Consider the following 288,358-nt stretch of genomic DNA (forward strand, 5'->3'; position numbering starts at 1 on the left):
GGACACAAGGAAGGTAGCACAATATCTTCCTTCAGATGAAAATCTGAAACCACCTTAGGAAGAAAGGATGGCTTCGGATGAAGAACTACATTATCCCTATGAACCACTAGATATGGGGAATGGCATGATAATGCAGCCAGTTCTGACACCCTGCGTGCAGAAGTGATAGCCACCAAGAAGGCCACCTTCTGGGATAATGTAAGCAAGGGAATCTCCCTGATATTTTCAAAGGGAGGTTTCTGCAGAACCGACAAAACCAAATTAAGATCCCAGGGCGGTAAGGGCGCGCGCACTGGCGGAGCCAAGTGCCGCACCCCCTGGATGAAATTCCGCACCAAGGAATGAGTAGCCAGCGGCTTCTGAAAGAAGATTGCTAACGCTGAAACCTGACCCTTGATGGTGCTCAAGGATAGTTTCTGCTCAACCCCCTTTTGCAGAAAAGCCAAAATTCGGGTCACCAAATAGGTACGTGGGGGAAATCCGAACCCTTTAGTCCGGGATTCAGGAAAGCCCTGGATCTGAACACCGGTGAAGACGTCCCCCCCACCCCTGAGCTGCGTGGGGGCGCACCTTCAGGCTGTATTAGCCTTATCTTCAGGTTTGGCTGAGTCGGCCTTTTGTTTACCCGACCAGCGCCTTTTGAAACCTCCTGAAGGGGCTTTGCCCTTCACGCTCACCCCAGCGGATCGAACAAACCTTTTATGAGCAGAAAAGAAAGGTCCTCGCCTGTTACGAGGTCCTTTAGCTTTAGCAGTCTGCGGCAAAAAAGTGCTCTTAACCCCAGTGACATCCTTTATGATCTCATCTAGGGTGGCCCCAAACAGGCGAACCCCCTGAAAAGGGAGATTCGCCAAAGCTTTCTTGGAACCTTGATCCGCCGACCAACACTTTAACCACAGCACACGTCTGAGGACTACTGCTGACATCGATGCATGCGCTAACAAGGGAGTGGCATCCAGGTCTGCGTCACAGACGAACTGTAGTCCTTGTATAATTTGCTCCATCAAATCAGATGCTGCCTGGGGGATACTTCTCCCCTTTAAGTCATGGCGTAACAATTTTGCCCATTCTGTCAATGTTTGTGAAACTAAACCAATGGCAACCACTGGTCTAAAGGTTGACCCTATCAGGGAAAAAACAGTGCGGGATTCTGCTTCCACTCCGTCCTTTAAGGATCCACCGGATCCTTAAAGGACGGAGCGTCCTCCAACGGGATAACAGTGGCTTTATTTAGTCTGGAAATCGGTGGATCCACCACTGGTGGTACCGTCCATTTTTTAATGAGGGATTCCTCAAACGGATAGCGTCTAGCAATGCGTTTGGAAATAGTAAGGATTCGTTTCGGATGATACCATTCCTCTTTAATCTTATTACCAAAACATTTGGGTAAGGGAAAAACCTTCGCCGTCTTGGTAGGCTTACTAGTACCAAAGGGAATTTCCATCTCGGTTACCTCTGCCGGTGTAACCTCAAGTCTTAAGGTTTCCCAGACAGACACAACTAGTGCGTCCACCAATGCTTCTTCTTGTGCTATTGCGGAGGTAGAACCGTCCTCCTCACTATCTGAGGGAACATTACCTGAGACAACAGCCCCTGCAGAGGGACCTGCAGCTGCAATGACCATCTCAGAATCTGAATCTGAAGTATCAGATGAAATAGGGGTAGGCGGGGGTCGCTTTCTTGACCCCCGTCCCTGACAGGCCATCTCCACCCGGGATACCAAAGACTCCAAAACTGCTGATAATGCATCAATATATGTGAGGCACTGGAGGGTCCTGCGGCCACCTCGAGGGGATCAGGTGGGGATACATGTGTGGCAGGGTCCATGATTATACAAGACACTTGCCAGAAAAAATTAATTGCAATCAAAAAATAAACAAACTTTTTTTTTTTTTAGTCCCCCAGCGCAGCAGCGCCCCTCAGTGTTACCTGCTTTTGGACCCCTACAGAGAGAGAGAGAGAGACCCCAAGGCTCACCACCTGATGCTCAGAAGTTTCTATACAACCTGCTTCCAGCACTGTCTGTTACAGACAGGAAGTCTTTGGCTTGCTTTCCCGGGTAAAGGATGCGGCTCCGCCCCTTTACACGCCTTCCGGCGCCTCCCAATCGCTCCTCGAGGTGTTTGGTCACCTCAAACATGGCCGCCCCATGCTAGAGACACGAGGCTACGCCAAAATGGCGGCCCAGTGCGAACTGCGGGAAAATGGCGACGGCGTGTGGAGGATAGCGGCGGCTTGCAAGGTAGCAGCGGTCTGCGGGAGGTGTGCGCTCGGCCTGTGCGGCCTGCGGGAGGTAGTTCTCGGCCTGTGCGGCCTGCGGGAGGCTGTGCGGCCTGCGGAGGTGACCGGCTTTATGGAAGGATGGCGATCTGCGGATACGGTAATCCAGGCATAGGCATCGGCCTGTATACACATTATGTCAGGTAAGATACCTCTATACCTTAATAGTAATGCCTTTTAGCAGTCTGCCACTGACTTCAGTCATCTCCCTTATAGTGTCATATAGTGACTATAGATAGTCAGCTCCCAAACCAAGCTCTTAAGAGGGGAATCAATGACACCTGCTAGGATCATGTCCATCCATCCCAGAGAGGGGCCCGCGTCCACCAACAAACCCGACAGGGGGAGAGGGGGAACATTTTACTTACCATACCGGAACCAGGCGGGCGCCAACTCCTGACAGAACCCCTCTCCACCGGGGTGGGGGGGGGCTGTCGACCAATACGGACGCCGTGACTCAGTTTGCAACTGGTCATTGGCGTCCAGGCGAGACGTTTAACTCGCAGTGTCAGTCCCCGTCCAGTGGGACTATGTCGCGGCCGACCCAGCGCGGAGCTAGGGCCTGCACGCGCTCGCAGGCTGAACTGGGGTGACCACTGGATCTCAACATCCAGCCCGTCGCCCAGTTTCAGCGTACTTGCTTGAAGATCTCACAGGAACACTGGAGAAGAAAAGCTGCCTAAAAAAAGTATTTCTAAAAAATCTTGCCAGGACCAAAGATCCCAGCAAGGAACTTAGGTCCTTACTCCTAACTAGACAGAAAAAAACTGACTTGCTGTAGCAGAGAGAGAGAGGATATACGCTCTGGGACTGCCCCTAAGGTGTGTCCAGAACGTTTTCTTTCCTGTCTAGTCCTACTCCTGTAGAGGGCAGTATAACCCAAGTTGATATGAATCAAGGAGGACTGCGTCTGTCAATGAGCGACAGAGAAACCTTTTTTTTCTGGATAGAGCAAGGGAGGGTTATAACCCCTGTGAGATTTTTTTTCACTGTGTCCCATTGCAGAGATTTATCTTCACTTTCTGTCCCATAGCCAAACAGGAGGTGAGAGGAGATCCCTGCAAATTAAGGAATTCCTTGGGGACCCCCAGGTCACCAGAACTAGTGTTCCCATTGGAAGATTTCCCCTCTATTACTTTTATGTGGACAACCCAAAATTTGGGATTTTCTTTTATTTTCAATCAAAGATTAACAGGACAAAATAGAGAAGGTGAATGTCACAAATGGGGGCACAGACAGCAATAAAATCCTACAAGCATTCTAATCCCCCTGCACTCTATCCAAAAAAAATAAAAATAAATAAGTTTTGCCTTTACTTATATTATACGTTAAGCTTATAGATGACAGTGATCACATGACAAGGAAACAGTCTGTGGGGACCCAAGCTGTGACAGCCTGGTCTGACAGCTAACAGCAATGCACGGGGACATTTACTAATCTGGTGCAGCTGTGTATAGTAAACAATCAGCGTCTAGGTTTTATTGTCAAACCTTAATTGAACAAGCTGAAGTTAGAAGCAAACTGGTTACTAAGCGCAGTTGCACCAGATTCTGTGTGGTGTGCACAAATTTTAGTAAATCTACTCCACAGTGTCAGCTATTTGTTAAAGGATGGATCCTTGAGTCAGACCCACAATCTTATAATGACCACATTTTCTTCAAGTGCTAAAATGTATCTCTACTTGTATAATAATTTTAAATAGTGCAACAGTTTATTTCAAGTTTTTATTTTAACATTTTCCATATTATTATTTTACTAGTTTTTATTAACACAAAAAAATATTCAATTAAGTAAAATAAACACTTTAAACTACGAATATACAAGCACGACATTCCCTGATAGTCGATTGGTCCCACATACATAGCAGCTACTGTTTAAATTGCAGATGTGCTTTTATATATGTAACCGACTAAAATATATTTTATCAACTCCATCAAAAAATGGAAAACAAAAACTATCACTGCCAGACCAACGCTGGTCTCCAGATCGCCAACAGGGAAATCCCTACCCCTGGGACTGCTGTGGCAAGTTTCCTGTATCACCTGCGTAAGCTCTCTGTTATTCCTTTGGAGAATCCACTAAAGTAAATTATACTGTAGTTCTTCTAAACTTTAGTAAGCCTTCTTGTCTGAGTCTGACAAGTAATCCCTGGCATAGGGTGGCTTATATATCAAGCACCTCTTGATATTTTTTGTCTATATATATATTAATCTCAGAAGATTTGTTTTGTATAGCTAGAAATAGAATGCTTACCAGCCATTACCTTTTAAAAGAATTTCAGTGCAATGGCCTAAATGGAGAATATATGGGAATATTATGGAAATATATGGAGAGTTCACTTGAGCTGGCTGAAATAAATCAAAGCGGGAGCTGCCATAGTCACAGAATAGGTCATCTGAGGATGCCTGGTGCAATCTAAAGATGGTCACAGACTCCAGGATTGAAGACTAGAATTAGTCCAATTAGACATGATTGTTATGGCATCTGCCACCTTCAAGCTGCGCATACAAAAGGTAGCTTTCTAGTAAGTGCAACCCGCTTTTGATTACCAAAATGGTAGAATGGACCAATTACAGATTTTAAGTTTACATATATAAAAGACAGGACAGTAATAATTTGCCTTTGTCCGTTCTATATTTCTGCACAAAAGCTGGTAATGCCGCTAGGGAGTTGTCTAAATTTATGGTCAGAATTACATTACTGTGTGTCTAACAGCAAAACCAAATTGCAAGACAACTCAGGGACATGTTTGCAGAATTCCCATGGTGATGCAGTTCTTTCCCCTATGGAGCTACTCTCTCTTGCTGGCCCAGAATGCTGCAGAATCTCACAAGCTAGCAAGGCTACAGAAAGGTAGTGATATCGTGCTGGTCCTGCAAGAGAGTGAGCGGCTTTACAGGACAAGTTGTCTGGTAGCAAGCCAGTTATCGAGTTGTTCCAGCAACAGGACTTCTTCTCTGATATGACCCTAAAGCCCCGTACACACGTACCGATTGTCGGCCGTAAATATTCGGCCGACGACCGATCAGCCGATTGTAGGCTTGTTAGTATGATGCTTCTGACAGCCGACATCGCACTTTCGGCCGAAAAGAATCTGTCGTGTAGACATTAAAATTTTTGTTGGCCAACACCAGAACGGCCGATTGTTCGCCAGTCAGTACAGAATTCGGCCGACAATCAGCAGATTTGCAAGACTGGGCATGCTCAGAGAAGAAAAAACACAGGGAAAGTTAACCATCACATGACATCACTTCTGCAGTCGGCGGACAAAATTCTTGTGCAGTCTTTTGCACTTTTCAGCGGACAGGACAGCCCTGGACAAAAGACGGCCGATCGGTCGGCCGACGATCGGTACGTGTGTACGAGGCTTTAATTTTAAATTTGTTGGTTTGGGGAGGTGGAAGCGTGTGATTTTTTGCATAACACACTCAAATAACCTTTTTCTAATTCGGTTAAGTGGGTTTATAATGATCTAAACTGCTATACTCCAGGCTTCTCTTTGGCCTATACACAACAATAATTTTGTGATGTTGGCGAGTACTAGTAAATTGACAGGTTGTTTTTATTGGTGCAGATCTCAACATAGCTGTCACCACTGTGTTCAGGGGACAAGTAGGATCTAGGATTTATTCAACGAAATTGTAGTGAAGTAAAAAAATAGGAAGAAGTGAAATAAAACATTCATATTTTAACACAAAATAAGTTAATTCAATATAATAATTACTGAACTACAAAATCAAAATCCAAGATTTTCTAGTAAGGGAAGGCACATTCTTTTTAGTAATACTCACAAGAGTATTCACATTATAGCTGTAGTCTCAGGAAATCAAGAATTTGCAGGTCAGCACAAGTTTATACAGGATATTTGAGAATATTACCAGCAGGATTATTTTAAAATGGAACCAACTAAAAGGAGCAGACGGTTGCACTGCAAATTGTTGCATGGCTTTATTCAGAGTCCATTAAAAAGGTTTCAAAGTCAGGATCCAGGTCTGAAACTAGGGCATCAACAAAGTCATCCACCGAGGGGCACTTCTGTAGCATGCCTGTGGACAAACATAAGCAACGTTAGCACAGTACAAATATCTGATCTAGGCAGCACATCCCATATTTTATTCTGTATCATTTCTATACATTATAAAAATAGAACAGCAGGTTTTGAAACTTTATGTTTTCACCATGGATGCTTCCATGTTTCCGCTTAGTGTTCAGTACATAAAACCTGCACAGATCTGAGCAATCTGCCCTAAAGAGCACATTATAATTCTCTCTCCTGACCAGCCACTCACAAGATGATCAGAATCTCAGCACATTCCAGTGTGCGATAAACAGATTGTTACTTTTACTTTAAATGCTTAAAGTGTAACTCTACTTTTGCTGAGAAAAAAACAGTCCCCTCTGGGTGACCTCTGCACATTAAAAGGATTGTAACAAACTTTGTTGCAGATTCCTACGTTTTGTTATTCTGAAGAAAACATTGTTTGTTCCTCTGTGCTGAGTGGGTCAAATGGGAGTGATTTCATAATTATCTATCAGCTGTGGCAGTTGCAGGACTCTAACGAGGAAATCTGCTGGGCCTGCATCCCTTTAGATGTGTTCCCATTGGGAGTATCTCACCAAAAATGACATTTTTGTTGCAGGGGATGCCTGAAATCTAACTTGTATCTTAGTGCAAATTTCAGGAAAAAATTGGTGAGCCATTTATACAAGCAGGAAATGATGTTTCTGGGGTGTGGTCCATACACATGCTGTGTACAGAACAGCTCCAGGTAGCCATATTGCATTTTCAGCTGCAGATTGAAAAGGAAAGGTAATTTTTAATAACATTCAATTACAATATTTGTGTCGCAATTGTATACGCTTTATTGCTTTTTTCTTTATTTGCTATTTTTTCCCCCCACGAAAAAAGGAGTTACCCTCTAAGGATTTTGCCCCAAGAACGAATACAACACAAGAATATAAAGTTTTGTACTTTAACACTAACAAATCTGAATTGCGCACATTGCTTACTCAGTGGTGTCTATCAGTGTTAATTTCGTCAACGAAAATGTTTTCGCCAAAGTTTTCGGCAGCTGTTTTTTTACAGTGACAAAAACGGAAAAGCACATTTCCGTCCACTGACAAAAACAATGACGAAAATCAAATCCGTTTTTATTAAAAAATGAAAATGTGAGACTGGGACGTTTACCCATGTGAACTAACTTCCTGTTTTCACGGAGCTCCGCCTGCTTCTGCTCCCAGCAAGCGAGTGTGTACACCGTCCGTGACGACTGCCAGAGACCAGAGCAGCACTATGCATTACAGGCAGGCCTCCCGAGTCCTGATGAGACTCTCCCACTGCCGAGTCCGGACTCACGTGACGACCACCCATCTCCAGAGTAGAGAGAAGACTGAGTATTACAATTACAGCAGGCCTGAGGCCTCCCCCCAGACCACTGTCCGACCAGAGAACTGTGTGTTCATTATTACAGGCCTCCTCTGACCATTGGTAGTGGCATCCAGGGCACTGTGCATTACAGGCCATCCCTCAGACCTGAGACCACCATCCAGCACTGTGCAGTATTACATGCCTCCTGTGACCAGTGACCACTGGCATGTCTGTATCCAGAGCACTGTGTATTACAGGCCATCCCTCAGACCTGAGACCACCATCCAGCACTGTGCAGTATTACATGCCTCCTGTGACCAGTGACCACTGGCATGGCTGCATCCAGAGCACTGTGTATTACAGGCCATCCCTCAGACCTGGGACCACCATCCAGCACTGTGCAGTATTACATGCCTCCTGTGACCAGTGACCACTGGCATGGCTGCATCCAGAGCACTGTGTATTACAGGCCATCCCTCAGACCTGAGACCACCATCCAGCACTTTGCAGCATTACACTCAGACCACCGTCCAGAGCACTGTGAAGCATAACAGTCCTCCTTAGACCTCCTCCGAGAGCACTGTGCACTTGTGAATCATTACAGGCCTTGTCAGACCATCCAGAGTGGCTAAATCTGTATTCTCTGAGTTTGTTCAAACCTTAATACCACAAATAACAACATATTAGGTTTTTTTTTACTCCAGGAGTATATAATGAGTTTGGAAATTCTATAGAAATGCTTAAATAATGTATTACAATTTACCTAAACACATTCGATTTTAGTTGACTAAAATTATTATTTTTTGACTAAAATGTACTGGAGATTTTAGTCGACTAAAATGGGACTAAAACTAAAAATGGCTTTTTTTTTTAACTTTTATTATATTTCAAGTTTTTATTTTTTTTTAAACTTTTTTATTTATCTCAAAAGAAAAAAAGGAACATACATTTGAAAAAACCATGTCATAGTAGTTACACAACTATTACAAAGTAAAACAAAACTTAAGGCACAGGGGGTACGCAATAAGCATAATCATTAAAAAATTAGAGAAGGAAAAGAGGAAAAGAAGATAGGAGGGAAGAATCAGATGGGCATGGTGTTTTACACAGACAACAATCATGAGAGAGGTAATGAGGGGGACTAAGAAAGATAGGGAGGGTGGAGGAGACAAAGGGAGGGGGGAGGGAAAGGAGGGGGATTAAGAGAAAAGAAGGGGAGGGGGGCAGAAAGAAGTATTGGGGGGACAAGGAAGGGGAGGGGCACAGGGACAGGAGGGGGGGGGGAGGAGGAACAGATATAATGAGGGAACTGTGTCTGGACTGCATGACGCAGCTGCAGGTATCAAAAGAACATCCAGGAGGGAAGAGCGAAGGTTAGTTTAAGGGTGTCAAATGATAAGAGTCGTCCCTCCGGCATGATGTGTTGCAACTTCCTAATGCCAAAATTGGCCCATACACTAGGGTCGGGCATGGAGCAGAGGTGGAGTAGGCGAGGGTTACCCCATAGTAGAGTATGAGGAGAAATCATGTCGCTGTCAGAGATGGCAGCGGATACCTGTCCCGACACAGTGACCGTTGTACACATCGAGACTGTCATATTTGGACATGCCTTAGGGTCTCTAAATACCAAGTTGCTCAGTGCCAAAAATAAGCCTAGAATGGCCACTTCAAGATTAACCGACGGGTTGGTGCGGGTTTGTTCGAACCACCAGTGCAGTGTCACTAGGACCGCTGCCCAGTAGTATTGGCGAAAGCAGGGTAGAGCCAGTCCCCTTTGGGATAGGGGCAGCTGTAAGGTGGATCTGGCAACTATAGGGGTAGTGCCCGCCCAAATGAAGTTATTGACAACTTGGTCCAATTTCTTAAAGAAGGACCCGGGGATAAGAACCGGCGTATTGCGAAATACATACAAAAATTTGGGGAGGAAGGTCCTTTTTATAAGATTAATTCTACCCACTAAAGAAAGTGGCAGGGACCTCCAGGTCTGGCACCGAAGTGTCAATTGTTGTAAGACTGGATATAAAATGGCATTTTAGTAAAAAGACTATACAGTGCATCGGGAAAGTATTTACAGCCAGTGCTGTATCGTGGCCTAGGCCAACAAGGCCCAGGCCTGGGGCGGCACTTTGCAGGGGGGCAGCAAAAAAGCTGCACCACGCACAAAAAAAAAAAAGCTTCCTCCCTGCTCCCGCATGAAAAGGGTCCCCGCTGGCTTGTGCTACACTTTTAGTTTAGTGCCAGTCTTATGGGGTGAATTGTGCCAGAGGGCAGGGTCCAGGAGGCAAATAAGTCTGGCACCCACATAAAGCACTCACACTGCTACCTGCCGGTATGATAATACTGGTGGGTGAGGACATTTGGACAGACCGCAGGCTGCCAACCATACTTAATACAACTGGCAAGATGTCCCCCAATGCTAATAAGTGTGGCACTGCAGCCTAATGCTCCATCTACCCTCCTCTGCCCCCAGGTATGGCAGCCATTTTGTCAATAATATAATTTCATTTCTTTAAACATCCTTGTCCTTGAGCGAGCATATTGAATTGCATCATATACCATTAGAACTTTTAATTGTATATGATGGGAAAAACATTTTGGACCTGCTTACCTCATATGTGCTATCGCAATATGTCACTGGGTTAGAAAGATTGCTCCTACCTTATAAGATATTTGGACTTGTGTTGGCTGCCACTGATTATTTCACTATCTACTTCCTATTTATTATACAAATAAGTGAAATATTCCTAAAATTACAATCAGTGGCAGCAAATACAAGTCCAAATATATCAGGCTGCATTAAGGGGCACTGATAGGCTGCACTGGTGGCCACTGATGGGGCTGTACTGATGGCCACTGATGAGGCTACACTGATATGCTGCACTGGTGGCCACTGATGGGGCTGTACTGATGGCCACTGATGAGGCTACACTGATATGCTGCACTGATGAGGCTGCACTGATGGGCAGTAATGAGGCAGCACTGATGAGGCTGCACTGATGGGAACTGATGAGGCTACGCTGATGGGCACTGATACACTGTGGTTGTGGTCTGTGGTTTACAGATGAGAGAACGGGTCAGAAACAGGAAGGGGTGTGGCCTTACAGGAAGGGGTGGGTCGTATTTAAATTAGGGGGTGCACATGTTTAGTCAGGCCTAGGACAGCACAAAACCTAAATACACCATTGTTTACAGCGCTTTACTTTTTCCACACTTTGTTATGTTACAGCCTAATTTTAAAAATGGATTACATTCATTATAAAGGAAGTTTGTTTAAAATCTTTGCAAATTTATTAAAAATAAAAAACAAAAAACATAAGTATTCACAGCCTTTGCCATGACACTCAAAATTGAGCTCAGGGGCATCCTGTTTCCACTGACCATCCTTGAGATATTTCTACAACTTGATTGGAATCTGTGGTAAATTCAGTTGTTTGGACATGATCTGGAAAGGCACACACCTGTCTAGTTAAGGCCACACAGTTAACAGTGCATGTCAGAGCACAAACCAAGCCATGAAGTCCAGGGAATTGTCTGTAGACCTCTGAGACAGGATTGTATTGAGGCACATATCTGGGGAAGGGTACTGAAAAATGTCTACAGCATTAAAGGTCCCAATGAATACAGTGGCCTCCATCATCCATAAATGGAAAGTTTGGAACCAACTGGACTCTTCCTAGAGCAGGCCGCCCTGCCAAACTGAATGATCGGAGGAGAAAAGCCTTCATCACGGAGCTGACCAAGAACCCAATGGTCACTCTGACAGAGCTCCAGCGTTTCTCTGTGGAGAGAGGAGAACCTTCCAGAAGAACAACCATCTCTACAGCACTCCACCAATCAGACCTGTATGGTAGGGTGGCCAGACAGAAGCCACTCCTCAGTAAAAGGCACATGACAGCTCACCTGGAGTTTGCCAAAAAGCACCTGAAGGACTCTCAGAACATGAGAAACAAAATGCTTTGGTCTGATGAAACAATGATTAAACTCTTTGGCCTGATCGGCAAGCTTCATGTCTGGAGGAAGCCAGGCACTGCTCATCATCTGGTCAGTGCCATCCCTACAGAGAAGCATGGTGGTGGCAGCATCATGCTGTGGGGATGTTTTTTAGCGGCAGGAACTTGGAGACTAGTCAGGATTGAGGGAAAGATGAATGCAGCAATGTACAGAGACATCTTTGATGAAAACCTGCTCCAGAGCGCTCTGGACCTCAGACTGGTGCGATGATTCATCTTCCAACAGGAGTGGCCCAGCCAGAGCCCAGACATGAACCTGATTAAACATCTCTGGAGAGATGTGAAAATGGCTGTGCACCGACGCTCCCCATCTAACCGAATGAAGCTTGAGAGGTCCTGCAAAGAAGAATGGGAGAAACTGCCCGAAAATAGGTGTGCCAAGCATGTAGCATCATACTCAAAGACTTGAGGCTGTAATTGGTGCCAAAGGTGCTTCAACAAAGTGTTGAGGAAACGACACAAAAAGAAGGGTGCACCGACCTCGTGCATTACCCCTAAAAAGGTTTATTATATTCCAAAGATGACATACATTATACTCACAAATGATGATATAGCACATAAAAGACAATGGAACTGGTCGTCTCCAAGGTGACCAGGGGACCCCTGTACTGGATGATGTGCCTGTTGTCTTTGGATTATAATAAACCTTTTTTAGCGGTAATGCACAAGGTCGGTGCGCCCTTCTTTTTTTGTTGTTGTCTTTCAGTACATTTTGCATACCCTTGGTCCTGAGGGGGCAGCAAGACCTTGAGTGGTGCATACCAAGACCATATAAGATCCCTTTTCCTTCATTACATATCATGCGAGTGCAGAAGAATTTTTGTTAAGTATTGAGCAAAGGCTGCGAATACTTATGTACATGGGATTTTTTTTTTTTTTTAAATAAATTTGCAAAGATTTCAAACAAAGTTCTTTCACATTGTCATTATGGGGTATTGTTTGTAGAATGTTGAGGAAAATAATGAATTTAATCCACTTAGGAATAGGACTGTAACATAAAAACAGCCCCCCCCCCTTCCTCAGCTCTAAACACATGTTCTCTGGCATTTCACCCTTCCCCAATTTATTCTTTACCAGTTCTGCCCTTACAATTTGCATTAGATTTTCTGCAACTCTTTGCTCACTGTCCCCAATAGCTCCTCTTGATTTTCTCTTCTAATTTCCCACAAGAGCCCTTACACACCACTGTCCACCTTGATCTCTCCCCATGAAAACGTTCTGAAGTCTCTGCTATTATTCTCTAACCCATAATACAATTAATCCTGTGATATATTGTCTTCAAACACTGTCCTGCTATAATGGAGACAAACTCCCAAGCAAAAATGAAATGCCACCTGATATTTCATAGACAGGCATATGCTAAACTCTGCCATGTCATCATCTGTTCATGATCAATTCCCATTGCCCATTTTGTTCTCCCCTTTTTTTTGCCATCTTCCTCCAGTACAAGGTCATCTCATACTCTGCCTCCTCTCTTAGTTTCAATACATTTTTATTTAAGAATAACAAGTACAAACAAATGCAAAAATGGTACAGAAATGAAAACTGATTCAATACAAATGTTAATTGAGACAGGTAGTACAGTATAGTGTGGTGGGTATGTAGCAAACAATGCTTATATATAGTATCCAGTAGTGAGTCAGAGCAAATGGAACCATACCTCGACCCAGAAAAGCCTAAAAAAGGGGGGCTACCAGCTAATAGGCGACGGGAGCGACCCCCACAACGGTAGGGCGCCACCCTCAAGACACCCCAAAAGGGAGCAAACTGTGCCTCGGAGGAAGCGCACCCAACCTCCATTAGTGAACCATGTGGTATCCCAAACACGAGAACTCCAAAGGAGAACTGGATAGAGGTACGTAATTCCCAGTCCTAAGATAACCTAGCAAGGGACCCTTATTCCAGATTGTAAATAAGAATAGTAGAAGAGAAAATTCTAACAATTCAAAAACCCATGCCAAGTAATTGGCAGGGGCTCCGGGCCCGAACCTAGAGACCCCACCAGGTATAGTCATTGACAAAACACTATAAGTACAGCAATACCAATATGAGAGCAAGAAAAGGAAAAAGAAGGGGGTAAAGGGGACAGGAAAGGAGGCTGACATGCAGCAAGGACAGAGAAAAGATAACAGGAGGAAGAGCAAGAGGGGGTAGAGGGTTCCAGTGGTCCAACCTCGGCTAAATGGTAACATTAACGTATCTGCCTCCTCTCTTATTCCACCCAATTAGCTCTTTCTCCCCAATGTTCCAGGATCAAATGTTGCACCATTCTGCCATGATCAACTTTTAATACCCCTCACACTGCCTACTCTATGGTCCTTGGGTCCACAACTATTGTCCATTCTGTCTTCACACCCCCCCCCCCCCAACCAATACATACCAGCTGCTATTCTATCTTGTCTTTCTTACCTAATTGTCCAGAATTGGCTATTGACAGCTCCCTCTCTACCCTCATGATTCGTTTATACTCCTCTCCCACATGATGGCAAAGCGAGATACTCCCAGGACCTGTCTTTTTATTTGCAGTAATGCATACCAGTTTGTTATAACCATTCAGCCTAAATGAACCACTCATGGATAAACACATTTGCTAGTTCTTATAAAAGCAAGATACACAAGCTGATTTTAAAAATGGAAACAGCCACATCATCGGCTCAAGATATGTGAAATTAAAGACTAGCACTGATATAAATATGTAGGTTGTGATTGCTGATCCACTTATACAAATGCTGGTTGCCTGGCTGTTTTTTTGTTCTAATACTTAAGATAATAATTTGAAACAAGTATGCAGGGTGGGTCCAGGATTGGTTGAAGTGAGGTAAAAACCCCTGGCCTGCATATTTATTCTGTGTATCTTTCTACTAAAGACAAATCGGTAAGACAACCAATCAACTAACATTTGCAGAAGGAATAGTCGAGGATCACAGCCTACCTATTAGGAGTACAGGAACATATATGACAAGAACCTGATGGTCTGATGCTGTGAATTCCATAAAGCCATGGCACCATAAAAGAGCACCATGTACAGAGCATCTCAAAAATTCTCACTTCCTGCTTGTGTGATTGGTTCGCGTTTTTAACAGAAATCTGTATAGAGCTTAAAGTCAAATTTCAGGCGCCTCCAGTGCAGTACTTGAATTTTCTGCAGTAAGTTTGGCCAAGGGTTTCACATATTTTTGTGGATGTCAAAATTTAGGTTTTACATTTTGCAACACTGGGACTATTTATTACGTAGTAGACAGTGCAGTATGCTTCAGTTACTGCAACCACCTATCATAGTAACTAAAGAATAGAAGCAGGTAAGAATTTACAATAAAAAAATATCTGGCTGGCTGTGCGGGGTTTGTGGTAAGTAATTATAAGTTTATGAACACACTCAGACCTCATGACATCCCCCTGGGAATATGTACATAGGTTTGTTTACTGGAAGCGCACTCTTTCCTCGACCTTCCCTTATATCTACTGAAATAAACCTAAATGCTTGGCTGAACAAAATAAGCATTTTTTTTCTTTGCAGTTGGATTGCTAACTAAAATCTAATGTTAATAGGCACCTTTAGAAAAACTGTTGTGTAGACTCTGACATGTCTATGGGAAGGCATATTGCAGTGCATACACAAAACACACATATAATGAAGCTCTGCATTAGCCAGCTCTGTACCCAATGCCAGAACCTGCTGTACTCCCCAGACTCCTCTGCTGCTTTGAAGTGGTTTTTTACTCAAGTACTCCCCTTGCCAAAGCAAATATGACCTGGCTATGGACCGACACACCTTGTGTACATCATGCAAAATAAAAATGCCTTCAACAATTCAGCTTGCCTCTGAATAATTATAGGCAGCGCTTATTAGGAACACAAACCTTGCCCTACATCCTTGAATAAACACTGCTGGAGCCATTTGGCTTTTGTGAGCGCTCTATGGCAGGAGCCTACGGCTCTGACAGTTGAATCAGCAGCAAGCAGAGGAGCCGCAGGCAATCAGGAGCTGTTCTACGAATTGCTCCATTGCTGCTCAAATCGAAAATGAATGCATTATGCAAGTGTCAGCATGAAGACTCTATAGTTTAAAAAATTTAACTACCAGGATGGAATAGAGTGGGATCACCATTGGAAGGAATGCCATTAGAATGTGTACTTAGACATTCCATGCAGAATAAAACTTGCTATAAGGCTATGTTATATTGTTTTCTATTTCACTCATTTATATAAAAAGAACCCAAAATAAAACAAAACATCCAGGTCAGGTGGCGATCAGTGTCAAAAAGGAAGTCCTATTAGTTTATTAAAGCAGACCTAGGCTGTTCTGGGGTCTGTTGCTACACTTGTCCCCCTGATTACATATTCAGTGTAATCCAGTTATCAGAAGCAGGGATGGGTGGGGTATGCCTCTGATAACATCTTGACAAGCACTCAAAAGGCTAGATGAACAAAGTGTTCCTATGGGTTCAGTGGAAGTGATTCGTTTTCCCAAAGACAGGCCAAACAATGATTTTTTTTATTCAACCAGCAAGTTAAATGAAAAAAGAGGAGCTGATTCCCCATCCAAACAATATGTGGATGGGGGAATCCTTCCCACTGCGTTATTGTATTCTGACAGCAGGGAGACTTACCTAGTGTAAGAATACACTGATCCGTTTTTTGACTCGTATGTGCCTGTTTACAACTAATCAAAGGTACTTCTTACATATTTTAAATATAAGGACTTTAAATGTTCGCAGGCTTCACTATGCTTGCTAATTTTTTTTTTATTCCTGATCCATTTGAAGCTGCTGTTGCCGGATTATTTTGTGCTTTTATGGCCATTATAATTTATGGTCTACACTATCTGGTAAGAAGCATATGCTAAGTGTTGGTTCTTGGTGGTGGATTTCATCGATCAATGTTACCTTTACACCTTATTGCACTTCATGGACACACTTGTTAATTATTGAAAAGGACTTTTTCATTGAAAGGACTTTTTTATGTTCACCTAACATTGGATTGCACCTATTATATCACTTTATTTGATTGAACATTTTTTTCTACATATTTTTAATTTAACATATTTAATTAATTCCATAAAGGTCTCTTTTTTTAACAAACTGTTTACCCAGAATAAACTGTGCTAATTAGGCCAGATAAAACAGTCACACTTAGGAATCATCAATTCCATTCAAAAATATCCTCATACAGTATCTAATAAAAGCGAGTACACCCCTCACATTTTTGTAAATATTTTATTATATCTTTTCATGTGACAACACTTAAGAAATGAAACTTTGCTGCAATATAAAGTAGAGTGTACAGCTTGTATAACAATGTAAATTTTCTGTCCCCCCAAAATAACTCCACACCCAGCCATTAATGTCTAAACCGCTGGCAACAAAGTGAGTACACCCCTAAGTGGAAATTTCCAAATTGGCCCCAAAGTTTCAATATTTTGTGTGGCCACCATTATTTTCCAGTACTGCCTTAACCCTCTTGGGCATGGAGTTCACCAGAGCTTCATAGGGTGCCACTGGAGTCCTCTTCAACTCCTTCATGAGGACATCACGGAGCTTGTTAGAGACCTTGCCCTCCTCCACCTTCCGTTTGAAGATGCCCCACAGATGCTCAATAGGGTTTAGGTCTGGAGACATGCCTGGCCAGTCCATCACCTTTACCCTCATCTTCTTTAGCAAGGCAGTTCAGAGAGTTCTTTGCCATGAGGTGCCATGTTGAACTTCCAGTGACCAGTATGAGAGAGTGATAACACCAAATTTAACATACCTGCTCCCCATTCACACAGGAGACCTTCTAACACTAACGAGTCACATGACGCCGGGAGGGAAAAATCGCTAGTTGGGCCCAATTTGGACATGTTCACTCAGGGGTGTACTCACTGTTATACACTCACTACTTTACATTGTAGCAAAGTGTTATTTCTTCAGTGTTGTCACATGAAAAGATATAATAAAATATTTACAAAAATGTGAGGGGAGTACTTACTTTTGTGAGATACTGTATGTATGACTAGATCTTTTATTGATAGCTCAAAGTGATCCTCCTCTGATTATCACAATCATACCTCCAAACCCACCTAAATTTTAGTCCAAAATGTCAGATACTTAAAATATAACTACAATGAAAGCTGTTGGAACTTCTTTTACAAGGGTTAGAACTTCTGTGAGCTTTTAATGCTATCTGTGTCCTAAGTGGGAGATTTTCTCCCATGTCCTGTTTAAGTTATGGGGAGGGCACAGACACACAACATCTCCAATAGGATACCAACAAAACACTATGGGGGAGATTTACTAAAACTGGAGCACTCAGAATCTGATGCAGCTGTGCATAGTAACCAATTAGCTTCTAACTTCAGCTTGTTCAATTAAGGTTTGACAATAAGGCCTCATGCACACAGGGTGTTTTTACAGCTCCTTTTAGGAGCGTCAGGTTTTTTTTTTTTTTTTTGCAGCCTCATGCACACACAGGCTTTTAGGAGCTGTAAGTGGCATAGGCGCTTTTAAGCTGTAAAAAAAAACCCAGGGCCAGCTGGAGCAGCAGTGTTAAGCTGTAAAAACGCCTGACGCTGCTAAAGGCTGCTTAACGCCGCATACAGCCTTAAGCCATGTCAGACATTTTTAAGCTGTAGCAGTTGAATTTGAGGTTGGAAAATAGAAGAGGGCAGAGAAAGGCTGCCAAACACTAACGCTGCTAAACGTGGCTAAAACGTGCATTAACGCCAATACAAAACACTTCTAAAAGTACGTTTTTACAGCTGCTCTTTTCTGGCATCAGAACTGGCTTTGCAGCTTGTTTTTGCAAACTCCCTGTGCGCATGAGGCCTAAAACAAAGAAGCGGACCACATTGCTCAGAAAATTAAAGGAACACTTTTTAATCAAGAGTACAGCTCAAAGTCAATTAAACTCCTGGGATATTGATCTGGTCAGTGAAGTAATGAAGGGGGTTATTCAGTTTCAGCTGCTTTGGTGTTAATGAAATTAACAGGTGCACTAGATGGACAACAATGAGACAACCCCCAAAACAAGAATGGTTTTACAGGTGGAGGCCACTGACATTTTTTTCCTTACTCATTTGTTCTGACTGTTATTCACTAGTTTTGCATTTGGCTAGGGTCAGTGTTACTACTGACAGCTTACCTGGACCCTATAGAGGTTGCACAGGCAGTCCAACTCCTCCAGGATGGCACATCAATACATGCCATTGCCAGAAGATTTGCAGTGTCTCCCAGCACAGTCCCAAGAGCATGGAGGGGATTCAAGGAGACAGGCAGTTACTCTAGGAGAGCTGGACGGGGCCGTAGAAGGTCCTTAACCCATCAGCAAGACTGGTATATGTTCCTTTGTGCACCGAAAAACAGGATGAGCACTGCCAGAGTCCTACGAAATTACCTCCAGCAGGCCATTGGTGTGAATGTCTGACCAAACAATCAGAAACAGACTTCCTGAGGGCCCAACGTCCTCTAATGAGCCCTGTGCTCACTGCCTGGCACCATGCAGCTCAATTGGCATTTGCCATTGAACACCAGAATTGGTAGGTCTGCCACTGGTGTCCTGTGCTTTTCACAGATGAGAGCAAGTTCACCCTGAGCACATGTGACAGACGTGAAAGGGTCTGGAGAAGCCGTGGAGAACATTATGCTGCCTGTACCATTGTTAGGCATGACTGGTTTGGTCGTGGATCAGTGATGGTCTGGGGAGACATATCCATGGAGGGATGCACAGACCTCTATAGGCTAGACAATGGCACCCTGACTGCCAATAGGAATCGGGATGACATTCTTGGACCCATTGTCAAACCCTATGCGGATACATTGGGTCCTGGGTTCCTCCTGGTGCACGACAATGCCCGGCCTCATGTGGCGAGAGTATGCATCCAGTTGCTGGAGGATGAAGGAATTGATACCATTAAATGGCCCCCACCCTCGCCTGACCTAAATCCAATAGAACACCTCTGGGACATTATGTTTCGGTCCATCCGACGCCGTCAGGTTGCACCTCAGTCTGTTTAGGAGCTCAGTGATGCCCTGGGCCAGATCTGGGAGAAAATACCCCAGGACACCATCCGTAGTCTTATCAGGAGCATGCCCCGAAGTTGTCAGGCATGCATATAAGCACGCTGGGGCCATACAAAGTATTAAGTACTATTTTGAGTTTCTGAAATGAAATTTCAGCAAAATGGACTAGCCTGCTGCATAATTTTTCACTTTGATTTTTGGGGGTGTCTTTGAGTTCAGCCCCCTGTAGGTTGATCATTTTAATTTACATCAAACAATGTGACATCCTTTCATTCCCAACACATTACCAAGTTCATATCAGAATAGATATGCAGCAGGATATATTTCCCCATTAAGATCTGATGTGTTTTTAAAGTGGTCCTTTAATTTTTTTTTTGAGCAGTGTATGAAGAGCTGCACCAGATTTTTGCACTCTCCAGATTAGTAAATCTGCCCCTGTATTTGGTGTCCAAAGGGCAAACAACAAAAAAAATAATACAGATCATAGACCGCAATAAAAACTTGAAAGTTCTAACTCTTACCTAGTCTATTTAAAACTATGGGTACTGTCTGAAGTTGGGCTTTGGTAGACAAGCATTAAAAGGCTAATATGCATAAACACCATTTTTATATGCATGGATTGACAAAAACTGGACACTGTATGGTCAGTCATATATGGCACAATATCCAAGTGCTGTAACTGATTTGAGCAACTGTTCTCTTTGGTCTTTAATATCTGTGTGAATAATTGAAAAAAATATGATTATATATTTTAGATCTGTTGTGTAAATTTAATTTTTCTAATCACCTCTAAGCCATTGATATAAATGACATAATCTCTGCTGGATTCATGAGAAGCGTACATGAAGCAGATGTTCAGGCAGACCAGTACATCAATGCTCAGCACCTGCTCAGACGCTGCCACAGGCGACATCAAAGGGAGCTGAAAGCCACATGTGACTCACAGGTCACTTTTTGGAATTATTACAGGAAAGTTCACTTCATACACAAGAACCTTCCAGGGGTAGTTTGTTTGCATATTCATATAGAAATTCATTTTGCAAAATGCTTCCATAAAATGTGCCTGTAACACTCAGTAAATAATTATGTACAAGTGTGATTACTGCCTATCACCCTAGAAATGTTAATTAGCCGGTGACTACAGAATCACTTTATTATTGACAGCATAGTTTGGAAGCCAGGAGTCGCCTCTCCCCAGCCCTGGGCCATTGTCAGACTCACCTTACCTACTTTGATGTTTTTGCCTTGTTAAAAGGAAAGCAATTTCATTCAAATGATGTCAGTGACAATAAGTGCTCCTTTCCTGACTGTTTGCAAAGAAATGGTGATTTATGTGTTGTAGAATGTAGACATGTGAAAGAGCCTGAACCACAGTGTGCTAAAAACGTGTCGACCGCTCACCTTTGTCATTTTCTACAGTGACCACGAGCTCCGGGACAAAATTCATAGAGAGCAATGCAGACTACTCGAGTTACAGCAAACCAGTACTTAAAGCGGAGTTCCACCCTAAAATTAAACTTACCTCCATCTTCATGCCCGGGGTCATCTGAAAAACAAATGGATAATCGCAATTTTTTTTTTTACTTACCTGGTTTAGAAGAAAATATACTTACCTTACTTCCTCTTCCTCCCCTCGGCGGCCACGGCGATTCGTCACTTCCTGGCTTGTAATGATTCCTGAGAGCTGAACGTCATCGCTCCCAGGAATCAATGCGCCTGCACCGGTCCCGACGTCGGTTCCGGTGCATGCGCCATCATACCTTGCTAAACAGCTTCTGGGCATGCCCAGAAGCTGTGCAGGGATGACGCTGCGGCAACGGAAGTGACGGCGGGGCCGGTGCAGTGCATCGTGGGACCGAAGAAGACGGAAGAGGACACAGAAGAGGATCGCGCTGGCTTCAAGCTGCCCACACCTGAGATGGCAGCGCTGGACAATACTTTTTCAAGGTAAGTATTTCTTCTAAAAGGTAAGTGCAACCCGGGACAGATCAGAGGCTATCCATTGTGGAATGTACTAGCCCTGACTGTCGCGGGGATATTTTTATTAAAAAAAGCTTTCCCAGGGTGGAACTCCGCTTTAACATTGATCTTGCAGGAAAATGCAAAGTCTGCTAAAGCCAGCCATACATGGATTGAAATTTGTCCAGTTCAGAAGGGACTGGCAGAATTTTAATTCATGTTTGGGCTCTGTGGTTATACAGAAGTTGATCTACTGATTGACTTCACTACAATCGTCCTGTTGGATTTTCCCCGCTAGGTCAGTGCTGCGGTGCCATCTTAAGAGCATTATAGGCCCCCGGGCAATGCAGTGCACTGGGGCCCTGCCTACACAATTACCCACGAGAATAAAAATGCAAATTATGGATAAGGCGATATTTATTGGTACAGCAGTGCCAGGCTAACGACAGCTTCCAAGTTCGGCGGCTGGGTCCGGTGAACACACACACGAACAGGAGTCAGACTCGACTGTCCTGTGTATGCCTGTTCCTGTGGAGGCGGACCAGCATTCGTGCAGTAGTGGGCTCCCCCTCCACGGCCCAAGTGGCCTGACAGCAGTGCAAGGCCAACATGTGCTTACCACCTGGTAAGTTCGGCGGCGGGATGCACACGGGAATCAGGAGTAATGCTTGGCTGGGGCCGAAGCGCTGGGCAGGTGGGGCCCCCCAGGCAAGTGGGGCCCCCCGGGCAACTGCCCGGCATGCCCATTCGGTAAGATGGCCCTGCAGTGCTGCAGGTTATAGCTTGCATCGCTGATCAGTGTATTCTGATTGTGGGGAAGTCTCCCTAGTGTCAGAAAACATTAGTTCAGTGGGGAGGATTCCCCCATCTGCCTCAAATATGTGGATGGGGAGGGAGGGGAAACGGGTCAGTGTTTTTTCCGTTCAACTGGAAAAAAAAAAGTATCATCTATGGGCTGTCTTATACTATCAATAAAGACATAAGAAATTAGAATAGTTTGTGTGTTATCAGCCTAAGCACATTGTTTTCGTCTATTGCTGGGACTTAGATAATCAGATCACATTTTATGGCAATGCAGAAAAATAGTTAATTCAAAGGGCTTCACATACTTTTACTTGGTACTGCAGTAACGATATACATGAGCCAAAAGGATAGATTGAAGCCAAAAATGTTCAGTTGCAGTCTGATTTGAAAGGTACAATGGATTGTTTTTCAACTACTGTAAAAATATAACCTGACTTGTGAAACAGATTTGATTTACAAGGAATCGCTAAGAGTTTTGGCTTTTTGAAAATGTATTGAATATATTTCTAATTGCTTTATATGTGTACAATCCTTGTATTACAGATAATGTAGGAAAAAGGATTCTCAAAGCACTATTGGTTTTCTAAACAGACATTACAGCAGTAGATGTCTCCTTTCTAGCAATGCCATCTCTCTCTCTCTCAATGCCGTCTCTGAGACCTCATATAGACTGTCCAGTGGGTGAGGGGAAGAGGTCACTACTCTGACCGAATCATTCATGGTTGTATTTTTCAGCTTGAACTACTGAGCTCGGTAGTAGGGAGAAAACTACAAAAGATGAAGAGACTAGAAAAAATATATATTTTGAACATTTCAGTCCTGATCATAAGAAGGAATAAAATGAATCCATTAATCACTTGCCAACCACCCATAGTACTTTTACTGTGGGCGGGCAGTGTAAGCAGGCTGGATGACGTACTTATACATCATTCAGCCTGCCTGCTCAAGGTTAGGGGTGCGCAGTGCGCTGCTCTCGTGACCGCTGTGTCCACCGGGGGCACAGCAGTATGCTGATCCTTGAACTTGTGGCTCGGTGTTAATGTGATCGTTATGCATTGAAATGATCACAATGTCAACAAAGCTGTTATGAATGAATTAATTCATAATAGCTGTGTTTCCTATGCTGTGATTGGCCCACAGCTATCACATGGTACTTGGGCAGATATAATCTGACAGAGAGTAAATGTTCCACTGTAGTTTTCTTTTCACATGACAGTGTGAATGAATGACATTGCCGGGCGAGTGAAGCCCCACACGGCCACTTTTTTTTATATTGTGGCAGCTAGCGAGGAGGTGGGAGAGAAGATCCCCAATAGCGGTCAGATCGGGGAATCAGGGAGGTGCATTACGAAAGGTGAACTTATCCTTTAAAACACATTAAAAATCTGTGGAATGCCTTGAAGACTGCAGTGCACAAACCGGTCACCATAAAATTTAACTGAACTTGAGTAGTTCTGCAAATAAGAGTGGGCAAATATTGGAAAGTCTAGATGTGCAAAGTTAGTAGAGACATATCCCAACAGACTAAAAGCTGTATTTAAAGCAAAAGGTGATTCAGCAAAATACTGACACAAGGGGGTGATCCTTTTTTCCAACTAAGCAATTCAGTTTTTGAATTTAAAAAGAAAAATAATTCTGACATGTTGGTGATATATTTTTCACTTGGATGTTATAAATTGCACTGAGTAAGTACAGCTGAATAAAACAAAAACTGTGTCTGCCCTCATTTAATTCTTTTAAAGTGGGGTGATTTGTTTTCTATACCCACTGTTTATCTTTTTACATCAAGTTTCTTGTTTTGCACATGGTACCCTTACAAACTATGCCTTATTCTTGAGTGTCTTAATGGTATTTGGATATTTATACCAAGAATGGGCAATGATTCCACTATTTTCTCCACCTCTTTATGGGAGGTCAAGTCATGTTAGTTATTGCAAATCCATCGAGTATACTCCATACCACTGCAGCTCTACTCAAAAAGATTGTAAGGTGAAGGTCTGATGCAATAACGACCACCTAATGCACTTAGGCTTGTAAACCTCATTCATGTCACTTGTCAAAATGTGTATCTCTGAAAGACTAAACAACCGTTAAGCATGTGTAACTACTATATATTGCTTGTCCAATAAGTTATTAGAACAGAAAAAGCTATAGATTCCATATAGCCGAATCTATTTTATTTTTATTTTTAGACGCTGCACATTTTTGGCCTGAACAATTTTTACAATTTTTTATGTAATATTTCACAATCTCTGTACACTATAACTGTTTATCAAACCTATATTTTTAGTACAAAATACACTAAATTGTCAAAAGTATTGGGACGCCTGCCTTTACACGCACATGAACTTTAATGGCATCCCAGTCTTAGTCTGTAGGGTTCAATATTGAGTTGGCCCACCCTTTGCAGCTACAACAGCTAAACTCTTCTGGGAAGTGTATATTAACCCTTAAGGCACACAAACACATTATAATCCCCAATTCTTTTGTAAAACATTAAAGATAGTATTGTTTTGAGTAAACAGATACCAGATATGTCAAACGATTTTGAAAGTAGTTTCCTGCACTATTTTTTGCAAGTTCAGGTGCGACTTGCATAAACATCTGTGCATGAAGTAGTACAGATGTCTTCCAAGTCGAACCTGGAGTAGCACTACTTTGAAACCATTCTACTTCAAGTGAAGTAGCATGATTTCAAACTTGCTATTGCTGTGGCCGGGAACTTACCGTGGTTCTAAAGGCTCTAGGATTTTTACCTTCATGCATTCTATGCATAAAGGTAAAAAAACCTTTCCTGTGCAGAAGCCCCCCCCCCCCCTCACCTGAGCCCAATCTTCCTCCAGCGCTGTGCACGAAAGCCTTTGGCTCTCCAGGCACTGTCCCTCCTCATTGGCTGAGACAGCATCAGAAACCATTGGCAATTATTACAAGTCAATGAGCCAATGAGGTGGCGGGGCTGAGCTACGGCCCTGTGTGTGAATGGACACGCAGAGTAGAAGCTTGGGAAAGAGTCTGCTTGGGTGCCCCCATAGCAAGCTGCTTGCTCTGGGGGAACTTGGCAGGAGGGAGGGGCCAGGAGCGCTAGTAGGAGGGCCGAGAAGAGGAGAATCAGGGCTGATCTGTGCACAACTACTGCACAGAGCAGGTAAGTATTAAGTTTATTATTTTAGAGTAAAAATAAATACAAAGCTTTAATACCACTTTAAATAGGAAACCTGGGGCAGCAGTATCAGTGTAAAGGGGTTGTAAAGTCATAAGGTTTTTTCGCTTAATACATTTTATGCATTAAGATCAAAAGCCTTCTGTATGTAGCAGCTGCCCTCAGCCCCCAATGCTTACCTGAGCCACTTCTCTATCCAGGGATGTTCACGAGCGCCTCGGCCATCCACGACTCTCTCTCCTGATTGGCTTAGAGGCAGCAGTGTTAATCAAACTCAGTTGGACAATCAGGAGAGCAAGGGGGCAGGGCCAAATGGCAGCTTCGTGTCTGAATGGACACACGGAGCTGCAGCTCGGCTTGGGTCCCCCCCTTAGAAAGCTGCTTGCTGTGGAGGCAAGGAAGGGGCCAGGAGAGCTGAAGAGGGACCCGAGAAGAGGAGGACCAGGGCTGCTCTGGGCAAATCCACTGCACAGAGCAGGTAAATATAACATGTTTGTTATTTGGGGGGGGGGGGGACAACTTTACAATCACTTTAAACAAGAACATAAGCAAGGATAGAAAAAATAAAAGCAGCAGCATACTCAGTAAGTGGTCAACTCAGCTCCTGAAAGTGCCTAAAAACGAAGAATGTAATATTACTTTAAATACAAATGATAGCCCTAGAATTATTCCTTCCAATCTGGCATGTGTTTCAATACCAAAAATGTGCTGTGCAATTGTCATTTACATGTACACAGTACACCCCTCACATTTTTGTAAATATTTTATTATATCTTTTCATGTGACATCATTGAAGAAATTACACTTATGTAAAGTAGTGAGTGTACACAGCTTGTATAACAGTGTAAACTTGCTGTCCCCTCAAAATAACACGCAGCCATAAATGCGTAAACTCCTGGCAAGTGAGTACACCCAAGTGAAAATGACCAAATTGGGCCCAATTAGCCATTTTCTCTACCCGGTGTCATGTGACTCATTCGTGTTACAAGGTCTCAGGTGTGAATGGGGAGCAGTTGTGTTAAATTTGGTGTTTTCGCTCCCACTCTCTCATACTGGTCAATGGAAGTTCAACATGGCAGCTCATGGCAAAGAACTCTAAGGATCTGAAAAAAAGAATTGTTGCTCTATATAAAAATGGTTTAGGCTATATGAAGATTGCCAAGACCCTGAAACTGAGCTGCAGCACGGTGGCTAAGACCATATAGTGGTCTAACAGGACCGGTTCCCCCTCAGAACAGGCCTCGCCATGGTCGACCAAAGAAGTTGAGTGCACGTGCTCAGCGTCATATCCAGAGGTTGTCTTTGGAAAATAGACGTATGAGTGTTTCCAGCATTGCTGCAGAGGTTGAAGGGGTGGGGGGTCAGCCTGTCAGTGCTCAGACCATACACTGCATCAAATTGGTCTGCATGGCTGTCGTCTCAGAAGGAAGCCTCTTCTAAAGATGACGCAGAAGAAAGCCTGCAAACAGTTTGCTAAAGACAAGCAGACTAAGGACGTGGATTACTGGAACTGTGTCCTGTGGTCTGATGAGACCAAGATAAACTTATTTGGTTCAGATAGTGTCAAGCGTGTGTGGCGGCAACCATATGAGGAGTACGACATTTGTCTTGCCTACAGTCAAGCATGGTGGTGGGAGTGTCATGATCTGGGGCTGCTTAAATGCTGCCGGCACTGGGGAGCTACAGTTCATTGAGGGAACCATGAATGCAAACATGTACTGTTAAAAACTGAAGCAGAACATGATCCCCTCCCTTAGGAGACTGGGCCACAGGGCAGTATTCCAACATGATAACAACCCCAAACACACCTCCAAGATGACCACTGCCTTGCTAAAGAAGCTGAGGGTAAAGGTGATGGACCAGCCAAGGATTTCTCCAGACCTAAACCCTTTTGAGCATCTGTGGGGCATCCTCAATTGGAAGGTGTAGGAGAGCAAGGTCTCCAACATCCACCAGCTCCGTTATGGCACCATGGAGGAGTGGAAGAGGACTCCTATGGCAACCTGTGAAGCTCTTGAGTTATTTTGAGGGGACAGGAAATTTACACTGGTATAAAAACTGTACACTCACTACTTTACATTGTGCAAAGTGTCATTTCTTCAGTGTTGTCACATGAAAAGATATAACATATTTACAAAAATGTGAGGGGTGTAATCACTTTTGTGAGATACTGTGTGTGTGTATATATATTATATATATATATATATATATATATATATATATATTTTTTTTTTTTTTTAAACCATTTCTTTTTACTAAATTGTGTTGCAATGTGATAGAATTGTGCAGGTTAAAATGCTAACGTCTCCCATGTGCTTTGTCTAAACATACTGAGTACTGAAAGTACTCAGTCTGTTGCATTACCAGGCACAGCCTGCTGTTATTTTACAGCTGTGAACCCCAAAGTGCTCAGAGCACTTCCAGGTTCAGATCAGGAATATGATCCCTCCTACATGCTCCCCACTTGCCATCCTCACAGTGGTTGTTGTGATCTCAGGCTCCTAGGAGGAAGGGGACAGCCTTTTTTCCACAATGGGGGGACCCACTTCTACCACCTTTAGAAATGATCAGATGCTTTTTCCAGCCACCCTGATCACCCCTACAATAAAGCCAAGTGTCCAAAGATACATTTGAAAACAACTACGTGGCTGTTCTTGTTTTAACCCTTGCAATGCCATGCCACGTTAAACACACCATTGACATTGAAAAGGGTAACATGTAATTGGGTGCTCCTGAACAAAGAATAAATGCGCAGGATGTATGAAGTCCAGATTTAGTTTTGGTCAGACCCTTAAATAATTTATTGATTTTTTTTTTTCTATTACAGGTAGTTCTATAGCGCTGTCAATTTACGCAGTGCTTTATAAATATATTATACATTCACATCAGTCCCTGCCATAGAGGAACTTACAATCTATGGTCACTAACTCACATACATGAACATACAAGGGACAATTTAGACAGGAGCCAATAAACCCTACCAGAATGTCTTTAGAGTGTGGGAGGAAACTGGAGTACTGGGAGGAAACCCACACAAGCACATCATTAAAAAGTCAATGTGTTTCTGTGGGTTTAAAGGATCCTCCTTTCTTTAGGGCTACAAATCACACATAAAAGATTGTCTTCAGTATACAATATTGACAGGTGTGTATGTTAGTCCCGATTCACACTTGTGCAATGCGGGAAGGCTGCGAATTCGCAGCCTGTTCCCGCATCGCAAACGCACTTCTGGCAGTTCACACTGCCATATGCGATACGCAGGGGGTGTCAATTAAATGTTAACGACACCCCCAGTTTGATCGCATATCGCAGTGCGATCTGACAGTTCGCACAGGATCGGATCGCACAAGTGTGAACCACTGTGCGATCCGATCCTGATGCGGCTGGAAAAAAGGGTCCTGTGCGTCTTTTGTGCGGGTGCAGTGCGAATTTCAGCCATACAAAGAGTATGGCTGAATTCGCATCCGCACATCCGATCGCATGTAATGAAGGAGCAGTGCGCTCCGAATTACATGCGCTCGCCGAACTTGCAAGAGTGTGAATCGGCCTTAAAACAGAATACCGAGTGTAAATATGCTGGCATCTGTAAACAATTTATTACTGGAAAAAAAAACAAAAAAAAAAAAACACCTTTAAACTCCTTGAAATGTGTTGGCTTTTTTAGGATGAATTGTGAATAAAGTAAGATAAATGTGTACTTTAGGCCCCTTTCACATTTGTGCGACTTGGGACTGCAAAGTCGCATGACAAGTCATGCTCCATGATTTCCAATGAGTACCGTTCATATCTGTGCGACTTCAAAGTAGTCCCTGCACTACTTTGGTCCGATTTTGATGCGTTTATGATACTGGAAAAAGAATGGCTAACATGGTGTCATCATATCATTTAGCTGAAGGAAACCAACAGTGATTAGTCCTTTGACACTAAACGAGAAGCCAAGTGAAGCTTCTGAGGCCCTGGAAACCAAAAGAGTGAGATATGGGATTCACAATTACTTTTCTAAATCTAAGTATCTGGCAGGAGTTCTGCTTTAATTACACAACTCTGTGTGTGGGTTACATTTAACACAGCTGTAGAACACATCAAATATCTTACGCAGGTCAACATATAGGAAGAAATGGAATAATCAATCACTGTATAGTGTATTACATTTACTGTTACTTGTTTACAGTGAGCAGTTGAGCCACAACCAGATGATGGGCTGAGGTCAGTTTCAGTAATCTCCACCAGCACATAACTGGAATGGAGCCACATTCCCATTTGAAAATACGGCTAAATATTTAAAACAAAAAGGGTAAATATTTAGACGTGTCCCACCCACGCTCTAAACAGAAACCACGCCATGTCACTACAATGCTAAGCTCTTCATTTGTGTCATTATTCCCTTTGTCTCTCCCAAAGGCAACTGATTCAATAAAATATCCATTATTGAAATAAGGAAGCTATTAAGAAAATATGTGGTTGAACATTATTAAAACGTAACCATTTCAATTTTGTCTTGTTACCCCAAGGTAGCGTCACAATGCTTTAAATCACAATCATTACTAATGTAGGCTATGCTCTTGTTAATACATTGGTAGTCAAAATATTTCATGGTTAAAATACAAAGCAAGTATGAGATCGTAAGAAATGTAGGTCTCCAAAATATCCCATCTGGAAAACTAGAAAAAAAAACAACCCAAGCCTCAACAAGGGCCAAAAACGTATTCGAATGTCTCTTGTATTTTTAGCTGTGTTGTAAATCACCTTGAGGAAGGGTGGAAGATCTATACCAGTCTCCTTACTCTTCATAAAAAGGGCCATGCAGAGAAACAAGACTTATCCTTAAACTGGCTAAACATTGTTAATATTTCGGCAGATTCTTTTGAGTTGGCCAAAATTCTAACTATTGAGTAGGACTGTCGAAACTACCTGGTTCGACAAACTTCGACTGAAAGAGCTGGATGGAAAATTATCGGTCTAACAGGGACTGCAGCCAAAAAGTTAGTCACTAAAGCCCAGTACACACGTACCGATTGTCGGCCGAACGATCGGCCTTCTCTTGTCCAGTGCTGTCGTGTTGGTTGAAAAGTGCTCAAGACTACACACGAATTTTGTCGGCCAACAACAACCAACTTCAGAAGTGATGTCATGTGATGGTTAACTTTCCGTGTGTTTTTTCTTCTCTGAGCATGCCCAGTCTTGCTCATCTGGCTTTTGTCGGCCGAAATCTGTACTGACTGACGAACAATCGGCCGTTCTGGTATTGGCCAACAAAAATTTTATAGCATGCAGACCAGATTTTGTTCGGCCGAAAAGTTGCAGTCGGTTGTCGGAAGCATCATACTAACAAGCCGACAATCGGCCGATCGGACGTTGGCCAAATATTTACGGCCGACAATCGGTACTGCCTTTAGTATTTAGGCAGTTGTGGGTGCTGGCTGTCCAAATACAATTGCCAGCAGTTGAGATTAAATTTATATGTGCTTTTAACATGGATGGGAAATAGAGTGATTTTCCTCATTCAGTGGGCCAAAAAAGTGAAATTCAAGTGTGTATGGCCAATAAAGGTAAAATTATATAATAGTTTTATACAATATAGGTTTTATAGACAAATGTCTTGACAGTTAACACAGTATCTCCCCCCCCCCCCCCCCTCAACTAGTCATTCAATTTTTCAGGAGCTTCCAAATACTGCTTTACCAGCAGATCTCTGCTACTAATGAAGTGACAGAGAATAAGTGATTAAAAAAGTGATTTTATCCTCCATTTAGCCTTATGGTAGCCTTGTTTTTGGATTAAAAAAAAATAAATAAATTAGGCGGATATCCAGCCTCTCCACCCTATTTTTTACCCCAATGTTGCGGGTTGTAACCATTTGCAGATACTCGTCTACCTAGCTGATCCAGCAATGTGCTGCAGAATCCGCTCAGAATTCTGGGCCCGCTCAGTCTCATGGCACCATCTTTTTATGTGACGTTACTGAGAGGCCCACAGGCTCTTCTGGGTTCAGCCATCAGGCCTCAGCATGACGCGGTGCTAGGGCGGCCCCCCTCCTCCTTTCTCAATGAAGGACTATGCCTCCTGAGATATGTGACGTGCCTATCCCAGGAGGCACAGCAGGCATAATGCACATCATGTGCCATAAATGGGGGGCAGACCCTACGTTTTTTTCATGATAAAAAGGTAAAATAATAATACAAAAAAAAAAAAAAAGTGTGCTCTGTGTGAAGAGCAGGGGTGGAGAGGAGGCAACTTATATTTGAGGGTAGATATCCACTTTATGCAAAAAAAAAAAAAATGTTCCCTACAGCTTTTGGCCTGTAGTAATATATGAAGCCTCATATAGCATCCTGCTTTAGCAGGTTCCAGACAAAATAGCAGTCCTTAGCCACTTTAGAGTCCTTCAACACTGAAACCTCCCATTCTACTTCCTTTGATTAAAGAAAATTGTTCTCACCTATTGTTTAGGAATTTACAAAGCTGACCGTATACTTATTGCTTCAGGTCACAATGTGAAAGGGAGACCAAGTAGATACAACCTGATATTTTGTAAGTTCACTGGTAATGTTTATCCTGGCTGACACTTTAACTTCCTCCCAGTGTCATCTTCTCCATGGCTGCTAAGCACAGGTCTGTCTTCTTTAAGTTGACATCTTTGGTTTGTACCTCGAACGTGCCTCAGGGAATATAGCCCTTAATACTTGTTGATCTTTGTCTTGCACTTGACACATTCAATCACATGTGTTTCAACAGCGCTCTTTAAACATTTACAGGAATTAGATTTACTAGTTCGCATGGCTCACAGATTTTCCATGACACTTTGCATCCTTAGATTATGCTCTTGTGCACTGTACTGTCTGATGTACATATTGCTGAGTGACAGTGCACTATAAGGTTCACCTTTGACCTGCAAGCTATTGTAAGCACAGACCATATACCAAGCAGTGGATAAGCAATGGCAGCGATCAGCGATTATTCGCGGGACTGCGGCACTGCAGTGGACAGATCGGACACCTAACTGACATTTTTGACACTTTTGAGGGGACCAGTGACATTACTACAGTAATCAGTGCTAAAATTATGCTGTTACTGTACTAATGACACTGGCAGGGAAGGGGTTAACACCAGGGGCGATCAAAGGGTTAAATGTGTCCCTAGGGGGTGCTTTTTAACTGTGTGGGGGATGGACTTATGGAATGAACACAGGGACCCGTGTTCATAAAGAGGAGGAACAAAGGAGCCCTGTGTTCATTGCTGACAGAACAGCGGTCTGCCGTGTTTACAATGGGCATGGTACATGAGAATGCAGGGCTGCGGGCATACTACAGGAGATGCAGGGCTGTGGGCATGGTACAGGTGTAAAATGCCCACAGCACTGCATGTCTTGTAGTATGCCCGCAGCCCCGCATAATGACAGGTAGTGCGGCTGTGGAGGAGTCTCACTTACCTGTTCTTGAGGCGCGTTAGATTTAAAAATGGCTCCGCCCAGCGCCAATGCGTCACCGCGCATGCGCTGCTCAGGAAAGCTTTTATAGGTTCGGCTATTCCCGGGAATGTTGGCACAGAGCGGCGTCATTTTTAAATCTAAGGCACCTCAGGAGCACGTTGGGCCGGCCGGGACTTTTGTTTTATGACTCGAGTATAAGCCGAGAGGGACGTTTTCAGCACAAAAAAAAAATGTGCTGAAAAACTCGGCTTATACTCGAGTATATACGGTATATTCCCAGTGTGCTTGTTGTGCATTTTATCCAACATCCTATACACATTTCTAGTTAATTCGTGTGTGTTAACATCTAACATTCTGTACTTATGTGGGATCCAGATATTTTTACTTGTGTTTTGCTTAATGTATTTTCAATCTTTACCCATCTTTTTTTCATTTTTTCCCTTAGCATTCTGCCATTTGTGTTACAATTACAGCATCATAATATCTTTTAATAACTGGCGCCGCTAGCCCACCATGTGCTTTATCTTTACTTAATACAGAGAGCTGTATTCTTGGTTTCTTACCGTGCCATATACATTTTGAAATCATTGTTTTTAATGTTTTGAAATATGCCTGGGGTAGTTCTATTGGCACCATCTGGAATTTGTATAAGATCTTCGGTACCATTACCATCTTTATTATATTTATTCGCCCTACCCATGAAAGTGGCCTTATGGCTATCTTTTTAAATTCTGTTTTGATCTCATTTGATAGTGGAATATAGTTTACTTGATACAATTCTCAACAGACGGTGTCAACTTTACCTCCAGGTATTTTAACTCTGTTTTCACCAAAGCAAAAGGAAACTCTACCTGCAAGACTTGTTCTTTTTTACTCAGACTTATATTTAAGAATTCAGATTTTACTGGATTGATTTTCAGGTTGGATAACTTTCCATATTGTTTTAATTCTATTATTAAATTGGGTAACATTATTCTAGGGTTATATAGAACAGGACATCATCGGCGTATGTTGCTATTTTATACTCCTTTCCCTTTATCTTCACCCCTTCTATGCCTGAGTTGTTTCTTATAGTTGCCAATAGTGGCTCTAATGATAGAACAAACAGAAGGGGGGAGAGCGGACACCCTTGTCTTGTCCCATTATACATTTCAAATGTTGGCGACAGACTCCCATTCACTTTCACTGACGTGGTTGGATGGTTATATAGTGCTTTAATCCACCTTATCTTGGGTCCTACTCCCATGTACTCTATTGTGCTCATCATAAACCTCCACTCTACTCTGTCAAATGCCTTTTCTGCATTTATTGACAGAAGTAGCACTGGGGGCTTACTATCTTTCATTTTGTTTAACAGCAAAATTGTTCTTGTCCAGTTATCTTTACCTTCCCTCCCTTCCTTCCCTGGAATAAACCCTGTCTGATCTGCATGGATCTATTCAGGTATCAGTTCTTTCAATCTAGTAGCCAATACTTTTGCATATAATTTTGTATCTACATTTAATAATGCTATTGGTCTATAGTTGGAACACAATGTTGCATCATTCCCTATGGCAGTGATAGCGAACCTTGGCACCCCAGATGTTTTGGAACTACATTTCCCATGATGCTCATGCACTCTGCAGTGTAGTTGAGCATCATGGGAAATGTAGTTCCAAGACATCTGGGGTGCCAAGGTTCGCCATCACTGCCCTATGGTAACATGTACCTGCAGTGATTCTTTCCTCATTTCATTTTCTTTACCAAATGTATTCATATATGTACTTAATTTTGGTGCTAATTGCTCTTTGAATTTTTTATAATAGTATATTGTGGGTGCACCGGGTACTGGGCTCTTACCTGTAGCTGTATTTTTAAGAGCAAAAGTAATCTCATTTGTTATTGGTTCTTCTAAAATTTGCAATTTATTCACTGAGGTTTTAGGCAGATTTGCTTCCCTTATGTAATCTTGTATTTTTTGAGTTCTTCTTAACTCCTTCTCTTGTACCTTTTTGTCTCACTGCATATAAGGCACTATAGTAGCTGTGGAAAACCTCTGCTATTTCAGTTGTCGAATATACTATCTCCCCTTTTTGTTTTTAATTTTCCCAATGAAATTTATAGTTTTTTTTCTTTTTTACTATTCTTGTGTTTTTCAAACTTATTTCCCCATTTGTATCTATCTTTGGCCATTCTATTAAATACCCATCTTTGTCTCGTTTCTTGTTCCATTAGGTATTTTAGTTCTTCCCTTTTTTACTAAAGCGTGGTGCACTTCTTTATCCATTTTCTTTTTATGCCGTTGTTCCAATTCATATATTTCTGATATTACTCTATTCAAATCCCTTATCCTTTCCTTTTTTTTCTCTTGGCCCCTATCAAAATCAAAAGACCTCTAACATACGCTTTATGGGCCTCCCATACGGTGGCTTCTTTACCTCCGGAGTTTCATTAAGCTAGAAAAACTGTTCTAGTTCTTTCTTTATTTTTTCCTCTGTTTCTTTATTTTTTTTTTTCAGTTCTTCATTCAATCTCCACATACTTGTTTTATCTTCCTTATACGTTAATTTTAATTCCATTGCTACTGGAGCACGGTCTGATATTGATAACATTTCTATAGATGTTTTATTATGGATTCTAACAATCTGCGTTCAACCAATATATAATCCAGCCTTGAGTACATCCAATGCACTGCGGAGTAGAAGGTATAGTCTTTTGTATCAGGGTGCTGGGCTCTCCATACGTCCATCAGTTGACATTGATGTAATTTCTTCCCAACCGCCCTAATTGATGTTTCCCAATCCCCAGTGTATGAGAAGTACTGTCTACCTTCTGATCCATGCAGAAGTTCAAATCTCCACCTACAATTATTTACCCTTCTTCAAGTCCATCAGCCTATTAAATATATCTTTCAGATAGCCTGATGGATCTCTATTAGGGCAGTATATATTAGCCAGTGTAAATTCCATTTCATGGAGTTTCCCCTTCAAAAATATATACCCGCCCTCAGGGTCTACCTTCCTATCTTCTAGTAGGAACCGCCTTTCTTTTGCTCTTCTTGTTGGGGAGTCCCCATAATACCATGTCGGGTGATGTTTAGAGTATAATCTAACATTTGTATCCTGACTTGCAGGGACTTCACATAATGGAAGTCTATGCAAGTCGCTCCGAGGTCGCCCCAAAGTAGTACAGGACCCTTTTTCTAAGTCGGAGCGACTTGTGTCGCTCCTATTAGAACGGGTCCTGTACTACTCAATGGACCGCGACTTGTCAGGCTGACAAGTCGCGGCAGTGTGAATGGGATCTTACCCGGTTTTCCCATCCATTTTGTTTGTTTTTTCTATTTACTTCCTTAACTAATCCTCCCATGCCCCCCCTCTCCCCAACCATACAGTCTCCCCATTCGTTTCTGTTATTCCCCTTCTGCATCTTTATAATTTCTTCATCTCTTTTTTGGGATCAGTTGCCATTGGACATCTTCCAGTCTTGATCTTCCTATGTTTGTTTCTGACCACCCAGGGATATTCGGCACAGGTAACTCAAGTTTTTTTGCAGAAATCTTGTAGCTCCTCCGGGAATCTTAACTTAACTGAGTGTCCATCATTCTGGCCTACTAGGCATGGAGGAAAACTCCAGTTATACGGAATATTTTGTTTACGCATCTCTTCCAGTAGAGGTTTAAGGTGCCGCCTCCTTGCTATCCTTTTAAATGATAAATCTGCATATATCTGGAGATCTAATTTTTCATCTTTCATAGTTTAATGCTGATCTTCTCTTTAAATATGTCCATACTTGTGCTTTTTCCTCATAATAGTGGAACCTCACTATTATGTCCCCTGAGCTTTCCATTGATACGCCTTGTGGTCTCCTAATCCTATGCACCCTATGATTGTGTGGATGGGGGAATCAAGCGACTTTCTTTCCTACAAGCTGTTGTTGTAGGAAAGAAAATCACTCCATCAATGGCCGACTTAATGTTGGGAGCTTGCTGACAGGAGGAAAAAGTGTAAAGTGTAAAAGGAGAAAGTGTAAAGTGTAAAATGAGGACCTGTGTTCAGTGGGCAATTCAGTGGCCAAGATGTACTGCAGAGGGGAAGAAGTAATTGTTTTGGTAATGAAGTCTGGCAAGGGTGCCAAGATCACAACACTGGCTGAGAACTATAAACATGTTTATAGGTAAAGCCATTCACATACCGTATGTATTTCAACTGTGTTTAGTTGTCTGACTGCAGTTCAGCTTTAGGCCCCTTTCACACTTGTACAACCTGAAGGTCGTGCGATTTTGCCACGACTTGAAGTAATGCATGTAATCCTGAGGTCTATGGACCTCAAGTCGTATCAAAGTCGGACCAAAGTAATGCAGGGACTACTTGAAAATTGCACAGATATGAATGGTACTCATCGGAAATCATGGGACATCGCAGGACAAGTCGCACAAATGTGAGAGGGGCCTTAAAGTGTACCTTCAATCTTTTTTTATGGTAATGTCCCCACTGTGGCGATTCATTCTCTCTAATTGTCCTTGTGACCAATGTCATTAAAAGTAAATGTGAGGAAAATTCAAAAATGATGAGTTTTCACTAGGACAGGAATAGTGAGGGAATATTTCAATGGGGGCACTTTTTTTAGGGGAATTCCTTTACTTTGAAGAAATGTTCTCTTGCTTCACAGTTTTACAGGACAGGAAGTAAAGAAAAACCATCCCAATAGTACCACCTGATTGAGGTTTTAAGTGTCACCCACTCTATCTAAAATGAATAAGAAAAAGCCAGGCTTTAGATATGATTTCATCTGCCTTAAAGTGGTTGTTAACCGACTATTGTCTAAGCATGCCATCCCCTCTGTTATATAAAGCTATGTGTTCCTGAGCTCTATAAAAAAAAAAAATGCTGATTATACCTTATATCAGAGCATCTCCAGGCACTCACATGACTCCTCCTCGGCTCTCTACCCTGCCCGGCTGACAGCTATAGGGGATGGGGCCAAGCACTGCCGCTGACGTTAGCCAGGGAGGAGAGAAATCCGAGGAGTCACGTGAGCACTGGGAGATGCTCTGATATAAGATATTATGGGCATCTTTTTTATACAGCACAGGCACACAGTGTTCTATAACAGAGGGGATGGCATGCTTGTACCATATATATGAGAGCAGCAGGAGGGGAGGATCGTGAAATGGACTGAGCTGACAGGCAGGGAGGGGAGAGGAAGACACAGGAGAGCAGAGAGGGGAGCTGCAGATGACAGAGGCACGTAGACTGACTACAGTGTCAGGCCTCAGCAGCCATGATACACCGTGGTCAGTTTACATAGGGGAGGGTATAGCCTGGCAGGATCAGCCAGGTATTTCAGGTGATATGGGGGGCCAAATTACACAGCACAAGCACTGTGCTGAATACCATGCTTTAGGGGAACAGGATCCATTTTTTTTTTATATTCAGGGTAACAAACACTTGGCTTGGCCACTTAGGCTTGGTAATTACTTACACGTTTGTTAATTACAAGGAAGGGTAACTTATGGTTTTAGACTAGCAGTTTAAGACAGCGCAGCATTTGTTGTGTTTACTTTTTGGAAACTAGGGGATTTTAAACTGTCAGTTAAGATTATGTCAGCACAGATGGATTATCGCTAGAGGATTGTGGTTACGCCAATAAAAAGATCTCCCAATATCGAGGGTGTCACATCACATAAAAGATATTTGTATTTACTTTGGAACACATACTGTATCTTCAGACTATATGTTATAAACCACACATTTCTTCTACACTTGATATAAATGAAGCTGAAAGATGGTTAGTGACATGTACAAAAATACAAACAGCAGGGACAAAGGTTGTAGATTCATAAGGGTGTATCTGTTGAAATAGGATAGTGAGGTCATGTGGCCTGATTTTATAAAAAATTTGCGGTTTCGCCATTTATTTTCATAAAATGCAGGTGCTAGGGTTTTCTCTATAATTATGTCATTTTATACTTCCACTTTGAAGTCTAATTCCAGACAGTATTTAAATCAGTAAAATTGCCCCCTAAATTAATAAAGGATCTAATTTGGTCCCCAATTGGGAGAATGTCCTAAAGAGATGAGGCCCTACTTTAACCCTCCACCAGAAATCTTTCCCTAATATTGCTACTGTCCCGCACAGACAGGATAGCTGTCCCTATCTTGCCCACTTGCCAAATCCTAGGACAGCCAAAGCTCACCAAAGCCGGGGAGCCAGGGCCTTAAAAAGGCTCTACCTGACCCAAGATGGCTGCGTGAGTCACTTGACATGGCAGCATCCAATAGGATCCCTTTCCCAGTGACCCAGGAAACCAAAAGAGGAATCTTGTTTCTCTGACTTTCTCTGCAGCAACAGTGCTGCTGTGTAGAGCGCCACTAGCCATTGAGAAAGTAAACTGCACCTGCCTACAGTCAGCCATTAGGGCCAGTGTTATGAGTCCATGATACTGCATGTGCATTTTTGGCAGATTAAAAGAATATAGTTTTTCTGTATTTTTAGTTTTTAAAGGGATACAAATGCATATGTTATTTTATTTGCCTTGGCATATGCTTTAATGCTAAACCAGTACATATACTGTCCCCGTTCAAAGGCTCAGCCACTGCTGCCCACATCTGAATTCTTAGCGAATACATACAGTGAGGGAAAAAAAAGTATTTGATCCCCTGCTGATTTTGTACGTTTGCCCACTGACAAATAAATGATCAGTCTATAATTTTTAACGTAGGTTTATTTTAACAGTGAGAGACAGACTAACGAAAATCCAGAAAAAAATCATTTAAAAAAGTTATAAATTGATTTGCATTTTAATGAGTGAAATAAGTATTTGATCCCCTATTAATCAGCAAGATTTCTGGCTCCCAGGTGTCTTCTATACAGGTAACGAGTGAAGATTAGGAGCACTCTCTTAAAGAGAGTGCTCCCAATCTCAGCGTGTTACCTGTATAAAAGACTCCTGTCCACAGAAGCAATCATATAATCAGATTCCAATTTCTCCACCATGGCCAAGACCAAAGAGCTGTCCTAGGATGTCAGGGACAAGATTGTAGACCTAAACAAGGCTGGAAAGGGCTACAAGACCATCTCTAAGCAGCTTGCCGGGAGAGGGTGACAACAGTTGGTGCGATTATTCGCAAATGAAAGAAACACAAAATAACTGTCAATCTCCCTCGGTCTGGGGCTCCATGCAAGATCTCACCTCGAGGAGTTTCAAATGATAATGAGAATGGTGAGGAATCAGTCCAGAACTACACAGGAAAATCTTGTCAATGATCTCAATGCAGCTGGGACCACAGTCACTATGAAATCAAATGGTAACACACTACGCCGTGAAGGACTAAAACCCTGCAGCATCTGAAAGGTTCCCCTGCTCAAGAAAGCACATGTACAGGCCCGACTGAAGTTTGTTAATAAACATCTGAATGATTAAGAGAACTGGGTGAAAGTGTTATGGGCAGAGGAGACCAAAATCAAGCTCTTTGGCATCAACTCAACTCGCCGTGTTTGGATGAGGAGGAATGCTGCCTATGACCCCAAGAACACCATCCCTACCATCAAACATGGATGTAGAAACATAATGCACTTTGGGGGAGTTTTAATGCTAAGGGGAAAGGTCAACTTGACCGCATCAAAGGGACGTTGGATGGGGCCATGTACTGTCAAATCTCCTTCCTCAGCCAGGGCATTGAAAATGGGGTGGCGCAAGAAGAAGCACATTAAGGTCCTAGAGTGTCTCCAGACCTTAATCCCATAGAAAATATGTAGAGGGAGCTGAAGTTTAGATTTACCAAACGTCAACCTCGAAACCTTAATAACTTGGAGAGGATCTGCAAATCACTCCTAAGATGTGTGCAAACCTGGTAGCCAACTACAGGTCCTTCTAAAAAAATTAGCATATTGTGATATAGTTTATTATTTTCTGTAATGTACTGATAAACATTAGACTTTCATATATTTTAGATTCATTACACACAACTGAAGTAGTGCAAGCCTTTTATTGTTTTAATATTGATGACTTTGGCATACAGCTCATGAAAAACCAAAATTCATATCTCAAAAAAATAGCATATCATGAAAAGGTTCTCTAAACGAGCTTTTAACCTAATCATCTGAATCAACGAATTAACTCTAAACACCTGCAAAAGATTCCTGAGGCTTTTAAAAACTCCCAGCCTGGTTCATTACTCAAAACCGCAATCATGGATAAGACTGCCGACCTGACTGCTGTCCAGAAGGCCATCATTGACACCCTCAAGCAAGAGGGTAAGACAGAAAGAAATTTCTGAACGAATAGGCTGTTCCCAGAGTGCTGTATCAAGGCACCTCAGTGGGATGTCTGTGGGAAGGAAAAAGTGTGGCAGAAAACGCTGCACAACGAGAAGAGGTGACCGGACCCTGAGGAAGATTGTGGAGAAGGACCGATTCCAGACCTTGGGGGACCTGCGGAAGCAGTGGACTGAGTCTGGAGTAGAAACATCTAGAGCCACTGTGTACAGGCGTGTGCAGGAAATGGGCTACAGGTGCCACATTCCCCAGGTCAAGCCACTTTTGAACCAGAAACAGCGGCAGAAGCGCCTGACCTGGGCTACAGAGAAGAAGCACTGGACTGTTGCTCAGTGGTCCAAAGTACTTTTTTCGGATGAAAGCAAATTTTGCATGTCATTCAGAAATCAAGGTGCCAGAGTCTGGAGGAAGACTGGGGAGAGGGAAATGCCAAAATGCCTGAAGTCCAGTGTCAAGTACCCACAGTCAGTGATGGTCTGGGGTGCCATGTCAGCTGCTGGTGTTGGTCCACTGTGTTTTATCAAGGGCAGGGTCAATGCAGCTAGCTATCAGGAGATTTTTGAGCACTTCATGCTTCCATCTGCTGAAAAGCTTTATGGAGATGAAGATTTCATTTTTTCAGCACGACCTGGCACCTGCTCACAGTGCCAAAACCACTGGTAAATGGTTTACTGACCATGGTATTACTGTGCTCAATTGTCCTGCCAACTCTCCTGACCTGAACCCCATAGAGCATCTGTGGGATGTTGTGAAGAGAAAGTTGAGAGACGCAAGACCCAACACTCTGGATGAGCTCAAGGCCGCTATCGAAGAATCCTGGGCCTCCATAACACCTCAGCAGTGCCACAGGTTGATTGCCTCCATGCCACGCCGCATTGAAGCAGTCATTTCTGCAAAAGGATTCCCGACCAAGTATTGAGTGCATAACTGAACATAATTATTTGAAGGTTGACTTTTTTTGTATTAAAAACACTTTTTTTTTTATTGGTCGGATGAAATATGCTAATTTTTTGAGATAGGAATTTTGGTTTTTCATGAGCTGTATGCCAAAATCATCAATATTAAAACAATAAAAGGCTTGCACTACTTCAGTTGTGTGTAATGAATCTAAAATATATGAAAGTCTAATGTTTATCAGTACATTACAGAAAATAATGAACTTTATCACAATATGCTAATTTTTTGAGAAGGACCTGTACAAGGAACTCCTAACCTCTGTGATTGCCAACAATGGTTTTGCCACCAAGTACTAACTCGTGTTTTACGAAGGGGTCAAATACTTATTTCACTCAGTAAAATGCAAATCAATTGATAACTTTTTTTTTAAATGCGTTTTTCTGGATTTTTTGTTGTTATTCTGTGTCTCACTGTTAAAATAAACCTACCATTAAAATTATGGACTGATATTTTGTCAGTGGGCAAACGTGCAAAATCAGCAGGGGATCAAATACTTTTTTCCTTAACTGTACACGGTCGCCACATACCTGAAGGCTAAGCCACATCATACGGTATCCCCCAATTCAAACTAAATGGTGCAAAAAGTTCAGTTCAAAGCTGGGCCACCTTTTAACCCTTGTCAGATTTCCTTAGTCTATTTTTTATAGTCACAGCAAGCACAAATCTGTCACATTGGGTTATATAGTCTGATCACTAACTGAGTTCCTGATTGCATTTCCAACGCATGCTATGGCTCTGTATGACTTAGGTAAGCAAATACCTTTGATTAGTTTTTCTTAGCTTCTAAAAAGGCCAGAGTATTATTAGATTTAAGAGACCATTTTTAGAAACTTTCTTTCAATAAGCAATCACACTTTTAAAGCTGAACCTCATGCAGGCAGCTAACTAAATACACTAAAAGCTGCAATACAAAATATAATCAATTTGCAGTTCTGTTCAGCCAGCCTTGCCATCCCAACATGCCTGCCACACAGCTAGATACTATACTAACAACTAAAGATATTCTCGCTCTCTCTCTATATTACACACACACATATATATATATATATATATATATATATATATATATATATATATATATACACACACATACACACACACTTTAGGTTCTGTATACCACCGGAATAAAAAGAAAACAAAACAATTCAAATTAATTTGAAGTGAAAACTTTCAGCTTTAATTCAAGGGGTTAAACAAAAATATCAAGTAGAAATTTTAGGAACTGCAACCATTTTTGTACAGAGTACCACCATTTTTGGGAGCTCAAATGTAACAGGACATATGAATTTAAATCATGAATAAAATGTTCATTTTTAATATTTTGTTGAGAATCCTTTACTGCCAATGAGTGCCTGAAGTCTGGAACCCATGGACCAAAGACTGAGTCTCCTCCTTTCTGATGCTTTGCCTGGGCTCGAACTGCAGCGGTCTTCAGTTTTTCTTTGTTTGTGGGTCTTTCTGCCTTTAGTTTTGCCTTCAGCTAGTGAAATGCACGCTCAATTGGGTTAAGATCAGGTAAATAACTCGGCCATTGTAGAATATTCCACTTCTTTTCCTTCAAAAGCTCCTGGGTTGCTTTTGCAGTGTGTTTTGGATCATTGTCCATCTGTACTGTGAAGCACTGTCCAATCAACTTTGCTGCTTTTGGCTGAATTTGGGCTGACAGTATATCTCTAAACACTGCAGAATTCATCTGGCTGCTTCTGTCTTCTGTTACATCATCAATAAACACCAATGACCCAGTGCCACTGGAAGCCATGCATGCCCATGCCATCACACTGCCTCCACCATGTTTTACAGAGAACGTTGTGCGTTTTGGATTATGAGCTGTTCCAAGCCTTCTCCACACGTTTTTCTTCCCGTCATTCTGGTAGAAATTAATCTTAGTTTAATCTGTCCAAAGAACACCTTTTCCAGAACTGGTCTGGCTTTTGTAGATGTTTTTTGGCAAAGTCTTATCTGGCTTTTCTATTCTTCAGGCTTATGAAGGGTTTGCACCTTGTGGTGAACCCTCTGTATTTGCTCTCGTCAAGTCTTCTCTTGATTGTAGACTGACAATGATACGCCCACCTAACCATAATGTCCTAGAGGTGTTCTATTGGATTTAGGTCAGGCGAGCGTGGGGGCCATTTAATAGTCGCAATTCCTTCATCCTCCAGGAACTGGCTGCATACTCTCGCCACATAAGGCTGGGCATTGTCGTGCACCAGGAGGAACCCAGGGCCCACTGCACCAGAGTAGGGTCTGACAATGGGTCAGAGGATTTCATACCGATACCTAAAGGCAGTCAGGGTGCCATTGTTCAGCTTGTAGAGGTCTGTGCGTCCCTCCATGGATATGCCTCCCCAGACTTCTTTGGTCGACCATGGTGAGGCCTGTTCTGAGGGGAACCTGTTCTGTTAAAACCCTGTATGGTCTTGGCCACCATGCTGCAGCTCAGTTTCAGGGTCTTGGTAATCTTCTTATAGCCTAGGCCATTTTTATGTAGAGCAACAATTATTTTTTTCAGATCCTCAAAGAGTTCTTTGCCATGAGATGCCATGTTGAACTTCCAGTGACCAGTATGAAAGAATGAGAGCGATAACACCAAATTTAACACACCTGCTCCCCATTTACACCTGAGACCTTGTAACACCAATGAGTCACATGACACTGGAGAGGGAAAATGGCTAACTGGGCCCAATTTGGTCATTTTCACTTAGGGGTGTACTCACTTTTGTTGCCAGCGGTTTAGATATTAATGGCTGTGTGTTGAGTTATTTTGAGGGAACAGCAAATGTACACTGTTATACAAGCTGTACACTCACTACTTTACATTGTAGCAAAGTGTAATTTCTTCAGTGTTGTCACATGAAAAGATATAATAAAATATTTACAAAAATGTGATGGGCGTACTCACTTTTGTGAGATACTAATTATATATATATATATATATATATATAAAGAGCTATATATATATATATATATATATATATATATATATACAGTGGGTACGGAAAGTATTCAGACCCCCTTAAATTTTTCACTCTTTGTTATATTGCAGCCATTTGCTAAAATCATTTAGGTTCATTCTTCTTCCTCATGAATGTACACATAGCAGCCCATACTGACAGAAAAACACAGAATTGTTAACATTGTTGCAGATTTATTAAAAAAAGAAAAACTGAAATATCACATGGTCCTAAGTATTCAGACCCTTTGCTCCGTATTTAGTAGAAGCCCCCTTTTGATCTAATACAGCCAGGAGTCTTTTTGGGAAAGATGCAACAAGTCTTTCACACCTGGATTTGGGGATCCTCTGCCATTCCTCCTTGCAGATCCTCTCCAGTTCTGTCAGGTTGGATGGTAAACGTTGGTGGACAGCCATTTTTAGGTCTCTCCAGAGATGCTCAATTGGGTTTAAGTCAGGGCTCTGGCTGGGCCATTCAAGAACAGTCACGGAGTTGTTGTGAAGCCACTCCTTCGTTATTTTAGCTGTGTGCTTAGGGTCATTGTCTTGTTGGAAGGTAAACCTTCGGCCCAGTCTGAGGTCCAGAGCACTCTGGAGAAGGTTTTTGTCCAGGATATCCCTGTACTTGGCCGCATTCATCTTTCCCTCGATTGCAACCAGTCGTCCTGTCCCTGCAGCTGAAAAACACCCCCACAGCATGATGCTGCCACCACCATGCTTCACTGTTGGGACTGTATTGGACAGGTGATGAGCAGTGCCTGGTTTTCTCCACACATACCGCTTAGAATTAAGGCCAAAAAGAGACCAGAGAATCTTATTTCTCACCATCTTGGAGTCCTTCAGGTGTTTTTTAGCAAACTCCATGCGGGCTTTCATGTGTCTTACACTGAGGAGAGGCTTCCGTCGGGCCACTCTGCCATAAAGCCCCGACTGGTGGAGGGCTGCAGTGATGGTTGACTTTCTACAACTTTCTCCCATCTTCTGACTGCATCTCTGGAGCTCAGCCACAGTGATCTTTGGGTTCTTCTTTACCTCTCTCACCAAGGCTCTTCTCCCCCGATAGCTCAGTTTGGCCGGACGGCCAGCTCTAGGAAGGGTTCTGGTCGTCCCAAACGTCTTCCATTTGAGGATTATGGAGGCCACTCTGCTCTTAGGAACCTTAAGTGCAGCAGAAATCTTTTTGTAACCTTGGCCAGATCTGTGCCTTGCCACAATTCTGTCTCTGGGCTCTTCAGGCAGTTCCTTTGACCTCATGATTCTCATCTGACATGCATTGTGATCTGGAAGGTCTTATATAGACAGGTGTGTGGCTTTCCTAATCAAGTCCAATCAGTATAATCAAACACAGCTGGACTCAAATGAAGGTGTAGAACCATCTCAAGGATGATCAGAAGAAATGGAAAGCACCTGAGTTAAATATATGAGTGTCACAGCAAAGGGTCTGAATACTTAGGACCATGTGATATTTCAGTTTTTCTTTTTTAATAAATCTGCAACAATGTCAACAATTCTGTGTTTTCCCATCAATATGGGGAGCTGTGTGTACATTCATGAGGAAGAAGAATGAACTTAAATGATTTTAGCAAATGGCTGCAATATAACAAAGAGTGAAAAATTTAAGGGGGTCTGAATACTTTCCGTACCCACTGTATTATATATATATATAGCACTATATATATCTGGAGCAAATTGGATCATGCTTTATTTTTATTTTTGCCTTCCTCTGGATCAACGGCGTGTATTTGATAGTGTATATGGAGGTTCTCTATTTGAGTGTGTTGGTCTTTTTTTTTCTTTATGCTTTAACTGGATGGACTTGTGGCTTTTTCAACCAGATTAAAGTGATGATGAAGTCTTTTTTTTTTTTTAAGAACAAACATGTTATACTTACCTGCCCTGCGAATTGGTTTTGCACAGGGCAGGCTGGATCCTCCTCTTTTCGGGTCCCCCTTTACTGCTGCTAGCCCCTTCCTTCAGTCCAGTGTCCCCACAGCAAGCAGCTTGCTATGTGGGCACCCAAGCCGAGCTGCAGCTCCGTTTGTCCATTCAGCCAGGGAGCTGCCGTTCAGTCCCACACCCTCTCTTTCCTGAATGGCTGACTGACTTTGATTGACAGCCAGGGGAGAAAATGGCGCAGCTGCTGTGTCTCAGCCAATCAGGAGGGAGATTCCCGGACGGCCAAGGGATTTGTGGACATTGCTGGACAGAGATGGGTTTCAGGTAAGGGAGTGCTGGGAAAGCTGCTTCACACAGAAGGCTTTTTATCTTAATGCCTAGAACTAGAGATCGACCGATATAGTTTTTTTTAATACCGATACCAATATTCGCCTTCCTATCCACTAAATCATGGACTGAGAGTGCCCCGACCTGTGTCCAGGGGACCGTGGAGAGAGGAGCCAGAAATGGAGCACTGAAAAGCAGGATGGAGAAGGATTATGCAGAGGAGATCCCGGAGCCGCTAGAAAGAACGTCTGTTCACATGTCGCATCAGGCCACGCCGCCCCCTCTGCCATGGTGTTTTTATCCCGGTAGTCCAGGGATTTATACAGATCTATATACATTTGTTTGTATCATGTTGACTTTTATATACACCAGTCACTATTGCTGTGTCTTTTTAATAAAATTGTTAAAACAACTTGTAAAATTTTACATACTTTGTTGACATTATACTTTTTCACTTTGATGGTAAAAATATAGTTAGGCCAGTAAAGTCCCACTTAGGGGGTTTCCTTCCCATCTTTTTCTATATTATCGGGATGTAGGCCTTACCCTCTGATCAATCATACCCTCATTTTCCCAGCTAAAGGTAAAGGCTGACTTAGCCGCATTGAGGGGCCAATAGACAGGGTCATGTATTGTAAAATCTTGGATGAGAGCCTTCTTCCCTCAGCCAGAACACTGAAGATGGGATGGGTCTTCCAACATGACAATGACCCAAAACATACTGTCAAGGCAACAAAGGAGTGGCTCAAGATGAAGAACATTAAAGGTCATGAAGTGGCTTAGCCAGTCTCCAGACCTTATTCCTTTAAAAAAATGTATGAAGGGAGCTAAAACTTTGAGTTGCCAAGCGACAGCCAGGAAACCTCAAGGATTTAGAGACAATCTGTAACCTCAAGGATTTAGAGACAATCTGTAAAGAAGAATAGACCAAAATCCCTCCTGAGATGTGCGCAAACCTGGTAACCAACTACAAGAAACATCTTACCTCTGTGCTTGCAACAAGAGTTTCTCCACCTAAGTCATGTTTTGCTTGGGGATCAAATACTTATTTTAGCCACTGAACTGCAATTTAATTTTTAACATTCGTATCGTGTTTTTTCTGGATTTATGGTTGATATTATGTCTCTATCATTTATACACCTATAATAAAAATTATATACCCTTAATTTCTTTGTAAGTGGGCAAACTTACAAAATCTGCAGGGGATCAAATAATTAAATTTCCCCCACTGTAAGTGGGAACATGTACTATTAAGCCAAAGAAAAAAAAAAATTCAAAGCGGATATCCCGGTTTCAATACAAGCTCAGCTTTAATCACTCATCAGCTTCTTGGATATCCTTGGGATTACCACAAAGGCGATTCTAATCTCTAGATCCCAGTTCTACTCAGCCCCTGACATATCTGGCCTGGCTTTATGCTGAGAACTGGAACCTCCCACCAAGTTCTATATTTTTTAGATGCCTTACAAGAAAGCAGCAATAGATAGGGGTGCCAATGATCTGCACAAACAATAGTGATTTGTCATTACTGGTATACGTCAATTTGTGTGCAGGGGGTTTTCATTTTATGACTATCATGAACGTTTTATTTAACTAGTTGTTGTTTGCCTGTCATAATACGCAACTCACTCCCTGCCATTTGCTTCACTCCTACTGCTGAATTCTCCTTAATATTTTATCAATGAACAGAATGCTATTTAAAACATCTGTTGGGTAAGTCTTAGCAGCAACAACCAATTTACTGTGTGGTTGTAAGCAAATAAGTTAATGAAAAATGTAGACAACACCCAAAATGTTCAAAAGAACCATTTGATGTTGAGAGTGTCTAAGGAAGACCTTTCAGCACAGCCTATATCAACCAATAAGATTCTTCCTTTCACATCCTGGCTGGCAGTGCATGCTGGGATGTGCTAAGCTTTAACAGCTGAAGAGCCTTTAGGTTGCCCATACAAACAAAAGTCCGAATCCAATGTTCCTAGAGAAATGCAAAACAGGATGGAGCAGATGTCTGCAGAGATGTGCAGAAGAAGCCAAAATAAAAGTATCCTGGAATGTTGGTGTAAATTGATCAAAGGTTTCCTGCTAATCAGACTTGGCCTTACAATAATATATAAATATAGCTACACTAGTTCCTCATCCAGACACTACGGAATAAATTCCCCACTAAAGAATCAATGTGCTTTAGCTTCGTAGGGGTAGAATGACAGCAACTTAGAATAGACTGTGTTTAAAAACCAGAAAACAGCAGCCTTATTACACCAATCATTAAGAGAACTTCAAATGTTTACCGAACACATCTTTTAATGTACAAGGTGCAAAACATCATGTTAAAATAAACCTATAGACCTGAGATCACCAAGTATTTTGTCAGCTCCCTAATACTAATAAAGCCCTTAGTGATCAGGTATCGTTTACATGGTCTATGGCGGCATCCAGGAACACTCAATCGGCAAACAGACGAATTTGCGGGGCATTTGGCAGGATGTTCGTCAGCCGAGCACCTTACAATGCACTGCACAGTGCATTCTAAGCTTTGCCCAATCAGGGCATAATGAAAAGCTGGTTAAGGAGCGGGCTGGGAACTAGGCCGCTGCATCCTTAAAGGAGATGTACAGCCAAAGCTCTTTTGGCTGTACATCTCCTATGGATCATAGGAGTGCAGTATGTTTTGCACTTCTTGTGACCCGCAGGCTGAGGTCCGCTCTCTGCTGACATCACAATTGTCGATCCAGGCACAGTGTCATCATGACTACGGAGAGGGGATCTGCCAGGTGCCTGGCCCGACAACTGGCTCAGCCTCTCAGCGAGCCACTGAGAGCCTGAGCCAGCCACTACCCGCCCCTCCACAGCTCAGCGCTCCAATGAGCGAGGAGGGGTCTAAGCAGAGAGCTGCTGACTGACCATCAGCAGCTCTCTGCTCAGGGAGCAGGCAGAACTGAGCAATCCGCGGTGTTCGATCACTCGATTCTGAGGGCAGAGGCGCCAGGGGACCGATGCTGCATCCAACTAGGTAAGCATAAATGAGGAAAAAAAAAAAAAAGGAAACTCCCATACTTCTCTTTTCAACAGATGAGTCATCAGCTGTCAACGGGCTTTCCGATAAGTCACCTGCCCGCAGATGCCCCCAACCACAGTCCAGGGTTGTTGGGAAGAGCTCCTTGTCCTCATCAACTTGGGGACAAGGTGCTTTGGGGTGAGGCAGAGCACCCCCCCCCCATGTTTAGGGCTTGTGGTGATCTCCTCCCCTCCCCCCTTTCCTGACCTGCCAGGCTGCATGCTTGGATAAGGGTCTGGTATGGATCTTGGGGGGGGCACTCCGTTTTTTATTTTGCCGGCAATAGAAAAATGTGGAGAAACAAAAAGGCGTGGGTCTCTGGCTCCCCCACCCAGACCAGGCACTTTGAGCCTGGCAGGGATATTAAGGGGAACCCCATGCCGTTTTTTTCACATTTTGTCTATTGCCAGCAATGGTATTGTATTGTCTGCAATTTAAATGTAATTTTCTTTTTTTTTGTCAGTTTTGCCGCAGTAGGCTCTATACATGGTACAGATGCGCCACTTTACAGGCAGACTAAGGGGACCCCCCCAGGCACAATATTTAAAGGAATTATTATATCCTTTTTATCGCCAATAATTTACATATAAGCCTTCAAAATTGGGAGTTTTGATTTTCAAGTTCGGGTCCCATAGACAATAATAGAGTGCGTGGCTAGGGCCTGAACTTTTTACATGTTTGGGAGTTTTGGTGCGAATCGAACTGGGGGGGGGGGGGTTGTTTCGGCCCAGCTCTACAACTGAGGTACAATACCCTTAGACCTTCAGATAGGAGTCTGGGGACACAGATGTCAATTTGTCTTTTAGATATTTTAATGGAAAAATGGTCGGCTAGACTACATGCACACTGGTCGTTTGACAAGTGAGGGAATTTCTGATGTTTTTGGGCACCTGGAGGCACAGGTGCAACCTGCAATCCTGTTGCTAGCAGCCTGTCAACATCTATGGCAGCCTGAATTATTCAGCGGCTAGACCTGTGCTACTATGCACTTGTGCCTCCGGAGTGCCCAAAAGTGCCAGGAATTGATGCATGTGGGGCAAAACAGCCAGTGTGCATGAGGCCTTATGCTGGCCATACATTATACAATCTTCCTTTAGATTTAGCAAAACCACATATGAGGTCAAACAAAAACACTTTCAACATGTATGCAATCAAGGCAGGCCCCTGCACTACCACCTACCTAAATATTGTTGCTGACCAAGTATAATACGTCATGGAAATGGTATTCCCTGATTGCAGTGGTCTCTTTGAGCAGGATAATGTGCCCTGCCACACTGCAAAAATGGCTCAAGAATGGTTTGGGGAACACAACGAGTTCAAGGTGTTGACTTAGGCTCCACATTCTCCAGATCTCAATCCATTTGAGCATCTGTGGGATGTACTGGAAAAACAAGTCCAATCCATGGAGGCCCCACCTCGCAACTTACAGAACTTATAGGATGTACCATTGATGGCTTGGTGCCAGATAACACAACATACTATCAGAGGTCTAGTGGCATCCATGCCTCGAAGAGTCAGGGCTGTTTTGGTGACAAAAGGAGGTCCTACACAATATTAGATGATCGTAAAGGTATGGCTAATTGGTGTACATGCCCAGTTTGTAGAGAAACAGTGCTGATCTGTTTTTGGTTATCAGGCAGTGTTCGATGGACTGTGGCTATGCACAGTTTTCCACAAAAAACTGTTCTATAAACATTTAGGACTTACACAAAGCAGGTCATTCACTATACAATATGACTGTAGTAAAGAAATTAAAAACGAATTAGGTTGACCCTCACATTAAACAATCCATTCAATACTAATGCACGCATTCAAGACTATTGCATATGGTCAGAGAATTACACATACACCAAATACCACAGTGACACTATGAGTGAAAAACATGCATCCTTGCTTAAAGTGGTTGTAAACCTCAGACATGAAATATGAACAAAGCATATCCCTCTATAGTGTACTTGTCTCAATCTAGAGCACTAGGTGTCACTTTTGTCTGCAGCTTTGTGCCTCTGTTATCAGCATGAATCACTTCAGACACATTTTCACAACACCAAGAGACAGGTGGTGACAGGGAAGAGAGACCTCCAGCTGATTGACAGTCTCAGCTCTGTTCCTGTGAGCTGTGTGGAGGGGAGCGTCTTTCCTCCCTCCAATCAGCTCTTAGAGCTCTCCTCACTGAGCTCTGCAGAGAGTAACTTCAGCTCTCGCCCCCTTTTTTCTGAACTCTCAGACAAGCTTTATATTTCAGCACTTTGAACGAATGTAGAGAAGAAAATACTGCAAATAAATAAGGCACAACTTAAGTAGGAGGGTTTGTTTTCTCTGTGTATCACCGGAGGCCAGTCACTTCACTGGCTATATGTAAGGGCTTACAACCACTTTAAAAGATACATTTTGCATTGTGCGTGTTTAAATTTCAAAAAAATAGCACACAGCAAATAAAAAAGTACATATCTGGAGTCGACAGCTTGTAAAGTGTCACTAAAAGCAATGTTTTTTTTAATTTTGGGTAGAGTGGAGAGGGACTAGAATATCAGTCAGCTTATATTGCGGTCTGTGGCCCCCGTTCGGGAGATACCCCCTATTTTTCCTGTTTACTATTCTCATTGAAAATGAAAAAAAAAAGGAAAATCACAAATTTTGTGTTGACATCAGAAAAGTAAGAGGCAAAATCTTCCAATAGGGACACTAGTTCTGGTGACATCCCAGGACTCCATCACTTTGGAGGGATTTCCTCTCACTTCCTGTTTTGGCTACAGGGCAGGAAGTGAAGGGAAATCTCCACAATAGGGCACAAATTTCCAAAAAATAAAAATCTGGCAGGGGTTATAACACTCTCTTTTTATTCTTTTTTGTAAGGCTAGCTTTCCAACATACTAACTATGACAGAAAATGCAAATTTAAATGTAGATGAAAAAGGGTGAAGGCGCCCAGTTGCTATAATTTACACTGAGGAAGGTGACCTGCTGCCCCATTTAGGTGTGTGTACACCAATAAACAAAATGGAAAATAAACAAAGTGGGCGCTGGTGCTTGTGTATATAAATGATAATCTAGTGTCAATCAATATTTGAAATTCCCAAAAGATTAAAATAAATCAATATTCAAATAATTGTGAATAGTGCTCAAATAGGGCCAGTGTACTGAATATACTATAAAGTGTGCCCAACCTGTATAAATACTGTGCTGGAGTGATTTTTAAACAAAAAGTGATATTACACACACACACGTGTGAAATGCAATACATATGAGTGCCACAATTAGTGAATATACAAAATATTTTGTGCAAGTTTCTGTGAACACAGTATCATTTATCTACACACAAGCACCAGCGCCCACTTTATTTATTTTCCATTTTAGAATTTATCAAATAATTAAAATGTGTACTTAAAACCAAAATAACTGTGGGTATATTTAAGGATTAGAAAGGTCTGTTTTTTGTTTTTTTTAATTGCAGTCTAGGTCTCTGCAGGAAGGATTCGCCCCGGTGGTCACCAAGTGAGAAATCCAAAATTTTACAGTTGTCACTTGAATAGGATGTGGATACCTTCCAAAACTGGACACCTGTTCTAGTGACAATTGTCCAAGCATGGATTTTTCCTCACTTTAAAGCGGAGTTTCCGCCTCAAAAATCGAAAAAATCGATTTTGGGCCATCCGCTTGCTGAAGGCCACCTGAAAAAGAAATGGATGCTCCCAATTTTTTTTTTTGGTCACTTACTTTGATATTGAAGAAAATATACTCACCTTCCTTCCACTTCCTGCCACTGCGGCTGCGGCCTGCGCCGTCACTTCCGGTTTGCGATGACTCCTGGGAGCTGAACGTCATCGCTCCCAGGAGTCAATGCGGCTGCACAGGCCCCGCTTGTCACTTCCGGTGCAAGCACGGCATTCCCTGCTAAACAGCTTCTGGGCATGCCCAGAAGCTGTGCAGGGATGCCGCGCCTGCCCCGGAAGTGACGAGCAGGGCCGGTGCAGTGCATTGTGGGACTCCGACGTCACCGAAGAGGCCGCAGAAGAGTACGCACTGGCTTCAGCTGCCTACACCTGAGATGGCAGCGCTGGAGAAGAACTTTTCAAGGTAAGTAGTTCTCCTTACAGGTAAGTGCGACCCGGGACAGTTCAGAGGCTATCCATTGTGGAATGTACTAGCCCTGACTGTCTCGGGGTATTTTTATCTAAATTTGAACCCTGAGGCCGGAACTCCGCTTTAAGAAGACTTCCACTCACTTTCTGTTGTGTCTCTAGGACAGGAAGTGAAAGGAATACGCTACAATGGGACAACTCCTTCCCTCACACAAAAAAATTACAGTTTTTTTTTTTTTTACAACAAAGGTCTATTTTAAGATCTAATTTAAGACACCCAAAGATATGCTCATAACATCCTCCCAGTATAAAGAATACCAAAATTAAGGTCCAGTTTCCCAAGTTCTCTGAGTAGCTTATATGAGAATCTACTGACATTACTGAGAATTTGTTCACATAAAGGCCAGCACTGGGAATATCTGAACTATTGATAACCATCGCATCAGCAGCTGTTTGCTAAATATACACCCTGGTCGAGTGAACAGACAAAAAGAGCATAAGATCAAACGTCTCTTGTTTTCACTTTACCTTCTACCATGTGGATGGGCTCCTTTCCACCACCATGTGCCAGCATCTCCCTGCGATAGCGTTCTCCCATCACCCTGCGGACAAGACAGATCCTGTTACTGCCACCTGCATGCTCAGTTCTCATAAGGACATGCTGTGATAAGTTTCTTATTTCCTGACTGATACAGATTTAATGAAGCCTGCCCCCATGACACAATCACAGCCTTCATTCTTCAGAGACCTCAGGAAGAGTTCCTGCCATCTCAAAAAACTTGCTGCTGAATGATGGCCACTGTACTGGGTCCCAAAATGTGAAGATTCATTTGCATACACCCAACAAAGGAACAAGCTCACATTTCATCTGCTTTGTAAGAGTCAATAAAATCTAAACTTTATGAAGAATAATTCACAGAATTAAAGCTGAAGTTTAGGGATTTATTTATTTTATCAGCAACAGGGATAGTACTTCCCTGAAGGACGAGTGTCCACTGTGCTGGTGGCTGCTCTGTTGCCTAAAACCTTCTGTCCCCTGGATACCCCTGCAGCTGTGATTTTCCCAAGGCTGTGAGGGTTAATATGAGTGGTTTCACCTTTCGCAAGCATTTGTTAAAAAGTGTCTACTATGCCTGTCCTTTCCAACCCTATGCCACATTTATAGAAACTGTGCTTTTGACATTTATGGCTGTGTGGCTTATGGCTGTGTGTTGAGTTATTTTGGAGGGGACAGCAGGTTTACATTGTTATACAAAGTTGTACACTCACTTTAGATGGTAAAAAAATGTGAGAGGTGTACTCACTTTTGTGAGATACTGTATGAATTTTTAACTTAATATTTAGCCATTTGCCTGGAATTAAGCTTTAAAGCTCTAATTCAAAATATTGGTTGGGTCTATACTTCAAGAGGTTTCTGCTGTGCCACCTGTGACAGGCACTCGTCATAAGTGCTGAGTATGACTACTTTTTCAATCCGACCCCCCCCCCCCCCCTCCTTCTGCCATTCACAGAAGCTGTACTATCTGTTCCCCCAGCAAAAATTGCTTTATGAATAGAGAATAGGAGGATTAATGGGAGGTCTGCCTCCTCCATTCAGCTGTTTCAATGTAGCTGCATTTCTGATCTGGGATTCTGAGAAGTACAGGAAAAAAACTGGACAGGTACCCAGAATGTTACTAAAATGACAGGTTAGCTATAATAACTGCAATGTGGTTACAAAAGTAATGGATCCTCCCATTACAGAATGAAGCAGTGTATATCCCTTACCGGTTAAATGGGTTTTTCATGAAGCACTGTCTCCACACCATGGATGCAACGGCCCGAGACATTAGATATGAATAGTACTTGGCTCCATATCCAGCAAGATGGCTAAATCTCAGTTGCCAGGCCTGCCATAAGAAATAGAGTAAGGTAATATATTAATGAACTACAGATATTCTAACAGGATCACATATATAAAGACTGAAGAACCCAGTAAAAAGGTTCCAACAATTACACTCATTTTGAAACAAAACATATAACAACTGCATATTTTTCTTTTACTCTCACTACCTGTCCCCCACTTGTAGGCATCTAAAAAAGACTTACAGTGTAAGATGTTCTTTTTTGTGGTGCATTCCTGTATGCCAAAGTGAATGTGTACCATCTATAGGTAATTACAACATCTCAAAGAGATCACACTGCTTTGTTAAAGCATTTTTGTTCTGTCCCAAAAGTTTGGCACTATGTTGTTTATGGCACCAAACACTGTTACCAAAACAAGAATCCGCTGGTGCATCAACTTTGTAAAATTTTGTGAAAGTGTGAACCGATGACCAGGTGTCTGATGGCAAAAGTCTAGAACCCTCTAATGGCTTTAGTGGAATGGGTCGCAACGGGAAAGGGAGGTAACTGACGTCTCATGGTGTAACGCCCCGTACACACGCACAGATTGTTGGCCGCAAATTGTCGGCCAACGTCCGATTGGCCGATTGTAGGCTTGTTAGTATGATGCTTCCGACAACCAACTGCGAATTTTCGGCCGAAAAAAATCTGGTGTGCATGCTATAAAATTTTTGTTGGCCAACAACAGAATGGCCGATTGTTCCTCAGTCAGTACAGATTTCGGCAGACAAAAATCAGATGAGCAAGACTGGGCATGCTCAGAGAAGAAAAAACACAAGGAAAGTCAACCATCACATGACATCACTTCTGAAGTTGGTTTTTGTTGGCCAACAAAAGTCCAGTGCAGGTCTAGAGCACATTTCAACCAACAAACAACACTGGACAAAAGACAGCCGATCGGTCGGCCAACAATTTGTGCGTGTGTACGAGGCTTAAGTTTGACCAAACGTCTGTCTAATCCATTGTGAGATAGCTGCTGAGGTGACTGCCTGACAAATGCATCCTAAAGAAATTGCACTTCGTAGTTTAGATGTCATTTGGACTGTGTGATCCACAATACTCAGGACATCAAAGGGATTTCTATCAACAATCGCTACTTTAACTCCCTTTGGGGTTGACAAACCAACTGTCACCCAACCCCTGACTACTATCTCTCCCTAACATGCTCATGAGAAATGAGACAACTCCTATGTAGTTGGATGAGGCACCACATTTCCTGGCTAGGCAGAATCACATCCATTCAATCTTACTTTAGTTTTTAATGTTCCCAATGAAAATCCCATTAACCAATCTGAATAAACTCCAACAAGACTTTTTCCCCTTTTACCTGGGGGTACCACAGACACTATGGTTTTAGAGAAAACATTTAGGCTCCATTCACACTTGTGTAACTTCAAAATCGTGTGATTTCCATTGCAAATCTACTGTGCGACTCGATGGGACTTTGGACGAATGAGACTTTGGCTTTGACCATGTGAGTGCGTGTGTTCTACAAAGTCACACACAAGTCGCTTGTATATCATTCAGGTGTGACTTTTGAGGGTTTATATTGAAGTCTATGACCCTCATGTCACATGAAAGTCGGACCAAAGTAGTGCAGGAATTACTTTAAAGCTGCTGCGACGTTAAGTTGCACAGATATGAACAGTACCCATTTGAAAACATGGGGCGCAACTTGTCCTGTGAGTTAGGGGTCCAAAGTCGCATGACAATTTGCACAAGTGTGAATGGGGCCTTATACAGTCCTTCAAACGCAAGAGGGGGCTAGCATTCCCAGATTTACCAATATTTTTACTAATAGCTTCACGGATATTAGTACGCACCTGTCCTGAGACCAGTAATGCTATACTTACACTATAAAGTCAGAGATTGAAAAACTATAGATAGTCCTGGTCCATTGAAACTCCTTGCTTTCACACACCACAAGGTGATGCCATGAGAGTGTAAATCTATTTTACATAGGCAACATTTTTGATGTGTGGACCTAAAAGCTCTATCCTTTGCTACCCTAAGGTACTATAACAACTAGCATCTTGAACGTGAAGTATCTTCAAAATTAAAGAATTTGCATAGTATACTTCTTAGTTTAACTTTTTTTCACCCCACACCCTTAGAAATCACTTAATATTATGAGGGCAACATGCCAGGGACTGATCTCCAACATTTACAAGCTTCGGATGAACTCACATTCTGATATTGCCTCAAAACACAATTGCTCAATTGGCTATGCATTTTTAACAGATAATTTACCAAGAAGGAATGGGGCAAAACTCCTATCTGCACATGTTATACATAGAAACAACACTTTGTGCACCACTTTACAAAATATAGACAGATAGTACAATTACAATACAATTCAGTACAAGAGGGATCAAAGGGCCCTGCTCATGAGAACTTATCTAAAAGGGAGGTACGTCCAAAAGCAGTGCCAAAAGGAAAATGAGGGGTGGGGAAAATAACCCAAGGCTAAACTTAAGAGCCGTTAACCAGTACACACAGGAGCCTTAGCCAGGGCACAGGAACTTTAGCCAGGACACAGGAGCCCCGTCTGAAAAATAAAATAAAAACACCCCTCAAGAGGGAACAGCCCCTCCTAAACAGCAGCGTGGAAAACTTTGCGGTCAAAAGAAGAAACTGCAGATGCCAAAGTATCTACCTTATAGAATTTTGTGAAAGCATGCACAGACGACCAAGTGGCCGCCTTGCAAACTTGCAATATTGAAGCCTGATGACGGAAGGCCTAAGAAGCACTCAGCGCCCAAGTAGAATGTGCCGTGACATGGAAAGGTGGAACCTGACCTTTAATGGAATAGGCCTGAGTCACCGTCTGTCTGATGCATCTGGAGATGGTAGCCCAAGAAGCGACTAGCCCTTTTCTTGGTCAGTCCATAGCCAAAAAAAGGGAGTCCATAGCTGCCAGATACACACAAATCGCATGAGCCACATCCAAGGTATGCAAAGCAAATTCATTGGGATGAGCCAGCTAGGGACACAAGGAATGCAACACAATGTCTTCAATCAAATAGAAGTCAGAGACAACTTTGGGCAGGTCCAAGATGGACAGGGACGAAGAACCACTTTATCCCTATGGACCACTAAATAGGGACTGCAACAGGATAATGCCACCAATTCCGATACCCCGCGAGCTGAGGTAATAGCCACCGAGAATGTCACCTTCTGGGATAACGTAGGCAAAGGAATCGCCCGAATATTCTCAAATGGAGGTTTCTGGAGAACCGAAAACCCTAAATTTAAAACCCATGGCGGCAAAAGAGATCGTACAGGTGGAACCTCATGTCGAGCCCCCTGAATGAAGGTGCGAATTAAAGAGTGCGTGGCTAGGGGTCGCTGAAAGAAGATTGCCAAGGTAGATACCTGGCCCTTGATGGTACTGAAGGCCAACTTCTGATCAACGGCCTGTTGAAGAAAGGATAAGATCCGAGCCACAGAAAAGGATCGAGGATGAGCGCCAATCGACTCACACCAAGAAATGTACGCTCTCCACGTACAATGGTATATCTTGCTGGAAGACTACTTCCTTGCCTTCACCATAGTAGGGATCCCTGATCCAGACAGACCTCTATCCCTCAGTTTTTCAAAAACAACAATATCTCTCCTGCGCTCGAGTGGTATGCGGGAAGGTGAATCTTCTAGGCGGTTTTATGACACAAATGAAGTGGTCTTGCTGCCCCCCTCAGGACCAAGGGTATCCAAAAGGCACTACAAGAAAACAACAAGAGAAGGGCGCACCGACCTTGTGCATTACCACTTAAAAGTTTATTAAAATCAAAGAAGGGTAGTGTACAATATACTCACAAACGTAGCATATGAACAAGCATATAGGAAATGGGCACCGCTCGCTTCCAGGACACTTCTCTACTGCTGGATAGCATGATGGCGTCCTCAAAACCTGATGTGGCATACGTGTTTCGAGGGAGGACCCTCTTCCTCAGAGCCAAAAAGAGAGAACTATCTGTGTGACAGCAGCCGTTGAATCACGGCCTGTGGTCCCTGAAGTTTGTGCAGAGGAAGGATCACACTGGTCAGAAATAGAATCAGACCTAGGTAAATCAATTCCCTGGACAGGGATAGGGGGGACCTTACGTAGTTCAGACATAACCTGAAGAACCTTTGCAGGAATGAAAAACACACAAGGAGACTCAGGACCTAAAAAAAATCTGAAAAAGGACAATCATTGTCCCCCTTTCTGGGTACTACCAAAAGAAACATTTTGCGGATCTTCTGGACGCTCACCAAAGAGGTCTGCAGGGCGGAAACCAGCGAAGATGTCTCCCCACCCAAATAATGGGTGAGGGCATACCTTCATGCTGAAGGAGTCTTGTCTGCTGGTCTGGGGAAGCTAGCTCTAGGCTTACCAGACCAAGGTTGCTTGGAATCTCCAGGGGAAGATTTAAAAGATCTATTTCCCTTATTCTCCATCCCAGAAGTACAAAATAATTCTCTATGGGCTGAGAAGGAAGGCCGTCTATGGGCATTCTGCGGCGAGACTCCTTCCCTTTGTTTGACTGTGGCAGGAAGGTACTCCCCCCACCCCCGTGTTACCCTTAATGATGTCATCCAGGGTAGTCCCAAACAAGCGATCACCCTGAAGGCCAGATCAATGAGAGTTCTCTTAGAGACTTGGTTTGCAGACCAATTCTTAAGCCACAGCACGCGCCTAATCACCACCGCTGAAACAGAACGTTTGGACAGCACAGCAGTTGTATCCAAAGCTGCATCACAAATAAACTGCAGCCCATGGACCAACTGGTCCGCTAAATCAACATAAGCAGTGGGGACTTGCGCATCCCCTCCCCAGGCTCTGGCGCAAAAGCTTGGCTCATTCAGTTAGGGTCTGAGACACTAGGGCTAAGGCAAAGACTGGCCGCAATCACGAATCAGCCATAGTAAACATGCTGCGTGCCACAGCCTCTGCTTTCTTGTCACTGTAAACATAAAAAAAAGAGGGCGCACCAGCCTAGCGCATTATCCTCAGTAGGCTTTTATTAATAAATTATTAAAAATGTCTACTCACAAACAAGTGATGTAAACCAGCATATGAGGCTCAGAGGAAGAGGTACAGCTTCGAAACGCGCCAGCGATTTCCTTGACTAAGACCGTGGACTCCAACACTATGGACGTTGTCAGTCAGATATGATATGCTGGTTTACATCACTTGTTTGTGAATAGACATTTTTAATAATTTATTAATAAAAGCCCACTGAGGATAATGCGCTAGGCTGGTACGCCCTCTTTTTTTATATTTTTTTATGTTTATGTTTACAGTGTCATGTCGACCACCCCGGTCGTAGAGGGCAGCAAGGTCTAGCCATTTGGGGATGCCAAGTGTGAATCCCGTGACAGAGGTTGTTTGAGAACCAGGTTCTGAACGCAGGAGCAAGGTGCCAAGCATCGCAATTTTCTTTCTTGTCAGCCTGGTCTTTAAGAATCATGGTTGCTTTATTCAACCTGGAAACAGGAGGGTCCACCATTGGTGGACTAGTCAACTTTTTTAAAAGGGACTCCTCAAAAGGGTAACGTACAGCACAATGTTTGGGGACCACAAAGGGTAATTTTGGTTGTTCCTTTTCCTTACAGAAAAACCTGTCAAAATAAGGCACATAAGGAAACACCTTTGGAGTAAGATGCGACTTGTGTGTACCAAACGACACAGCCACATTCGTGGCTACATCAATCGCATCCTCCATCTTTAAAGTCTCATGCACTACAGTGATAAGTGCGTCTACCAGCGGTTTTTCATTCCCTGCTGCAACCATGGAGGAATCATCCTATCGGATGGATCAGGGGGTGTGATATTAAAGTGGAAGTAAACTCTCCCCCACAAATGTTCCTTATTTAAATCATTAGTAAACACTGTACAAGTGGCTGTGTGCAGATGTCTCCTAACCTGCTCGGTTTGCTTGTAATCTGTCCAGTTAATTTTTGTGACGTCTGCGGTGAATGTGTGTAATTCACACGATTCACGGCCCGCTAATTGAGTATTCGGGTCTGCCGCTGTATACCAAATGGTATTCCTATTTAAGCTTTCTACAGTAAACTGCCACACTGCAAACACTCTAAATGTGAGGCAATATATATCACTCAAACAGTATAGTATACATTATGCAATATAGGTAAATTATAAAACATACAACAAAGAAAACAAAAGTTTGGAATGTAGCGCTGTGCATGCTTAGCAGCAGCTTGACGTTGTACGGTTACACGTGGCTTGCAGCTTGGCTAATGAGGCTAAGTAAACTCCACGTCTTTATGTTCTCGGCTAGGGTGCTACACATTGGCTATATGTCAGTTTTTCTGATTCCCTTATGAGCACCACTGCTAAGGAATGTCATAGGACACAGTGGATGCTTTGAATAGGATCTATCCACCCACCAGAGGATTTTTCAGTCCTTTAAAGGGGAAGGCACCGGATGACCTGCGGAAGGTCAAAAATGGAGGTAAGCACATCATTTGGAAGGTGGAGGGCACTTGAGGTGTTTGGTAAACTCTCCACGGAATTCATGGCATAGTTTCTTCACATTTGGACTTTAATAAGTTTAAATAGTGCTTAACACTAGTGGATGTGCACACTTGTGTCTATCACGGACATTAGAATCACAGTGGTTTCATGTCTAAATGCATTGGTTTTCTTAGTTGAGCATTTTCATAATTTACCTGTATAGCATAATGTATACTATACTGTGAGTGATATATAGTGCCTCACATTTAGTGTTTGCAGTGTGGCAGTTTACTGTAGAAATGTAGGGGAGCGCTATACCATTTTCCTACTCTTCAGGTCTTTGGAAGAGCAGAGAGGACAATTTAGATACAATTGAGAATATATTGGTGATTTAGTTTGAGCCAAAGTTCTTAATGGCTTTGTATGATGTGGTTTAGTAATTTGAATTTTACTCGTTGGGGAAGCAACAGACATTGGAGAGATTTGCAGAGAAGGGTAGCAGACACTGAATGGCTGGTATGGTGGATGAGTTTGGCAGCGGCATTCCTAATGGACTGAAGGGGGATAACTTATGTAAACATAGGCCAACCTGGAGAGAGTTTACAAAGAAAACCAGTTCAAAGTCCTGTACTATTGGTATCATAAGTCCTCCTTTTGACATAACCTCAACCATAACATTTCCGATTACTGCTGGAGGTGCCTTAAACATTAAGGAACAACATTTAACATTTTCTGGAGCTGCCTTAAGATACAGCCTTTCTGGCAGGCATTGAAGCTCTTATTTACATGCCCTTGCAAATCCATCTCTGCTAGATCCTCCCACCCTACATTTGTCCAAGCACTCCAGAAAATTACTTCTACATGTACTAACAGTCACTGGATATTTAATTACCTCCCAATGGAATCAGACACATGGCCTGAACACACTTGACTTATTTACTCGCCTTTGAGAAAAGTTAAACTCATGCAAACCCTTTACAGCTAGAATAACCAATACGCATACTAAATTTGAATGAGTATGGAATCCCTGGGTCCCTTTGATACTCATGATTAAGACCTCCCCTTGGAAAGCCTCCTGGGTGCAACGATAACACTTGACCTGTCATCTTTTCCACTTACATACCCTCCACCTACCCCCTCTTTGTTCCAATTCTTTTTTTCATTCTTACCTAAAATGTACTCTCCTTGGGCTATCCAGCTCTTGATATGTTACTATGGCCTAGAATCAAGCCGTTGGCTTACTAGAGCTTTACCTAACAGATAAAAGCTTTGCCTGCCACACAAAATGCCATCTCTTTCAATGCTGTTCAATATTTGCTCATGGACTATACAGACAACTACTACCAGCTACAACATAGTTATTTGCTATGTTCAACGCCTGCTGTTTTAGGTTCAATCATTTGTTCTGTATGGCTTTCCAATGCATCACCTCATACTTGAATGCATTTGCAAGAGGCAAAATGAACCAGTCACAACAAGCATAGCTAAAGAGGACTCCAATGACAGAATAAACTCTAAGCACCACTAGTAGGCAAGCTCCCCAGTCACCAATGGCTACAGCTCCGAAGCCATTAGTAAAGTTTGAGCTGGGGACACCTGTTACAGCAGGACCTTTCTCATACCCTTCTATCCCGTGTCTGGAATCAGACAAACTGCAACTGTGTGGCTGTAAGGCAACATAATAGGCAGGCCTTAGGTACTGATGAAACCTGGACAACTGGTAGCAGGTTATGGTTGGATGGCAGGAGGTGACTGAAGCTACTGTAGTCAAGCAGCAGAGATAGATCAAAGTTTTTAAATTACTCTTTACAAGCAGGGGCAGCATTGGGGAAACGCTTCCTCGACACCATATGCCAGTGCACAACAATCTAGCCAGAGGATGATGTCCCACAGTATTAACCCTTTCCGCAGTGAAAGTTGGCCTGAAGCAGGGTATTTTACTGGAGTCCGATGATGCATTTCACAACATAACTCTTTAGAGACAGGCAAGCGCCTAATCAGTATCAGTAGCTCTGGGCCATGAAATCATTCCATTTCTAACTATTGCCAGTATGGAGTCTGGAAAATACCCATTTAGGAACCCATTGCCTGAAGGTCACTTCCAGCCTATTTCCACAACCTCCAATCTAGCGAGGTCTTGATATGGCACTCCAAAATCAAGGCTGGCTGAAGTTGGCTGCAATCGAGGAGACAAACTCTAGTAGATGCCGAGAAGAGATTTGATTGGGGGAAAAAAAAAAAAAAGAGCCTTTTATAGAGTTAGAAAAAAAGGTGCTAGCTAAAGTAGGTTAGTCTTTTCACACAGTGGAGCTGAAGACAAGACGTTCACCCTCCTAGAACACTAGCACAAAAACTGAGGCATGCTGGTAATGGCATGGGTTATCCTGGACTGGCCTACAGGATTTTGTTTTCCAGTGTTCAGTCCTTTATAATCTACAGGTTAAAGTATTCTTGTGTCCCTCAATGGAGGAGATAGAAAGACATTTAATGACAGCACAATCACAGTTAAATATCCTTAAAGAATGTAAAAAAAAAAAAAAAAAAAAGTTGATCTTGTAAAATCCTACGACAATTCTTTGCCAGTTTACTAAATTATAGCATTTAGGACAGTGGTGTAAAAAATAAACACAAACATTTTCTTTAATATTCTGGATCATAAGGGCTCATTACATATCCCACACGAACTAGAACACTGGTATTCCAAGGCAGAGAATAAAGATACACAACAAAAGGCTAAAAACATGTACACTTAAGAAATTGGTCTTGGCTGGAGGTTACATTACAGGTAAGACTGGATTGATGGAGTAAAGTCTACACTTATCTGTAACAGCAGAGTTGGAACCACCTCAGGAAATCTTCCTCAGACATTCCATCCATTTATTAAGAACAGTTGTGCAGAATGGCCCAGAGGCTTCTGATAATGTGCCATCTGCAGGTCCTGTCACTGCCTGCCTTCAGTGCACACAAGCTCAAAGGTAACCAGAATATGCAATCAAAGATGGCTCCTTTGACTCATCCTGACATCAATCTAGGATGATTACCTTGTCAAAAGAAATGCCACAGTTTAGCTTGTGAGAGCTTCACGTTAATTAAAAGTACATAAGGAATAAGCTTTTTAGCGATTATCAAAAACCTAAAAGAAGTCTTTGTTTGGTTCTGTTTACACCTACAATATCTTGGAAGGCACAACAAAAAAACTATTGGTGCTGGCAGATTTCTGAACTAATAAGTATGTTCGGGTCAACTAAAAAAAAAAAAAAAAAAGAAAAAAAAAGACCATTATATGCAATGTGTGTACAATGAGTTTGTTATGTGCTGCTGCTGTGATGTTAGTTGTAATGTAAAGGAAGGTAATAGGTATCATGACCACAAGTCAGGCAAAAGCACAAGTCAATTTTTGTTTATATAGTATGGTTTGTGTTTAAATATAAATGTGCTGAATGTTTTTTTGTACCATAAATTGCTGTCTAATGGTTCACCATGTGGCTCTTTGGTATTTGATGTAATGGAAAGAAGACAGCGCTTGCAAAAATACATAATAAATACCATATATTTACTAAGTAAAGTGCACAGTGCTTCGAATTAAACGTGAAGTCCTTTTCCAGTGAACAAAAGTGCACGAGATCTTAATAATTTATCAAATTGACATATACAAAGTCCAAAATTAGTGCAACTGGATAATCCAAAATATTAAAGTGCTGGTGCTGCTGAAGTGCTGAAATACTGGAGTGCAAAAAACATGCAGAGTGCCTAGGATCCCCCTAAGAGCCGCACTCACCAGATATGGTGGACCCCTGATGAGGGTCAAACCAGTTTGAAATTGCAACAATCACACCGGACCACAGACCACTCCAAGAACTGTCTTTTCCTCTTCACATAATTCGGGTCAGACCCGGACACTAAAGGACTCAAGCGGAAGGAGTGGACCACATAGTGAAGCCAGTATGTGCAAAGGTTTTTAATACAATATAAATCTACTTACAGCAAAGATGTGATTAAGTCGCATATGCGGGAAAGAAACAGACTGGACGCCGTGTTCACAATGACTTCGGGGAACGCTCATGCGTGCGTTCCACTGAACCAGGAAGTGACGTCAGCTGGCTCTGCCGCACCGCACTGGCTTCACTATTTGGTCCACTCCTTCCGCTTGAGTCCTTTAGTGTCTGGGTCTGACCCGAATTATATGAAGAGGAAAAGACAGTTCTTGGAGTGGTCTGTGGTCCAGTGTGATCGTTGTAACTTCAAACTGGTTTGACCCTTATCAGGAGTCCACCATATCTGGTGAGTGCGGCTCTTAGAGGGATCCTAGGCACTCTGCACGTTTTTTGCACTCCAGTATTTCAGCATTTCAGCAGCACCAGCACTTTAATATTTTGGATTATTCAGTTGCATTAATTTTGGACTTTGTATATGTCAATTTGATTAATTATTAAGCACTCGTGCACTTTTGTTCACTGGAAAAGGACTTCATGTTTAAATTTGAAGCACTGTGCACTTTACTTAGTTCATATATGGTATTTATTATGCATTTTTGCAAGCGCTGTCTTCTTTCCATTACATGCTTCTATCCGGTCATTTTGGCCTGGTGAACAGCTGCTGCAATATTTAATACATTTTTTTATTTCATTTTGTATATTACATTTTTTTCATATTTTTTACTTTTTAGCACCACTAGCACGGGTATAATTAATTGTATCTCTATGGTATTTCAGTTTGATTACTTTTTTTTTTTAAGTTTCTGTATGTTACACCTTTACTTCAATGAAGACAGAGTTTGTTTTAATGTAAAAAAGAAATGTTATGCAAGAAGAGTTGGGTAAACAAAAATAATACCAGAAATCCTGTACCTTTAGGCTACATTCACACCTGAGCGTAGCGGTTTCACGCGTTTTTACCGCGATTTAGAGGCGTTTTTTCTGCAGGCGTTTTTAGATTGAATAGAGACCAATGGAAAACGCCTGTAATCTGCCCAAAAAGAAGCTCATGTACTTTTTTGAGCATTGGGCGTTTTGCTCAAAGCGTCAAAACGCTCAGATGTGAACAGGGGCCATTGAAATGAATAGGATTCGTCTTGTTGGGCGTTTTGAGAGCTGATCCTAGAGCAGAAAAACTCCCCAAAAACGCCCCAAAACGCCTACATGTGAACGGAACCTTACCCATATGTGTTGATGGATCTTGATTAAATACATACCATCAAGCCAAAGCAGCTTTTAACATAAAAGTATAAATGAGGGTCACTCAAATCAAACAATGTTTCTTGGGAATTAGGACTGCAAGATCTATGAAGTTCCAGCTAGTGTGACCTGCTGTGGTGTTTAGCAAGTCTCACTGTCCCCGATATATTTATCATATTTTTTGTAAGATGAAGTATCAATGCTTTGGGAAGTATGATTGAGCCTGCTTTAGGTGGGCAGAATAGTTGACACAGCAAAGCCAGTAACTTAGGTGAGAGGAGTTCACCACCAGTCTTAGCAAGTGTACATGAAGTCATTGGTAGGTCCAGCCCACTATGTAATCACCATACACCTAGGGATGGCCAAAAGCTTTGCCAGTGTCCAATCACCTGAAGGTATGAGCCTATAACCCCAGGGTCTTTGAATACTCAGCTTGTGTCCTGTACTGTATGATTAAGATAATCGACATACAAAATCAAGCTCTACCCAAAACCAATATTTTTTTTTTGGTCATTAACGATGGGCATAATCAACCTTTGGCTTCCTATATTGTATCTTTTGTTGACACTAGTGGTAACATTTTCTACAAAAGCCAGCATCTCCCCAATAAGCTATAGCAATGGTGTCACACTTACAGCTGAATTCCATAATTACTATTTTACAGTATTGAAAATACTTTGGAGATATGGTGCACCACCATGTGGCTCTGCAATGACTGCTGATGTTGGGCATACTTGGCACGTCACAAGAAACTCCGACAAGCCAACTTGCAAGCAGCCATCGAGAAAATTGACCATTAATGTAAACCAGTAAGCCTCACAGAAAACAATCTGAGTATTAACAAAAAGGTACACCACAAGACGCTTATATGCTTTGTGGAAAATTACCCGTATGTTTTCATGACCAAAAGGGTATCCTTTAAATATTAAAGGAACTTGTAAATATCATGTAAAGTTCATATGAAATAGCACAACTGTTGCCTATATTTGCATATTAACATGTATGTTATGTTATTTGTGTATTGATATTACAGTAATACAAAATGTTCTGAAACCGGGAATTAATACAGCTCTTGGCTGCAGAAGCCTCTGTCATCTACCCTCTAAGCCTTCATGTGAAGAATTTAATTTTCAATCTACAGCATAATTATTTTTATTACATGTCCCTAGGCTGTTTCTATAAGTAAGCAGGTAAATTGAATCCGGCACACTCCATTTCTAGCCCTGATAATTATTTTATTCTACCTTAAAGGCAAAGTTCAACTTTTTTTTTTCCCCTAAATTCCAGCTTCCTTATATACCAATATCATTAATGTACCTCTGCTGCACAAATGAAAAAGCTTTCGCTGTCTTTTAGGACAGGCCTTAGATCAGCCTCCAGTGTGTGCCACAGAAAACTCCTCCATTACTTCCTGCTTCATTAATGTGGTATTTGGGATGGAAAAACTGTTACAAGGAAGAAGTTCAGCGGCTGACCTCATTAACACACATCCTGCACCTGCCCTCTCCCTCCAGGAGATTGCTCCCACACCCCTCTGCTATAACATACAGAAATTGTCAGTGAGCTTCTCCCTCTATACATAGTCACTGAAAGTTTAGTACTTCATCTTGCATTGATTGTTCAGTAGGCAGAGCGTGTAGGAGCTGGGTGATAACATAACAGCCTATGTGGAGCAGAGCTGTACTATTGAAAACAAGAGAAGTGTCCCTGGCATCCCAAGCATGGGTGGCAGGCACACGTCTGCTGTGCAACAAACGCACCAAAATGTGCAGTAAAAAAAACGTCACGCTCCGTTCTAAAAAAAACTCTGGAGTTTTGTTGGGGAGTTTGTTGCGGGTAGGGCAGCCCATTCAAGCGAACAAGCAGAAATGTTCCAAACCCCCCCACCACTACCAAAAAAAAAAAAAAAAAACATGCTGAGGAGTGAGCAGGACCTGACAGCTGAGTGTCTACTGTCACTTTCTCCTATGTTCTTTCATAAAGAGTTCCATACACTATGCAACCTGATTGTACAATCTCCGTTCAATTTCTTTTAGATTTACTAAAACTATGGTATAAGAGGACCCACCTAAACCAATCCATTCACATTATATTAAAGCAGAAGTGCACCCTAAAACCAAAATCCCTGCATCTATAGACATCCACGATCTAACACTAACCTATTTAGCCCTCTAAAGATGAAATCCAAGACGATCCAACCCGATTTCCAGCGGCGGAAGCTCTGCAGAGGACACGGCCGACAACAGTTGTGAAATGATAGATAAATGACATCACCCGTAGACTAACAATGGGGCTTCCATTGTCAGATGTGTCCTCTGCATCGGCTTCCACAGCGAAGCCCCGGCGTGGGATCAGGTCCGATTGGCTTCAAAAAAAGGTATGTATATGGATATCTTCTTTATAGGGCTAGATAGGTTAGTGCTAGATTGTGGATATCTGTAGATGCAGGGATTTTAGCACTAGGGTGTACTTCTACTTAACTACTTGCCATCCGGGCCAATTCTGACACACCACTCCTACAGTTAAAAATCAACTTTTTTTGACTAGAAAATTACTTAGAAGCCACAAACATTATATATTTCTTGTTTTTGTTTTAATAATTTTTTTAGCAGGGGCCCTATAGAATAAAATGGTGACAGCAAGCTCCCTTTAAGGGGTGCCTGTGGGCTGGCAGTGCCAGTCACCACTCTCTCATGAACACCCTTCTTATCGCCTCTGGTCTACTAACCCTCACGATTTATCTGTAGTTACAGTTGTTTATTATACTCTGTTACCAATCTTTTGACTGCACTTTTTCTCATTATTCTGTATGTCAAATGTTGTTACTCATTCTTCAATAAAAATACTTAAAACAGAGACTAAAATGGTGAGTGTTGCAATTTTTTTTTAGGTCACACGGTATTTGGGCAGCTGTTTTTCAAACGCAATATTTTTTGAAAAAAAACAAAACACTTTCATGAATTAAAAAAACAAAACACTAAAAAGTTAGTCCAATTTTTTTGTATACTGTGAAAGATGATGTTACGCCGAGTAAATAGATACTGTCAGAATATTTATACTGCTCTGAATATAACAGTGTCTATTTATGTCAATAAGCAAAGATCTGTGAGGTAGGAGAATCTCAACTTATTTCCACAAATCAATATGTAGCGAATTCTTTTTAATTGATTCATTTCTTTTTAAAAGCATATAGCAATCTTAGTGAAAACAGTCTACAGTAAGGAATATATATAAAAATATTTATTCACAAGACATGTATTCACAATATATGATCAAACTGGAAATGACACAAAAAGATAACTTTACATAAAATACAAACTTAAAACAATCAATGCAATGTGATATGTAGCTCAATAATGAAAGTAAAAATAAAGCAAGATTACCTTTTCTCCAGGTATAGCATAAACCATAGGTAAGAATTCTATATAAACAGACCACAATTGTCTGCGAAATGCACTGCCGACAGTCACTCCACTGCAGATGGAGCGAAAATAAGCTATGCAAAACGAGAGACTAAAATCGCAATAATGCGCTAAATCTGAATGAATGAAAATGTATAAAAACAAAAATCAGCTTTTTAGAGAAAAAAATCTACTATGGTTTATACGGCTGGGATTGTAATCTTATTACCCTTAAATATGCAATATAAAACATATAAGGAAGGAAATAAACAATTGTTAAATAATCAAATAAACAACAAGGTATTTATTTACCACACTTAAGATGGCTACTAGCTTCAAATGGCTGTTACCAGATCCTTAAGATGGATGCCTTCCCAAGATGGTGGCCAGTAAGGGAGGAGTTTCGTTTGGCGTCCCTCAAAGTTTCAGATAAATGATGGAGCAAAATGGAGTATGTTTAGATGAGTATATGTATGGAATGTGAGTAGTGTGTGTGTTGCAAGTGTAAGGGGTGTTGTCAGTATGTGATGTTGTCTCTCTCACATCTGGGTTCTCCTTTTTATATGGTATTGAACAAAGGACTATTAAAATTACCATAAGTTAAACCCAGAGGGATGAAACATTATTCCCATTGGTTGGGACATTCTATTCATTAACTGGTGAGGTCATAGTCACACCTCTTTAATCATGCCCAATATTTTGGATATTAAAACTATATGATGATATCTTTATATTCAAGATTAATACTATACTATAAAATACTAAGTTACCCCGAGACTGCATTTAGTAGCATCTCCAAAGAGGGCAGCATTGTACTGCTTATTAGATTCCGTATTTAGAACATACAATAGCCTACTATTAAAGATAACCTTTGACCTGTCTGGCCAGTGAAAATCTATTAATTATTTGGATTCTGCAAACACTTCAGACATTTAGGCTAGGATTGGAAGATCTATAGCGGTCATAAAAACTTAACCACAAACTTCTCTAAAATTAGGTAATTAGTTTTAAGACACATAAGTCCTTACACATAATACAAAAGTATTCTAACATATATATATATATATATATATATATACATATATACATACATACATATATATATATATCCAACACTATATATATTCCACTATATCAATAATAGAATAAGATTTAATTGTTGATATACAGCTTACACACAATATAAGGGATCTTTAAAAATATATAGTTAAATGTCTGATGAATACACTATTGTCCATTGTTAAATACAGATAGACTAACGTCTGGACATCAGTGACGGTTGGTGTCTGGCTAAAATGACCCTTATCTGATGAGATGTCCATGTACCACTTATTTATACCAAAAGAAAACAGAAATAGATCTGCTGAAATTATAAGACCCTATTGTAAGAGACATTTTGCAAAGAACATATATGAACTTTCATTCACCTCCAAACAAGATGGAAGCTGCACTGTTCAAAATCTATATGCACAAGATGGAATATACATGGCTTTTTAAATCCATTTTTTTTTCTATTATTTAATCACCCCAATAACCCTGACAATTCCTAACACGTCAAGCTTTCAAATTGTGTTGCAGTGGCTGAAAGCAGGGTTGTGCGAATTGGTGCAGTGGCAACTAGAATTAAATTAATAACTCCGCTGCTCTGCTCTCCTTCTCTATACAGCCACTAGTATGTTTTAAAAGGCTATGTACATAAACGTTGTTTTTTTTCCCATTATAATCTCCAGAATTTGTTATTCACATTGTATTACTCATACAGTAGAATGTGAACCAATGCTGGCGTATGCACATACTGTACTGGACATTATACGGCAGGACAATGTCTAGATTAAGTACGGATACAAGCTGGCACAGGAATGAGAATATGCTGTGTATGCTGCATTCATATAAGGAAGCACATTATTTTAAACCAGAGGACCATGAGAAGAGCCTATCTGATCCATTACAACTACAGGTGCACCGAATAGAAATTTTGGTGCCGAAACTGAAAATTTAGGATGCATTTGGCCGAAACCGAAAATGACACTTTAAAAAAAACAGGTTTATATATTTTTATATAGAATTGTATTATTTTAGACTTTTTAATTAATATCATGAATTTAAATGAATATGAATTTATTGCTGGCCATTATGGGCAACTTAAAAGGAGTTGTAAAGTCAGAAGGTTTTTTATCTCATTGCCTTCTATGCATTAAGATAAAAAGCCTTGTGTGTAGCAGCCTCCCTCAGCCTTCCTAATACTTACCCGAGCCCCATTTCTGTCCAGCGATGTCCAGGAGTCCCTTAGGCATCCGGGATTCTCCCTCCTGATTGGCTGAGATACAGCCACGGCAGCATTGGCTCCCGCGGCTGTCAAAGTCAATTAGGCAATCAGAAGAGAGAGGGGCAGGGCCAAACCGCAGCTCTGTGTCTGAATGGACACACAAAGCTGCATCTCGGCTCAGGTGCCCCCATAGCAAGCTGCTTGCTGTGGTGACACTCAACAGGAGGGAAGGGCCAGGAGCAGCAAAAGAGGGACCCGAGAAGAGGAGGATTCAGACTGCTCTGTGCAAAACCAACTGCACAGATGAGGAAAGTATAACATGTTTGTTATTTGAAAAAAAGAAAAACAAAAAACAAAACAAAAAAAAAAACGAGACCTTACAATCAATTTAACCCAAGAAAAATGTATCCCTTTAAATTCTATGTATGTCTGAACACTGGTCCATTACGCTTCTGTTGTGGTGTTAAAAAAAATCTTGCTTGCTGCACTTTTAGTCAGTTAAAAAAAACACACCTCCCCATTGAAATACATTGAAAACGCAGCAAGAATGCATCAATAACGCACATGTGTTACCTTTTTGAGACAGTTTTTGAGTCACATGATCTTGTTGAAAAACACATCAAAAGAACAGTAACATTGTGGCAAAATCGCTGAAAGTTTTCGGCGCCATTATTGGCAAAATGCTGAAAACAGCATTTTCAACCACCGAAATTTCAGTGCGTCTCTAATAACAACACTGCTGCCTTATGAGATATGTACATGATTGTGGGGTGTAGGCTCAGTATTCCAGCACAATCCCACTTTCCAACTGTTAGCAGTCAGCTTCTGATGCCAGGATGAAAAGATGCCACCCTGTTGCCAAACTATCAAAAATCTCATAACTTTTAAGGTGTTCATTTCAAAAGTTATTTTCAACAATTTTAAACCTACAAACTTCATTAGAATAATGCATGTGATTGTGTAAATCAGAAATGACAAAAAATCAGAAATGACAAAAAATCCAAAGTGTAAAGGAGATGAACAAATATAGACACTGTGACAAACTCACTCAGGACAGGGGCTTTTGGGGTGGACTGCAGGCTAGCCTCTTCCCTACTGACTATGGGCCCTGGCTTGTGAGGGAACACTGCTCTTTGTGGGGTGTATGCTGGGGGGGACCCTTGGAGTAATGTTACTTTGGATTCAAGTCCACATCTCCCCAAGACACACCGACTCTGGGACTTTAGGCCTAGAATCCATGTCAAAGGCCTAGCTGCCTATTGCCAGGGGACTGCTAGGGGAATGCTAAGCACAGTCAGACTCATGGCAGATGCTAATGTCATCAGCTCAACCACCTGTCTTCCACACATTGTTGATTGTGCTAATTAATTCACCTACTGTCTCTACTGTGGGGATGTTTGCACTTATAATAATTTGTATTGTACTTCATGAGCTCGATGACAGCAAGTTTGCTAGGTAATTAGTTCAAGTTATTTAAATCACTGGCATTTATTAGTTGCTAGTGGGAAAGTAGAATACAGTTTGAGTTGGTTGCTCCTTAGATATCTTAATATCTAATATTGCTGTACACAATTTCATCTGCATATGATAATGTAATCAGGCACTTGACCTGGTGGAGTATATATATATATATATATATATATATATATATTTGGTGTTTGTTCAATAAATGTTCTAGATCTTATACAAGCTATTCTCCGCTAGACTTGTATGGGGCGGCTAGAATATCTGATATCTATGTTCAAGGCTGAAGGAAGCGGTATTCTGACGGAAGCACACAAAGCACATTGTGAGGTCGCGGTTCCGTTACAGACATATTTGAAGTCAAGCCTGTGTAACCAAAATGGCTTCCTCCATAGATACAGCAAAGGAGTGAGTGTAGCCTGGCGACAAGTGTGATACTTGCAGGATTACCATATGAAAAAAGCTTGAAAAAGAAAACTATTGCAGCCACTACATCAAGTGCTAGTAAGTGGCAATATAGTGAATTTTTGTTAATTCGTTCGATGTGCTTTTGGTTTAGTGTTAAACTGGGTGGCCTTTAAGTTAAAAAAAAGTTCATTTTTATAAAGAAGGAGAAAATATCAACTATTACACATTAAACACTGTAATTGCCACACCATATGGTTCATTGTTACCATAACATAATTCATTGAATGATTTTCATCCAGAGATTCAATTTTTATATGCCTCATAAATGAATAAAAATTAGACTCGAAATACGGGTTACATCACGTAACAAAGCTTCAACATATGCATAAAAAAATAAATCCCCAGAAGCAGCCAGAAAGGTGACACCCTATTCCATTATGAAGGCGAGGACGGTACAGTTGGGTTTATGTGACAGCACTGAAACATCCCCGGTTTTCCTGACAGTGTAATTACATGAGAAAACAGTGGCATGTCAATCATTATAATACTAGGCTGGGACCCAACACACTTTTTCATAAATGGGAATTAAGTGTGAAAGTAATGATAATTCCTGTAATAGTGAAGGCTAAAATTTATAGAGTCAACCACAAAAGTAGAATACCGCCTACTTAAATCAGAGTTATCCACTTAACTTTAAACAAAACCCTTTATCCCTGCGGCAGTAAGTTGTCTGGGTGTCCTCCTCAGATAGGACAGGAGCAGCTGTGATGACACCTAACCTCTTACACCTAGTTAGCTTCTGTAAAGTTGCACTATGAGCAAACGGCTAAACACATTAACTAATAAAAAATGCTTTGGCAAGCAAAACTACTTCTATATATGTGATACTAAGGAGGAAAGGCTGCTCCAGGTGATTGTAATTTCCTTCTAGACTCAGCGTCTGGGTGCTAAACCCAGCTCGCTTCTGTGACACTGGATACCAAATTAAATCGACTGCACACCACTTCCGGTCCAAGAATATATATTGTGTAAACTGTACAAAAATAGTACTACCACCAGGACACAGTCACGTATGTCTGGTTGACGCGTTTCAACAAACATTGTGCTTGAAGCATAATGTTTGTGTAAAACGTGTCAACCTGATTTACTTCACTGTGTCCTGGTAATAGTACTACTTATGCACAGTTGTTATATATATATATATATATATATATATATATATATATATATTCCCTTCGGCCCTCTACTCAAGAAATTACCTGCCGCTATTACAATCTATCAAAATAGACCTTTCTAAATGGGAATCTGGCTCCTTTTCCTGGTTCGGCAGGATAGCGGTGGTCAAAATGAATATACTTTCCAGACTTCTTTACACACTGCAGGCCGTCCCTCTAAAACTCCCTCCAGCGTTTTTTTCACTCGTATCGATCTGCATGCACATCCTTCATCTGGCGTTCGAAGCGCCCCAGGCTCTCTTGGGACATCCTGACTGCTCCGAAGGAGATGGGTGGCCTGGGCTTGCAGCACCTACAGAAGTATTACTGGTCCTGCCATCTGGCGAGGGTAGTAGACTGGCACAAACATCGTCATGTCAAAGCTTGGGTTGCGTTGGAGGAATCTTTCTCCCCCATCCCTGTACAACACCTGCCCTGGATCTCGCCCCCATCCTTTCTGACATCGTGCTACAAGCACCCGACCATCAATCCCACGATCACGTTTTTTCACAAGTTGTGCAAGACCTTGTACCTGGCCTCCTCGCCTGGCCCTATGGTGCCCCTTATTCAAAATCCGGACTTCCCTCCTGGCCTTTCCTGCCTTCCCACGCAGGGCTCAGTCTCCAACGCTCCGTGTAGGGCTGAACATTGCTTTCGAGAGGGCAAGTTGCTCTCTCACCCCGAATGGGCGCAGAAATACCCGGACTTCAAGCTTCGTTTCTTCAACTACTTACAGCTCAGGGACTTCCTACTCCGCACCCCTGATATTTCCTGCTGGTCTAGGGTCCTCACACCCTTTGAGACCCTGTGCAGCTCGTCAGACCCACAACGACATCTCATCTCCTTATTGTACTCCCTCCTCTCCCTGCAATTACCACCTCGCCTTGTCCGGTTACGGGCTCAATGGGAGGAGATCTCGGCCAAAACCTTGTCGGATGATGACTGGGAGTGTATTTTCTTTCACATCCACAAGGGATCCAGGAACGTCCTCACCCAGGAGACTGGTTATAAAATTTTCGCTCATTGGTACAGGACACCGGAAATTTTACATAAAATGTCGGCCAACCTCTCCTCCCTATGTTGGCGCTGTCAACTTCATACCGGTTCCCTTCTGCACATCTGGTGGGAGTGCCCCCGGATTCAGCCCTTTTGGAGGACGGTACACGCCCTTATAACCCGTATCACTACCTTTGCGCCGGATCTCAGCCCGGCACAATTCCTCCTTCATCATTCTTCCCTCCCCCAACGGACGTACAGGAGATCCTTGGTCTTCCATATGATCTCTGCCGCCAACATGTGTGTTCCATGTCATTGGCTCTCTCCCTCCCCACCTACTGTAGCTGACTGGCTGCGGAGGGTGGGAAGGATTTCCCGTATGGAAGATCTCACTTTTCAAGCCCTTGACACTCCTTCCAAATTTTATGACATCTGGGCCCCATGGATTGACTTTGCTGCCTTGGATGAACACCGTCGCCTGATGACCGCGTAGTCTGCCCTCTAACTGCCATACTCTACCTGCCTCTCGGCCGAGTTCCGGAGGAGTGCGCCCGCACTCCTCTTCTCCTTCCCTCCCTTCTATTATCCCTACTTAGTCTACCTTCCCTGCTCCTCTATCCCCCTTTTTGCTATTGCTCCCTTCTCATGCTGTCTCGTGACGCTCCTGGCGTCAGCCTCCCCCCCATGCTTTTCCTTAGCCTCCCCCCTCCCCTACCTCCTTTTACCTACCGCACCCGTGCTCAGCGAGGAGCGGTCTGTGCGCATATGTGGATGGTGCTCCCCCGGCCCTGGACACAGCGTGTTCCCCCTAGGGGTGTCTGCTCCGGGGGTGCTCCCTCCAAGAATATCATCTTACTGCCTCCTGGCCGCCCCCGTCCATGTCTCTCCAGATTGCTGGGTCGGAATTCTCTCCTTTCCCCATAGCTGCTCTACCCAGTAGGATCAAAATACCCCTCTTGACAGCACTTAACCCCGTTACACACTTGTTTTGGCCCCTGTGGCTGGGGCCCGTGCCCGAGCCGCGTCGGCCCCTCCTAAACGCAATGTTATACTTAATTCCTGGCCTTGTATTTTACATGACCGGGTCACATTTGACTTGTCTATGTTTCTGTATTTACTGCATATTGCATATTCCTGCTCCTTGGTACAGTCTACGGTGATTCGGATGTGTGTTATTATTTGTATTTGTATCTGCTGATTGTGCCACAATGTTATCACTTGTCACTGTTCATTTATATTTTTCTCAATAAAACGTTTATTAAAAAAAAAAAAAAAAAAAATTATATATATATATATATATATATATATATATATATATATATATATATATATATATATATATATTCTTGGACCAGCAGTGGTGTGGCTACTAATTACTGATTCAATATGAGGTGCCAATCCCAATTAGAATATAGAACATATCATTACATAGTAGTTGAGGTTGAATAAAGACAACAGTTCATCCTGTGCAGGTGTGTGTGTGTCCACTGGCGTGATCATTTCCCATACCCCTGAATGTTGTGATCTTTGAGATGTACGTCCAAGAGTCTTTTAAAAGTAGCCATACTCCCCGCAGCTACCACCAACTGTGGAAGAGCGTTCCACATTCTCACCGCCCTTACAGTGAAGAACCCATTAAGGTTAAACCCTTAATGGGTTCTTCACTTAAACTCTTCTCAAATCTCATTGTGTGGCCATTTGTCCTCTTGCACTCCTTGAGATTAGTTATTTTCCTATGCTGGGATCACCATTGAGGTATTTGTAAATTGCTATCATGTCCCCTCCCAGGCATCTCCTCTCCAAGGAGAATAAATTAGGCGCTTGTAATTGCTCCTCGCATAATTCTTTGGACTCTCTCCAGTTCCAGCACATCCCTTCTGAGGATTGGCGACCATAACTGGACAGAATACTCCAGGTGTGAGCGGACCAGGGTTTTATAAAGTTGGAGGATTATAGCTTTGTCTCTGGAATATATCCCATTCCTTATGCATGCTAATATTCTGCCGGCATTGGCAGCTGCAGCTTGACATTGCATGCTATTGCATAGTCTATCTTCTACTAGAACCCCCAAATCATTAGAAGGGAAGACAGACTTTTCAGTACATAACCCATTTCATATAAGTTACATTTGAATCACTGTTAAAGCGTTTGTTACACCAGTATTTTATATTCCTGATGTGTGTCTGCTGTACCATGTACTTGTATGAAAAGTATCCTGTTCTCATTGTATTGCTTTCTTTGTGAAAATCCCAGGTGTTCCTGCCAGTTCTTCTGCTTTCCTCTTACAAACTAACCACACTAGGCAGGAGAGCTCACCATGGTCAGTTCTCTAGCTGTACTGGAAACTCAGCCTGCTCTCTGCCAATATCCAGACTTGCCCTGACACACCTCCCCTCCACAGGCTATCACTGGGAAGCTCATTGTACTGTTGCTTCCCCTCCACTCCCCTCCTTTTTTTTTTATCTATACACAAATGTTTTGCCTTTCATTTCAGTTTTAAACTGAATGGGTTGTTTTACAAGGTGACTGTAACAGAACCGCGACCCACACTGTTTGTGGGCTTGCGTCAGAAAACCGCTGTCTCAATTCTGAACAAAGATATCAGATATTCTAGTTGCCCCATAAAAAAAACTAGCAGAGAATAGCTTGTATAGATTTGGACAGAAACAATAGGTGAATGACAATCCACATCTAGACACTGTTATAATTAACATGTTAATTGACTTAGCACTGCAACAAGGCTAAAACAAAATACATTACACATTATCCTACCTATAAACACATCATACCTTATTAAACAGACAACAGCAGGAGACCACCAGGAACAGACTGTCCGTCTCTTACATGGAACAGAATCAAACAGGCAAGAAATAGTCTTCATATATTTCTTGAGATATATGGTTGATAAATATTACTGTCCCATTTTATGTAATCCAAACTATATTCTCAGTGTCCATTAAGTAGCTGTCCATCATTTCCTTGGTCACCCTGTGTCCCTAACAGACACAGGGTGACTTACACATAAGAGGGGCCTAGGGGGCTGAGAGAGGGATTTCTCAACCTCTCCAAGGTAAGCTGGGTTCCACGGGCCCCCCAACCAAAGTGACTCCGGTCACAGTGATCTTTTACAATCACTTTAATATCGCAATTAAAAATGTATAAAAAGTCCATAATATTAACACTCTAGCATATTCCCTCCTTGTCCCCCACTCATGCCAATCTGTACAGAGAAATATCTGGATACTGGATTCTGATGATACAACAGGTAAAAGGGTGGAAACTTTACTCAACATGTTTCCTGGCAGTAAATTCTGCTTCTTCTGGAGTATTGGACGAGGCCAACTAAGTGTGCAGTGTGAGTTGGAGCATCGTCACTAAAACAATAATTCCCTGGGTGAGTGTAGGGGCATAAAAATGAAGGCGAGGGGAGACACACCATCAAGCAGCAGCAGTTATAAACCAAAAGGGGCTCAGTATCAGAAACAAATGGAGGGCTTAAACAAGCTAACTTTTCTCAAGAATCACAGCAACAGTCAATCTAGTACTCACTTTTACCATTTCAATTCAGTTACAGCTAGTGTGAAAATCCACCACATTGTAACTACTACAAGGGATCATGATTAGTCCTGGATGTGATTATTGGAGGCCTAGAGGGACATGTCTAGTCATAGGCACATCCTTAGCAATTTAACCCTTGCTGTCTAGTGAGGACAATATCCTCTGCTGCAGGAGGGTCACCCGCTGTATTGGCACAACCCACATTTATTCCGAATTATAATAATTACTGTTAGAATAGGCGCATACCTAGATTTTTTTAATGGTTTCATTTAGAGAAGGGGTTAGAACGCTTTTTATCGGAGCTGTATCTTTAAATTATTTAAATTATTTCCACCTGTCCACTTGGGACAGGCTCACTCTAAAAATGTTCGTAAAATACCTTGCAGTCAGCCATGACACCTCTTCCCATGAAAAATCTATCATAAGATGCTGTGTGCTATATTTGCTTGCAGTCAAGATTACACTGCACAGCAAAGACACTAGTCTCGGCTGCTTTTATACTCATTAACCTTCCTAGAGGTATTCCAGAGTGTGGCTCGGGGTTAAATTTAGTGGCAAAAGCGGTAACCCCGAGCCACACTCGGGGTACCGCTAGGAAGATCGCTGGATCCTGGTAGAGGGGTTACTTACCTTGTCACCAGGATCCAGCGATGCATCCCGGCGGTGGATCTTCCTCCCGATGCTCTGTGTGCCCCGGCTTCCGTCTCCTGCGACGTGACGTTCGCAGGGGGGTGGAACTGGCGGCAAATTCAAAAGTAAAAACACACCAAACACACTCATACATTGCAAAATAAAATAAATTCACATTAGTTTGCCCCCCCCCCCCCCCGTGCCCCTTCCTGCAGTTTTACTGCACTTTTTATGTGTATATATATATATATATATATATATAAAGTGTATATATATTTAATATATATATATATATATATATATATATATATATATATATCTATCTATATATAAAAAGTGTATATATATATATATATATATATATATATATATATATATATAATATATATATATATATATATATATAATATATATATATATATATATATATAGGGGCGGCACAGTGGTGTAGTGGTTAGCACTTTCACCTAGCATCAAGAGGGTCACTGGTTCGAATCCCGACCACACAACCTGCCTGTGCCTGCGCCTGCGTGGGTTTCCTCCGGGTACTCCGGTTTCCTCCCATACTCCAAAGACATGCTGGATCCTGTATAAAATTGACCCTACTATCTATGTATGAATGGGAGTTAGAGACCTTAGATTGGAAGCTCCTTGAGGGCAGGGACTGATGTGAATGTGCAATGTATATGTAAAGCGCTGCGTAAATTGACAGCTATATAAGTAAATAAATAAAATAAAATAAATAAAAAAATAAATAAATATATATATATATATATATATATATATACATACACACACACATATATATATATACATACACACACACATATATATATATATATATATATACACACACATACAGTATATATATATGTATACATACATACTTTAACTTATTTATAGTTATTATTTAATTTAATTTATAAATTTAATTTATAAAATTTAGGATTTTGTGTTTCAAAATTTATCATACCTGAGATGTTATAAAGAAGAATGCACAGTAAAAAAAATCATATGTAAATAGTTGGTTTGGGCTGCTCATTCTTAAGAATTACATGCAAAATAATGGTCCCGCTTTCAGCACCTAAAATCCGAAAGAATCATACCGCCAGGAAGGTTAAAGTAGACATATTGCCAAAGTTCTTTTGGGCATACTTTTCCTGTGGGTCACAGGATTGCAGTTAGTTCCTTAGTTAGACGTGACCAGTCTCTGCAGGGATCCCGACAATAATGTTGGGAACCGCACCCAGATGCCTGATCAGCAGCTGGCTCACCCTCTCAGCATGCTTCTGATCGCCCAAGCCAACCGCTCCCACCCCCTCCACAGCCTGGCATTTCAGTGATCGCTGGAGGGGAAGAGCAGAGTGGTGAGTGCATCCGACTAGGTGTGTATGAATGTTTATTTTTTTTTAAATCCTGCCCTTTTCTTTTAATTCTCATGTATAAGTGGACAATACAGCACACAATATCACCTAATACAACACAGCATTTCAATTTGCAGAAAGAGAGGGTAAAAATAACCCTCTCTTTTCCAGATGAAACACATGCCATTATATATGGGTGTACAGTCTTGATCATTTTAAGCCAGTCTTTTTCAACCAGGGTGACCAGGCACCCTGGGGTGGCTTGGGGATTCTTCAGGGGTGCCTTGGAATAATGCCCAACAATTGTATACAAGTAGGTGGGTGGATGAAGCCTGCCTTTTATTTACACAAATCCACGGGTTTTCATCATGCACCATTCAAATCTTCTAGCTGCTGTGACATCAGTTGATCAGGAGGATGTCAGTCGCCTGCATAGCATCCTTGTTTGAACCTCCCTTGCCCCTCTCCATCAGCTTTGGGGTCAAATTAGCTGAGTGAGGAAGAGGAGAAACATTATAATACTAGTTCCACCTCTACGTTGGGTGTCCTACGTGTGTGGATGTTGCTGCATTATTTTAAACTATCAGAATAGTTTTTACATTTTAGAATGGGGTGCCTCGAGACTGTCCATAGTTTTAAAGGATGCCTTGAGGCTGTCCATAATTTTGGAGGGTGCCTCAAAATTGTCAATAATTTTAAAGGGGGCCTCGATTAAAAAAAAGGTTGAGAAACACAATGTTCTAAGCAATGTACCAACTGCTGCAAAGGAATACCAAGTCCCATGATTTAGTGTGCACAGGAAGTGGCAGGCTGTGCAACTTTATCTATGCCAGATAAAAGTATCTCTATGGAAGCTATGTGCACCACACAGCTATAACCACTTGACCTCCGACAGATTTACCCCCTTCATGACAGCCAATTTTTTTCTATACGGCACTGCGGTATTTTAACTGATGTTTGCGTGGTCATGAAACGCTGCACATAAATGACATTTATGTCCTTTTTTTCCCACAAAGAGAGCTTTCTATTGATGGTATTTGATCACTACTAAGTTTTTTTTATTTTTTAAGCTATAAACAAAAAAAGACCAACAATTTAAAAAAAAAAAAAAAAGAATATATATACACACACAAATTATATATATATTTTTTTCTTTTTTCACTTTCTGCTATAAAACATATCTAATGAAAAAATTGAAAAAAAATCAAAATTTTTCATAAATTTAGGCCAATATGTATTCTGCTACATATTTTTGGTAAAAAAAATCCCAATAGGCGTATATTGATTGATTTGCGCAAAAAAGTGTAGCGCCTACAAACTGTGGTAGATATACTCAAATTTTTATACTAGTAATAAGCAATATAGCTGTCTTCTAGCGAAAACAGCTATATTGCGGCAGACAATCTGACACTTTGTGGGAACCAGTGACACTAATACAGCGATCGGTGCTAAAAATATGCACTGTCCCTGTACTAATGAAACTGGCTGGGAAGGGGTTAAACATCTAGGGCGATCAAAGGGTTAAATGTGTGCCTATCCAGTGTTCTTGTGTTTATGTGGTGCTTATACTAAGGCTCCATTTACATCTTGGCTTTCTGGATCGAGGGACGTGCTTGCGATCCCCCTAGTTTCAATGGCACCCCAATCACGGTGCGATTTTGCTGTGATTGTCTCCCGGCGAATCATGGTAAAAATCGCACAAACAAAGTCATGGGACGCCTGTTCCAGAACAACTTTTGGGCAACAGGCATCCCACGATTTTGTTTGGCGACAATTTCGGCAAAATTGTGCTGCCACTGATGTGCCATTAAAGGTAACGGGTTTGCAAGTGCGTTCCGCGATTTGTGGCGATTCAGGAAGCCAAGGTGTGAATGGAGCCTAAGGAATGCGCTGGATTTTATACCCTGCTTCGCAAGAAAACTAAATCCAGCACATCCCCACTGGCAGGACAAAGCTCTGTCTTGTTTACACAGGCAGAGCTCTGTTCTATCGTTCTCCTCACCGATCAGTGGGTGCTGGTTAACATCCATTAGCACGCGCTCCCTACCCGGAAGTGCCAGATCACGTACTAGGTACTTGATCCGGTACAAGAGAGCCACTTTGCTGCCTTCAACTATATTATGTGGACGGCAATATGTAAACCCAACATTTCATATTTCTGATATGTGTCTGCTGTACCATGTACTTGCATGGAAAAGTATTCTGTTCTCTTTGTGTTCCTGCCAGTCCCTCCTCTTTTCTATGAAAAACTGACCACACTAAGCAGATGAACACAGCGTGGTCAATTTTATAGCTGTGATGGGAACTTAGCCTGCTCTCCTTCAATGATCAGACTTGTCCTGACACCCACCCTATGCACAGCCATTCACTGGGAAGTACAGTGTGCTGCTGTTTCCCCAGCTCTTAAGCAGCTGAGAACAGAGTATATATGTAATTCCTTATAAAAAAAAAAGGGGGGGGTGGGGTAATTATAATTTTTACTTGTGTTGCAAGTGTATACGCTATATTCATATTTTTTCTTTACTTGCAAATCCCCCCCCCCCCACACAAAAGTTAAGTTACCCTTTAAGTATGCTAATACACAAAATCCAAAAATATATATATAAATAAAGGTTTCCCTGAGCCCCAAAAAAGAAGAAAAAAAAAATCTTTGGCTGCAAAATGAACCTCGAGTTCAGAGCTACCTCACCACATGATGTCCTCAGTACCCCAGGTTGTATGATGCTTAGCATCACTCAACCCAGAAGAGGATGCCCTCACACTGTAATGCACAGCATGGCACTGATGTCACCAGGCCAACACTGATCTCTATTTGCTATAAAAGAGATCCAATTAAAAAAAAAAAATGTCTTCACAAATTTAGGCCAATATGTATTCTGCTACATATTTTCGGTAAAAAAAATCCTAATAAGCGTATATGGATTGGTTTGCCCAAAGGTTATAGTATCTACAAACTATGGCATATATACTGCAATTGTAATAGCGGCAAACAGTGACTTAAAGTGGGATTGTGATATATTGAGACGAACAGTCGTACATTAACTGACCCTTTGTGGGAACGAGTGGCACTAATACGCACTGATCACTGTACTAATGACACTGGCCAGGAAGAGATTAAACATCTAGGACAATTAAAGGGAACTGTGTGCCTAGCCAGTGTTTTGTGTTAACTATGTACTGCTTTTACTCAGGGAAGTGATAGATTTTATTCCCTGCTTTGTAGGGACACAAAATCTATCCCTCCCCTCCATCAGAACGAAGATCTGCCTTGTTTACATAGGCAGAACTCTGTTCTGAGTCTCTGCCCGATGATCGGCGGACATCCAGTGCCTGGAACCCGCAGATTGGCTTCTGCTGTGAGTAACCACAGCAGAAGCAGCACACACCCTAGGTGGAAATGCGCAGAGTTTTGCTATAATTGCTTAAGAGTGGTCCTTAACTGGTTAAGGAACTTTCTATTCGTAGAGCAGGAAAGGGTTGGAACCTCTCAAGTTTTTGTCATCTGTATCCCAACAGGAGAGATTGCTCCTCACTTCCAGTTGTGTCACCAGAGCAGAAAGCAGTGATAAATCTCTTTTTAGGCAACAATAGAAACCTGACTGAATTCAAAGTCTTCCCTTTCTATCAAAAACAGGAAAGAACTATTGAGATAGATATTCTCTTCTAGGTTTCAGCTTTTCAACTGGTTGCAGAGATCAGCAGATTAGGGGTGGAGGTTAGTACAAACGCCAAGGCCCTACTGCCAAATAATTTGTCTGCAGCTAGAAATGTGTTTAATTTGGAAGACTAAAATAAACCAGCAGAGAGAGTGTTTTCATTTTGCTTGCGGAATATAACAAAAGATTAAAAGGTCCAGTTTGTGACACTTCACTGTTTGTGCAAAACTGTCATCAATACATATAGGATGGCAGGAAAGGTAAATATTTAGAGGCTATTTACTCAGGGGGAAGAGGATCGGAATTTAACATCCAATTAACCACTTACGTGGTTCCAGACATAAGCCAGGTGGTTGGGCAGTTATTCGTGGCTTTCTACTATTGTGACTTTCTCAAGGGATCTACCAAACCCAAGTAGTTAATCAGGCTTGTTACAAAGAGATCAACATATCATAACAAATAGAAAGTGACTGCAGAGAAAAGCAAACCAGTAGGATAATGTATTTTGGAATGGTGCACTCCAGAAAACTACATATAATAGCTTCCATGTACAATACAGTGTATGCACAGAAGATGTGGTTTAAAGAGTACCTACTGTATTACTGAGCAATCTCTACCCCAAAACCTGACAACACTCCCCTGTAAAGCTGAACTTTAGGCAGATAAAACAGACACATATTAATGTAGCTCTGTAATCAATAACCACATTAAATGCAGAGATGTATAGTAACGAAGTAGAACTACTTAAGTACTGTACTTAAGTACCGAAATGCGGTATCTGTACTTTCCTAGAGTAGAATTTTTTTCTAATACTTCTACTTTTACTTCACTACATTTTTTCGATGATTTCGATACTTCTACTCAAGTATTTTTTTTTTGTGCTGCATAGTTACTCGTTACTTTTAAAAAAATTACCACTGCCAGAACAGTAGATGGCAGGTTGCATAAAGCTCAAAAAAATGTGTATAATGTCATTTGTAAATCAGCGCATACGAAAATAAAGGCTGTGTATAATAAAAGCTGCTATACCAAATCTTTCCAATAAAAAGAAAATATGAAACAAACAAATAAATGGTGCTACAGCGCTTAAAGTGCATCAAGAAACTACTAACAAACACAGGTTAATCATTTGAATAAATCATTTGAAATAATAAAAACAATATGATGTTCATACTTTTGACTTCTTTCTTTAATAACTACATAACACAGTACTTGTACTTCTACTTTCAGTACTTGAGTAGAAATTTTTTTTCAAAACTACTGGTACTTTTTACTTTTAGTACTTAAGTAGCAAATTTTTTGAAAAAACTACTTGCAATACTTAAGTAAAAAAAATGTTGAATACTTTAGTACTTCTACTTAAGTAACTTTTTCTGCGAGCACTTCCACTTCTACTCAAGTAATTTTTTGATCGAGCACTTGTACTTTTACTCAAGTAGAAATTTCGAGTACTTTATACAAGTCTGATTAAATGCATTGTTTAAATTTAAAGTGTAACTCCACTTTTGCTGGAAAAAATAAAATATACACAACGTATATAATTGCAAATCAAGCCCTACTGTAATTGAATATGTTTAAAATGACCTTTCCTTTTCCATCTGCAGCGTTGTAATTTTCCGTAAAATGCAATGCAATATGGCTACCTGAAGGCTTTCTGTACACAGATGGTGTACAGAACAACCCCCAGATATGTCATTTCCTTCTTGTGCGATTGGCTTACGGATTTTAACAGAAGTCTACACTAAGATGTAAGCCAGATTTTGAGCATCCACTGCAAACAAAAATTTCATTTTTGTTAAGATACTCCCAAAGGGAAATTACATCCAAAATGGATGGTGCCACTTTCCTCAGAGCCCAGCAGGTGCAGCAGCTCATTGATAATTATAAAACCACTCCCATACAGATTCACTTTGCACATGGACACAGGCAAACAACCATTTCTTTCTTCAGTACAACAAAAGGTAGGAATCTGCAACAAAGTTTGTTTAAATCCATGCAATGTACATAGATCATCCAGAGGGGAATGTTTTTTTTCAAAGAGAAGTTACTCTTTAAGAAATGTCAGTACTTAATTTGACCAGTTATCAAGCTCTGACAGTCACTGCACAGCAGGGCAGGAGTGTGAAGGGACAACACAGCACAAGGAACCAATCTGTTCATGTGAAATAAGAGAGTATGCTGATTGAGGAAGGCAGAGTAACAGAGCTGCTTTCATTGTTCAACCACTGGTAGGGAGACATGGAGGAGAGTCTGGGATCAGCAGAAGTGGTTTAAAGGCAGGAAGGTTTTTTTTTTTTTATCTTAAAGAGGTTGTAAACCGAAAAAAATGGATTTTTGTAAAATCTTACCGTAAAATCCTTTTCTCTTAGCTCATTGACAGACGTAGTCCTCGGTGATACAGCACCTTCGGGTTATGTTGCCTCCACAGGAGCAGGACTAGACAGGAAATAAAATGCTCTGGCCACACCCTAGGGGCAGTCCCCGAGGGTATATCCTCTCTCTCTCTCTGCCACAGCAAATCAGTTATGTCACAAAAGCAGTGTTTAGAGAATTTAACCCAACCCAACTCAAAAACAGAGGGGCGGGTACTACGTCTGTCAATGAGCTAAGAGAAAAGGATTTTACGGTAAGATTTTACAAAAATCCATTTTTCTCTATCGCTCATTGACAGACGTAGTCCTCGGTGATACAGCACCTTCGGGAAGTCCCAGAGCAGTATCACAAATGAGGGGTGGGAAAATGGAAATCATATCCAAATCTAGAAGGCCCAACCGGTGCCAACTAGAAGTTTACAATGCTCATCCTTAATGATGAGACTCAACAAAAAAATTTTTCAACAGAAAAAAACCGTCGAGGTAGACCACCGGTCTCCTCAAATTGCGGCCTGCAGCACTTTGCGGCCGAAAGAGGCATCCGCCGATGCCATCACATCAATTTTATAAACTTTTGTAAAGGTATGTACCGACGACCAGGTGGCCGCCTTACATACCTGGACCACTGACGCCTGATGGCGAAAGGCCCAGGAAGTACTGAGCGCTCGAGTGGAGTGCGCCCTAACAGGGAACGGAGGACTCTGACCCTTAATAGAATAAGCCTGTACCACCGTCTGTCTAATCCATTTGGCAATAGTCGCGGCAGATGCAGGCAACCCCTTTCTGGGGCCATCCGTGATCACAAAAAGTGAATCCGTCTTACGGAATGATTCCGTAGCTTTCAGGTATACCCTGATTGCCCGAACCACATCCAAGGAATGCAACGCATGTTCCCGATGATGATTGGGCTGAGGACACAAGGAAGGTAGTACAATATCTTCATTCAGATGAAAATCTGAAACCACCTTCTGGGATAAAGTAAGCAAGGGAATCTCCCTGATGTTTTCAAAGGGAGGTTTCTGTAGAACCGACAAAACTAAATTAAGATCCCAGGGCGGTAAGGGCGCGCGGACTGGTGGAGCCAGGTGCCGCACCCCCTGGATGAAATTCCGCACCAAGGACTTGGTAGCTAAAGGTTTCTGAAAGAAGATTGCTAATGCTGAAACTTGACCCTTGATGGTGCTCAAGGCTAGTTTCTGCTCAACCCCTTTTTGCAAAAAAGCCAATATTCGAGTCACCGAATAGGTACGTGGAGGAAATCCTAAAGATTCGCACCACGCAATATAAGTCTTCCATGTGTGATAATAGACCTTGCTGGAAGTCGCTTTCCTTGCTTTAATAAGGGTAGGAATGACTGAAGCTGACAAACCTCTGTCCTTCAGTACTTGGGTCTCAATGGCCAGGCCATTAAAACCAGCGACTGTAAAGCACGATGGTAGATTGGTCCTTGAGACCACAGACACTCCCTGAGACGAAGTTCCCACGGAACGTCTGCGACTAGCATGTCCAAGTCGGCCAGGCCGGCTTGACGAGGCCAGCCGAGAATTTCTAGGACCACTGGCGCTGACTGGATCTGAACCAGGCGTCCCTAGAGCTATCTGGCCCCGACCATCCGAGAAAGTCTGGTCGTTTTCTGTTCCCACACATTTATCAGATAGCTGATTCCTATCAGGAACGGTGATCTTTTCTGGTTGGACCTCAGGGACCGAAGTCACCCGGCTAGTGGCTTCTTGGTCTGTCTGGTCAACCAGATCCGATTCCTGTGGGGAATAGAGACTAATCTTAGGAAAAGGTAAAGGAAAAGATCTATTCAGGGAACGGTGACTACCGCTCCCTGTAGTACTTAAATGTTGGAAGGGAAGAATTGCACCGGTAGTAGTAGTCGATGCTCGATCTAATGTCCTGAATACCGGTGAAAACGTCCCCCCATCCTCAACCCGGGTGGGGGCGCACCTTCAGGCTGTGTAATCCTTTGCTTCGGGTTTGGCTGAGTCGGTCCTCTGTTTGTCCGACCAGCCTTTCTTGAACCCTCCTGGAGGAGTCTTGCCTTTCCCGCTTGTTCCAGCCGGGCGTACGAACCCTTTATGGGCGGTAAAGAAAGGTCCTCGCTTGTTGCGAGGTCCCTTAGCTTTAGCAGCCTGTGGCAAGAAAGTGCTCTTGCCCCCAGTGGCGTCCTTAATAATTTCATCTAGGGTGGCCCCAAATAGGCGATTCCCCTGAAAGGGGAGATTCGTCAAGGTCTTTTTGGAACCTAGGTCAGCTGACCAGCATTTTAACCACAGCACACGTCTGAGGATTACCGCTGACATAGATGCATGCCCTAATAGGGGGGTAGCATCCAATCGCTTCCATCTTTCGATCCACCGGATCCTTCAAGGACGAAGTGTCTTCCACTGGGATAACCGTGGCTTTATTCAGCCTGGAAATAGGTGGATCCACCACTGGTGGTACCGTCCATTTCTTAATGATGGATTCCTCAAACGGATAGCGTCTAGCAATACGCTTGGAAATAGTAAAGGTACGCTTAGAATGCTCCCATTCTCCTTTAATTTTATTACCAAAACACTTGGGTAAAGGAAAAACCTTCACCATTTTAATGGGTTTGTTAGTACCAAAGGGAATCTCTGTTTCAGTTGCCTCTGCCGGTGAAACCTCAAGTCTTAAGGTTTCCCGCACCGCCACAACTAGTGCGTCCACCAATGCTTCTTCCTGAATTATAGCGGGAGAAAGAACGTCCTCCTCACTATCTGAGGGAGCTTTACTTATGATAACAGCCCTTGCAGAGGGACCTGCAGCTGCAGTGACCATCTCTGAATCTGAGTCAGAGGTGTCAGATAATATAGGGGTAGGCGGGGGTCGCTTTCTTGACCCCCGTCCCCGACAGGCTGCCTCCACCCGAGCCACCAAAGACTCCAAAACTGCTGTAAATGCATCCATACTCTGTGCACCGGCGGGTCCCGTGGCCCCCTCGAGGGAAACAGGTGGGGGTATTTGTGTGGCAGGGTCCATGATTATTCCAGTAATTTCCCGGAAAATACAATTCAAATTTAAATAAAAAACTTTTTTTTTTTTTTTTTTTTTCAGACCCCCAGCGCCACAAAAGCCCCTCAGTGTTACCTGCTAGGGATCCCTATCGATCGAGAGAGAGAGAGAGAGATAGACCCCCAGGCTCACCACTTGATGCTCAGAGTTCACTGCAACAGGTTACAGCGCTGTGTTCACAAACAGGAAGTCTTTTGGCTGGCTGCCCAGGAAGAAAGGAGGCGGCTCCGCCCCTCTGCACGCCTTCCGGCGCCTCCCCTAGCTCCACGAGGTGTTTGGATCACCTCAAACATGGCCGCCCCCATGCTGGAGACACAAGGCTACGCCAAAATGGCGGCCTCGTGCGATCTAGCAAACAATGGCGGCGGTTAGTACCGAATAGCGGCGTGACTGCAGAGCATCACAACACCTTCTCTACATGGGGATTTAGCCTGGTCGGCGGTACCGGCCCTGGCGGACCGCATGGCCGTTCGGAAGGCCTGCTATCGCTGGAGACTTGACTAGGAAAGCAGTCTACATGTCCGTGGCTACTGACTGGTAGGATACTTATATTATCACAGTGAGATACCCATACTGCCACTAATTACAATCTTTTTTAACATGTTTACAATTAGATTGTCAGCTCCCAAACCAAGCCTCCTGGCTTTTTGCACATAAAATCACACTCAAAGTAGGGGGATCTGTGCCATGTTATAGGATAGAGGGGAACTCATCCTTACCATACAGAGAGGGGCCCGCGTTCACCACAAGACCCGTCAGGGGAAAAGGGGGAACATGCTACTCACCATACCGGAACCAGGCGGGCACCAACTCCTGACAGTACCCCTCTCCACCGGGGCGGGAGGGCTGTCGACCAATACGGACGCCGTGACTCATGGTCCTTGGCGTTTCAGCGAGACGTTTAACTCGCGGGGTCAGTCCCTCCAGTGGGACTATGTCGCGGCCGACCCAGCGCGGAGCTATGGCCTGCACGCGCTCGTAGGCTGAACTGGGGTGACCACCGGATCTCAACATCCAGCCCGTCGCCCAGTTCAGCTTTCTTGCTTGAAGATCTCACAGGAACACTGGAGAAAAAAGCTGTCTAAAAAATCTTTTTTAAGAAAAAAATCCTGCCAGGACCGAAGATCCCAGCAAGGTATCTAGGTCCTTACTCCTGACTAGACAGAAAAAAACTGATTTGCTGTGGCAGAGAGAGAGAGGATATACCCTCGGGGACTGCCCCTAGGGTGTGGCCAGAGCATTTTATTTCCTGTCTAGTCCTGCTCCTGTGGAGGCAACATAACCCGAAGGTGCTGTATCACCGAGGACTACGTCTGTCAATGAGCGATAGAGAAAAATATATATTTTTTCACCCTGAAAGAGAAAGACATAATGAGCTAGTATGCATCGCATACTAGCTCATTATGAAATACTTACCTTAGAACGAGCCCCCGCCGTGCCGCCCGCTTACCTCTATGACGGGCAACATGTCCAGTCGCTCGTCTTCCGGGATCGCGGCATCCGGCCATCTGATTGGCTGGAGCCGCGGTGATGTCACTTCACCGCGCACGCGCGCGGGAGCCGACGGTCACGGCACGGGGCACTGAAGGAATGGCACCAGCGGCCGTTCCTTCAGAGCGCATGCGCCAGTGACGTCACTGGCTGCATGTAAGGTAAATATCTCCTAAACGGTGCATATTTAGGAGATATTTACAGTACCTATAGGTAAGCCTCATCATAGGCTTACCTATAGGTACAAGTGTCAGAGGAGGGTTTACTTCCTCTTTAATGCATTCTATGCATTAATATAAAAAGCCTTCTGTGTGTAGCAGCCTCCCAAGCACCCCCTAATACTTACCTGAGCCCAATCTCTGTCCAGCCATGTCCATGAGTCCCTCGGCCAACTCTTCCTCCTGATTGGCTGAGATACAGCCACGGCGACCTGCAGCTGTTAAAGTATATGAGCCAATCAGGAGAGAGAGGCAGTGTCTGAATTGACACACGAAGCTGCAGCTCGGCTCGGATGCCCCCATAGCAAGCTGCTTGCTGTGGGGGCACTCGATAGGTGGGAAGGACCAGAATTAGCTACGAGGGACCCTAGAAAAGGAGGATCTGGGCTGCCCTGTGCAAAACCACTGCACACACAGGAGGTAAGTATAATAATGGGATATTTGACTTACCATAAAATCCATTTCTCAGATGTTCATTGACAGACACAGCTCCTGATTATTCTTAACCATTGGGTTATACTGCCCCCTACAGGAGTAGGACACTAGGCAGGAAAAAAGCTTGACTATGCCTATGGGCAGTCCCGGGGGAGGGGGGGGGAATAAACCCACACTCAGCTATAGGCACTCAGTTTTGTTACAAGCAGTGTCAGACGAAAGCCAACTCCACAGAAGGGTGGGTGCTGTGTCTGTCAATGAACATCAGAGAAATGGATTTTATGGCAAGTCAAAAATCTTATTTTCTCTTTCGTTCATTGACGGACACAGCTCCTGATTCTTCCTAACCACTGGGATGTCCCAAAGCAGTGTTAAACATGAGGGGTGAGAAAACAGCATAAAAAAAGGCTAACCATAGCCAACCAGGTAACATGGAGCTCAACCATAACAACTGGAGCTCACCTGGAGCTCTATGATGGACTCTGTTCGGAACTTCTGTACCCGCACAAGATAGTTTAGCGCCTTGAGGTCCAGAATTGGACGCAACGTTCCTTCCTTCCAGGGAACTTACTGTAAACAGGCTTGAGTAAAACCCCTGAAAACATTTCAAAGCTGGAACCGGGACAATCACCCCATGAAGTAACAAGTCTTGCACTGCCCCAAAGTAGGCGATCTGGGGACAAGTGCAGGTTGGAAGGGAAGAACCTTTCTGGAGGAAAAGACCAAAACTCGATCTTGTAGCCAAGCCAAATTACTTTGTGGACCCACTTGACCTGTACCAGAGAGGTCCACAAATCAGTGAAGACGTCCCCCCCCCCCACCCCCCCAGATACGAGTGAGGGTGCCCCTTCATGTAGAGGAAGCCTTGTCCACAGGTCTGGAAGAGCCCCTCATAGCTTGCCAGACCAAGTCCTCTTGGAACCTCCGGGGTAGGCACTGAAGGACTTGAGGGATGAAAAGGCCTCTTATCAGCTGAGAAGAATGGCCCACGTCTACCAATGATGTCATCCAAGGAAGCTCCAAACAGGCAATCACCCACAAAGGTGAGATCAGATAAGGCCTTCTTAGAAGTCTGGTCCGTAGATTAGTATTGTCAGCCAGATAAGATGCCAAAGGACCACTGCTGATACAGACAGCCTAAAATCAAAGGAGCCGCATCCAAAGAGACATCAAAGATAAACTGTAGCCCCCGGATCAACTGATCCGCAAAAGGTAGGGGGAAGCCATTTTCCCTCCAGGTCCCGGTGTAAAAGTTTAGCCCACTCGTCAGAATTTGAGACACAGGGGCAATAGTAAATACCGGCCTAGGCCAAACCAGCCATATTGGAACATATGGTAGGCCAGAGCAACCGGACTATTAAAGGCCAAGGACTCCTCAACCGGAAGGTAGCTTGATTGAACCTGGAAACCAGCGAGTCCACTACAGGTGGGACGGTCCACTTTTTAAGCAGGGAATCCTTATGATACCAAAAAGCAAAACGCTTAGGGTGCGTTTTGGACAACCCCGATGTTATGTGACAATGTTGTCAAAGTAAGCGGGAAAAGGAACACCCTACCACAGTGGAGGACCTGTGGTGCCAAAAGGGATCAGCGCATCTGACGCAGCATATCTGCCATGTTTAAAATTTCACGCTCTGACACAATCAGTGCATCCACCAGCGCCTTTTCATGCACGGCTAGAGAAGCAGAGGAAACATGCTCTGTGCCCTCCACAACAATGGCGGCATGGTTGCCATCAAAAATCAAACCGCCCCCATAGCGCCGGACCCTCCAAGGGAAGTGCCAAGCTGGCCACAGCATGCCTTGTAGGCCGCAAGCCGCAGCCTCAATTTGTGTGGAGGCCCAGCCGCAAGTGACCGTCAGCCATGAGGAACGCTGCGGCAGAAGGCCGAGGCCAGGTCATATGCGCCTTCGTGAGATGTGTAACTTGCAGGCCAGCCCCCGTCCAGTGGGGCTATGTCGTGGCCGACCTAGCGCGGAGCTTAGGCCTGCAAGCGCTCGCGGGTCAGACTGGGGGAACCCTCTGGATGTAGATTATCCAGTCCGTCGCTCAGTCCGGCAGTTGATAGTAGATTCTCACAGGAACAAAATAACAAAGATAAGAAAAAATCTATTTAAAAAGGAAAAAATTGCCAGGATCAGAGATTCCAGCAAGGAACTAGGTCCTTACTCCTGACTAGGCAGAAAAAAACTGAGTATGGGCGTATACCCACTGGGATAGCCCATAGGCATAGTCAAGCTTTTTCCTGCTTAGTGTCCTACTCCTGTAGGGGGCAATATAACCCAATGGTTAAGAAGAATCCAGAGCTTTGTCCTTCAATAAACGAACGAGAAATGTTTATTATTTTTTTAAACGAGTCTTTACAATCACTTTAAACTATGCTGGTCATCAGACTGAGGCCATATTGTGGTGGAAAAGAAGTACTGCAGGGAAGAGCTTTGATTTTAAATTGAATATTGCAACAAAAGCTGCTTTTTTATTTTATCCTTTGGTGAGGTAGTCATTTTTATCATGTTATTCTTGGCTGGAAGTCTGCTTTAAATGCATATGCATTGTAAAATTAGTGCAAAAAAAACAAACAAAAAAAAAACAAAAACGTAGGGCTCTTTCACACGGGCGGTCTGATCAGATCCGCCTGTCAGTTTTTTAGGCGGATCTGATTGGATGCCCCATTCAGCCCTGTGGAGCAGCGGATGTCAGCGGTGACATGTCCGCTGACACCCGCTGCCATCCGCATCCGATCCTGTCCGTGAAATACGGACGGATGGAAACCCTATTTTCCATCTGTCCTGGGGATCGGATGAGAGCAGACAGGCGGTCCGCTCTCATCCGATTCCCCATAGAGAGCAGCGGGGGCTGTGACACCTCCCTCTCCGCACTGCAAGCGGAGACGGAGCTGTCATCCGCCGGCTCAGCGGGGATCGCGGATCGATCCCCGCTGAGCAGCACGGATCCGCCTACGGAGGCGGACCGTGTGAAAGAGCCCTCACTGTTGAAATCATTGCTTCCCTTGCTGACGGTTTTGTAACACATTACTATAGGCAAATCTGGGTAACATCCCTATTCAAAACTATTTTATTGTGGCAGACTCTTGTGTTACTGCTTAACTAACAACAAATTACTGGACTATGAAGGAGCATCAACACACTGCAGACATTCTCCTTATTTTCTGCCCTTGTCAGGAGCGTGTGCGCTCCTGCTCCGCCATAGCCGTTCCAGCATCCTGGTTTTAGCTGTGGCGTTCTCCTTGTCCGTCTGTCCACAAGGCCATTTTTTGTGATTCGGCACTGCATTAATTTCAAGGAAAATTACGCGGTTCTGTGACGCTGTACCAAAATAGAATTGATGTCCTTTTTTTCCACACAAATAGAACTTTCTTTTGTTGGTATTTGATCACCTGTGCAATTTTTATTTTTTGCGCTATAAATAAAAAAAGAGCCACAATAAAAAATATTTTTCACTTTTTGCTACATAACATTCCCAAAAAAAAATTCTATCCTTTTAGGCCAATTTGTATTCTACTACATATTTTTGGTAATAAAAAAAATAAAAAAAATAGCAATAAGCGCATTTTGCACAAAAAAGTTATCACGTCTACAAATTAGGGGACAGATTTATGTAGTTTTTATTTATTTATTTTTTTTATTAGTAACGGCAGCGATCTGTGATTTTTAGCGGGACTGCGACATTGCGGCGGACAGATCAGACCCCCTAACTGACATTTGTGACACTTTTGGGGGTACCAGTGGCATTACTACAGTAATCAGTGCTAAAAAGATGCACTGTTACTGTAATAATGACATTGGCAGGGAAGGGGTTAACCCAGGGGCAATCAAAGGGTTAGGTGTGAGCCTAGGGGAGTATTTTCTAACTGTGGGGGGCTTGTGAAATGATCATAGAGACCTGTGATCCTTTACAGAAGGATCACATGCGCTCTGTGATCATTTCAGAGAGAAGAACGGTCAGATGTGTTCACAACTCTGTAAACACATACGTACCTATACGTAATTTTGCGCAGCCAGGCCGCCCTGCCGCAGTATATATGCGGTGGATGGTCCGGAAGTGGTTAATAAATGAAGTGTCATATACAGTATCACATTATAAAGTTTACCATTTCTTCCCCTCTATCCCAGATAGTAAGGATAACTTGCCACAGATTTGTGGCAGTGTTGAATTGTAAGTCTGTTAACTTGCTGCACATTTTCACTGGCAAGTTGTATACTTGCAGAGCACTTGAAGCACAAGTTCTAGTTGACACTTCTAATTTGTAGCAAATTTGCATGGCAAGTCTCTAGCAAGAGCAAAGTTTCAGTGGTGAGTCTATACAACAAGAGCTCTGCAAGTCTACAGCATAAACATTCAGCCACAGTGACCCCTGTGGTGGGATGAATATTGCACAACATACCAGAACCAAAGCTTGCAGCAGATTTGCAGAATGTTTGCAAAGAAAGTTGATCTGGAGTCATGCAATGCGGACTTACTGCAATTGTGCAACAACTTGTGAAACCTGGCAAGTATAGTAATAGCTTAGAAAGTCATTTTCAAACTTGCAGCACAATTGCTTGCTAGCTGGGATGTTGTGAAGGAGTATGTTCCGTAACACTGCTGTTGGCATTGGAGGAAATTTGTTTATCATGTCGTGGATCTGGTTACACATATGCGCTGCAGATCTCATACTCTAGAGATCACTGGGATCCGGTAAGAGAGTTTGGGCAATACTTTGGTGTGGTACGCGGACGTTAACACATGTGTGCAATGCGTTCTGGATAAGCCACGTTTATAAGAATATAGATCTTCAGATTTCTCTGACGAACACCTGCACAGTTTGAATCACAGTTAAAGGGGACTTGCATCTATCTATTTTTATTTGCTTAATATTCTGCTTTTTAATTGCTTTGAATTTGATATTGATGCTGATTTTACATGTAGCACCCTCCTAGGTAGGTGCTAGTGAGAGAGTATAGTTGTTGGCTCTGTCTGCCTATCAGAGGTGCAGCAGGCAAATCTCTATTGCTTTCTGCCTACCAGCAGATCTGAGCAGGATCTGTGAGTTACATCTGCTCAGTGTGCGATTCATTGGGTCTAGATAGTTTTTCACACTGGTCCAATAGGGAGACATGTTGGACAGTGAAGAAACCTGACCAATGGGTGCACAGGCTTTGATACAGTCCCGGTGATTGACAGAGACTGGCTGTCTCCGTGCAATATGGAATACTGTATAAAAGCCAAAAGCACATGTGCTGCAGGGTCTTTGGCTGGTGGGCAGAGTCCCGGAGGGCGGTAGGCGGCTGCCTCCTCCTGTAGTGGTGGCATGTGGTTGCAGGCGGTCGGCCTGGGGATCAAAGGAATGGTACTGAACCCAGAGGTCCAGGAGAATAGACTAGAGGGGGAGAGACACTGGAGACCCTTGAAAAACAGTATCGTGAGTACAGGGGATCGTTTCAAGGGGCCTGACCTGAGGGGGGCCACCCCGGAGTAGGATAGTCAGAGGACAGGTGTCAGTGTTTCAAGTGGAAGGGGATACTAGGAGAGTATCCTGAAGAGAATTATTTCATCAAATCTTCTGGATAGAGACTTAACCCATATTCACCTAGTGGCAGGGTGAATCAGCAGTCTGGCTGCATCATCAGACAGGAGTCCTCCAATGTTGTGAATAGTTAATCTGGAGTATCCCACTATTCCCTTCTCCCATCCCTATTTAAAATAAAACACCAAAAACAACTACAAACCCCTGGACTGATCACTGACTGAGCCAGGAAGTAAAGTGTTAAATTGTGAATACCAGAGTTGCTAAAGGTAACCGAGGGAGACCCGGAAGTGTGTTATCCAGCAGTCCTCAAGGGGGCAGTGCTACATACACAATTTTTTTCACTTAAGCACTTTTGTACACCTATTTTTGTTGACTTTTGCAGAGATGGATCAATGCAGGAAAAAAAGGAAAAATCCAGCCAGCCAAAATGAATACACTTGCTATGATCACTACTGTTAGTTTGTATAGCTTCAGCAACCAATTCACAGAAAAGTAGAAGGTTAAAAAAACAATCTAGCAAACCTATTTGACAACCTTACTTGTCTTTTCTGCATGTTTTTTTCCTGCACACATCTGTCAATCTGTGAAGTTCTTCTAAATGACGACTACTACAGATGACACTTCAGACACACAAGTGGTTATCTGACAGACCTGGCTGTGTATTTCCTGAATTGCAGAGCCTCCGCCAACCCCCCTCTTTCACCTTGTTATTTCGAACTACAAATCCCAGTGACTTGCTTACAGTGCAAACTCTCCAGCTCCTAATCTAACCATAAACGTTACAATAGGATTATACAAAAGCTTGCCTAGAAGGAATTGATTAAAAAGAATGGATTAAAAGGGAGTCAAAAACAAACAGAAATCACTGTTTAAACATAGCACCTAAACTATACTCATATCCAAGTAATGCCCCATACACACGTGCAGATTATCTGAAGACTTTTGTCTGCAGACTTACCAAAACCATATAATATGAGGTCAAACCTAAACACTTTCAATTTGTATGCAATCCAGCAGGCCCTTGCACTACATAGAAAAGGTAAATCTGAAGACAAAAGTCTTCAGATAATCTGCACGTGTGTATGGGGCATAAAAAAGTTCATATTATCCTCATTAAGACTTGTAATGTCATTTTATTTACAGTTTCTTTGACGCCAAGGGAAGCATTTTTTAAAGTATCCAAATGTTAGACAACAGGAGAATTGCAGCAAAGGAAGCCCCCTTGATGGCCTTTGCTGGGGTTATTGGATGTCAGCATCTGTTGAAAAAATGGCCTACCATAAACTACAAACTCATTTCAATCATTTTCATTTCAGAGAAAATCCTAATTGCCAAAATTTCCACAGGTTTACCCCTGCCGAGTCTGACAGATATAGATGGTCCCAGGCACAACATATTGTCCCATTACGAGCTGCACACACATGCTGTTGAACTCTCCAATGATCAAACCTTCTATTGTACCTCAATGATGCCTGCCTGAGCAGATTATTGAAGGAGAAAGTTGTTTCAGCTGCAAACAATCCCCTAAAATACAGTTCAATGCGTAGTACGAACATGGCTGGTCATTTGATGACTGTATCTGTCAGTGAATGCAACTATCATACATCCACTACTATAGATCCTGTCCGGACTACTCTCTGCTATGCAGTGCAGCATAGAACAAACAAGGCAAGGAGATACAGAAGACAGAAATTGGGCCGGGGTAACAGCTGCCACTCAAAGCTGAATTCCACGACACAGGGCATCCAATCAAAATTCCTCTCTTCAGTAACAACAGTTCTATTTTAATGATAGCTATGATTTGTTAAACAAAAAAAAAAAAGACTGTAGGTATTAGGACACATACATGATGTGGAGGAGGGGATGTAATGCTGAAGAAAGGCACAACAGGAAATTTTATTTGCAAAACAATATACTCACTGTATGAGGTATATATGGTAATCCATAGAACTTCTCCTGGGTTTCCCGTAAAATGTCTGTTGTTGAGATTTTGAGGGGGTGCTCTCCATGATATACTTGATCCAACATGGAATAAAAAACCTAGAGAAGAAAATTTACTTTAAATACTTCCCATATTTAAGTCAATTTTTCACAACCTTCCCAAACACTGTGTAAACATTACTGTGTGGACCACCCACTATTACAACTCCGATTAAAGGGGACCTATACTGCAGAAGCAAGTGAAGGGTAAAAGACTAGTCATTGGTATAGTCTGTAGGCTTCCTGCAGCTGATGTTTTTTGCCCAATTACCGACTTAAACCACACTGTGTCTGTCAAAGAATGTGGCTATCTTGGAGGTGTAGAGGAGTAGGACTTTGCGTCTTCATGTCAGATCTGCCTCCCTGATGACTGGTAGGGCAATATCCAAGCAACAGAAGGGGAGTTGGAGCAATAATCTACAGAATGAAGTGGGAGCTGGGAGATCCTTGCACTTCACTACAGGTACAGCTTTCTGTCTAGCAGGGAGGAGAGTAAACAGCACCATAGATCTTACCAAAGCTAGCTTCAGATCTCACAGTAAATAAAATTTAGAACAAAAAAAAAAAAAAAAAATAGATAAATACACATGCATGAGGGCAGCCCTAGCTCATTTATACATACAGGGTTTTTCACTAATTCTATCGTTCATTCCGATCTGACAACAAAAGTCTAAAGCAAGCCATGCACATGGAGCTGAAGGAGAGAAAATCAACGTCCCCATCCATGCATCAATTGAGGAATCTTCCCTGCCAGCTATGGAGAAAATCTGAACAATGATTGATTGCAGTCATTGTTCGGCTGACAGTTTTGCACTTGGCTCCTTCTATTTTTTCATCAACTTTTGTGGAGCCAGGTAGAACCAAAAGGGTCACCTACAGTTGACTTGACCAAAATTTGTGGTCAGCTTAAAGTGTTACTAAAGGCACTACTTTTTTTTTTTTAGTTTTAGATAGAGAGGAGAGGAATTAGAACCGCTATACATTATTATTGCCATCTATGCCCCCGTTAGGGAAATTCACACTCTTTATTTGTCCTGTTTATCTTTATCATTGAAAGTAGAAAATAAAATAAAAAATCACAATATTTGGGTTGTCCCCAGAAAAGTAATAGAGGGGATATTTTCCAATGGGGACACTAGTTCTAGTGACCTGGCGGTCCCCAAGAAATTCCTTGTATTTGCAGGGATGTCCTCTCACTTTCTGTTTTGGCTATGGGACAGGAAGTGAAGGTAAAAAAAAGAGTAATAAAGAGAAGGTAAACCTTCCCAATAGGGCAAAAATATACCTTACAGGGGTTTTAACCCTCTCTCATTCTTTCCAAAATGGAGAATAAAAAATTTTGCCTATAATTCCATTTTATATTAAATACCTTAATAGCCTTAACACCAAAGCATATTTTTAGAGCTTTGCAACGCATTTATTTATTTATTTTTTTCACAGGATGGATAGGTAGCCGCAGTTCCACTATGGTCAGCGTTAACAACATTGTGAAATATTCACTGGTTTTAAAAGTTTAAATGAACTGATTATTCATACCTGAAGCTGCATATCTGAAGCTGCACCGACCTTTTTAGATTCGCATAGACGAGATACCATTGGTTTGGATAATGGCTACAATAACAAAATAAACAAATATGATTACTTTATTAAAGGTTAGCTTGCAAATCAAAAAATGTACAAAAGCCTTCTTCAGTTACAGCCAGTCAACTGCCACTAAACCATTTAAACTTTCCAAACTGTGGTTTATCTACAGCAGCCTTTCTCAACCAGTGTGCCGCGGCACACTGGTGAGCCGCCAGAGGTCCTGAGGTGTGCCCAGGAATCATGGGAAAGAAGGGCTGTCAGGTGAGTTGAATCTCCCGATCCCCTGCTGAACTATACATGGGCACTGCGAGGGAGCTCTGTCAGCTTCAAAAGTGAAAGTGAATGTGCTGTGCTCTACAGTGCAGTACCTGGTTGAATGAGAAAAAGGTACTGTGCTAGAACGTTTTAAAAGGGCTACATACATGAGTCTGTGTGTGTGTTCATGTACATTCATATGTGTGTGTTCATGTGTGTGTACACACGTGTCAGTCTGTGTCTGTATGTGTGCATATATACATGCACCTGTACATGTTTGTGTGTGTGTGTGTTCATGTGCATTTGTATGTGTGTCACTTTTAATCCTGACCCCCCCCACCCCCCATTCCTGTACCATGAAAAGTGTTTTTTTTTTTAGGGCTTGTGATAGCAGTAAGGACTGCTGCTCCTCTGAAAAGCAAGTCATGCTCAGATTGCTATTCAGAGGCATTTGGCAGGCGGTAAAGAGGCAATATGTTGCAACGCACACAGTTGCAGGTTAGTTGCATTGCAGCCCCATTCACCCTGGGTATACCTCCAGCTGCAGCCACAGCATGTGTACACCCCCAGCTGCTGCCTCTGCAGCTAAAGGGAGGATAAGTTGGGGGTGGCAAAAACAGCTCAACCATGTGGTTTTACCACCCCTCCAACCTGACATGTGAACAAGCCCTTGGTTCACATCTGCATGGCTGCTTGCTGCATGTGGGGCTACCCATTCATTTCAATGGGCTTCCCTACCTGCAGAAATGCAGTGAAATAAGTCCATGGCCCTTTTTTTTTTTTTAATTACGCCACAACAAAAAAGCACCCCATGTTTTCCAATGTGTGGGGTACCATTAAGAGTTATTGGCACCCCTAAAGAGAAGAGCATTTGTCTGTGTGTCAGGAAAGAGCACGATTTTGGGCATGTTCCACGACATACAGTAGCGTGAACTAAACCTTGGACAGGGGTGCCTCAAGACTGAAAACACTTTTCAAGGGCGCCCCAACCGGAAAAAGGTTGAAAAACACTGATCTACAGGGACTGGGAGATGTCATAACTCATATTACCAGAACAGTACACTGCTTGTGAAATTACAGTGAGTGGGTTACAAGACTTGGCTAAATGGTGTATGGGAAAAACGGGACCCAGAAGTGTGAGCACTTGGGAGCTGCAGATCATGATTGCAGAGGTCTTTGGAGTGGTTTCATTTTTTGTGAGTACTCACCTAACATAACTGTGGGCAGACACAAACTTGCTAAAGTAAACAGATGCATTTACCATACAAACGAATGGCCCTCTACTTGATGCAGTGAGTTACGGGGGGGGGGGGGACATTACCAAAATTGTCTATGGGTAAAACAATTGTCTTTCTTCTATTATTACCTGTCCAGTCTGGTAATGTCGTGCAAACTGGTTTACCACCCGATAATCACTAGCAAAGTACTCCATAAGTATAGAAGGTACTTCAGCAAAATCTGTAGCGCATCTGGTTCCTAAAAAACAGATAGGAAGCACCTATTTTGTGATCACATAAATCACTTTTGAGGCTGTACACATGCAACTTAAGAGGTAAACTAGTCTTATCACTGGTAGTTAAAGTGTATCTAAACCCAAAATAAAAAATGTAGCATAATGCAGAATAATAGTCCTCATTGTGATGGCTTCATTTTTTTAGCCTGCAAACAACATACTTCCCATTCCTGGGTGGCTTTATCACTGCTCTACTGTATTTATAGAAAGTCATGATTGTCACCCTAGGCTGCTCAACTGGTATGGACTACAAACCTATCCATTCCTCTTCATCTGCAATACATGAGGAGTAGGGCAATTGGTAGTGTACAGAACTTAGCCAGAAAGGAAGATATTCTGTGCAAATCAGGGGATGTCACAATGACACTGATAGCAAGATCAGCAGGTATATTCTGTATTTTCTGAAATCGTCTGGCTCAAAAAACAAAAACGAATGCAGTCATCACATCAAAGGACTGTTAGCTACAATAAATTACATTTTTGTTCTTGGGTTTAGTTATCTATTAAGGAAGAACTCCAGGCAAAATTGCTATTTTCCACTGATCCTCCGAGCACAAGACTGCCCCCCCCCCCCCCCCCGCACTCTAGTGAATAGACCAGCTCTGGATGTGAGGACAGCAGGAACAGTCCACCGCTGGATGTGGGGGAGCGATGTTTTCCAGAGGATCCAAGGATTGGTTAAGTATAACCTTTCCTTGCGCCCTGGACAAAACAAGCAGTTAACCAATACAGTGCGGCCACAGCCCAACTGCATAGGAAAATAAAAGATTTGCCTGGAGTTTTCTTTAATGGTTGTTTTAATCTATTATTCTTCAACTTTAGGGCAAATGCCTCCAGCCACTGTAGGGAATGTTACACAATAAATAACTGTGGAAGTTATACAGGATACACTATGTTCCATCTAACGTGATCATACAAACATTTTTAAGGAAACAAATGTACAAATGACAAAGGACCTAAAACACAAAACATATCTGTGAATGGCAAATTTCACTGAAGGGTGAATCAGTGTGGCTTACACAAAGAACCAGCATGATGTATAGGGAAGAGGTGGCAGAAGGTATTTTCTTTGTAAAGAGTCATTGAGACCCATTTTCTTTTTTGGCAGGGGTGTTTGCTTTTTAGGCACACAGGGTGGAAGCTGACTACAGAGAGGGGCAGTATGGATGGCTTGACACAGAATGATGCAGCACATTCATATTCAGAATAATATTTTTCAGCATGAGACTTTGGGTTAATCAAACAAATATAGAAGTTTGAAATTAGTTAGAAAGTAGAATGGCTGCCATAGCTTGTTTTTTAAAAAAAATCTAGTTGTCTGGCTTTCTGGCTTTAACACATTTTAGTCATAAAACTTTGACCAAGCAAGTTGTAAATTAGTATCAAAATTACTCGAGTCAGGGACTTAAAGTGTTACTAAAGCCACAACAGTAAAATCAGTCTGGATATGCAGTAAAGCATGCTTGTTATACTCACTGTGGAACCTTAGTGGTTAATCCTCTGCATTGTGTGATCCTGTCTCTCTGATCCTCCTCTTCTTTGACAGACTCCAACCCATCTCTTGATGGAACACAGCATTAGGAGTCAGGTTGCACATGCTCAGTTTAGTGCATATTGCTAGAGAATTTTTTTTTTTCTTGGGAGAGTGCATGTGATCAGCATAGGGCCAATCAGCACTGTCTAGACAGAGGATCAGGGGTGAATAAAAACTCCTCCTACAAGCTTTAAGCAGAGACTGATACAAGTCATAAGATTGATATATACTGCTGATGAGAAAGGGTATATAGCAGTTTATATTTAATAAAAGAATTGCATTTCCATGATCTGTGTACTGTGGGAGACCAGATATAGAGAATGCAGGTTCTGGGTTTAGTAACGCTTTAATATTAACTCAAGCCAAAGCTTCATCGTGATAGCCAGGGAAATAAAATTCTCAAAAGGTGAGGTTAGGAAAAGTAGTCTTGTACTTGAAAACTCAACCTAAACCTTTAAAAAAAAAGCACCAAACTGACAACTTCCCCTTTTACACCAAGGGCACATGGGTTATCTGAGCCTATTCAGCGCAATGCCTTATGCATTTCCTCCACCCAGGCAGCCTGTCATTAACATGAAAGGTTGTGCGCGGCTGTACTCGTGCATATCACAGTTATCATAAACATGAGTACAGCATATGAGCGTCTGCAAAGAACAGAACATTATCTATTTTTTGTAATCGCTTGTAAGCTGTATCTGTGAATGCAGCAGTGTTACTATAAAACATGAGTACAGCATATGTGCGTCTGCAAAGAATTGAACATTATTTTTTGTAAAACACTCGTACGCTGTACTGGTGTTTAGGATAGTACAGGAGTACTGCAGCGCACAGCCATTCATGATAATGACAGGTTGCATGCTGCATCTGGGTGGAGGAAATACACTGGGCAGGATGCTGAATGGGCACAGGCTCGTGTGCAAGAGCCCTTAAAAACATATGTAACCCCTAGCAATATACTATTATTTGATCTCTCTAATCCCCCATTGAAAGCGTTTTGGTTTATCAGTTCCTTAAGTGCAAACAATACCTGTTGATTCTGCCAGAAATCCTGTCAGCTGCTAATTGTCTCTGCACCCTGCTTGTGCTGCACTGATATCAGTTAGCCTTGTACCAAAGTATCTCAAATATGCTTTAGGTACCCTTTAATGTGTAGCTGGAATTACAACCCAGCCCCATCAGTAACCTTACTATACCTTTACTGATAACACTTAACTACTCTGGAGCAGTACACTTGTCCTGCCTGATGCACTGGTGCTAAAACCCATTGACCTGACTGCTTGGCCTGTTGTTGATGAAGGTTTTCTCTGGAACTCAGGTAAGAAGGAATATATTCTCAGCTCTGGATATTACGTATGCAGCTGAAGAGCAGTGGAGAACAGTACAGGCCAAGCACTGCTGATGAATGCCAAGTCGCCAGGGAAAAAAGTGGGGCAGCAAATTGGAAGAGCAAGTATTACTTCACTGCATTTTAAAGTAGAACTATAGGCAAAAAGTTAAAATTAAATTTCTTAATTTTGGATAGAGTGTGCACAATCAGAAAATCATACGAAAAATACGGCTTTCAAATCGATCTTATGATAATCTGATTGTTAGTACAGAGCTTTCGAGAGCGGATCACGACAGTTCATCCCATATTATCCAATGGGACAAACAAAAATTATTCTTGCACGATTTTCGTTTAATCAGTACAGTTTTCGTCTGAAAATGCAATACAAATAAAAATACATCACTTCTGAATTTTTATTCTGGCATACGAGAATTTTAGTAAATTTAGTACGTACTTTAGTAAGCGCATCTTTTTCGATAGGAGACTAGCATGCAAAAAAAAAAAAAAAAAATGTAATAGAAAAAAAAAATGCTGATTTTACCATGTGTACGAGGCATAGGGGAGGGTTACAAACCCTGTCAGTTTTTTCTGCCATCTGCGTCCTCTTAGGGAAATTTCTCTTCACTTTCTGTCCGCAAACTTGACAAATAGGGGTTTATTTAATAAAACTGGAGAGTGCACGATAACCAATCAGCTTCTAACTTCAGCTTGTTCAAATATGCTTTGACAAACCAAACTGGAAACTGATTGGTTTCTATGCAGAGCTGCACCAGGTTTTGCACTCTCCTGTTTTAGTAAATCAACCCCAGAGTGTAAATGAACCATACATAATGAGGGGAAAGTAAAAAAAAAAAAAAAAAAGTGTTCTAATCCCTCTCCACTTTTTCCAAAAAGAAAACAGTTTTACCTTAAGTTATATTTTAATTGTCCATTTCGGTAAAGGTTACAACATGCCTTTTAAAAGGCATCTAAAGAAAAACAATCCTTTACAAGGAAAAGCAAAATTATATCCAATTAAATTAGAACAAGCTACATTTCATATGTAAAGGACACTTGTTGGATACTAGAAACATTTCTAAATGATCCATTTCTCAGAACATTTGAGAGAAATAGAAATTACCATCATACAGAGAGAGAGTTCTGTAAAAGGTGAAAATCTTATATTTGCACAGCTGCAAGAAGGTAGGCTTATTAACAGGGCTGATCACACCCTTCACAAACACCAGCATGACACTCCAAAACTATCCTAGCATTAAACACTGAACCAGCTACAGTGCTAAATGGCAATGGCAGTCTTTACTGGTAACAAACCGACAGCTTGATTATTACTTACACTCATTGGACACCATTGCATCCTGGGGATCAGGCTGCTTCTACTTCTTACACATATGCTAACAGTATGTAAGAACACACGGTGTCATCTGCTGTCAGTAAAGAATGACAGTCCAAACAGATGTATGTTATGAGAACTTTCTTCCCAAGCTAAGTCACTTCAGTGGTGGTTGCAGCTTAGGCCACATTCAGACCTCGCCACTTTCTTGGTGCTTGGTCACCCGCTGTGGCATGAAGCACGTTGTATATCAAGGGCTCCTTGCTGTTGCTTGGGCTTCACTCATCCATACTACCTTGGGTCACAGTATGTAAGATCTCCCCAAAATGTCTTCTGTTTGGGGGATTACTGGCAATGAACAATTTAAGTTTCCTGATCTGACCCAGACTTCACAGTGAGACTCGAGACGGGTGTTTTTTGTTTTATCCATGAGCAAACAGAGATTGGTCACTAACACAGATGATAAATTATATGTAGCGATACTATATACCCCTGAAGAAGCACACTAAAGTTTTGAAATGCGTTGGGTATTGTAACGCTGCAACAATTTTCTATTTCTCTGTGTACAGATGTAATACCATCTACTGTTTGCCATTACAATTGAATGTTGTCTGTCATGTTTTATCAATAAAATATTTTTTTTTTTTACTCATTCATGCCTTTGTGCATAGACCTAATGGCTTTAAAGTCCCAACCCTTTAGGGGAACCACTTTTTCTTCCTTATTGCATACCGGGATGTGGCACAACCAATCAGAGTAACTAGCTGCTGGGATTATTTATTTTGCATTCAGAAAAATTGGATTTTTGCACTTACCGTAAAATCCATTTCTCGGAGTTCATTGACGGACACAGCACTCCATAAATCCTAACTACTGGGTTATATTGCCTCCTCTAGGAGTAGGACTAGGCAGAACAAAAAACACCTCAGCTTGGTATATACCTCCCGCCTCTCTGCTCTAGGTAATCAGTTTAGTAGCAAGCAGTATTAGAAGTATCAGAACTCCATAGCGGGGTGGGTGCTGTGTCCGTCGATGAACTCAGAGAAATGGATTTTACGGTAAGCACAAAAACCCCATTTTCTCTTTCGTTCATTGACGGACACAGCGCTCCATAAATCATAACTACTGGGACATCAAAAAGCAGTGCCAAAAGGAAAATTAGGAGTGGGGAAATAACCCAAGGCTAAACATAAGAGCCCTTAACCAGGACACAGGAGCCTTAATGGGGTCCCACTAGCCCCATCTGTAAAGTAAAAGTTTGATGGGGTGTTTTTCTTTAAACGGGAACAGCCCCTCCTAAACTGCAGCCTGCAAAACTTTGCGGCCAAAAGAAGCATCCGCAGATGCCAAAGTATCTACCTTATTGAATTTTGTGAAGGTATGCACCGATGACCAAGTGGCCGCCATGCAAACTTGCGATATTGATGCCCGATGATGGAAGGCTTGAGAAGCACTTAGTGCCTGTGTAGAATGTGCCGTGACAGGGAAAGGTTTAACCAGACCTTTAATGGAATAGCCTGAGTCACCGTCTGTCTGATCCATTTGGAGATGGTAGCCGAAGAAGCGGCCAGCCCTTTTCTTGGTCCATCCGTAACCACAAAAAGGGAGTATGAAAGGACTCGTAGCCATCAGATACACCCGAATCGCAGAAACCATATGCAAGGTATGCAAAGAAAATTCCTTGGGATGAGCCAGCTTAAGACACAAGGAAGGCAACACAATGTCCTCATTCAAATGGAAGTCAGAGACAACTTTGGGCAGGAACGATGGACAAGGACAAATAACCAATTTATCCATATGGACCACTAAATAGGGACTGCGACAGGATAATGCCGCCAATTCAGATACCCTGCTTGCCGAGGTAATAGCAGCCAAGAATGTCACCTTGTGGGATAACGCAGGCAAGTGAATCTCCCGAATATTCTCAAATGGAGGTTTCTGGAGAACATAAAAGTACTAAATTTAAATCCCATGGCAGCAAAAGAGACTGTACCGGTGGAGCCACATGTCGAACCCCCTGAATGAAGGTACGAACTAAAGAGTGCATGGCTAGGGGTCGCTGAAAGAAGATTGCCTGGGCAGACACCTAGTCCTTGATGGTACTCAAGGCCAACTTCTGATCAACGCCCTGTTGAAGAAAGGTAAAGATCCGAGGCACAGAAAAGGATCGAGGATGAGCACAAATCGACTCACACCATGAAATGTACCCTTTTCACGTATGATGGTATATCTAGCTGGAAGACGACTTCCTCGTCTTCACCATAGTAGGGATCACTGATCCAGACAGACCTCTATCCCTCAGTACCTGGATTTCAATAGCTAAGCCATTAAAACCAGCGAGTGTAAAATGCAGGAAAGTAGATCAGCCCTTGGGACAACTGGTCTTCTCTGAGAGAAAACCCCCAAGGGACGTTTATGGCCACCAGACGGATTGGAAGATCCTCGCCCTTGATTCCTTGCAGGAGTTGCAGAAGAAGTCTGAGCCAAGGATGATACTGGCCTTACTATGGCCCTTGGATGCCTGCAGCGTCTGCCAGAGAAACCCGTGATCTTGCCACGAACCTCGGTATCCTCCTATGGAGCTGAACCTGCTAAAGGAGCTGCATGTAGGACTATACAAACAGAACTAAAAATAAATAAAAGCAGCGCCAAAAATGGATATAAAATTGGACAAACGTCCAAGGTAATACAGTCCACAAATGTCCAATATAGTAGATGGAGAGGAAAAGAACAGAGCGAGATCCCGGATACCAGTGGTGAGATCAGGAGGAATATACACCCAATCGTGATAATCATCCAAACTGCTTACCAGATGATGGATAAAACAGGCATATATCACACTCAAAAATATCCACCCAGGAAAGCCAAAAGGATAAGCCACTGGAACTAATCACATCGAGACCTTTCAACATCTCCCATGAACCTCAAAAAATGGAGACGGACAATAGTGTAGACTGCACAGGTAAACGTTTAATAGGATAAAAGTAATGTACTCACAATCCTGCAGAAGTGACAAGGCATATCATAAAATCAGAAAACCGCGGTATGCATAGCGTGCTGAACATTTCATCAGGGTCGCCTTACGCGTGTCGTCAAGGAAGTGACATCATCATCCAGGTCAGACAGGGTGTAGAGGGAGTGGGGGGAATCCCAGCTCACTGAGGGATTTCTAAGGATGGGAGAAGGGAACCTGCAGACAGGTCCAACCGTCCTTGGGAGGTTACCCTTATCCACCCCAAAACCAAAAAAAAAAAACAGCAAAAGGGGAGAGGGGGGACTGTACTTACCCTTCCATGGTGCGGGCAACGCTCCAGACAGAATCCTCGCCACCGAAGTAGGGAAGCTGTTAGCCAAGGGACCGCTGCGACTCAAACCCAACCCCGGTCGTATGCGACCTTGCGAGACGCTTAACTCGCGGGCCAGCCTCTGTCCATGAATAAAAGTATTAGCACTCTTACCCAGTTCATGACAATACGTTAACAATTGGGAGTAAAATATGCTGCATAAGAGGTATTAGGAGAAAGAGGAGCTAATGGGTGATAGTTCTGAGAAAAACCTTCTGCTTTTCCTCTCTGAAGTTCAGCTGCGAGAGAAAGATGTAATGTAGCTTTGTGATAGAAGAAGAGATGAAAAACAAATCTAAGGAAATCTCCCCACTGCAGTCTGAGAAATCGCAGAGGCCAGAAGGCGAGTAAACCCAAACTTGAAAAATTAATTTTAGGTAGAAATGGTCTTCAATTTTTGGGAAATTTTGAGGTAAAATTTTTTTCACATATTAGAGGATATTGCAGTTTTTTTTTGAGGACCCAAATGACTCAGTCAGGGAGCATATGAGCAGTATATCATCGTTCTTTCTTATGCATGAATTACCGCGCCCCCCCCCCCCCCCCCATATCTACTTCCACTATGGTCCTTACCAGTGACATGCTGGTAGCGTGTTCTGCCCAGCATGGAATGCATGGCATGCCCCATCTCATGGAAGAGGTTTTCCATCATACCAGGAGTTAGCAGTGTTGGTGAACTCTTGGTGGACTGTGGGAAATTAAGCATGAGAACCACTACTGGCAGCTGATATTCACCATCTTCTTTAAGCCGGCCTCCTCGAATTGTGAAATGACAGTCCTAAAGTACATAACAAAAACAATTAGTAAAAGGACACATATTAAAATGGACTACATTTAGGCAAGATTTGGTTTAGAAAGAGAAATGGCCATTCTCAGTCTGTCATTCGGCTCATTGACCGGAAGGAAGTTTCATTTTTGCTGCTTGTTCTCAAAGCCTGCCCGATTAATTTGTTCTAAAAAGCAAAAAAAGGCGGCTAAATCCACCCCTTACCCCATGAAAAATGGAAACATTTTTGGCAGTAGGCCTAAGTGCGATTCTGCACAACGCAGTACACATTCCCTGCATATATTCAAGAAAAACCAGCATGTATGTACAGTCGGGAAAATACCTATTTGATCCCCTGCAGATTTTGTACGTTTGCCCACTTACAAAAAAAAAAAAAAAGATTTTTTTTACTTACGTAAAATCCATTTCTCTGAGTTCATTGACGGACACAGCGATCCATATTCAGAATCATAGCATTATATTGCCCCCTACAGGAGTACGACACTAGGCAGAAAAAAGACTCGGCTACACCCATGGGCAGTCCTAGGTAGTAAACTTCCCCCTTTCTGCTATAGGCCTTCAGTTTAGTGACAAGCAGTCTACGAAGTATCAAAACTCCATAGAGGGGTGGATGCTATGTTCATCAATTTTACGGTAAGTACAAAAATCCTTTTTTCTCTCTCGTTCATTGGACAGATACCAAGATGGCCCACAGGGACCAACAAACAGAGGGTCAGGAGGGGGGGGGGGGGTCTGCAGGTTCCCACCCAAACCATATCCAGGGGGAGAGGGGGGGGACAGCTACTCATGATACCAGGAGGGCACCACTGCAGAAAAACTCCTCACAACCGAAAGAGGGGGGTTGTCAGCCAGGAGGAACGCTGCGAATCAGGCCAAGACCCAGTCGTATGCGACCTCGCAAGGAGTTTAACTTGCAGGCCAGCCTCAGTCACGGGTGGCTATGTCGCAGCTGACCCAGCGCGGAGCTCTGGTCTGCGCGCGCAGGCCAAACTAGGGGGATCACTGGATCTAGATATCCAGGCCGTCGCCGAGTCATGCAGTTGATTGTAGTTCTCACAGGATAAAAAACAGGAGAAAAAATGCCACGTAAAAGAAAAAAACAAATGGCAGGACCAGAGATCCTGGCAGGGAACTAGGTCCTTACTCCTGATTAGGCAGAAAAAAAATGAAGGCCTATAGCAGAGAGGGGGTGTATACAACTTAGGACTGCTTATAGGTGTAGCCAAGTCATTTTTCTGCCTAGTGTCCTACTCCTGTAGGGGGCCATATAACCCTATGGTTCTGAATATGGAGAGCTGTGTCCATTAATGAACGAAAGAGAAAATGATCTATCATTTTTATCATAGGTGTATTTTAAATGATAGAGAGAGAATATTAACCAAAAATTCAGAAAAACACACAATACAAATGCTATAAATTAAGTTGAAGCTCAGTGAGTGAAATATTTGATCCCCAAGCAAAAAAAGACTTAGTACTTGATGGAGAAACCCTTGTTGGCAAGCAAAGCGGTAAGATGTTTCTTGTAGTTGGTTACCAGGTTTGCACACATCTCAGGAAGGATTTTGGTCCACTTTTCTTTACAGATCTTCTTAAAGTCCTTAAGGTTTCTTTGCTGTCTCTTGGCAACTTGAAGTTTCAGTTCCCAGCAAAATTTTTGATAGGATTAAGGTCTGGAGACTAATTAGGCCACTATAACCTTACAGTGCCTCTTCTTGAGCTACTCCTTTGTTGCCTTAGTGGTATGTTTTGGGTCATTGTCATGCTGGAAGCCCCATCCACTACTCATCTTCAGTGTACTGGCTGAGGGAAGAAGGCTCTCATCCAAGATTTTACAATACATGGCCCAGTCCACTTGCCCCTCAATGCAGCAAAGTCGGCCTGTACCTTTAACAGAGAAACAGCCCCAAAGCATCAGGTTTCTACCTTTGTGCTTGACTGAAGGGATGGTGTTCTTAGGGTCATAGTCAGCATTTTTCTTCCTCCAAATGCGGCGAGTCAAGTTAATGCCAAAGAGCTCAATTTTGGTCTCCTCTGACCATAGCACTTTCTCCCAATCCTTCTCTGAATCATTTAGATGTTCATTGGCAAACTACAGACTGGCCTCTACATGTGTCTTCTTGAGGAGAGGGACCTTGCAGGCTCTTTCAATCCATGGTGGCGTATTGTGTTACCAATGGTCTGTTTGGTGACTGTGGTCCCAACTGCCTTGAGATTAATTACAAGCTCCTCCCGTGTAGTTCTGGGCTGATCCCTTGCTTTTCTCATGCTCATCCTTACCCCATGAGGCGAGATCTTGCATGGAGCTCCAGACCGAGGGCGATTGATGGTTATTTCATATTTCTTCCATTTGCAAATAATCGCTCCAATCGGTTTCTCCTTCTCACCAATCTTCTTGATGATGATCTTGTAGGCCATTACAGCCCCTTGTGCAGGTCTACAACCTTGCCCTGGATGTCCTTTGACAGCTCTTTGGTCTTGCCCATGATGATGGGTTTGAATGGAAGAAAGATTCTGTGGACATGTGTCCTTTATACATACAACGAGTTGTCGTTAGGAGCTGCTCCTTAAATTGACAGGACTAATCTGGGTACCACATGAGCACATACTGTAGCCAGTCTGTGTGAGCCAGAATTATTGTTGGTTAGTCGGGAATCAAATACTTATTTTACTCACTGAACTGCAACTCACTTTATAACAACATGTGTATCTTATGTTTTTCAGAATTTTTGGTTGATATTCTGTCTCTTATTTAAAATACACCTATGATAATTATAGATCCTTCATTTCTTTGTAAGTGGGCAAACTTACAAACTCTGCAGGGGATCAAATAACTACCGTATTTATCGGCGTATATTACGCACTTTCTCCTCCTAAAAATGGAGGAAAAAGTAGCAGTGCGTGTTATACGCCGATATGAAAAAAAAAAAAAAAAGTCCTGGAAGCAGCGCCGAGAGGTAGAAGGGGTGGGCGGGGTCGAGAAGGAAGGAAGGACGCGCTGTCATCGGATAAGTCCCGCCTCCTATGCCGACGTCTATCATAGGCCCCGGGACTTCCGATGACCGCGCGTGCGTCCTTCTGTCTACTCGGCCACGCCCACCCCCTTCTACCTCATGGCGCTGCTTTCTGGACTTTTAAAAAAAGTGATTCACATAGTGTCATTGGCGCTGGCGAGGCTGCAACTATGGGCACAGTGCTGGCAAGGCTGCTACTATGGGCACAGTGCTGGCGAGGCTGCAAGTATGGGCACAGCGCTGGTGAGGCTGCAAGTATGGGCACAGCGCTGGTGAGGCTGCAAGTATGGGCACAGCACTGGCGAGGCTGCAAGTATGGGCACTGCACTGGCGAGGCTGCAAGTATGGGCACTTCACTGGCGAGGCTGCAAGTATCGGCAATGCACTGGCGAGGCTGAAATGATGGACACTGCGCTGGCGAGGCTGCAATGATGGACACTGCGCTGGCCAGGCTGCAATGATGGACACTGCGCTGGCCAGGCTGCAATGATGGACACTGCGCTGGCCAGGCTGCAATGATAGACACTGCGCTGGCCAGGCTGTAATGATGGACACTGCGCTGGCCAGGCTGCAATGATGGACACTGCGCTGGCGAGGCTGCAATGATGGACACTGCGCTGGCGAGGCTGCAATGATGGGTACTGCGCTGGCGAGGCTGCAATGATGGGTACTGCGCTGGCGAGGCTGCAATGATGGGTACTGCGCTGGCGAGGCTGCAATGATGGGTACTGCGCTGGCGAGGCTGCAATGATGGACACTGCACTGGCGAGGCTGCATTTGTGGGCACTGCGCTGATGAGGAGGCTGCATTCGTGGGCACTGCGCTGATGAGGAGGCTGCATTTGTGAGCACTGGTGAGACGGCATTTGATTTAAAAAAATGTTCTGAGTTCAAAGCTGTTTATTTTATATTTCAGCTTTTTTCCTGAAATTTCTCTCCTAAAATTTAGGTGCGTGTTATAAATACGGTATTTTCCCCATTGTATGTGACACTCTCATATTTACAATGCAACTTTATTAAGCATAAACCAATGCCCTTATACACCAATAGTTTGCTAAATTTCAGTCCTATTATTACACAATAGACATCTTTGGGACATTTCTGAATCACAGACAGAGGACAAGACTAAGGCTTCATGCACACTGGACGTTTATGCCATCTCTCCTAGACGCTTCCCTCCTCCTGCAGCGTTGATTGCCAGAGAAACGCTTGGTGCTTGTAGATGCATGCAATTCGTTCTGGCAATTGAAATGAAAAAAAAATGCTGAAGCAACAAGCACGCCTAGTGCTTAGGTGTGTTTACATGCGATTACAAGGGTCAATCATTTTTTCTGCCAAAATGTGGCTGCTCCCAAAACGCGTTGGCACCAGGTTTTTTTCTGCCTCTAAATGCCTGTGTGTGAAGAAATACATGGGCTAACACGCAGAGGCATTTAGAGGCAGAAAAAAAAGGCAGACGCCTCTAAGAACAGTGGCAAAAACGTCCATTGTGCATGAGGCCAATGAGGTCCTAAAAGTTTTTCAAACTGTCTAAGAATTTCAATACTAACCTAGGCTGCAGAGTTGTGCAAATGCAAACACTGCGACTCAAGAGCTCTGAGGTGTGCTACTATTGACGACACTATTCTCGGCTATCAGCAACTCATGTACACAATCAAAGCCATAGTTCCAATAATTTCAGAGAACATGATGTAGAGAATCCACAAGTTTAGGAAACCATGGGTCTCTCGCAGACCTATACATGAATGATCTGACCCTCACAAATCCAACTACCTGACAGGTTCATGAAGAACAACCACCTGCAAAGAAGTGCTTGCTCATGTGAATGGAAGAGAGAAAAGGTGAACAGTTCTTGAAGAAAAAGCCATTATTATTATTCTCATTTATGAGATGGTAGGGGGTAGCAAAAAAGGCTGAAATTCTGGCCTGATTGATAGCTCCATAAAGCGGTCAGCCAAACTGTGGCTTATGGAAGCTCACCGTAGACATGTCGAACGATTCGATCAGATACTACAGCTATCATTTCTGAAATTCTTGATCCCCACAATTTAATATTTTTTAGAAGCCACATCTAAACAGTAGTGCTTGTGCACATGTTCAGATACCTGAAACCGATACCTTTGCGGTGTAATTTGAGCCTATACAAAATGAATGGGCTCAAATCGCAATGCAAAGAATCACGTGATTTGAACAGGAATGCGGTGCGATTTCTGTCTGAATCGCATGCGGTTTCCCCCACTGCTCCTGTGTGAACTCAGCTTGTCGTAATGACTTCAGCCTGGATTAACACAGGAGCGGTGGGGGGAAACCGCATGCGATTCGGCCAGGAATCACATGGCATTCCTGTTCAAATAACATGCCATTCCTTGCAGTGCAATTTGAGTCCATTTATTTAGTATGGGCTTAAGTCGCACCACAAAAGTATTGGTGGGACTTTAAAGGCACTGATATTTCAGAAATTACACATAGGTAAGAATACAAAAATGTAGCTTTATTGAAATTGTTTATACAAAATATATAAAAGATAAAAGCAGAGGCAAGCAAAATTATACATCACATTACAGGGTTGAACATCCACCATAGGACCCCCATGTAAACACCCGACGCGTTTCGGAGAAACACTCCTTCTTCAGGGGTGCCTTGGGAGGGTGGTCTGTAAACAATCAGTGTAAATGTACATATTATACATATTTGCAAAGTCAATCTGGCAAGAAAAAATAATCAAGTCAAAAAAAGTGCACTTACATGTTTCACTGTAATGGTTAAAGAAAGAGTGCCTGCCTGCAAGGCTAAAAACAGAACATCGACAATGCCAGCGTGGGTCTATGGTAAGCCGATTAAATTCGATGGAGTTGGCTTCATACAGAAGGAGAATTTTTTAATTTGTAGAATTGAAGTTAAATCAAGGTTGCTTGCTACCAGACGACTGTGTGGGTCTGGGTGGGGACAGCTGAAATCCCAAAAAAGAGGCAATCCTGCTGGGCAAAAAGCCAAAGTAAAGAAGAAAAAAAGAAAAGGAGTATATGGTAAATAGTGTGTCATATGAACAAGTCAGGGGACACACAAGACACCTAGGGGTTAATCTCACCAGAGAGCTACTACCCATATAGGAGCTACAGGCTCTCTGAGGTGAGGGAATCATCCTGGAGGCTCAAATGCTCATAGATATATAGCCAAATAGATTAATTATTGAGTAATTTAATAAAGAGAGGGGGGGGGGGTTTGGTTCTTTTTTCTCTAAGTGAACATTACAACTACTTAAGAGCAGAGGAGCCAACAAGAATGGAGATCCCAAAAACAACAATCAAAAAGGGTAAAAAATGTCTAAGAAGTATAGAAATACCTTTTCAAATCCAATCTTGGCAAAATGAATGCAATATCAGGATAGATGTTGCTCCACGCTCGGCAAAGGAACATATGAGTCCGACGCCGAGCGTGGAGTATAAATGAGGAGTTGCTAATCAGCTGAGAGCAGTCTCAGCTGGGCGGCTATTGCGTCCAGCTGACTGCCAAAGGGATCTCCCGGGTCACATGGGCCAGCGCCGCCCCCAGCCGGAAGGAGTCCGGCGGAAGTGATGGCAAGTCAACACCGCCGGAAATGATCCGGCGGAAGTGACGTCGGCCCATGCGTCCCACCGACACGGTACAGACTTCCGCCAGCGTTGAATACGTCAGGCGGAGTCCATTGGGCATGCGCAATGGGAATATCCCATGAGCCAGGTGTGCAAGGCTGCTGCCCCCATTGGCGAACGCCACGAATGGCGTTCGCCTTACCGTGCCGGGCTGTACCCATAGCAATCGCAGAAGATGGTTATTTTCTGCGCAACAAACTTGATAAGAATAAAAAATCATGTCAAAAGTGTATGTTGTCTGTATACCAAAGGCAACATATTGGTTCAAAATACATCTCTGTATGGATTTATAGCCATTTAAACAGAGAAAGAAAGAAGAAAAGCATTGGCAACCATAATTGCAACCCAAGGGCAAGTCGATGTTCATGTGTACAAAGCAAGACAAATGCTTAATACAATAATGTAATCACAAAGGCTAACTGCAGGGAAAGAAAAAGAAAAAGGGGAAGGGGGGAAGGGAAAAAGGAAAGAGGGGAAAGGGAAAGAAACTAATAAATAAAATGGGTATACAAGCAGCATATTTCTATACAAGGAGTCTATTGTAACAAAGACAGAGCCGGGGATTTCCTCCAAGAGGCAAGTGCTAGATCGAGATGTGTAACCCAGGAGGCATAAGAGAGATTATTTATCTCTCCATGCCTCCTGAGGTGAATCCCTCAAGAAATGGCTTGAACGAAATCATCTCGTTCAAGCCAGGAGGTTCTGTTGCCCTCAGGCGGTAAATCCACCGCAGTTCAAGTTGGAGGAGGGTCTTATTCCAATCCCCTCCTCTTGGACTGGGGTGGACTCTATCCAGGATCAGAAACTTTATTTTTGGAAAAATCCCTGCATGAACTAAACTGGTATGTCGGCCTAGTGGGAGATCCGGATTGCAGGTTTGCATGCTTTTTATGTGTCTGTTGGCCCTTTTGGTGAAATCTAGCTTTGTTTTGCCAACATAAAAACAGCCGCACCCACAGAGGAGTAAATAAACCACCCCGTGGGTGCGGCAGTTGGCAAAGTGCTGGGGTATAAATGTTTGCCCATTCGGTAGAATGGGATTTTTTTTGGTCAGCATAAATTTGCAATATTTACAGGCACCGCATATAAAGGTGCCTTTGGCCTTGCAAGGATCTCTCCCATTTTGAGCTGTGTATTCGCTACGTACCAATTGATCTTTTAGAGCGGGAGCTTTTTTGAAAGTAATTTGGGGAGCAGGGGGAACATGTTTGCCCACGATAGGATCGAGGGACAACAGGTGCCAATACTTCCCCACGATTCTCCTGACCTCAGTATGTTGTTCTGAATATTTCATGATTACTCTCAGTGTTTGGTCAACTGGTCTGGCTGTGTTTGAGGCTATTAATGAGGTTCTATCTTTCATCAGGGCCTTTCTGTAAGCCTTCTTCAAGGTGGTAGGGGGGTATCCTCTAGTCAAAAGTCTCTGTCTCAAATCGTCAGCTGCCTTCTGGAAACTGATGAGGTCTTTACAATTGCGTCTAGCGCGAAGGTACTGTCCGTATGGAATGGATTGCACCAATGTAGATGGATGAAAGCTAGAGGCATGGAGGATGGTGTTACCAGCAGTGGGCTTACGATAAAGCCCACTGTGGAGAACACCATCCTCCCCCCTAGTCACTGTGACATCAAGAAACGTGACACAAGAAATGTCGTATTGCATTGTAAAAGTTAAGTTGAAGTCGTTTTTGTTAATTCGGTCCATAAATGCATTCAAAAGTTCAGGGGGTCCATGCCAAAGCATGAACACGTCATCGATGTATCGGACCCACAATCTGATGTGGTCCGTGTACATCGAGAGCATGTCATCATTCAGAAGAGCTTGTTCCCACTCCCCCAGGTACAGATTGGCGTAGGATGGGGCACAACATGTGCCCATCGCTACGCCCTGCACCTGGAGGTAGTGGGAACCATCAAATGTAAAGACATTGTGAGATAATATGAACTGTAACATGGACAAAATAAACTCTCCGTACGCATCCAAAATTTGGTTTTCTATTAGTGTGTGTCTAATTGCCGAAAGGCCACGATCGTGAGGAATAGAGCTATAAAGTGCCTCAACGTCAATTGTGACTAGGAGACACTCATCTGGAATCCATATGTTTTCAATTCTTTGTAAAAAGTGTATCGTGTCACGTACATGAGATGGTAGTTGTGTGACCAGTGGTTTCAAGAAAGAGTCAATAAGCCTGCTAGCGTTATCAGTTATAGAGCCTCGCCCCGAAATAATGGGGCGCCCTGGTGGATTAGTGGCGTCCTTATGTATTTTGGGGAGGGCATAAAAGGTCGGGGTAATTGGAAAGGTTGTGCGTATGAATTCCCATGTATGTTTGGGAATGATTTCGTTCAAATAAGCAGTATCAACCAATTTGTAAAATTCGAGCTGATACTTATTGTTAATATCAGCTGGAATTTTACGATACCAGTTATGATTCTTCAGAATCTTTTGGCACATAGTCACATAGTGAACATTGTTCATAATCACCACGTTGCCACCCTTGTCAGCCTGCTTAATAGTAATCGAGTGGTTGGTTTTTAGGCTTTCAATGGCCTGTCTTTGATTGAATGTTATATTTGTTTTTATAGGTTTTTTGATGTTGAGTTTATCAACATCTTTAGTTACCAAGCTGACAAAGGCGGCAACGTGGGGATTGGAGATGCACGGAAATTTATCTGATTTTTTCCTCAATTTGAGATCATCTTTTTTATGTATGGATTTTTCGGAATCTAAATCTGTCAAAAGAGAGGGCAAGTCGATTCTGTCAATGAGATCCTCATTTTCCTCCAAGAGAGAGATTAGTGTTTCTAATATAGGGTCTTTGTCAGAACGTGTAGTCTTGGATGAATTCTCTTTGTCGAAAAGAATTTTAAAATTCAATTTCCGAGCAAAGAGATTTATGTCTTTGATAAGGTCAAATTTGTCTAGCTTTCTACTCGGGCAAAAGCTTAGACCTTTTTTGAGAACATCAATCTCATCTTGAGACAAACGGTAATCTGAAAGATTAATGACTGAAAGATCAGTGTGTGGAGTTTTAGAAATAGGTGCCTCTAGGGGGGGTGAGGGGGGTGGTGCTACGGTTGAATTTAAAGGGGAGTGGTGGGAGTGAAGGTTGGTGCTTGTGCATGAATAAGCTCTAAAAAAGTGGTGTCTTGCAAATTAATTGTGGAAGCTAATGAAACAGGTGCTGAATTCAAATTAGAAAGTGATGTTTTGGTGTTAGATTTTGTGCCTTCTTGAGGTGTGTCAGCGTTGTAATCTGATCTCTGCATCCAGAAATGGTCCCTCAAACATGCCCAAATCAAAAACAACGAAACGGGCTTATCATGATGAACATGACCTAAAACAATCTTCTAAAAAAACAAACGTCCAACACGACACAGGATCAAACATATCTTTATTCAAACCCACGACACAGAGATCAGATTACAACGCTGACACACCTCAAGAAGGCACAAAATCTAACACCAAAACATCACTTTCTAATTTGAATTCAGCACCTGTTTCATTAGCTTCCACAATTAATTTGCAAGACACCACTTTTTTAGAGCTTATTCATGCACAAGCACCAACCTTCACTCCCACCACTCCCCTTTAAATTCAACCGTAGCACCACCCCCCTCACCCCCCCTAGAGGCACCTATTTCTAAAACTCCACACACTGATCTTTCAGTCATTAATCTTTCAGATTACCGTTTGTCTCAAGATGAGATTGATGTTCTCAAAAAAGGTCTAAGCTTTTGCCCGAGTAGAAAGCTAGACAAATTTGACCTTATCAAAGACATAAATCTCTTTGCTCGGAAATTGAATTTTAAAATTCTTTTCGACAAAGAGAATTCATCCAAGACTACACGTTCTGACAAAGACCCTATATTAGAAACACTAATCTCTCTCTTGGAGGAAAATGAGGATCTCATTGACAGAATCGACTTGCCCTCTCTTTTGACAGATTTAGATTCCGAAAAATCCATACATAAAAAAGATGATCTCAAATTGAGGAAAAAATCAGATAAATTTCCGTGCATCTCCAATCCCCACGTTGCCGCCTTTGTCAGCTTGGTAACTAAAGATGTTGATAAACTCAACATCAAAAAACCTATAAAAACAAATATAACATTCAATCAAAGACAGGCCATTGAAAGCCTAAAAACCAACCACTCGATTACTATTAAGCAGGCTGACAAGGGTGGCAACGTGGTGATTATGAACAATGTTCACTATGTGACTATGTGCCAAAAGATTCTGAAGAATCATAACTGGTATCGTAAAATTCCAGCTGATATTAACAATAAGTATCAGCTCGAATTTTACAAATTGGTTGATACTGCTTATTTGAACGAAATCATTCCCAAACATACATGGGAATTCATACGCACAACCTTTCCAATTACCCCGACCTTTTATGCCCTCCCCAAAATACATAAGGACGCCACTAATCCACCAGGGCGCCCCATTATTTCGGGGCGAGGCTCTATAACTGATAACGCTAGCAGGCTTATTGACTCTTTCTTGAAACCACTGGTCACACAACTACCATCTCATGTACGTGACACGATACACTTTTTACAAAGAATTGAAAACATATGGATTCCAGATGAGTGTCTCCTAGTCACAATTGACGTTGAGGCACTTTATAGCTCTATTCCTCACGATCGTGGCCTTTCGGCAATTAGACACACACTAATAGAAAACCAAATTTTGGATGCGTACGGAGAGTTTATTTTGTCCATGTTACAGTTCATATTATCTCACAATGTCTTTACATTTGATGGTTCCCACTACCTCCAGGTGCAGGGCGTAGCGATGGGCACATGTTGTGCCCCATCCTACGCCAATCTGTACCTGGGGGAGTGGGAACAAGCTCTTCTGAATGATGACATGCTCTCGATGTACACGGACCACATCAGATTGTGGGTCCGATACATCGATGACGTGTTCATGCTTTGGCATGGACCCCCTGAACTTTTGAATGCATTTATGGACCGAATTAACAAAAACGACTTCAACTTAACTTTTACAATGCAATACGACATTTCTTGTGTCACGTTTCTTGATGTCACAGTGACTAGGGGGGAGGATGGTGTTCTCCACAGTGGGCTTTATCGTAAGCCCACTGCTGGTAACACCATCCTCCATGCCTCTAGCTTTCATCCATCTACATTGGTGCAATCCATTCCATACGGACAGTACCTTCGCGCTAGACGCAATTGTAAAGACCTCATCAGTTTCCAGAAGGCAGCTGACGATTTGAGACAGAGACTTTTGACTAGAGGATACCCCCCTACCACCTTGAAGAAGGCTTACAGAAAGGCCCTGATGAAAGATAGAACCTCATTAATAGCCTCAAACACAGCCAGACCAGTTGACCAAACACTGAGAGTAATCATGAAATATTCAGAACAACATACTGAGGTCAGGAGAATCGTGGGGAAGTATTGGCACCTGTTGTCCCTCGATCCTATCGTGGGCAAACATGTTCCCCCTGCTCCCCAAATTACTTTCAAAAAAGCTCCCGCTCTAAAAGATCAATTGGTACGTAGCGAATACACAGCTCAAAATGGGAGAGATCCTTGCAAGGCCAAAGGCACCTTTATATGCGGTGCCTGTAAATATTGCAAATTTATGCTGACCAAAAAAAATCCCATTCTACCGAATGGGCAAACATTTATACCCCAGCACTTTGCCAACTGCCGCACCCACGGGGTGGTTTATTTACTCCTCTGTGGGTGCGGCTGTTTTTATGTTGGCAAAACAAAGCTAGATTTCACCAAAAGGGCCAACAGACACATAAAAAGCATGCAAACCTGCAATCCGGATCTCCCACTAGGCCGACATACCAGTTTAGTTCATGCAGGGATTTTTCCAAAAATAAAGTTTCTGATCCTGGATAGAGTCCACCCCAGTCCAAGAGGAGGGGATTGGAATAAGACCCTCCTCCAACTTGAACTGCGGTGGATTTACCGCCTGAGGGCAACAGAACCTCCTGGCTTGAACGAGATGATTTCGTTCAAGCCATTTCTTGAGGGATTCACCTCAGGAGGCATGGAGAGATAAATAATCTCTCTTATGCCTCCTGGGTTACACATCTCGATCTAGCACTTGCCTCTTGGAGGAAATCCCCGGCTCTGTCTTTGTTACAATAGACTCCTTGTATAGAAATATGCTGCTTGTATACCCATTTTATTTATTAGTTTCTTTCCCTTTCCCCTCTTTCCTTTTTCCCTTCCCCCCTTCCCCTTTTTCTTTTTCTTTCCCTGCAGTTAGCCTTTGTGATTACATTATTGTATTAAGCATTTGTCTTGCTTTGTACACATGAACATCGACTTGCCCTTGGGTTGCAATTATGGTTGCCAATGCTTTTCTTCTTTCTTTCTCTGTTTAAATGGCTATAAATCCATACAGAGATGTATTTTGAACCAATATGTTGCCTTTGGTATACAGACAACATACACTTTTGACATGATTTTTTATTCTTATCAAGTTTGTTGCGCAGAAAATAACCATCTTCTGCGATTGCTATGGGTACAGCCCGGCACGGTAAGGCGAACGCCATTCGTGGCGTTCGCCAATGGGGGCAGCAGCCTTGCACACCTGGCTCATGGGATATTCCCATTGCGCATGCCCAATGGACTCCGCCTGACGTATTCAACGCTGGCGGAAGTCTGTACCGTGTCGGTGGGACGCATGGGCCGACGTCACTTCCGCCGGATCATTTCCGGCGGTGTTGACTTGCCATCACTTCCGCCGGACTCCTTCCGGCTGGGGGCGGCGCTGGCCCATGTGACCCGGGAGATCCCTTTGGCAGTCAGCTGGACGCAATAGCCGCCCAGCTGAGACTGCTCTCAGCTGATTAGCAACTCCTCATTTATACTCCACGCTCGGCGTCGGACTCATATGTTCCTTTGCCGAGCGTGGAGCAACATCTATCCTGATATTGCATTCATTTTGCCAAGATTGGATTTGAAAAGGTATTTCTATACTTCTTAGACATTTTTTACCCTTTTTGATTGTTGTTTTTGGGATCTCCATTCTTGTTGGCTCCTCTGCTCTTAAGTAGTTGTAATGTTCACTTAGAGAAAAAAGAACCAAACCCCCCCCCCCTCTCTTTATTAAATTACTCAATAATTAATCTATTTGGCTATATATCTATGAGCATTTGAGCCTCCAGGATGATTCCCTCACCTCAGAGAGCCTGTAGCTCCTATATGGGTAGTAGCTCTCTGGTGAGATTAACCCCTAGGTGTCTTGTGTGTCCCCTGACTTGTTCATATGACACACTATTTACCATATACTCCTTTTCTTTTTTTCTTCTTTACTTTGGCTTTTTGCCCAGCAGGATTGCCTCTTTTTTGGGATTTCAGCTGTCCCCACCCAGACCCACACAGTCGTCTGGTAGCAAGCAACCTTGATTTAACTTCAATTCTACAAATTAAAAAATTCTCCTTCTGTATGAAGCCAACTCCATCGAATTTAATCGGCTTACCATAGACCCACGCTGGCATTGTCGATGTTCTGTTTTTAGCCTTGCAGGCAGGCACTCTTTCTTTAACCATTACAGTGAAACATGTAAGTGCACTTTTTTTGACTTGATTATTTTTTCTTGCCAGATTGACTTTGCAAATATGTATAATATGTACATTTACACTGATTGTTTACAGACCACCCTCCCAAGGCACCCCTGAAGAAGGAGTGTTTCTCCGAAACGCGTCGGGTGTTTACATGGGGGTCCTATGGTGGATGTTCAACCCTGTAATGTGATGTATAATTTTGCTTGCCTCTGCTTTTATCTTTTATATATTTTGTATAAACAATTTCAATAAAGCTACATTTTTGTATTCTTACCTATGTGTAATTTCTGAAATATCAGTGCCTTTAAAGTCCCACCCACAGGGGAACCCTTTTGTTTTTGATTCTGTACCCGGGATGTGGCACGCTAGGGACCACTCCACATGAACTACATATGTACAACCACAAAAGTATTGGTAATCGGTATTGGCGGGTACTTCAGCGCAAGTATACATTTTCGTGCTTGCCGATAAAAAAAAAAAAAAACGGTATCAGTGTAACCCTAATTCATTTACAGCAGCATGAAGTCAATGTGTTTCAGGGGCTATTATACAACCTCCCTTTATCAGGGCTTAAGTCAGACTGTGCTTAAATGGACACACATAAGCAGATATCAAAAAAGATGCACTGTAATTTACTGCTTGAAAAGTTTCAAGACGGCAGGTTACGCCAGGGTTAGTGAATGCAACAAAGGAATGGAATGTGAAGTTCTGCCCAATACAGGATGCAATCTGCCTCTCTTACCATGGCATGGCTTCTGGCTCCTCTCTGATGACTAATGTATGCCACTGCCGTGACGTTGTGCGACTGAATCTGGGTCGAATGACCCTCTAATAATATGGTCCAACATTGCAGAGAGAACCAAATCACCCGAATTTCATGGATGCTGATCAGGAGATAAAATTCCTCCAATAACCAAGTCCCCTGCAAAGAAGAGGTGCCCAGGACTCCTCGCCAGCTTAACATGCTGACATCCATCTTGAGGATCCTCAAAAACCCAAAAAAACAAAAGAAGGTCTTTTGGCTCTAGAAAAAGAATCCAAGAATTCTCAGCCACCAGAACAGGGACAACTTAGCCTTCAATGGTAGACTAATCGGTATGCCATGAGACCAGATAAATTAAAACAGAATGTTGCATTGTAGAGGTGAAACGGGGGGAATGCCTTGAAACAGGATACCGTCAGACCCAGAACTCTTATGCAAAAGTGGAAAGTCAGGCAGCTCCTGGATTGGAGAGTTTGAATCTGAGATCAGAGTGTCTGAATTTCTTCTGTGACAAACACTCTGGCCTGGACTGAACAAGGATTAGATCCAGATACGCCAAATTATGTTTTGGTTCCAGCAACAATTTCTGAAGGTTCAGGATTAATCTGAATTCTTGTAACATTTTGATGGTCATCATCATTTTGTGCGAAAGAGTTTGCCCAGATCAAAATGCTTTTTCTACAAGGATTCTGGAGTCCATTACTTTAGCCCAGCGTTTCTCAACTCCGGTCCTCAGGGCACACTAACAGGCCAGGTTTGCAAGAAAACTGAAATACGTCACAGGTGATATCATTTGCTGCTCAGTGATTGCAGCACTCTAGTCTGCATCTCCCCAAGGTAATACTTAAAATCTGGCCTGTTAGTGTGCCCTGAGGACCGGAGTTGAGAAACGCTGCTTTAGCCAAAGTGGCCTATACATTTGCATGGACAAATGCATAAAATGAGACAGAAGAGTTGCAGAAAACCAACACAGATGAAATTTAATATGAAAGCCAACTACTACATGCATTTTTTTAAACAATGTATCAATCACGGAAGGAGTTAGATCTCTTAAGCAATTCTGACCAGTCAGAAATGGTATGACAAAAAAGGGCCATTCCAACTGCTTATTTATTGGGTCCTTAAAGACAGATGCACCCTCTACTGAAACAGTAAGCACCTTGCATAATAAACTACTTCTGCAAAATTTCACCCAACAGGCACACTGCTAATTAGGTGCTTAGGAGGGAGCAAACAGCTTTTCAGGGTGCTTTCAATTTCTATAAAGAAATAGTTGGAAAACTAGGTGTAGAGGGTAAGTTTTTGCAGCCTTAAGAAACAATCAGGACTGGAAACAGCACTGATAGAAGCAACAGGCTGATCCTCAAGTTTCATCAACAATAGCCAAAAACCCCTTTAAAGTGGTTCTAAAGGCTCAAAGTTTTTTTTTTACCTTCATGCCTTCTATGCATGAAAGTAAAAAAACCTTCTGTGTGCCGCAGCAGCTCAGGAGCGAGCCTGCTATGGGTGCCCCCACAGTAAGCTGCTTAGGGGCACTTGGCAGAAGTTATGGGCCAGGAGCACTGGGGGTGTTGTGGAAATTTTATTAATATTTGTGTGGACATTTTTCAGGATGTGTTTTTAGGTAAATTGCCATTATGTCTCTCAGTGTTGGTTTACCGGTATTCGCTATACACAGCGAATATGGCTTTAACTGGTATTGAGGAAAGACCTGTAGTTGTGGAAACCTTCCATTAAATGGACTCTGCACGCTACTTGCCTGATCATCCCTACCGGCAGGTGCTCTGAGCAGCTATCGCAAGCGAGTAAGCGCCAATCCAGATCTATGGCAGTGCGATGTGGACTCCATCGGGCAAATGTATATCAGCCAGCCAGGGCCCCGGTATTCACTGGCGGAGATATGTTTGTCATGTGGAATTATTATTGTTTTGATAATTATCTGCCCTTTTGCTGGAACAATGGCTGGTAGCTTTCTATTATGCTTGATCCGCATGACTGAAATATTGCTGCTATTTTCCTTTGCAGATATATTCTCATTTAGTGGAACAGTAGCATAATCACTATCAAATATGTTTTTTATGAACTATATTATATAGGATTCACTCTAACAGGTTATGACAGGAGTGCATGCACGTGTATTAGCAGGGCAGCGTTCATGAGATACGCGCTAGTTCCATTGTATAGTGTTTGGCGGGCATTTTTACTACACGTGGGTTTCATTGTTAGCAATAGTGCATGGTCGCTCATGCACCCAACGGCGGGAAACTCAGGCACATAGCTCCACTCGTGCATGAACATACACTCCCCTTTCAATTGAACTTTTGAATGTATACATATGTGTGATTGGTTGTACTGTACTGTACAGTTGTCCTCTCCCATTGTAAACCCCTTTTTCCTGACTATAAATAAACCAGGGCCCTGTATTAAAGCAGGGACTCATTCTGTTGACATCGACGGTCACACAGCTTGCACCTGTTTCTCTCTTTGTTGCCAAGGGCACTAGGATTTCTTTATACAAAAGAGCTGTACATTGTACTTTTCGGTATAAGGAATTTATGGGCTTGGCCCATATTAATATCCACAAGTGCGCTTTTCAGCGCAGCAAAGTGTTCAGCGCACCGAGCGAATTTCTGTGCTCCAAACCCCATTAATTTCCACAACGGAGGGGGGGGGGGGACGTGGGAGTGTCTACCGAAAGGAGGTAGATTGGGCTGCTCTGTGCAAAATCACTGCACAGGGCAAGCAAGTATGATTTTTTTTTTTTTAAACTTGCCTTTAATATCACTTTAAGTTGAAAATAATAGCAGAAGATTTGATCATTATGGAAAGATTTGCACATTATGGCAAAATCTCCTGGGATTTCCATATGGTTTCTGCAGCCTAATTCCGCTTTAGGCCTGGTGGATGTTTCAGTTTTTATTGATGTTTTTGTTCAGAGGTAAGCATGAATACAATCAGAATTTGTCTGTACAGCATCCGAACCAAAATACCTTACTAACTATAAACTTTTTAAAAAGTCAACAGAACAAAAAAAAAAAACTTTCAACACAAAGCATTTTAACTACACGTGAAAGCATAAAAAGATAAAATAAATAAAGTTCACTCCATTTAAAAGTGATAATTCAGTTAACGGTAGAGCAAAAGTAGCACGTGTCAACCCACTGGTTTCTGATATCTATTGGCAATACAAGTTGAGGATCTCTTGCCAGAGGTTCTGCCCACCTTGGGTACTTTCCACATTTTTATTTACATTCTCCATGGTATATATAAATAACCAAATATCCAAGAGGGAGAGTTGGACTCCCTTGTAATGGCTGCAGCTGACATGCAAGATCTCATTACCACAGTCCCTGAGAAATACAGGAAAACTTTGTGATTTAGGCTTGGTTCACACTAGCCAACTCCAAAGCTGCACGATTTTCCGTCTGACTTTGATACAACTTTTACACTCTCTGGTACTAAAGCTGTATCAAAATAGTGCAAGGAACCTTTTCTGAAGTTGCAGCGACTTCAGTAGCGTCCTGCGACTTTGATCTCACAGATACTAAATCGCAGGAGTGTCAACCGAGCCTTAACTGTATGGCATATCCCACAAAATAAATGAGAGTTTTGTATGGATTGACCCTAAAATATACAAGACAATTACCTGTGGAGGTTTTTCTGGACGCTGGAAAAAGTCGCAATAGATGTAACCAAGTAGGCCTTCATTTTCATGTACAACCGCCTAGCAAAAAAGAAAAAGTCTTATTTTAAGAAAGTTGGGTAAACGACTATGTGCCATCTATGCTAGAAATCAGTGATCCCTAAAGCACAGCTGGCCACTCATCAATAACACAATAAGCATATTTTAGTCTACTGTTCCACTGTGATGAAGGCAATGACATGCAAGAATCTTTTGCATTAGAAAGTCCATACTGTATTTAAACATATCTTAGCGGAGGGCATTCTGGGGCCTTTTGCCCTCACTGTACCACGACTACTCATACTGTCTCACACAGACTGAACTTTAATAAACAAAACAATCCTTTCCTGGCCGCTGTACAGCATCTGTTTAAAATAAGACATCATAGATGCCATTAATTATATTTATTTTTTGTGCTGTCCAAACAGAGCTGAAAGCTTGGCAAAACAATTATTTTAGACTTTTCAAATAGTAAAAGGGGGAACTGCCTTTGTAGCCAATAGAAAGAAGATCCTGCAAATAACACATGGAAAAGGGGAGCTGCAGTTCCTACTATTATATTCATAGCTCTTACTGCCCCCAAAAAATTGACACAAAACAATGTTCACACAGTCTGTTTATGGTTAAAAAGTGTTTGTTACCCTACAAAAAAAAAAAAAAAAAAAAAAAAGAGATCCTGTTTCCTTATAGCAGGTTAAAAAGCAGTGCTTGTGCTGTCTAACCTGCCCCTCTGGAAACTGAAAAAAAAAAAAAAAACCTGTGTCCCCCCATTGTGTGCTGACCACGATAATCGTGGCTGCTGAGCCCCGACTACTGTGGTCTGCCTGCGTGCTGCTGTCATCCGCCCCCCTCCCCTCCCTGCCTGTCAGCTCCGTGTTGTCTGTGACTCTGTCCCTGACCCCCCCCCCCCCGCGGAGATAGAAAAAAAAAACAAAAGGTCGCTGCCAGCCCCTCTCTTTTAAGCTCCCATCCTGCACTGTATAAGTGTTTGTAAGAAACAAAGGCTCTAAATACCTTTTTGTAAAGTGTCTTCAGGCCGGTCACATGACTCCCGGCCGCTCTGCTATTACTATCCAGGGCTATAGTGGGAGGAGCAGAGAGGCAAGCTCGGCAGTCACGTGACTTCCGGCTGACATCATAGGGAGAGCTCAGCTCCTCCTGCTGTAGCCCTGGATAGTAATAGCAGAGTAACTGGGAGTCAAATGGCAGGCCTAAAGACACTTCACAAAAAGGTATTTAGAGGCATTGTTTCTTACAAACACTTATACAGTGCAGGATAGAAGCTTACAGGAGAAGGGGCTGAGAGCAAGGCAATGGTTTAGGGTTACAAACCCTTTAAATTGTGAACATTTAGGTCTGTAGCTCTTCCTCATAAAGGTAAAAATCCCCTGCCCTAGATTACTTAAAGACAGTCAGTTGGTCAATTTGAATTTCCATCTTCCAACCCTCTTACAAATAAAACTGGCAGAGCTCTGGGATTTCTATAGAGTGTTCCTTCTTTTCTTTCCACAAATACAGTGCATCCAGAAAGTATTCACGGCACTTTCCACAATTTGTTATCTTACAAACGTATTCCAAAATGGATTAAATTCATTCTTTTTTTCAAAATTCTACAAACAATACCCCATAACGATAACGTGAAAGAAGTTTGTTTAAAATCATTGCAAAGTTATTTAAAAATAAAAAAACTAAAAAAATCGCATGTACAAAAGTATTCACAGCCTTTGCTCAATACTTTGTTGAAGCACCTTTGGCACCAATTACAGCCTCAAGTCTTTTTGAGTATGATGCTACCAGCTAGGCACACCTATTTTTGGGCAGTTTCTCCCATTCTTTGCTGGACCTCTCAAGCTCCATCAGATTGGGTGGGGAGGGTCGGTGCACAGCCATTTTCAGATCTCTCCAGAGATGTTAAATTGGGTTCAAGTCTGGTCCACTCAAGGACATTCACAGAGTTGTCCCATAGCAACTCCCTTGTTATCTTGGCTGTGTGCGTAGGGTGGTTCTGTTGGAAGATGAACCTTCACCCCAGTCTGAGGTTCAGAGCTCTCTGGAGCAGGTTTTCATCAAGGATGTCTCTGTACAGTTCTATTCAAAATGATTCAACCCCCACTGAAATTGATTGTTTTGGCCAGTTTGACATTGATTTTGATCATTCAGTCATCCTGCTTACAATTAAATCAAAGAGGCACGTGTAGGTCAGACAAATATAACATAACATAACATTTATAATTAAATAACCACAAATGTCTTTTCTGTGCTCACATCATTATCTTTTTTCAACCCCCAAGTGACATTCAATCTTAGTACTTAGTACAACATCCTTTTACAGTTATAACAGCTTTTAAACGTGAAGCATAGCTTGACACAAGTGTCTTGCAGCGATCTACGGGTATCTTCGCCCATTCGTCATGGGCAAAAGCCTCCAGTTCAGTCACATTCTTAGGCTTGTGCACTGCAACTGCTTTCTTTAAGTCCCACCAGAGGTTCTCAATCGGATTTAAGTCTGGTGACTGTGATGGCCACTCCAAAATGTTCCAGCCTTTAATCTGCAACCATGCTCTAGTGGACTTGGAGGTATGCTTGGGATCATTGTCCTGTTGAAAGGTCCAACGTCTCCCAAGCCTCAGGTTTGTGACGGACTGCATCACATTGTCATCCAATATCTCCTGGTACTGAAGAGAATTCATGGTACCTTGCACACGCTGAAGCTTCCCTGTACCTGCAGAAGCAAAACAGCCCCAAAGCATGATTGAAATGTGTGCAAGCGGGGTTATGAACGGCGCTACCGTGTTAAAAGCATGATTGACCCCCCCGCCATGCTTCACAGTAGGCAAGGTGTTCTTTTCTTCATAGGCCTTGTTCTTCCTCCTCCAAACATAGCGTTGATAGATGGGCCCAAACAGTTCTAATTTTGTTTCATCAGTCCACAGAACACTATCCCAAAACTTCTGTGGTTTGTCCACATGACTTTTGGCATACTGCAGTCGACTCTTCTTATTCTTTGGAGACAGCAAGGGGGTGCGCCTGGGAGTTCTGGCGTGGAGGCCTTCATTACGCAGTGTGCGCCGTATTGTCTGAGCAGAAACTTCAGTACCCACATCTGACAAATCTTTTCTCAGTTCCTCAGCAGTCACACGGGGACTTTTCTCTACTCTACGCTTCAGGTAGCGCACAGCAGTCGAAGTCAGCATCTTCTTTCTGCCATGACCAGGTAGCGTTTCAACAGTGCCCTTTGCCTTGAATTTGCGAATGATGCTTCCTATGGTGTCTCTTGGTATGTTTAACATCTTTGCAATCTTCATTGCCCTGTGAAGAGTAATCACCTCTTCTCTTGTCTTCCTGGACCATTCTCTTGACTTCACCATGTTTGTAACCACACCAGTAAATGTCTAGAAGGAGCTGAGTATCACAGTCATTTTAAAGCTGCCTAATTGGTGCTTATTAGGCTTTATTGCTGCTCCCTGACATCCACAGGTGTTTTCAATACCTGATTGAAAACACTTCAATGAACCTCTGTTCTTCAGAGTGGTAGTCTTTAAGGGGTTGAATAATTGTGTCAATGAAGAATTCACAAAAGAAACATTTACTACTGTATTACAAAACCAATTTATGTCATTTTAGTTGCATATGGTTCTTTAAGAAGTCCTTGTAGGATTTCATTCTGAATACAATTACAAATGTACACCAAATTCCCTAAAACCCTTTACAGCATTGGGGGGGTTGAATAATTTTGAATACAACTGTACATTGCTGAATTCATCTCTCTTTTGATCCTGACTAGTCTCCCAGTTCCTGCAGCTAAAAAACATCCCTACAGCATGATGCTGCCACCACCATGCTTCGCTGTAGGGATGGTATTGCCCAGGTGATGAGCAGTGCCTGAATTCCTCCAGACAGGACCCTTGCCATTCAGGTCAAGGAGTTCTATCTTTGTTTCATCAGACCACCATTGAGTTTTCTTTCTCATGGTCAGAGTCCTTTAGGTGCCTTTTAGCAAACTCCAGGCAGGCTGTCATGTGCCCTTCACTGAGGAGTGGCTTCTGTCTGGCCAATCTACCATACAGGCCTGATTGGTGGAGTGCTGCAGAGATGGTTCTTCTGGAAGGTTCTCCTCTCTGTCAGAGTTACCATCGGGTTCTTGGTCACCTCCCTGACCAAGGCCCTTCTCCCCCAATCGCTCAGTTTGACCAGACGGTCCGCTCTAGGAAGAGTCCTTGTGGTTCCAAACCTCTTCCATTTACGGATGATGTACCCTTCCCCAGATCTGTGCCTCAATACAATCTTGTCTCGGAGGTCTACAGACAATTCCTCTGACTTCATGGTTTGGTTCGTGCTCTGACATGCACTGTTAACTGTGGGGCCTTATACAGACAGGTGTGTGCGCCTTTCCAAACCATGTCCAATCAACTGAATTTACCACAGGTGGACTCCAATCAAGTTGTAGAAACTTCTCAAGGATAATCAGTGGAAACAAGATGCACCTGAGCTAAATTATGAGTGTCATGGCAAAGGCTGTGAATACTTATGTACATGGGATTTTTTAGTTTTTTTTACCAAACTACTTTTTATAAAATTTGCAAAGATTTCAAACAAACCTCTTTCACGTTATGGGGTATTGTTTGTAGAATTTTGAGGAAAGTATGATGAATACAATCTATTTTGGAATAAGGCTGTAACATAACAGAAATGTGGAAAAGGTGAAGCGCTGTGAATACTTTCCGGATGCACTGTACAAGTTTGCCCAATACATTGGGCAAGCAGATCATTATTAAAGTAGAACTTTAGGCAAAACTTTTTTAGTTTTTTTGGATAGAGTAAACTAAAGGAGGGTTATAACCTGTCAGATTTTTTTTTTCAACTTCTGTGTCCCATTTTGGAGATTTCCTTTCACTTTCTGTCCCATAGCCAAACAGTAAGCGAGAGGAAATCACTGCAAATTAAGGGAATCCCTTGGGGACCCCTGGGTCCCCAGAACTAGAGTCCCCATTGGAAGATTTCCTCGCTATTATTTTTCTTGGTACAACCCTAATTTTGGGATTTTCTTTTACTTTCACTTTCAATGATAATGGTAAACACGACAAATCGGGGGCACAGATAGCAATAGAATCTGACAGGGGTTCTAATCCATCTCCACACTATCTAAAACTAAAAAAAAAAAAAAAAAAAAAGTTTTGCTTTAGTTATATGTGAATGTTTTCACAGAAAAGCTATTTTATCCATCCATATGTAGGTAAAAGTGACTAAGCTTTCTATTAGGATTGAATAAAACAAATTACGTTTTGTTTTATGTTTACTACAAAGAAGGATAAATTATTGCCAAATTCAGGAACCAGACAGGTAAAACAAAATGCACATGCAGTCATTTTTAAGAGAAAAGGGTTTTAAATCTTGAGACCTTTTGATTTTACATATTTTAAAGTTTAGGTTTTAAAACTGAAGGTAAGAGAACTATAGGCTTTCTAAAGCATAGATAAAGCTGTCTGCCTTCAGACACACTTTGTGATTATGGGGAGCCCTCTGACTAGAGAAGTTGCTGCTCTGCTCTTCTAGTTTTTCTTAGCCACTTGCCGACCGCCAGCAGTACATATACTGTGGCAGGTCGGCTCTGTCCCGCAAAACTACGTTAACTGTACGTCGCTTCACGGGACCGCGATTGGGGGAGTGCGTGCGCCCATTCGCCACAGAGGAAGTTAATCTGCAGGTCCGGAAGCCGCGATTGCTCCCTGTGGAGACAGAACGGCGGTCTGCTGTTGTAAACACGGCAGACCACCATTCTATTAGCAATGAACACCAGGCTTCTGTATTTCTCTTATTTAGGAACACAGGTCTCTGTGTTCATTCCATAAATACATCCCGCACACAGAAAGCATCCCCTAGGGACACATTTAACCCTTTGATCGTCCCTGGTTTTAACACTTTCCCTGACAGTATAATTACAGTAACAGTGCATATTTTTAGCACTGATTACTTTAGTAACGTCACTGGTCTCCTCAAAAGTGTCAAAAATGTCAGTTAGGAGTCCGATCTGTCCCCTGCAATGTTGCAGTCCCGCTAAAAATCGCAGATCCCCGCCATTACTAGTAAAAAAAATAAAATAAAAATGACATAAATCTTTCCCCTAGTTTGTAGACACGATAACTTTTGCGCAAACCAATCAAGATACTCTTATTGGGATATTTTTTAACCAAAAATATGTATCAGAATATATATTGACCTAAAATGATGAAAAAATTAGATTTTTACATTTTTTTTTATAGGGAATGTTATATAGCCGAAAGTGAAAAATATTGTTTCAGAATTTTCGCTATTTCTTGTTTATAGCACAAAAAGTTGATCATTTACCACCAAAAACAAAAGCTCTATTTGTGGGAAACAGGGACATCAATTTTATTTGGGTACAACATCGCATGACCACTCAATTGTCAGTTAAAATAACGCAGTGCTGAATCGCAAAAAATGGCTGTCATTAAGGGGGAAAACCTTCCGGTCCAGAAGTGGTTAAATAATTTCAGCTTTAGCTATTGAGCTCTGTAAATTTCAGGAGCTGTTTGGAATCTGGAAAATGTGAAATGGAGATGAATGACCCACCTGCTGGCTGGATAAATACAAAATATTTATAAGCAATATTACTGGTTTTCTAGACCACGAAAAAAAAAAAAAAAAAAATGTAGTCCTCACCAAAACACAGCTCCACAAAATTTAGAAAATGCACTACACATATTGCTTTTTAGCACCTAGGAGTAAGGCCCCTTCACTGACGGGATTTCAAAAGGCTTAAAAAAAAAAATAATAATGATTTAAAAAAAAGTGTGTGTGTGAGTGAGTATGTCTGTACTAGGATGTTGCTATAACTCAGAATATTTACCCAGATTCTACAATATACAGAGATGATGGAAATGTTACCAGTTTCCTGACATCTTCAGACCACACTTCTCCCTTCTCTGGCTGCTCAGAATACAGGGAGATTCCAAGGAGTTGGTTAAAAAGAGAATTTAATCCTTCCATGCAGGCACCAAGAGAGAAGAATGGTGAATATAAGCTTGGTTCTATATTATACCTAAGGGAGACACAAAATAGTATGAACACTGGAACAGACTTCGATTTGGAAAACATAAAATCAATGAGCAACATGAGCAATATTCTAACGTATCTAAATGCAGGTTTATTTGCTCTGCGCCAGGCTTAGAAAGAAATAGTAATTTCTGAAACAGATTACATTTTCCTGTACTGGGAACAACAGGAAAATGCATCAGATATGTATCCCAAAGATACATCTGCTTTTTTTAGACCAATTTGGTTTCCATAAATATTGTCTAGATATTCGGAGCCAACACCTTATTTGGCAAGGAATGGGGGTAAGACCAATGGAATACAGAATTTGGATGCAGCAGGGTTGGAATTAGTATACAAGGAGTTTATAAACAAGTACAGTGGGGAAAATAATTATTTGATCCCCTGCAGATTTTGTAAGTTTGCCCACTTACAAAGAAATTGGCAAATGGCAAATGTAAGCAATACAAAGTAACCAATTGCCCTCGGTCTGGAGCTCCATGCAAGATTTCACCTCATTGGAAAAGGATGATCATAAGAAAAAATAAGGAATTAGCCAAGAACTACATGGAAGGAGCTTGTGAATGATCTCAAGGAAGTTGGGACCACAGTGAAATCCTGCAGAGCCTGGAAGGTCCCCCTTCTCAAGAAGGCACATGTACAGGCCCATCTGAAGTTTGCCATTGAACATCTAAATGATTCAGAGGAGGACTGGGAGAAAGTGCTGTGGTCAGATAAGACCAAAATTGAGCTCTTAACTCGACTCGCCGTGTTTGGAGGAAGAAAAATGCTGACTATGACCCTAAGAACACCATCCCTATAGTCAAGCACCGAGACAGACACATTATGCTCTGGAGCGGTTTTCCTGCTAAAGGTACAGGACAACTTTGCTGTATTGAAGGGCCATTGGAAGGGGCTATGCATTGTACAATCTTTTTTGAGAACCTTCTTACCTTGGCCAGAACACTGAAGATGGGTCGTGTATGGGTCTTCCAGCATGACAATGACCCAAAAACATACCGCCAAGGAAACAAAGGAGTGGCTCAAGAAGAAGCACATTAAGGTCATGGAGTGGCCTAGCCAGTCTCCAGACCTTAAGCCTATCGAAAATTTATGGAGGGAGTTGAAACTTCGAGTTGCCAACTGACAGCCAAGAAACCTTAAGGATTTAGAGAAGATCTGTAAAGAAGAGTGGACCAAAATCCCTTCTAAGATGTGAGCAAACCTGGTAACCAACTACAATAACGTCTTACCTTGCCAACAAGGGTGTCTCAACCAAATACTAAGTCATGTTTTGCTTGGGGGATCAAATACCTATTTTACTAATTGAACTCCAAATCCGTTTAGAACATTTGTATCATGTGTTTTTTTCTGGATTTTTGGTTGATATTCTGTCTCGATCATTTAAATACACCTATGATAAAAATTAAAGACCCTTAATTTCTTTGGAAGTGGGCAAAAATTAGAAAATATACAGGGGATCAAATAATTATATTCCCCATTGTAAAAACCAATCAGCTAACAAAATAAAAAAAAAATTCCAAGTCTGTTTAATTGAAGACCACACCATTTACCTTTATTTGTCACTGTAACCAAATACAGCAAACACTTCCAGCGTCCTAAGCAGGCCACATGGATTTCTTTACTTTATGGTACACAAGGGAGCAAATTAACATTCACTAAATGAAAGAAATACATTAAAGCAATTTTCTACATAGCAGAATTTTTTACTGCCGTCAACTAAATCCTGTGACGAGGGAACAGGGGCCTGGCCAAGCCATGCTGTCTGCGTCCTTAGACACAAGCAGCCCAGCTCAGGATCAAGCCTGCGCAAAGGCCCCTATAAGAAGCGGCTTCCTATGGGGGAACTTGCCAAAGAGGTATACTCAGGAATGCCAGCGGGGGACCCCAGAGGAGGAAGATCCAGGCTGCTCTGTGCAAAACCATTGTACAGAGCAGGCAAGTATGATATTTTTATTATTAAAAAAAAAAAAAAAAGGTTACAATCACTTTAAGGCACATATGAATTCAGAGACTGTTGGGTATACTGTTGCCTACAAGAGTATTGGACACTGGCAAAGAGAAATTGTGGGCCAGCCCAGTATAACCCTTCCTACTCCCAGCATGCCCCAGGTTTGTGGTAAAGCAATAAAAGGAGTATGATCATAAACTCAGAGTGGTGGAATTGGTGCCCCTTAAAGGACTTCAAGAAATAGATTTCACAGTAAGTACAGAAAAATCCATTCATTGTCTTGTCTCCCGGGGTGCCTCAGGTATGGGATCCAGTTTGCCATGTATTAGCGTCATGAATTGCCATGGTGAAGATGGCGTCATGTAACAGTAACATAGGACACTGATCCAGACCAGGTAGCAAGCAGGGCCTCCCCCAGCATTCAGAAGAGGACAGAAGTCTGGCTCCTCCAGGCATGCTTCGCCTCCCACCCTCTAAAGCACTGCTGGAACCAAAAGGTAGGGTTCTGGTGTAATAAAGTAAACTGTGTGATTTGGGGAAGTGCTCTGACGTATAGGGGGACTCTGATGTAATATGGGGGTCCTCTGACATATGAAGATTGATGTGAATAGAGGCTTGTGATGTGAAGTAAATTTTATGGCAGTTATGTGCATCGTCCCAGGCTCACATTTCCAATTGGTAAGTAAAAATTACTTTTTACATTGCAGACTAGGGTGTTTTGGGATTTTTGTATACTTTTAAGTGGTGTGCGACTAAAAAAAACAAAAAAACAAAAAAGGTTGAGAAACGCTGGGCTAAGCTTTACCAGCACACACAGGTCTAGAAATGCAGAGCCCAGTGGCGAAAGGTCATACTCCAGGATAAACTCACAACATCCAGCCCAATGGAGTCTGGGTATGGCCCCCAAAGCCAGGATGTGGAAGGGACAATCCTGATAGGTGAATATAAAGACCAGTGCAGCAGCAAGTGAGACTTTTCCTTTCCTGAGCCAGGTGGGAAGAGGACATGTTATACTGGACTGATCTACAATGTGTTTGCAAGTGTCTAGTCCTCCTGTGGGAATGCTTATGTCCCTCAATGGACAAGAAACAAACATACTTCTTTTGTGTCTCCCGTGAATTTCTTTATCTCACCATATGAAGGTCAGTCTTCAGCATCTCAGTACTAGTTGTAAGAATATGATCATTGACTGTCATAATAATTACAGCCAGTGTGTTGCCCAGACTTCTGGTTGGCAGGAGACAACCTCAAGATGTTTGACATCTGTGCTATTTCTCTCTGTGCTCGTTCTTTTCAGCCGCTGCCAGGAAAATAGATCTTTCCCCCTCCTTATATTCTGAACTCAGAATTCCATCATTACAAAAGGTCAAAACAGACTTAAAAGAAAGCCTAATGTACTCAGACAATAAAAACATTCTTTTTAATTGATACTAAAAGTACACTATTATTCAGGGCACGATTATTCAAATAAAATAACATATACTGTACGTAGCACAAAGCTCATTTTACCACAACTGAAAGGCCAAATGCAGCCAAAATTCCCCAAAAAATAAGCCCAAGGGACATAACTTATGGTCAAAAGAATGTGTCCCTTGTGCCGATTCCTTTTCGGTTTGTAAAAATCTTCCTCCTCCATGAACCCACCCCTTCCATAATCTTTGGGTACAGCAGGGGTTAATACAATAATGAGCTGTCACAGGGTCTCATCAAGAGAACCTGACTATGCCTGATCTTTCTGTCAAGCTGCACCATTTATGGAAGCTGTAGTACACTATTGTTTGAAAAAAGATCTGCAAAATAAAAATGGACAGATGATGAGTCTGCCCATCCTCCACTCATAGATTGTGTTTCATTCAAATAGGCTGTAGTACAGTTTCTATGAATAAAGCAGCTGAGAGGAAAGGGAAGGCATAGTCAGGCTCTCTTGATGAGAGCCTGTGACAGCCTGTTATATGTATTAATTGCTGCCACACCAGAAGATTACGGCAGCGGGGGGTGGAGGAGATTGAAGAAAGATTTTCACTATCAAAAGAGAAATCTGCACACGGGACCCATTTACTGACCGCAAATTATGTCCCTTATGCTGATTTTTCTATTTGTGATTTTGGCTGCACTTAGGCTTTATTCTTTATCCACGCTAACACCCTCAGATCCACCTTTGTCTTCCCTTGGAACAGTGTCTTCCTTTATATATTTTAATATCAGGAAAATTAAACATATGCAAGTACATTAATTTTCTCCTCTACAATATTTTAAATATATAAAGAGATTCAAGCTATACTTTGCCATTGCAGATGCGTTAATTGCCACCAACCAGTGGTTTTAGAAAGAGCAAATTATTTCCTGAAAAATGAGAACATTTATCACAAATGTGATAAGAAATGTTGTAGATGGGATTTGGTGAATGCAGGGCTAATAGTTTTGAAATCATACATTTTTAGCAAATAAATAAACCAGATTTGCAAAAAAAAGTCCCCAATTCACACTACAAGGTGTTAAAATAGATGCAAGATGTAAGTCTTGGAGCAAGACTACAGAACACCATCTTTTTTCTTTAAAGCATTGGGGGAGAAATTTGTAGTCCACAGAGGTAGCCAGGGAATAGTGTAACTAATAATCATCAGAGAGCATAAAAAGTTATCAGTTCATAGGATTTCGGACATAAATAATAGGTAATTTTCTGCACATATCAAAAAATATCAAACTTTTTTAAACGGTATATTTAAGACCAATGAGTAGCAAAAAGTGAAAGTTTACCTTTAGGGCTCTTTCACACGGGCTTTCCGTGTGAAAGGTCCGCTGCGGGACTTTTTTTTTTTTTTTTTTTCACGGAGCGGATGACATTTCTGTCATCCGCTCCGTAGGTCCGCATATCACCCCCTCCGTTTGCGGATGATATGCGGACCTAATGTAAGTCTATGGGGATTGCGGATGTCAGCGGATGACACTGCTGACATCCGATTTTCCTTCCTTTCCGTTTTTTGAACGGAGGAAAAATAGGATTTTTTCAGTTCCAAAAAACGGAACAGAACTGAAAGGAGGAAAATCGGATGTCAGCGGATGGTATTCCGCTGACATCCGCAATGCCATAGACTTACATTATGTCCGCAAATCAACCGCAAAAAAATAGGATGATTTGCGGACATACGGAGCGCCCGTGTGAAAGGGCCCTTAGGGGTTACTTTAACATGGTACTGTAATTTAAATTACAATGTTTGCAACTTCTATAAAACACACCCTGGTAATCCTGTCACAAAGGTTCTTGTTCAGGAACTTACTGTTAGAAAGGGACAAATGCTCTGTCCCTGTTTCTAATTGCTCTTCTGCACTGTCACATGTGCTTTCACTGGGGATTATATAGTGCCTTGAAAGTATTCATACCCCTTAAAATTTTCCACATTTTGTCATGTTACAACCAAAAATGTAAATGTATTTTATTGGGATTTTATGTGATAGACCAACAAAAAGTGGCACATCATTGTGAAGTTGAAAGAAAATGATAAATGGTTTTCATAATTTATTACAAGTAAATATCTGAAAAGTGTGGGGTGCATTTGTATTCAGCCCCCGAGTCAATACTTTGTAGAACCACCTTTCCCTGCAATTACAGCTGCAAGTCTTTTTGGCTGTCTCTACCAGCTTTGCACATCTAGAGTAAAAGTTTTGTGTATTCTTTGCAAAATAACTCAAGCTCTGTCAGATTGGACAGCCTTTGACTCGGCCATTCAAACACATGAATATGCTTTGATCGAAACTATTCCATTGTAGCTCTGGCTTTACGTTTAGAGTCTGTGCCCTGCTGGAAGGTGAACCTCTGCCCCAGTCTCAAGTCTTTTGCAGACTCTAACAGGTTTTCTTCTAAAATTGCCCTGTATTTGGCTCCATTCATCTTCCCATCAATTCTGACCAGCTTCCCTGTCCCTGCTGAAGAAAAGCATCCCCACAACATGATGATGCCACCACCATGTTTTACCATGGGGATGGTATGTTCAGGGTGATGTGCAGTGTTAGTTTTCCTCCACAAAAAGGCCAAAAAGTTAAATTTTGGTCTCATCGGACCAGAGCACCTTCTTGTACATGTTTGCTGTGTTCCCCACATGGCTTCTCGCAAACTGCAAACGGGACTTCTTATGGCTTTCTTTCAACAACAGCTTTCTTCTTGCCACTCTTCAATAAAGGCCAGATTTGCGGAGGGCACAACTAATAGTTGCCCTGTGGACAGATTATCCCACTGAGCTGTGGATCTCTGTAGCTTCCCAGTGTGTCAGTTTGGGTGGGAGGCCATGTCTTGGCAGGTTTGAAGTTGTGCCATACTCTTTCTATTTTAGGATGATGGATTGACCAGTGCTCCATGAGATGTTTAAAGCTTGTGATATTTTTTTAACCTAACCCTGCTTAAAACTTCTCCACAACTTTATCCCTGACCTGTCTGGTGTGTTCCTTAACCTTTATGATGGCGTTTGTTTACTAAGGTTACCAAAAAATCTCTGAGGGCTTCACAGAACAGCTGTATTTCTACTGAGATTAAATTACACACAGATGTACTCTATTTACGAATTAGGTGACTTCTGAAGGCAATTGGTTCCCCTAGATTCTAGTTAGGGTCTATCAGAGTAGAAGGGGCTGAATACAAATGCACGCCCCACTTTTCAGATATTTGTAACAATTTTTAAAAACCATTTATCCTTCCACTTCACAATTATGTGCCACTTTGTGTTGGTCTATCAGAAAAAATCCATTTACGTTTTTGGTTGAAACATGAAAAAATGAGGTAAATTTCAAGGTGTATGAATAGTTTTTCAAGGCACTAAGTGATTGTGCCAAAGCTCATTGCCCAAGCATTTTCTGCCATCAGAAAACCTGCCCTGAACAATGACATGCAGCTGCTGCTGGAATGAATGCATGTAGACAGGAAACAGCTGCAAAATGTTGGAGGATAAAAAAAAAAAAAAAAAAAAAAAAAAAAAGGTAAAAACACGATTTTCCAAAGGATAGAAAAAAAAAAAAAAAAACAAAACAACAAATGGCAATTGCTTTGCCTATACAGTAAACCCCCGCTCCATCGCGGTTCAGTTTTTGCGGTCCCGGTATATTGCGGTTTTTTTTGTAATGTTATTTTACTATATAAATCATTATAAATGAAATATGTGTTTGTGTTTTCCATAGCTCTTGCTATGTCTCTCAGTATCTTTTATGTGTTTAAATGAGTTTCTATTATTTTAAAAGTGTGTTTAAAGACCTTAAAATGCTTTTACACGTACAGTGACAGTAAAAAAAACATGTCTACAATGCATTTTAATAGGGATTTTTCTATTTCGCGGATTTCCACTTTTCGCGGCTGGGTCCGGAACGTAACCCCCACAATGGAGGGGGGTTTACTTTACTCTTCTTGCAAATTAAGTATTATCCAGCTAGGACCATGTAATAGACAGCACTGACCACGCCTTTTCTCCAGAGACTGAAATGTGCAGGCAATAAAGCTGTGAAATTAACAGGCTTGAAACTACTGTATATTCGGCATAAGAAAAATTAGACTTCACAAGCCAGCAGGAGTTATCCCAATGTGAATGGGAGTGTGAGTGTCAAATTTTTATTCCATTCTTTGCCCTGATGAAGAGGGAGTTTTATTGTCCCTGAAACGCATCGTCTGTTTTTGTTTGCTCGAATCATGAATAATTCAAAAGGCATCTTTTGACCTTTTTTGCTTCGGCATCCATTATTTCTACAGTATGAGCTGCTTCTGGGTACCCATTGAGGGAGGCTTGCTTGAGGGCATTTGTACCAGAACTAGCCAGTTTGCTTGCAAACCTTCTTGCATTCTGAACTGAAATCATAGCGTCTCTTAAAACGTGCTTCTCTAAAGCAACTACCAATGGCAATGTACTTTTCTTAAGGTGTTTTTGGCAACAGGCATGTCAAAAACATAATAGAAATATAGAAATAACAGCCGGAAATCAGAGGGCAAAACGAAATATGGGGCATGGGGCATATATAGCAAATGATTCATATACAAGTTATACAAGCCCGCTGATTCTCTGCATCCCATTTTCCTGAGCTGGTGACCCTGAGCTGGCTGCATAAAAGAGGACATAAAAAGCTGGAGGTATATGCTAAAATTCAAAAAATTAAATATCTACTCAACCAACCCTAACTAAACAATTTACTCATGTAGGCCCCTATGATAGATACTGCAGCAGTTGGTAAATCTAAAGGATACTGCACAGTTTGTCAGAGTAAACATACATAAAATGTAAACTGGTAAAGTGCAGTCTTTGATGCTCAGAGCTACCAGTATGCAATTTTCAATAAGGCACCAGAAACATAGGCAAAGAAACAAACTTGTAAAGCTTTGGCAAAGAAGGCCAGTTCTCCAGGCACCAAATATTAAAAGGCATTATTTCTCTACTTCCTACAGAAATGAAACTGCATTAGCCAGGAATGAATATTGCATTCACTGCCTCCCATACACTCATTTTCATGGCTCTTAGCAGATGGCTGTCAGTGTTCCCGAGGCCAAGCAATTACTGTAACTTTTCTGTAACACTGATTGTGCCGGCTTTGCCTGTCTGCCTCCAGAGTTTGTTAAACGTGCAGTTACAGGATTAGAGGCTTCAAGCTAGAATAGTTACTGAAAATGACATGCGGAGAATCAGCGGGGTTGTATAACTTGTATATGAATCATTTGCTATAGGTTCCACTTTCCGCCTCAGGTTTCAGATTAAGACGATGGAGGTGGGGAAGGTGGAAAAAAGAATCTACAGAAAAGATGAAACAGGCTTAGTTTGTTTAAATGTGGATTCTTCAACCTATTTCCTAACACGTTACTTCTTGGGTCTGGAATCCTTCACCGTTGCTTCAATTTCCTTTAATTCGTTGTGTAGCTTTAACTACTCTTTCATAAATGAGAAAACACCTAATTTTTTGTACATCAACCCATGCTAGACTTTTTCTCAATTGTCTATATGGCCTATTAATCTATCTCGCCACTTCTTTGCATGTCCGTTGCTCTTTCAGTTGGACTATTTAATGCCTTCTCCATCCTTGTTCTCTGCCATCCATACTTCATCCCATTCACCTCTTGTTCTTTGCTCCTACATACACCACCGCCTTAGGCTGGTCTTGTTCCCAGCCACCAGTATTCCATTCTACGTTGTACCATGCATTTAACCCATTCCCCTCTTGTTTTCTGGATTCCTGCATTCTGTCGCTTTCCCTTTTTGCTCTTTCAGTGGTGCATTTTGTCCGATTTACCCCCTGTTCTATTGCTGCATTTTTTTCCATTCCCCTGTTCTACAATTTTTGCATTTTGTCCAATTTCCTCATGTTCTCTAATTTCTGCATTCTCTCCCAATCCTAGCCTTGCTCTCCAATTTCTGCATTGTGTCTTCTCCTCCCTTTGTTTTCCAGTTTCTCCTGCATTCTATCCCACTCCCTTCTTGTTTTTGGATTACTGCATTTTTGTCCCACTTCCCTTTTGATCTCAGATTCCTGCATTTTGTCCATGTTCCTCTTGTTCTTGAATTCCTGCATTCTGACCCTTTCCCGTTTTGTTCTCAGACATCTGCATTCTGTCCCTTCCCATCTTTTTCTCAAATTCCTTCATTTTGCATCATTCCCCTCTTGGTCACCGTGTTCCATCCTCTTCATGTTTCCTAGCTTGTTACTAGATTTTGTCCCAATTCCCTCGTGTTCTCTGATTCCTGCATTATATCCCATTGCCCTCTTGTTCTCAGATGCCTACATACACTGGGCCATTTCCCACTCGCGTTCTTTGCTTTTTTTCACTTTGTCGCACTCCAGACTGTTTTTTGCTACCTACATTCTGTCCAATTCCCCATTTTTTCTCCACAATCATGTGGGTTTAGACAAGCGTGTATATGATCACATCTCTAGATCTCAAATTTCCCAGCTCTGATCATCTTCAAATAATGTACCTTAAAGGGTTGTAAAGTCAGAAGGCTTTTTAATCTTAATGCATTCTATGCATTAAGATAAAAACGGAATTTTTGTAAAATCTTACCTGTAAAATTCCTTTCTCTGAGTCCTCCGACAGTCGCCGCCTCTTCATATTCGTCACAATGGGGTAATTGACCTTTGCTCCGTAGGAGTAGCTAGGCAACAGAATATGTCAATATTAAAGCTTTTAACATATCCCACCCCCAGGGGGTGGTCCCCTCAGTCAATACCCTCCTACTTCCTGTAACCATACCTCAGTTTCAGTAGAATAGCAGTAGAGTATATAACCAAACCCCAAAAGAGGGGCGGGGGCAGCGACTGTCGGAGGACTCAGAGAAAGGAATTTTACAGGTAAGATTTTACAAAAATTCCGTTTTCTCTTACGTCCTCCGACAGTCGCCGCCTCTTCATATTCGTCACAATGGGGACGTCCCAAAGCAGTACAAGCATGAGGGGTGGGAAACGCAGCCGCGCCGAAGGCAACGCAATCTCCACAGCAGAAATAAAAGAACCTTACCAAAGGAAGGAAACCAGCTGGGTAGCATGAAAAAAACTTGCAGGAGCAGGAGCAACAACCCAGGAAAAAACAATATAACCTAGGGATAAACGACATCCCAAACAGCCAAGGGCCCAAAAACAAGGGACCCTAAGGTACCGCCACACTAAGAACCTTGCGGCCAAAGGAAGCATCTGCCGATGCATGAACATCCACCTTGTAGAATTTCGAGAAGGTGAGAACGGACGACCAAGTCGCCGCCTTACACACCTGGGCCACAGAAGCCCAATGACGACAGGCCCAAGACGTACTCGGAGATCAGGTAGAGTGCGCCTTCACAGGCATGTGGGGAACTTTCCCCATCAGAGCATAGGCCTGTTCAATGGTCTGTCTGATCCATGTGGCGATGGTAGAAGCCGACGCCGCCAAGCCCTTCCGAGTTCCCTCCGGAAGGACAAATAAAGAATCCGACTTGCGAAAAGATTCCGTCGATTTCAGGTAAACCCTGATCGCCCGAACAACATCCAAGGAGTGCAAATCCACCTCCTTCGGATGTTTAGGCTTCGCGCAGAGCGAAGGCAAGACAATGTCCTCATTGAGGTGAAATTCCGAGATCCTCTTCGGAAGAAAAGAAGGGTTAGGTCGCAAGACCACTTTATCCAAGTGAATGACCAAATACGGAGATCTGCAGGACAAAGTTGCCAGCTCCGACACCCTGCGAGCTGAAGTGATCGCCACCAAAAACGCGACCTTCTTGGACAACATAGACAACGAGATCTTCCTGATCTGTTCAAAAGGAGCGTGTTGCAATACGGACAGAATAAGGTTCAAGTCCCATGGAGGCAAAAGTCCCCTCCTAGGAGGGACCAGGTGTCGCACCCCTTGAACAAAAGTGCTAACCAAGGGGTTAGACGCCACAGGGCGTTGAAAAAGAACGGCCAGCGCAGAAACCTGGCCCTTGATTGTAGCCAACGCCAAACGCTGGTCCACACCCGTTTGAAGGAAAGACAACACCCTAGACACCGAGTATGAGCGAGGGGGATACCCCCTGGACTCCCACCAGGCAAAATAGGCCTTCCAAGTACGGTAGCAGACTTTCCCCGAGGAAGACTTCCTCGCGTTGATCAAAGCGTGAACGACCTCAGGGGATAGACCCCTATCCTTCAGGACCTCGGATTCAACAGCCAGGCCGTCAAAGCCAGCGACTGTAAAGCAGGATGAAAAATCGGTCCTTGAGACAGAAGATCTTCCTGAAGAGGCAGACGCCACGGATCGTCGACCGCCAGATTCACGAGGTCTGCGTACCAAGACCGGCGAGGCAAGTCCGGTGCCACTAGAATCACCGCGTGCGGTTCCGAGGTCAACCTGCAAAGGAACCTGGACAGCAGTTGAATCGGTGGAAATGCATACATCAGCCGATACTGATGCCACGGAGTTACCAACGCGTCTGACGCGTCTGCCCGAGGATCGCGCGTCCTTGCCACGAACCTTTCCACCTTGTTGTTCAGACGAGACGCGAACAGGTCTACCTCCGGAAGACCCCACTTCGCGCACAACATCTGGAAGACATCCGGGTGGAGGGACCATTCTCCCTGGTCCCAGGTCTGGCGACTCAGATAATCCGCCTGCCAGTTCTCCACCCCCATGTGAACCGCCGTTATCGCCGGGACGTGCGTCTCGGCCCAAGACAGAATGTCGGCCACCTCCCGAGCCGCTCGGGCACTCCTGGTGCCCCCTTGGAGGTTGATGTAGGCCACCGCCGTGGCATTGTCCGTCTGCACCCGAACCGGACGGCCCTGCAGCCTGTCCGTCCAACGTCGGAGGCAGAGATGTATCGCTCGCAATTCCAGAATGTTGATCGGAAGGGAGGATTCCTCCTCCGACCAAGTTCCCTGGGCGGACAGAACGCCCAGAACACCACCCCAGCCCGACAGGCTGGCATCCGTGGCGATCACCGTCCATGAGAAAGGACAAAAAGACTTGCCCCCCGACACCGCCGGGGACTGTAGCCACCACAGAAGATCCCTTCTGGTACGATGACTCAACGAAATCTGGAGATCCAGAGATTGCGGTCGCCCGTCCCACCTGGACAGGATCTCCGCTTGGAGACCCCGCGTGTGAAATTGGGCGAAGGGAATTGCCTCGAAGGCCGAGACCATCAATCCCAAACACCTCATACACGTCCGGAGGGACGAGCACTGATCGTCCCTGAGGGAACCCGACTTCTTCCTGAAGTGTCCTGAGCTCGTCGTCCGGTAGGAAGACCTTCCCTGGACCGAGTCCAGGATCATTCCCAGGTAGGGAAGACGAACCGACGGGCACAGCGTTGATTTTGGAAAGTTTATGGTCCAACCAAACTCCTGTAGAGTTTGCATCGTGACGGACAGGTCCTTCACCAGACCCTGACTGGTCGCAGACCGAACCAGAATGTCGTCCAGATACCCCAGGACAGAGATGCCCTGGGCTCTCAACAAAGCCAGAACCGGTGCAAGCACCTTGGTGAACACCCGCGGAGCCGAAGCTAGACCAAAGGGTAAGGCCACGAACTGGCAATGATCCTCCACAATGGCGAATCGAAGGTACCTCTGGTGACCCTCGAAAATGGGGATGTGAAGGTACGCATCCTTCAAATCGATGGAGGCCATGAATACCCCCGGAACCAGGGCAGCCACCACCGACCGCAGGGATTCCATGCGGAACTTGCGAACCCGCACAAGCGGTTCAGAGCTTTTAAGTCCAGAATTGGATGTACCTTGCCCTCCTTCCTGGGCACAGTGAACAGATTTAAATAGAACCCCCGAAATCTGTCCCGATGAGGCACCGGAACCACCACTCCCTGAGCCCGCAGGTCCCGCACCGCCAGGTGCAGATCCCGCAAATGCTCCGGAGACAGTTGAAGATTTGAGGGAAAAAATCAGCTCGCCGGCCGGGAGAGAAACTCGATCTCTGCTTACCTGTCCACGGCTTCTCTTGGGAGCCTTGACCTTTGAAGGGTTTGCCCTTATAGCGTGACCGAAAGGCACGAAAGGACCCCTGATAGGGTCTAAAAGAAGCATGCTTCTTACCATGAGCAACCTTAGCCTTGTGGGATTGGGGCAAGAGCGTGCTCTCACCCCCCGTGATCTCCTTTATCAGTGTATCCAAGGGTTCGCCAAAAAGGCGAGATCCCGTATAGGGTAGATCAGCTAAAGTTTCGTGAGAAGCTTGGTCCACAGACCAACATTTCAGCCAAATCAGGCGGCATGTCAACACCGCCACGTTGTGCACACGTGCAGCCAAAGGGACTATATCTAAGTCCGCATCACACAAATACATGACACCCTGATGGATATGATCCACCATAGCCAACGTCGCCGGAGGGGCAGAGTCAGCCACCAGGACGCGCCTGAGCACCTGCGTCCAATCCGCGACAGCCTGAGCTGCCATAAGTGAAGCAAAAATAGCTTTCAGCATGGAACCGGTAACCGAGTAAGTATGGCGTGCAAGAGACTCCAGCCTCCTGTCCGTGGCATCCCGGAACACCGGGGTATCCTCCGCCGGAATCGCAGTAGATTTATGCAAAACTGCCACCGCGTGATCCACCGGAGGTGGCACACACCAACGTTCATCAGTAGCGGGTGTGAAAGGATAACGTAGCTTGAACCTACTTGGCACAGCAAAAGGCTTCCGTATATTGCGCCATTGTTCACTAACAGTGAAAAATCCCCAGTGCAAGGAAAAACCTGCTATGATTTGCGTCTTCGCTGCGTCCCATAAGAGGCCAGGACGGCAGGAGGACATGGTTCATCCTGCAAATGCAGTGTTTGTTTGATAGAAGCAACCAAGTCATCCATGAGTGCAAGCTCTTCAGACGAGCCAGGGGGGGAATTATCAACCCCTTCAACTTCTGCCTCCCATTCAGACCCCACAAGGTCCAGGGACGAACGGGACCCCGATAAGGTGACCCCAGCCATAGCAGCCCCATCACCATCGCCCTCTGAATAAGAGGAAATTGAAACTCTGGGCCGTTTTGCGGATTGAGCAGCCACAAGCATCTTCACCCGAGCAGCTAGGTTAGCCACGACAGTAGCCAAATCACCCCCCGCGGGGGGAGCAGCAGCAGTCCCTTGGCCCCCCACTAAAGTAGGAGGAAATTTGCTTTCCTGAGAATCCATGCCCCCAAAAGTGTGTAGGATAAAAAGGAGTACTGCCTCTTTAAGATCGCGGCGAGCGGAGCCCACCGCACACACAGCACATACCGACCCCCACAGGGAGAATCACAAAAACTTAGGCAAGGAATACAAGAATAAGGAAGATAAAACCTGGAGAGACCACTCAGGCTGCTGCACCGATCGCTGTTCTCAGGGAAAGGAAGCGATGTAACACAGATCGCTCCTATAAAGCATATGGAAGGCTCCACAAACATGGCCGCCGGAGAGGGACTTGCAAAGGCAGAGCATGCAGCGCTGACATGTGGCCCGAGCGATCGCCGCCAAAATGGCGGCGCTTGGCGCCAAAAACGCCGCTCCCAGCACATAGAAATGGCCCTCATATGCCTGCAGCTATTAATAAAATGGCGGACCGCAGCAGCGGCCGCCGCATGGTGCACAAAACATGTGAAAGCTAGACAATGAAACTGAGGTATGGTTACAGGAAGTAGGAGGGTATTGACTGAGGGGACCACCCCCTGGGGGTGGGATATGTTAAAAGCTTTAATATTGACATATTCTGTTGCCTAGCTACTCCTACGGAGCAAAGGTCAATTACCCCATTGTGACGAATATGAAGAGGCGGCGACTGTCGGAGGACGTAAGAGAAAAGCGTTTTGTGTGCAGCAGCCCTCATCAGACCCTCTAACACTTACCTGAGGTCCCTCTCTGTTCAGTGATGTCCATGAGTGTCTCAATCAAGCGTCTGCGATTCTCCCTCCTGAATGGCTGAGACAGCAGCGGCGCCATTGGCTGCCGCTGCTGTCAATGTCAACTAGCCAATCAAGAGGGAGAGGGGGCAGGGCCAGGGCCAGGGCGGGGCTTCGTGTCTGAATGGACACGAGGAGCTGTGACTCGGCTCAGGTGCCCCATAGCAAGCTGCATGCTGTGGGGGCATGCAACAGGAGGGAGGGGCCGGGATCACAGAACAGGGACCTGAGAAGAGGAGGAACAGGGCTGCTCTGTGCATTTCCACTGCAACAAAGCAGGTAAGTATAACATGTTTGTTATTTTTAGAGGAATAAGAGGGAGACTTGACAATCACTGGTTTAAATATGGTCACTGTTGGACCCCTTTCTTGCCCATTTCTCCCTCCTATATTTCTGCACTGCCTGTCTGTTACGTCCTTTGTTTAAATGTAGTGGAGGGAACAGTGCCTCATACTCTCTTGCTCTGCTATGTTTTTGGGTACTGCGGAGTTTCACATGTTCTTGTATTAGAGGTGGTGCAAGACATATTTGGTTCTAGTTTTAGTAGTTTTTCCAACTGATTATATTCTACTCATATAGGTAATGTTATACTAGCTTGCACTTCTGTGTAGTGTCTGCAACTAGGACTCTTACTCCATCTGTTTATAATGCCCTATTGCTCACCAACTGTCTGTATAAGATTTTTTATCTATATGCTATATCGGCAAGACTACTACTACTTATCACTTTGCAAGTCCTATTACTATGTACAGTCTTTGTATGCATTAATGCTGTTAATATTTGCTCTTTTCCTTACCATTAAATATAAAATTACTTTACCTAACCAAAAAAAAATAGTGGTGGTGGGAGAGTTGAGCCCTCCAATAATATTACACAGTACAGTTGTTTGATAAACATTGCAATAAGGCTCCATTCACACTACTGCGACTTGTCAGGTGACTTGTCAGCCTGACAAGTCGCAGTCCCTCGCGGTCCATTGACTGCTACAGGACCCGTTCTAATAGGAGTGACACAAGTCACTCCGACTTAGAAAAAGGATCCTGTACTACTTCGGGGCGACCTCGGAGCGACTTGCATAGACATTCATTATATGAAGTCCGTGGAAGTCGCGCCGAAGTCGCGGTGCACGGACTTCACAGGTCGCCCCCGAAGTAGTGCGCAAGTCGTGCCGCTTCAGTGTGAATGCGGTCCCAGAGTCAACACCATTGCAAAGCAATGTGCCTACCTCAAAGGTTTTGTTATAACCCTTGAAGGAATAGCCTGCCTCCCGCCCTCCCACACATAAGGTATATCTGTGTTGAAAATTTCAATTAAAAAAAAAAAAAAAAACAATGTTTTCTTTAAAAAAGAAAAAAAAAAAAACAATCAATAGTAAAAAAAACAAAACAAAAACATAGGGCTGTAAAATAGGCGGTGCTATTGCAGAAATTACATTTACAACGAAAGCTGCTATTTGCATGAAGTTATCAGTGTAAAATTAACCATTTTTGCAACCTTTAAGATGTGCTGAACAAAAAGTTATTGAAACTAGACACCCACTTTATTTAAATAAATCGTTCCTTATCTCAAAAGTTTCCACCTGCTCTCTACTACATTTGGGGGTGCTGTTACATAGTTACATAGTTACATAGTAGGTGAGGTTGAATAAAGACAATAGTCCATCCAGTTCAACCTGTGTAGGTGTGTGTGACTGTAATCATCTAACATAGCCCTCAATCTCCTGATCCTTGAGATGTAAGTCTAAGAGTCTTTTGAAAGTCACCATACTACCCGCAGAAACCACCTCTTGTGGTAGACAATTCCACAATCTTGTAGCCCTAACAGTAAAGAACCCCCCACGTTGCCTGAGGTTAAAACGCTTCTCCTCTAATCGCATTGTATGTCCTCGAGTCCTCATGCAATTCCTTCGAATGAACAGCTTTTCTTCTAAGCTGAGATCCCCATTAAGATATTTATAAATTGCTATCATGTCCCCTCTCAGACGTCTTTTCTCCAGGGAAAATAAATCGAGCGATTGCAGCCGCTCTTCATAGGTAAGGTCCTCCAACCCCCTAATCAGTTTAGTTGCCCTTCTCTGGACTTTCTCCAGCTCCAACACATCCCTCCTGAGGACTGGCGACCAGAACTGGACAGAATACTCCAGATGCGGTCGGACCAGAGTTTTATAAAGTGGAAGGATTATAGTCTTATCTCTGGAATACATCCCTTTCTTTATGCATGCTAATATTCTGTTGGCTTTGGAAGCTGCCGCTTGGCATTGCATGCTGTTGCCTAATCTATCATCAACTAAGACTCCCAGATCCTTCTCCATTTTTGATTCCCCCAAGGGTTCCCCTCCTAACGTGTATTGTGTTTTTATGTTTTTGGTCCCCAAGTGCAAAACCTTACACTTCTCCACATTAAACCTCATTTGCCATGTCGTTGCCCACTCGGTAATTTTGTCCAGGTCATTCTGTAGGATATCTGCTTCATGCTGTGCAGTTATTGCCCTGGCCAATTTTGTGTCATCTGCAAAAACTGATAACGAACTACTGATCCCGTCCTCAATGCTGTTTATGAATAAATTGAACAAGGTTGGTCCCAGGACTGAGCCCTGGGGCACCCCGCTTACTACCTCAGACCAGTCTGAGTATGCGCTGTTTATTACTACCCTTTGGACACGGCCTTTTAGCCAATTCCGTATCCAAGAGCAAACCCTGCTGTCGATACCTGCAGACCTTATTTTATAAATTAAGCGCTTGTGGGGAACTGTATCAAACGCCTTAGCGAAATCCAAGTACACCACATCCACTGGTCTCCCCCTATCTAGCTCACAGCTTACCTCCTCGTAGAATGCTAAGAGATTGGTTTGACAAGATCGCCCATTTGTAAACCCGTGCTGGTTACTACTGATGATGTTTTTGTCTTTAGCATACTCTACGATATAGTCCCTTATCATCCCCTCCAAAAGTTTACATATTATTGATGTCAGACTGACAGGCCTATAATTTCCCGGGATATGTCTCTGGCCCTTTTTGAATATCGGAATCACGTTAGCCTTCCTCCAATCCCCTGGTACATCTCCTGTCCTAATACTGTCAGCAAAGATCAGGAACAGTGGTCTAGATATAACCATACTGAGTTCCTTGAGCACTCTCGGATGTACGCCATCCGGGCCTGGTGATTTGTTTGTGTTAAGTTTATCCAGTCTTTCCCTGATTTCCCCCTCTGTTAGCCATAGTGGCAAGTCCTGTGTATTACTACTAACCATACAGTCATGGTCAGTGTACCCTTCCTTTTCCTGCGTAAAGACTGACGAGAAAAAAGAATTCAGCACGGTTGCTTTTTCAGTGTCCTCTGTAACCATCCTCCCATCATCGCTAATTATGTGTGCAATATGCTCTGCCCTAGTTTTTTTGCTGTTGATATATTTAAAGAATTTCTTTGGGTTTTTTTTACTATCCTCCGCTATTTGTCTCTCAAAGTTGATTTTAGCCATCTTGATTTCGTGTTTACACTTCTTATTTTCCTCCTTGTATTGCTGGAAGGCCGATACGGTGCCCTCTGATTTATATTATGTATATGTATATATTTATGTATATATATTTATGTTAGAATCCACGGGCCCCGTACAGCCTTCCTGACAGGGCCCCCACAAATTTATCAAGCCAGTATTTTCGCTAAAAATACACTAAAATGGGGAGAGGTCTATCCTTCTCTCTTTTACTTCTACTTGACTCTTGCTTTAATGGGGATGGTTTAGTGTCCTGACATTAAGGTGGGGGGGTCATGCTTTCCTTATGGTCAACTATAGTAGGGATTGCAATGTCGTTGTTGGGTGGTATTCAGATAATACATGTTGAACCCTGTCAATTTTGGCACTTATTAGCGTCTGATTAAGTTAACAATAGCTCAAAGGTGTTCTGTTTACTTATTTATCATACCACCTGTATAGTCTCTGGCATACCCTATATTGTTACATCACTTTCACTATGTTATGATGTATGACCCCTGCGTTGGGAGAAAACCTTTCAATATGTATATGGCTGTTTTTTCTTATATATTATTTTTTTTTTGCTCAATAAAAACCTTTTTGGATTAAAAAAAAAAATACACTAAAATCATTATTAGCGGACACAAACATAACCGAGAACCTGTGTGAATTAGCCCTTTTTAAGATGTTTTTTACATTTAAAAAAAAAATAAAATGTATAACTTTTTTTTATATGTTCAAAATGATTACAATTATTTTATTTTACAATTTTTTATAATTGTTACATGACAGGGAAACTAGTAGCGCTGCGAGGGGGCACAATGAAAGGGGGACACATGGGAAAGTGGGGTTCAGAAGCAGGCAGAACAGGGAGGGGGAGCTGTGTTGGAGAATTACAGGAATGATGCCCTATGTCTGTGTCTCTCTCTGCAGCAGCTGAAAGTTGGCAGGAGGGGGAAAAACTGACTTTCAGTTGCTGCAGAGAGCCCCACAGGGCTTCCTTTTGTAATTACCCCTCCGCCCAACCGCATGATTCCCCATGCTGTTGGGGCCCCCCCTTGTGCCCAGGCCCCCTACAGGAGGACTGGTGGTCCCCCCCTATCAGCGGCCCTGACTACACTATACAGGGTGGCAGTCAAAAACCTCACTGCTTGACAACCAGGCCAGGGATTGTCTTTTCTTTCCACACCCAGAGGTTACCGGATCCTGACCAAACTGCAGAAAAATACTATTTAAATCACAGGCATGAACATAGCCAATAATTATAATTTAGCACTACGGTGCCTAGCTAAAATTTCTCATCACAATTTAAAGGACTGAGAAATTTAGCAAAAACAATTCCAGCTATGTATAGTACCTGCTATGTGTCCAACTGTTATCCTGCTGACATATTACCTTTAAAATAAAAGGCCCAAAATTTGACAGCATACTTATGGGTCATAAATGTTGATTAATACACTACTGTTCTGCTGCTTTTCAGATTTACAAACTTTCTTTACTGACTCCCTACTATGCTAAATATGTAAAGTGACATGCTTCTCCAAGTGAAGTTAGAGATTTACTGACAGCTTGAAAAACCTGCCTTGAAACAGAATACAGCTGGCCTTATGCATTCCAAATTGGGGACTTATTTCTTTGACACTGTTCGGAAACGCAGCCAGGCTGCAGGTTAGAGAAAGGTGAAATGCATTTTACTTTTGCTTGCTTACATCTCATTTCCCTTTGGTGTTCTTGTTATATGATAGCGCCATCTGCTGTCAAACATTCAGTACAAAAAAAATGTTGTACTACAATACGTAGAACGAATGTAAATCAGATTCTACCACAAGCTGCAGTAGAGATGTGTGCATTCATTTCAGGAGGAATCACAAACAAAATTACATATCTCAGTAAGGATTTCATTATACAGAAATCTGCATTTAGACAACCACTGCAGTGTAAATCAGGAACTACATAAAAAATGATGGCACTAACAAAAAAAAATAAAAATTGTAACTTATAGCAGTCTTCAGGAAATAACAGCTGGCATTTCCTTTTGCTTGGAGTTGAGCTTTAGTGCCGGTGTTCTATCAGAAAACCCTACCCCATCAGATTTCCCTACCTACGTCATTTCCGGGGCAGGCTCGTCATGCACCAGCTGTAGCTGCGTCACACGTCATACTGCGCATGCGCAGAATAGGTAGGGAATTTTGATAACATCGTAAGGGGGTGAGGAAAAAGTCCTACTGTGCATGAGCGCACCAACGGATCGGGTAGTGGCATCTCTTATAACAAACATCCATCCGATCTCCATGGCATACACTGCGGAGAGCCGACAATGGGACAATCCTATTCCCTACCCACACGCACACGCCCACTGTCTCATTGTCGGGTCGGCGCAGTGTGGGGCATGAAGATCGGATTGTTGGGTCGCTGCAGTGGCGGCTCTGCGCAGTGTTGGGTCAGCAGGGATCAGATGGATGTTTGTTATCAGAGATCCCGCTGCCCGACCCATTGGTGGGCATGCACACTAGGACTTTTGCCTTACCCTTACGATGTTATCAAAATGCCCTACCTATTCTGCGCATGCGCAGTAGGACTTGTGACGCGGCTACAGCTGATTCATGACGAAGCCACAGCTGATCCGCAACCGGAAAGGACGGAGGTATGGAATTCTGACATTCTGACAGAACACCGGTTCACACTTCTGCGATGCGGGAACCCTGCAAATTCCGCAGGGTTCCCACATTGCATTGAGCTTGCATGGCAGTTCACACTGCCATATGCGAATCGCTGGGGGTGTCAATACAAAGTTAACGACATCCCCCAGATCAGCTCACATATCGCAGTGCGAACTGACAATTTGCACATGAATGGGATTGCACTGGTGTGAACCACCATGCGATCCGATTCTGCTGCGGACCAAAGAAAGGGTCCGGTGCATGTTCAGTGCGATTCAGATGCAAAATCAGCCATACAATCTGTATGGCTGAATTCGCATTGCACAGACATCGCATGTGATTTCAGAAGCTGTGCGGTCCGAATCACATGCGATGTCTGTCATCGCAGAAGTCTGAACCGGCACTTAAAAGAGAAACCAAAAAATCACTGTCATAAAACTGATAAGAAAATACCTTAGCACAGAATGCATCAGTCTCTCCATTTGCTCAACCAAGCACTGCCAAAACTTTGAAAATCTAAGTAACATATCAGTTATTACAATACTCAGAATTATTGTGTCATATAGCAGACAGACACTTTCACATAGCACTCAAGAAGGAGTCAGTAACTGGAATGTTTGAGTTACTTTTAACAGTACAGATATGAGTATGCTAAAAATCATTGCAAAGTATCATACAATTGATCTGAAGGGAAGTGTATGGAGTTTGGGTTTTACCAACCACTAGAACTTCCCTCTCTCACCAAGCGTACGGCCTGTGAATCCAGAAGTTTCTGTGGAGAAACTCAGAGTGGGCGGTGGGGATATCGATGTTGTACAAATTGTTTGTTTACCCGACTGCAAAATTGCCTTATATGCTGGCTTGGGAATGGGACTAGGGGGAAGCGATTGATTTGATTGGCTGGTGGAAATGGTCTCCTCGGAATTATAAGAGTATCATGAATACAGCCCTGGTGGAAGGGGGAAATATGGTACACTCTAGATGGTACCTAGTGCCAAACCGCCTCTCAAAAATGTACCAGGGGGCTTCCTCTTTATGCTTTTGGGGGTGCGATCAATCTGGTACAATGTTCCACGAGTTCACTCCCTGATCTATTCTGTGACAATGGTGAATATAGTTACTGTAAAAACCCCAGAGTGGCTCTTAATGAGCCTGTTGCCTATGCTCCCAGGTATCTTCAGACTTTAATCCATTTTAGGTTTCTTGCAGCAAAAATTGCTATAGCGACCGCCTGGAAGAAATCAGTGGTAAATCTAGATGTTATGAATTGGGATACTTGGATTAAATACCTCTAACTTCCAGCTGATTGAGGAATGAGGGCAGGGAAGGTGGGCATACAGGCGGGCCTTTTCCTTTCTTTATTTCCTTCTACTAGAACCCAATTCCAAAAAAGTTAGGACACTGTACAAACTGAGTAAAAAAGGAATGGACTAATTTACCAATCTCATAAACTTATATTTTATTCACAATATAATATAGATAACATATCAAATGTTGAAAGTGAGACATTTTGAAATGGTTCATTTTGGATTGCATGAGAGCTACACATTCCAAAAAAGTTGGGACAGGTAGAAATAAGAGGCCAGAAAAGTTACATGTACATATTAGGAACAGCTGGAGGACCAATTTGCAACTTGTTAGGTCAACTGGCAACATGATTGGGTATAAAAAGAGCCTCTCAGAGTGGCAGAAGTCAAGATGGGCAGAGGATCATCAATTCCCCCCAATGATGCAGCGAAAAATAGTGGAGCAATATCAGAAAGGAGTTTCTCAGAGAAAAATTGCAAAGAGTTTGAAGTTATCATCATCTACAGTGCATAATATCATCCAAAGATTCAGAGAATCTGGAACAATCTCTGTGCATAAGGGTCAAGGCCGGAAAACCATACTGGATGCCCGTGATGTTTGGGCCCTTAGACGGCACTGCATCACATACAGGAATGCTACTGTAATGGAAATCACAACATGGGCTCAGGTATACTTCCAGAAAACTTTGCCGGTGAACACAATCCACCGTGCCATTCGCCGTTGCCAGCTAAAACTCTATAGGCCAAAAAAGAAGCCATATCTAAACATGATCCAGAAGCGCAGGCGTTTTCTCTGGGCCAAGGCTCATTTAAAATGGTCTGTGGCAAAGTGGAAAACTGTTCTGTTCTTTTTGGAAAACTGGGATGCCATGTCATCCAGACTAAAGAGGACAAGGACAACCAAAGTTGTTATTAGCGCTCAGTTCAGAAGCCGGCATCTCTGATGGTATGGGGTTGCATGAGTGCATGTGGCATGGGCAGCTTACACATCTGGAAAGGCACCATCAATGCTGAAAGGTATATCCAAGTTCTAGAACAACATATGCTCCCATCCAGACGTCGTCTCTTTCAGGGAAGACCTTGCATTTTCCAACATGACAATTCCAGACCACATACTGCATCAATTACAACATCATGGCTGCGTAGAAGAAGGTCCTGGGTACTGAAATGGCCAGCCTGCAGTCCAGATCTTTCACCCATAGAAAACATTTAGCGCATCATAAAGAGGAAGATGTGATAAAGAAGACCTAAGTCAGTTGAGCAACTAGAAGCCTGTATTAGACAAGAATGGGACAAAATTCCTATTCCTAAACTTGACCAACTTGTCTCTTCAGTCCCCAGATGTTTGCAGACTGTTATAAAAAGAAGAGGGGATGCCACACAGTGGTAAACGTGGCCTTGTCCCAACTTTTTTGAGATGTGTTGATGCCATGAAATTTAAAATCAACTTATTTTTCCCTTAAAATTATACATTTTCTCAGTTTAAACATTTGATATGTAATCTATGTTGTATTCTGAATAAAATATTGAAATTTGAAACTTCCACTTTATCGCATTCTGTTTTTATTCACAATTTGTACAGTGTCCCAACTTTTTTGGAACCGGGTTTGTAGTAGTTCTATTCCCCCCCCCCTTTTTTTTTCCCTCGCTCTCTCTCCCCCCTCTTTTCTTTTTTCCCCTTTTACTTTCTTTGGATTCTTTGATCCTACCTAGCTATTTCGATAGCACTTTTTGTATACTCACAACCCCCATCGGCTGGCCAATGGGTTGAGGCGATGTAAAGATTCGATTCCCTCCCCTTGTTGGGGACCCCTGTGTAGGATTGTTATGTGTTTTTATAAGAGCTCTCTCTATCACTATGTTAAACTTTTACTTTATATAGCAATCTGTTGGGTTGTAGATTGTGTGGTATAATAGTTGGATCTCTACATTTCTGTTATTGAGATCTTGATATGTTCCACCTGCTTTGCGGGCCTTACTTTTGATGTCATGATTTGTCTACAATTTGTGTCCTTTTTTGGAAAAACTTTCAATAAACACATTGAAACAAAACTTACCTCTCAGCGCGTAAAACACCAGCGTAATAGGGTGGGTCCCAAGGCATCAGTTCCTTAAAAAATAAAAAATGTAAATAAATCAAAAACAATTGCAAAACTATAAAACCCATCATATTGTTAGAAACAATCACCTAATGGGACTGAAAAGGTCAATATTTCTGCTGTGTGTGCATATTACATTGAACAGTCAAGGACTCACTGCTCAAGGTGGTGTAATTGCCTGATGACTCACACAGGTGCATGCCCCGGCTCGCCTCCGTGAAAACTTGATAAAAGAAAAGGAATTGGCAGCACTCCAGGTTGAGTCAAAATCCAGATTTATTGACTGGACATCCAAATTATGACAATCGTGACAAGGTAGATGCATTTCACACACTGACTGTGTGCTTAATCATTACGTTTTTTTTTTTTTTTCACACAAAAATCCAATCAATTAAAAAACAGGTGATACAAATAAGGGGTAAACCATTTTCCTAATTACCGAGGACACTGATAGACCCATAAAACATCATGTGAAACCAGTGAAAAATCAAATGTGAATGCTGTGACACAACTGTGTATGAAAAAATATATAAATGCAAAAAATCTGATAAAATCTAAATATGTATAAACTATGTGTGAAAATTAAATGTATTGTGATTAAAGATATGGATAAAATTACCATTGTTTAATAATATGTGTCAATTATAAAATGAGAATAAAAGCGCAAAAAAATGCACAAAAAATATACAAAAATACAAGGAATAGTGAATATATATATTGATATCTGTACAATCCAATTATGTGAATATAAAACTATGAAATAGTTTGTTATTAAATTTTCAATTTTAAAAAAAATTTTTGTCAAATATATAAATCTATTCGTGCATATTAGTTGTATGGTAATGATTAAGCACACAGGCAGTGTGTGAAACGCGTCTACCTTGTCACAATTGTCATAATTTGGATGCATATTACATTGCTGTCATACCCTAGGACCACTGAAGCATTTTTTTCTTCAAACTGTCCCAAACATTTATACATGGTTCTATATGTACAATTTTCAATGTCTGTGTCCTAGCGCTTTAACCCACTGAAGTTATTAGTACTGGATGATGGGCAACTCACATGTAATTTGAATCTTGCAAACCACATTATCTAGCACAGGGGTGTCCAACCTTTTAACCTTCATGGGCCACAATGGAAGAAGAGGAATTGTTTTGGGCCACACATGAAACATACTAACAATAAGGATAGCTGATGATCAGAGAATGTCAGGCAGATCACAAGCTAACGATCATGGATATAGATAATGTACCTGAGTAATAAAACTGACATTTTTCTCAAATTTTTTATTATAAAAGTTCAAGAGGGCAACATAAAAAATGACTGCAATATATTACATGGTTTATTAAAAACTAGCATCAATATCCAGTTTGGTGGATGTTATAGCGATTCGGAATGATTTCTCAACAGATTCAATACTGGGCACTTTTACCCCCTTCCTGCTCCCCGGCCATTTTTCAGCTTTCAGTGCTGTCACACTTTGAATTACAATTGCGCAGTCACGCAACACTGTACCCATATTAATTTTTTTCACACAAATAGAGCTTTCAGTGGTATTAAGTCCCCGTTCACACTAAGGCGACCTGGTCGCCTCACAGGTCGCCGTAGGTCGCCTTCCATAGGGAAGCTGCGGACCCGTTCTAATAGGAGCGACACAAGTCGCTCCGACTTAGAAAAAGGGTCCGGAGCTTCTTTGGGGCGACCCGGAGGCGACCGCCATAGACTTTAATGTTATGAAGTCCGTGGCGGCCGCTCCGAGGTCGCGGCGCGCTGCTCGCACCGCGGCCTCGGAGGTCGCCCCTCTAAGTCGGATCGCCCCTATGTGAACGGGGCCTTAATCACCATTATTTTTTTTTTTTCACTAAATAAACGAAAATACTGTCATTAGTGCAGTGCAGTACAGCTTCATCATATAACTGGTGTGGCGATGACCAGGGACACTGACTGATGAAAGTATGTTTATATATAATACGATAATAACATTATACCACTCTGGGAAGTTCAGGATATTTATTTTTTTTTTTTTACATACTAGGATTGCTTGTAGCAGTGAATTTCAATGCTATAAGCACATATTTTACTAAATGACCATATGTAGGCACTGTGTATTGTTGTGATTAGCCACAGCCAATCTCACGGTACAAATGAGCTGTGATTGGCCCTGTCTGTACCATATGATCACTATGACCAATTACAGCTAGCACAAATGTATACAATGAATGGTATGAAAGGAAGCCATTCATTGTGTACAACCGTCATGTGATCTGCTGTGATTGGTCAAAGCAAACACATGGTACCGGCGGCGACAGATTACGCTGGACCACAGCCCAGAGGGGCCGCACGAGGCACATTATCGGGAAAACATCATATGACATCCTCCCAGAACAACAGGGTTCCCCCCGAACGTCATTTTACAATGGCCTGGGCATGAAGCAGTTAGACAAAAGGGTGAAAATGCCATTCACTATACAGCAGTCTGTGCCCACTGTTGCTTATTAGACTAGGTACTTCAATCATCTGTCCCCAATGCCTGAATCTTGTTAGAATGGCAGTACAAAAATGAAAGACAGAACTTTATACTAGAAATATCTTCTAAAATATTTCATAACTTTTTTAATAATGAACAGGACTTTAGTATTTGTTTTCTATCTCTCCACTACTCCACATAAAAGCTGAACTCCACTTATTGCAGTTCTCAATTCATAAAAAAGAATTATTTACTGTAATTATATAACTACCTGAATTAATCCTGATATTAGACTGCCATACCTCAAGTAAAGCAGCACTCCCAATGGCAGAAGGAAGGTCAGTAATATGAGCCAATCGACCTATGCTGCCTGCACAATCAGGTTGAGAAAGCATAGTGGGCGGAGCTGTGGACTCAGAGTGCTGCTGCTCACTGACTGACCAATCACTGGGCTGGGGTGTGTTCCAGATCTGTGTTGCAGTGGAGGCAGAACACCTAGCTGTGCTGTCCAGATCGCAAAACTGGCAGCACAGAAATACAAATCCTTTGGCAGGTAAAACAGTTAACAGTGCTATATTTTAACAATGTATTTAGTTGCTTGCCCAGAGTTCAGCTTTAACTGTTAACATGCTCCAGAAACATGGCAGCTGGAATCTGCAGGGTAGAGGTAAGGCAAATGCCTGCACTTCACATTAGTTTCTAATTAATTAAGGTAAAATGTTTGTGGAACAGTTACATCTGCTTTACTACAATCACAGCATGGAAACAATGTAGGATATTTCCATTATTAGAAGCACAGTAGCTGCATTATGTATAAAGGGAGTCCCCTGGAGCAATATCAACCAAATACAACTTTCTATCTTACCGGGTTCGTGGGATTCAGCTTTAGTTTCATCTCCGTCATCATTTCAAAGTCTTTCAAGGTACTGAAAACATACAATAAAATTAGCAGTGTGCCAAGGTGTATAAACAATGGACATGCTAACAACTAAACTCAAACATCACATAAATAATCCTTTCTTTACTTTTATTCCATGATAAATACATTTTACTTTGAACAAAGTAGCATGGTTGCTTGGTTGTTAGCGCTTGTTGTGCTGTTGGTTTATTGGGTTGTATCCCTAATAAGAGATTATGTATATCTTTCAATTTTCTAATTTGTGCAGTCTCTTTAGGTGCCTTAAGTCCCCGCTATTGTCCAAAACATATAGGTAGGTATTCAACTTTCAGCCTCAAAAGGTAGGTGTGTCTGAATAACTCTCACATTAGATTGTAAATTCCTCTGGCATAGTTCAAACTTTTGCATAAAATATAAAACTGATTAAAAAGTTTTGACCTGTGATCCCATGTGGGAATAGTGCAACCAATGCGGTTTTACAGACTACATTCTTTTTCTCCCACCGCATTGTGTACAGAATTTTTAGCAGATTACGATTAAACCACATACAGATAAGTACCAACTCCAGAGAAGTCTTCACAGAAATTACCTGAGTGGTAAATGCTTTGCATTTTCATTCAGACTACAACTACTTACCGCTGCCGTAATTTGCTGGATAATTTTTCAAGGAATAACATCACAGTCTCTGTCAAGAATATGAGGGGAAAAAAAAAAACGTTAGTGCAACATGTTTGCCTTTGTCACAGTTAACCAACAGTGGTTAAAGGTAAAGTAGACCTAAAGTGAAAAAGTAAGACTGTCTACATGGCAGGAAACAAATAAAAAGTGATGGCAGAAAATGACCAAGTAGTCCATCACTTCTACCTCGATTTTTTTACATTTTGTTTTAAACTTTTTAGTCCGAGTGTAGATCTAGATTTGTCCCAAATATGTTTAAATTCAGTTACTGTTGATTGTTTAACACTTTCAATTGTTTGATTACTGCTTTCATCTCACTACAAGTAGCGAAGATCAAAGATCACAAAACACGCAAAACTCAGGTTTTATTCAATTTCAGCTTAGAAACACCCGCTGGTTAAAGGGCTGGCTCTCAGGAAAAAAGCTGCGATTTCTCTGCCGCTGATGTGAATTTTTTAAATTAAAGGGATTGTAAAGGCAGAAGATTCTATGCATTAAGATAAAAAAAAGCAGCAGCCCCCCTAATACCTGAGCCCGTCTTTATTCAGCGATGCTGTAGGAGGGTCTAAGCTGCCTAGGACTCCCCTCAACATTGGCTGAGACAGCAGTGTGACTGGCCATCACTGCTGTCAATCAAAATCATTCAGCCAATCAGGAAAAAGAGGGGGCGGGCCGCAGGTCCGTGTCTGTAAGCTGTGACTCGGCTCCGGTGCCCCCATAGCAAGCCGCTTGCTGTGGGGGCACCCAAGAGGAGGGAAGGTGCAAGGAGAGCTGAAGAGGGACCCAAAAGGAGGAGGAATCTGGGCTGCTCTGTGCAAAACCAACTGCACAGTGCAGGCTAGTATAACATGTTTGTTATATATTAAAAAGATTTTACAATCAATTTAATATCTCCGCAAGCTTTTACTGCTTGTTCAGAATATCAAAACACTTCAACATGCATAGTCTGGGCAAGGTTTCACTTTAAAGGAAACCTATAACGATAGAAATGCAGAGACTGCAACTGCTGTCCTCTTGTGAAGATGCTTCTTACTTGCTGGCTCTAATGCTGACTTAAAAGCGCGCAAGTAGAACAAGTAAGCAGATGAAGAGATCTGACATTGCATGTCTGTACCAGGTCAAAGCTTACAGAATAATCAACCCAGACAGCAAAATGAGCCTGCGTATTTCTGTTAGGTTATGGTTCTTTAACTTATTTAACCACTTCAGCTCTAGGTCTTTCCTGGCACTTTTTGTTTACATATAAAAATCTGTATTTTTTTGCTAGAAAACGACTTAGAATCCCCACCCCAAACATTATATATTTTTTTTCCTGCAGAGACCCTGGTGAATAAAATGGCGATCCTTGCAATTTTTTATGTCACACGGTATTTGTGTAATCTTGTACTTAAAAATGCTTGAAAATATTTTTACAGGTTACCTGTGTAGAGTTAAAGAGGAGGTCTAGCTCTAAAATTATTACTCTCAGCTAAGCTTCAGATAACGCCCAGTAGGAGGGGCAAAACGCGTAAAGCAGGAATCTAGTGTCACACATCATTTCCGGTTGGTGGTGGAACGCACGCCGAGGCGGCGCTCTTCCACGGACTGACAACAGCATATGATCATTATCTATATGCAAGTGGATTATTTCTGTTTTATAGAATAAACATACGATTTTACACTATGGAGACTTTCTTCTGATTTCATACATACTTGCACCGGAGAGTCAACATTGGGAGAACCTTCTATTTAGGGATTAACCAATCATTAAGAAAATGGCAAAGTGATACCCTCTATGCTGAAATGCAATATATGCATTACTTCCCCATCTGTCTGGCGAGTAGGGACACAGGAGGGGAGCACGGAGTGATCTGCACAAATGAATTCAAAGCACAAGCACATATTATTGTTGATTGCGTATTTACACTTGACATTTATTATTTGCTATCTAGAGCAGCGCTGATACTTCTTACACCATTTACTCATTTAAGGATCACATTGCCTTATATCAGCAGCGGCCTAGTTTTAGGAATCACATACTTTATGTAGTAAGAGCAGCGCTGATACACACTCGCTATACACAGAAACACTGACAGATCTGAGGGAGACCTGCAATCTGCTGATCGCTGGTTCAGAGCTCACAAAAAAAAAATTCCAATTATTATTTGTTTCTTAAAAAGTGAACTTATTCTTTAAGTGCAACTGTATTGAACCAAATCAATCAATCAGATGCCCACAGATTAGGTATGTCAAAGTCTGAATGCTGATTGGTTGCTAAAAAGTAACTAATATTAATATATCCAACTTTGATGTAATAATCACTCCTGGTGTTCATTTCGGGGTTAGCAGTCCACTTTACCTGGAGTTTTAGCTATGGTCCCCAAAAGCGCTCTGTGTGCAAATGTTGGGTATCCAACCAGCTGGGCCAAATCATTCCTACTACTGAGCAATTCCTCCAAACAGGTCAACTGTCTGGCATTTGGGTAAAGGAAAATCTTGTAGGCCGCTTCCCGTACCTAAAAAAAAGAAGAAAAAGTGAACCAACGCTACTAACTTTTCTTAACTTCAGCAACATGTTAAAAAGCAGTGATGCAAAAATAGGTTCACACATAACTAAAGCTAGATATAAATGCTACGTTTTTTCCATTCAGACTGCAAATTGAGGGAAAATAAAAAAATGAATGGGTTCTCCTGTTCGCATAAGTGAGGTGGATGGAGGAATCCTCTAAACTGTGCAATCATATTCTGACAGCCAGGACTCCTCTTCTGTAAGAATACACTGATTAGTGCTGCAACTGATTGAATGTAATTTTTCCAATAGTCCCATTCGTCAATAGTAGATCTACTGATCAACTTCTGTTGAACAGGGAGGGCTACGCACAGATTGGAATTTGGCCAGTCCCTGCTGAACAGGCCATATCTTGATCCATATGTACCCACGAGATGGTGAGAAAGACAAGAGTCCTGTCTGCCTCTAGCATGTTAACAACGGTCAAAACAATGGTAGTAGTCTGCAAACGTGAGTTAGAGACCCACACACTGCTTCTATAAAGTTAAAAACGAACTATTGTTTCAGAACACTTACAGCTCCTCTTGCTGACATGCTTTGCTCCTACTGGGGCTTAATTGTAGAGCTACAGAGGGATAGGAGTCCAATGCTAAACAAAACCAATTGCAACTATATTTGGGACTTTACAAGAAATGTGTTAATGGAAAAGTATACAGTATGTAGGTCAGAGAGAGGTTAAAGAAAGAAAGGTGCTGTAGACAAAGTCCCCCCCTTACCAATTACTTTGAGGTTAATATGGACTGAAATAAGCACAGGACACTGGCATTGTATGTACTGGCAAGGTCCTATCAGACAACAAATGGCTACAAAAGCATTCTCTCTTGTGAACGGATAGGCTGGTGCACAGCTTGAACAATTGGACCGTTTTCCATGATTTACTGCAGCCCTATGGTGGTTGTAGCTAAGATCCTTTGGGCCCTAGTGTATCTATACTCAGTCCTTATTTGTTTTAGGTCTCAATCCACGAGAAAAAATAAATAAATTGTACAATTTCTAAAGTGCAAAATAAAAATGTCATTAAATCCACATAATTAAAAACGATCAACAAACGGTGTATCACATGTTGTTCATACTCTGTCACTATGAAATTTGTTTTCTGCAAGAAAACTTGGTTGATCCTGCCTGTTCTCTGTGTCCCCCTCCTGTTCATATCCCCACTGTAGTTGGGGGATTTTGCAGAGCACTGTTGGCAGCTAATGCACATGCTCAGTTTTCAGTGAGTTTCTATGCTGAGCATTTCCTCCCCATCACATCTGAGCAGCACGTGTGACTATAGAGTCACACATTGGGGTGTATACACAGACCGCTCCCTCCCTCCTCCATGCCCACTAACCAGCTAAACACAGTGGGGGCAGGGCATTACTTGTGAAATAATGGAGGCTTCACCTCCCTGTTGTTCTAAGACACAGGCTGGAGAGGTGTGATGCAGCCTAACTAGCAGATTTCGCCGACCCCAACAATAATAAAGATTTCATTTCAAATATTTGAATGACAATTTAAAATCGTTTAATTATATTGATCATTTATTTTTCTGTGTCCCAAAGGCTATTTTTTTTGACCATGTGACCAGCAGCAGAGGACAAGAAGCTCCTGCGACCACTGTTTCCCTGCAGACAGGCTGGGGAAGGGCTGGGTCATGTAATATCCGTATATAAATTAGGAAAAAGGTACTTACCATTTTTTTTTAAATTAAAATAAATACAGTAGCATCATCCACATACAGAAAGAGAAGGGATCATGACAGTGCGTTTAGTATCACTTTAATACAATTCACGGATATATGGCCAAGTATTTGTGAAAATCTGACTATTATACCTAAATAAGCTATTCCAAAACTGAGGGTATTAATTCCTCTGGTAGGTCTTTTGACAAGATTTGAGCCTGCTCTGTTTAGTAGGCTTCATGTCAGGGATCTGTGTATTAAGTCCCACATACATATTCCCCCTTGTTTTCATAGGGATCTGTGTAAATCATTACAGTTCCTTCACACCAAATTTTTCAAAACTTGTCATTATGGAGTTGGTTTTGTGCACAGGGGCCTGGAACATAAAGGGATTTCCCCAAACTTTTGCTACAAGACCGGAAACACACAATTGTCTTCGCTGGAAACACCTGAAGTCACATTCCTTTGGCCATATAGTAGGCATACACAAGCTTTTGGCCATACAGTCTTTAAAAAATAAAGAGAAAAGCTTAAAGTGTAATTTCGGGATAAAACTAAATCCCATTTTTAAACTGCCCTGACCCCTTCTAACACCTACAGTATCTCACAAAAGGGAGTACACCCCTCACATTTTTGTAAATATTTTATTATATCTTTTCATGTGACAACATTGAAGAAATTACACTTTGCTACAATGTAAAGTAGTCAGTGTACAGCTTGTATAACAGTGTATATCTGTTAGTGTCCCCTCAAAATAACAACACACAGCCATTAATTTCTAAACCGCTGGCAACAAAAGCGAGTACACCCCTAAGCAAAAATGTCCAAATTGGGCCCAATTAACCATTTTCCCTCCCCGGTGTCATGTGACTCATTAGTGTTACAAGGTCTCAGGTGTGAATGGGAAGCAGGTGTGTTAAATTTGGTGTTATCGTTCTCACTTTCTAATACTGGTCACTGGAAGTTCAACATGGCACCTCAAGAACTCTCTGAGGATCTGAAAGAAAGAATTGTTGCTCTACATAAAGATTGCCTAGGCTACAAGAAGATTGCCAAGACCCTGGAACTGAGCTGCAGCACGGTGGCCAAGAACATACAGCGGTTTAACAGGTCAGGTTCCACTCAGAACAGGCCTCGCCATGGTCGACCAAAGAAATTGAGTGCACATGCTCAACGTCCTATCCAGGGGGTTGTCTTTGGGAAATAGACGTATGAGTGCTGCCAGCATTGCTGCAGAGGTTGAAGGGGTGGGGGGTCAGCCTGTCAGTGCTCAGACCATATGCCGCACAGTGCATCAAATTGTTTTGCATGGCTGTCGTCCCAGAAGGAAGCCTTTTCTAAAGATGATGCACAAGAAAGCCCGCAAACAGTTTGATGAAGACAAGCAGACTAAAGACATGGACTACTGGAACCATGTCCTGTGGTTCGATGAGACCAAGATCAACTTATTTGGTTTAAATGGTGTCAAATGTGTGTGGCGGCAACCAGGTGAGGAGTACAAAGACAAGTGTGTCTTGCCTACAGTCAAGCATGGTTGTGGGAGTGTCACGGTCTGGGGCTGCATGAGTGGGGCTGCAGGGGAGTTCATTGAGGGAACCATGAATGCCAACATGTACTGTGACATACTAAAGAAGAGCACGATACCCTGCCTTTGGAGACTGGGCCGCAGAGCAGTATTCCAACATAAAGACCCCAAACACACCTCCAAGAGGACCACTACCTTGCTAAAGAAGCTGAGGGTAAAGGTGATGGACTGGCCAAGCATGTCTCCAGACCTAAACCCTATTGAGCATCTGTGAGGCATCCTCAAACAGAAGGTGGAGGAGCGCAAGGTCTCTAACATCCACCAGCTCCATGATGTCGTCATGGAGGAGTGGAAGGGGGCTCCAGTGGCAACATGTGAAGCTCTGGTGAACTCCATGCCCAAGAGGGTTAAGGCAATGATGGAAAATAATAGTGGTCACACAAAATATTGACACTTTGGGCCCAATTTGGACATTTTAACTTAGGGGTGTACTCACTTTTGTTGCCAGCGATTTAGACATTAATGGCTGTGTGCTAAATTATTTTGAGGAGAGAGCAAATGTACACGGTTATACAAGCTCTACACTCACTACTTTACATTGTAGCAAAGTCATTTCTTCAGTGTTGTCACATGAAAAGATATAAAATATTTACAAAAAATTGAGGGGTGTGCTCACTTTTGTGAGATACTGTATATTAACTACCCTGTAGAAGAAAGATGCAGATACTTACCTATTTTCAGGGAGCTCTGGTTTGGTCACCTTACCTTCCCAGTGTCAGCCATCAAAATCTTTAGGGGAGAGGAGGGAGTGCTCTGACAATGGCTGGAATGCCAGGGCGGTGACGTCACCCATGGGCTTACTGTGGGCCATCCACTGACGGCTCTTCCTTCCTTCTCCTGAAGCTAATGCTAGCTGACGGAGAGGAGCTGATCACGTGACTGGACTGGACTACAGGGTAGGTAATCTAGGATTTAAAAGTGGTGGAATCATGGAATCCAAATTATATGCAATAACAGGAACATCCATAGGTGCTGCTGTGCCAATTTGTATGAGGAAAAAAGTATACATTGATCTTACAACAGAAACAACAGGAAAGTAAACAAATGCTATACTGCGGCCCTGCAAGCACTTTACAATAGCAACCTTAGTGTAACACAGGATGACTCAATGCACAGATTTGCTGTTGATAGCATGCAAAAAATGACAATGAACTCTTCCAAAATAGAAGGACACTATCACAGAGCTCTATGCTCTCCTGGAGTGGCTTCGGCCTCAGAGGGTTTGGGTAATGAGTTAATAAAATATTCTCTAAAACATTCCATAGTTAATAGTCGAAAGAACAACAACAATGAAGGTCTATCCAGCAGCAAGCTTGTTCAATATCTCCCGAGAGAGATGAAGTGAAATTACACCCTTCACTACTCCATCCAAAACTTAACAAAAACTGAATGCAGTTAAGGGGCACCAGTAGACTAAAAAAATAATTGTGCTGCTAAGAACAATAATTAATACCTTGACTGCTATTGCTGTATTCCATTTTCACCCCTCCTTCAGGAGCCTGCCCAAAAAACTCCCAGCATTGCATCGTCCTGCCCAGTTGTTGACATTGCTATGGAGGCACAATTTGTCTCTCCAATCATTGATGTCTATATGTCACTATTACAAGAGTGTGCTCTTTTTCAGATTCCACACCCCACAAAGGCACTCTTTCTCATCCATTTTGAGTAACAGATCCAGAGCTAGCATACGGTAAATGAGTGTCAGAATTCCTATACTTGCATCAGGTCAGGGACTTAGAAACCATTTAAGCCAAAGTTTCAGCATGACAGTCACGAAATTATAATTTGCCAAAGGAGAGTTAAGCAATGGATGACTCCATGATCCTCTCAATATTTTTCATTTATAGAGACCAAAGCATAAAGCATTACCCTAACCCTCAGTTAAGGCTGAAGCATTAGGCCCCTTTCACACTTGTGCGACTTGTCATGCGATTTGGGACTGCAAAATCGCATGACAAGTCGTTCTCCATTATTTCCAATGAGCCCCATTCATATCTGTGTGACTTGAAGTCACACCGACTTCAAAGTAGTTCCTGCACTACTTTTGGCATGATTTTAATGCGTTTTGAGGAAAAGACATTATAAGCCCAGTCAAACTCGCATCAAAATCGCGGCAAAATTCCGGCAAAAAAATGCGTCACAATCGCGGTAAAATCGTGCGACTTTGAAGTCGCACAAGTGTGAAAGGGGCCTTAGAGCTGCGTCTATATTTATGTTGACTTCCAGGCACTAATTTATGGCTTGTGTTACATGAAAGTAAAGAGTGGCTGCCACTTGTGATCTCTTTCTTAAAGAGCATAGAAGTGCCTAAGGTTTAAAAATGTAATTGTAAACTTTTGCAATAAGCATTTACTCTCTGCTTACCAGATCACTGGGAGAATCTGCATACAAGCCACTGATTTGTAGGTACTTTCCATCCCAGGCAAAGTGAGGGCGAATGTGATCAGGTATAGCATTAATCTCAATCCTGTTGGGCAAGTTGGATCCCAGCAGGAAGTCACTGCTCAGGTCTGCAATGACAACATTCAGGTTGACGGCCTTTTGACGCTGCAAAGAAAAAACACTGATATATTAGATTTAGAGCATGACAAACGCAGGAACAGGGACCTAGCAACAGATATATGTACAGATTTTTTTTAATGCCAAGTAACGTGAATGTGTAACATGTCCAATGCTTTAAATCGGAAGGTGCGTGCGTGCTATATTACAATTGCCAAATGATTTGTAATTCTGTTCAGCCAATTTTGTGATCTGCACACCTCTGCCATACTGCATAGTCAGAAAGATGACTATTCTGGATGAGCTTAAAAAATTCCTGATTCACCTTTCAGCCTGCTCAAATAACAGTTATTTAGCATCACCAGTTAGCTGGAAACTTCTGTCACATTATCTACTCCCGGCATTGACCCCCGGTTGCCCCCCTACACCCCAGCATCCTACACTCCTCAGTCCTTGTTAATTTGTCCCCTCACCGCTCGAACAGAGCACTGGTTCCAGGTGTGTGGGAGCATACCCTTGCCAATGTGATGGAGCTTGTTCCTGAATGGACAATGCCTATGATCTCTTATGAGATGAAAGAGGAAACCAGTGGAGTCATCTCCCTGTGTATGCAATACGACAGATGTGTGTGATTCACAAGACTGACCAGGCAGAATTGTAAATCCTTTTCGCAGGGTAAAACGTTCACATCTATGTTTTTTAAGGATGTATTTATTCATTTACCTTAATACTTTATTAAACCCAGAAACAAAAAATTATTATACTGCTGCTTACCAATCCTTATATGTAGTAGCTGCATTTGTTTCTTTTGTGGTCTTTTATCCCCTTTATTTTCACCTGATAAGGCCAGTTCCCACCTGAAGTGCATCTAAATCTGTATGTACACCGAATACCACCCTTTCCCCAAACTGACAAAGCTATTGTCTAAGGGTGTCTCTGTTGCTCCTCCATCAAGAATTGAGACACCATAAAACAGGAAGTGTGTTACTGGTCAGATAACCAGGTAAAAGAAAAGGAAAAAAGCTAAAAAACTGAAAATGAATAAACCACATTTAAGGAATACTAAGCTGCAATATATTACTTTTTTTTTTTTAGTCAGTTAAATGAAAATTACCCTTTGAGGTACCAATACATAGATCAACTGCTTTACTTTAAAAAGTAGCACAGAATCTAAAAAGTTGAACACAAAGGTTGGGTTATTTGTTATATGGGAAACCTCCTAAGCTATTTTTGGTAATTTTGTAGTGTACAACAATGGTTTTTAGTAATGCAGAAAGCACTGTTTACCTTCTCCCGATCCAAATGGATTCCACTGATCTCAAAATCAAATAAAAACAATTCAGCTACTCGTCTTAAAAAAAAAAGAAAAGAAAAAGAAAAACACAAGTTACTATGGTACAGAATTTTCACCTTCTTCACATTAGCAGAAAGATACTTTACAAAATCCATCACTGTACTATATATACAGATGCATCTCCTAAAATTAGAATATCCTCAAAGAGTTAATATAATTTAAGCATTTATTTTTTTTAATTTTGATGATTAATTGCTTACAGCTAGGGAAAACCCAAAATTCAGTATCTCATAAAATTAGAATATTACATAAGACCAAAAAAAAAATTGATTTTTAATACAGAAATGTTGGCTCACTGAAAAATATGTACATGTACAGTATAGTATGCACTCAATACTTGGTCAGGGCTCCTTTTGCATGAATTACTGCACCAATGCGACGTGGCATTGAGGCAATCAGCCTCTGGCACTGCTGAGGTGTTATGGAAGCCCAGGTTTCTTTGATAGCGGCCTTCAGCTCATCTGCATTGTTAGGTCTGGTGTCTCTCATCTTCCTCTTGACAATACCCCACCGATTCTCTATATAGTTTAGGTCAGATGAAAAAATGAAAGTAAAGTGCGCTACCGAAAACCTACATATATATCATCAATTAGAATCAATGAATGTGTGTGTGAACAACATTTACCGAATGGTAGTGTAAAAAATAGTGAATAAAAGACAAAAATAAAATATTTGACAGTTGCAAAGTATAATGATTCTATGAAAAAAGAAATCCTGAACCTGCATTTATGTCATCAACTATAATCAGTGATAATGTGAAAAAATTGATTGAAAATTAATGGATTAAAAAAACCAAACCAAAAATAAAATATTTAGCAGGTGCATAATATGATTTAAAACCGTGTGCAAATATTCCTATAAGCGGGTTAAAACAGTGATGGGTTCACAGAAAAAGTGTTCTAAATAAGTCCCATTTCCAATCCTACTCAATGACATATGTAGGAGGCTGACATATAAATCATCCGAGTGCTTTGGATATCTCTGAAAAAGGTAATGGCCGCTTACCAGCAAGCTGCAGGCAAGCAGCTTAAATCACCCGACTTCACAATTCAGGAATGCGATCACTGTTTTAACCGCTTATAGGAATATGTGCACATGGTTTAAAATCATATTATGCACCTGCTAAATATTTTATGTTTGATTTGGATTTTTTAATCCAATAATTTTCAATCAATTTTTTCACTTTATCACTTGGTAATTGCTTCATATCCACTATAGTTGATGACATATATGCAGGTTCATGATTTCTTTTTTCATAGAATTATGCTTTGCACCTGTCAAATATTTTATTTTTGTCTTTTATTCACTATTTTTTTTACACCACCATTCGGTAAGTGTTGTTCACACACCCATTCATTGATTCTAACCGATGATATATATGTAGGTTTTGGATAGCGCACTTTACTTTCATTTTTTCACTTTTAATTATTTATTCCATTATTCAGGAATTATAAGTGCAGCAAATCCCCATTTTATGATCAGCACATCTTTGCCCGTTTTACTTATTTAGGTCAGATGAGTTTAATGGCCAATCAAGCACAGCGATACCATGATCATTAAAAGCAGGTATTGGTACTTCTGGCAGTGTGGGCAGGTGCCAAGTTCTGCTGGAAAATGAAATCAGCATCTCCATAAAGCTGGTCAGCAGAGGGAAGCATAAAGTGCTCTAAAATTTCATGGTAGAGAGGGCTGTGTCGATTCAAATCATCACTAACTGAAAAATGTTACATTTTATTTGGAAATCAAGGTCCCAGATTCTGGAGGAAGAGTGGAGAGGCACAGAATCGAAGTTGCTTGAGGTCCAGTGTGAAGTTTCCACAGTCAGTGATGATTTGGGGAGCCATGTTATCTGCTGGTGTTGGTCCACTGTTTTATCAAGTCCAAAGTCAGCGCAGGCAGATCGTCTCTACGCCACGCCTGCATTAATCCAGTATTAATGCAAAAGGAGCCCCGACCGAGTGCATACTATACCATACATAGACATGCTTTTCAGTAAGCCAACATTTCTGTAATAAAAATCTTTTTTTTTTTCTTTTTTTTATTGGTATTATGTAATATTCTAATTTTCTGGAGATACCGAATTTTGGGTTTTCACTAACTGTAAGCCATAATCATCAAAATTTAATAATAAATATATATATATATATATATATACACACACACACACACACATATATATATATATATATATATATACATACACACACATATATATATATATATATATATATATATATATATATATATACACACACAGTGCTTTGCGAAAGTATTCGGCCCCCTTAAATTTTGCGACCTTTTGCCACATTTCAGGCTTCAAACAAAGATATAAAACTGTAATTTTTTGTGAAGAATCAAAAACAAGTGGGACACAATCATGAAGTGGAACTAAATTTATTGGATATTTCAAACTTTAACAAATAAAATACTGAAAAATTGGGCGTGCAAAATTATTCAGCCCCCTTAAGTTAATACTTTGTAGCGCCACCTTTTGCTGCGATTACAGCTGTAAGTCGCTTGGGGTATGTCTCTATCAGTTTTGCACATCGAGAGACTGAAATTTTTGCCCATTCCTCCTTGCAAAACAGCTCGAGCTCAGTGAGGTTGGATGGAGAGCGTTTGTGAACAGCAGTTTTCAGTTCTTTCCACAGATTCTCGAATGGATTCAGGTCTGGACTTTGACTTGGCCATTCTAACACCTGGATATGTTTATTTGTGAACCATTTCATTGTAGATTTTGCTTTATGTTTTGGATCATTGTCTTGTTGGAAGACAACTCTCCGTCCCAGTCTCAGGTCTTTTGCAGACTCCATCAGGTTTTCTTCCAGAATGGTCCTGTATTTGGCTCCATCCATCTTCCCATCAATTGCAACCATCTTCCCTGTCCCTGATGAAGAAAAGCAGGCCCAAACCATGATGCTGCCACCACCATGTTTGACAGTGGGGATGGTGTGTTCAGGGTGATGAGCTGTGTTGCTTTCACGCCAAACAACGTTTTGCATTGTTGCTAAAAAGTTCGATTTTGGTTTCATCTGACCAGAGCACCTTCTTCCACATGTTTGGTGTGTCTCCCAGGTGGCTTGTGGCAAACTTTAAACAACATTTTTATCAATATCTTTAAGAAATGGCTTTCTTCTTGCCACTCCTCCATAAAGGCCAGATTTGTGCAGTATACGACTGATTGTTGTCCTATGGACAGAGTCTCCCACCTCAGCTGTAGATCTCTGCAGTTCATCCAGAGTGATCATGGGCCTCTTGGCTGCATCTCTGATCAGTCTTCTCCTTATATGAGATGAAAGTTTAGAGAGACGGCCAGGTCTTCGTAGATTTGCAGTGGTCTGATACTCCTTCCATTTCAATATTATCGCTTGCACAGTGCTCCTTGGGATGTTTAAAGCTTGGGAAATCTTTTTGTATCCAAATCCGGCTTTAAACTTCTCCACAACAGTATCTCGGACCTGCCTGGTGTGTTCCTTGTTCTTCGTGATGCTCTCTGCGCTTTAAACGGACCTCTGAGACTATCACAGTGCAGGTGCATTTATACGGAGACTTGATTACACACAGGTGGATTCTATTTATCATCATTAGTCATTTAGGTCAACATTGGATCATTCAGAGATCCTCACTGAACTTCTGGAGAGAGTTTGCTGCACTTAAAGTAAAGGGGTTGAATAATTTTGCACGCCCAGTTTTTTTATTTGTTAACAAAGTTTGATATATCCAATACATTTTGTTCCACTTCATGATTGTGTCCCACTTGTTGATTCTTCACAAAAAATTACAGGTTTTATATCTTTATGTTTAAAGCCTGAAATGTGGCAAAAGGTCGCAAAGTTCAAGGGGGTTGAATACTTTCGCAAGGCAGTGTGTGTATATATATATATATATATATATATATATATATATATATACACACACATATACATATACATACACACACACATATACATATACATACACACACACACAACACACACATAACACACACACACAGTATCCCACGAAAGTGAGTACACCCCTCACATTTTTGTGAATATTTTATTCTACCTTTTCATGTGATAACACTGAAGAAATTACACTTTGCTACAATGTAGAGTAGTGAGTGTTCAGCTTGTATAACAGTGTAAATTTGCCATCCCCTCAAAATAACTCAACACACAGCCATTATTGTCTAAGCTGCTGGACATCAAAGTGAGTACACCCCTAAGTGAAAATGTCCAAATTGGGCCCAAAGTGTCTATTTTGTGTGGCCACCATTATTTTCCAGGACTGCCTTAACCCTCTTGGGTATTAAGTCCACCAGTGCTTCACAGGTTGCCACTGGAGTCCTCGTCCATTCCTCCATGACGACATAATGGAGCTAGTGGATGTTAGAGTGTTAGAGACCTTGGGCTCCTCCACCTTCCTCTGGAGGATGCCCCATAGGGTTTAGGTCTGGAGACATGCTTGGCGGATGCCCCAATAGGGTTGAGGTCTGGAGACATGCTTGGCCAGTCCATCACCTTTACCCTCAGCTTCTTTAGCAAGGCAGTGGCTGTCTTGGAGGTGTGTGTGGGGTCATGCTGAACGATGTTACAGGCAGCAAAGTGTTCTCCGCGGCTTCTCCAGACCCTTTCACTTGTGCTCAGGGTGAACCTGCTCTCATCTGTGAAAAGCACAGGGACCAGTGATGGACCTGCCAATTCTGGTGTTCATTTGCAAATGCCAATCGAGCTCCATGGTGCCGGAAGTGAGCACAGGGCCCATTAGAGGACGTCAGGCCCTAAGGCCACCCTCAAGAAGTCGGTTTCTGATTATTTGGTCGGAAGTCATTTTGTAGGTCTCTGGCAGTGCTCATCCTGTTCCTCCTTCCACAGAGGAGCAGATACCGGTCCTGCTAATGGATTAAGGACCTTCTATGACCCTGTACAGCTCTCCTAGAGTAACTGCCTGTCTCCTGGAATCTCCTCCATGCTCTTGGGACTGTGCTGGGAGAAACAGCAAACCTTCTGGCAAGTACTGATGTGACATCCTGGAGGAGTTAGAATGCCTGTGCAACCTTTATAGGGTCCAAGCATCGCCTCTTGCTACCAGTAGTGACAATGACCCTTGCCAAATGCAAAACTAGTGAAAAAACTGTCAGAAAAGAAGAGTAGGTAAAATAAAAAAAAAAGAAGGCCTCCACCTGTAAAACCATTCCTGTTGTGGAGGTTGTCTCATTTTTGCCCATCTAGTGCACCTGTTAATTTCACTAACACCAAAGCAGCTGAAACTAACAACCCCCTCTGCTACTTAACTGACCAGAACAATATCCTGGTACTTTTTTATACTCTAATTAAAATGTGTTCCTTTATTTTCTTGAGCAGTATATATACATATTCCAAATGTATACACACACACACACACACACATATATACACACACATATATACACACACACACACACACACACACACACACTAGCAGTGCTTCCATTGCTCTGCTCGGCTTCAGCTCTCATAACCATTCTCCCCTCTCTCACAGACTTTGCTGGGAGCAGAAGGAGCCATTGGCTGTCAGTCAAATCACGTAAGGAGGGAGCGGGGCCGAACTGTGCTGTGCGTGTCTATGGACGAACACAGACCAGCTCGGGAGCAAGCCTGCATGTCTGCCTTGTTAGAAGTGGCTTGCTGGGGGGAAGACACAGAAGAGGAGTGAGAGGTGGACAGCGCCAGCAGGGGAACCATTAGGGGCTCTAGGGCACTCTGTGCAAAAGTAAAACAATTGCACAGAGCAGTGAAGTATACCAGGTTTGTTATTTTAAGTTTAAAAAAAGAAAAAAAAACCTTTACAACCACTCGAAAGGGTGATATAAAACATACACAAGCTACCTGGTCTCAGGATCAAGGGAATCCATCAGAGCTTTGTTTTCTAGAAGTTCTCTCAAACTTTGACATAACTCCACATTGGTGTTCAACCTTCAACAAAATAAAAGCAACATCTGAAATAAATAAATATTTTCTTCACCATTTAAAGGGGGGCTAAACTCATTGATTTAACGGTTTCCCAAAATCAGCCTTAATTTTTTTGGAATTGGGGTTGTGTATGTGTGACTGCGGGTTGGGAGGAGTGTCCAAGTCGCAGATGATTGGCCCGTATGGGCGATAGCTTTCTAGTGGTCTTGCAAATGTGGGTTCAGACCTGAGTCTGAAAACAAACAAGTTTATCACTGGTAAGCACGGTCACTACAGTGATCGCTGCTAGCTTCCAGGTCCCATGCCAAGCAGCTGCCCTAATGCATATTAAACACAGAAGGTTGCTTGGCACAGACTCTAGAGAACACTGCTTTTTCTCAACCAATGTTCTCTGATTGGACAAGATAGAAAGGAGGGGCAGTGACATCATGATTTATACCTTGTCCAATCAAACAGCATTTTGCATTCAACGAGAAAATGCAAAAAGTGTTCTCTGAATAGAGCCCATGCCAAGTGAGTGGCCTCCTGCGTTCACTAAGCAGCTGGGCAGCCACTCAGCACAGAACCCGGAAGATAACGGTGATCACTGTATTAGCGGTGCCTACTAGAGTGATTTCCTCAAGGATTGGCCAGGTATGGCACATATAAACTTGCATTGGTCCAAACTAGACCAGTGCATCTATAAAAATAAAATGGTCCATACCTAAACTTTTATAAATATGCTTGACATAGACAACGGTGTGCACTATGCACTAATAAAATGGACAACACTGGCCCCTTACAGCAATGATGTGCTTTGATTTTGTAAGCCTCTCCCATCATGTCTGAGAGGAGTAAAACATAGGATTTTTCCTTCAACTTACCTGTAAAATCCTTTTCTTGGAGTACATCACGGGACACAGAGCCGGTAATAATGACTATCTGGGTTATACGCTACCTTTAGCTGATTGGACACTGGCAACCAATAGAAAGGAAGTTCCTCCCATATAACCCCTCCCATACAGGAACAACCTCAGTTTTTGAAGCAAGCAATGAAGATCCAAGAAAAGAGGGGAGGGACCTCTGTGTCCCATGATGTACTCTAAGAAAACAATTTAACAGGTAGGTTGAAGGAAAAATCCTATTTTCTTTATTGTAGATCACGGGACACAGAGTTGGTAATAATGACTGACTATCTTGGATGTCCTAAACTAATGCCCATGAGGGGAGGGGACACAGTAACCCCAAAATTTCCCCTGGGCAAAGAAAGAGCTCATACTACTGCCCAAAGTACGCTACTTCCAAATGAAGCCCCTTCTCGGGCTCTTACATCCACTTGGTAAAACTTTGTGAATGTATGAACTGAAGACCAGGTAACAGCTTTGCAAATCTAAGCCATAGACACCTGATGATGCACTGCCCATGAAGCACCTACCCTCCTGGTAGAGTGAGCTTTTAACCTAAAGGGTGGAACTTTACCCTTTAAGTCTTATGCCTGAGCAATGACCTGACTAATCCACTTAGAAATAGTGGAACTGGTTGCTGCTTGGCCTTTCTTAGGCCCTTCTGGCAGGATAAAGAAAGCATCAGTACTACGAATTAATGCGAACATTTTTAAATAGACTGACCGCTCGTACTACATCAAGAGAATGCAACAATTTCTCCTCCGTAGTCTGAGGAGTCGGAAAAAAGGAAGGTAGAACAATATCTTGGTTTAGATGAAAACCGGAAACTACCTTAGCCAAAAAGGCCGGATTAGGACGTAGGAACAACCCTGTCCTGATGAAGGATCAAAAAATGGCTCTTTGCAGGAAAGAGCCGCCAATTCTGACACCCTTCGGGCCGAGGTTATGGCAACCAAAAAGACCAATTTCCTTATCAAGAGAACCAAGGGATTATGCCTGATAGGTTGGTTTTGTACCACAGAGAGCATAATATTTAAGTCCCAAGGACATAGGGGTAACTTGACAGGTGGAAATGTGCAAATCACAGCTTGCAAAAAAGCCCACACCAAGGAGTGCATTGCTAATGGTTTCTGAAAGAAAATAGACAAGGCGGAGATCTGCCCCTTATTGTTTCCTAATGCTAGTTTCAAGTTCATTCTTATTTGAAGAAAAGAAAGAATTCTTCCAATGATATACTTACGAGGATGCCACCTCAAATTCCCACCAAGAAATGTAGGATCTCCAGACCCTTTAATAGATTCTCCTAGAGAAAGGCTTTCTGGCATTTATCAATGTAGCCAGAGCTGGACCAGTGACCCCACGATCTCTTAAGATTCTGGTCTCAATAGCCAAACCGTCAAATTCAGTGACCGTAAAGTAGGGTGGAATATGGGACCTTGGGAGAGCAGGTCTGGACGACATGGAAGCAACCATGCCTTCTCCACTGCTAATTTTACGATTTCCATGAACCAAAGTCTCCTGGGCCAAGCCAGAGCCACTAGGATCACCGGCTTCCCCTTCACCCAACAGATGTGGCAAAAGTTGGACCGGAGGGAACACGTAGATCAGTTTGAACCAAAACCAATGAATCACTAAGGCAACCGCCCTGATCGCGATCAGATCCCTGGTACTGGAAACAAACCTGTCTAGCTTGTTGTTGAACCTGGATGCCAATAAATCTACGTTGGGGGTACCCCCAACATTGGCAGATCAGTTGAAAGACCTCCGGATGCAGGGACCACTCCCCTGGAAACAACTGCTGGTGACATAGAAAGTCTGCCTGCCAGTTGTCCACCCCCGGGATGAAAACTGCTGACAGACATGGAACATGACTATCTTCTGCCCAAGACAGGATGTGGTTCACCTCCTTCTGCACCAATTGGCTTCTGGTTCCCCACTGATGATTGATATAAGCCACCAGAGTCACGTTGTCGGACTGAATTCTGACAGGACACCCCCGCAGTCTGGTCATCCAAGAAACCAGCGCCATCCAAGAAACCAGCACCAAACGGGCTACACTGACCTCCAAGATGTTGATGGGAAAAACCTTTTCTACAGAGACCACCTTCCCTGGATAGAGATTTCCTCCAGGACCGCTCCCCAGCCCACAAGGCTGGTGTCTGTGGTTACTACTTTCCAGGTCAAGGGCAGAAAAGATTTCCCCTTGCTTAGGTTGCTGAGGTCAGATCCTGTCTTTCCCTGCTTCCAATGAGGACACCATCTTGCCTAGCAGCTTCATGCACAGCCGTATAGAGGGAAACTTTTTCCTCTCTTAACAACCGCTCCAGACCCTTCAAGGCCAGAACCTTTTTTGACGGCAGGAAAATCCTTGCCTGAGCAGTATCGAGAATCAGACCCAAACATTCCAGAATTTGAACAGGCCTTAAGGATGAATTTTCTAAGTTTACAACCCAACCCAGATTTTGTAAGAACTGGAGGGTCTGAGAAACATTCCATCTTAGACCTGGTCCTGACCGATTCTGGATCAGCAGGTCATCTAGGTAACCCATTACTGAGAAGCCCTGAGACCCTAGAAGAGCCAAATTCTGGGCCAACACCCGGGGAGCTGTGGCCAGACCAAATGGCAGAGCCATAATCTGAAAATGGGACAGTCCTACTACAAAACGCAAAAACCTCTGATGGAGCCTGAAAATTGGTACATGGGAGGTATGCATCGTTGATATCTATGAAAGCCAGAAAATCTCCTCTTCCTAGAGAGACTACCACAGAGCAGATTGATTCAATGCGAAAAGACGGAATGGTCAGATACTGGTTCAGAGCTTTGAGATCTAGAATGGGTCTTACCTCGCCATTTGGTTTTGGCACTGTAAAAAGATTTGAGTAAAAACCTGTGAACCTTTCGCTGGTTGAAACCTCCACAATAACGCCCTGCACCCACAAATGTTCCAGGGCCTGGAACAAGGACTTCTTTTTACTGGGCAAACAGACATTTGAACCCAGTAACCGAGAAGGAGGAAACTATCTGAACTCTGTCAAGTAGCCCTGTACCACTGTGGACAAGACCCTCCTGTCCTTCACCACTCCTTCCCAAGTTTCTGAGAACTGTAGGTGCTTTCCCCCCTCCCGAACGAGTGGGGGCGCTGCTTTCATAAGGCAGATTTGAAACCTGATTTAACAGGTCTTTGGACCCAGGATTTTTTCGGATCTTAATTTTGAGGTCTTCTAAACCCTGACGGCTGAGACCGTCGGAACGGCTTAGAAGCTGACGTGTTAGGAGGTACCATAAAAACTTGGAGCTTTATAAAAATGTATGTTAAATCCTTCTTTTAACAGGCAACAATGTTTCCCATGGAAAGGAAAAGCTGTCAGTAGTGCTTTACAAGGTAATTCTACCAAACAATTCTTAAGCTATTGTACTCTACGCATATGAATAGAGAGAAGAGCAACTCCGGAAATTTGTTGGATAGAATCCTTTAGGGCATCTACCGCAAACCAGAAGACGCGAGGAAACTCCGCCAAATCTTCAGAAGACTGCCCTTGAATAGGCAGACATCTAATCACCCTTTTAAAGCAATCATTTAAGGATTGGCAAACTCCTATAGCGGCTATAGCTGGTTGAACAGCAGAGCCAGTGACGGCAAAGGAAGCTTTAAGTAAGGATTCCAACTTTTTATCTGCTGGATCCTTAAAAACCTAGCATTATCACCCGGACAGGTCAAATTCTTGTTCACAGAAGAAATAGCAGCGTCTACCGAAGGCATTCACCACTTCCTCTTGAATTTTTCCTCCATAGGATAAAGCAATGAAAATCTCTTTGGAGGCATGAACAACCTATCAGGATGATCCCAATCCACATACAGCAGCTGTTCCAGCAGGGGGTGTAAAAGAAAAGCCTAGGAATTCTGCTGAGGTCGCAAAGAACCCAAAGAAGAAAATGAGGCTCCTGGCATTTCCAGAGGAGGTAATTTAAACCCTGTCCGAACCATTTTGGTGAGGGACTGAATAAGTAGCTTCAGAGAGATTCCCCAGAATCTGGCCATCTTCAGCCTGCTCGTCTTCCAAATCATTAACAGCTACCTCTTCAACGTCTTCTGCCCAATCTGGCTCTAAACCAGAAGCCCCTGCAAGACCTTGAGAGCCTGGGAGCTCTGCAGCATCCCTGCTGGGCCCAGGTACAGTAGAGGGGGGGTCTATCCCATTTTCTCCCACCCTGTGAAACAGAAGCAATCATTCCGGCTATTTTACCTTCAAGGCTAGCCAATGCAGGTGCCAGGTCAGCCTTAGTAACATAGGTAGACACTGAGGCATTGGAGGTAGCAACAATACCTGATAAGCGTAATGGCTTAGACTGACCAGTTGCCTCAGGCCTCTCAGAGGAAGATAGCACAGCGGGAGCCAAACTAGGACTATTTTTTATCCTGATGCAGGAACACTTGTCCCTTTCCCTGCTGCAACCCCCCCCCCCCCCCCGCCCACACTTCTTTTTTGTAAAACATTGCTTTACATAAAGTAAGACCCAGAGTAAGGTAACAACCTGCTGCACAAAAGGTTGACAAAAACTCTGACCTAGCACTGTACAGCTATCACAGAACTACCCTGCTCCTACTGTGTAGTTGTGTGCAAGCCTCCAAATTCACGTGCCCAAACAGAAACTGCAACCTGCTCTGTGTCCTATAGGTCCCGGTCAGCAGCTCAGCTTAGCAGAGAAACAGTCACATCCAGCCAGCAGCACCGCTTAGAAGAGTTACAGGCGATCCCCGTGCACGACCGTGACGTCATTTGTTGCCGCCCATAGGGATATATGGAGAAACAGAGCCAAGCTGACAGGAGAGTCCAGACACAGAAGATACACAGGCAAAATACATTTCTGCCGAACAGACATCTAGTGGTCAAAACACGGTACTACATCCCAGGAGAGAAAATGTGCAATTCTTTCCCTGCAAACTCTTTTTTTTTTTTTTAAAAAGGAGGGGAAAAAAAAGCAACAGACTTACCAGTCCCGCCGCAGGGTCCTATACAGGACCCAAACTTTACCCATCACGGCGGGCTTTGTCAATCAGACTTTCAAGGACCGGGTCTCCCTTTTTCATGGGGTCCACACCCTTGGACTCGTAGAGCACCCTGCTGGCAAACTCCTTGGGATAATAAATAACAGGGTTCCAATTATCAGGGTCCAGCGCCCAGATGGGTCACATTACAGACAAAACCTCTGTCTTCTTAGCCAAGTCTCTGGTACTATCCACTTAGCGCTTAGCCATCCGAATGGATCCAATCAAAAAGCCCCCTTACAGGGACATCATTTAAGATTGAAGAGCTTTAACAGCCATGACCACCACCTTCAGGACACTGGTAAAAAAAAAACTGAGGTTCTTCCTGTATGGGAGGGGTTATATGGGAGGAACGTCCTATTGGTTGCCAGTGTCCAATCACCTAAAGGTAGCGTGTAACCCAGATAATCATTATTACCGGCTTTGTGTCCCGTGATGTACGATAAAGAAATAGTGCTTCTTCAGGACTGTGCGATGGACAACAGAGTGTAATCTCTGCTGGGGCATGGAATTGTTACAGATGACTTGATTACAAAAGATTTCACAAGCTAGCTTTAGGCGGAGCAATGCAAGTAGCAAATACACTGTAGGTGTAAGAAATAACAAGTGCAAGTTACAGTATCACTGTTCATCAATATACAGATTGATCCAAGAAAAGTTTTTATTTAAGCTTTGGATCTTCTGTGAATTGCTGATCATCACTGGATTACTTGACGGGAAGTAACAGGTATGTAGCCAAATATGGAAATTAACAACTTTAGTTTGGATATTTGAGGTTATAAAAAATCAAAAAACATTAAAATTGTGCAAATATATAGGGGACTGTTAATGGAAACCTCTGCAGAGAACTTGGGTCTTCTAATTTTGAACTGGCTGCTTCCATCTTTAATACCTTGTGTCAACTGCAAGCAGCTTGGGGATTAAAAGGTCAGAACATTGGATTTGCATACTTGTTCCAGGTTATTACCTTCTCCATATTTCCGCAGTACAAATTCCCTTCAGCATTGTTTTTTTCTTATAATCTTTAGTCAAAAGTGTGTTTCACAATCGTTTGAAAATAAAAGTCAGAATATATAAATTATATATTATAATATATAAATTATGTTACATTTTATGACAGTCCATATCCAGTGAATGATAGAGACAAAATAACAAGATAGATAGTAGAAATACAGAGATGAAACAAATCTCCCTACATAAGTTTTACTTGTATATGTGCTGTCTTCAGCTTTCCAAACGGTTTAGAAAGTGCACGTCCTGTTAGAATTTTCACTTCCTGATTCACCTGCGGGAGGAAAGTTTGGCCATACACTGTGAGACAGCTGACTGGAGGAAAGGCACACACCCCCCTCTCCACACAGGCAGAAACAGGAAGAGCTGGAGGAAGCAGTATACTGACAGAAGCACTTAAGCAGAGTTTGGGTCGGTTCCATCACAGCACCCACCCCGAAAAACACAAATTCATACTTGTAAGAAGTTATCATGCTGCTAACAGAAGAATGGAGCAGGAGAAAGCCACAGAACTTAGAGCTTTAAAGAGAGATAAGAAAACGCTACAGATAGGTACCTGCGCTGCTTAAACCGAAACCATAAACATCAGTTATGCTAATAAATAAATATCATCATAAAGTGCTCGTGCAAATAAATAACTGTGCAACTGTGCATATAAATGTAGTGTTACACTAAATATAAATAACAGCATAAGTATTATAAAATTAAACTCATATGTGTAACATATCATATATCAAAAATAATTATAAATATAGAGTTCATAACAGTTAATATCTTCCAAACTGAATAAAGTGCAAGTCTCTTGTGCTCCTATAAGTGCTCCGTGCTCAAAATATATGAATAAAGTGCCGGTGCTCAGTCCTAGTGAGTTGGTGCTCCCCTCTCGGTCCCACACTCACCAGAAGCTGAGAGAAATATCGCCTTAAAACTGGTTATATAAGGTGACCGCCTCTATGGATCGCCAATGGATATAAGCTGTAGATCTCCTGTGCCTCTATATCCAGGTAATTATCCAGGTAATGCTCCCCAGTATCATAAAAAGAAAAGGGCCATCATCGTGCAGTATATTCTAAAAGTTTATTATCCACGCAATAAAAAGATACACTTACAATACATGAAGAGTCAATCCGCCTTTAGCAAACCCACGGGACGCCAAACGAATGGCCGTGCGTTCCACCCGTGTAACCGGAAGCCGGAAGAGGTTGCAGCCGGAAATTACGTACTACGTGTTCGGACGGCTTGACGCGTTTCGCTCCACCAATCAGAGCGTTCTCAAAGGCTTTTATTTGCACGAGCACTTTATGATGATATTTATTTATTAGCATAACTGATGTTTTGGTTTCGGTTTAAGCAGCGCAGGTACTTAGTTTTTCAGTATTGTTTGAAAGGTATCACCTTTTCTACCAGCAGCAGCTTATGTATTTAATTTATTGATTTATTATTGAGTTATTGGTATTACTCATATTCACCGAACCGAGGTATCCTAAGCGCAAGCCCCTCACACTCTAGCTACAGATAGGCGTGGTCAAAATTTCATGAATGGGGCTTACATCCACTTTAAGGCGGGGATTTTTCCTTTTTTACAGAGGTTTTCAATGGTGCAACAGCTGTAGAGATAAGTATGTACTTTCTTCTTTGCAGAGGACCCAGGGGCCAGTTTTGATTTAGCGGAGTTGCTTTAAAGTGGTTGTAAACAGTCTTTAGTTTACATCGCAAAAAATAAACCAAGTGGTAAATAAGTACCAACAAAAGAAAGCTCTATTTGTGTTAAAAACAAAAGATAAAAATGTAATTTGCATACAGTGTTGCATGACTACGTAATTGCCAGGTAAAGTTGCGCAGTGCAGAAAAGCAAAAAATGCTCTGGTCATGAAGGGGGTAAAATCGTTTGGAGGTCAAGTGGTTGTAAATGAAATAAATGTGCAAAGCATATACCTCTATAGTGTGTACTTGTTTCTATCTAGAGCACTAAGTGTAATTTCTGTCTGCTGCCCCATTTTTCTGCATGAGTCATTTCTGACAAGATTTCCTGATCCCAAGAGAAAAAAGGTGACAAGGGAGGAACCTCCAGCAGATTGACAGCCTCACCTGGGTTCCTGTGAGCTGTGTAGAGTGTGGGGGGGGGGGGTGTCTCTTCCCTCCAATCAGCTCTCAGAGTTCTCCCCACTGAGCTCTGCAGACTTTAAATTCAGCTCTCCACCTCTATTTTCTGACAGCTCAGACAAGCTTTATAAATTCTGGACTTTGAATATGTGTAGAGAAGAGAAGGCTGCGAATAAACAGGTACAACTTATGTTGGAGGATTTGTTTCATCTCTATGCATCACCTGAGGATAGTCCCTTCACTGGGTAAATGCAAGGGTTTACAACCCACGTTAACCCATTTGCTGCCAGGTCCGTACGGCCCTACAGCACTGCTTCCAGCTGGCTAGGTCTGTAGGCTGTATGGACCTGCATTCCACCCCCTCCTCTGCTATAAGCTCATGGTCACTTCAATTACCATAAACTTATATCATAACTGTTCAGCAGACTGACACTAACAAGCCCCTGATCAGAGCTATTAACCTAAAATATGACCCCCCTCCCCACCACATTATGAAATACCTTAGAATGAAGCCCCCGCGAGCGGCCCCCAGTCACCGCTGAGGGGGCTGACATGATCCCTCTGCGTTTCTTCTGGGTTCGCGGGCTCTGGAGCCGTGAGTGGCCGGAGCCGCAATTATGTCAATCCCGCGGGTCGGAGCCCCACATTCCAGCAAGGAGCTCTGAAGTTCCGGCACGATACGCTGGACCTTCAGAGCTGTATGCAGGGTGAAGATCTCCTAAACCATGCAGGTTTAGGAGATATTCATTTTACCTACAGGTAAGCCTTATTATAGGCTTACCTGTGGGTAAATATCACCAGCGGGGTATACAACCGTTTTAAAGCAGTAGTTACAATGCAAACCACTCTTCTATTCACACTAAACAGCAAAATGTAGCAGAGACATAGGTGACATACTTCTCCACCATGGTACCTATGTTCCTGCAGGCTTCCTCAGCTGCATCTCTGAATGAGGAGTCGGGGTGAGCGGCCTTCACAAAGTCAGCCTGCAGAGATCAAAACATGTTATTAGTCACAAAAGAAGCTAAACATAAATGTTAGAGAGTTCTATTAAACTTTAGAACACAAGAACAAACCATCTTCGAATAGTATGCAATAAACACAGAGCAGCAGTCAACAGTAACCGCATTACTTCCATTTCACTAATCCACAATAAAGTTCCTTACCATTCCTTACACAATGCAGTGGAAAGAACTGATAGACTATAACTAACATGCAGTTCAGTGTATTTCAAACATGTAAAATACAACAAAAAAATAAAAAAGTAATTATCCAGTAGTAGACAATCACAAAACAATTACCATGTATATTTGTGTATAAGCCAGACTTTTTCAGCACATTTTTTATGCTGAAAAAGTCCCCCTCGGCTTATACTCGATTGAGGGCATTGGCGTCGGGGGGGGCTGGCCACATACCTCAGCAGTGTAACATTTATACAGCATCCAGTGATTGGTGGGCAATCTGGGGCAGCTATAAGGAGAGTGATTGGAGTGGTCAAGTTTAAGCATTGATGTTGGGTGTGGGCGGGGCCAGGTATGCGACCCTTTGTTCCGTGCATAGACAAACAGCAGCTGGCTGGGGAGGAAGGTGGTAGGGGGGCTGGACCAATTGTAACTACTGTATGTGCACCCACAGTGGTGTATATTAAACCTGAATTATACACCGCTGTGGATGCACAAAGTAGTTACAATTAGGGATGTAACGATATCGAAGATATCGCGATATCGTATCGTCGTGGTCGTCTCGATATCGTCGTGGTCGTGTCTCGATATCGTCGTGGTTGGGTTACAATATTTAAAAGGACAGGTGTCCGTCAAAAAGCAAGAGGAATAAACACAGTCCCGCGGAACAAATCATTGTTAACTACATAGACCAGAGGTTTTTTTTACTGGTTTTTTTTTTTTTTCTTGCAATGTAGATATTTTGATCTTTCTGATGAAAAACATGAACATAAGCTAAATGATAGGTCAGTGTTTTTTTAAAGGCTTTTTGACTGACTATTTTATTTAAGTTTAAGTTATGTTCCTAAATACCAGTTTTAAAAAGCTGCCTTTATTTGCCTTGCACATTAAAACCTGACTTAACTTGATCTTTGTTTGCACTTAAAGAGGTTGTAAACCCTCTTGTATAACTTTTACCTATAGGTAAGCCTATATTAAGGCTTACCTATAGGTGCTATAAATATCTCCCAAACTTGCACCGTTTAGGAGATATTTACAGCGCAAACTGCCGATGACGTCATCGGCGCAGGCGCTCTGAGGGAACGGCCACCCGTGCCGTTCCTTCAGAGCTCAGTGCCGTGAACGGCGGCTCCCGCGCGCATGCGCGGGAGTGATGTAATCGCGCCTCTGGCCAATCAGATGGCCGGAGGACGCGAACCCGGAAGCGGGACGGCAGGACATGTCGCCGTCCTGTCGCTGAGGTGGCGGCACGGTGGGGGCTTCGTTTTAAGGTAAGTACTACATAATGAGCTAGTATGCGATGCATACTAGCTCATTATGCCTTTCTCTTTACAGGGCTTTTTTTTTCCTCGGATTTTTTTTTGGACTTTACTTCCTCTTTAAAGGGAATTGCCTATTGTTTGTTTACAATTGTTCTAGCTGCTTCTTAACTTGAACATTGCACAGAAGAATCAGCTATGCAACCAAATATTACTATACAGAATATTGATGTTCCTGACTACAACTTGCACTTTAAAAGCACTATGTGATCAGTGTTTTATGTTGTCATGGATCCATAAATACAAAAATAAATTGCCTGTTGACTGGCAAAAGCAGAATAAATGTCCGTATTTTTTCGCTATTATCATCACAAACACTATCATGAGCTATTTAACAATACCATGAGCTTTTCCACAATATCGCAATAAATATCGTACCGTGAGGTCAATATCGAAATTGTATCGTACCGTGAGATTTTGATATCGTTATATCCCTAGTTACAATTGGTCCCGCCCCCTACCACCTTCCTCCCTGGCCAGCTGCAGTTTGTCTATGCACAGAAAAAAGGGGTGGAGCCCCGCATACCATCCCCGCCCACATCCGACATCAGTGTTTCAACTTGACAGCTCCAATCACTCTCCTTGTGGCTGCCCCCGGATTGCCCACTAATCCCTGGATGCTGTATAAATGTTACAATGCTGCACTCTATGTTTCATATGACGATGCCCCCATTCTTCCCTCGGCTCCTGTATGCTGCTAATCAAGATTTTAAGATAAGTGTGCAATATTTAACTAATTGGTGTCTTTGCAGTTTAACTAATTCCTAAGCCTTGCACTCCGTACAACGCATTCCTGAACCTTGCACCCCGTACAACGCATTCCTGAACCTTGCACCACGTACAACGCATTCCTGAACCTTGCAGCCCCGTACAACGCATTCCTGAACCTTGCACCCCGTACAACGCATTCCTGAACCTTGCACCCTGTACAACGCATTCCTGAACCTTGCACCCTGTACAACGCATTCCTGAACCTTGCACCCCGTACAACGCATTCCTGAACCTTGCACCCTGTACAACGCATTCCTGAACCTGGCACCCTGTACAACGCATTCCAGAACCTTCCCATCCACCAGCATTACCCGCCAGCAGTAACCACCAGAAGTACCCGCCAGCAGCAACATTTATCCTACTGATGCCTCAATTGATGTCATTTTGTTGTAACAAACAGACGAAGCGGATCCGTCCAAGCAGATCTGCCAGCCGATAAGGAGACACAGCCTGTTCTCCTGTATGGGGTGGTCGGATCCAATGGACAGATGGCAAACGTATCACCATACATCTGTTTTTAGTGCTTTTTTCTCAGATTGGATGCCCGATTGGTGGCAGCAGACACATGTCCACTGACGTCCACCGCCCCATAGAGAACAATGGGTGATCTGATCAGATCTGCCTAAAAAAGGACAGGCGGACCCAAACAATCTGCTCATGTGAAAGGGGCCTAATAGTTCAAACACCTTCATTCTTGTACCTTGTATTTATACCTTTTTAAACTAGTTTATCCTTAGACATTTGAGTTCACTTCACAAGTCAAGAAGCTTTTCCTAGTTGTCCACGCAACAGCGTCCTAAAATTCAATATTCCCCTTCAATTATAACCCGCCTCGCTTACAATAAATCATTTTTGCATATTTCCTGGTAGTAAATATTTTTATGCTTTCAATACTATTTGTGCAGTCTGTAATTTCACCATATCCTTGAATTTTAGGAGATTTAACTAAGAATAATAATGAGGTTGTGGGTAGGGTTGAGCGGACACCTAGATGTCCGTGTTTGACGGGTTCGGCCGAACTTTAAAAAAAAGTCCGGGTCCGTGTCCCGGACTTTTACCGAACTTTTCCCGGACACCGAACCCCATTGAAGTCAATGGGGACCCGAACTTTAAGGCACTAAAATGGCTCTAAAACACCAATGGAAAGGGCTAGAGTGCTGCAAATGGCAGCAAAACGTAGTTAAGAGCATGGCAAGTGCTCTGCAAACAAATGTGGATAGGGAAATAACTTAAAACAACAAAAAAAAAACAGAAAAATAAAACAATGTTCTTCATCTCTGAAGGACGAGGCCCATATGGAGTAGGAGGGAGGTTGAGGTGGTGGTGGATGTGGCGGTGTCATAGGCGTGCGCACAGGGTGTGCCTGGTGTACCTGGGCACACCCTAATCACCTAGGGCACATAGCATTATCGCTCTGTTTGCCAGTGAGGAGATGGGAAAGATCTCCCTCGCACCTGCTCTGCTCTATTTCTCTTTGCCAGCAGGGAGAGTAATGTATCGGGGCCATGTACATGTAGGCAAACACATGCATGTGTATTTCAACTTTGGGGTGCACACCCTAATGCAATAGGCTGCGCACACCTATGGGCGGTGTAGGTGGAAGCGGCGGTGGAGGAGGACCAGGGCCGGATTAAGAGCATCATGGTCTTGGTGCTGAGGATTTTGAAGGGCCTTAAGGGCCGTGCCTTGGCATGCACCCAGAGGAGGAAGGGTGCAGCCATGCATGCCTAATTCAACATGGGATGCTGTCTCTGAAGCCCATAAACACATCCATGCATCGGCAACTGTCCCTCCTTGTCCGGCCTTCGCGCTGTCTGGGGAGGTTCTGAGGGTGCTGCCTGGGGAAGCGAGCATAGAAGCCAGACTTCTGTGTTTACAAGTGACAGAAGAGCGGTCACAGTGAATATGGCCAACCCGGGGCCTATATAAAAATCCATTGCTATTCTGCACAAGGTACGGAAAAGTCCCGTGGGATCCATGCCTGGTTCATTTTAATGAACGTGAGCTTGTCCACATTGTCTCTGGACAGGCGGCTGCGCTTGTCTGTTATAACACCCCCAGCCGTGCTAAATACCCGTTCAGATAATACACTGGCTGCAGGGCACGCCAGCACCTCCAAGGCGTAAAGGGCAAGCTCAGGCCATGTGCCCAATTTGGAGACCCAGAAGTTGAAGGGGGCAGACCCCTCATTCACTACATGTAGGCGTGTGCACACATACTGCTCCATCATGTTGGTAAAATGCTGCCTCCTGCTAAGACGTTCCATCTGAGCTGCTGGTGCTGCTGTTTGTTGTGGCGTGCTGACAAAGCTTTTCCACATTTCGGCCATGCTAACCCTGCCTTCTGAGGTGCTGGCGGTGCCCTGGTTGAGTTGGCGACCTCCTCCTCCTCTGCCTTGTGCTTCCACTGTGGCCCCGCTGTCAGATGGGAATGCCAGCAGCATCGCGTCTACCAGCGTGCGCTTGTACTCGCGCATCTTGCAATCGCGCTCCAGTGAGTGAATTAAGGACGGTACGTTGTCCTTGTAACGGGGATCCAGCAGCGTGGCCACCCAGTAATCAGCACAAGTTAGAATGTGGGCAACTCGGCGGTCGTTGTGGAGACACTGCAGCATGTAATCGCTCATGTGTGCCAGGCTGCCCAGAGGCGACGAAAGGCTGTCCTCTGTGGGAGGTGTATCGTCCGTGTCCTCTGTATCCCCCCAGCAACGCACCAGTGATGGCCATGAGCTGGCCTGGGTGCCACCCTGCTGTGAACATGGTTCCATCTCCTCCTCCAGCTCCTCCTCCTCCTCATCCTCCAGAACTGTGCCCCTGCTGGACAATTGTGTCCCTGGCGTTTGTGTGTGCAGGAACCCACCCTCGGAGCCCCTTGCGAATGACTGCCCTGAAAGCCTTTGAAATGTTACCTCTTCATCCTCCTCCTCCTCCTCCTCATCCTGTGCCACATCCTCTTCCATCATCGCCCGAATTGTTTTTTCAAGGAGTCATAGAAGTGGGATAGTTAAGCTGAGAACGGCGTCATTGCCACTGGCCATGTTGGTGGAGTACTCAAAACAGCGCAACAAGGCACAATATATGCAAATGTCAAATATGCAAACTATGCCGCAATTTAATGTTTTTTACACCAAAAGGGTGTGTATTGAATAGCCGAATAGGATAAAAAACTGTGTATCTCACACGTACAAACACAGACTAGGCCCGATTAAATTTTTTCCTACCCTAAAGGGAGGATGAGGAAGAGGAGTATGGAACAGGCAGCACCCTCAAATCTTCAGAAGTATGAGATGAACCCCAAAAACTTGGAAAGGTGGATCTCACACGTACCGACACAGACTATTCCGCAATTTAATTGAGCCACAAAGGTTTTTATTGAATAGCGGAATAGGAAATATGATCAAAAAAAAGTGTATGTTTTTCACACGTACAGAAGCACACTAGGCCCCAATTACTATTGTTTGTACACCTAAAAGGATGGATGAGGAGGAGGAGGAGTATAGAACAGGCAGCACCCTCAAAGCTTCAGAAGTATGAGATGAACCCCAAAAACTTGGAAAGGTGGATCTCACACGTACCGACACAGACTATTCCGCAATTTAATTGAGCCCCAAAGGTTCTTATTGAATAGCGGAATAGGAAATATGATCAAAAAAAAGTGTATGTTTTTCACACGTACAGAAGCACACTAGGCCCCAATTACTATTGTTTGTACACCTAAAAGGATGGATGAGGAAGAGGAGGAGGAGGAGTATAGAACAGGCAGCACCCTCAAAGCTTCAGAAGTATGAGATGAACCCCAAAAACTTGGAAAGGTGGATCTTACACGTACCGACACAGACTATTCCGCAATTTAATTGAGCCCCAAAGGTTTTTATTGAATAGCGGAATAGGAAATATGATCAAAAAAAAGTGTATGTTTTTCACACGTACAGAAGCACACTAGGCCCCAATTACTATTGTTTGTACACCTAAAAGGATGGATGAGGAGGAGGAGGAGGAGGAGTATAGAACAGGCAGCACCCTCAAAGCTTCAGAAGTATGAGATGAACCCCAAAAACTTGGAAAGGTGGATCTCACACGTACAGACACAGACTATTCCGCAATTTAATTGAGCCCCAAAGGTTTTTATTGAATAGCGGAATAGGAAATATGATCAAAAAAAAGTGTATGTTTTTCACACGTACAGAAGCACACTAGGCCCCAATTACTATTGTTTGTACACCTAAAAGGATGGATGAGGAGGAGGAGGAGGAGGAGGAGGAGGAGGAGTATAGAACAGGCAGCACCCTCAAAGCTTCAGAAGTATGAGATTGTGTTCACTGTACCCCACAAAGATTGTGTTCACTGTACCCCACAAAGATTGTGTTCACTGTACCCCACAAAGGTTTTGTTCACTGCACCCCACAAAGATTGTGTTCACTGCACTCCAAAAGGATTGTCTTCACTGCACCCCACAAAGATTGTGTTCACTGTACCCCACAAAGGTTTTGTTCACTGCACCCCACAAAGATTGTGTTCACTGTACCCCACAAAGGTTTTGTTCACTGCACCCCACAAAAATTGTGTTCACTGTACCCCCCAAAGATTTTGTTCACTGCACCCCACAAGGATTGTCTTCACTGCACCCCACAAGGATTGTCTTCACTGCACCCCACAAGGATTGTCTTCACTGCACCTCACAAAGATTGTGTTCACTGTACCCCACAAAGGTTGTGTTCACTGCACCCCACAAAGGTTTTGTTCACTGCACCCCACAAAGATTGTGTTCACTGCACCCCACAAAGATTGTGTTCACTGTACCCCACAAAGGTTTTGTTCACTGCACCCCACAAAGATTGTGTTCACTGTACCCCACAAAGATTGTGTTCACTGTACCCCACAAAGGTTTTGTTCACTGCACCCCACAAAGATTGTGTTCACTGTACCCCACAAAGGTTGTGTTCACTGCACCCCACAAAGGTTTTGTTCACTGCACCCCACAAAGATTGTGTTCACTGCACCCCACAAAGATTGTGTTCACTGTACCCCACAAAGGTTTTGTTCACTGCACCCCACAAAGATTGTGTTCACTGTACCCCACAAAGATTGTGTTCACTGCACTCCAAAAGGATTGTCTTCACTGCACCCCACAAAGATTGTGTTCACTGTACCCCACAAAGGTTTTGTTCACTGCACCCCACAAGGATTGTCTTCACTGCACCCCACAAAGATTGTGTTCACTGCACCCCACAAAGATTGTGTTTACTGTACCCCACAAAGATTTTGTTCACTGCACCCCACAAAGATTGTGTTCACTGTACCCCACAAAAATTTTGTTCACTGCACTCCAAAAGGATTGTCTTCACTGCACCCCACAAAGATTGTGTTCACTGTACCCCACAAAGGTTTTGTTCACTGTACACCACAAAGGTTTTGTTCACTGTACCCCACAAAGGTTTTGTTCACTGCACCCCACAAAGATTGTGTTCACTGTACCCCACAAAGATTGTGTTCACTGTACCCCACAAAGGTTTTGTTCACTGCACCCCACAAAGATTGTGTTCACTGTACCCCACAAAGGTTGTGTTCACTGCACCCCACAAAGGTTTTGTTCACTGCACCCCACAAAGATTGTGTTCACTGCACCCCACAAAGATTGTGTTCACTGTACCCCACAAAGGTTTTGTTCACTGCACCCCACAAAGATTGTGTTCACTGCACTCCAAAAGGATTGTCTTCACTGCACCCCACAAAGATTGTGTTCACTGTACCCCACAAAGGTTTTGTTCACTGCACCCCACAAAGATTGTGTTCACTGTACCCCACAAAGGTTTTGTTCACTGCACCCCACAAAGATTGTGTTCACTGTACCCCCCAAAGATTTTGTTCACTGCACCCCACAAGGATTGTCTCCACTGCACCCCACAATGATTGTCTTCACTGCACCCCACAAAGATTGTGTTCACTGCACCCCACAAAGGTTTTGTTCACTGCACCCCACAAAGATTGTGTTCACTGTACCCCCCCAAAGATTTTGTTCACTGCACCCCACAAGGATTGTCTTCTCTGCACCCCACAAAGATTGTGTTCACTGCACCCCCCAAAGATTTTGTTCACTGCACCCCACAAGGATTGTCTTCACTGCACCCCACAAGGATTGTCTTCACTGCACCCCACAAAGATTGTGTTCACTGTACCCCCACAAAGGTTTTGTTCACTGCACCCCACAAAGATTTTGTTCACTGCACTCCAAAAGGATTGTGTTCACTGCACCCCAAAAAGATTGTGTTCACTGCAGCCCACACACAGAAAAATGGATGTGGATCACTGACACCTGCCTATCTCCTATCCCACACCACACAGCAATATCGATTGTAGTTTGTAGAACACAGTTTCCCTAAAATTCAGCAGACTCTGTCCCTAACAGGATTGAGAAGAGATCGTAGATCAGAAGAACTAAGTGCAGACCCCACCCCACACAGCAATATCGATTGTAGTTTGTAGAACACTCTGACCCTAAAATTCAGCAGCAGCCTCTCCCTAACAGGATTGAGAAGAGATCGTAGATCAGGATTGAGTGCAGACCCCACCCCCCACACAGCAATATCGATTGTAGTTTGCAGAAGACACTGACCCTATAATTCAGCAGACTCTATCCCTAAAATGCCTACAACTCGCCCTGCCTAAACACTCCGACCTGTCCCTCAATTCTATCCGGACACAAATGGTTTTTTCCTGCCTGTCTTTCCCTAATCAGCAGCCAGCACGTTGATGTGTGCTCTGTCCCTGATCTAAGCAGCAGAATGAAGACGCTGCGGCTGCCTGGAACTTATAAAGACTTGGTCACATGCTTCAGACGGCCATCACAGCTACTGAGACATTTGCAGGCATGGCTGGGATGGCTTAAGGCACACCAGTTAAACGATTGTTGATTGGCTGTTAAAAGCCCGCCATGAAAAGAGCGCCAAAGCATGCAAAACCCGGAAATAAAACGACCGAACACGGATTTTTACCCGAATATACAGTAAAGTGTCCGTGTTCGTGTTCGGGTAACAAAAATCCAATTATTCGGTACGAACACGAATAATACAGTCCATGTTCGCTCAACACTAGTTGTGGGATCCTTTATCCTGCCCTATAAATAATCTGTATTGCTTTCTTTTGCAGTGTGATTATTGGATATATTCTAGTTATATAATTATTGCCCCAAACCTCTGCACAATAATTACATTATTCAGGGTGCTAGGGTCGCCAGTACAATATTTGTACATTGATATCATATCCCCCCTCAAGCGTCTTCTCCAGAGAGAATAAGTTCAATGCTTGTAGTCTTTCCTCATAGCTGATGTCCTCCATTCCCCTAATTATCTTTGTTGCCCTTCTCTGGACTCTCTCTACTTCCAACATATCCTTTCTGAGGACTGGTGCCCAGAACTGGACGGCATACTCAAGGTGTAGAGTGAGAAAATAATTGTTTTATCTCTGGAGTGAATCCCCTTTTCTATACATGCCAGTATTCTGTTGGCTTTGCTTGCAGCAGCTTGGAATTGCTTGCCATTGCTGAGCTTGTTGTCTACCAGTACCCCCAGGTCCTTTTCCATCTTAGATTCACCCAGACATCCCCCCCATAGCGAGTAACTTGCGTTCGTATTTCTGGCACCCAAGTGCATTACTTTACATTTTTCAATATTAAACCTAATTTGCCATGTAGTTGCCCGCCCCATTGTTTTGTTCAGGTCTGCTTGTAAGGTTACCACGAACCTGTATAGAAGCTTAGTATCGTCCGCAAATACGGAGATTGTTCTGGTTATCCCATCCCCTAGATCATTTATGAATAAATTAAACAGGATTACGGAATGATTTCTAATACAGAACATGTTTTACTTTATTTCAAACTGCTATGCTTTTGGACACTTTGAACTGCACATGCTTAATATGCGATTTCCCACAGATCTGACAATCTATTATCACCCCAACAAATGTAATTTAATTAACTCTTGATGTTAACCCCTTCCATCTGAATATCTATTTGTGTGTTAGTTTTGCAGTTCCCTAAAATGTATTACTCTTGTTTTGTTCACGTGTAATTATAATTTATTTCAATCAAACCATAATTTCAATTTCAATTTACTCAGTTCTGTATCAATCACCTGAATTAGAGACTGCAAATCACTTTCCAAACAAAATATTAAAATCATTAACAAATAACACCATATTTAATACTTTTGATACCATCTATAAATCATTGACATAAAGAACAATTAATTTAGGGCCCAACACTGACATCTTGGAGACGCCATAAGTAATGTCCAAACATGATGAACAATAATCACCCTAGCTCACAAATTGTCTCCCGTCAGTCAAATAACTCCTCAAACAGTCTAACACTTTACCCCAGATACCACAAAGTTCTAATTTAATAAATACTATGTCATGGTTTATTGTGCCAAATGCTATTTTTAACCACTTTACCACCGGAGGATTTTGCTGTCTTACGTCCAGGCCACTTTTTGCAATTCGGCGCTGTGCGACTTTAAATGACAATTGCGCGGTGTGACGCCGTACCCAAACGAAATTTACGTCCTTTTTTTCCCACAAACAGAGCTTTCTTTTGGTGGTATTTGATCACCTGTGCGATTTTTACTTTTTACGCTATAAACAAAAAAACAGCGTTTGTTTTGAAAAAATAACAATATTTTTAAAAAAAATTTGTATGAAATCCCCCCCCCCCCCCCAAAAAAATGTAAAAATCTAAATTTTTTAAAATTTTTGGCCAATTTCTTTTCTGCTACCTATGTTTGGTAAAAAAAAAAATCACAATAAGCGTATTTTGATTGGTTTGCGCAAAAGTTATTGCGTTTACTAAGGGAAAGATTTCTGTAATTTTTGGGGTTTTTTTTTAACGCGTAATGGCGGCGATCTGCGATTTTTTTCGCGGGACTGCGACATTGCGGCGGACAGATCGGACCCTTTACTGAAATTTTTGACACTTTTGGGGGTACCAGTGACATTACTGCAGTAATCAGTGCTATATATATATGCACTGTTACTGTAAAAATGACACTGGCAGGGAAGGGGTTAATTTTATTGGAGAGGGAGGGGTATGTATGCCTGGTGCTTACTAACGTGTGGGGGGGGGGGGGGAGGTGACTGAGTGAGTCAGGGACAGATCGGATGTTTAGCTATGCTGAACCATGCTATCTGTCCCTGCCTGTCACTTAGAAGATCCGCCCGCTCTGTTTACTCAAGCGGGCGGATCTCCAAACTAGATTCCCCGACGATCGGGGAAGAGCAGCGGCGATCGCCGCCACTCCTCCCCTGGCCCGACTCCCGCTGTGACTGAAAACAGCAGGACCGAGCCTCCGGCGGCGAGCGCGTGCCGCCCGGAAGGGGCGGAGTCCAGCGACGTAGGTCTACGTCGCTGGGCGATAACGAGCCACACTGCTGCAGTAGCAGCAATGTGAGCGGAGTTAAAGTGGTTAATTATACAAATATCCCAACTATATAGCAATTCTGGTCTATTAAATTTGTAATTTCCTCAATTCATTCTATTAAGACCAGTAATGTTGCTCCATTTGATCTAAATCCATATTAATCTTTAGTGAGTAATTTATGTTTTTCTATAAATTTGTCCAGAGGGTTTTAAAAGAAATGTAGGAAAATGATGGTAGTAATGATACAGGCCTATAATTTGTGAAATAGTGTCTGTTCCCCGATTAATATAGGAGGTATGACTATTGGTTTTTTTTCCCCTTTTGTTTGAAAATATGCCAATTTGGAATGAGAAGTTACAGATATGCGTTAAAGGTTTTGAAATCCACTCAATTACCCTTTTAACAATAGTCATAGCAATCCATCACAGTCAGTAGATGTGACCACCTATAGCCAATTACAATTATTAGTAAACACAACTATTACCTACAGCATCTCACTGTAACGGAACTGCGACCCACACTGTTCTTGTGGACTTCTGTCAGTATACCCCTTCCTCCAAGTATTGAACATAGATATCAAATATCCTAGCCGCCCCCAATACAAAGCTAGCCAACAACTTAGCTTGTACAAGTTAAGGAACCTTCCCCTTTATTGAACAGTTTCACACAGATTATATACAGCATGGACATCCCCCTCCTGATCAAGTTACCCCAATAGGTTACATGCCTGATTACATTATCCTATGCAGATGAAATTGTATACAGAAATAGAATTAACATATCTAAGAAACAACCAACACAAGCAGTATACTATTTCCACTCAGCAACTAACAGATGACAGTGATTCAATCAACCTGAGCAAATTATCTAGCAGACCGCTGTCCTTGAGCTGATGAAATATAATACACATTATCATAAGTGTAAATACAGAACCCCCAGTAGATAACAGGTGAGTAAATCAACATATTCAACACTGTCTGGAAGACAGGTGGTTGAGCTGATGAGATTAGCATCTGCTGTGAGTCCTACTGTCTTGGATAGACAGACTTGAATCCAAAGTAACATTACTCCAAGGGCCCCACATATAGTGTCTGTCTTTCATTCCCAGTGACGGTGAGTATGGTCACATATCTCCCCCCCCCCCCCCCCCCCATATCTTATCCCCCAAAGGTAGACTAACCAGGTACCAGACCTCCAATCGGTCTGTGCCTGAGTTAGTTGGTTAACAAGTCCCAAAGAGTCAATCCATCCTGGCATCCTCCGTGACAAAGCTCCACATAGTTTGTAAGTTTGTCCCAGCAGAGCGCATGGAGCTCTCACAGCCGATCAGTCTGTGGAAGTCTGGTCTGGGCAGGCCAGAATGGGCGTCTTGGTCATCCTGTGTCCCTAATAGACACAGGGTGACTTACACAGAGGGGCTTAGGGAGCTGAGAGAGGTATTTCCCAACCACTCTAAGATAAGCTGTGTTCCCCCAACCAAAGTGACTCCCGTCACACTCACGAAAGTGAGTACACTCCTCACATTTTTTTAAATATTTAATTATATCTTTTCATGTGACAACACTGAAAAAATGACACTTTGCTACAATGTAAAGTAGTGAGTGTACAGCTTGTATAACAGTGTAAAATTTGCTGTCCCCTCAAAATAACTTCACACACAGCCATTAATGTCTAAACCGCTGGCAACATAAAGGGAGTACACCCCTAAATGAAAATGTCCAAATTGGGCCCAAAGTGTCAATATTTTGTGTGGCCACCATTATTTTCTTGCACTTCTTTAACCCTCTTAGGCATGGAGTACACCAGAGCTTCACAGGTTGCCACTGGAGTCCTCATCTACTCCTCCATGACGACATCACAGAGCTGGTGGATGTTAGAGACTTTGCACTCCTCCACCTTCCGTTTGAGGATGCCCCACAGATGCTCAATAGGGTTTAGGTCTGGAAAAATGCTTGGCCAGTCCATCACCTTTACCCTCAGCTTCTTTAGCAAGGCAGTGGTCGTCTTGGAGGTGTGTTTGGGGTTGTTATGTTGAAATACTGCCCTGCGGCCCAGTCTTCAAAAGGGAGGGGATCATGATCTGCTTCAGTATGTCACAGTACATGTTGGCATTCATGGTTCCCTCAATGAACTGTAGCTCCTCAGTGCCGGCAGCACTCATGCAGCCCCAGACCATGACACTCCCACCACCATGCTTAACTGTAGGCAAGACACACTTGTCTTTGTACTCCTCACCTTGCTGCCGCCCCACACGCTTGACACCATCTGAACCAAATAAGTTTATCTTGGTCTCATCAGACCACAGGACATGGTTCCAGTAATTCATGTCCTTAGTCTGCTTGTCTTCAGCAAACTGTTTGCGGGCTTTCTTGTGCATCATCTTTAGAAGAGGCTTCCTTCTGGGACAACAGCCATGCAGATCAATTTGATGCAGTATGCAGTGTAGGGTCCGAGCACAGACAGGCTGACCCCCCACCCCTTCTACCTCTGCAGCAATGCTAGCAGCACTCATATGTCTATTTCCCAATGACAACCTCTGGATATGACAGTGAGCAAGTGCACCTTAACTTCTTTGGACGACCATAGTGAGGCCTGTTCTGAATGGAACCTGTCTGTTAAAACTGCTGTATGCTCTTGGCCGTGCTGCAGCTCAGTTTCAGGGTCTTGGCAGTCTTCTTATAGCCTAGGCCATCTTTATGTAGAGCAACAATTCTTTTTTTTCAGATCCTCAGAGAGTTCTTTGCCATGACCTGCTATGTTGAACTTCCAGTGAACAGTATGAGAGAGTGAGAGCGATAAAACCAAATATAACACACCTGCTCTCCTTTCATACCTGAAACCTTGTAACACTAACGAGTCACATGACACCAGGGAGGGATAATGGCTAATTGGGCCCAATTTGGACATTTTAACTTATGGGTGTACTCACTTTTGTTGCCAGCGGTTAAGACATTAATGGCTGTGTGTTGAGTTATTTTGAGGGGGACAGCAAATGTACACTGTTCTACAAGCTGTACACTCACTACTTTACATTGTAGCAAAGTGTAATTTCTTCAGTGTTGTCACATGAAAAGATATAATAAAATATTTACAAAAATGTGAGGGGTGCACCCACTTTTGTGAGATACTGTATGTAGGAATTTATGGATGTTTGATTCTATATTGTATTTATTTCCCATGGAGCACTGACATTTTCCACAAAGCTTTACACAGAATACTGAACAAGTCACATGTACTCATACAGTACACTAAATTATCAAAAGTATTGGAACGCCTGCCTTTTCACACACACATTAAGGCAATCCCCGTCTTAGTCCGTAGGGTTCAATGTCGAGTTAGTTCACCCTTGGCAGCTATAACGGCTTCAACTCTTCAGGGAAGGCTGTCCACAAGGTTTAGGAGTGTGTCTATGGGAATGTTTGACCATTCATCCAGAAGCACATTTGTGAGGTCAGGCACTGATGTTGGTTGAAAAGGCCTGGCTCGCAGTCTCCGCTCCAATTTATCCCTAAGGTGTTCTATCGGGTTGAGGTCAGGACTCTGTGCAGGCCAGTCAAGTTCCTCCAACCCAAACTCGCTCATCCATGTCTTTATGGACCTTGCTTTGTGCACTGGTCCAAAATCATTTGGTGGAGGGGGGATTAGGTGTGGGGTTGTTTTTCAGGGGTTGGGCTTGGCTCCTTAGTTCCAGTTAAGGGAACTTTTAAGGCATCAGCATACAAAGACATTTTGGACAATTTTATGCTCCCAACTTTGTGACAACAGTTTGGGGATGACCCCTTGATGAGTGAGTTTGGGTTTAGGGTTGAGAAACTTGAGACTGGCCTGCTCAGAGTCCTGGCTCAACCTGATAGAACACCTTTGGGACGAATTAGAGCAGAGACTGCAAACAAGGCCTTCTCGTCCATCATCAGTGCCTGACTTCACAAATGCGCTTCTGGAAGAATGGTCAAAGATTCCCATAGACACACTCCTAAACCTTGTGGACAGCCTTCCCAGAAGAGTTTAAGCTGTTATAGCAGCAAAGTTTGGGCCAACTCAATATTCAACCCTACAGACTAAGACTGGGATGCCACTAAAGTTCATGTGCGTGTAAAGGCAGGCGTCCCATTACTTTTGGTAATATAGTGTATATGCAACAAGACTGCTGAAATAAAATCCATTTAATGTGTATGTATGTGCAGTCCTTATTTTACAAGGGTCAGAAGAGATGTAATTCAGTAGTTGAGCAAAAGACAACTAGGCAGGGTTGACAACTCCAACCAAAAAAAGGCTGTGTGTTGTCAGCCTACAACAGGAACCAGGAGCCAAATACATTTCTTACAGGTCAGCAGGTATTTGTGCTCGCAGGGTCTTTAACCACTTAAGCCCCGGAAGATTTTACCCCCTTCCTGACCAGGGGGTATTTTGCGATTCGGCACTGCGTGACTTTAACCGACAATTGCGCGGTCGTGCGACGCTGTATCTAAACGAATTTGGCGTCCTTTTTTTCCCACAAACAGAGCTTTCTTTTGGTGGTATTTGATCACCTGTGCGATTTTTTGATCATGCGCTATAAACAAAAAAAGAGCGTAAATTTTGCAAAAATAGCAATATTTTTCACATTTTTTTATATGAAATTCCCCCCAAAGAAAATGTAAAAATCAAATGTTTTTAACATTTTCGGCCAATTTGTTTTATGCTACCTATGTTTGGTAAAAAAAAAAAAAAAAATCGCAAAAAGAGTATTTTGATTGGTTTGCGCAAAAGTTATCGCGTTTACTAACAAAGGGAAAGATTTTTGTCATTTTTGTTGTTTTTTTTTTTTTTTAACGCGTAATGGCGACGATCTGCGTTTTTTTTTGCGGTACTGCGACATTGCGGCGGACAGATCGGACCCTTGACTGACATTTTTGACACTTTTGGGGTTACCAGTGACATTTCTACAGTAATCAGTGCTATACATATGCACTGTTACTGTAAAAATACACTGGCAGTGATAGGGTTAACTTTTTTTGAAAGGGAGGGTCTATGTGTGTCCCTAGGGGTGTGCTTTCTACTGTGATTGGCTGTGGCTTCAGATGTATGAACAGTGATCAACGGTTCTACATAGTAGAACCGTATGATCATCCTTCATACACAGGGGAGAATGACAGGCAGCTTGTTTACACAAGCCGCCTGACTTTCTCCCTCTCCCCCGACGATCGCAGAGTGACCGGCGGACATCGGGTCCACCGGTCACACGCGCAGGGGGGTGCGTGACCGCGCGGGAGCGCGCCTCCGGCGGCGCGCGCTCTCTCCCTAGACTCTCACAGGCTAGCGACGTAGACCTACGTCGCTTTGCCTGTGAGGGGCTGACTGCCGACGTAGATCGGCGTTAGGCAGTCGGCAAGTGGTTAAAGGGATAAACACAGGGAAACATGCAAGTTTTGCACAGATTTACTGCATATTACACTGTGTTGCATGGATTACCACCAAAGCATCCTGGGAAACCAATGTTTACAAGGGAAAACACAAACTTCACACAACTCTAGTCCTTGGAGAAAGCTGAATTCAAGAATCCAGTTCTGCAAAACAAAAATGAATATTATGGGCCATACACACTATAAGATTTTCTGAAGACTTTTTCCTTTAGACTTACCAAAACCATATAATATGAGGTCAAACCTAAACACTTTCCATTTGTATGCAATCAGGCAGGCCCTTGCATTACATAGAAAAGGTAAATCTGAAGGAAATCTGACCACAAAAGTTGGATAGTGTGTATCCAGCTTTATTCTTGATTACCTTGATTTCTTGCACATTATGCAACACTTACATCTCAAAGTGGCAAAATCCAGTGATGCAAAGCTGTCATCACTCTCGCTGTCATTTTCTCCAGGTCTGGAGTCTCCAGCCATCTTGACTGTCTGGGTACAGAAGATATAACTCCCATAGATGCACACAGGGTTAATTATTTCTGATACATACAGCAGGCCATGCTTGTATACTGAGCCGTGCATGTGCGGCCCTGAAAAATGCTAACGACAAAGAAATAGCTTGTATGACAGAAAAGACAGTCTGCACTGCCATAAAACCTTCCTGCTAGCATTGTTTCTTTTACATGACATTAGTGCCCTATGAGAAATAAGCACAAATGTACAACAGAGCCTTGGCTTTATCTACTGATTTTACATATCACTATGCCAAATCCCCTGTACACATAGCCTAGACATGAGATGCATGCTTTTCTTCTCACCAGATCAGCTACTTTACACAGCTCATCACTTAGCTGGTCAAACAGCTTCACAGTCTCAGCACTTGGAGGAGCACTGCACACTTTCTCCACTAGGGACTCCGACTTTCTCAGGGCATTTTCTTGAACTATCTGGAATCCTTCTGGAGAACTTAACTCAGGAACTCCAAACAGGCCCTGTGGTAGACAAAATACAAGAAAAATAAAACACTGTTAAAGCCAACCTCGCATAATATTCACAGTGGCATTCTTTATAAATAACATCCATAGCATAGGTGCTAGTGTCAGACTTGCTTCCTGGTGCTGTGCCAAGCAGCTGCCCTGCCACATTCTGAACACAGGAGGCTGGCTGCTTGAAACGGGCGCCACTCAGAGAATGTTTTGCATGCTCTGAATGAATGCAAATCATTCTCTCATCGGACAAGGTGAAGACTGTGATATCACTGCCCCAACCTTTCCACCTCAACCAATCAGAGAACGATTTGCCAATCAGAAAATGCTAAACAATCTCTCATTGGCACCAATGCCAAGCAGCCGGCCTCCTGTGTTCAAAATGGGCAGCAGCTCAGCATGGGACCCAGAGGCAAGTGAAGATAACTGAAGTAGCTGTGTCTACAACAGTAATTTCCATCTTCCAAGAGCATCGGGCAGGTCTGGTGTATAATGTACATACTTACATTATTCCAAGCTGGACCAATGTAGCGATGTGTGAAATATCTAGACCTGGAATTTATTTTTTAAAACCCTCAGCAATGGAAGATTGTGACTGTGGGGGTAGAAGACTTTAGACAAGGGATCCTCAAACTACGGCCCTCCAGCTGTTGTGGAACTACACATCCCATGAGGCATTGTAAAACTCTGTCATTCCCAGACATGACTAGGCATGATGGGAATTGTAGTTCCTGAACAACTGGAGGGCCATAGTTTGAAGACCACTGCGGTAGACTTATGCCTCGTACACACGTACCGATCGTCGGCCGACCGATCACCCGTCTTTTGTCCAGGGCTGTCCTGTCCACTGAAAAGTGCAAAACACTGCACAAGAATTTTGTCCGCCGACTGCAGAAGTGATGTCATGTGATGGGTAACTTTCCGTGTGTTTTTTCTTCTCTGAGCATGCCCAGTCTTGCAAATCTGCTGATTGTCGGCCGAATTCTGTACTGACTGGCGAACAATCGGCCGTTCTGGTGTTGGCCAACAAAAATTTTAATGCCTGCACGACAGATTCTTTTCGGCCGAAAGTGCGCTGTCGGAAGCATCATACTAACAAGCCTACAATCGGCCGATCGGTCGTTGGCCGAATATTTACGGCCGACAATCGGTACGAGTGTACGGGGCATTAGACAGCCGGCACAAACACAAACTTCTCATTAAATGTAATTACTATCCCTTTTCTCTCATATACACTAAACCTGGCTTTAAGTGTTAATATAGGTATGTCATTTTAGGTATGTGTGTGGTTACTGTAATAATCTCACTTTTATTCAGTCCCAGGTAACGTAGCACCTCAATATATTTCCTGTGCTATGACAGGAGAGCTGCGGCTATCATTCACTGAAGCAGCACCATTCTTTGCCTGCCCCTCCTGGCCCCTTGCCCATTCATAGGATGCTTTGGTTACGATGAACCCATAACTGAATACAAAGCCTTCTGCGAATGGGCAGGGGGAGAAGGGACGATACATAACACTGCAGCCCGTATCTTGTATGCGATCAGCGCTTCTGGATAGGGGGAGGGGACCCACAGGCACGCATCCGCCGTCCCAGCTGTGCTGTGATTTGTTACAGCATAAGCCAATAAGTGGGTCCCAGGCCATGATCGATTGCCGACACCCACTGATCGGCTCCATCATTCACCGAAGGTAGCTCTATGGTGTAAACACCACAGAGCTCCGAACACTGACAGGCAATGTTGCTGGGTTTTTTTATTCCATGCAATGCAGGGAAAAAAACAGTAAGATCGCTAAGTAAAAGTACATTTAACCCCTTGATTGGCCCTAGATGTTAACCACTTCCCAGCCAGTGTCATTGGTACAGTGAATAGCTTTAGCACTGATCACTGTATTAGTGTCACTATTGATGTCAGTGTTTGTACCCCCCCCAGCCAGCATCAGTTAGTGTCAGATTGACCACCACATTATTACAGTCCCACTATAAGTCGTTGATCACCACCTTTACTAGTATAAAAAAAAAAAAAAAAAAAAAGAAAAAAATTCCAGTATCAATACCAGACACTAAGGGCTCTTTCACACGGGCGGGTCTGTCAGTTTTTTAGGCGGATCTGATCGGATCCTCCATGCATCCCTATGGGGCAGCGGGTGTCAGCGGAGACACCTCCGCTGACACCCGCTGCCATCCGCATCCTATCCTGTGCTGAAATCTGGACGGATGGAAACCCTATTTTTCCATCCGTTCAGTAATCGGAGCGGAGCAGATCTGATGAGAGCGGACAAGCGGTCCGCTCTCCTCCGATCCCCCATAGAGGGCAGCGGGTGCTGAGACACCTCCCTCTCCGCAAGCGGAGACGGAGCTGTCATCCGCCGGCTCAGCGGGGATCGCGGATCGATCCCCGCTGAGCAACACGGATCCGCCTACTGAGGCGGACCGTGTGAAAGAGCCCCAACTTGAAATATGAAATATATGAAACATGAAAACCAAACAATATACACTTTTTGGGATTTATTATTTATTTATTTTTTACCAAAACATGGAGCAGAATACATTTTGGCCTGTATTCATGAAGTTAGATTCATTTTTATTTTTTTTTGTAAATATGTTTTATAGTAGAAAATATATATATTTTTTTTTTATGTTTTCTGTCTTTTTTCATTTACATCGCAAAGAAAATAAAAAAACCCTAGTGGTGATCAAATCTCTATTTGTGTGTAAAAAAAAAAAAAATGATAAAAACTGTAAATTGTGTACAGTATTGCATGACAGCACAATTGTCAGTTAAAGTAACGCAGCGCCAAATAGAAAAAAAAATGCCCCTATTATGAAGGGAGTAAAATCTTTCCATGTGGTTGTACTTTAGACATCAAATAATGTGCAAAGCATATCCCTCTGTAGTGTGTACTAGTCTCAACTAGGAGCACTAAGTGTCATTTCTGTCTGCTGCTATTCCTGACACCAAGAGTAAAAAGGGGACAGAGCAGGGACCTCCAGCAGATTGACAGCCTCAGCTCTGTCCCTGTGTGTTTGGGAAAAAGTGGTGTGTCCCTTCCCTCCAATTAGCTCGCAGAGCTCTCCTCACTGAGCTCTGCAGAGTGTAACTTCAGCTCTCTGCCCCCTTTTTTCTGAACTTTCAGAAAAGCTTTATAAATTCTGCACTTTTTACAGAGAAGATTGCAGATAAACAGGCACAACGAATGTAGTAATCTCTGTGTAGTACCTGAGGCCAGCCACCTCATTGGGTATATGTTTATAGGGTTTACAACCACTTTGACTTATATTTACTCTACAGCAGAGTTTCTCAAGCAGGGTTCCATGTAACCATAGAGTTCCTCGGGCAGTTTCTGGCCCTCCCATAGGTTCCCACTGACACCATTGACCTTTTTAGCTATCTGTAAGGGGGTCATTTTTCCCCAATGTCCACAAGTATAAGGAGCATTCTTCCCACTGACCATCACACTAATGTATCATGAGTTGTAGATATCATTTTTATCAGGGGTTCCCTGAGACCACAAACTTATTTCAAGGGTTCCTGCGTGTTGAAAGGGTTGAGAAAGGCTGCTCTATAGATTTGAAAATAAAATTCTAGAGCTCTGTCTAAAATTTGTGTTAAAACACAAGCATAGCTAAGCAGGTCAAGAATGCCTGACTCCAGGGGGGGGGGGTCGATTAAAAAAAAAAAAAAAAAAATTGCATAGCTATTGGTCTGGTGAAACTGGCATGTACATTTGTTCAGTGTGAATGGGGCAAACATTGAATATTCTCAGGCTATTCCATCTGCAGGTTGAATGATTCCCATTCAGAAAAATACTAGATGGCACCATGTATACTTATTTACTATGATCTTTAGCACCATCTAGTGGTGAAGATGTGGTATTTTCCTTAACCATTTTTTTTATCATAAATAAGAAACATTCAACCAATAGAGGGAAAAGCCTGAAAACATTCAAAAGTGCCCCACTCACATCAAACAAATGTACATACCTATTTGCCACATGCTTCAATCTTTGTTTCCTTGGGAGGTAGTTTTTTTTTTTTTTTTCTTTTCAGTACTATTTTTTTTTAAGATGACAGTTTCCATGTATAACATGCTGCTTCACTGCAAGTTGGTGTATTTGACTTATTTATGTCTCTAGTACATCAGTTCTCACCCCATACAGTAACTGCATTGATCGTTCAGATTTATGCTGGGTTGATCATTTAGTGAACTGCAGAATATGTCTATGAATAGTCAGGTATCGAGTTTACCTATAATTTACAATGCATAGATTTTATTTTTATTTTTTTACATAGGGCCATTTCTACCATTGTGCTGTGGTCACTCAAACTATGTGTGTTGGTGCGTTTAACCGTTAGGTCTTCAAACTACGGCCCTCCAGTTGTTCGGGAACTACAATTCCCATCATGCCTAGTTATGCTGTGAATGTCAGAGTTTTACAAAGCCTCATTGGACATGTAGTTCTGCAACAGCTGGAGGGCCGTAGTTTGAGGATCCCTGGGACTCCGTGCTGAGATACAAAAATGCAGCAGGTATGATTATAGGTTCACTGGGGTGTGTTAGGCAGACTATTCAAAAGAACAGGCTCTTCCTCAGCACATGTGCGACCACAACATTCTGCCCAAGCGTCAACAGATTTTTTTTTAAATCTGAACTAAAGTTGGCATGGCGGTGAATGTGCAGTTACAGGTTATGCATGTCAGCGGCTGGGGAAGTGGGCCGGTACTGAAGGGTGCAAATAGGGGAAAGGCCCCAGGTTTCAGGTCAGGGCTGGGGGATGCAAGGAAACAGATCAGTGCTAGGAGACAAGGGGACATGGGTCAGAGCAGGGAGTGCTGGGAAAGATAGGCAAGTGTCAACTCAGGGGGACATGGGAAAGTGGTTCAGTGCAAGAAGCCACAAGTCAGTGCCAGAGGGTGTGCAAAATAAAGTCAGTCCCAGGAGATATAACAAAGTGGGTTAGAGCAGGGAGACACAGGTCAGTGCTGGGAAATGAGGGTCAGAGTCAAAAGACAAGGGCCACAGCAGGGGGACACAGGTCAGAGCTGGAAGACGTGGGTCAAGAGAAGAGAGTCAGTGCTAGGAGATGAGGGGCAGTGCAAGATATGTTGAGGGTCAGAGCCGGGGAATCACAGGTCAGCACTAAGAGATGAAGGTCAGCATAGAGACATAGATAGGGGTATGAGGATCAGCACCAGGAGACACGAGTCAAGAGAAGAGAGAGTCAGAACTGGGAGATGAGGGGCAGTGCCAGGAGATTGGGGGGTGAGGGTAAGAGCAGGGGGGGTCACAGGTCAGCATCAGGTGAAGGAGGTTCAGCAAAGGGAGACATGGATTGGTGCTGGGATATATAGATAAGGGTGGGAGATGAAGGGCAGCGCAGGGAGATGAGGTTTCGCACTGTCAAGAGAATGAAGTCAGTGCTGGGAGAGGAGGGTCAGTGCTAGGAGACTGGGGGATGAGGATCAGAACAGGGGTCAGGTCAGCAGCTGGAGACAAGGGTCAGAGCAGGAGGTCATAGGTCAGCATCTGGAGACAGAGGCTGGGGGGTCGAGAGATGAGGGCAAAATCAGGGCGTCACAAGTTAGCATTTGGAGATGAGGGTCAGGGTTGAAGACCAGCATCAGGAGATGAGGGTTAGGATCATGAAATGAGGGCTGGGATTGAAAGGTGAGCTTCAGGGCCAGAGCAGGGGTCACAGGTCAGCATCAGGAGTCAAGGGTCAGGAGACAAACATGAGGGTCTGGAGATCTGGGATCAAAGTAGGGGGGTTACAGGTCAACATTAGGAAATGAGTGTTCAGGTCCGAAGACGTGGGGTCAGAGCAGGAGGTCAAAGGTCAGCATTAGGAGTGGAGTGTCGGGTCCAGGGATGTGGGATCAGAGTGGGGGGGGGGGGTCACAGGTTAGCATTAGGAGAGGAGGGCTGGGGTCTGGAGACACGGGGTTGGAGCAGGAGGTCACTGGTCAGCATTAGGAGACGAGTGTCGTGGTCCAAAGACGAGGGGTCAGAGCAGGGGGAGGAGGGGGGGGGGGGTCACTGGTCAGCATTCGATGAGTGTCGGAGTCTAGAGATGAGGGCTGGTGTCAGGAGATGTGGTTCAGAGCAGGGGGTCACAGGTCAGCATTAGATGAGGGCTGGAGTCCGGAGACGTGAGGCCAAAGCATTAGGAGACAAGGGCTCACAGGTCAGTGTTAGGAGATGTGGGGTTTGAGCGGGGGGCTCACAGGTCAGTGTTGGGAGATGTGGGTGGGAGCAGGGGGGGGGGTCATAGGTCAGTGTTGGGAGATGGGGGTGGGAGCAGGGGGGGGTCACAGGTCAGTGATGGGAGATGGGGGTGGGAGCAGGGGGGGGTCACAGGTCAGTGTTGGGAGATGGGGGTGGGAGCAGCGGGGTCACAGGTCAGTGATGGGAGATGTGGGGTTTGAGCGGGGGGGGGGGGGGAGGGTCACAGGTTAGTGTTGGGAGATGGGGGTGGGAGCAGGGGGGGGGGGGGGGTCACAGGTCAGTGTTGGGGGATGGGGTGGGAGCAGGGGGGGGTCACAGGTCAGTGTTAGGAGATGTGGGGTTTGAGCGGGGGGGGGGGGGTCACAGGTCAGTGTTGGGGGATGGGGTGGGAGCAGGGGGGTCACAGGTCGGTGATGGGGGTGGTAGCAGCGGGGTCACAGGTCAGTGATGGGGGTGGTAGCAGCGGGGTCACAGGTCAGTGTTGGGGGATGTGGTGGGAGCAGGGGGGGTCACAGGTCAGTGATGGGGGTGGGAGCAGCGGGGTCACAGGTCAGTGTTGGGGGATGGGGTGGGAGCAGAGGTCACAGGTCAGCACCAGGCACAGCTCACACCCCCCAGGCCGCCTCTCACCGTCCTCTTCCCGAACACATCCAGCCTCCTCTGTTGCTTCACATTGAAAGCAGCACCGACCGGAGCCCAGCCAGTACTGACAGAGCGATACCCGGATCCCCCCCGAACCTGCCGGGACAGACTGCAGAGGATGCGCCGCAAGGACAGCATGCTGTCTGATAACACCCGGCTGGGTGACCCCGCTACAGGGGAGGAGGAACCGCGGTCACGTGGCCGGGGTGATCGCTGACGTCATAGCACCATGTGACCTCCCGAGAGAGGGCGGGAATGACGAATGTGTGTAGAGAGGGGGGTAGGATGGTGCACGGAGCTGACACTGGATGGTGATCGGAGTGTGTCTTGTCGTGTGTCACCTGCACACCCCTCCCCCCCCCCCATAGAGGGGTACATACACCATAGCTCCCACCTCTCACTGATTTGGAACTAAGTCCCTCTGTATAAAATGCGCTATTTATAAAAAGGTGTTTCCCAGTGCTGAACCTTTCATCCAATTTCTAAATTGCTGCGTTTATAAACTCTAAAAGCAACTAAGGAACAGTAGTGGTACAAAAAAATAAAAATTATTAGTTTAACTATTTATTTTTTATTTCTGTGTACAATTCTCTTTTAACCACTTGCTTACTGTAAGGGCACATTCACCCCTTCCTGCCCAGGCCAAATTTCAGCTTTCAGCCTGTCACTAGGGTTACCGCTTCATCCCTTTCAGCTCCGGAAGATTTACCCCCTTAACCACTTGCCGTCTGCTCACATTGACTGTACTGCGGCAAAGTGGCTCGTTCCCGTCCAGAGACGTAGACCTACGTGGCTGGACTCCTCCCCTAGTGGGCGGCGCCGGAGGCTCGCTCCCGCTGTATTCAGTCACAGCGGGAGTCGGGCCAGGGGAGGAGCAGGGGTGATCACCGCCGCTCTTCCCCGATCATCGGGGAATCGAGTGTGGAGATCCGCCCGCTTGTGTAAACAAAGCGGGCGGATCTCCTAAGTGACAGGCAGTGTCAGATTGCAGGATTCAGCATAGCTGACCTGTGATCTGTCCTTGTGTCCCCCAGTCCCCTCCCCCCACACACGTCAGTAAGCACCAGGCATACATTAACCCCTTGATCACCAATAAAAGTTAAAGCGGAGTTCCCCCCTAAAATTATACTTACCTCCATCTTCTTGCTCCGGGTCACCTGAAAAACAAATGGATAATCGCAATTTTTTTTTTTTTACTTACCTGGTTTAGAAGAAAATATACTTACCTTACTTCCTCTTCCTCCCCTCGGTGGCCACGACGATTCGTCACTTCCTGGCTTGCAATGATTCCTGGGAGCTGAAAGTCATCGCTCCCAGGAATCAATGCGCCTGCACCGGCCCCGAAGTCAGTTCCGGTGCAGGCGCCGTCATACCTTGCTAAACAGCTTCTGGGCATGCCCAGAAGCTGTGCAGGGATGACGCTGCGGCACCGGAAGTGACGGCGGGGCCGGTGCAGTGCATCGTGGGACCGAAGAAGAAGGAAGAGGACGCAGAAGAGGATCGCACTGGCTTCAGCTGCCCACACCTGAGATGGCAGCACTGGACAATACATTTTCAAGGTAAGTATTTCTTCTAAAAGGTAAGTGCAACCTGGGACAGATCAGAGGCTACCCATTGTGGAATGTACTAGCCCTGACTGTCCCGGGGGTATTTTTATTAAAAAAAATGTCCCAGGGTGGAACTCCGCTTTAACCCCTTCCCTGCCAGTGTAATTTTTACAGTAACAGTGCATATGTATAGCACTGATTACTGTAGTAATGTCATTGGTACCCCCAAAAATGTCAGTCAAGGGTCCGATCTGTCTGCCGCAATGTCGCAGTCCCGCAAAAAAAAATCAAAGATCGCCACCATTACTCATAAAAAAAACACCAAAAATGACAGAAATCTTTCCCTTAGTTAGTAAACGCAAAAATATGTAGCAGAAAACAAATTGGCCTAAAATGATAAAAAATTTTGATTTTTACATTTTTTTTTTGGGGGGGGGGGGGCTTCATACAAAAAAATGTGAAAAATATTGTTATTTTTTCAAAATTGTCGCTCTTTTTTTGTTTAGGGTAAAAAAGTAAAAATCGCACAGGTGATCAATTATACCACCAAAAGAAAGCTCTATTTGTGGGGAAAAAAGGACATATATTTAGTTTGGGTACGGGGTTGCATGACCGCGCAATCGTCAGTTAAAGTCGCACAGTGCCGAATCGCAAAAAGTGGCCTGGACGTAAGACAGCAAAATCCTCCGGTGCTAAAGTGGTTAAAGAGTAAGTCAGTGACTCTGAGGAAGAGGCTGGTCCTCGAAACGCGTCAGTCATCTCATCATGGACGCTTATATGGACTAAACACGGACTTTTGAGCAATTCAGCTTGATATGCTACACCTTTATCTACGTCTGTGAGTAGCCATTTTTTATGTTATTTAAATAAAGCCTTTTATTGAGGATAATGCGCTAGGTCGGTGCGCCCTTTTTTTGTTCTTTTTTGCCTAAAGAGTAAGTAAACCCTGAACAAAAAAAATGAGAAAAAAAACCCTGTAAGGCAAAGGCATAATGAGCTAGTATGCATCGCATACTAGCTCATTATGCAATGCTCACCTTAGAACGAAGCCCCCGCAGTGCCGCCCACACAGCAACAGGACAGCTGACATGTTCGGCCGTCCTGCTTCCTGGTTCGCGTCCTCCGGCCATCTGATTGGCCAGAGGCGCGATTACATCACTCCTGCGCATGCGCGCAGGAGCCACCATTCACGGCACAGGGCTCTGAAGGAACAGCACGGGTGGCCGTTCCTTCAGGGCGCATATGCCAATGACGTCATCAGTTGCATTAAAAGTGAATATCTCCTAAACGGTACATGTTTAGGAGATATTTACAGTACCTATAGGTAAGCCTTATCATAGGCTTACCTATAGGTACAACTTCCAAGAGAGGGTTTACAACCTCTTTAGCCCCGGAGGATTTGGCTGCTCAAAGACCAGGGCCTATTTTGCGATTCGGCACTGCGTGACTTTAACGGACAATTGCGCGGTCGTGCGATGCTGTACCTAAACAAAATTGACGTCCTTTTTTTCCCACAAACAGAGCTCTCTTTTGGTGGTATTTGATTACCTGTGCGATTTTTTTTGCGCTATAAACAAAAAAAGAGCGACAATTTTGAAAAAATAACAATATTTTCACATTTTTTTATATGAAATTCTCAAACAAAAAATGTAAATCAAAATTTTTTAACATTTAAGGCCAATTTGTTTTCTGCTACATATTTTTGGTAAAAAAAATCGCAATAAGCGTATTTTGATTGGTTTGCGCAAAAGTTATTGCGTTTAATAACTACGGGAAAGATTTATTGTCAGAAAAGCGGAATCTGCCATAACACAGTATGGGGTAAGTAATTCTATTTTTTATTTATTACCACCCTATACTGTCAGAGCAGATAAACGGTACCCAGTTAACCGCTATTTTTAGCGCCTCCCAGGAATCTGATATTCCTAAAGATAAGATGGGGTCTGATACTCCAGGGCCTGAAGCCCCAAAGATAAGATGGGGTCTGATATCCCAGGGTCTGAAACCCGATTACAAAGCAGTACTGTGTGTGATAGTGAATTCTCCCTCTAAAACTTGTATATTTGCTGTATAGACATTTAAGTGTATTTTTAGTCGATATATAAGATTGCATGCCATTGTATAGATGTATGTGGAGATTGTATGTGATATTAAGATGAGCTTGAAGGTATAAACTTGCCCACCAAAGGATAGTTAACAGAAAACCATAAATTTGGTGTATATAAATCTGATTATAAAGACGCAGGAAACCACATAAGTTGGGAAACTAGGTTTTCCAATAAAGTCTAAATACTGACCTCACCATCCCTATATATATATATAAACCTTCAAACTCAGCTGATCTCACTTTGTGTTCTGAGCTTAAGATAATGGGAAATTCTCAAGGTAAGGAGAATCCCGAGAAAATAATGAAATTTACGTTTAGGAAAATTGTATGAAAAGTGTATTGTGTATGGGCAACCTTAGATCCATGAATCGTTATGTTGTGTTCGTTTTAACACTGTTCCTAAGCGCCGGTTCACACTGCAGCGACGCTACTTCGCACCGCGACCTCCGAGGTCACGGTGCGAGCAGCGCGCCGCTACCTCGGAGCGGCCGCCACGGACTTCATAACATTGAAGTCTATGGCGGTCGCCTCCGGGTCGCCCCAAAGAAGCTCCGGACCCTTTTTCTAGGTCGGAGCGACTTGTGTCGCTCCTATTAGAACGGGTCCGCAGCTTCCCTATGGGAGGCGACCTGCGGCGACCTGTGAGGCGACCAGGTCACCTCACAGGTCGCCCTAGTGTGAACCGGCACTTAAGGTGCTGTATCAGCAAAGCATTTCATAACACTAAATGAATACTGGTTGCATAATGATTTGTTTTGTGTTTATTACTTATGTTTTAAAGTGATGTTATTTTGCCACGGGTACAACAAAAAGGGTAAATCCGTACTATGCTGGTCATGGCAGCTTTTAAAAGCAAGAAAATATATTTGGTGTGTAAAGTGTGACCTTAAGGACTAAAATTGTATTTCTATCCTTAAAAAAATCGTAAGCAATTTTGAACTTTTATCATTGAGGTTTTGTGTCACCGACTTTTTCAAACAAACCCCCCCTCCCCCCTCCCCCCTTCCCCTGTCTGTGGCACAGGTAATTGCAAAAAGGAGTGTAAAGAGTTGCATTGTCATACAAATTGACTGAGCTGGGTGAACTTGAAGAGGAAGTACAAAAGAATCTGTTAATTGTATATGCAAATGTATATTAACTATCAGTGTTGCTTTTGTAGAAAAAAAACAGTTTTGAAGGATGTTCCAAATGGGTGAGAAGAATGGTGACGTATAAGTTCTTGTAAGCCAAATGGGAAATTACTAATGTTTATTTTTGAGCTGCTCATTTTTTAACCATGGTGAACAATAATCATTTTTTTTTCTTTAAGTTTATGGTATACCATAACAAAAAAAAAATATATATAGAAATCCACGTGGTAATAATTAATTTGACGTCAACAATTTTTGGTATTAGAGAAGTGCACTGTTAGGAAGGAAAATGTTTGACATGCTTACTGTATGCTAAATTCCTGTAACCGTTGGTTTATTCTTAGGAGGAAAATTAAAATGTTTTGTTACTAAACTTTTCTTGATGCTCATTTCTCAGACAAATTTAATTTGAGACTTTCAGAACGGAGGACGATCACAGCCCTCAACGACAACTCAACCTTATGGGAGTATTGTTTACAAATTGTTTTTTTTTTTCTGATTGATGAGACTGTTTTTATGGGTGTTAGAAAGTTCTTATTCATTGGGTGTCAGATATTTGATGTGTTCTAATTTGACATATATGAGCTCTGGCATTAATGAGGTTCTATGCCTTAGATAATTAAGCATCTCTTATAAAGTTTTCTTTTAGTATATTGGTCTTAAAAAAAAAAAATAGGATGGAATTGGATGACTTGTTGATAGTGTGCTAAGAATTATAATGAATTTATGCCAACGTTACTACTTTGATATGTTACTACTTTGATATGGTTAAAGATTTAAAATTTTAAGGCAAGGTAACCTCCTGTGGTGAATTCAATTAGTTGCATAGCTAGCAAAGCCATCTCTTTTCATTCTAAGGTGACTCATTGCCCAGGCTTTGCATATGTCACTGAGCAAACCCTTATAAATTTATGTTTGCATGAGTACTTACTTCTAGCTGTTTTGTGTGTCTCTATGTGTCCATGTACACAAGACAGCTTGAATTTTACTCCCTGCTGTTCAGTGATCACAGCATCTTAGCCATGCAAGGGATTCTCAGTTCTGGGTAGCTGCCTGCTTGGGTGAGTCAGAGGACTGCAAGCTAACCCATCTCCACCTTTGGAGAAATACAAGGCAGTTCAACCCCTCCAAGGGCCCTCACCATTGCTGCATGTGTGGACATGCTGTGTTCTCACAAAATAGTGCCATTAGGTATCCTTCCTGTCTTAAAATTACCTGCCTTCCTGTAGGCCCTAAACCCCAGTGCTGCAAGTAGTTCTTACTAGCATTTATTTTGCTGCCTGCCTGTGAGGCCAGAAGCCCAGTGCCGCAATATACTCCTGCCATTCTTGTAAAACTTGTATTCTTGTCTCTGTACTTATATATATCAAAATAGTGCAGCGCTAGGAACATTGAAATAAATCATACATAAAAAGGCTAAAAACTGTAGTATGGTTAATCACTCAACCAAACCCAAGTGTGCATAGAAACATGAGTCCATTATATTAAAAAAGACAATCAACTTGCAAGGATGGTAGAGAGTCCAATGCAGAGTAGAAATCCCAAGGTGCGGAGAGCAGAGTTGGAAAGACACCCAAATGTGTGAATAAGGTGGCTGCTTACCGCAACTAGTGGGCCTCCAAATTAATGGATAAGCCACTTAGGCGTGAAGTGTTAGCCCTAATGGGATGGACTTTCTCCTCCACTTCAGTGGACCAGGATCAATTCCGTGTGTTCCTATACCCCGCTCAGTCACAAGGCAGATATGACTCCAATATGTATGGCAGTATGCAAGGAATGAAGGAAATCATAGCGTAATCCCGTAATACAATTAAATTGGTTTTATTAAAGTTCTACTTACATTATGGCAGACATGTATGTGCAGACAGTATACAATAGCGGCGTCCCGCTAGGATAAAACACGAGCCGGCGTCTTGGGGGCGTGACAGGCGCGATGTCCGGAACCTCCCGACCGGTTTCGTCAGAGTGACGTCGTCAGGGGCGTGGTTACCGGACATCGCGGTCACGCCTGGTAAATACCCCATATGCTCATCACTTCCGGATAATCCTCCAATTAAAGAAGAAGAAGGGCGGAAATGACGCATCCGCTGTTTGGCCGTTGAGGGCGGAAATGATTAATATGTGAAAACGATCTAGATGTTCACAAGGGACAGGGTTGGAACACTCTGTCCTCTTTCGTTCTAACATTAATATAATAGAATATTAAATGAGCCACTATGTTAATTATACAAACAGCGGCCCAAAAACAAAAACAAGCAGTATAGAAAAAACGGCAATATAGAGAGAATAGCCACCAATTGTGCATAGCGCCATCTTGTGGCCAAAAATTATATTGCGGCCAAAAAAAAGATCCCTAATTGAAATAAAAAAGAGGAACGAGGGCCAAAAAGTGGATTGCAACACCTTTCCCTTTAACAGATGACCTCTTACTCATAGCCTTACATGTATCAAAATACTCATAACAATAAAAAGTTATTAAAAAACAGTGAAAAAGGCCATTAATTAAAAATACATTTAGCAGATAGTGATATATGGCTAAAAATACATATAAAACCAGAAAATATCAAAATAAAGCTTGAAAAATAGTGCAATTCCTAGAACTGCAAAAATTAAGATAAATGGGACTTGATGACATATCTATCCATTTCCCGCATCAACCTCATTAGCTGTTATTGATGAAACAGTTAATGTCCCATTCGACGTTAAGGCCGAAGGGGACATAGGATTTTAAAATGTAAATCCATCGTGTTTCAGCACGGGATAATTCCCTTTTGGCATTAGCTCCTCGCCAATTTGGAGCAAATTGATCAAATGCCACAAACAGCGTGTTGCGGGGGTCTTTATGTCGACAGGAGTCGAAATGTTTCGACACACTGTGGCCAGGAAAACCTTTGCGGATATTGGCCACATGTTCTCCCATGCGTATTTGCATGGTCCGCAGAGTTCGTCCAATGTACTGCTTCCCACATTTACATTGGAGTAGATAAACTACATTTTGTGTTGAACAAGTGATGAAGGAATTAATCGGGTATTCTCTCCCAGTGACCTGAGACCTAATTTTCTCTATCCTCCTACCCTTGAACGCATTTAGAGCACAGATATTGCATCTCTTGCAGGGATAGAACCCTTTAAGTTCTGGGAAAAACCTGGGTTTCTGTGGTTTCTCGATAACATTATGGGCCACCTGGTGTCGTAGCGATGGGGCACCTCTAAAAATAACATTAGGCCGGTCTGGGAGGACTGGACCCAGCACTCTGTCATTTTTAATGACGGACCAATGTTTTTGCATAATTTTTTTGACCTCATAATGTTGGGTACTGAACGAGGTGACAAAACAGTTTTTAAACGGTTGATTATCATTGGTTCTTGTGCGAGGGGCTAATAGATTCGACCTATCCATATCAGCCACCTCCCTGATGGTCTTATCTAAGGAGTCGGCATGATATCCCCTATCCAAAAACTTGCTTTTGAGCTGTGAGGCTTGTGAAAGGAAGCTGTCAAGGTGGGTACAATTACGCCGTAGCCTCATAAATTGTCCTTTGGGGACGGCTTGTAACCACGATTTATGGTGACAGCTATCCACTGGGATAAAGCTGTTTCGGTCGGTCTGTTTAAAAAAGGTGGAAGTAACCAACCTGTCCTCTTCCACAGACAAACTCAAGTCCAAGAAACTGATATTGGTAGTGCTACTGGTACAATCCAGTTTTATACCTCTGTCGTTCTCATTTAGTGTAGACATGAATAGATCAAGGGAACACTGATCACCATCCCATAGGAGGAGGATGTCGTCTATGTACCTCCTCCACAGCACCAGCTGGGGTGGTCGGTCCTTATAGACGACATCCTCCTCCCACCTGGCCATAAATAAATTGGCCAGGCTGGGGGCAAATTTTGCCCCCATAGCCACACCGCGGCACTGTAAAAAATAGGTGTCATTAAACCAAAAAAAATTGTGCGTCATTGCAAAACTCAAAATCTCCAAGATGAACTCAATCTGCTCTTTATCTAACCCACTGAGGGTATTCAGATAATATTGTACCGCCTCATATCCCAATTGATGTGGGATGATCGTGTACAGGGACATGACGTCAGCCGTGGCCACGATCATACCTTCCTTCCATGTGACGTCCTTAATGATGTTGAGGACATGTGTCGTGTCCTTGAGATAGGAAGGCATTTGTGATACCAGTGGTTGGAGAAAGGCATCAACATATCTCCCAATGCGAGAGCATAAGGAGTCTATCCCACTAATGATGGGACGACCGGGGGGTTTAATGGGATTTTTGTGTACTTTAGGGAGAAAGTACATAACTGGCAAACGGGGAGCCAGAGGGACAAGAAACATTTTTTCCTTTTCTTTAAGAATGCCTTTATCAAAGGCTTGATTTACTAGAATCTGAAGCTCTTTTTTGTATTTTACTGTAGGATTCCTATTAAGAATCTGGTAAGTGTCCCTATCGCTCAAAATGTTGTTCATCTCAAGGACATAGTCATCCTTGTCCAGAACGACAATACCGCCGCCTTTGTCGGCCGGACGAATGACTATGTCCTTGTGTTCACACAGTGTCTGTAGCCCAATTTGCAGGGAATTGTTAGTCGGTGGCTTCCTTATCTTAATCTTTTCCAAGTCACCTAGTACCAGTTCTTTGAAGACCCGAACAGAAGAGGAGACTTTTCCAGATGGATTAAATAGAGAGGCGTTGGCGAGGGAAGTATGTGTATACTTGTTGGTATTATTAGAAATGGTTCTACTGGGATTGGATAATATATATCTTTGTATATTCAACTTTCTAATATATTTTTGGACATCAATGAAGGTGTCAAACTTATTGATTGTCTTTGGAGGTGCAAACTTCAATCCCCGGTTTAGCACGGATTGTTCCTCTTTAGTGAAAGAGGCTTTAGAAAGGTTGAATATACCCCCATCATTTATAGTCGCCTTCTTTTTTGCCCTCGCCTTCCGCCCCCCTCTGGTCCCTCTCTTTGTTCGGTATCCCTTTGGATGTTTTGATAGTCTCTGGGAAAATCCCCTTGGTATTGGTTCATATTAGATGGTGGGGGTGGACGAAAATTACGTGGTGAATCGAATTGTTCGTATTCTGACCCAAAACGATCCCTGTTATCATTCCACCCTCTCGGTTCATTCCTAGGATGACGGGTGATGACCCTGTTATCATTAGGGGAATCCCATCCACCATTATCCAGAGGAGTGAACCTATTAAAGGTAGGTACACTACCTCCAGGTCTTGGTGTATAGGGGGCATCATAATAATCATATTGTGATGGCCCCCGTCTGTTATTAGGCAAAAGTTTTTGCTGATTGGAAAAATAAGGCCTATTATTATTCCTATTATTGTTGTTATAATTATTAGACCCTCTGTTGGATGGAACACCTGGGGGGAATTTTTTGATATTATGTCCCTTCCCGCCATTAATGGGCTTATTATTAAACCCTCTAGAAGAAACTTGGCCATTGGGTAATGAGGTGGTGGCTGTCACAGTGTCCATGGGTTCACCCTGAATGTTATCACCCATATTGGCATTAGTGGCTGCCCTAGCGACTTGCCATTTAAACACTGTGTCGTTTTTATAGTCACCCACATCGCGATTATACTTTCGTTTTTTCTTATTTTTTTGATCAATGGTCTCTTTTTCTAAATGTTTTACAAGGAGCTCGGACTGTTTTTTATATTCATCTTTCTCCTTGAATTCGATCAGAGATTTTTTCAAATCACTGATTTCACCGTCAAAATTTGCCCCCAGCCTGGCCAATTTATTTATGGCCAGGTGGGAGGAGGATGTCGTCTATAAGGACCGACCACCCCAGCTGGTGCTGTGGAGGAGGTACATAGACGACATCCTCCTCCTATGGGATGGTGATCAGTGTTCCCTTGATCTATTCATGTCTACACTAAATGAGAACGACAGAGGTATAAAACTGGATTGTACCAGTAGCACTACCAATATCAGTTTCTTGGACTTGAGTTTGTCTGTGGAAGAGGACAGGTTGGTTACTTCCACCTTTTTTAAACAGACCGACCGAAACAGCTTTATCCCAGTGGATAGCTGTCACCATAAATCGTGGTTACAAGCCGTCCCCAAAGGACAATTTATGAGGCTACGGCGTAATTGTACCCACCTTGACAGCTTCCTTTCACAAGCCTCACAGCTCAAAAGCAAGTTTTTGGATAGGGGATATCATGCCGACTCCTTAGATAAGACCATCAGGGAGGTGGCTGATATGGATAGGTCGAATCTATTAGCCCCTCGCACAAGAACCAATGATAATCAACCGTTTAAAAACTGTTTTGTCACCTCGTTCAGTACCCAACATTATGAGGTCAAAAAAATTATGCAAAAACATTGGTCCGTCATTAAAAATGACAGAGTGCTGGGTCCAGTCCTCCCAGACCGGCCTAATGTTATTTTTAGAGGTGCCCCATCGCTACGACACCAGGTGGCCCATAATGTTATCGAGAAACCACAGAAACCCAGGTTTTTCCCAGAACTTAAAGGGTTCTATCCCTGCAAGAGATGCAATATCTGTGCTCTAAATGCGTTCAAGGGTAGGAGGATAGAGAAAATTAGGTCTCAGGTCACTGGGAGAGAATACCCGATTAATTCCTTCATCACTTGTTCAACACAAAATGTAGTTTATCTACTCCAATGTAAATGTGGGAAGCAGTACATTGGACGAACTCTGCGGACCATGCAAATACGCATGGGAGAACATGTGGCCAATATCCGCAAAGGTTTTCCTGGCCACAGTGTGTCGAAACATTTCGACTCCTGTCGACATAAAGACCCCCGCAACACGCTGTTTGTGGCATTTGATCAATTTGCTCCAAATTGGCGAGGAGCTAATGCCAAAAGGGAATTATCCCGTGCTGAAACACGATGGATTTACATTTTAAAATCCTATGTCCCCTTCGGCCTTAACGTCGAATGGGACATTAACTGTTTCATCAATAACAGCTAATGAGGTTGATGCGGGAAATGGATAGATATGTCATCAAGTCCCATTTATCTTAATTTTTGCAGTTCTAGGAATTGCACTATTTTTCAAGCTTTATTTTGATATTTTCTGGTTTTATATGTATTTTTAGCCATATATCACTATCTGCTAAATGTATTTTTAATTAATGGCCTTTTTCACTGTTTTTTAATAACTTTTTATTGTTATGAGTATTTTGATACATGTAAGGCTATGAGTAAGAGGTCATCTGTTAAAGGGAAAGGTGTTGCAATCCACTTTTTGGCCCTCGTTCCTCTTTTTTATTTCAATTAGGGATCTTTTTTTTGGCCGCAATATAATTTTTGGCCACAAGATGGCGCTATGCACAATTGGTGGCTATTCTCTCTATATTGCCGTTTTTTCTATACTGCTTGTTTTTGTTTTTGGGCCGCTGTTTGTATAATTAACATAGTGGCTCATTTAATATTCTATTATATTAATGTTAGAACGAAAGAGGACAGAGTGTTCCAACCCTGTCCCTTGTGAACATCTAGATCGTTTTCACATATTAATCATTTCCGCCCTCAACGGCCAAACAGCGGATGCGTCACTTCCGCCCTTCTTCTTCTTTAATTGGAGGATTATCCGGAAGTGATGAGCATATGGGGTATTTACCAGGCGTGACCGCGATGTCCGGTAACCACGCCCCTGACGACGTCACTCTGACGAAACCGGTCGGGAGGTTCCGGACATCGCGCCTGTCACGCCCCCAAGACGCCGGCTCGTGTTTTATCCTAGCGGGACGCCGCTATTGTATACTGTCTGCACATACATGTCTGCCATAATGTAAGTAGAACTTTAATAAAACCAATTTAATTGTATTACGGGATTACGCTATGATTTCCTTCATTCCTTGCATACTGCCATACATATTGGAGTCATATCTGCCTTGTGACTGAGCGGGGTATAGGAACACACGGAATTGATCCTGGTCCACTGAAGTGGAGGAGAAAGTCCATCCCATTAGGGCTAACACTTCACGCCTAAGTGGCTTATCCATTAATTTGGAGGCCCACTAGTTGCGGTAAGCAGCCACCTTATTCACACATTTGGGTGTCTTTCCAACTCTGCTCTCCGCACCTTGGGATTTCTACTCTGCATTGGACTCTCTACCATCCTTGCAAGTTGATTGTCTTTTTTAATATAATGGACTCATGTTTCTATGCACACTTGGGTTTGGTTGAGTGATTAACCATACTACAGTTTTTAGCCTTTTTATGTATGATTTATTTCAATGTTCCTAGCGCTGCACTATTTTGATATATATTTGAGTGGGATTTCTATAAGTCCAGTGTTCTAGCTGCTAGCCTGTTCATGTCATTATATACGATCAGTTTGTCATCTCTATTTGTTATTTAGCGCAGGATTCCCCCCTTGATTTTATTTGTCTCTGTACTTACCTGCTATTCTTGCTGAAGTCAGAATGACTCCAGACCCAAGTATTAAGCTATCTCCCTTTGAAATTTTGATGGGGAGACCTGTCCCAACCCCATGAGTCCATTTATTCTCATATCTAGAAATTTTGCAAGAGGAATATGTGGCAGAATTAATTGAAGAAATTAAACAGTGATTATGGTGATATTTCGCTCTCGTTTCGTTTGCCAACAGGTGCACCAACCCACCCATTCAAGCCTGGAGACAGATGGAAGCCCCACCCCTGGACCCCACGAATGCGGACTGGAGATTGTGACGAGCACCAGACGAATTACTGGAGATTGTGACGAGCACCAGCCCCACCCCTGGACCCCACAACTGCGGACTGGAGATTGTGACGAGCACCAGACGAATTACCGGAGATTGTGACGAGCACCAGACAAATTCCAGCTGGATCCAGACAGACGCATTGGTACAATGCCAACGGACACCCCTACTCCTGGAAGACCTCGCATTCGTGCAACAGTGGTACGCCTTGTAGCAAGCTTAGCACTAGTAGCCACTGTCTGGTTACTTGCAACATGTGCTCACCACCCGGAGAACCTCTCCTCATTTTGCCCTTGCTCACCCCAGGAAAAGAGAGAGACACGAGACATTCATGTCTCCACTTTACAGTCGAAGTCAAGCCTATTGGACACAAAGGACATTGTTTTACGTTGTGGCCGCCAGGGATTTAGTCTGACCGCTCTGATGAAAGGAGGGTCGAAAGGGAATTTTTTCCTCCCATTGAATTTGAGGGTTTATTTTTGCCCTTTCCTGGCAAAGGCTTTAGGAGATGTTGAAAATTCACATGCTATAGTCAACAGATGGTATGTGCTGCCAGGGTCTATTTGTAGTGACTTTATTGCCAGAATATGGAGTTTGGATTTTTCAGGCCATGGATTCTTGCAAGCTATGGCCCTCCCCATTGAGCATGTCTGTTTTTGATTTGATAGAATTCTAAGAAGTTATATCCCTATGTGCACACAACCAAGTCACCAGCCTACATACACCTTGGAATATAATGTCACCTGTTTTGTGCAAGTTAGTTACCAATAATATGACATGCACTCATACAATAACATAACCCAGGTATGTCAAGAATGTCCAGCTCATTCATAGTTGGACATATATCCCAGGAGGGCACATAGTGCTATTCACAGACCCTAGGTGATCCCACCCTTATGAATAAGGTTGGGATCAAAGGTTGGGTTGAAAGATTGTATTAACATGCCTTATTATATTTCATATATATTTCAGCTTATGCCCACTTATCAATGGAATGTGGTCCCTTGCAATTACATAGTAACGAGCCAGACTAACACTCATTCATACACCCTGGACAGCAGACAGCTGTATTTTGCATATAGATGACACGACGTTGACATGTTAAACACCTTTTCCATTGATTCATTTGAACACTTGACAGTTGGATATTTTGCATAGAGATTACTGATACCACCCACAAAAACATTTGACAATTGCTTACATTAACACATGACAGCTGATCACAGACAGAGCGGCTCTCCCACAACCACAATCTCCAACACACGACACCCCACACATTCACAGGTGTATAGGGAACACAAAGACCTTTTCATGTACTGTTCCTGTGAGATATGTGCTATTGTTAAATTGACCGATGACTTGTAACCAGTTTAAAGCAGTTTTTCCCGCTCAAAACTTGCCTTAAATATGAGCGAAACTTGCAATAAAATCAGATGTTCTACGCTAAGCTTGAGTGCTGTGTGTCATTATGTCTCCTGGCCAGAGGAGAGAGAATTCACTATCTAGGGGGGGGGGGGGGGTGAGGACTGAAGGGCCGTATATCATCTTGTAAATTACCTCCTGACGAGAATTGAGCTAACATTTATGTTATTTTTATTGTTTTTTTTTTTAACAAGTAATGCGATTTTTTTGTGGGACTGCGACATTGCGGCAGACAGATCGGACCCCTGACTGACATTTTTGACACTTTTGAGAGTACCAGTGACATTACTACAGTAATCAGTGCTATAAATATGCACTGTTACTGTAAAAATGACACTGGCAGGGAAGGGGTTAACTTTATTGGTGATCAGTGGGTTAAATGTATCCCTAGGGGCGTGATTCTAACTGTGGGGAGGCGTGGCTTGTGATGTAACCACAGAGACATACGATCCTACATAGCAAGATCGTATAGTCTCTGCAGTTACACCAGGGAGAATGACAGGCGGCTTTGTTTACATCAGCCCTCTGCCTTTCTCCCTCTCCAGCGGGAGAGTGCGAGTGGCCGGCGGACGTCGGAGCCGCCGGTCACTCGCGCGGGGATGTCAGGGAACGAGCGGGGGCGGGAGCCGGCGACGCGCGCTTGCCCCCTACAGGCTCCTGAGCGAGCGACGTAGTACTACGTCGGTTTGCCCAGGAGCGCCAGACTGCCGCAGTAAATATACTTGCTTCGGTCGACAAGTGGTTAACGACCAGGACATTTTTTGCGATTCAGCACTGCGTTATTTTAACGAAAAATTGTGCGGTCGTGCAATGCTGTACCCAAATACAATTGATATCCTTTTTTTCCCACAAATAGAGCTTTCTTTTTGTGGTATTTGATCACCTCTGCGGTTTTAAGATTTTTCGCTATAAACAAAAAAAGAGCACCAATTTTGAAAAAAAAAAAAAAATCAATATTTGTTTACTTTCTGCTATAAAACATTTCCAATAAAAAAATTAAAAAATCTAATTGTTTTTATCAGTTTAGGCCAATTTGTATTCTGCTACATATTTTTCGTAAAAAAACAATCCCAAAAAGCGTATTTTAATTGGTTTGCACATAAGTTATAGCGTTTACGGGATAGATTTTTGGACTTTTTTTTGTTTTTTTTTGTTTTTACTAGTAATGGCAGCAATCTGCAATTTGTAGCGGGACTGCGACATTGTGGCAGACAGATCTGACCCCTTACTGACATTTTTGACACTTTTGGGGGACCAGTGACATTAATACATTAATCAGTGCTAAATAATATGCACTGTTATTGTATAAATGACACTGGCAGGGAAGGGGTTAACACTGGGGTTGATCAAAGGGGTTAATGTATGCCTAACTGTGCTTACTGACTGGGGGGGGGGTGGGGGGGTGGGCTCTGTGACAGACACAGAGAGATCGGGGTCTCAGCTTAGCTGAAACTCCCGATCTCTCTCTGCCTGTGTGACAGAAGACTTGCCTGCTTTGTTTACATAAGCAGTCAGGTCTTCTGTCGGTTTCTCTGACGATTGCAGGAGGCCGACGGCGATCACCGCCACTCCTCCCGCAGGATGCCTCCCGATTATGCACAGCCCTGCTGCAGTATATCTGTGTGGGGCGGTTGGCAACTGGTTAAACCAGGACACACATTAATTACACAGGTTCTGTGGCTGATTAAGGTGGTAATTAAACTCACTTGGTGCCTTATGTGCATTATATTAGTCTCAGAACCTGTGTAAGTATTATGTGTCCTGGATTAAAGGGATGAGGTGGCAACCCTAATGCCTCGTACACACGCATCGATTATTGGCCGGGAATTTTCGGCCAACGTCCGATCGGCCGATTTTCGGCTTGTTAGTATGATGCTTTCGACAACCGACTCCGACTTTTCGGCCGAACAAAATCTGGTGTGCAGGCTATAAAATTTTTGTTGGCCGTCAACACAACGGCCGATTTTCCGTCAGTCAGTACGGATTTCGGCAGACAAAAATCTGATGAGCAAGACTGGGCATGCTCAGAGAAGAGCCAGCACATGACATCACTTCTGAAGTAAATTTTTGTTGGCCGAGAAAATTTGTGTGCAGTCTAGGCACATTCCAACAAACAAAACACCACTCTGGACAAAAGTCGGACGATCGGTCAGCCGATAATCGTTGCATGTGTACGAGGCTTTACTGTCACACTTTGAATGACAATTGCGCGGTCATGCAACACAGTACCCACGTTTGCCATTTTTTTCACACACATAGTTTGTTTTTGGTGGTATTTAATCATCACTGTCTTTTTTTATTTTTTGCTAAATAAACTAAAAGCGACTGAAAATTGGTATAACATTTTGCAAACAGGTAATTTTTTTCCTTCACTGATGAGGTGGCACTGGTGGGCACTGACAGGCTGCACTGATGGGTTACACTGATAGATGGCACTAATGGGCACAGGGAGGCAGCACTGATAAGGAGGCACTGATAGGGATCACTGGTGGGCACTGTTGGGACTGCACTGATTATAAGTGTACATGTCCCTTTTACATAAGCCGGTTATCTGCTCTCCTGTCCTCCTCACACTGTCAGCATGAGAAAAGGAGTGCTGATAGCCAGCTTCTGTTTACATCGTAATCAGCTGTGATTGGACACAGCTGATCATGTAGTAAAGAGCCACTGATTGACTCTTTACCTCAAGCTGTGATCAGCAGTGTCCAGAGGACAGAGCGATCACAGAGTGTGCTGCGGCGGGCGTGATCACAGGGGGACATCATATGACAGCATCCCAAAACGAACCGGCCGCACTATAGCTGTCATTCGGCTATAGCACGGTCGGCAAGTGGATGGGGGGGGGGGGGGGTGTCCTATGTCAGCTTTTGCTAATAGGTGCCATCATTCCCATGTCAGAAAGTTGGGAGGTTTTCATACACAGTACTTGGCTGATCACATGACCTGACTGTTCATTTCTCTTCCATTTTACTCTGCTTGATTGTTATCAAGGTTCTTATAATGAAAGGGCTGTGTAGAAAGTGTAACAACTTATACTTTGGGCCGTTTACTTTTCTTTTTTTTGTTTACATACATGTTAAAATCAGCATTTTCTTTGCTTAAAATGTACTTAGAACTGCCGAACATTTTTTTCCAAAAGCAGAGACCCTGTAGAATAAAATAGCAGTAGTTACAGTATCTCACAAAAGTGAGTACACCCTTCACATTTTTGTAAATGTTTTATGATACCTTTTGATGTGACAGCACTGAAGAAATGACACCATGCTATAATATAAAGTGAGTGCACAACATGTATAACAGTGTAAATTTGCTGTCCCTTCAAATTAACTCAACACACAGCCATTAATGTCTAAACTGCTGGCAACAAAAGTGAGTACACCCCTAAGTGGAAATGTCCAAATTGGGCCTAAAGTGTCAATATTTTGTGTGGCCACCATTATTTTCCAGCACTGCCTTAACTCTTTTGGGCATGGAGTTCACCAGAGCTTCACAGGTTGCCATAGGAGTCCTCTTCCATGATGACACCACAGAGCTGGTGGATGTTAGAGACCTTGCGCTCCTCCACCTTCCATTTGAGGATGCCCAACAGATGCTCAATAGGGTTTAGGTCTGGAGACATGCTTGGCCAGTCCATCACCATTATCCTCAGCTTCTTTAGCAAGGCAGTGGCCTTCTTGGAGGTGTGTTTGGGGTTGTTATCATGTAGGAATTCTGCCCTGTGGCCCATTCTCCGAAGGGAGGGGATCATGCTCTGCTTTAGTATGTCAAAGTACATGTTGGCATTCATGGTTCCCTCAATATATTGTAGCTCCCCAGTGTCGGCAGCACTCATGCAGCCCCAGACCATGAAACTCCCCCCACCATGCTTGACTGTAGGCAAGACACACATGTCTTTGTACTCCTCACCTGGTTGCCGCGACACACGCTTGACACCATCTGAACCAAATATGTTTATCTTGGTCTCATCAGACCACAGGATATGGTTCCAGTAATCCATGTCCTTAGTCTGCTTGTCTTCAGCAAACTGTTTGTGGGGTTTCTTGTGCATCATCTTTAGAAGAGGCTTCCTTCTGTGATGACGGCCATAGAGACCAATTTGATGCAGTGTGCGGTGTATGGTCTAAGCACTGACAGGTTGACCCCCACCCCTTCAACCTCTGCAGCAATGCTGGCAGCACTCATACATCTATTTCCCAAAGACAACCTCTGGATATGACACTGAGCACGTGCACTCAACTTCTTTGGTCGACCATGGCGAGGCCTGTTCTGAGTAAAACCTGTCCTGTTAAACTGCTGTATGGTCTTGGCCACCGTGCTGCAGCTCAGTTTCAGGGTCTTGGCAATCTTCTTAGAGCCTAGGTCATCTTTAAGTAGAGCAACCATTCTTTTTTTCACATCCTTACTGAGTTCTTTGCCATGAGGTGCCATGTTGATCTTCCAGTGACCAGTATGAGAGAGTGAGAGCGATAACACCAAATTTAACACACCCGCTTTCCATTCACACCTGAGACCTTGTAACACTAACAAGTCACATGACACCAAGGAGGGAAAATGGCTAATTGGGCCCAATTTGGACATTTTGACTTAGGAGCATATTCACTTTTGTTGCCAGCAGTTTAGACATTAATGGCTGTGTGTTGAGTTATTTTGAGGGGACAGCAAATTTACACTGTTATACACGCTGTACAATCACTACTTTACTTTGTAGCAAAGTGTAATTTCTTCAGTGTTGTCACATGAAAAGATATAATAAAATATTTACAAAAATGGGAGGGGGTGTACTCACTTTTGTGAGATACTGTACAACTTTTTATGTTGCATGATATTTGCGCAGTTATTTATCAAACCCATATTATCAGGAAAAAATACACTAAAGTGCCTTTCTCTTACATTTATTGATAGACACAGCCTTTCTTCATTCTTAGGCACTTGTTTATAGAGCCACCTACAGGAGTAGGACGCTAGGAACAAATAGGAAACAGCACTGCTTATGGGCAGTTCTAGCTGGTATAAAACCCCTCTCTGCTGTAGGCAAGCCTTCCTGGTATTTCTGTCAAGTATTTCAAGAGTAAAGACTTAGTTTCTTGCTGGGACCCATGGTTCCATAGCTTTTTTTCCTCTGGAGATCTTTATTCAACAGCAGGGCTGGGCGACAGGCTGGCAAAAGTAGATCTAGTCAGTGGTCACTCCAGTCTGTCTAGCATGTGCAGACCTGTAGCTAAGCTTTGGGTTGGTCATGACAAGCCCCATCTTGGACCAGGGCAGCAGTTGAGTTAAACTTCTTGCAAGGACACATATGACCGGGTGCCAGAGTCCGTGTCACAGTATTACCCTGGCTGACAGCCTCCCCACTTCAGTAGAGAGGGAGATCTGTCTAGGGAGCTTTACCCACACACTCTGCTAGACCAGTAGGTAAAAAACACTCCCTCCCTGGAAGCAGTGTGGGGAGTGGGTACTCCCAGGAGTGGTTGGTCCTTAGGGGTCCCCTCCTCCCCCCCATAGGTCTGGATCCCTTTGCTAGTCCATGTCTCCCCCTATGCCCCCTAGGGTGCATTGGTGTGGGATTCGGTATCCAGTTACGCCCATTCTTTAGCGTTGTTCTGAGGAAAATGTGCTCTGTTTGCCTGGGCACCCTCCCCCTTTTTGTCAGGGTTGAGACCCTAGAGCTTGCGGGGACGCTACCAGGCAGGTATCTCAAGGTCTTGAGGGTGTGTTTTTCTCACTGGAGGTGGGCTGAGGATGCCACAGGCTCCCCTCTCTTTGCTGGTGTTAGCCCTTCTGCAGGTGTCATGCAGTCAAGCTGCCCAAAAATTTAGGCCACAGCTTTGCAGCCTCCTGGAGCGGGCCTTTGGGCAGTTGCCCTTCCCTGTAGCTACTACCATCGCTAAACCGGGGCCATGCGTTTTGCAGGGTGGTGCTAATGGGGGTGGACCTTAGAGCAGGCTGGTGTGGCTGCCTATTGCCTTTTGGCTTCCACCCTCTCTTCCCCAGCCCCTGATGCCCCGCTGTGTCTCCTGGTCCTGCAGTGAGTTCTGTGCCATGAGGGTCAGTCCGCTCCCACAGGCGAAGGATCCGCGGCGGCAGCGCTACAGGTATTGTGGGTCCTGCATATGCCAGTACTGGGTATTGCCCGAAGTGTGGCCAGGTTGCAGTGGTCTGATGCTACTGGGGGCGGCACTGGGGAAGCAGAAGGAGAGCTTAGTGCCAGAGGTTCCAACTGACTTGGCAGCCACAGCATGCCTGCACCCACCTCTGACTTGCAACCCCTGCCAGAGGACAACTTCCTCCTCATTATCAGGGTGGACTGGATTTCCCACGATCCCAATGGCCATGTGAGTGCTGACGCAGGCCATGCGCCTGGCCTGGGAGCTACGTACCTCTCAGCCGCTGCTTTTGTTCATTAACAGACGTTTTTCTTTTATTCTAGGTGGGCTTCTGGGCACAGTGCTGTTACTGCGCAAGTATTTAGCACCTGGGGATGGGATCAAGGTTCCCCCCACTTCTGTGTCCCTGTGGAATTTGCTGCAATGCACATTACCCCTGTGCGGAAGACGGTGTGGATTGGGGAAGCATGTGTAGCTGCAAAGGCTGTGAATTTCCCTTTTTGGTACGCAGTCGCAGGCGTGTTTTGCCAAGGTTTCACCTGAACCAGGGGGGTGTCACCTGGAACATCCTGTTATGGTCTCAGAGTGCTTTCAGTGCGTTTTCCCAGTGGGAAGGCCCTAAAAATGTTTAAAGGTAAACTCCAGTCAAAAACGGAAATTTTACTATTAATAGTATGTTAAGTATCTTTATCTTTGATATTAGTCTTATCTAAGCCGAACAAACAGCTTCTTCCTGTTCTTCACCGACAACGCTATCTCCCTTTATCTGAATTTGCTAAGCTGTCTTTCACTTCCTGAAAAGGTTGTCGGTCTTTCTTAGACAGGCATGCCTAGACCTGTCCAGCCTCACCTCCATCCCTCCTATCCTTCACCATTATCTCCTCCTGTTTTCATAGCCTTGTTTAGGCCAGCAGCTTCTCCTGAGAGAGAAAAAGAGGGGGGGGGGGGAGTCATGTATGACCTGTGGTAATCTATGAAAGAAATAAGGTACAAAGGAACATTTTTGAAAGTTTAGAAGGATACAGATCTATTTCTATGGCTCCCTACATGAGTTTTAGGCTCTGTTTCCACTACTATTCTGTGGACACGCAAAGGCTCCGCCGCTCCTTTGACCATGTCAAGTTGGATCTCCGCAACAGGAAAATGTACAGCATGCTTTTCCCTGCTCGGTTGCGAGTACAAGATGGGGAGTCTGTCCGGTTCTTTACCTCGCCAAATGAAGCCTCCCGCTGGATTGAAACCCTCCCTAGGACCTGAACCACCTCTTCTTGGCCACCTGTTGTTTGCTCATTTGGAGGGCCCGCTGTAGTCTGGTTGTGACCTGGGACCTTTTATTTTTTCTTTTTTTTTTCCCTGACTGCAGTTGCCTGCCCTGTTGGCCCTCCTATCGGTGTCTTCCGGGCCTGTTCTATGTTATCCTGCCACATTGCCTTGGACCTGGTGTTCTTGGATTCCCTGTTCACTGTTGCTACTCTTTCTGAGGTTGTCTGCAATCAAGTTTTGTGCCCCAGGACCCTTCCGGGTGAATTGCTATCCTGCAGGGACCATGTCTCCATGATTTTTCCATTCTACATGGCGATCCACGTTGGGGCCTGGACTCTGGAACTTGGCCTCACATCACCCTTCGGGGTGTCACTGTTCATTCCCCCGTATGGCATTTGCCATCCTGGTTTGGGGATCTGAAACGCGCCCAGGTTTGGGGGGTTGCGTGGGAGGGGTTTGTTTTACCTGTTTTTTCTGTTTATCATGACATGCTCTTTTTTGTGGGTTCCTCTTTTATAATGATGGTCTCCTGGGTTGCTCCTGTTGCCTTGGAGCTACCCCCTTTTACTGCTCCTGTTCTCTGGTGCTGTGTGCCTTACCCTTCCCTCTTTCCTAACTGATCCTGGGGTTTGGGTGGAGATCGTGGCCCCCTTGTGTTGTCCTCTCCTGCTGTTATGGCTCCCCTAGTCATTGTGTCCTGGAATGTCCGGGGCCTTAGTCTTATGTTTGACTACCTGAGGAAATACCGCCCACATATCTGCATCCTACAGGAAACCCACCTGGTGGGAAGCAAACTCCTTGCGCTTAAGAAACCGTGGGTGGGCTCCCATTACCACGTGACCTACTCTTCATATTCGAGAGGTGTCAGTGTCCTCATCCATAAATCCCTACAGTTTGTCCTGCTGGATCTCCACCTTGACCCCGGGGGTAAATATGTTGTACTACATGCAATGTGTGACAGGCTTGAAATGGTTATAGCAGGGATCTACAATCCCCCCCCCCCGGCCGCTATGTCCCTTCTCCATACGCTGACCCCGATCCTTGCCCAATACCCTTCCGCCCTTGTACTGCTGGCAGGTGACTTTAACATGCCTCCGATCCCTTCGGTGGACAAAATGGGGAGCGATCCGGCTGGGGACTCCCCACTTTCCCGTTGGGCTGAAGTCTATGGCCTCTGGGACGTCTAGCGGTGGAAGCACCCCCACGAGCGGCAGTTCACCTGCCACTCTGCCACCTATGCTACACTCTCCTGTATAGACCTTATATTGGTCAGCAATCCCCTCCTAGCGCTCACCCTTAAGGCCTCCATCCTCCCTAGGGGCATCTCGGACCATGCTCCTGTGCTCCTGCGGCTCGGCACGGACAAGTCTCCTGGGCTATGCCTTTGGCGGCTGTCTCGGTTCTGGGTGACGGATGAGAGGGTGGCCCCGAGGGTGACGTCTGAGCTCCTGGACTTCTGGGCTCACAACAAGGGCACTGCGGACTCGGCCACGACCTGGGATGCCTTTAAGGCCTATGCTAGGGTCCAGTACCTACTGACTATAGGGAAAGCTCGTAAAGAATCCTCCCTGGAGCTGGAGGACCTAGAGTCCAGGGCCAAGCGACAGGAAGCTGAATATGTGGCCACTGGTAATAGAGAGACCTATGGTTCCCTGACGACGACCTATAAGAAAATCGCCCTCCTCCGCACTGCCTCCTGCAAAAAATTGGTGCTCTCCCAAACGCAGCGTATCTTCGAACAGGGTGAGCGGACGGGCAGACTGTTGGCAATGATCGACCACCACCCACATAGCACGTATTAGGGGGACGACGGCTCTATCTGTTCAGACCCTAGTCAGATTAATGACCACTTTGCTAGATTGTATGCCCAGCTCTACGCCTCAAGGGTGGACTATCCTACTGCTGAGTTAGACTCCTTTCTCTCCCTCGTTGACTTCCCTGAGTTGTCTACTGACACTGCGAAACGCTTAGAGGCCCCCTTTACTCTGAAGGAGGTCCAGACAGTGATAGGCTCCTTGCAGACGTGCAAAACTCCCGGCCCCGATGGGCTTCTGTCGGAATTTTTCAAGGCCAATGAGGATGTACTCCTGCCCCACTTCCATGGCCTGGTGAACGAGGTGGCTGACTTGGGCGCCCTTCCCCATTTCATGGCTGAGGCGGTGATTGTGGTGGTGCCTAAGCCCGGCAAGGATCTTGAATTGTGCGGGTCTTATAGGCCGATTTCCTTGCTCAATGTTGATGCCAAGATCTTTGCTAAACTCCTGGCTACTCGCCTAAATTCAGTGATTTTATCCCTTGTCCACGGGGATCAAACTGGCTTTATGCCGGGCAAGGGCACTGACATCAATCTCCGCCGCCTCTTTACCAATTTGGCATATGTGGGGGACGCTGCTTCTGCGGGACTTGTGGCTTCATTAGACGCAGAGAAGGCCTTTGACTCCGTGGAGTGGGGCTTTCTCTGGCGGGTGCTTCGTTGTTTCGGGGTGGGCGCTAAGTTTATTTCCTGGATCCAACTCCTTTACAATAATCCTAAGGCCCAGGTGCGGATGAATGGTATTCTTTCTGCCTCTTTTGGGCTGGGTAGAGGGACCCGACGGGGTGCCCGCTCTCCCCCTCCCTGTTTGCTTTGGCATTGGAACCCCTCGCTATTCTGATAAGAGCCCTCCCTTCTATTGCGGGGATCCCGGTGGGTCCCCTCCTGGAAAATATCTCCCTCTACTCAGATGACACTCTACTTTACCTCCCTGACGCTGGGGACTCTCTCGCTGCGGCCCTTGAGATTATAGATAGGTTTGGTAGATTCTCGGCAGACATGGGAGTAAGTCACACATGTGCAAGTCACAAGCAAGTCTCAAGTCTTAACCTTCAAGTCTCAAGCAAGTCCCAAGTTACTTTGGTGAAAAGCAAGCAAGTCAAGTCGAGTCCCTGCTAGAAGTCAAGCAAGTCAAATCAAGTCATTTATTTTGGTCAAGTCACAAATCAAGTCAAAATACTAATCTACCCCAATTTTCACCATTAAATCAGTTAAAAGTCAGTGGTCAGGAAAGATGTTGTTTTATTTTCAACATTAACAAAACTGCTTAGTGCTTCTTTCTTGGTGTAACACCCTAGAGGTAGGTGCTAGGTAAATATATAGTGGGCCTTGTCTGCCTAACAGAAGGGCTGTGATTTCTTAGGTAGGGTGTCAGGACTTCCAGATGTGTCTGCTGAAGGGAGAAGTATCCCCACTGGCTCCTGTGAGAGGCTTCTCATAGGGCAGTGTGGGAAGCCCAATCAGGGGACACATCCCAGCTTGTAACTACTCCAGAAGGCAGATTAGGCTGCAAAGGATTCTGGGAGTGGGTATAAGTTTGTGGGGCAGTGCATGGCATGGTGGCTTTGGCGAGAGCAGAGTCCCAGGAAGGAGAGTGCGGCTGTCTATCCTCCTGCTCCTGTCTGCGGGGATTTGAGTTGAGCTGAGGGGATCCGGTGAGCCTACGGAGAGAGAGAAGGGTCCAGTCCCAGGAAAGCCTACACAGATCGTAAGTACTGAGGATTGCCCCTGGGGGTCTGCCTAGAGTCAGAGGGGACCACTCCCGAAGAGGTTCTGGAATACAATGTCAGCTAGCTGTAGAGGGGGTACCTAGGTAGAGGACCCCGAAGTTGTAAAGGGGGTACATATTTGGTGGACCCTGAAGAGTTCAAGTTTAAAGGGGGCACCGGAAGTCTGGGCCCTGAAGTGTGCAGAGTGTGCCAGTTACAGTGACAGTTACACAGAGTTCTGCAATATACTACCTCAAGCTGTGCCAGGCGGGGGAAAGTATTCAGTGACTTTCACAGTACAACAGTGTCAGGAGTTCTACAGTTCTCAGTCTTGGATCTACTGGACTATATGTCGGGAATTCAACACTTATACAGAGTGTTCTCAGAGTCAGTGAGCATTGGCTGGCGCCGGCTGGCATCAAGAAAGCACCAACGGGCATTTTTGGATAGAAGTCCCAACTGTAATTAGTTAAAGCCTGAAGGAGTATCCCACTATGTCCCTTCTCCAATCCCCTTTAAATCAAATAAAAACCACAAAAAAAGATGCTGGAGTTGTCGCTACTTCAGTTGTCACACCCAGGGACTCAGCTCACATGGGCTGGAAAGGATTCCGGTACTAATGGCAGACCCACATCAGGCCATAGGCCTGGAAACCTTGCTACATTGGCGTATTAAGAAACTTTGAATGCCCAAACAGCTCAAAATACCTCGTCCGGTCATGTTTCAACACCACAGTCACTAAAAACATGTTAAGTATTTCCATTGTTAAACAGCCAGTGTCCTAAAAATCAGAACACACTGAGGTGTTTTAAGTGACTGTGGTGTCAGAAACATAACAGGCACATTAATTTTGCTTTAACACATCTTGAGAAAATGCAAATATTTAAAACCTTAAAAAAGTAAAGTCATTTCGAGTCATATGTCTCAAGTCAAAGTCAAGTCTCAAGTCATGAATACCAAGTCAAAGTCAAGTCGAGTCTTTTATTAATTTTAGTCAAGCAAGTCTCAAGTACTCAAACTGGTGACTTAAGTCTGACTTAAGTCAAGTCATGTGACTCAAGTCCCCCACCTCTGATTCTCGGGAGTCCCTGCTTTTCTCGCTGTCACCAATGCCGCCGCCCTCTGTGCCCTCCCTCCCATTGTCCTGGGTCCCGAAATTTAGATAACTGGGGATTGAGGTGCAAAGGGACCTCTCCTCCTTCCTGTCAGATAACTTGTACCCTGTGCTCCAACAACTTGTGCTTCGCTGTCAGGCCTGGAAGACGCTTCCACTCTCCCCTGTAGGTAGAATTAATCTTATTAAGATGACCATTCTTCCTAAGTTCCTCTACATTTTCCGGAATACCCCGGTCCCCATCACCTTATCCTTCTTTCATAAATTAGACACGGTCCTGTCCGCCTTTATTTGGTCTGGTTCTGTCCAGCAGATAGCGAAACATAGTCTTCAATTGCCACTTTCGCAGGGGGGATTGGCGTTGCCCTCGTTCCGTCAGTACTACTGGGAGGCGGTCTTGGTGACAGTGCGATGGTGGTTCACCCAAACTCGTTCCAACCCTGCGGTTAACCTCGAGGCGGCCATCCTGGGCTCTTACGCGGCGCTCAGTAACTTGGTGTTTAGAGGTCCTAAGGCGCACCCTACCGTGACTGTCCCAATGTGCACCACGGTTATGGTCTGGAGGCAGGTGTCAGAGGTGGTCTCGGGTCATGGGGATATCTCCCCCCATACTCCCCTTTGGGGGAACCCTCGCCTCCCTCATTTTTTTTCCATCCCTGACCCAGCACTTTTGGCCGGATATGGAATCAAGAAACTGGAACATATCATGCCGGAGGGTACTCTACGCTCGTTTGACGACCTTAAGTCTACCTTTGTACTGCCCCCGTCTATGTTTTTCCGCTTCCTTCAGCTTAGACATGCGTACTCAAAGCAATTTCCCACTCCACCCCAGGTGACTCCACGGTGGAACGTTTCCTTATCTCCAAGAACGCGGATAGGCTGCTTTCCTCAATCTACCTCAGGATCTCGACCTATAACCCTGTAGCTTTGACCCGACTCTTTGACGCCTGGCAGGGGGACATCCCTTCCTTGACGACGGATGACTGGGAGGAAGGCCTGCGGAACTATATTCCTCTGGTCATATCAGCTAGAGACCATTACACCCAACTCCGCTTCCTACATAGGGTATATTATACCCCGCAAAAGCTGGCCCGGATATATCCCGCTAGGTCTGACCGTTGCCCCAAATGCCAGACGGCCTTGGGCTCCTTTATGCATGTGGTTTGGTCCTGCCCCTTGGTCCAGGACTTCTGGAGGGTGGTTGCAGGGGAGCTGTCCGCCATGACGACCCTGGATGTCCCGCTAGACCCCAAGATTTTCCTCCTGGGTATTGCTGATGACCTCCCTGCGGGGAAACATACTAAACTTTTTGTTTTTTACGCTGCTTTTTATGCAAGGAAAACTTTACTTGCCAACTGGAAGAAGGCTGATCCTCCTACTATGTCCCAATGGCGGAAGGTGGTGGATGCGGTCCTCCCCCTCTATAAACTGACCTATATGTCCAGAAAATGCCCTAATAAGTTCGATAACATCTGGGGACCGTGGCTGGCTCGCTGGACCTTTTCCCTTCTCCTTGCTGGTGACGGGGGCTCGGCCCTCTAAACTTCATCCCTGTCTTTATTTAGCCCCTCTTTTCCCCTCCCCCCCCCCTCTTTTTTTTTTTTTTTCTTCTTTACCTTTTCTCCTTTTTCCCCGCTTCCCTTGCTCTATCTATTCGGTAAATTGTAAGTGCCACCCCTTCGCTGCCTCTTCCTCCCCCCCCCTGCTCTCTCCCCCTCCCCTTCTTTCTCAGCACTGTGAGATGTGATGATTGCACTATTGTTGTATTTGAACCTTGCTACCCTTAAGTGAATTGCTAAGTCTTAGGTCCGGTTCACACTTATGCGATGCGGGAAGGCTGCGAATCCGCAGCCTGTTCCCGCATTTCACACGCACCCCCGGCAGTTCACACTGCCATATGCGATACGCTGGGGGTGTCAATGTAATCTTAACGACACCCACCGTTTGATCACATATCGCAGTGCGATCTTGCAGTTCGCACAGGATCGGATCGCACAAGTGTGAATCGCTGTGCGATCCGATCCTGATGCGGCTGCAAAAAAGGGTCCTGTGCGTGTTTGCTGCGGGTGCGGTGCGAATTTAGCCATACAAAGTGTATGGCTAAACTCGCACCGCACAGCCGATCGCATGTAATGAAGGAGCAGTGCGCTCCGACATTACATGCGAACCCCGCACTCGCATAAGTGTGAACCGGGGCTTATTGTTCTAGCACCTTTTGATTTCGTAACCCCGAAGTTTGTGTTCTGTTTTTGATTGGATGTACCTTGTTTTTGTATGTCCTATGTTTTGCAAATAAATAAAAACTTTTCTGTTAAAAAAAAAAAAAAAAGAATGGAGGGGTAGAGATATTAATTATCTGCATTTTCCCATTCTAAGCTCTAGTTCACACCGGTGCAGCTTTGAAATAGCGCTACTTCATTACAATTTTAAAGTGTGATTTGGACTGTTGATTTCATTGTGGCTTGCTTCATTTAATAGAAGTCTATGCAAGTCCCAATGAAATCATTAAAAAAGTAGTGCAGGAACCTTTTTCATAATCCCTGCGACATGAGTCGCGACGATATGAATGGTTCTATTGCTGAAAATAGGCTGCGACTTGTGATGCGATTTCAAACTCTCAAATCGCAATGATAAGTCGCACCAGTGTGAACAGGGGCTTAGATCCTGTTTCATTCATGGAGCAGCTCGGCAGAAAGGGCAAACATAGTCAGACTCTCTTGACGAGAGCCTGTGACAGCCCCTTAGTTGTTTTAACCTCTGCTGCACCAGAAATTTATGGCAGAATGGGGTGCATCGACAGAGGAGTATTTCAAATAAAAGAAGAGGAATCAGCACAAGGGACACATCCTACTGACTGTAAGTTATGTCCCTTGTGTTGATTTCTGTTTTTTATCTTGGCTGCACTTAGACTTTAACCCACAATAACAACTGTGAATGGGCCCTGCAACTGCATTGGGATTTTAAGGAAATCGTTCACAAAAATCACTCCCTGGAGTTCCCGTAGAAACTGATTACTGTTATTGTTGCTGCAGTCCAAATATTTGCCTTATGCCTCTGTAGGGATGCTAGGTTTCATTTTGTTTTGTTTGATTCAGAGAGACTGGCATACTTGAAAATGTGAAGCTCCAGAGACACAACAGGAAACTAGATCAATGGTTAACCTATGTAAGTGCAATGATGTGCATTAGAGCACGAAGGTGTAAATAGATCCTCTTCACAGCAATAGTTTTATTCTCTAGGCTGCCTCCAGACTTGTGTGTTGTTGTAATGTGCATTACTGCAACACTGATGCATGGTACTGAGGGTTACATTGTGGAGCCATACATTTAAAATGGCTTCCTAACATACACATGCAGTGTTGCCAACACATCAGCATCGTGGTGCATCACAGTGCTCATAATGTGGGCTATACTGCCAAAAACAGGTGCAGTTTTTCATGCATTAGTGCCGGTTCACACTTGTGCGGCTTGCGAGATCGCATGTAATTCAGAGCGCACTGCTCCTTCATTACATGTGATCTCATGTGCGGATGCGATGTGAATTCGCACTGTATCCGCAGCAAATTCGCACATGAGGCTTTTTTTGAGCCACATCAGAATCGGATCGCACAGTGGTTCACACTTGTGCGATCCGATCCTGAGCGAACTGTCAGATCGCACTGCGATATGCGATCAAACTGGGGGTGTCGTTAACATTTAATTAACACCCCCTGCGTATCGCATATGGCAGTCGTTCCCGCATCGCACAAATGTGAACCGAGCCTAAAAGTGGGTTGACAGCCCAAAATTAATGGGCTGTCATAACACAAAGCACCTTTAAGTATTAGTGCAACCAAAATAAAAGACAGAAATATCAGCACAAGAGACATAACGTACAGTCAGTAGGATGTGTCCCTTGTGCTGGTGCCTCTTTGGTTTTTCTGTTTGTTTGTTTTTTATTTATGTTGCCTTTAGGCTTTAACCCATAATAAAAGTGGAAGAGTCCATTCACACTGCCGCGACTTGTGAGGCGACTTGTGTGCCCTCAAGTCGCCCCAAGTCGCTTGACATAACAAATCCCATGTAAATCAATGAGAGCCGTCTTAATTGGCACTACTGAAGTCGTTCCGACTTCAGAAAAGGGTCCGGTACTACTTTGAGGTGACTTGTATCCGACTTGTCCCAATAGACTTCAATGGGAGTCGCCTCCAAGTCGGATCCTTATCTTATTTGAAGCGACTTGTGATCTGACTTTGCAGGAAGAAGAAGGAAAATTAGCCAGGCATTCCCCACATTGCAGCCATGCCTACAGTTCCTATATACCATTATCTCTGCCTGGTCTGTGTGAGTGGCACTGGTGGACACTGATTCGTGGCACTGATATGTGGAAACTGATACGTGGCACTGATACGTGGTACTGGTGGACACTGATTCGTGGCACTGCTACGTGGCACTGATACGTGGCACTGGTGGACACTGATTCGTGGCACTGATACGTGGCACTGATGCGTGGCACTGATACATGGCACTGGTGGACACTGATTTGTGGCACTGCTACGTGGCACTGATACGTGGCACTGGTGGACACTGATTCGTGGCACTGCTACGTGGCACTGGTGGACACTGATTTGTGGCACTGATACGTGGCACTGGTGGACACTGATTGGTGGCACTGATACGTGGCACTGGTGGACACTGATTCGTGGCACTGATACGTGGCACTGGTGGACACTTAGTGTGAGGAAAGGGATATGCAGTGCAGTTAGGGTACTATATACCACTATAGTTAGATTCAATAATCTAGTTTCTGTAGGGAAAGTGTTAAGTGTCAGGGTGACCGTAGTGTAGTTTAGGGTCAACTGACTCTGACTGCTATGCCAGGGTGACAGAACTCATCCATGTCAGGGTGACCGCCATAAGAAAAAGATAATTTTTCTTAGAATTATTAGTAGAGTAGGGATGGGGCTCCGCTCTTTTTATGCCAGGGTGACAGAACTCATCCATGTCAGGGTGACCGCCATAGGAAAAAGATCATTTTCCTTAGAATTATTAGTAGAGCAGGAATGGGGCTCCGCTCCTTTTACACCTGGGCGTTTTTGTTGCAGGCGTTTATTGGGCATTTTTTGGGCGTCTTTGGAGGGAGGCATGACATCTGAACTTCTGTATAGGGGTATATATACACACACACACATATATATATATATATATATATATATATATATATATATATACACACACATATAGGTGTGAAAGGAGGGTAACACCATCCCTGCAAATAATTTCAGTAGCGCAGGGATAGGGTTCCGCTCCTTTCACACCTATATGTGTGTATGTGTATATATATATATATATATATATGTATATATATATATATATATATATGTGTGTGTGTGTGTGTATATATACCCCTATACAGAAGTTCAGATGTCATGCCTACCTCCAAAGATGCCCAAAAAATGCCCAATAAACGGCTGAAACAAAAACGCCCAGGTGTAAAAGGAGCGGAGCCCCATCCCTGCTCTACTAAAAATTCTAAGAAAAATTATCTTTTTTTTCTGGTTCTGGACATGCTACAGAGCTGAAACTTCACAGGTACACTTTTTAGACCCCCCCCCCCCCCAGACACTAATTAAAAGAAATCTCTTTTTTTTTTTTAAATAATTTTTTCAATAATTGGCTCTCTATCAAAAACGACAATTTTTACGATCTTTTTTTAGTGGGCAATGAGGAAATTGGCCAAATACAAAGTCGTACAAAGTCGTCTATCATAAGTCGCTTAAAATAATTCACAAGTCGCGCTGAAGTCGCGCTGAAAGTCGCCCCTTATGAGGCGACTTAGAGGTCGCGGTAGTGTGAACCGGCTCTGAAGGGAACATCAAACTGAAGGCAGTGGAATTTTAAGTAAATGGTTCAGAAAAAATCACTCCCTGGAGTTCCTTTTAAATGTAATGGATTTTATTTCTGCTGCAGTGAATATCAGTGGAATTCCCATAAAAAGTGATTGTTAACAGTCAAATAATAAATCCTGAAAATGTAGTGTCATCATTGTTATCAGTATAAAGACCATTTCTTTCTTGAATGACCTCAAGCCAAGCCTCATCTCCTTTCTTCATTGCTAGAATAGAGGCACCGGAAGCTTGTTGAGTGCTTGAACTATACACGTGATACATAAATTGTACATTCTTATCGTTATGTTTCAGTACAATATGTACATTTTTACCATACACTGTAATGTGGTAGGTTAGGTAATATACACCATTTACTGGAGAGGTTAATTTTCCAGTTTGTATATTGTAGACATTATGCTCATTATAAAATACTTTCTCAAACTTAATGGGCGTGCCACCAACTGGATTGGATGATTTTAGTCCCACATGAAAAGCATAGCTGTTTCTGGCGGAGGATGATCCAGATTCACCTTTGGGTCCTGGAGGACCAGGGAGACCTGGCCTACCAGTTGCTCCTGGGGGACCTAATTTTCCTGGGGGACCTTGTGGACCTTGTTCTCCTTGCTTACCTGGTAGAATATGAATAGACAAAAATACATTATCTTCTGAAAAGCAACTGAGACCTGTTTACAAAATATTCCTGTTCAAGGAAACATTTCTGTGGATCTGCACAAAAGGAAAATGGCTGACTTTAATTGACAACTGTGTTTTAACAATCTAAACAACTAGGTACTGTTACAAAGAATATTTTTAGAGATGGTCCTGCTCAGTGATCCCAAAAGTGATATTTAGACATTTAACTTTGATATTCCAACAGTGGAATTTCCATGCCATAACTCTGTTACTGTACAGATCCTAGTGTACATTACATAAACGCAGTTTCTTTTTTTAGCACCTAAGTTCTCCTTAAACTATTGAACAAAGTATATCCTAATTGGCTAGCCAGCTTGGAGGGGTGGGTGAGGAGGTGGGGTTTCTAAGCCTGGAAATGTGGAAAGATCACACTTGCAAGATTTTCAGCCAGCACTGGTTCTGCTTCCAGACAATGTCATACCCTACATCCCTTATTCTTCTGGTAGCTGTCACTGCTTTGTTGGCAGGGTTTACCTTGTCAGCAGTCAGCCCTCAACAGGCCTTAGCTATTCAGATGACTGGCCTTAACTGACAGACCTTTAAGCCATGGGTGCCCACAGTTCATCTGTGGCAGGAAGTGGTTGGTTGTTATCAGTTGGTTGTTGTCAATTGTAAGTTATCAGTTTGTTGGACATTATTGTTGGAATAAATGTGGTCTGTAAATCAAAAAAGGCATGGCCGTGCCCTTCCAACTATAACAGTGCAGTGTTTTGGTGGGTGTGGGCAAAGTATAATTATTATTACAATATGGGTATTATGTCTATGTATGCCGTGTCCGAGGCACACTCTGGACTACAGCTACACAGACCAGGCTGTCACTGACGGTGTCACACATGCTGTAACCACTCACACACAGCCAATGCTGCAGCTGTTCTCCCTCTCTTTGTCTACCAGTAAAGAAGGAAGAGCGAGACAAAACACTGAACATTTCCAGGGCTGTGTACATCCACAGGGAGAGCTGGAGGAAAGCCCCATCCACCGCAAGTGAGAACAGAGGAAGTTGTAATGCAATGCTGTGCACCCTGAGGGAGGAAAAGGGCTGCTGGGAGAAGCAAGGACTCGCAGGAGATGTGGCCCCAGAGAGGCTAAGCCTGTGCCTATGCCCCAGACAGGGAGCAAAAAAAGACAATTTGTCATCCTATGTGTCAGTGAAAGGTTACTGCCATACTTTATTGCACCTTTTTTAAAGGGACAGTATTGTTAACTTGGGACACGGCTTAGGCACTCATACCCAGGTTCAGAGGGACCTCTAAGATCTGGGTCCTAATGCACTGACAAATGGGATGGGGTTTGCTAAAAACTTTCGGACCTCTATTCTTGCATTATCCCTTAGTCAGGAACCCTCTTAGTATAGAAATTAAGGGTAAAATCGTTGGTCCGCTTGCAATTTAGTCTCAATATTTTGTAACTTTTTCATCTTTTATCTGTTGATTTATTGTATTTTGTTACAATAATATATTCATTCTTCAGCCTTGATGTGTCATAGGGTGTGGCATTGCCGAGAAATCTGTTCACATCCTCTTTTGGGGGTAAGAGCTACATCTATGCTACTCCACAGTCATCCATCTAATGAGGAATGCTTAGAACCTCTATTAACAACATATTATTGCCCTTGTCCCCATGAGAAAAAGTAACCCTCACTTGCTGTTCAGGTGATGACTTTCAAACAAAACAGCAATTAGAAAAAAATTCCTTTATGAAGACACAAGCAGCATTAATATCTCCCAGCAAGAAACTCTCCAATAGGGTCGCAGGCAGCTTTCAAAAACTGACAAAAATTCTAAGCCTTCCCCACTACTTATTCAGGGCAAAGAAAGTGGTTTGCATAAACCAGTTGCTTTGCCTCTTTGGCTCCATTTAGCGCCAAAAGCTGATGGAAATACCTGTTACTTCTGGGTATGAAGAAGCATTAGACTCACTCGCTGTTACAGCTCTGGGCCAACTGTCACTATCACAGGGAAGTCCTTAGTCTTGTGTAAGCTATGACAACTCGTTGCTTACATGGTGCTTTGTTTTCAGTCCTGGCGAGAGAATGGAGCAGCGCAGAGTGAGGTAGGGGGTCTGCAATAAAGTAATGGATGGGCAAAGCACCACATTCACTTGAAGGTAAACATGGCAGAAATAATCCTGCTAGTAGAAATACACTCTATTTTTCTTATCTCCACCTCTTAGCACCAGTGTCATGGATTGCATTTTCTACTATTGTGTACCCTGAGGAAATGCCTCTGTCTTCTTTCCACAATTTACAAAGTAGCAAGAGGAAATATGGAGAATGTTGTTCCATCCACTAGAACAACACATGAGAAAGTATTTTTACTTCATGGCCCTGAATATCCTATAGTACCATTTACCTGGGTCACCTTTTGGTCCTGGCTCTCCATCTTTTCCATCTTTGCCATGAGGTCCATGCTGGCCATTTATACCTGGTGTTCCTGGAATACCTGGAACACCTGCAATACATTCATTGTTTTTGGTGGTTTCACAATTTACTGGTGTTTTATTCATTGACACCATAATGACCACAATCAGGAACTTAAATGTTTCCATCTGAAAGCAAGAAGATATGTGGTGTTATATAAGGCTCCAGTCACCCCCTCAAAATTCTAGGCAAATGTCTAAATACACATGTATTATGTATGAAGTATATGAAAAACAGGTACCTTTCCGCAGGTAAAGTGCCTTATATGCTGGCCTGGAAAAAGGATTTTGGGGTTGAAATTTCAGAAGAGGAATAGAGGGAATAGTCTGTGTGGACATATAGGGGCTTTATGAATATCTCCCTGGTAGAAGCAGGCTTTAAGGTGGTCTTTTGTTGGTATTTAGTGCCCAAGCGCCTACATCGAATGTACTCACATTCCTTGGCCCTTTGTTTTTGAGCTGGAGGGCAGGTGGGCTCAATGTTCCACACGTGGTGGTCGAGTAGTAATATTCAACATTTCTGGATCAGAGCCCACAGCTTAAAATATTCTGTGACAATGCTAAATGTTGTCAAAGACCCCAAAATAGCTTTACTTAATGAACCTGTGGAGGGGATACCCCGCCAATTGAAGACTCCAATTTAGTTTATCTTTCTGGCAGCCAAAATTGCCACTGCCTGGAAGAAACCTGTGGTTGAGTTGGCGGTAATGAAGCATAAGCTTACCTGGATAATGATTAATGAAAAGTTAGTTAGCGCACTTTGTGACAGTGCTGTTCAGTTTGAAAGGGTAAGGAACCCTTGGAATCAATATCTTAAACTCCTGTATAGGGAGTACTCTGGTGGGTGTCAGAGGTGTGGATGGAGTGGAGATCTTGATTTCTTCTCTTTGATTTTCTCTAGTTTTTTACTTTTTCTTTCTTTTCTTCTTTTACTATTATTTATTTTTCATCATTTCCGCCTCTTCTTTTCTGCCCTTTTCTTTCCAGCTCTACCTGCTCCTTCCATCTATTCCTTGAGGATGTTTGGACTTGGGGAGCCCCCTCTCCCTGTTTCTTTTTTTAGGCAAAGTTTGTTTTAATTAATGTATAGTTGCAGGACTGAGTTTTGTGTTTATTGGTGATTGCTATTCTCTCCCTGCCCCTACAGGCTGAGCGAGAGGAGGTGGGAATTCCCTCTGGGAATGCTTGCTTCTCCCCACACTGTAAAGCCTATATTGTCATTTGCAATTTGGGTTCTTTTAAAGTTTGTAACGTTAATGCAAATTCCTACTGGTGATTTTTTTTTTTTTTTGCGGTTTACTATTGTAGTCATTTTCAAGTAAATGCTGTATGCCACCTGCATCGCAGTTTTGTACTTTGCAAGTTTTCGGCAGGTTTGAAGAAATGTTGTAAAGTAAGAATGCTTTCAAAAATATATATTTTAATTGTTTATTTTTATCAATTTACAGAATGCAAAGTAAGTGAATAGAAGAAAAATCTAAATCAAATCAATATTTGGTGTGATTACCCTTTGGCTTCAAACCAGAATCTTTTCTTACACTTGCACACTTTATACACTTGCACAAAGTCAGAGATTTTGTAGGATTAGAATCGGGTGTATGATTAACTAATTATACCAAGCAGATGCTAATAATCACAAATTTCATATGTAGGTTGAAACATGGTCGCTAATTGAAACAGAAACAGCTGTGTGGGAGGCTTAAAACCTTTGTGAAGAACAGCCAAAATCTGCTACTAAGTTGAGGTTGTGGAAGACAGTTTCATTTCACAGATCACACACCATGGCAAGCTTGAGCAGAGCAATAAGACACAAGGTCGTTATACTGCATCAGCAAGGTCTCTCCCTGCAAAAGATTTCAAAGCAGACTGGGGTTTCAAGATGTGCTGTTCAAGCTCTTTTAAAGACGCATAAATAAACAGGCAACACTGAGGGCTGTGGATGCAGTGGTTGGCCAAGGAAATTTAATGCAGCAAATAAAAGACATACCATGCTTACTTCCCTTCAACATCAGAAAATGCACAACAGTGCCATCATCAGAACTGGTGGAAACCAGTGGGACTCAGGTACACCCATCTACTCTCCAGAGAAGTCTGGCCAGAAGTGGTCCTCATGGAAGAATTGTGGCCCAAAAGCCATACCTCAGAAGTGGAAACAAGGCTAAGTGACTCAACTATGCATGAAAACATAGCAACTGGGGTGCAGAAAAATGGCAGCAGGTGCTCTAAACTAATGAGTCAAAATTTGGAATGTTTGGCTGCAGTAGGAGGCAGTTTGTTCACCGGAGAGCTGGAGAGTGGTACAATAATAATTGTTTGCAGGCAACAGTGAAGCATAGCGGTGTCAAGCGTCTGTGGTAGTGAGCCCTTGTAGATAGCCAACTCCAGGGCATGGAGTCTAAGCCCCTGATGGTGGGGATGGACTTGCAGCAAGCGGGAACCCGGTCGCAGCCCCCAGGTACACCCAGCTGAGGATGCGGAGACCACTCACGTGTGCAGAGCACAAGCAGCAGGAGACAATAGGAAATCCAGACATACCAAGGTCAGGGCGGGCAGTGAACAAGCACAGACTGTAAATGAACCTGGGGTCAGTACATGGGTAGTCAGGTACAGGATAAACAAGTGACAAGCGAACGTGAGCTCTAAGAATTGTGAAATTGCTCAGGCAACGTGGGTTACACTGAGCATGTTTTTTTTTAGGCAAGCGAACAAGGAGACGGGCCAGAAAGTCATGGAAGGGAAGGAAATAAAAGCCCACAGAATAGCAGGTGACGCTGATAGGTGAACACAGCCAGACCACGCATGTGAAAGTAATCAGGGTAGCAAGGAGGTAAGAATACACAAGCATGAAACTGCAGGCTAACTTGTGACAGGTGGAGGTTCCTTGCAAATTTTGGGTTGCCTTTCTGCAAATGGAGTTGGAGATTTGGTCAGGACCAATGAATTCCTCAATGCTGAGAAATACAGGCAGGTACTGGTCCATCATGCCATACCATCAGGGAGGTGTGTGATTTGCCCCAAATTTATTCTGCAGCAGGACAATGACCTCAAACACAAAGCCAATGTCATTAGGAACTATCTTCAGCGTAAAGAAGAGTCCTGAAAGTAATGGTTTGGCCCCCACAGAGCCGTGATCTCAGCATCTGTCTTAACCTCCCTGGCGGTCTGATTATGTCAGAATTTTTGTGCTAAAAGCGGTACATTGTTTTGCATGGAAAAATGTTGTTTTATATTTTAGGCCTGTAATTCTTAGGAATAACCCACCTAAATCTGTCCAAACAAGAGTCTAGTAGACATCCCGGGTATGATAAAGTTTGAAACATGAAATCATAAATTATAATATAATAATAATAATAATACATTTTATTCAGTAATATAATCAAACCAAAAACACTGAAATATGTACAAACAAGATGTGCGATATTACTAGTCACTGTAATAAAGGATCAGTAAACATCTCGGGTATGAAATATTTTGAAACAACTGCACAAAGTCAGACATCACAATCCAGACAATAGTATCTGGTTTCTTTTCTTATTTTCCTTCCACTGTCATCTCTTTTCGAGCAAAAAACCACGCACATCCTTGTAGGTGCTGACTTTTTCTCAGTTGGTGGGATGTAGTCCATGAAGTGACGACCAGTCAGGCGTTCCGGGTTGACAACGCCAACAGCATGACGTCCAGATCTGTTCACAGCCATTGATGGTGTTTGGTGACTCAGAAAGATTTGTTCACAGGCTTGTTACTCTTTTTTTGAGCAGAATGTATGCATTCCACAAGCATTGCTCAAGAACATCTTTTTATAGTAAAGTGGTGTTGTGGTAGTCTATCACTACTTGTGGCTTCATGACTTCTTTCCCACCTTTTGTGCGTACCATAAAAGTGGAGGTGTTATGCACTGTACTCATTAGGCACACATTTTGCCTTTGTGCCAGGCAACCATTTCTCCTGCCTTCAGCTTCTTTTTGCCAAACATTGGCGGTATGTCACGCCGGTTAGCCCTTATGGTTCCATAGGCATCAGTTTTGTTGTGCAGTTGAACCTCATAAAGTTCAGGAGATGTATAAATGTTGTCTGTTGTTAACCGCTTGCCGACCGCCGCATTTACTGCGGCGGTCAGCCCCTGCCAGGCAGAGTGACGTTAATTAACGTCAATAGCCTGGGAGGGTCTGGGAAGCGAGCGCGCGCCCGTGGAGGCGCGCTCCCGCGCGGGGGGGTCCGTGACCGCGCGGGTGACTGGCGGACCCGATGTCCGCCGGTCACTCGGCGATCGTCGGGGGAGAGGGAGAAAGTCAGGCGGCTTGTGTAAACAAGCCACCTGTCATTCTCCTCGGTGTAAAAACACTGTGTCCTTACACCTCAGGCCACAGCCAATCACAGTAGAAAGCACGCCCCTAGGGACACACACAGCCCCTCCCTCCCATATAAAGTTAACCCCTTCACTACCAGTGTATTTTTACATTAACAATGCATATATATAGCACTGATTACTGTAGAAATGTCACTGGTAACCCCAAAAGTGTCAAAAATTTCAGTCAAGGGTCCGATCTGTCTGCCGCAATGTCGCAGTACCGCAAAAAAAATCGCAGATCGCCGCCATTACGCGTTAAAAAAAAAACAACAAAAATGACAAAAATCTTTCCCTTTGTTAGTAAACGCGATAACTTTTGCGCAAACCAATAAAAATACGCTTTTTGCGATTTTTTTTACCAAACATAGGTAGCATAAAACAAATTGGCCGAAAATGTTAAAAAATTTTGATTTTTACATTTTTTTTTTGGGGAATTTCATATAAAAAAATGTGAAAAATATTGTTATTTTTGCAAAATTTACGCTCTTTTTTTGTTTATAGCGCAAAAAGTAAAAATCGCACAGGTGATCAAATACCACCAAAAGAAAGCTCTGTTTGTGGGAAAAAAAGGACGTCAAATTCGTTTAGGTACAGCGTTGCACGACCACGCAATTGTCCGTTAAAGTCACGCAGTGCCGAATCGCAAAATACCCCCTGGTCGTTTAGCAGGAAAATCCTCCGGGGCTTAAGTGGTTAAACAATAACCCTGATTTAGCAATGGCTCAATCAGTGAAATAACAGAAGATGTTGCCACTCCATAATTGCTGTATTTTTCATCAAATTTTGTTCCTTTTCCAGTGTATATCACTGAATTCCAAATGTAGCCAGTTGATGATTCGCACAGCATGTAGGATTTTACACCAAATAGTGCCCTCTTTGATGCAATGTATTGCACCCAGCTGAGCCTTCCCTTGTAGGCCATTAGACTTTCATCTATGCTGATGTCTCTTTCTGGCACATAGTTCTGTTGGAAATTCTGAAGAATCATTTGATATACTTCCCAAATTTTCTTTAGTTTCAAAGTGCTGATATTTCATTATGAGGGAAAATCTGTATTCTTACATGACCATGCCAAAGAATGGAGAGGCAAGTAATGAATTGGTTGTCCAATACTACTTCTGCAGGGGTTTCCCCACCACTCCCTGAAGAATTATAAGGCCCAGAAATTTCCAAAGGTCATCTTTGGTCACTTTCTGCATCTTGCAAACCTCTGATGCGTAGCGCATTGTTGGTCTTTGTACCGGTTGATCTCGGTAACAATTGTAGAGAGGTGACCCAGGGTCACTGTGTGTGTTAGCAATCTATGCCTGGTTTTGATTAAGACAGGCCTGCTGATTGCACACCTGTGGGCTGGGTTCATATTATTCCCAGGATTAGCTCCCAGTTGGAGACAGCTGCACACGGGCAGACACGAGGTCTGGCTCAAGAGAGTCAGGAGGACTCCAACTAACAGACACGAGGTCTGTGTTGGAGTCAGGAGGGCTCCCACCATCCCTGAGAGAGAGAAAGAGAGAGGCTGCAGTTGGCAGCCAGAGCTTACAGGTCTGCAGGAGGGCTCCATGTGGAAGTCAGTGCGGCACGACACTGCTATCCGTATGTACCCTGTTGGGTGAGTGAGGTCTGTGGGAGACAGACAAGGGCCTGGAATTTGAGGCCAGAGCAGCAGCGCTGCAAGTACAAGCCAGGAGGGCTGCAAGTTCAAGCCAGGAAGGCTGAATGATTGTTTATTTTTGCTGAAACCCCTGCGTGGGAAACCTATGTTATTTTTTTTCTGCTTGAAGAACTTTCCTTTAATAAACATGGGCGAGGAAAGCCCTTAAAAGAAAGAAAGAGTGAGTGGCAGTGTCCTTTAAACGCTCTACACTTGATGCGAATCTCACACAATTTTTTCAATAACCTCATCGGTCAAAAATAATTAGAGGTATGCCAAGGGGTTGTCATGGTCAACATCAACTTTTTTTACCAGGTGCGCTCCTGTAAATGGAAATCTTGGGGGTGCTGCCTGATCCATACCGCAGTCAATAGAGCACGAGGTCCGCACATCGCTGAGCTCAGTCGCAGAATCGTCGCTGTCATCGTCACTTTCTGCACCTGATGCCGAATTTTCCCACGAATCGCTATAATTCAGTTCTTCAAGTAACTCAGTTTCGCTGTCGCTTTTTTCCAGTTCGTCTAAAAGCGCTTTTGCGCAAAAAGAACGCTTTTTGGATGCCATGGTCATTCTCACTTTTCCAGGCACAAAGAACTGGGAAAGCACAGGCAGGGCACTGGAAAAGTCAGCAGGTGAAATCCTAAAGGTAAATGACTTGATACAGTGTGATCCGTTAGGATAAAAGAATGGTCTTTTTTTTAAAAAAGGCCAAATACAGCGCTTGCTAACCAAAAAATTCAATGGATGTTATATAAATTCCTAAAATTGATTAAACCAAATAAATAAAAACTATTATAAAATCCACAATAAACAGCAATAAAAGATATAAAGGGGATTTTGTGCTCACATTATTCCTTAGTGCATAGGTGACTGTGATATAAAATATAATTGGTATAGATTACTAGCTCCTATATACGTAATTATATACAATTCAAATAGAAAAAAAACAGTCCAATGTTAAAAGTGACTTTGTGCTCAAAAAATGTCCTTAGTGTGAATGATTCTTCACAATAGAAAAAGTGCAAATGCTGTGGCTTGATTGGCTATGGTGTCGATTCCTTCTCCCAGGTGAATGAAAGAAATGGATCACTTACCAGATGCAGTGGGTCTCATATGTCGTATAACATTGAGACCATTCAGGCTTTGGTGGCCTCCTGGGCCAAAAGGTTCATCCTTTAAGTGGTCCTATGGATTGATGTGGCTCCTCTGGGCTCCGGGGTATAATCAACACAATATGATGTGAGAAGAGGAAAGAAAGCTCTAGATAGCGTAATAGAGTTAAATAAAGTTTATTACCCGTACATTGGATTCCGAATACAATGTTAAAGTATAAAACACTCCCTGGTGGTCAGCGGTGCGGGCTGCGCGTCCTCCTCGCGGAATCAACGGGCTACTTCCGGCTTGCATTCCACCCAGGGTAGCGTAATGACGTAATGCAGTCCAAACTGACGCGTTTTGTCACATCCGGTGACGTCCTCAGAGTTTGGACTGCATAACAAAGCGTGCCCTAATATAGCAAGAGTTCCGCCCCTATCCCCGTCCGCATTACTACGTTACCGGAAGGAAGAGGGAGACGGAGATGTCCCTATACTATAGAATCGATAGCAAGTGGCCTGTCCACCCTCTCTTTCCCCAATTTTGAAAAATGATATATATTCTAGGGTGGATTTGCAGCCGCACTACTTGATTCTAACCAGGACTCCGTAATAAATAAAAAATTACACAATTCCATTGCCATAGTAGATAATTATAAAACTGAATAAAAATAGTGATACTTTGCAAACGATAAATGTGACATAGTGCATATATGTGAAAGCATGAATATCATATCTAATGACATAAATAGCAGTATACACCTGCATATGTATAATTATTTAATATGTTGGTCCATAAATAAAATTATCTTATTTGTGTATAAAGTGAATTTTAATTAATGAATGAAAAATTATTATTATATGCTGTGCATGATTTATATTTATAGTGAATGATATAAATTAAGTGAATAAATCAATTGGATTTAAAGTGCCATAGTGTGAAAAATTCATTATATGAATAAAATATTATTTTAAAATATGCGTTAATATAAATAGTATTTGCAAATGGAGATTATAAAATTATTATATTATGATATATATTTTTAATTTTGATAAGACCACCCTTTGGTAATATAAAATCATATGTAAGACCACCATTTTTAAAATTCCTGTAATTTTTTGAAAATTATTATTGTAGCTATAAATTATTAAAAATATTAAAACTGTATAGAAACCTAAAGGAATATTACAGTAGAGGGGTAAATTTGACAAATCTTCTTTTTAAATTAATTTTATGGGTTTGATATGAAGCAATTTATGTCCATGTCAATGTTCATTCCTTTCGGATGCAAAGTGGATAATTGATAAATCCACTTTGTTTCGTTTTGTGAGACTGCTATCCTCATGTTTTTCCCCCTCCAGTGGGGTTCAATTCTATCTATTCCGCACACTGTGAGTAATGTAGGGTCTCTCTTATGTTTTAATCGGAAGTGGTTGGAAACGCTGTGATATCTAAAACCTTTTTTAATATTATCTATATGTTCCCCAATGCAAATTTTTAATTGCCTTGTGGTGCGTCCCACATATTGTAAATTGCACGGGCAACTCAACAGATAGGTGACATGTGTGCTCTGGCAGGTTATAAGGTTCTTAATTTTATATGTTTTATTCATAACATTGGATTTAAATTCAATTGTTCTTTTTTTCCTGTTTTTTACCGTTTTGCAGGGTTTACACCTACCACAAGTGTAAAAACCTTTTAAATCAAGGAAGGTAAAAAGTTTTTTGGGGGGTTTCGGTACATTCTTGGCTAATCTATCCCTCAGATTTGGACCTGTTCTGTAGATAAACTTGGGTCGTTCCGGTAGAATATCTTTTAGCTGTTCATCTCTTTGGAGTAGATGCCAGTGTCTCTGTATTATCTGATCGATTTCCCAATGTCGTGTATTGTAATTTGTGATGAAAGCCAATCCATAATCTTTATGCTCTTTTGTTTTATCTTCTAGTAATTTTCTTCTATCCATCTGGTCAACCTCGTTTTTTACTTTTTCCAATTTGTGTTGTTTGTATCCCTTTTCTTTGAACTTTGTCATCATAGTCTGTATTTGTTCTTCCAGTATTTGCTGGTTTCCACAATTTCTTTTTAGCCTCATCATTTGGCCTTTTGGAATACCCTTTATCCAATTTCGATGGTGACAACTGTGGGTGGGTATATAGCTGTTTCTGTCAGTGGGCTTTAAATGTGTCCTGGTTGTTATTTCTCCACCCTGTTGTGATATAGTGAGGTCTAAAAAGTTTACTTTCTCCTTACTCCATGTTCCTGTGAATTTTATATTGTACTTGTTGTGTTAATATCTTTGAGAAATTCTTGTAGGGTTTCTTCCGATCCTGTCCACATGATGAAAATATCATCTATAAACCTTCTGTAGGTGTGTAATTCCTCTCTTTTATTACAAAAAAAACCCTATTATCAAAAATTGAAAGGAAACCCTCTTATTCAATATCGGAAAAAATTTAAGAAATGATTGAAAAGAGCACACAAAAAAGGAATCCTAAACAAAAAAGAGTACAAGTATCTTTTAATTGAAGCCCTACGATCACCCATAATTTATCAATTACCGAAGATACATAAAAAACTCTAATAAACCACCTGGAAGGCCCATTATCAGCGGGATACTGGAAATACAAATACTGGAAGAACAAATACAGACTATGATGACAAAGTTCAAAGAAAAGGGATACAAACAGCACAAATTGGAAAAAGTAAAAAACGAGGTTGACCAGATGGATAGAAGAAAATTGCTAGAAGAAAAAACAAAAGAGAATAAAGATTATGGATTGGCTTTCATCGCAAATTACAATACACGACATCGGGAAATAAAACAGATAATACAGAGACACTGGCATTTACTCCAAAGAGATGAACAGCTAAAAGATATTCTACCGGATCGACCCAAGTTTTTCTACAGAAGAGGTCCAAATCTGAGGGATAGATTAGCCAAGAATGTACCGAACCCCCCCAAAAAACTTTTTACCTTCCTTGATTTAAAAGGTTTTTACACTTGTGGTAGGTGTAAACCCTGCAAAACGGTAAAAAAACAGGAAAAAAAGAACAATTGAATTTAAATCCAATGTTATGAATAAAACATATAAAATTAAGAACCTTATAACCTGCCAGAGCACACATGTCACCTATCTGTTGAGTTGCCGTGCAATTTACAATATGTGGGACGCACCACAAGGCAATTAAAAATTCGCATTGTGGAACATATAGATAATATTAAAAAAGGTTTTAGATATCACAGCGTTTCCAACCACTTCCGATTAAAACATAAGAGAGACCCTACATTACTCACAGTGTGCGGAATAGATAGGATTGAACCCCACTGGAGGGGGAAAAACATGAGGATAGCAGTCTCACAAAACGAAACAAAGTGGATTTATCAATTATCCACTTTGCATCCGAAAGGAATGAACATTGACATGGACATAAATTGCTTCATATCAAACCCATAAAATTAATTTAAAAAGAATATTTGTAAAATTTATCCCTCTGCTGTAATATTCCTTTAGGTTTCTATACAGTTTTAATATTTTTAATAATTTATAGCTACAATAATAATTTTCAAAAAATTACAGGAATTTTAAAAATGGTGGTCTTACATATGATTTTATATTACCAAAGGGTGGTCTTATCAAAATTAAAAATATATATCATAATATAATAATTTTATAATCTCCATTTGCAAATACAATTTATATTAACGCATATTTTAAAATAATATTTTATTCATATAATGAATTTTTCACACTATGGCACTTTAAATCCAATTGATTTATTCACTTAATTTATATCATTCACTATAAATATAAATCATGCACGGCATATAATAATAATTTTTTATTCATTAATTAAAATTCACTTTTATACACAAAAAAGGTAATTTTATTTATGGACCAACATATTAAATAATTATATATATGCAGGTGTATACTGCTATTTATGTCATTAGATATGATATTCATGCTTTCACATATATGCACTATGTCACATTTATCATTTGCAACGTATCACTATTTTTATTCAGTTTTATAATTATCTACTATGGCAATGGAATTGTGTAATTTTTTATTTATTACGGAGTCCTGGTTAGAATCAAGTAGTGCGGCTGCAAATCCACCTAGAATATATATAATTTTTTCAAAATTGGGGAAAGAGAGGGTAGACAGGCCACTTGCTATCGATTCTATAGTATGGGGACATCTCCGTCTCCCTCTTCCTTCCGGTAACGTAGTAATGCGGGTGGGGATAGGGGCGGAACTCTTGCTATATTAGGGCACGCTTTGTTATGCAGTCCAAACTCTGAGGACGTCACCGGATAAGACAAAATGCGTCAGTTTGGACTGCATTACGTCATTAAGCTACCCTGGGTGGAACGCAAGCCGGAAGTAGCCCGTTGATTCCGCGAGGAGGACGTGCAGCCCGCACTGCTGACCACCAGGGAGTGTTTTATACTTTAACACTGTATTCGGAACCCGATGTACGGGTAATAAACTTTATTTAACTCTATTACGCTATCTGGAGCTTTCTTTTCTCTTCTCACATCATATTGGGTTGATTATACCCCGGAGCCCAGAGGAGCCACATCAATCCATAGGACCTCTTAAAGGATAAACCTTTTGGCACAGGAGGCCACCACAGCCTGAATGGTCTCAATGTTATACGACATATGAGACCCACTGCATCTGGTAAGTGATCCATTTCTTTCATTCACCTGGGAGAAGGAATCGACACCATAGCCAATCAAGCCACAGCATTTGCACTTTTTCTATTGTGAAGAATCACTCACACTAAGGACATTTTTTTGAGCACAAAGTCACTTTTAACATTGGACTGTTTTTTTCTATTTGAATTGTATATAACTACGTAAATAGGAGCTAGTAATCTATACCAATTATATTTTATATCACAGTCATCTATGCACTAAGGAATAATGTGAGCACAACATCACCTTTATATCTTTTATTGCCGTTTATTGTGGATTTTATAATAGTTTTTATGTATTTGGTTTAATCAATTTTAGGAATTTATATAACATCCATTGAATTTTTTGGTTAGCAAGCGCTGTATTTGGCCTTTTTTTAAAAAAGACCATTCTTTTATACTACATCTTTTACTGTACAGCAGCTGCTCTTATCTCTATTTATTAGAAATTCTCCAATATATTTATATACTCATTATATTTCTCTATTTATTTATATATATATATATCTATCTGAAATGTTATCCTTGGCGCGTGGTATATACTCTGTATATTTTTCCACATAATCCGTTAGGATAACAACTTTGTATCATGTCATTTATTTTATTTACATTTTGAATTTGCCATTGCAATGCTCGCAGGGAAGGGAACCAGAAGACAGGTGTCGGCATCGGCCGAGCACACAGTGGGGAGACAGAGTGGGGATGCCTGAGGACGGGTAGGGAAGGACGGTGGGGGATCGCAGGGGAAGGTGAGTTTCATTCTGGGGTAATCCCGAGTGTGGCTCGGGGTTACCGATTTTGGTACACTATATTAACTCCGAGCCACACTCGGGAATACCGCTAGGGAGGCTAATGAAATGGAACTGAGGCAGCCTACACCCACAGAAGATCTATGGTAAGTTCTCCAAGATGTTTGGGACAAGCTACCTGCCGAGTTCCTTCAAAAACTGTGTGCAAATGTACCTAGAAGAATTATTGCTGTTTTGAAGGTAAAGGGTGGTCATGCCAAATATTGATTTGATTTGCATTGCTCTTCTGTTCATTTACTTTCCATTTTGTTAATTGATAAAAATAAACTATTAATGCTTCTTTTTTTTTTTTTAAGTATTTTTAATTTACTGCTATTTTTTTCCAGCTGCCTAAAGCTTTTACACAGATATATATATACATATTTATATATAAAGTTTAAGAGGGTTGAGGGTATCAGCAGGTAAAATTAGTGATCTATGCAAATAACCAGGTGGGTCCCAAAATAACCATCCAAATCTATGTAGCACTGCCACCCAAAGGCGGAAGAAATTTATAGACTTTCCTTCCTTCTCCAGATTGGCTGTGCGTGAGCAGCGTCTCCCCCCACAACTCCAGATTGGCAGTGGCTCCTCCTGCTAGGCAGATCTTTCCAGTGCGCGCTTTCCAGTGCGGTAAAGTAACCCTTCCGATGCCGCTCCCTCTCAGTTCAGCCTGCATGGAAGTTACTGTAAAGCGGACTGTGCCTCTCAGCTTGCACGTATCGGCCATCCTTGCTTGTACCAGGGCTCCAACTGCGCCTCCATCACTCTGAGCCAGCTGGCCCTCTTTCCTATTCAGTAGTATTGTCCCACTGTCATATGCACGGCCAACAGTTCTCTTCTTAGCACTTGTACAAGCAAGCTTCGCCATACTGTATTTGAAAAATGTACCACTGTCATTGAATGCATGGTCAACAGTTTTGTTTATAGCATCCACTTTGCCACTATTTTGGAGGAATGTCCCACTGTCACTGGATGCACAGTCAACATTTTCCTGCATAGCTCTTACACACACATGGCTCCCGGCACACCGCTCCACATGCCCTGGGCCGCCATTTTCTCCGTCCACACTTGCACCATTTACTGTTAAGCAGGTACAGTCCATTTTCACAGTAAGATGCAACTCTCCCGCTCTCCAGCACATTACTTGAGCAGACAATTTACAGTTAAAACAAAGGTTCTTCCATTGCCATTGGCAACCATCACTGTGCATTTTATTCTTCTTCCCACTCTCCCTATCTCCTGTAGAGCAGGCCTCACACTTTTCTCGAGCATTAGAACACAGTCTTTGAGAGAAAAATTAAATTTTTGAAGATTTTCTTTGGACGTTGCCGTTAGCTACCATTCCGGTAACCCAGGGCGATATCTCGGACGAGCCCCCAAATGTAGCACTACCCCTTAGAGAGCTGCTGAGATTGACACTTTTTGGATTCCCCTGGGTTACCCGTAGCAACAGTCTATGAAACGTATCACTTTAAGTCCTTGGCTCAGTCAATGAACAGTCCAGGGGATTTTTATTTATGTGTTTTATTTTGGAACTGGGATGGGAGAAGGGATGAGTAGGATACTCCAACTATGAACTATGCACAAATTTGAGGACAACTATCTGTAGTGTGTACGGCAAGGTCGCTGCTTCACCTTGCCACTGAAGTGTAGATAAAGAATATGATCCTGGTATAATTTCTCTTTAGGGTCCTAACTTGGCACCCCTTTTCTCACTTGCTGTGTGTGCTAGCTCTTGTCCACTGACTCTCCCTGGAGTGGTCCCCTTGCTGGGCAGACCCCCTGCAAGCTTCCCGGTACTCACGAACATTGTTTTTCCCAAGGTTGCTCTACCTTCAACTCCGCTTGTCTGCATCCACTGGACCTCTTGGTTCAGCACCACACTTCTGGCTCACTAGGCCAACTGCCTGTGACCACCTTCCATGCACGCAGGAGGAGAGACAGCCGTCACCCTCCTCCAGGCACCTGGCTTCCTGCCCAAAGACACCATGTCACATGTGCCCTTGGCTTTTTTAACATATTCCAGGATGCACCACTGTTTGTGCAAACCCACTGGGATAGTTACAAAGTCTGTGTGTCACTGGCTGGGTTTCTGCCACTGTCCAACAGGCTCCCCTATTGGATCCAGTGGGGACACTCTCTCAGACCAGATGAATCACACATGGACACATGCAACAGGCAGAACTACTGATCAGGCTCCCCTGATAAGCAGATGGAGCAAACTATGTTTTCTTCCTAGCAACTATCTAGAAGGGTGCTAAATCTATATATAACGAAGGGGTTACAGCACCATGAATATACACTTATAACAAGTAAATTAGCAACTTCAGGCATCCCTGCCCTTTATAGTTACCAACCTGCACCATGCAGTGGAATTAGGAAAATGAATGCTTGGGTCCAAATATGCAGTATTATATATATATATATATATATATATATATATATATATATATATATATATATATATACTAGACATGAGAAACTGAATAGATGTTACCACTTATTAACTCTTTTCTATAGCAAACTCTTACTTATAAAACTAGGATTCTTAGTTAACATATATTGCAATACATGTACAAGCGGGCCAACAGCATCAAAGTGATCCCTCACTGGCCAGTGCTACACTATCTTGCAGATTTGGCAACTCTTATTTGTTAAAATAGATACTCTTGAGAGTGTGTGTGCAAATAGTGCCAATATGGGGCAGAGACAATCGGAGATGAAAACAGCTCACAAATGGTTATTTGTATAGATAAATAACTTTACCTGCTGATACCCTCCACCATTTTAAACTTTGTATGTTTTTCCCATTGTGGATGTGCATGGCTTTACTCCTGAGCTGTTTTCATCTCCAGCTATGTCTGCCCCATATTGGCACTATATGCACACACTCTCAAAAGTATCTATTTTAGCAAATAGGAGAGGGAAATTTGCAAGGTGGTATTTGCAGGACTGGCCAGAGAGGGATCACTTTGACACAGTTGGCCAGTTTGCACATGTATTGCAATATATGGTTACTTAGAATCCCCATTTTTATAAGCAAGAGTTTGCTATAGGAAAGAGATAACAAGTGGTAACACCTATTCAGTTTCTCGTGTGTTGTATATATGAAGCTATTTGGACCCAAGCATTTATTTCCCTATTTCCACTGCATGGTGCAGGTTGATAACAATAAAGGGCAGGGATGCCTGAAGCTGCTAATTTATTGGTTATAAGTGTATACTCACTGCGCTGCAACCCTTTTGTATTACAATATATATATATGTGATGTAGAGTAATACAGAGTATTTAGCCAGAGATGCTAGGGGAGGGCAGCTTCAGTTAGTGGGAGTAGTGTCCCATCCTGGAACGTGTACAAGGTAATTCTACAGCATGCACCAGCTCCACGCCTCCCTACCAATCACCAGAGTGTTAGAAAATGTAAAGGAGGCTGACCTGAGCTATCCCTTCTCAACTGGAACCTCTCCCTATGCTGAGTACTGTCCCTCACAAGTGGGTACCTGTCCCCTATCCTTTGCCTTTCAATCATCAGAAAAGTGCCAAAATGACATGGGATCCCTTATTTAAAAGGTTCCTTTACCCAAAATGGCCACCTAAGTCTCTCTCGAGTTCTGTGTCCATTCAGACTACTTTCCTCTCTCAAGGCACTGTACAGAATCTAAACGACCAGTTCCCATATATGGCTCCCCTTCCCATGCAACAATGCCACCCCAGCTAGCAAGCAATTGAGCTGCAAATTTGAAAATGACTTGCTAAGCTATTGCTAGACTTACCAGGCTTCACAAGATTGTCACACAATTGCAGCAAGTCCACATTGCAAGACTCCAGATCAACTTTCTTTGCAAACATTCTGCAAATCTGCCACAAGTTCTGGTTCAGTTATGTTATACAATAGTCATCCCACCGCAGGGGTCACTGTGACTTGCAGAGCTCTTGCTGTAGACTCCCCACTGCAACTTTGCTAAAGACCTGCCATTCAAAATTCCACAAAGTGTCAACTAGAACTTGTGCTTCAATTGCTTTGCAAGTGTACAACTTGCCAGTGAAAATGTGCAGCAAGTTAACAAAACTTCCAATTCAACACTGCCACAATTTTGTGGCAAGTTATCCTTGCCATCTGGGACTATGCCACCAACAAGTGGGAAGGTTAACTGCCCTTGCTTACAGGCAGATAACCCTTTTTCCTGCTTACAATGTATAACAAGCTAAAACATTTTGTATAGTTTTGGCTAGAGTACTAAAGGATTGAAAACCTTGCAGGTGTTTTTCTGTGAGATTTCTCCCCACCCTCTGTCCCAGAGATGTAATAGGAAATCTCTACAAAGTACAAGGAATTCCTCTCATAGACATTTGTCACCTGAACCAGTGTCCCAATAGAAGAATTCATCTATATTACTGTTCCAGTGATAGCTCAAAATTTGGTGTTTTCCCTTCCCTTTAATCCTAAATACAATGTTCACCAGGACTTACCAAGAGGGTAAATCAGTCCAAGGAGGGCTCAAACAACAAAACCTGACAGGGGTTCTAACTCTTACCTACTTTATCCATAATTACAGAAAAAAAAATGTATGTAGTGTATATAGCATTTAGGATTAACAGCTTAAACTGCTTACTGAATAATGAATCAGCATCTCCACCTCTGACCATTTAGCAGGTACATATCTATTAAACTTAGGATACGGTGGAGTCACATTCCTGACTATACATAGATGTGTAAATCACAAAAATTGGCTCAACAGAATTACAAATCCTTTGGATGGAAAATATGTCTTTCAGCTCTGTATTTCACTATTTCAGATAGACTTTTAAGTAGCTGTGGTTGTAAATTACCCAAACTTTGCTTTGCTGGACTACACAATGGCCATACTTTACTTCTCTATCAAGTCTATGAGTCAGCAAACTCATTGGAAACAATGTACTACCTATTTGGCATTTGTTAGGCTGTGATTCTTCATGATCTACACCCCTTTGACCTAATCTACAAATTCCTACATGTCATACAATAACAAAATATGGAAGAATACGTCACATCAAAATAACTTTCAAGCATTACAGTCAAAGCTTTTATATACATTTTGGGTAGTGTAAGGAACAATTAGACTATGTGTCTTTGTCGCATTCGTGTATGTGTCCCACTAGGTAGATTCCCCCCTTTTTATCTTGGTGCCATCGAGACAGAAAGTGATGGAAAATGTAAAGTTTTACAGTTGTTACTTTTTTATGTACAAGTACTTACAGCTGCCCAATGCTCAGTCTAGATGTTGTACTTTGAAGTGGCAGTCAGTGACATGAAGCATTATATCCCCCCTAGCTTAATGATTGTTCAGACTTGTCTAATGTTAATAGTACACTACTTTAAAACCCTGTTAATTTGGAATTGCAGTTAATCTCTGAAATGTGCTGTTTTTACCGTAACTGCAGTAAACTTAGTTACGCAGTTACATAGTTAGGTTGAAAAAGGCACAAGTCCATCTAGTTCAAAAAGAATAAACAAATATAAAACTTCCTTAAATACAATCCTATACCTACAGTTGATCCAGAAGAAGGCAAAAAACCCCAATAAAGCTGCAGCGGGGTTGATATAAACTGCTACAGCAGGGATTGGGAGGATCCTATATCTGGCAGTCCCCCCAAAACCTGTATCTGGCACCCCCTGTTAATCCTTTTATCTGGCAACCCCCCCCCCCCAACTTAAACATTTTTTAGTACACCAGGTTTTCATCATACAAATCATTAATTTGCTGTACCATACAACAACCCCTATGGTGGGTCCTATAGTCCTTTCATCTATGATCACATTGGGGGCCATTTAATACACCAGGAAAAGCTGTGTATAGTGACCAATCAACTTGTACAGTTAAACTTTGCAAATACACTTCCTTTAATGTGAGTGGACCTAATGTTTTTCCGGAGAAGCGTTCGCGCCTGCTGGCCGACCTTCGGAGGGGCCAAACCTGAATTGCCTTTCTACAGGAAACACATTTTAGGAGCAACAATGTCCCAAAATTGACCAATAGAGACTTTCATTGACCTATCACAGTACCTCCCCCATTGCTAAATCCAAGGGGACTAGAATATTAGTGACCAGATCGGTGCTGTGGTCCTTTGGCACTGTGTGGCAGGATGCTCTCCGTTCAGGGTCGATTCCTCCTCCTCAAAGGGAAGATTATGGGCTTACAAGTTACTTTTGCAAATGTTTACATTCCTAATACAGATCATTCACAATTCTTGCAAGACCTTCTCCCTATTCTCTTGGAGTTCTCGGAGGGGCTTCTGGTTTTCGGAGGGGACCTTAACTTTGCAATTGGACTTATCGTGCGGTTCGTAGCACCTTTCCTACTCCTGATTGAGTTGCCTGAAAGCTGATTTACAACTTATGCTCCTGACTGACCCATGGAGGTTGTTGCACACTCAGGAGTGTGATTACTCTTACTTCTCCCAAGTCCACCATACTTACTCGCTTCTAGACTACTTGCTAATAACACACAACGATTTATCCAGAGTTGTTTCCGCAAACATTGATGTCTCTCTGATCATGCTCCGATTCATTTGACATTCCAAATTGACCCAGCCCCTAGGAGCCCGCCATCCTGGAGGCTCAATGAAGCCTTGTTACACTCTCCAGATCTGTCCGCTGAAGTGCATTTAGCCTTGACAGACTATTTCTCTGTCAACTAAGACACAGTAGAAAACCCGCTAGGTGGGAAGCTCATAAACCAGTAATCTGGGGTATTTTAATGAAGATAGGATCCTGCCTTAAGTGGGAAAGATCTCGTCTTGCTAAAGAGCTCTTGTCAAAGCTACATGCTCTGGAGTGTTCTCACAAGGCAAGCCTGGCACGCAGTACATATCAGGAGCTTATTAGGGTCCATGAGGAGCTACGATCCCTTCTCTTCCACAAAACAAAATAAAAGCTGGTGTGGACCCAGTGGTCCTTTTATGAGTACTTGAACAAGCCAGGCACCCTTTTGGCCCAGGCCCTACACGGACCCCATACCGGAACTTTTATTCCTTCCATAATGGCGTCTGATGGGAGGAAACTGATTACATCTTCCACGATGGCGGCTGAGTTCCATTCTTTTTACCAAGGCCTTTATAATGTCGATTGCCCTTCCACTCGTGAGCCATCACAGACTATAAAGTGGACAATGCAGTCTTACATAGCCAATTTGGGTATGCCATCTCTCCCGGCTGGGGTGATGGAGGTACTGGAGGGACCCTTTACGGCTGAGGAACTGGAGTCGGCCCTGGCAGAATCAAAACCCAAGAAAGCAGCTGGTCTCGATGGACTCACTCCGGCATATTATAGGGCATTTCTGGAGACCTTTTCCCCTCATTTGGTCTCTGCCCCTAACGCCCTCACAGAAGGACACTTGATGCCGGTAGATGCTCTGAGGGCATATATCTCCCCAGGGCCGGACTGGCCTACCGGTATACCGGGAAATTTCCCGGTAGGCCGCCGGCCCTGGGGCCGCTTTGAGATGTGGCTGCAAAACACAATTATCTTCTCCCCTTTCTTTTTGCGGCCGCTGGGTCTGAAGCTGAGTTAGCCGCCAGATGACGGCATGACATAATTTCCGGCGGCTGCGGATCTAGTCACTGGCTGCACAGCATGGTGGCGGCATCCCTTGGCCTCCCACGAAGCCCCCGGTGACCGCCATCGCTGAGTGGCCATGGCCTGTAGTACAGGTAAGACTGAGTCTTGTAGGGACCTTGTATATTGCATTTGAGGGAGGGGCAGCATTGTATTAGGGGAAGGAGGGGAGAAACATTGTATTAGGGGGAGGGATCAGCATTGTATTAGGGCCTCTAATACAATGCTGATCCCCCCTCCCCCTAATACAATGCTGATCCTCCCTCTCACTAATACAATGCTGATCCCCCTCCCCCTATTTAGGGGAGGGGGGATTAGCATTGTATTAGGGGGAGGGGGCGGGGGGTTGGGGAGACAGCATTGTTTTAGGGGGAGGGGGCCAGGGAGGGGAACAGCTTTGTATTAGGTGGAGGAGGGGGAACAGCATTGTATTAGGGGGGGGGATTAGCATTGTATTAGATGGAGGGGGCCAGGGGGGATCAGAATTGTATTGGGCAGGGGGCCAGGGGAATTAGCATTGTATTAGGGGGAGGGGGCCGGGGGAATCAGCATTGTATTAGGGGGAGGGGGTGGGGGGATCAGCATTGTATTAAGGGGAGGGGGCCAGGGGAACAGCATTGTATTAGGGGGAGGGGGCCGGGGGGATTAGCATTGTATTAGGGGGAGGGGGACGAGGGGGACAGCATTGTATTAGGGGGAGGGGGGATCAGCAGTGTATTAAATAGTGGGGAGGGGGGTCAGCAGTTTATTAGATAGTGGGGAGGGGGGTCAGCAGTGTGTTAGCTAGCGGGAAGGGGGGTCAGCAGTGTATTAGATAGCGGGATGGGGGGGTCAGCAGTGTATTAGTGGGAAGGGGGGAGTCAGCAGTGTATTAGATAGCGGGAAGGGGGGGTCAGCAGTGTATTAGATAGTGGGAAGGGGGGGGTCAGCAGTGTATTAGATAGCGGGAAGGGGGGGTCAGCAGTGTATTAGATAGTGGGAAGGGGGGGTCAGCAGTGTATTAGGTAGCGGGAAGGGGGGGGTCAGCAGTGTATTAGATAGTGGGAAGGGGGGGTCAGCAGTGTATTAGATAGTGGGGAGGGGGGCCAGCTGGGCTGTTCCTAGAGCCTGTGGCCTCCCAGCTGGGCTGTCCATGGAGCCAGCGTCCCTCTCCCAGCCCCCCCCCCCCAAACAAGGAGTAAGAGAAGGAATAAAAAGAGAGAATACATGGAAGAGAGAGAAAAATTCGGGGAGGAACAAAGAAATAGGGAGAGAAAGAACAAAGCTGGATAGAGAGATGGAAAAACAACAAGAAATTAGGATAGTGAGAGATAAAAGGGAAAGAAAGGAGAACAAAGAGAAGGAGTGGTAAATCCTAAAATGTACCATAAGGGGTTTTAATTCTGTATGAGTGGTAGGGACGCGGAGAGCGCTAAATGTCCGCTGGTTAGGGGCGCAAATTACTGGCCTTGGGTGCCGCCAACCCACGCTATGCCACTGGGGCTGGTATGAAATTATTTCCAGGGCTGGATTTTATTCCCAGTCCGGCCCTGTATCTCCCTGATTCCTAAGGAGGGGAAGGACACTTCTCAGTGTGCTAACTACCACCCCATTGCCCTTTTGAATGCAGACTTAAAATTGTTCACCAAAATTTTGGCGAACTGGCTTTTGCCCCACCTTCCCCAGCTGATTCACCGGGATCAGGCGGGCTTTGTTCCCTTGGGGGAATCACGACACAATACGATACGAGTCGTGAATCTGATTCATGCAGCCAGAACTGCTCGCTGGCTCCTTCTCTTGCTATCTACTGATGCAGAGAAGGCATTTGATAGGGTAAATTGACAGTTTATTCAGGCTACTATGGAACATATAGGACTGGGATCTTCCATGCTGCGATGGATCTCATCTCTGTACTCCTGCCCGATGGCGGCAGTTAAAGTTTAGGAAACACGCTTAAGTTTCTTTACGATCTCTAATGGAACACGCCAAGGGTACCCCCTCTCACCATTGATTTTATTCTCTCTCTGGAACCCTTCCTCTGCTCAGTCAGGTCAGATCCCGGGATCCTGGGTTTCCGAAAGTCCTCTGGGATTCATAAGGTTGCTGCTTTTGCAGATGACCTGATTTTCCTTCTGACGGACCCACTGCAGTGTCTTCCTACGTTACTACAAGCTCTACATTTGTATGGCACCTTGTTACACATCTGGATAAATTTTGCTAAACCATCTGCTCTACCTATTTCGCTGGATCAGGCTATGATAGATGGTCTTCGCCCCTCTTTCTTATTTCGATGGGCGACTGATTCAATACGTTACCTGGGAGTCAACATAACCCAAAATCCTGAATCCCTCTATGTAGCCAACTTTGACCCCCTTCTTTTGCAGCTACGGACTGACTTGTATTTCCCGGCAACTTACGGAGCTGGAATGCATCTGCCGGAGGGGAGAACCGATAGTCACAGCCTTTCTATCTTATACACTGCCCTGCTTCGCCCAGAATCTGACTTATGCCCCCCGTTTATTTCCCGTTGGGAATCTAACCTCAACACGACATTCACGGCTTCTCAAAAGGAGAAGATTCTGTATTTTGCGCAAAAATCCTCCATAGCCTCAAAAGCCCAGGAAACTGGATACAAGATTCTGACTAGGTGGTATAGGGTGCCCACAACCCTCCATCGATACTTTCCACAGGTTCCTGATACATGCTGGCGCTGTAATGGCGATCGGGGCACCATACTGCACATTTTTTGGACCTGCCCAAAGCTCAAGCCCTTCTGGCAGACAGTGACTGATACCATTAAACATCTGACCAATGTGGTTCTGGCGGACGACCCGGCGGCATGCTTGCTGCTCCTCACGCAGAGGGCAATCAAGAAATATAAATCCTCCCTGAGCATCCAGCTCCTGAACACGGCAAGGGCCCGTATCCCTCTTTGTTGGAGATCGGTGCACCCACCAACAAGGTCTCTCTGGTATTCTAAAATAAATTAACTCAGGGACATGGAAGACTTTACAGCTACCCATCACGGTGGGGAGGGGTCCTTTTGTGACACCTGGGGACATGTGTAAATATTGCCTGGCAGTCTCAGGGGGGGGGGGGGGGGCTATGGGCACGGACTCTCTTTCCTTTTATAGTTTTCTACCCTCTTTTTTTTCGCTTTTTCTTTCTACCTATCTTCATTCCCAATACTTCCCACCTTCATTCTCTGTATAGTTGACGTTCTCATTTTACCACCTATTACCACAAAATTCACAAATCTTCTTCATGCAGTGAATATGAAAAAGTATGGGGTAGGCGCTACTCCCTAATTTGTAGTGCTGAGTGTTCCCCTGGTGATATGTAGTGATGTGGAAAAATCAATAAATTTACATTATAATAAAATCATTACCATATATACATAGAAACAATGAATATAAATATAAAGTGACCAGTGTTTGAATGATAATACCTTCCACCTGTTGATGCTTCAAGTAATAAAAAAATATATACGGTAATAAAAAGTGCTTAAAACAGTGCTAATATCTTGTTGGCCACTTGAGGGAGCAGTGCATGAAATAAATATACAGTACCTCTAAAATACAACTATATGGTGACCATATAAGTGCCAAATGTGCAATATGCAAATTAAGTGTCAAGTATGGGTGACTATTAGTCCAAACTGGTGACCAAACAATTCTATAAATTAAGTTATCGCAACAAAGCAATATATAAAGTGTCAAATGTGTATCCGCATAAATACAAAATCAAGTAGTAAACTCGTGACAGTGCTATATGGTACACAGTTCACAAATTAAGGTGCTTGATCCAATAAAATGCAGACAGTGTAAAATCACAGGCTACACTATAAGGTGCTATATCCAATGGAATCCGTGCCAGTGATCTTGTTACAGTTGCATGCAGATATTAAACCAATGGCTAAAAGTGATATGTGCTTCTCCATTCCTTAGTGCATAGAAGGCTTGTGCAGTGCTATCCCCCTTATAGTAATGCACCGCATATCCGTACCCCTACAGGGGTGTTGGGCCTTTAATGCAGTAAGGATGTTCCTCTGGCTTCTCCATCTTTCTGTTACAGGTCTTTCCCAGATAGTAAAATGGAAACCAGAAGAGAAAAATATCAGAGAAAAATTCCACTATGCTGAACACGCCATAAACCACCCAGTAAGTCAGCCATATTGTGTCATTTTTTTTTGTCCGGGCTTTCAATGGCCTTAATTGAAGTGTAAGCAGGATACACAAAGCCAATCAAATTGCAGACCAGAGAAGCCCCATAGCCAACTATCAGGTACAAGCCCAGAGAGCAGAGGGAGCCGCTAGCCAAGTAATTCTTCTTGATTCCGGTCTTCTCCTGCACTTTCCCCAGCATCCGGGACACGAAGTTATCACCGTTGATGTAGTTGTTGAACCGTTCCCGATTCCGGTATTTTTTTATTACTTGAAGGACCAACAGGTGTAAGGTATTATCATTCAAACACTGGTCACTTTATATTTATACTCATTGTTTCAATGTATATATGGTAATGATTATAATGTATATTCATTGATTTTTCCACATCACTACATATCACCAGGGGAACACTCAGCACTACAAATTAGTGAGTAGCGCCTACCCCATACTTTTTCATATTCACAATCCGGATTTCCCATTTGGGAAATATAGGGGTGGCAGCAACTCCAAGTATATTTGCATTTTTATTTTCACAAGTCTTTTCCACTGCGCAGGATACATTTTTTAATTTTTTTTTTCTTTTATATCTTTATGCAGTAATACCACGTCTCTATAACTACGGGACTACCCTCCCATGGAATGCATATCTCTCAATAGATACCTACGCAGCATGTTCTTACAGGGGGGGTTATGCCTCCTGAGGCCCTAATTGCATATTCAAAATGGTCCTTTCAAAAGGGTGATTATTAGCAAGACAAGGTGGCCCCTTGCACTGGAACTCATCGACCCTTTCCGATCCATGTACTATGGTTGTATAGCTTGCTGACTTGCCTTGGACCTGTTCATGAAGCTCTAACACCCTGTGTAGAATATGATTTTGGTTGTCAGGTCCAGCAGAGTATCTTTTCAAGTTGGGGCTTCTATAAACAGTATCAAAAAGTTGTCTTGTGTAGCAGGATTCCCAGCCATTTTGCTGGATGTGGGTCCGCCAGGGTTACTGCTAGCGACAACAGCACATTTAAGCATGTTCTCCAAATGTGAGCACTGAGACAAGAAACAGTCTGGCATCTTTGGTTTTGTATTTATTTAGGAACTTGGATGGGAGAAGGGAATGAGTGGGATACTCCTCTGGCTCAACTATACACAATAGAATGGGACACTGAGAAAAATACCTCTTGACGCTGACTTGACACTGACTTGACGCTGACTTGACGCTGGCTGAATGTCGGTCAACGCCCATTGGCGCTACTTAACACTTACTTGCTGTCTGTGAACTTGAACTGACTTCTGACACTCTCCTGTGATACAAAAGTCCTTTGCACTGCTCCCTTTAGCCCTCCTGGCTGAGGTAGCTAAACTGTGAACACTGCGGCAACTCTTAACTCTTCAGGGCCCACACTGGCACCCCCTTTGCTCTTCAGGGCTTAAACTCTGGCACCACCTTTCTAATCTTCTACACAGGCTAGCTGGCTCCTGGATCCCTCTGACCCTCCGGAGTGGTCCCTTATCCTAGGCAGACTCCGGGCAGTTTACAGTACTCACGACACTGCTTTCTTGGAAACTCCGGCCCCCACAGCTCCGCTTTGTCCTCAGCACACTGGATCCCTCTCTGCAGCTCAGCTCAACCTTCTGTCCTCTTAGGCCAGCCACCTAGGACACCCGTTTCACGCTGACAGGAGGAGAGACAGCCGTCACCTCCCTCCTGGGACTCTGCTTCCCGCCAAAGACAATCTGTCATGTGCTCTCCTCAGACTTATACCCTTAACCAGGATGCATTGCGGCAGATTCTGCCCTCTCTGGTAAAGATACAAGCCCTGGTGTGCTATTGGCCAGGTTTCCTTCACTGTCCAATAAGAGCCCTCATTGGATACAGTGGGGAGACTCCCCAGCCCAACAGTCACACCTGAGGACACACGACAGCCTAGCTGAATAACTGAACCTTGCTGATAAGCAGACAAGGTCACCCCTATAGGTTACCTAGCACCTACCTAGGAAGGTGCTACATCCAACCCCCACCAAAAATGAGCCATTTCCCCATTGGGGCAGCCGCCTCCTACAAAAATTCTGCCAAAAACTCAGGAGTATTCCACAAACCTGGAAAAGGGGGAGAAGGGAAGAAACAAATGTACAAATAAATTACATAAAAAAATATATATGTATCTTTGCTGTACAAATATACAAACATTTAAGGTGCATAAAAGATGCACCCCCCACCAAACAAACTCGATTGGTGGAGATTCCAAACAAACATGTATTTCCTCACTAACTACTTCTACCGTGAGCCCACCTGTAGAGAAAGGAAAAGGTTAGTCAAACTGCATACATAAAGAAATTACAGGACTAACTATCTCAACAGCTGAGTGAGAAGACCCTCCTAACAAGGGCGACCTTCTCACTCCCTTCCCTGACTCCTCTGCTTGTCAGTATATTGACACGCCGGGTCTACTTCTCCCCTCTTCTGGGGAATCTGTACCCTACCACTGACTACCTAGGCAGAGTCCTTATAGAAGTTAGGCACAGCACCTCCCTGCTGTCTCTCAGAACACTTCTTGTTAGGAAACAGGGCAAATCACTGGAGCCTGAGTGGCCTGCAGTCCTGCTGAGTCAGGGAAATATGAAAGGGGTCTTCCAGGGCACCCCTCACCAAATCTTCTGGACGTAGTGTGCATGGTCTTTGGCACAGTATTTGTAATCCACAGAGATCCTGGCCCGATGGCCTAAGGGATCTTATAAATAGAACCATACCTCAACCTTAATAAGTTGTATAACTTCAGCATTATATTTTGTCAGTTCCTTGGTCAGTTGTGACGGCTAGCCAGCCGTGAATACATAGTTTTGCATAGAAAATTGCAAAGAAACTTCCTTTTTTTTTTTTTCAAATGTAAAACTCTAGGTGAGGGACGCTAAAATAGGCACCCTGATCGTCTTTTACACGGACGGACGAAGTATTGTATATACTGTAGATCGCCCATAGTTCCATTGTGTCTTGACGGCCTTGAACCTCTCCTTCAGGTCAGCTTCTGGTGAGTCCCTATAGGGCTTGGGAATGAAGAGAAAGTCTCAGATAGCTTCATCACACCAAAATTCCCTCTGCTTTTCAATATGTAGCATGACCTATCTGGGAGCATAAGAATAGTCATATCCGTATTATAGCGTCACCTTGCGCTGCATCCACCTCTGCATTCTGGACAACTGGGGGAGGGTCTTTCTGTTGCCTCTCCCTGGCATAGAAAAAGGGGTTTCCACCCGCTAAATTAAAGTATCATATGCTGTGTTCTGATCCTGATCCCGGGCATAGTTTGTAGGGGGAAATAAATCTGAAATTCTTTTAGTGTATGCTTCACAAAATCCCAGTTTTTGCACCAACTCCCCTCTTTCTACGGCCTCTTTGGCCTATTTATCCAGAGCAATAGCAACTTTAGGGCCTGGGGAGCTGCTCCCAGTCTCTGACCCCCAGTCCCACTCCGTTTCGTCAGCAGATCCCCAATCATCAATCCTTTCCTCTATGATCCATACTTGTACTGTAATAATGGGGATCCTATGTTAACCATTCCGGCTTCTTCTTCACCACTAGTGCTTGTGGGTGAAGCCTTAATGGCTGCAGGCCATGTTTGCTGCGGAATTGTAGTAGGGGCAGACCCCACTGCTGCTGCGACTGATGCATCTTCCTGCCACCCTCCGACCATTTGTGCCAGCATGCATCCTCTCCCCAGAGCTCCTAGTGACCGAGTCCCTCTCACAAATAATGCTGGCCCACTGTCAGTCTGCATGGCCTCCAGCTTCATCATGACACGTATCATGCCCCTTCTGCCTCCGTGGAGGAATTTGGACTCTGTACTGGTCACCTCCTGAGTGAACCTGGACTCCCAAGAAACACACATCTGCTTGGGCCGGTCTTAACTTCTCTCTGCCCCAGCAGCAGATAGCCACATTGCCCACATTGGGCCCGCGCTTGCACCTTCATTGTGATACTGGTACACTGGGGACATACCGTTCCTAGATACTCCAAGCCGCCTCCTGTGCACAGCACGAGCCCTCCTTCAGGCACCATTCAGACGCCTGTATCCCACACAAAAGTTTGGCTGGGCTGTTGGGTCTGCTCCGGTGTCTGCCTAGCAGGTTCCCCGCCGGTGGGTGTAGTATAGCGGTCACACTCTTTCGTTCTCCTGCAAACGCCATGTTGCTTTCTCCTACACGTGTCTCCCTCTCAACCACACCTGAAGGATGGGGTGTTAAATGGACTCCCTTTGTCCCTGTTGATTGTCTGGATGCCACCGTTATCCCCACTCTTTACTTTTTTGGTGGTGGCTCCTCCTGCTAGGCAGGTCTGTGTGGATGGTGCTCTTCCACGCGGTACAGTAACTCTTTCCCTGCCATGCACTCTCTCTCCAGCCCACAGGGAAGTTACTGTAAAGTGGACCTCGTCCCTCGCCAGACGTGCATCCTCTCTTCTTACTTGCAACAGGGCTCCAGCTTTGCCTCCCTCTCCCGGAGCCAGTTGTCCCACTTTGCCAGGCAAGAGAAATATCCCGCTGTCATAAGCACGGTCAAAAGTCCTCTCCCCAACACATGTGCAAGTAAGGCCCTCCATACTGTCTCCGAAGATAGTCCCACTGCTCCTCATGGCATGGCCGACTACAATCTTCACAGTATCCATGCAATCACTGTACAGAATGAATGTCCCGCTGTCAATAGCACAGTCAACATTAGTCCATATAGCTTGCACACACACCTGGCCCCTGGCACCTTGCTCCTCGTGCCCCTGGCCACCTATTTCTTCGTCCCTCCCTGGACCTTTCTCTGTTAAGCAGTTGCAGCTTTTGTACACTGACACACTTTCCCTCCCTGCTTTCCAATGCCTGATAGCAGAGTACATATCATAGTCAAAGTGAAAGGTTCCCATCATTTTACAGAACTGACTGGAACACTTGCGTTGCCATGGGCAACCTTCCATGTGCACTTCAATCTTCATCCCAATCTCCCTGACTCCCGCAGAGCCGGCCTTACACTTGGCTTGAGATTTGCATAAAAGTTCTGGGCACAAAAATGGAGATTCTCGACTTTTTCTTTGGCCGTTGCCAGGGGCAACCGACCCAGTGACCCATGGCGAAATCCCAGGCGAGCCCCCAAATGTAGCAGGATTCCCAGCCATGTTGCTGGTTGTGGGTCCACCAGGGTTACCGCTAGCAACAACAGCACATTTAAGCATATTCTCCAAATGTGAGCAAGAAACAGTCTGGCATCTTTGGTTTTGTATTTATTTAGGATGGGTGAAGGGAATGAGTGGGATACTCCTCTGGCTTAACTATACACAATAGATTGGAAACACTGAGAAAAATGACTCTTGACGCTGGCTGAATGCCGGTCAACGCCCATTGGTGCTACTTAATGCTGACTTGCTGTCAGTGAACTTGAACTGACTTCTGACACTCTCCAGTGATACAAAAGTCTTTTGCACTGCTCCCTTTAGCCCTCCTGGCTGAGGTAGCTTAACTGTGAACACTGCGGCAACTCTTAACTCTTCAGGGCCCACACTGGCACCCCCTTTGCTCTTCAGGGCTTAAACTCTGGCACCCCCTTTCTAATCTTCTACACAGGCTAGCTGGCTCCTGGATCCCTCTGACCCTCCGGAGTGGTCCCCTATCCTAGGCAGACCCCTGGGCAGTTTACAGTACTCACGACACTGCTTTCTTGGAAACTCCGGCCCCCACAGCTCCGCTTGGTCCTCAGCACACTGGATCCCTCTCTGCAGCTCAGCTCAACCTTCTGTCCTCTGAGGCCAGCCACATAGGACACCTGTTTCACGCTGACAGGAGGAGAGACAGCCGTCACCTCCCTCCTGGGACTCTGCTTCCCGCCAAAGACAATCTGTCATGTGCTCTCCTCAGACTTATACCCCTTCCCAGGATGCATTGCGGCAGATTCTGCTCTCTCTGGAATAGATACAAGCCCTGGTGTGCTATTGGCCAGGTTTCCTCCACTGTCCAATAAGAGCCCTCATTGGATACAGTGGGGAGACTCCCCAGCCCAACAGTCACACCTGAGGACACATGACAGCCTAGCTGAATAATTTAATCTTGCTGACAAGCAGACAAGGTTTCGCCTATAGGTTACCTAGCACCTACCTAGGAGGGTGCTACACTTGTAATAGGATTATTATTTCACGCCGTGTCAATTACTGCATTTTCCAAACACAGCTGCATGCACTGGAATAACTACAATGCCCATGATAAAAATGTTAAGTTTACATAGGTAAATGTCACACAGAAATGTAGATGTGTTCCATACTTGATTAAATCACTGACATGCTTTCTACCGGGACCACCTAGAACAGGGCTGACACACCAACCATATTCAAAGTTCACATCCCACACTGAACTCCACTTCTGCTACATATATGTACATATATAGTGTACCTGAGACATGGATTGCCCTGAACACCCCTCACCATTCTGGTGCCATCAGTCACATACTTCCATCCCAATATATACATAGACAGGGGAAATTGGCCCGCGGGACTGCATGTGTCTGGAAATAGAAAACAGGAGAAAATGAAAAAAAAAAAGAAGTAACTTTTATTGCGATTGATAAAAGTAAATGAGAATAAAGTGTGACATGTCATGCACTAAAATACACATGGAATATAAAACTGATTGTAATGTAAACAATGTACAACATTGGTAGTAATAACATCACATAAATGTATATATCATAATAATGCAATATATCTTGGTCTCAAGTATAACCTTAATAACATAATATCATGACACATGAGTATAATGCATCTTAGGCTGACGCGTTTCGCGAGCTATGCGCTCGCTTATTCAAGAGTAAATGCATTAGATATATGTCTACAAAAGAACAGATAAATGTTGAAGTAGGAAAATGAAAAAAGATAAAAAAAGATTCGGTAAAGTAATGGGGACTCCTCAGGGTGCCCAATACTCACAGGCCGATGAGGCTGTAATCAGGAAATGGGCCTCTGTGCGGTGGTGGTAGAACATGTCTGACCCAGGAGCTGATGGGTCCAACCGGATGCAAGCCAGAAAAGGGACCCATGGTAGGTGGGTGATGAGAGTGTGGAGTGGAAAAGTGTACCTTCCAAATCTGTCATAAAATTGTAAGTAAAGTAATATGGATATGAATTAAGTTATCACATACTGTATATCAGTGTAATAAAGTATTAGGATAGGTATAGGAAGGACTAGTGCAATGGTGATGTGAGTAGCAAGAACAAAGGTGAACATGAAAAAGGGAGATAAAGAGAGGGGAGTGAGATGAAAAGAAAGGTGAAGTAGACCTGGCACCAAATATCTGACAACAATGCAGATGAGGGGAATGATGGAATATGGGTGAAAAAAGTAAACCATTGCCAAGCACCCACAATGTGTAAGGAGTAAAGAACAGCAACAAAGTAATGGACCGGTGCTGGCCATATTGAAAAAGATGGTGCTAAGAAAAAGCCTGCCAGTAATGAAGGGAAGAGGAAGAAGTGAACCAACTGACAATCTTACCATGGACATCCGTGGGACCCTAGCGTCATGTAACGGGTAGAGGCATCCATAACCTCGTGAAGGAGAGGAACGCTGGCCGCGGACCTCCCCCTTTCCCTTAGATGTACAAGCACACAACAGCGCGGTGACGTCAGTGAATACATTGGCACACCATGCTGAAGGTGCAACATGGTGCCGATGTATAGGTGGACCAGCTCGTCCAAAGGGAAAGGGCGGGGACAGCAAGGGAGGAGGAGCCTCCCTATTCATACATCGCAGCTCCCGGGACTGGAACACCCACCACCAGATCACACAGAACCCATGGAGGGATGAATATAATGAAAAACAAGAAACCAAAATTCAGGATGCCAGCCAAGATGACAGCAAACCATTATGGGCACAAGTGGGTGTCTTCCACCCTAATTCAATAGCAACAGGGGAATGGTCTGGTGCCAGTCCCGGGAGTTACCTGAAAAGAGAGCTAGGGACTTGAAAGCCCTTTTTTAGCTGTGGCCATTGACATGAGGCTGAGGTTTTATCTAGAATACACTATAAAGGCCACTATAGAAATTAGATGACATTTGGATATGCTGGTATAATCTGCTCACCCATAGGCTCCTGTGCTGCCTGGTAGGTTTCTACACACACAGTGAAGAGGAGCATAAGAGGCCAATTTATCAGGAGTAAAATAGGCTTAGGGAAACCTATCCACTTGTTTCTTCCCCCAACAGGCTTCAGCTGGCAATGATTGCTGGTGCCCAATGATATCATGATGAGGTCCAGTTTGATCGAAAACAGCCACATTAGGGGAATGACACTGAATATCTATGGGCAACTTAAAATGTATGAATAGCTCAATTTTTTAGACTAAGAAACTGCTAAAAGCCTTGTATATGCAGATTTTCAATCAGGACCGTCTTACTGCATGGGCACACTGGTCAGCGACCCAGCCCCAGCCAAGCATTAGTCCCGACACCTGTGTGCATCCCACCACCGAACTTAACAGGTGGCAAGCGCATGTTGCCCTTGCACGTCTGTCAGGCCACTTGGGCCGTTGAGGGGGAGCCCACAACTGCAGGAATACCTGTCTGCCTCCACGGAAACAGGCACACACAGGACAGTCAAGTCTAACTCCCATCCGTGTGTGTGTGTGTATTCACCGGATCCAGCTGCCAAACATGGAAGCTGTCATTAGCCTGGCACTGCTGCCAGGGTAATCTGGCCATGGAGAGGTGCTCACAGCAGCAGCAGGAGTGCCTGCCTGCTTCCAAGGTTCGCTGGGAGACAGGCACACACAAAGACAGCCACAGCGCAAGCCGCAAGGGGTGGGGGCACTGCTGTAGAAGCCTAAAGTGGAAGCCAGCATGGCAGAAAGGAAAGAAAGACAGAAAGGGTAAGTACCAACTTTTTTTATGTGCAGAATATAATATGGTTTTCTTGTTTTTCAAGCTCGTGTTACATTGTCCAAATGTTGTGTTAATGTTTAAACACTGATTTTGTTGCAGGTACCAATAAATAAAGCCTTATCGATAATTTGCATTTTTATTCTCGTGGGTGATTGTGTAGGCAGGGACCCAGTGCAACGCATTGCCCGGGGACCTATAAGGCTCTTAAGATGGCACTGTATTCAATGTATTTATTAATTTTTCTTTTGGTTAAACTCAATGGATTTGTGTCTTTTGTCAACCTTTCTAGCTATGTAACTATGTTGGG

General features: G+C 43.2%; 2 protein-coding genes across 2 annotated transcripts; both read right to left on the reverse strand.

The window, feature by feature from the left end:
* Positions 1-5,809: 5,809 nt before the first annotated feature.
* On the reverse strand, positions 5,810-219,059 carry MIPEP (mitochondrial intermediate peptidase; the record flags this gene model as incomplete). The annotated part of the gene is made up of 19 exons (XM_082246681.1): positions 5,810-6,326; positions 55,061-55,134; positions 56,300-56,421; positions 102,017-102,136; positions 103,613-103,687; positions 105,282-105,391; positions 113,537-113,741; positions 132,365-132,442; positions 139,307-139,460; positions 164,271-164,323; positions 167,648-167,708; positions 168,317-168,365; positions 170,697-170,853; positions 176,519-176,701; positions 177,941-178,004; positions 183,857-183,943; positions 193,884-193,972; positions 211,887-212,060; positions 218,910-219,059. The coding sequence occupies 19 exons, from the start codon at positions 219,057-219,059 to the stop codon at positions 6,229-6,231; spliced, it is 2,103 nt and encodes a 700-aa protein (XP_082102807.1). The 3' UTR covers positions 5,810-6,228.
* Positions 219,060-251,756: 32,697 nt separating this feature from the next.
* Positions 251,757-254,984, reverse strand: LOC309547365 (complement C1q and tumor necrosis factor-related protein 9-like). Its single transcript, XM_082247209.1, has 2 exons — positions 254,757-254,984; positions 251,757-252,341 (listed from the first exon to the last, which is right to left on the reverse strand). Exons 1-2 carry the CDS (start codon positions 254,950-254,952, stop codon positions 251,836-251,838), a joined length of 702 nt encoding a protein of 233 aa, XP_082103335.1. The 5' UTR covers positions 254,953-254,984; the 3' UTR covers positions 251,757-251,835.
* Positions 254,985-288,358: the final 33,374 nt, after the last annotated feature.

This window comes from Pelophylax lessonae (genome assembly GCF_965119305.1).
Source record: "Pelophylax lessonae genome assembly, chromosome: 2".
In the NCBI taxonomy this organism is placed as follows: domain Eukaryota; kingdom Metazoa; phylum Chordata; class Amphibia; order Anura; family Ranidae; genus Pelophylax; species Pelophylax lessonae.

Bases quoted from the DNA above. Each gene is read 5' to 3' on its own strand.
- LOC309547365 (XM_082247209.1), bottom strand. From the start codon at position 254,952: ATGGAAACATTTAAGTTCCTGATTGTGGTCATTATGGTGTCAATGAAT. The intron at 252,342-254,756 runs GTAAATGGTACT...ATATTCTACCAG, and splicing joins AGGACCAAAAGGTGACCCAG to GTAAGCAAGGAGAACAAGGT.